Source organism: Capricornis sumatraensis, chromosome 23, assembly GCF_032405125.1.
Source record: "Capricornis sumatraensis isolate serow.1 chromosome 23, serow.2, whole genome shotgun sequence".
Taxonomy (NCBI): Eukaryota; Metazoa; Chordata; class Mammalia; order Artiodactyla; family Bovidae; genus Capricornis; species Capricornis sumatraensis.
The window spans coordinates 51,002,488-51,235,717 of NC_091091.1; the positions used below are offsets into that span (position 1 = coordinate 51,002,488).

The 233,230-nt window shown below is 60.8% G+C and overlaps 1 protein-coding gene across 2 annotated transcripts; it reads left to right on the top strand.

Moving 5' to 3' along the window:
• Positions 1-78,749: 78,749 nt before the first annotated feature.
• Positions 78,750-232,535, top strand: INPP5A (inositol polyphosphate-5-phosphatase A). Of its 2 annotated transcripts, none has more exons than XM_068961351.1 (16): positions 78,750-78,824; positions 134,499-134,540; positions 155,422-155,522; positions 158,474-158,561; positions 183,253-183,316; positions 191,825-191,928; positions 196,544-196,596; positions 197,774-197,893; positions 206,286-206,370; positions 216,226-216,321; positions 216,554-216,628; positions 221,173-221,246; positions 227,717-227,828; positions 230,240-230,308; positions 231,039-231,126; positions 231,214-232,535. In XM_068961351.1, exons 1-15 carry the CDS (start codon positions 78,750-78,752, stop codon positions 231,117-231,119), a joined length of 1,239 nt encoding a protein of 412 aa, XP_068817452.1. In that variant the 3' UTR covers positions 231,120-231,126; positions 231,214-232,535. The 2 variants fall into 2 exon arrangements, with proteins under 2 accessions (XP_068817452.1, XP_068817451.1); XM_068961350.1 differs by having other exon boundaries at positions 231,039-231,075.
• The last annotated feature ends 695 nt before the right edge of the window (positions 232,536-233,230 follow it).

Below are 233,230 nucleotides of genomic sequence, written 5' to 3' on the forward strand. Positions count from 1 at the left end.
TCCTTGGAGAGACACACGCCTCAGACCAGAGTGCCCGGGACCCCAGTCCCGAGACGGGCAGCCACGTGCAGCCTGGCCTGGGCACTCCTGACCACCTAGCTGGGTCTCACCACATCCCTGCAGGCCAGAGCAGCGGGACCAGCCCCCGAGGTCAAGAGCGGGCGTGGCCGCCAGCAGTGGGGGTCTGCACCCCCTTGGTCAGGGAAGAGGACACAGGCAGCCCCCGGCCCTGGACTCATCCCTGGACCAGCCCAGGTGGACTCCAGAGGGCGCTGGGCTCCGGCAGACTGCAGCCCGGCCCTGAGATGACCCTCAGGCCGAGGGGCTCCGGGTCCCTCGGCCATCCTGCTCCTGATGACCTGATGTCCCTGGTCCTGCTCAGGGCTCGCCTGCCTTAGGCTGGGGTCTCTCCATGCCCGTGGCCGTGAGGGCCCCCTCCCGCCACCCCCTGCCCAGAAGCTCAGGGCACCCAGGACAGGGCCGCTACCCTGATGCCCCAGGAGGGCCGCTGGGCCCGGGGACTGACGGGGAGCTGGTCCTGGCTGTTCCTGCCCACACCTTTGTCCCCCCACCGCCGCGGGGGCGCACCATCCCTGGGCGTGCAGGGACCGACCGCGGTTCTGATCGAAAGGGAAGGCAGCTGCTTGTTGTTGTTTTTAAAAGAAAAACTTTGCAACTGTTTCTTTAAGCAGCAAATTAATCCTGTTTTCTCATGGGTTTGATTTCATGGTGCCGCACCACGCCCACCCGTGTGCCAGTCCTTCCAGGAGCCGAGAGTCAGGACCCACACCAAGAGCCACCCCTCACAGTATCTGGGGTGCCCCCAGTGACGTCAGACCCTGAGCTCCGTCCCTTACCGGCCACACCCCCGGAAGGCTGGGCACAGTGGCTGCAGCAAGTGAGTGGGCCTCCTGGGGGGGACCCCCGGGGGAGCCGTCCCCGGGGAGGGCTCCCTTGCTGGGGTGGGTGAAGAAGGCTCCCTGGAGCAGGAACGGTTGGGCAGGGGCCCGAGGGAGCCCCTGGGGGCCCTTCTGGCTCCGGGTCCAGCTTCCCACGGACCCCTCGCAGGAGCTGGTTTGCTCTGAGGACCAGCCGGCCGGGCCTCCCCTATGGACAAGGCGCTGACATCTGGCCTTTAAGGGAACTGGTGGGCGGTGAGTGTGGCCCCAGGAGCCAGCCAGGCCCGGTGTGTGACTTCCTGGGGCTGGGCCACCCCCCGAGGGAGGGAGCCCCCGGCCCTTTCGACCTCCAGCCCCACGGTCCCTCAGGGCCCCCAGCAGCCAGCTTGCCCACAGCCACCCCGCTCCCCTGGGAGGGAGGTGCAGGCCAGCACTTTGCTGCGGAGGTGGTGGCCGGGGAGGACGGGAGGGGGAGAGGGGACAAGTGTGCGGGGACGAGCTCAGCTGTCCCCCCGCCCCACCCAGCCCCGTTCCTCCAAAGGGGGGGGCTCACACCTCCTCTAGGCTGTGCCGGGGGTGCAGGCGTCTGCCTCCTCCTCACTGCCCGCTCGAGGTCTTCCGGCCGGATGGCCCATCTTGGCCCCCTCCTCCATCCTCAAGCCCTTAGTCCCCAGCCCCTAACCCACGGCCTTCAGAAGCCAGAGCAGCTAAGGAGCCCACACCGGGGCCCTAACACCAGGGGCGGGCCCACAGGCGCTCCTGAGCCTGGGGTCTGGGGTCTCCCTAAGTGTGGGCATTTCTGGGCTGGACACACCTCAAGGAGAAGAAAAGTAGAGAGACAGGACCCGGCCCGTGGTGGCCTGGCCCCCAACACCCTGGCCTGATGGCGTGCGTCTGCACACTCGGTGTCCTAGAGGGAGGGCATGTGGTGGAGCCAGTGGAGGTGGGGCTGGGGGCTGGGGGGCTTCCCTGGGGTAGAAAGGAGCCGTCAGATGGAGAAGTTGCTGAGTGGGCCTCCACGGGCCCCTTTGCAGGCTGGCCAGAGGTCAGGAAGCCGGGCAGACTCCCCTGGTCCTCCCCTCATGGTGCCACACTCCTTGTTTCCATGGCGACCTGGGGGTGGAAAAACCACGGTGACCCCATCCTTCAGGTGGGGGCACCGAGGCCCCGCGGCTGCATTGCTAGGCCATGGGGATGCTGAAGGGAGCCTTCAGGTCCTTGAAGGTCCTCTAGGGGAGCAGCCTCCCCTCGCCCCACCTCCCACCAGGGAGGCCGACATCTTCTCCAGCCCTTGGAGCCTCACAGGGTCTGTGACCTGGCTGAGCAGGGCAGTGTGATTCTGGACACAGGCACAGACCCTAAGCAGGCCTGGGCTTCCCGGTGGGGCCTGCCCGGGCATCTGGGGTGGTGGGATCCCTGGGATGACCAACGTCTGTGCCCCCTCAGTCCCTGTGCCCCCTCCCCATGGGCCTCTGGACTCAACTGCCCATAAAGCACACTACACAGGCCCCCCTCATGCCACCCGCCAGGCTGTTGTTGGGCTGGGGGGGCGGTGTGAGGGGCAGAGCAAACCTTTCTGGAGTCCTCACTGTGGGCCTGCCAGTCGCCACAAGCGGCCACATCTCGCAGCTGGGGCGGCAGGGGCTGGGGCACCCCAGGGGGTCCTTGAGCCCTGTCGACGGGGCTGAAGACCCTTCCACTGTGGTGTGGTCCCCCTGCCGCACCAGGAGCCCTTCCTTTTCTGCAAAGCTTTTCTTCTGATTACAAAATAGCCTCTTTGGTGGCAGAGAGTTAGTAAAATACAGAAAAGCAGAGAAGAATCTCCTGCAGCCTCCCGCCCCCATGGGCCTGCTGTGTGTCTCCCTGCGTGACTCTCCTGGGCATTAGCAGATGCTGGCCCTGCCTTCCTGGCCTCCTGCCACCCAGGAGGCTCTGCCCGACCCCCCTTCCACCCTCCCTGCCCCAGGGCTCCCCCCAACCCCGCCCACTTCCTGCTTTGGGCCTGGGGTGTGTCCGGCAGGCATCTCCACGCTCCAAGACGCTGTGCAGAGCAGTCAGTGGTCTCCGGCCGGAACTAAAGGCAGCCTCTGCTGGACCCTGTCACGCAGGGGCCCCCAGCACCCATGGCCTCCCGTGGGGCAGGGAGCTGGGCTCTGCCCTGGCCATCACCAGGCTGTGTGAGGAGTGAAGCTGGAGGACGTGCGAGGGAGGCGGAAATCAAGGGGCACAGCCGCCCTGCTGGCCAGTGGGGCCCTTCCCTGGCCTGAGTGACCATTGTCTGCTGGGGGGCTTGTTCGTTCCTATGCAGCACCCCCAGAACCTGAGGACACTCCCAGGCTGGAGCCCCTCAGTCCCCAGGGGAAGGCAGGGGTTGGGCTGGGGTGGGCTGCGGCAGCCCCTTTCCCAGCCTCAGGCTGGAGGCGCCGCAGCGGACCCTTCGCTGTGGCCTGGCCAGCCCCAAGCCAGCCAGCATTACGGTCCCCAGGGCCTCGCTTCCTGCCCCGCCCCCGGGAGGCGTCCTGCAGGCTGGTGTATTTTTAGCTCCGCTTGATGCCAGGACTGCCTTTCACTTCGGACATCAGAGGCCTTGGGCAGCGGCCAGTGCCCTTGACCCCGTGCTTTTACGACTGGCCGGGCACAGGGAGGCAGAGCCCAGAGGCTCCTTCCTTCCTGGTTCGGCTGAGGGCGGGGGCCCAGGGCCCGGGAGCCCCAAGAGGCGTGGAGCTCAGGCTTCACTGTTCAGAGGCGTGCTTCAGTAAAGCCTGAGCAAGTGGACAGGCCCCTCCCTTTCCCGGGGTGCAGGTGGGGTGGGGCAGGGATGGGGAGCCCCGGTTGGCTCAGGCTGCCTTACAGAGTCCCAGGGACGCTCACTAATACTCCTAACAGTGTGGAGGCCAGCAGCCCAAGGTCAGGGCGCCGGCTGACCCAGCATTTTTGGTGGGTAGACGCTGGCTCTTAGACACCTTGTCTGTGGCTGGGAGCCTGATCTCCCCCAGGAAGGACCCTGACGCATGGTGGGCCTCGCCTTCATGTGCCTCTAAAGTGGGTCATCCTAAGGCCCATCTCCAGCGTGGGCGAGGTGGGATCACACTCCACCACCTGCATTTGGGGGTGTGGACACGGGGAGGCGGGTGGGGGGGTGTCGGCTGGGCCTCCGGGGACAGCTGGGAAGGGGTCAGGAGGAAAGGCGGGTGCCGGGGGTCTTGAGGGACAGGGAGGACTGTGATCAGACCTGGACCTGACCTGCCAAGCACTGGCGAGGAGCGGGGGCAGGGCAGGGGGATGAGGGGCGGTGCAGGGGAGGGACATTGGGGAGGGGCAGTGTTAAGGGAGGGGTGGGGGAGGGGAAGTGCAGGGGGAGGGGCAGAGGAGGGGATTGTGGGGAGGGACATTGGGGAGGGGCAGTGTTAAGGGAGGGGTGGGGGAGGGGAAGTGCAGGGGGAGGGGCAGAGGAGGGGATTGTGGGGAGGGACATTGGGGAGGGGCAGTGTTAAGGGAGGGGTGGGGGAGGGGAAGTGCAGGGGGAGGGGCAGAGGAGGGGATTGTGGGGAGGGACATTGGGGAGGGGCAGTGTTAAGGGAGGGGTGGGGAGGGGAGGGTGGGGGAGGGACAGAGGAGGGGATTGTGGGGAGGGACAGTGTTGGGGAGGGGCAGTGTTAAGGGAGGGGTGGGGGAGGGGAGGGTGGGGGAGGGACAGAGGAGGGGATTGTGGGGAGGGACAGTGTTGGGGAGGGGCAATGTTAAGGGAGGGGTGGGGGAGGGGAGGGTGGGGGAGGGACAGAGGAGGGGATTGTGGGGAGGGACAGTGTTGGGGAGGGGCAGTGTTAAGGGAGGGGTGGGGGAGGGGAGGGTGGGGGAGGGACAGAGGAGGGGATTGTGTGGAGGGACAGTGTTGGGGAGGGGCAGTGTTAAGGGAGGGGTGGGGGAGGGGAAGTGTTGGGGGAGGGGCAGGGTGGGGAAGGGGAGGGTGGGGAAGGGGTGAGGAGGGGAAGGAGGGGAGAGACGGTGGGGGAGGGGCAGGTGGGGAGGGGCAGGTGGGGGAGGGGAAGTGTTGGGGGCGGAGCCGGGAAGGTGGGGAGGGGTGGGAGGTCTGTGTGTGGGAGGGGAGGGTGGGGGAGGGACAGAGGAGGGGATTGTGGGGAGGGACAGTGTTGGGGAGGGGCAGTGTTAAGGGAGGGGTGGGGGAGGGGAAGTGTTGGGGGAGGGGCAGGGTGGCGAAGGGGAGGGTGGGGAAGGGGTGAGGAGGGGCAGTGTGGGGGAGGGGTGATGGGGAGGGCACAACCCAGGAGGGCTAGGGGCAGGAAGTCCTCTGGAGGGAGGTGTGGGGTCTCAGATGAGAGCAGGGTAGGGCATGGGCTGGGGTCTGGGAGAGCCTGCCCCTGGTGGGCAGCAGGGCGGCTGGCCTGCCTGGGAAGGGGCTCGCACCCCCCTGGGCCTGGGTGGGCGGAGCGCCGTGTAGCCCACAAGGGAAGGGCTGGGGGGCTGCCTGCTTTGGGGAGAAAGGCTTGCGCGTCTCCACTGACTCTGTTGGCCTCCTCCCCTTGCTGCCCCCAGGGGGTTCTGGTGGGAGCAGGCGGCGACAGGGCCCTGCACAGGCGCCTCTGGGCCAGATGGAGCCCCCGTGTGGGCAGAATGGCTGGGTTGGGGCCCCTGCAGGGACAGTCACCCCGCCCCGGGTCCCTGGTCTGGACGCAGCTTAAGCGCAGAGCTCCTCATGGGTGTTAGCAGTGAAGAGGATGGAGGAGCTGTCTAGGGGGTCCCCTCGTGTTTTCGGGGTGAGGACTCATGGCAGCGCCGGGCAGGGAGCCCTCTGGTCCATCTCGACCCCCAGGAAGGGGCGTCTCCAGAAACCAGATTTGTGGACACAGCTCTCGTCCCGTCAGAGCTCTCATTACAGAGTGAGTTCAGTGGTTGTAGAACCTTCACAGAACTGTGCCACAGTTGGTTCTAGAGGCTTCCGTCACCCTGCCTCAGCCGTCAGCCCAACCGCAGCCCGGAACTGTAATCCGAGCGCCGTCTGCGGGGAGTCTTCTGACATGGACGCTCACACGGGCGGGTGGCGCCGTGTGGACCTGGCTCCCAGCTCGCCCCACGGAGGGTGGAGCTTCCAGCCCCGAGTGTCACCTGCCTGGAGCTCCGCCCCTCGAGCGGCTCCGTGCTCGGACAAGCCATGCTCCCCCGTCCCCTCCCCTGTTGCCTTGTCGCTGCTGTGGACACTCCGTGAAATCTCAGGACAGCGTGTGTTTCCGTTTTTCCTGAGCACGTGGTGTCCCTCCATTCTGGGCTCAGGCTCAGGTGACTTGCTGGGACCCTGCTCCCAGCTCTAGTGTGAGACGCAGGACTTCTGGCCTATGGTCCAGTGGTGGCCCCCCTGCCTGGCCACCAGGGGTCTGTACCCTGCCCATGCTGAAAGGCTGCAGAGAGGGTAGTCGGTAGGGGGCTCCAGGAGGGAGGCTCATCGTCCTGACTGGTCACCTGACAGGGCATGCTGCTCAGGCACGCTTTCCCTATTGTCTGTCCGGGGTGGATGCGCCAGCCCTCAGGATGGTCCAGCCAGAAGGTGGGGCCTTCTGGCCATCATGGATCATCCCACCGATGCCTGGGAGGACAGAGGCCAGGCAGTGAGGTCCCCTCCACAGCCAGCCCCGTCCCGCTGGCCTGGTGCCGAGCGGCCTGCCCCAGCAGGGATGACCCTGCAGGTCCGAGGGGGGTCCACCCCACCAGCATCGCTTTTCTCTGACCAGGTTTTCATTGCACCTGCCTTCCTGGTGAGCCCCCCGACCCCGGATGGCCCGTCCACGCCTCATTGGCACTTTGAGGGGTTGCATAAAGCTCCCAGGGGCCTGGTGTGTGTGCTTGCCGGGACGCGGGGGCACCCCTGGCCCGGGGTCTCCTATGTGGCTTAGTTTCTGTGCAGGACGCTTCCTCACAGTAGAAACGGGCTGTGAGTGTGCCATGGGGTCATTCCACACAGCGATTCTCCCCTCACTGGAGACCTTTCCTGCAAACAGCCATCGCTTTGCACTCAGCCCTGGCGGAACCCTTGGTTTCTGGGTCACAGACTGTGCGTTTTCCCCTGAGGAAAACGTGTGTTAAGTTCCAGGTTCAAACACAGTAGCTCTCGAGCAGACTGTCATTTAGCCCCAGTTTAACAATAACTAAACTTGGCTCTGAAATTTTAAAACAGAAAAATTTCCTGCCAGATCTCTGCATCTAAAGAGGCTACATGGACAACCTTTCACAAGAAGGTGTCTCTCTTCCTCCAGGTGTCCATGGTTGGGTTAGTATTTCCTGGGGGTGGACGCTGTTCCACCCTCCAGAGAAGCTTCTAGAACATTAGGCAGACATGGTACAGTGATGCAGACATTCAAATACTCTATCTCTCTTCAGAAATGAGCTTTTTGGTTTAATTCCTTTGAATGTGCTGGCTAAGATTAAGCCACAAGTGCCTTCAGAACAGAAAGCGCTGCAAAAGAATTCAGATCTGTCTGCAAAGCTGGGAACGAAAGCACTGTGGGGGGGCGGGGGCATGAACTCAGGCATGTGTGCACATGCGTCAGCCGTGTCAACACAGAATCGCGCTTTCAGTGTGATCATTCCTCCTTGCAGGCCACCGCCAAGGTGCCCGCTGTCTGAGGCTGTCCCTGACCACGGGGCTCAGGTTGGCAATGGTCCTGGAGGCCAGCTGTGAGGGGAGGTCTGAGCCTGAGCCAGGAACACTTTTCCCAGGTCCGAGGCTCTAAGGGGACCCCTGTATAACCTAGGGATAATTTTTCATATTTAATAAACTTTAAAAATTTGATAAACTTTAGGGAATTCCCTAGAGGTCTAGTGGTTAGGATTCGAGGCTTTCACTGCTGAGGGTGAGGGTTCAATCCCTGGTTGGGAAATTAAGGCTCCACAAGCCACACAGTTGCAGTCAAAATAATAATAATAATAATGTACTTAATGTTTTAGAGCAGTTGAAAGTGTCTAGAAAAATTGGGCAGACGGTAGGAGCAGTCCCGTCCCCTCACTGTCCACCACTTGTTGCTCATACCTGGCTGGAGTGGGGTACCTTTGTTAGAACTGATGAGCCAACTTGGATACATTATTATTAATCAACTCCATAATTCAGGCGAAGGCTCGATCTCTGAGTCCACAGGTTCTGACAAACGCAGGTGATGTGCCCATCTTACACAGAGTCATTCATTCCCCTGCCCTGAAAACGCCATGTGCTCCACTGTTCACTAACATTTCAGTGAGTGAAGACAGATGCTGTCTAGGTTGGTCATAGCTTTTCTTCCAAGGAGCAAGTGTCTTAATTTCATGGCTGCAGTCACCATCTCCAGTGATTTTGGAGCCCAAGAAAATAAAGTCTCTCACTGTTTCCACTGTTTGCCCATCTATTTGCCACGAAGTGATGGAACCGGGTGCCATGACCAAATTAGACAGTGTATTGAAAAGCAGGGGCATGACTTTGCCAACAAAGGTCCGTCTAGTCAAGGCTATAGTTTTTCCAGTAGTCATGTATGGATGTGAGAGTTGGACTATAAAGAAAGCTGAGCCCCGAAGAACGGATGCTTTTGAACTGTGGTGTTGGAGAAGACTCTTGAGAGTCCGTTGGACTGCAAGGAGATCCAACCAGTCCATCCTAAAGGAAATCAGTCCTGAATATTCATTGGAAGGACTGATGCTGAAGCTGCAACTCCAATACTTTGGCCACCTGATGTGAAGAACTGAGTCCTTGGAAAAGACCTTGATGCTGGGAAAGATTGAAGGCAGGAGGAGAAGGGGACGACAGAGGATGAGACAGTTGGATGGCATCACCGACTTGATGGACATGAGTTTGAGCAAGCTCCGGGAGATGGTGAGGGACAGGGAGGCATGCAGTCCATGGGGTCGCAGAGTCGGACACAACTGAGCGACTGAACTGAACTGACCTGAAAGACACATAGGGTTACAAAGGAAACCAGTTATTTTGAAATAGTTATCAAAATATTAAAGTGATGGCTGGGCCCCTCGCTGACCTGGGTGAGGAAGTGGGAGCCGACAGCGCGCAGGGTCAGGAAGGGATGAGGGTGGAGCTTCGGGTTTCCTGGTGGAGACAGAGCCCCGGGCACCAAGGACAGATGCTCTTGGAGAAGGGCCGCTGAGCTCCAGTCAGAGTCAACGAGACCGAAGATGCCATTTGCTCCCGTCCGAGTTCACAGGCCCCTGAACTGAGGATCCCTGCCCCTGGAAAAACAACAGAAGCTGGTGAGCCCAGAGAACATGGGCCAATGGGAAGAGAAGATGCGCTTTCAAAACCAAATCCATGTTGCTTTTGGAAGCACCATCTCGACAAGTAGCCAAGTGGGTCTCGTGTTTCTCTGTTAGCATAGCCGACTCCTGGCAAATTCAATTATCTCGCTTTGACAGAAAATGGGTTAATTAGGAGGAGTCGATCAGGCTTGGCGGGAGAGAGCGTGATTAGCGCCTGGCCACACCTCAGGCACACAGCCGTAGGACTGGAGAGCTGCTGCCGGAGCCGGGGGGGACCACAGGGCAACCCCCACCCGAGCCGCCCCCAGGGGCCCTGCCCATCAGAGCCTGCAGGGCCCCGCCCCCCAGCGCCCTGACACCGCGACTCCCGGAGTGCGGGGCACGCGGATAAACAGGGCCGTGACAGCTCAGGGCAGATGTGGCTGGGCCTGGGCACACGAGCTGTGGGGATGGACGCGCAGGCGTGGGGGCGTGGGGGTCAGATGGCGGCACCTTCGGGGCTTCTGGGAGGAACCCACCGGGCTGGACGGACAAGCCTCCAGATGGCAGCCTTCCGAGCGCAGTGGCCCTGTGAGCGGCATCCCCGGCTGCTCAGGGCCTCTGCCTGCCGCTCCGGGACTGGCTGGGGTCAAGGCAGGAGGCTCCAACAAGTCTCTCCACTGCTGTGGGAGCGGGGGGCTGGGCCAGCCTGCCCAGGCCCCAGCAGTCAGGATACCACGTGTGTGGTGGGTGACCTGTGCCCCGGGGGCCAGCCACCCAGCATCTCACCCTCCCTTCTGGGTGGCGGCCACTACCTCCATGAGGCATCTGGCCCTGGGCTGGTGGGCAGGCTGTGATGGAGGCGCCCCTGGGGCAGGCAGGGGTCCACCAGCTTTCCTTGGGGGCCCCTTCCGAGCACTCGCCCGCCCCCACTCCCGCCCTCAAGGCAGGCCTGGCATACGTGGTCCCACTTGCCACTCGACAGGTGCCCTATCCAGCCAGGCCCCCAGTGGGTGGGTCCTCTGAGTGAGGGGTCCTTTCCGGGGTCAGAGTGGGTCCCACGGGGAATCTGCATGTCTGTCCGACGGCACAGGGTGGCCTCGGCCACATCGGGCACCCCCCTCCCGGAGGGTGGGCTCCAGGGTGGTGTTCTGGGCTCCACACTCAGCGTCTTCACGCGCAGCCTGATGTCCTCAGAGACGTGTGGACAGTGCCCTTCTGGACACCGGGGCCTGGCTGGGGCCTCTCCTGCCCCCTGGCCCTGCCCTGCCTCTGTGAGCACGTGGACTCCAGGGTGCACGGGGGGCCAAGGCGGGCCGGCTGCCAACGTGGGGTCTTCGAGGTCATCCCTCATCAGGCCCCAACCCTGCCCAGGAAACCGGCTCCAGTCCCCTCCCTCCATGCCTAGAGGGGCCCCTGCTCGTGGAAGTCACACCCACGACGAGCGGGCCTCCCCGGCTCCGTGGTCCCCGTCGCGGCCTTTCAACTGGGGCACAGGGCTGCCGGCTGCTTGCTCCTAGCAGTGCCGTCTCCAGGATGGCAGGCTCCTCGGGAAGGCCTTTTGCTGTGGGGATAGCGTGGGCCACGCTGCCTGGGTGGGGCAGGGGTGGGCGGGGAGTGGGCCTCTAGCGGGCTGGGCTGGCCTCCCCATGAGATCTCAGGGCCTGCCCCGGCCTGCCAGGCCGCTTCTGCACATGGACTTCTCCCCTGCCTATAGCCTGTGCCCACCTGCAGCCCAAGTTCTGGGCAGGCTCCGGGGGCTTGTCTGGCACACGCTGGAGGCCCTGGAGACCGTGCACTCAGCGACAGAGACAGCGTTTCCTAGGAAACTGCAGCCAGCCAGCTGCAGGCGCCGGCCTGCGGCCTGCGGGGCGGGGCGGGGCGGGGCCTGGTGTGGGCCGGGGACCCCAGGCTGGAGGGGGCGTGGGCTCCCGGGCCTCTGGTGGGCTGGGCCGGGCCTCCTCACGGTGATCCAGGGCCTGTCCTGAGACCCTCCACAGAGTTATGTGTGTGTGTGTGCAGGTCTGTGTGGGGGTGTCTGTGTGAGCCTGGATGTTGTGCGTCTGTTGTGTGTGTGTGGGTCTGTGTGATGGTGGGTTCCCGTGGGACATCTGGGCGTCCTGGCTCTGTGGGGGTATCTTGGGGGTGTCTGTGAGCCTGGGCGTTGTGTGTGTGTGTGTGTGTGTGTGTGTGTGTGTGTGTGTGTGTGTGTGTGTGTGTGTGTGTTTGCAGGTCTGTGTAGGGGTGTCTGTGTGAGCCTGGGTGATGGTGGGTTCCCGTGGGACATCCGGGCGTCCTGGCTCTGGGGGGGTGTCTCGGGGGAGTCTGAGTGAGCCTGGATGTTGTTAGTATGTGTTGTGTGTGTGCGGGTCTGTGTGACGGTGGGTTCCCATGGGACATCCAGGCATCTTGACTCTGTGGGGGTGTCTCGGGGAAGTCTGAGTGGGTGTGGGTCGCGGCTGCGTCTCTTCGGGCCTGGGGCCCGGGCAGCAGCCTCAGGCACCAGAATCAGGCCCAGCCCCCTCCTCACCCGCCGGCAGAGGCCTTGAACCTCCCAGCCTCGCCCACTGGTAACAGCAGCAGGGCTGTCCCGCCTGTCCCGAGAGACTGGCCCTCCTCGGTGGGGCCGCTGGAGGGAGAGAAGCTCAGGGGATGTGTGCAGCCCAGGCCGCTCCTCAGAAGGAGGTGGACGGTGCCTGCGGACCCAGGTGGTCCCGGAAGCCCCCTGCCTGCGGCTTCCTGCCGGCCCCGCCCCGCCCCATCCCTGCCCAGCCTCCCCTGGCCCCTGTGCCTGGTGAGGCCACACCCCCAGGCTCCTGGGGGGTACCACGGACACAGCTGGGCACAGCTGTCCCTGGTGGTTCTCTCGCCCCTGGCACAGGGGCCTGAGACTGTGCACGGAGGTCGGTGACTCCCAGTCTGCCTATTCTCTCCCCACGGGGAACCCACCACCCTTCCCTGGGGCTCCAGGCAGGGCACAGCGAATGTTGCCAGGAAACCCGGAGGCGCCAAGGCCTCAGAGCCTGCACCTCATTTATCCATTCATTCGGTCATCCAGTCACCCCTCCGGCCCCTGGGGGACCCAGGCCCCAGGAGAGCGCAGGGCGCCTGGAGTGGTCACTTGCCCCCTGGCTGTTAAACCCAGACGTGCTTCTGTGAGGGCGTGACAGCAGGGGGGAAGCGCCCTGGGATGCAGGAACCAGCCCTCGTGGAAATCGTGGGAATCGTGGGAACCGCGGGGACTTCCTGGAGGAGGCAGGCTTCAGGCTGCGGCTGAAGCAGCAGTGGGAGGGAGCTTGGTGGGGCTGGCTCTAAGGAGGGGCAGCCGGAGTGTGTGTGTGGGGGGTCTTCTCAATCCTGCCCAGACACGGGTCCTACAGGAGGATTTGCGTGTGGAGGGTGTTGGGGAAGGTGAGTCAGGCTGAGGCGCGGGATCCAGGCCCTGGAGGAGCACGGCCTGGGCCTGGGGCCGGGGGCCCGGGGGGTCTGGAGGGCCAGGGCTACCCCAGCAACTGTGAGTGTGGGCCGGGACAGAATTGAGGGCCTCCCTGGGGGTGAACAGTGCGGGGTGGCTGATGGGCTCACCCAGCCCAGGAATGAACGTGGGCAGCCCCAGGCGCCCCATCACCCCCACCCTGAGATCTGCTCGGGTGGGCGATGGTGAGGGGGGCTAAGCAGGGAGGCCCTGCCAGGCCCAGCCCCAGCCGGCAGAGACTCCCAGAGGACCTCGACCCCCAAGGACAGGCAGCAGCCCCGAGCCCAGGGCTGGGATGCTCTGAGGGGTCCCCTGTGCCGGGTGCACAGACGTGATGGCCCCAGGGAGCCCCTTCGGACAGCAGAGGTGTGGCCACGGCCAAGTCCACCCCCAGAGAGAAGGGCTGTGGGGTGGAGAGGGCCGAGCAGGGCACAGGGCTCCTGGCCGGTGGGGGGGGGGGGCAGGCAGCCTCTCTTCTCTAGGCCCCCGACTCTATCCAGCGGACTCCCCCACCCCCCCACTGCTCGACTCACGCTGAGGCCCAGTCCCTGTGGGACCCGATATATGGATTTTCCTCTTTGCTAATTGGAATCTGTCTGCCTGCAAGAATTAAACACGCCGGCTTTCTAGTCGGCATTTTAAACCAGCACGTTTCCCTCTGAGCCAGGATTGGGCAAGGGCAAACAGGACACTGGCCTGACGCAGACAGAGGGGGGACCCCGCGGCCGCCAGCTCTGCAGCCCCTCCCCCCTGCCCTGGGCCCCAGGGGGGGTCGCCCTCCCCGCCCTCCCCGCCCGGCCTCATGGAGGACTCTGGGCCCTGGAGGCGACGGCAGGCTTGCCTCCTGCTCACCACCGGCTCCGTCTGGGGGAGAGGGCGGTGCGGCTCCTTACGTAATTGTTCTCGAGTCTAATTTAGCACGAGTCCTCTTGGGCTCCAGAAGCCACAGCACAACCAGGTCTTTGCCAGCGTGGGGGTGCGGGGGGCGGTGCACAGCTCCTGGCCTGTGTTCAAGTTACTTTAGCCCCTGGGACACAGCAGAGCCACAAAGCCGGGTGGTGGTGGGCCTGCCGAACCTGGGCCCCTGAGGCTGGGAGAGGGCACGGGGGTGGGGCCCGGCTGTGGGTGCTGTGAGCAAGCTGGGAGGGGCCCCTGGTCCATCCCGACTCAAGCGCAGGCCCCCAGGGGCCAGCCAGGGCCGATCAGGGCTAGACAGGGCCGGTCAGGGCCGGTCAGGGCTCAGCGCGTGGCCTCGCTGGAGCCCGGGCGGTCAAACGCCACCGAAGATGCGGCTGTCAGGAGCCCCTTGGACAGGTCTGCTGTCCGGAGACCCAGGGAAGAGACTGCCCTCCACCGAAACCACAGCCCCTGCATCTCCTCTCTCTCACACGGAACACGTCTGGCATCAGACGCCCGCTGGGCGTCCTGCAGTTCAACTGGATTCTGACACCAGCTGGTTTGTGCAGAGGGAGGAGAAGGGGACTACTGAGGATAAGATGGCTGGATGCCGTCACGGACTCGATGGACATGAGTCTGAGTGAACTCCGGGAGTTGGTGATGGACAGGGAGGCCTGCGTGCTGCAATTCATGGGGTCGCAGAGAGTCGGACACGACTGAGATTGGCTGGCAGGACCCCGGGAAGCACTTACCTCGGTCCAGGAGTCTGTTGTGGCATAAAGGGCACGGATGACAGCCAGGGGCAGTGGTGTTTCGGGGGCGGTCTGGGGGAGTCCCACACACAGGAGCTTCTGTCCCCGTGGAGGTGGGAGCCTCCGGCCAGGTGGTCACGGGGCGCCCTGTGTGCCTTGTGAGGGTCCAGCCTGGCCTTGTCCACCCTGCCCTCCCCCGGGCCTGCCTGCCCTGGGCCCCTCTCCCAGAACAGGGCTCCCGGCTGTCTGGGGAGGGGCTGGACCCAGTCCCCACTAAGGGTCTTCTCAGCAAGAGGGGCTGTGCTGCAGGCAGAGGCTGGACCTCTTTGAAGCCACTGTCAGGGCCACAGACCCAGGGACCACCAAGCCTCAGCCTACAGGGCAGGGGCAGGGGGACCCCCGCGGCCAGCGGCCTGGACGCAGCCCTCGGCTCTGTCCCGCCTGGGAGTCACGCCACCAGGACCTTTGTTTCCACGGGTCTCTGGTGACCAGCTCTGTTCGGTCATCTCACCGATCCCCAGGGCGTTCCTAGTGGTCTCCAGGCCACCTGGCATTCACTGGAGGCTCAGCCCCAGCCAAGAGGCTCCTGGCGCTTGCTCAGAAGGCAGTGGAGATGGGGCCCCCACCCCTCAGAGCCCCAAGTTTAGCTGGAGCATCGGGAACGGGGTGGGGGGGAGGGTGTGTGAGGGTGGGGGTAGGGGGTGGAGGTTATGGGGGTGGGCAGTGGTTTGCTGGTTGGGGTGGGGGGTGGGGTGGGGAGTGTGTGGGTGTGTGGGTGTGGGGGGGCTGGAGGAGGGGTTTGCTGGTTGGGGTTGGGGAAGGGGGAGGGGGAGGGCCCCCCTCGGCAGCCTTCTCCCTGAAGCCACACCCGCAGGCTGGAAGCAGCCTCTGTCCTTCCTCCAGCACAGACCTGCCCTGCTGGCCGGCCTTTTGTGTTTCTTACTCTATTCAGTTCAGATTATAAAAATTATGGCTGCTCATTATATGTTATTAAGAAAATGTGAAAAGACTTAAAGAACAAAATTAAAATTACCCGTCATCACACCCAAAAGAGATAATCACAGTTGCGTCTTGGGTACATTTCTTTTGGAGGGATATGCACGCACACACACATGTAGAGACACACAAGTGCACACGCAGACACATACTCATACACGCACACACAGAAACATATATGTGCACACAGATACATGCATACACGCATCGATATTCACACACGTAGATACATACACAGAGAGACATATACACGTATGTATGCACACAAACACACAGAGATACATACATAAACCCAGAGATACATATATACACGCACATGGACACAGAACATACATATATACATACATGCACGCACACAATACTCAGAGATACATGCATGCACGCAGAGAGGCAGGTGCGTGCAGATACATACATACATGGATATATGCATCAAAACACACGCAGTAAATATATACACACAGAGATACATGCACGCACACAGGTATGCACACAAATACACACAGAGATGCATACATAAACCCAGAGATACAATTATACACGCACATGTACACGGAACATACATATATACATACATGCACGCACACAGGTATGCACACAAGTACACGGATGCAAGCACGCAGATACGCACAGAAAGCAGGTGAACTGATTTTGCACACGTCGCTTCATGCACGTCTCATGCATCAGTGTGTGGGGCGCATGTAATGAATTCCTGTGCCTGACTTCCGGACTCACCACAGATGCCGGGATCTGGTGTTTACAAGCCACCTCGATGCGCTGGTCTGCCTTTGTCGGGAGAGGCCTCCAGCCTCCCCAGGGCAGATTCCCCAGCGGGGGCGGGGGGAGGTGCAGGCTGTGGGCCTACCCAACTGTCCTCTTCACGCAGTGCTTTGTAGCTTAACCCCTGACACCGCCATTGCCTTTATCAGGCAGAGTGCGCACACTTGTGTGAGGCGCGTGCCCTCGTGAGGTGTGTGTGCGTGAGCGTGTGCCTCCCGGGGAGCAGACACTGACAGGATGGGGGTGCAAAGACCCTGGGGAGACGTGCCGGGGAGGCCACAGGGACTCTCGGACTCGACCGTTGCAGCCAGACCAGCCTGGCGATGGTCCCCAGGCCGGTGGATCGGTGCCCACCCCGGGGCGCCTTCTCCGAGACTGACAGCTTCCTAGCTGATTCCCTCGTTGTCAGGACACTGCTGCCTGGCCTTCGGTGGTGGCCAAGTCTGAGGTGGCACCATTAGGCCGCTCAGCTGCTCTGAAAGGTCAACAGGGGGACAGAGGCAGGCTGGGGGCCGTGTGGGCAACCTCTCAGCGGGCTGGGGGCAGGGCAGCCAGGGCACCTGATCCTTTTTGGTGCCCAGACCGAGAGTCAGCTTTTCTAAATGCTGCCAGTCAGATCATCTGCACCAAGCCCCGAGACCATCTGGCAGTGAGACCTGGGGGAACAGACAGAGGTCTGGGGGCCTGGCAGGTTGAGGACCCCTGTGGGCACAAGCCGGGCACACTGGGGGCCCCGTCAGGAGCAGAAACCCACCTGCGGCCAGTCGCTCTGGAGCACAAGGCGGACTTTATGGACCTTCAAGTCCCATTGTTCTGTCTGCAGAAATTTGCAATTTGGTATTTTTATTCTCTTTAAAAATAGCTTTATTGAGATATAACTCACACGCCATACAGTTCGTCCATGGTTTTAGCGTGTCCTAAAATGGACTTCCCTGGTGGTTCAGATGGTAAAGCGACTGCCTACAATGCGGGAGGCCTGGGTTCAATCCCTGGGTTGGGAAGATCTCCTGGAGAAGGAGATGGCACCCCACTCCAGTGTTCTTGCCTGGAGAATCCCATGGACAGGGGAGCCTGTCGGGCTACAGTCTACGGGGTTGCAAAGAGTCGGGCACGACTGAGCAACTTCGCTTTCACTTCAGTGTGCCCACAGATGGCACACTCTGCAGCCATCACCATCCTAGGGGTCCATTCTAGGCGAGTTTCGTCATGTTGGAGAGAACCCCCGCATTCTGCAGCTACCCACTGACGGACATGCAGCTTCTTTTCACTTCTGGCTCCGGTGACCAACACAGCCCTTAACATTTGGGCACAAGCTTCGGTGCAGACATAGATTTTCCCCTCTCTTGGGCAAAATGAATTCTAGGAAGTGGGAAGTGGCGCCTGAAAACACGCATGTGAGCAGTTAAGGTCTTGAAACTATTGCAAAACCTGGAGGCAGAAACGAGTTCAAAATGAAACTGGAAAAAACCTCTAGTTCTCCTGATCTCATATTTTTTAAGCTTATTTAAAATTCTTGGTTTCTTTTTTTACAATATTTAGTTTTCAGAGTAAAATGAAGGAATGTATGGGCAGAGCTTAGAACAGCTTCTCCGTGTTGTTATTGGTGCTGCTTTTGTTATTATCATTTTTTTAAAGTGTTACAATTTTCTCTTTGAGGAAAGGAAGTTTGTCTCGATCAATTATAGATCTTCCCAACATATGCTGGTGTTTAGTTGCTAAGTCAAGTCCAACTCTTTGCAACCCCATGGACCGTAGCACTCCCGGCCTCCCTGTCCTTCACCATCTCTTGGAATTTACTCACGTTCATGTGCCTTGAATCAGTGATGCCATCCAGCCATCTCATCCTCTGTCGTCCCCTTCTCCTCCTGCCTTCAATCTTTCCCAGCATCACGGTCTTTTCCAGTGAGTCAGCTCTTCGCATATGTGGCCAAAATATTGGAGCTTCAGTTTCAGCATCAGTCCTTCCAATGAATATTCAGGGTTGATTTCCTTTAGGATGGACTGGTTTGACCTCCTTGCTGTCCAAGGGACTTTCAAGAGTCTTCTTCAGCACCACAATTTGAAAGAATCAATTTTCTTTCCCCCTTAGGATCACTTCAGCTATTTGGGGTATTTTGAGGGGCTCCATATACATTTTAGGATTATTTGTTCTATTTCTTTGAAAAATGCCTTTAAAGGATTTTGACAGGGAATGACCCTGAATCTGTCCATTGCTTTGGGTAGTATGGACACTTTAACAATATTAATTATTCTAATCCATGAGCACAGAATATCTTTTCACTAATTTTGTCTTCAATTTCTTCCGTTGATGTCTTGTAGCTTTCTATATACATGTCTCTCACCTCTGGCTAAATTTACTCTTTCTGATGCAACTGTAAACAAGATTGCTTTCTTCATTTCTCTTTCTGATATGTATTAGTTATAGAAATGCCGCAGATTTTTTTGTATTGCGTTTGTATCCTGTAACTTTTCTGAAGTCATTTATTAGTTCAAAGAGTTCTTTGATGGAGTTTTCGGGTTTCTGATTACATCACATCGTCTGCAAACAGTGACGGCCTTCCTTTTTCCTTTCTAGCTCACTTCTTTTTCTTGTCTAATCTCTCTAGCTAGGTCTTCCAATACTATATTGAATAAAAGTGGTGCGTGTGGGCATCCTTGTCTTGTTCCATATTTTTTTAACTTATTTTCCTATTGCAAAAGCAATCCAAACATCTCAAAGATCACCCACAAAATATTGACCATCAAAAATTATGTTCTAAACCAAGATTGCCTGGAGAAATATCAATAACCTCAGATATGCAGATGACACCACCTTTATGGCAGAAAGCAAAGAGGAACTAAAGAGCCTCTTGATGAAGGTGAAAGAGGAGAGTGAAAACATTGGCTTAAAACTCAGCATTAAAAAACTAAGATCATGGCATCTGATCCCATCACTTCACAGCAAATTCATGGGGAAACAATGGAAACAGTGATAGACTTTATTTCTTGGGCTCCAAAATCACTGCAGATGTTGACTGCAGGCATGAAATTAAAAGAAACTTGCTCCTTGGATCAAAAGCTATGACAAACATAGACAGTGTATCAAAAAGGAGAGACATTACTTTGTCGACAAATTTTCGTATAGTCAAAGCTTTGGTTTTTCCATTAGTCATGTATGGATGTGAGAGTTGGACCATAAAGAAGGCTGAGCACTGAAGAATTGATGCTTTTGGGCTGTGGTGTTGGAGAAGACTCTTGAGTGTCCTTTGGACTGCAAGGAGATCCAACCAGTCCATCCTCAAGAAAATCAACCCTGAATATTCACTGGAAGGACTGATGCTGTAGCTGAAGCTCCAATACTTTGGCCACGTGATGCGAAGAGCTGACTCACTGGAAAAGACCCTGATGCTGGAACGACTGAAGGCAGGAGGAGAAGGGGATGATAGAGGATGAGGTGGTTGGATGGCATCACCGACTCAACGGGAAAGAGTTTGAGCAAGCTCCAGGAGTTGGTGATCGACAGAGAGGCCCGGTGTGCGGCAGTCCTTGGGCTCGCAAAGTCGGACAGGAATGAGTGACTGGACGACAGTCGCTCACACACCTCGAGACCATCCCTGTTAACCCTGGTCTTGTCTTCTAGGGATGCTGGAAGTGCAGGCGCAGCCCAGGTGTGCAGGCACGTGTGCGTCTCTATCCTAAGTGAGTTCATGGGCCACCGCTGGATCATAGCCAGATGTTTAACCAGCCCCCAAAGGTTGAACATTTAGGTTCTGTAGAAATCTTCCCCTTCCCAGCAATGTCGAGCAGGAGGAGCTCGTGGAAAAGGAGAGGAAAAGAGAGTGAGAAGAAAGAACTCGGGACCCTTTAGAGCGACTGGAGGGTGTGACCTGGCGCCAGGAACATGGCGGGGGCTGGACCTGAAGGCCTCCCTCCAGAGTCTGTGTGGTTGGATAGATCCGCAATAAGACATTCAAAAAGTGCAGAAGGGGACCCGGAAAACCCGAAAAATGGGGCAAAATGCCTGCAGTTCTTACAGGGTTTCTCTAGGAGATCCCTTTGGCTCTCTTCCACCTCATTCCCCCAGGCCGATTGTTCTGACCCTGCTGCTCCCTGAGGTCCCCTCGCTGACCTGGGTCCACAGGGGCAGGCAGGAGAGGGGACTTCAGTCCTCAGACCAGAAGCAGGGATGGCACTGTAGTTTTGCATGAATACAAAAATAATTTGCAAGTATCAGCAGTGAGTTAGTTCGTTAATGGGAATTTAATTTTCAAATGAATATTTATGAGCTGTTGCCAAGCTTGGTCCAGAAGTTCCCCAGGCAGAGCTGCTGGGTGGGGGCCTGGCTATGCCTCCTAGGGCCTCCAGGAGGGGCTGGCGCTGTCCGGAACACTGTCCTAGGTGCCTCGTCCCTGGCACCCCCCGACCGCGACCTGACCCTCTGCTCGTCTCAGCCCGCAGTCACCCCCTACCCCTGCGCCCGTCTGAGCGCTCGCCCCACCTCACCCCATCAACTCCATCCTCAGCCAGAAGCAAGGCTGGGGCCCAGGGGGTCCACTCGCAGGACGCAGGCCCCCTTCTAGGGGCACCTGTGACACAGTAAAGACAGGCCCTGATGTCACAGACTGCCAGGTGTGGCAGGAGGCTTGGCAGGCGGGAAGAAAGCTTTGTGAAAAGGAAGCCTTGTGACCCGTTGTAGGGAGAGCTCTCTGAGTGACCGAGGAGGTTAGACTTGAGGTCTGTTCCCACAGCATCCTGCCCAAGGCTCCCAGAGTCCTTGGAAACAGGGGGTGGGTGTCTAGGGGGGCGGCCAGGTGCCCAGCGGTGGGGGGGTGTCCTGTCACCCTCTGTGTCGGGGTTTCCCCATTGCGCACCCCCTGCTGAGAGGCCGGCCGTGTCCAGCGTCGGGGCTTCAGTCTGCAGGCAGGGGTGTGTCCGCCGTGAGGGCCCCTGGGGAGGGGACCCCTGGGGAGAGGTCCCACGAGGTGCCCTGGGGAGGCCCAAGGGAGAGCACGAGCTGTGAGCGGCTGTGCTGGGTGGTCCTGGAGGGGATAGAAAGCCAAGGCCCCCAAACGGACAGGGACTCCGGCCCTTTCTACCTCTGTCCCCTTCCCTCCTCCCCCCTCCACCCCCAGCTGAGGGGCCCAAGGGGAGGGGAGCCCAGGAAGGCCTTTCCCAGGGGGTGGGGGTGGGCGCGGCCCAGGGCCCTGGTCAGCTGGAGCCCAGAGCGGAGTGCGGGTTGGGGGGGGGGGGGCTGGCCCTGAGGTCAGCTCTCTGCTACTCCAGCCTGCCCACCCCCACCCCAGGGAGAAGCTGGGCTGAGTCGGGTGTGGGGGGAACCAGTGGCCCCCCTTAGTCAGCTGCTAAGGAAGCCTCAGGTGCAGAGCATTCCGGAAGCAAAGAGGCCTTGGGAGGGGGTGCTGCTAGACTGACCACTGAGAAACTCTCAGCTCCCTGCTGACTCACAGGGAGAGGGCAGCGAGGAAGCGCAGCGGGAGGAGCTGGAGAGGGGAGAGGGAGGAGGGGGAGGGAGGGGGACGGGAGGGGAGGGGGAGGGGTAGAGAGAGGAGGGGAGGAGGAGGGAAAATGAGGGGCAAGGGAGGGAGGAGGGAGCGGGTGAGGAAGGGGAGGAGGGGGAGAGGGAGGGGAGGGGTGAAGAGGGAGGAGGGAGACGGAAAGCGAGGAGGGGGAGGGGAAGGAGGAGAGGGAGAAGGGGAGGGAAGGGATGAGGGAGGAGGGGGAGGGAAATGAGGGGGGAGAGGTGGGGGAGGGGGAGGAGAGGCAGGAAGGGGAGGAGGGGGAGGGGTGAAGTAGGGGGAGGGGGAGGGGAGGGGGGAATAGGGGGGAGGGGAGGAGAGGAGGGAGGGGGAGAGGGGAGAAGGTGGGGGAGAATGAAGGGGGAGGGGAGGGGAGGAGGGGTTGGGGTGGGCAGGGAGGGGGAGGAGGGAGGTAAGAGAGGGAGGAGGGGGAGGAGGGGGAGGAGGGGAGAGATGGGGGGAGGAGGAAGCAGGGGGAGGAAGAGGAGAGGATGAAGCAGAAGCGGGAAGCGGAAAGGGGGGCTCGAAGCTCCAGCCCAGGGCCTCGTGGGCAGGCCCTCTGTGGTGGGGGGCACCCTGGTGCTGGAGGTCACACTAGGGGACAGGGGGCAGGGTCCCCAGGGTCTGTGGCTCGGCCTGGGGCCTGAGGACCCGCGGTGGGCTCTCCGTCTGCAGGCCCAGGGGGGCCGGAGGGGCCGCATGTGGGATGGAGGGGGCCCGAGGTCCGGGGCAAGGGCTTGAGTGAGGGAGGCAGCTCCGGATGGGAGCCACGTGTGAGCCACAGCCCAGGGCTCAGCCCGCACGTCCCAGCAGCCTGTGAGCTCACACAGGCCTCAGACGCCATCCTGACCGGAGAACCACCTCCTCCCTTCTGCAGCTTGCAGCCCCAGCGCCCCAGGGCCTGGGCGAGGCCAGCCGAGCGGGGCGGCTAGAAGAGCCGGTTCTGTGGGGCCGCCTGACCCCAGAGGCCTGTGCGGACAGGTGGATGGGGGGCCAGGAATGTGAGCTAGGAGGCTGGGCTGGGCGGGGCCCGCGGGCAGAGGCGGCCTTGGTGATGTCTCTGGGGCCCGCAAGCCCCTCACAGGATGGGCTCTGAGAGGTCCTGGGCCCTGGAGGGAGCGGGTGCGGGGGTGTGGGAGTTCGGAACCCCAGGAGACGCCCCCGCCCCCGATCTCAGGAGAAGGCGAGTAGGAGCCACATGGCCTGTTAACTTCCTGATTTCAGCACGAGCAGCGGGTCCATGCCAGGAGCGGGGAGCCCCAACCCAGAGCACCCAGCACTGAGCCCGGGGCCCCGGGAAGGACCTGCTTCCCCCGGGGCTCCCCCACTGCGCTGCTCTGGGGTGTTCCTCCCCTCCCCTCCAAGGCCCCCCGGGGCTCCCCCCGCCCTCTCCAAGGCCCCCCGGGGCTCCCCCCGCCCTCTCCAAGGCCCCCCGGGGCTCCCCCCGCCCTCTCCAAGGCCCCCCGGGGCTCCCCTCGCCCTCTCCAAGGCCCCCCGGGGCTCCCCTCGCCCTCTCCAAGGCCCCCCGGGGCTCCCCTCGCCCTCTCCAAGGCCCCCCGGGGCTCCCCTCGCCCTCTCCAAGGCCCTGAAGGCCCTGCCCCAGCTGGGAGGGCCCCTGAGCCACAGGAGCTCAAAGCTCCCAGGAACTTAGGGCTTTGTCCTAGGCAGTCTGTTTTTCGAATAAATTATACCGTTTAATGATGTGAAGTATTGTAAAAGTTGCTCCTTACAGAAAGAGAGAACACAAGATGTCTGTTATCTGGGGAGAGACGGAAAGAAGAGCCCGGGGACGCAGGGAGGGCAGAAGGCGCTGGGTGGCTGTCCTGCAGGAGCCGCCCGTCCGGGAGGGACCCGCCTGGCTCTGAGCCGGGTGCCACCGCGTGGCTGGGAAGCCCTGTCTCCACGCGGGCAGGGGCAGCTGCTGAAAGGCCTGCCAGGAAACAACGAGCCCCTGTGAGGGCCGCCGCGAGGAGGCCTGCGGGACCCCGGACCCTCCTGGCTCTGCCAGCAAGCGGCCGCTCGGTCCCTGGACGCGGGAGGGAGCGGTCATCAGAGCCCAGTCAAGTGCCAGCTGGCTCCCGCCCCGGAGGAGGTACCCAGGGTGGGCCCGCGGCCCCCTGCTGCCCGCTGGGCACCCAGCACCGGTCCTGCACCCGCGGCGGCGCGCGGGCGCCCTCTGCTGGCCACGCTGCAGAAGGCGCGGCCCCGCCAAGCAGGCACCCTCGCCGCTCGCCTCCAGCCCGGCTCCCTCGCCTCCCCTGCAGGCGCGGCCCCAGCTCTCGGCCCTCAAGCCTGGCCACTGGGGTGGGGGGCCGGCTCTCCCACCCCTTCCTTGTGGGGCCCTAGCATTTCCAGCACCCCTGGAACGGCCCCCCAAGGCACAGCGGCCCAGAGAAGGAGGAGAAGGAAGCGGGGCTCTGCTGGCCGGAAAGGACCGACAGCCTCCTGCCTCGGTTTCCCCTTCGGAGCCCCTGGTGTGCAGAAGACTCCGGAAGCACGCAGCGCCCACGAGCAGCAGGGCCCTGACTGAGCCCTGGAGCCTGTGAGCCCTGCTCCTCCCTGGGGCCCCTCGGGGGGCAGGCCAAGCCGGACAGAGCCTCCAGCCCACAGGGGGCTCCGAGAAGGAGCCTCAGGCTGGGCACGGGGGACCAGCACCCCCAAGTGCCACCAGGGGCGGGGTACCACCACCCAGGCTCCCAGCATGGGGGCGGAGGGGCCGGGGCCCAGCAGGGCTTATAAAGCAGGCTCAGCGGCTCCAGCCTGAGGAAGGGTTCACAAACCGAGCAGCCTTCACTTACCAGCACACGCTTGCTGATCCCAGGCCAGGGAGGAGGCACCCTGGGCTGGCTGCGAGGGAAAGGGGTTCTGAGAGTCCAGAGCTGCCGTGGAGGCCCAGCGGGGAGAAGGCCGAGGCGAGGACCACGGGCTGGGGGGACCACGGGCTGGAGGAACGATGGGCTGGGGGGACCACGGGCTGGGGGACCACGGGCTGGGGGGACCACGGGCTGGGGGGACCACAGGCTGGAGGAACAATGGGCTTGGGGACCACGGGCTGTGGGGACCACGGGCTGGGGGGACAATGGGCTGGGGGGACCACAGGCTGGGGGGACCACGGGCTGGGGGGACCAGGGGCTGGGGGACCATGGGCTGGAGGATGATGGGCTGGGGGGCCACCAGCTGGGGGGACCACGGACTGGGGGGTCAGGGCAGCAGGGCTGGGGGGACCACGGGCTGGGGGGACAATGGGCTGGGGAGGCCACGGGCTGGGGGTCCATGGGCTGGGGGGACCACGGGCTGGGGCTCAGGGCAGCAGGGCTGGGCTGAGCCCCACTGCTTTTCGCCCTGAGACTCACCACTCTCATGACGCCCATACTCTACATCTGTTTCTGAGTTTCTAGAAACTCACGGGCATTCACAGTTCTCACTCACAGACTTCAGGCGTCTTTACTGCGCTTGTTGCTGTTGTTTGGTCGCGCAGTCGTGTCTGACTCTTTGCGACCCCGTGAACCGCAGCATGCCAGGCCCTCACTGTTCATCACCAACTCCCGGAGTTTACTCAAACTCATGTCTATTGGGAGAAGGCAGTGGCACCCCACTCCAGTACTCTTGCCTGGAAATCCCATGGACGGAGGAGCCTGGTAGGCCGCCGTCCATGGGGTCTCGAAGAGCTGGACACAGTTGAGCGACTTCACTTTCACTCTTCACTTTCATGCACTGGAGAAGGACATGGCAACCCACTCCAGCGTTCTTGCCTGGAGAATCCCAGGGATGGTGGAGCCTGGTGAGCTGCCGTCTATGGGGTCGCACAGAGTCGGACACAACTAGAACGTCTTACCAGCAGCAGCAGCATGTCCATTGAGTCAGTGATGCCATCCAACCATCTCATCCTCTGTCGTCCCCTTCTCCTCCTGTCCTCAATCTTTCCCAGCATCAGGGTCTTTTCTAAAGAGTCGGCTGTTCGTATCAGGTGGCAAAAGTATTGGAGCTTCAGTTTCATTCCTTCCGATGAATACTTAGGGTTGATTTCCTTTAGGATAGACTGGTTTGATCTCCTTGTAGTCCAAGGGACTCTGGAGAGTCTGCTCCAGCCCCACAACTCGAAAGCATCAGTTCTTCAGCTCTCAGCCTTCCTTGGCTCCTTAAGTACTTTGTTGTGTGAATCAGCAAACACACCTTTGGAAAGTGATATATAATGTCTAGAAACCTAACACTTGTTCAGTTGCTAAGTCGTGTCCAACTCTTTGCAACCTCGTGGACTGTAACTGCCAGGCTCCTCTGTCCATGGGATTTCCCAGGCAAGAGTACTGGAGTGGGTTGCCATGCCCTCCTCCAGGGCATCTTCCCGACCCAGGGATCGAATCCACGTCTCCTGCACTGGCAGGTGGATTCTCCACCACTGAGCCACCAGGGAAGTCCAGAAACCTAATACATTTGTTGAAAGATAGTTTTCAATGAAAGATAAAATCCTGACTCACAGATATAAAAATTAGCTCACGTTAAAGGTGCTATTTACTCATTAATAAAAGGGGAACCAGGTGGACGCGTCACAGAAAGGATCGAGCGTGCACAGACACATCGCGGTGGCCACAGGCGCCCGGGACAGCCGGGCTTCCTGCCTGTCTCTGCACCAATTCCAGGGGATCGGGGCAGCACTGGTGTCTCCCGCTGGGGCGTCCTTGGGACACGGTGGCCACGACCTTGGCTGCACAAACCTGCCTCTCCCCTCGGGCAGCAGTGGGGAGCTCTGCACCTGCCCTGGCCGCTCTGCGGGCCGGACGTGCCGCTGGACTCTGGGCTGCAGCTCAGGGGACACCCTGGCCGCGTCTGGCTGTGGGTCACGGATGGTGTGGCTTTAATGGAGGGCGGGAGTTCAGGATTCACCCAAAGGACCCGTGGCCCGGACGTGACCAGTGGGGCTCTCAGAGGTGCCCTGAAGCCCTGCACACACACCGCCCAGCCGCACACAAGTGCCCCGGCCAGTGAGCGCAGCCCCTGTTAGAGGACTTAGAAGGTCGTCTCAGAGGCACCCAGCCTCGCGCAGCCGGGCTGACCCGGGCCCCTCAGCCGCCTCCCTTGGCTGAGGGCCAGCCCTGCCTTCCGCACAGACAGCCTCGAGTGGGCGAGGGAGGCAAGGGTGGGCACTCAGGACACGTCCCCGGGCGTGTCTGAGGTTCTCCAGGACACGATGCCCATCCCAGGGGACCCAGCGACCCAGGGCAGGAGCGCGCGGACAGGGAGGGCCATAGCCCCCTTCCCAGCCCTACACCCCTTACCCAGAGCAGCCCGGCTCTGCGGCCTTACACCTTGGGACCTCCAAGTTTCTGCTCAAGGGTTTCCACCGCCAAGAAGTTCCAAACAGCTGTCTTTGAAATCTGAGGGTCGCGTTTCTATAACCAAGAATTGCGAGAGGGGTGGCAAAGCCGAACCCCCTGGGCCCTGGGCTCCCAGGGTCTTGGGTTTCCTTGAAGCTCCAGCTCTTCCCACGCATCACTAGTCCTGCCGGTGCGAAGGTCGGAGGGGAGGCCTCCCCTCCTGGGACGACGCTGCTCCTGCGGCGGGCCGGAGTGGGCTCTGCACTGACCTGAGCTGCTGGCCACGGCGGCCACTGCAGACAATGCTGAAACCCAGCAGAGGGGCGGCGGGCGGCCCCGTGCCAGCAGGAGCGTGTTCGAGGACAGGGTTTGGCTGCCACGCAGGGGCCACCAGGCAGCAGGCGGCCGCGCCATCGAGGAGCCTCCATTGCGGAGGGTGGACTCGGGCTGTACCCCGCCCTCCAGGCCCATGCCTCCGATTCGCTGGACCACATGTGGAGGGGACGTCGAGGGCCTGGCAGGGAGCAGCAGGGCCCTCGGGGCAGAGGGGCGCCAGGCAGACCTGACGGAGGTCTGGAGAACTGGGGAAGGGGGTCTTCGTGCAGGGGGCGATGCGTGAATGGGACTGGGGAGGATCCGCCCGCCAGCGGGAGACTCAGAGAAACCGAGGCGCCAAGTGGGCGTTTCCCGTGGCAGCGCCCAGGTTTCGGGAGCCCCCGGCTGGGCAGAGGCCCCAGGCAGTGGAGTCCTGCTCATGAAGGCAGTGGCCCCAGGAGTGTCCGGAGTGGGGAGGGTAGCAGGGTGCCCTGGGCTCCAGCTGCCCCTCCCGGGAGTCTGGGGCCCACCCTGCAGGTCCCTGCCCGGGCCCCATCCCTCCTTCCCCTTGGAGAGCTTCCTCCCCAGGGAAGGGTGTCCAGGCCCGCTGGGTGCGGACAAGGAGACCATGGTCCTGGATGAGCCCCGCCCCCACAGACCAGCTTAGAAGGAGCAGAGCGCCCACCCCCGCCTCCCTCCTCCTCCGCGGGGTCCAGCTGGAGGCCTAGATGTGGAGACAAATGCCCGACGGGCTGACGGTGGTCATTTCCAGCCCTGGCCTGGAGCCCGGTGAGCCGCTGATGACAGGGGCCTCGGGGTGAGTCACGCTCAGACGCCAAGCGCGAGCCAGAAATGCGCCGCCTGCAATTAGGGCTCCCAAGCGCGGGGAGAGAGGCCCTCCAGCCCCAGGCGGGCCCCTGCTGCCCCTGGTGTTATTAGAAAAGCTAAAACCTCCTCCACCCACACAGCACAGAGACTGGCCTGGCCACCTGGACCTCAGCCCGGGCCGCCCACTGCCCACCGCACAGAGCCGGCGTGGCAGGTCCAATCCTGCCCGTTTCCTGGGAACGGCCGATGTGGGCTGGGGCGCGGCCAGGGAAGAAGGAGCCGCCCAAGCGTATTCCCAGGAGAGCAGATGCAGGTGTCACGTCAGAGACGCCCTGGAGGGGAAGGCCCAGGCGGCCCCACCCTCCCGTGACTCGAGAGCAAGTCCCCCCGGGGCTGGGGGCACTCTGACAGCTGGAGAAGGAGCCGAGGAGGGGCAGCGAGATCCTGTCCACAGGCTGCTACCTTGGGTCAAAGGGTCGGCCCACCAGGAGGGGAATCAGGCCAGAAACCCATCGCCGCCAGCAGAGGGCGCCAAACACTGCGCCCCAGCCCTGCTGTGCCCCGCCCCGAACCTCATCATGGCCCCCGAACCTCATCATGACCCCCGAACCCCATCATGACCCCCGAACCCCATCATGACCCCCCAAACCCATCATGACCTCCAAACCCATCATGACCTCCAAGCTCCATCATGACCCCTGAACCCCATCATGACCCCCGAACTCCATCATGACCCTCCAACACCATCATGACCTTGAACCACATCTTGACACCAAACCCCATCATGACCCCTGAACACCATCATGACCTCGAACCCCATCATGACCCCAGAACCCATCATGACCCCTGGACGCCATCATGACCCTGAACTCTATCATGACCCCTGAGCCCCATCATGACCCCCAAACCCCATCATGACCCCTAAGCCCCACTGACCCTTTCGGGATCCTGCCGTCCTCTCGAGGTGATGCTCATGGCTCTCTCCAAAGACCCTCCGGCTACAGTTCCACGGGGGCTGCTGCGGGGGACCCCGCGGCTTGGAGCAGAAAGGTGGCGTGCTGCCCTTGGGGCGCGCTCCTCAGAGGCCGTTCTTCCCGGTTCGCTCGCCCCGCCAGCCCTCTCCATGGCGGCGAGGATGCTGCTGCAGCCGCGTCTCCACCTGCGCAAGTCGTCCCCTCCGCCATCGTCACGCCCCCAGCGCCCGCCCCCACGTGGAGGCTGGACCCTCGGCTGTGGTCCGAGAGCTGCTGTTGGAGTCAGCGCCAGGGCCGGTCCTCTCTGACTTCAGGTGACTAGATTCCCAGCTCTGTCTGGCCCCCAGGGGTCCGACATCAGGGCGGGCGGCACAGGAGGGGCTGAGGAGAGGGTCACCCGGCTTCTCTGTCCCCAGCAGGGTCCCCATGCCTCTGTAACCCCAGACAGGCCCCTCCTGTGAGCCCACATGGTCTCTGAGGGTCTCCCAGGCTGACCATCTGCTGCTCATGACCAGCACGAAGGCCAGGGAAGCAGGGAGCAGGGGCTGGAGCTCCAGGGGCAGCGAGGGCGGTTAGCGACGTCTGCGGGCCGGACCTCCCAGACCTTGGTCCTGGCTCGGTGGAGCTGGAACCGCAGCCGGGGGCTGAGCAGAGGCCTGCGGAGACTGTGGGCGGTGCTGGGACTGGCGTGTGTGTCTGTGTGTCTGTGTGTGTGTGTGTGTGTGTGTGTCTCCGTGTGTGTGTGTCTGTGTGTGTGTGTGTCTGTGTCTGTGTCTCTGTGTGTGTGTGTGTGTCTGTGTGTGTGTCTCCGTGTGTATCTGTGTGTGTGTGTCTCCGTGTGTGTGTGTCTGTGTGTGTGTCTGTGTCTCCGTGTGTGTGTGTGTCTCCGTGTGTGTCTCTGTGTGTGTGTGTCTGTGTGTGTGTCTCCGTGTGTATCTGTGTGTGTATGTCTCCGTGTGTGTGTATCTGTGTGTGTCTGTGTCTGTGTCTGTGTCTCTGTGTGTGTGTGTGTGTCTGTGTGTGTGTCTCCGTGTGTGTCTGTGTGTCTGTGTGTGTGTGTCTCCGTGTGTGTGTGTCTGTGTGTGTGTCTGTGTCTCCGTGTGTGTGTGTGTCTGTGTGTGTGTCTGTGTGTCTCTGTGTGTGTGTGTGTCTGTCTCCGTGTGTGTGTGTCCGTGTGTGTGTGTGTGTGTGTCTGTGTCTGGTCTGTGTGTCTGTGTGTGTGTGTCTGTGTGTGTGTGTCTCTGTGTGTGTGTCTGTGTGTGTCTGTGTGTCTCTGTGTGTGTGTGTGTCTCCGTGTGTGTGTGTCTCTGTGTGTGTGTGTCTCCGTGTGTGTGTGTGTCTCTGTGTGTCTGTGTCTCCGTGTGTGTGTGTCTGTGTGTGTGCGCGCGTACAAGCCTCAATCTGTTCTTGGCCAGCTCTCTCAGTTCCAGGAGGGTATGTGACTCGGTGGCCGCTGTAACAAATGACCACAAATTGCAGACTCACCGTCTGAGGGTCTTGGAAGCAGAGCCTGAAGTGAGGCTCCCTGCGCTCCGTCCAGGTGGGCAAGGCAACTCCTGTCCAGAGGCTCAGGGGAGAATCATTTCCCCCCTCTTCCAGCTTCTAGAGGTGCCTGCACCCCAGCTCGCAGCCCTTCCTCCTTCTTCAGGCGGCAGGGCCAACAGCCACCTCTCTGACCCCCCTGCGTCCCCGCCGTGAGGCCCCTTGAGGCTGCGCTGGGCCCACCTGGCAGCACAGGACTGTCTCCTCGCCCCAAACCGGCAGCCTTCCTTCCACCCACTTCTGCCACGTGGCAACACAAGCCCCAGCTGCAGGCCCCTGACTTTCTCACCGTGTGGGGTCTTCTCAGGGTGCCAGGCCCTGGGCCCGGAGTCGCGGCTTGGAGTGGACACTTGTGTGGCACTCAGGCCATCACTGGGGTGATCAGCTCCCCAGGGAACCCAGATGGGGGGCAGGAGCTGAGAGCACAGCTGCTGGTGGTGTTCAGTTGCTCAGTCGTGTCTGACGCTTTGTGACCCCACGGTCTGTAGCACACCAGGCTTCCTTGCACACACTATCTCCCAGAGCTTTCTCAAACTCATGTCCATCGCATTGGTGATGCCATCCAGCCATCTCATCCTCAGTCACCCCTTCTCCTCCCACCTTCAATCTTGCCCAGCATCAGTCTTTTCCAATGAGTCAGCTCTTCGCATCAGGCGGTCAAAGTATTGGAAGCTTCAGCTTTTCGTATCAGTCCTTCCAATGAATATTCAGGACTGATTTCCTTTAGGATGGACTGGTTGGATCTCCTTGCAGTCCAACGGACTCTCAAGAGTCTTCTCCAACACCACCGTTTGAAAGCATCACTTCCTCGGCACTCAGCCTTCTTTATGGTCCAGCTCTCACATCCGTACATGACCACTGGGAAAACCGTAGCTTTGACTAGACGGACCTTTGGGAGCAACGTGCTGTCTCTTTTTAAGTCTGGGTGCACGGGCTTCGGGCTAACCCTGCTTGTCTTCCTGGGGCTGCAGACTCACTGGGACCCACTCAGCTGCCTCTGTGGCTTCTCCCTCCCACAGGGTGAGCACGGGGGCTGCCGGCCCAGGGGTTCAGGCATCCTTGGGCCCCCCTCCTCCCAGGGGCCCTGACCCTCCCCACACAGGGCAGGCCCTCTCTGGGGAGGGAGGGCTGCCCAGGACAGAGGGGCACGGCGCCTAGTCTCAGAGGTTGGGCCCCAGGATGGGTCTGGCACCTGGGTGCAGGCATCAGCAGATGCCTCCTAAAGGATGGAGAAGGACTCCTGTTTGCTCTGTGGTCTGAAAGCCATCACCTTGCAGGTTTGTCCAAGCGTGGGGCTGCTCCAGGACGCTGCCCACAGCTACCCCTGGGCCTCAGAGGTGGCTGGGGGTGGGGGCGGGGTGACGGCAGGCTGGGGAGGCACAGCCCGACCCAGACACACCAGTGGGTGAGCGTGAACAGAGTGAGCACAGAGGTGCCCAGGGTGCCCTGAGCCCCCGGATCCAGGGGCAGCTACAGGCCGGATGAGCACCAGACGACTGTACCTGGGTAACTCTGGACAGGCTCTTCCTGCCCCTTCTCCAGCCTGCATGCAGGTCGGGTTGGTCCTAGAGAGCTGGGCCACTCCGTGTCCTTGGAAGCTCGGGGCCCCCAGGACTGGACTCTGGGCCTCAGCTGCCAGCACCAGGCCCTTTCCTTTCCTGCTCTGAGACCTTGGGTCTCCTTGCAGCCCCTTCCCACCCACAGTGCACCCAGCCCAGGCCTCAGCTCCTCACTGGAGTCCTCCCTTCCCTCGGGGGCCCCACTCGAGAGCCCCTCCCCTTCTGGGGCTCCAGCCCCCAGCTCTAGCCTAGATGCTGAGGAGGTCGGGCAAGTGGTGCTGGAAACACGAGACAGATAAACGCGGGCCTGGGCACTGCCTGCCTGGGGAGGCCCTGGGGCCTGGGGAGGGTGTCGCTCTAGGGGCTGGGTCAGGAGCGGGGCTGCAGCTGCCAGCCCTCCAGGCGAGGGGCGGCTCTCTCAGCTCAGACCTCAGGCTCGCTGCCTCCTGTGGCGGAAGGCAGCCTGTGGGGGCCCTAGGAGCAGAGCTTCGGGGTCCACCCAGGAGCGGCTGCCTTCATGACATGAGTCTGCACCTCACAGACCTGGGGGGTGAGTTCACACTGTCCCTCCATTCCCCGGGGTGAGGGTCTGCCGCGGGGGCCTCGGCGGGCACCCCGGAGCTCCCCACCTGGCTTCTGCGGGCTCCACTAGCTCCAGGCCCCGCCAAAGCCTCCTCCTCCTTCCAGGCTGAATCAGACTGCCGCAGCTTTTCCTCGTGGGTTGAAGAGGCGGCCTCTGAAACCAGGACACACAGCAGCCTGTCTCCAGGGGGAGCTGGCTCATTAATTGCTCCTAAATTGGACAGAAGGATGGTGGGACTTCAAGGGAGCCCCTCCTGAGAACCGAGGCCTCGCATTGCAGCCCGAGATGGCCCGCCTCCTGGCCTCGGCTTCCCCCCTCCCCCACTGCCTGCTCCCCACAGACCTGGCCACTTCCAAAAACATCTGGGGGAGTAGAGCGCGCTGCAGAGGGTTCTGTGAAAGGCAGGGGCAGGGGCATCATGCTGGTCCAGGGCTGGGCCTGCTGGGAACAGTGGAGCCTCCTCTCTGAGGGCAGGGTGGGTGGGCAGGCTCCGTGGCAGGGCACAGGCCAGGGGGGCAAGGGGCCAGTTGGGACCTGGCCGGGCACCCCAGAGCTGACCGAGGTTCTCAGGAGCCCAGCACAGCAGGGGGAGCCGGAGTTTGGGGTGGGGTGGGGGCAGGGCAGGGGGCGGGCCGTCTGACCCCTCTCCTGAGGGCTGGCGCTGACGGTGGCCACTCCCTCCACTCCCAGCCAGCCAGCGTCTGGGAACCTCCGCAGGCCTGCTGGAGACGGAGCCAGGACCCCTGTTGGCTGGGCTCCAGGCCTGGGAAGAACTGGCCCTGCTGGCCTCTGTCCCCTCGTCAGCCTGAGCTCGCCGCGAGAGCAGTGCATGAGCTGACTTGTGCTCAGGGACTCCCTTCCCTGAGCCCCCATCCCCCCGCCTCCCCCTGCCCAGCTCCCAGGCCCCAGCACGGCCAGGACCGGAAGTGGGGCCTCGCCCCACCTGGAGACCCCTGATCAGGAGGAGAGGACGCTCTCCCAGTGGAGGACCACAGCCCGGCCGGCCCTGGTGAGGGGCAGGGTCCCCTCCGCCGAGCTTCCAGCCAGCTCACCTTCCTTGTGCGTCTGAGCCTGGATGACCGCCGGCCCGTGGGGCTGAGGGCGGGGTCTCCCTCCCAGGCCCCCCAGCCCCAGACAGCAGCTCTGGATTCAAATTGAGCTTGCCTGAATGCCGCCCCCACCCCCGCCCAAGGCCCGGAGCCGGATCCCCCCTCCTGCCCCCGTCGCAGGCCCCACAAGCTGGAGGTGGAGACCAGGCCAGCAGACACCCTAGCTGATGGCCCGCATGGCCCCCCCAGGCCAGCACCAGACTGGACAGGCCTGGCTGCCCCAGCAGTGGAGGCCGCCCACAGGCCCTGGACGAGCTGCCCGCGTGCTGGGCCAGCGCCTCATGTTTTCTGGCCTCGATGAAAACCAGCTTGTTCTGTCCAAGCCTGGACCCGGCCCCGGCTTCCGGAAAGGTTGAGCCAGCCAGCGTCTCAAGCTTGGCTCTGGGACGGCCCGACCGCTCCAGCATTCCAGAGTCTCTGTGCTGCCCGCCTGCCCGGCCTGCGGGGGTGGGGTGGGGGACCTCTGAGTGCCAGCTGGTCCCCAGGCCACTGCGGGTCTGGGCTGGGTGAAGGGAAATTGAAGCCCCAGGGTCGTCACTTCCCCTGGCAGTCAGGCCGGCCCCGAGCCCTCGAGTCCGTGGGCTCACAGCTTCAGACAGACCCACGCGGTGTCCAGGGGCCTGGGTTTCATGAGGCCACTTCCCCTGGATGGCAGGAGGACTGGGATGGGATGGGGTGGGGGTGGCTTGGGTGGCAAGGAGGCCTCCCCGCAGGGCACCAGAGCTCCCAGGGCAGCTGGCTCTCCTCCGCGAGCGGCACTCACTGCTGGCCCTGGGCTGGGGAGGGCAGAGCCAGGCCTGGTTCCCAGCAGGCCAGCTGGTTTTCTTCTCTGGCTGGAGTCCATGGAGGGCCTGTACCCACCGCGACTTGGAGGGAAGCCTCCAGATCGCCCTGCAGGCCGAGCGGCAAGGCGGGAGGAGGGAGCTGAGACCCATGCGGGGACCCAGCTGCTTGCTGCAGGGAGCGGGCTCTGTGCTGACCTTGCAGAGTGCCTGTCCTTCCGCTGTGAGACGGAGACCACAGCCTGGCACCTCCGGAGCAGTCACAGTGCCGAGGGGACTGGCAGTGGCCTGAGGACCACATGGCCAGGGCCGAGCTGGGCCCCCACCCGGCTCGGAGCAGCCACGCTCTTCACTGCTGAGCTGGACTGGAGCTCACGCTGGCCCCGCTGGGGCCTCCTCTTCAAGCCCCTCCTGGCGTCACTCAGAATCCAGCTGAGACCTTCAGGACACAGCGCCCCAGGGCCAGGGGGCCCCACTGGAGGCCTGCATGGACGCAGCACTGAGGCACGGGCCACGCGGAGAGCCCTGCTCGCTCCCACAGACTGCGTGGGCGCCTCCTGGAGATACATACCAAGTGCTTCCAGAAACGGTCACTCATGGCCTGCCGCGTTGGTGCCCAAGGCTGTCTGTCTTCTGCCTTGGAGACAACCCCAAGTGGCCGCCTTAGCCCGGGGGTGAAGGCTGGGGCAGGGGCCCAGGGGAGGGGGCAGGGGCCCAGGGGAGAGGCCAGGGTGGGGACTCCTCTCCCAGAAGCCGCTCTTCTTCCAGGCCCCTGGGGTTCCCGGGACTCAGCCCCACTCCAGGGCGGGGTCTGCCCCCTGCCGTCTCATGGCCCAGAAGGACACAGCTGTCCAAGCTCCTCCCACCCCAAGCCAGGCCTGGCCACTCCATTACGAAGGAAGCCGAGGGGGTCAGGGCCACGTGGAGTGGTCCCCCGGGCAGAGAAGGAGAGGGCCACTCTGGCCATACTGAGGGAAGCGCCCCAGCACGCAGGCGTGATGCTCCATCCCCAGTTGAGGGGTCACCCTGGGGTCGAGGCCCCGTGTCCCCCATGCCAGAGGGTCCTGCAGACGGACTGCAGGCTCTGCCGTGGGCCCAGGCAGCCGGCCAGCTCCCCATCCTCTGAGCACTGGACAGGCGGGGGCAGGGCCCTGGGCAGCCTCTGGTCTTGTCTGATCAGACCCTTCAGGGGCATTCACACTAGGCCAGGAGGGTCCGCCTGGCTTGGGGTCACAGGGCTGCTCTGATGGTCAGGGTGTGGGTGGAAAGAAAGACCCTCCCCATCCAGCCACTGTGGGCCGAGGTGATGTGGCATCAACCGCCGAGCTGGAGGCTCGCTGAGGCCAGGACGAGGCCATCCCCAGGGCAGGGGCCAGCCGGGGGACACTTGGGACAACTCAGTGGCGATGCCTGGAGAGACGTTCGCCTGATGATGGGATGGTCTGGCATGGGGTCTGCGGCTCAGGCCTGCTGGGTTTGGGCTCAGGGAACACTCTGAGGGGTGGGGTTTGATGACAGGGCTGTCACCCGTCAGGCCGCATATTCGTGCCGCCCTCCAGCCCCACGAGTGCCTGGCCCAGGCTGGCCTCTGCTTCGGGGTGGCTCTTGCTCGCCTGCAGAGCCGGGGCCTAAGAAGCCTGTTGCCTCAGCCCCGCCCCGCAGCCCAGCACCCTCCCCCAGGACCCTCCATCCCAGTGCCCCAGATTCTGCTGCTGGAAATACATTCAATTAAATCGGAAGGCCTGAGAGCCACCTGGAGAGCCGAGCCGGTTACACAGCCTCATCTCCGTGGCTGGCAAGACACGCGCGCCGCTTCTATGGAGCATCATCCTGGGGGGTGGCAAGGAGGGGCTCCCGGATGTGGGGGCCCGTCCCGGGTCCCCTCCCGGCTGGAAGGCGGGCGGCGTGACTCTGCTGGGAAGCTTGGCTTTCTGAGGGGAGCCCCCTACCCGGGCCATGCTCGGCACAAGTTGGCCTGACAGGCAGGCGTGGTTTCCAGGCTGAGCCCCTAGGGAGCCGTGGTGCTGAGCAGAAGAGTGCTGACTGTGGGGGGAGGGGGCTCCTGGAGCCCCAGGATCGGGGAGCGGGGTCACAGCCCCCCTGCAGCTCCCCAGGAGCGGAGCCCTGGAGGCTGGCGGAGGCACAGACGGGGGCCAGTGGGGCAGCCCCAGGGGTCTGAGCCCTCTCCCGATGAGGCCACAAGCTGGTCAGCCTGTAGGGCGCTCGAACGGCACCCCACCCCACGCAGACAAGCGGAGGCTGTAAGGCTCTCTGTGGTCAGCAGTGAAGCGATCCACACCACGCAGGGCCCACATGAGAGTGGGGGAACGCGGGCAGGGTGCGCGGGGGCCAGGAGGGCTGCCTGGGGACTCCCTGGCCATGGGCTCCTGGGGACGGGGCCACAGCAGCAGCTCTGATCTGTCCAGGGCGGGCTCTTGGCGCCTCCTCCCCTCCCCCGGCAGCAGCTGGGCGTAGCCAGGGCAGAGGCTCCCAGGCCCTGTCACAGCCAGGAGGCCCAGGCTGAGCAGGCGCCCACTGCAGGCACCTGGAGGCTTCTGAGCAGGCCACAGTCCAGGGGAACCCAGCCGGACCCTGCCCCGTGGCCCCACCTGCCCCCTCCAGCCCTTCCCTTGCTGAGGAGCCACAAGGTGAGGAGTCAGTGGTTCTGGCCTCTGCTCTCCGGCAAAACCACGTGGGCGGCCTCTTTCAGGGGTGGAGCTGATTCGTCTACCGTGAAAGGCCGGTGTCACCTGCACGCCAGGAGCTGGGTGGCCTGTGGCGACCGCGTGAGCTGTGCCCTCCAAGCCTATCCCCAGGACTCATCCCCACCACGTCGGGGCCTGCCCGAGCGGTGGGCAGGGTCCCTGTCTCCATCCGGCGCTTGCCCTGCCAGGGACACTGATGTGTGAAACAGGCGTGGTCAGGCCCCAACAGGGATGTGACCGGTGTGGCCAGGAGGGCAGGGGCCACGGAGTGGCAGGGCTGGCTGCAGGGGGGGCCCAGCTGAGGGGGAGACATGCAGAAAAAGACCAGACCCGGCACAGGAGGGGCAGCGGGACCGTCAGGGGAGAGGATGGGGCAGAGCAAAGGCCCTGGGGCAGGCTCGTGGCGGGAGCGGGAGTGAGCAAGGCCCGTGAGCGAGGCCTCTGGAGAGGGCAGGCCTGGGGAGGTGGGGGTCCCTGCAGGTGACCCCCCCCTGCAGGCCCACTGGGCAGGTGTTTGATGCAAGCAGGTGGGGGAGGTGGGGTCCCTGCAGGCAACCCCCCTGCAGGCCCACTGGGCAGGTGTCTGGAACAGGCAGGTGGGGGACAGGAGGCAAATCTGGCTTCTGGGAGTTGACTTTCAGCGCCCTTCCTGTGCTGGTGGGATTGCCAAGGTTGTCTCCAGGGGAAACTGCTTATTTGTTTAGGAAAATATGTTAATGGACCTTTCATTTCTGAAAGGAAAATTCCAGGGCTCAGTCTGGACCCAGAATCAAAACAGAGTCAAATTGCACCCCCCTCCAAGAAGGAGGGAGGTGCTCTGGAGTGAAGCTGTTAGGTGACCTCCCCGTCTGTGGAGGGGGGAGGGGCCAGGGAGGGGCAGGGAGAGGGAACGGCTGGAGGTAAGGACGGAAGGACTAGTTTCCATTTAATTTCTCCGATGGCCTGGGAGCTTAAGTACTTTCACTTCAGACACTTGAATTATTTTATGTAAATTGTTTTATCCTAGTCTTTCCCCATTTTCCATTGAGATATTTGTCTTTTTTATTACTTTGGGGATTCATCTGTTGCAAATATAATTTTCTTATTTGTCACTCGATTTTTAATTTATTAAAGATATGTGTACATAGAAAAATGTTAAAATTCTCTACAATCAAATTTATCTGTATTTTCCTCTCATGATTCTTCTTTGGGTTAGTACTTAGAAAGTTCTGATCAAATTTAAAATTAGTGCAACACCTCCACATGACTTTTTAATTTATAGCATGATTTTATTTTTTAATTGCTTCTGTAATCCTTCTGGAATTTAATTTACGTGGATACTTGGATAGAGATACAACCTGACTTTTGTCTCTGGAGATTTAACCAAGGACCTGACAACGTTTGTTGAGCATTCACTAAGCAACAGTCAGAGCGCTTGTGGTTGGTCTGATACTCTGACTAAGGCTTAATCAAGGTGGCCGCTCAGAGGCGCGGGAGGGCTTAAGGGAACAGAGAGGACCGAGGCTTGTCCAGGAGCCTGGAGCCCGGCATCCTGGGCCCGAAGCTGCACGGAGGGGGCCCCGCCGGTCAGGGAGAGACGCAGCTTCCTAAGCAAGCTGGCCCAGCTGGTCAGGAAAGAATTCCCTGGCCTCCCTGCCCTCTCCCACTCCCCCAGTGCTGGGCAGCAAAGTTCTCCAAGGAGGAGGGAAATTCTTGCAGTCCCATCGCTGGGTGAGGGCTGGGGGTGCAGAAAGGGAAGCCCCTCAGCCCCTCCCCCAGGCAGTCTCCAGAGCCCGCCTCTCCTCTTGCAGCCCTGGCGGAGGCCTGGGGCAGGCAGGCAGGGCACAGCCCTGGCCTAACTCCAGCCGCTGTCAGCCTCGCCCAGCCCCGTCCCCACTGGCCACACCAGCCCAGCCCTGGCCCCTCCGTCTGGCAGGCTTCTCTGGTGCTCAGACGGTAGAGAATCCGCCTGCAGTGCTGGAGACCTGTGCTCGATCCCTGGGTGGGGAAGACGCCCTGGAGGAGGGCATGGCAACCGCTCCCATGCCCTGAGGATCCCATGGACTGCGGAACCTGTCGGGCTAGAGTCACAGAGTCACAGTCAGACAGGACTGAACTGACTGAGCGCAGACGCAAAGGGAAGAGAGTGGCTGGGGCAGGAGCAGAGAGCAGACAGAAAAGACCCAGAATGTTCAGAGCTCATGAGACACAGCAACCCTTGAGGCTCTGCAAGCCTCAAGCAGAGAAATCAAAGCAATGAAAAATAAGGAGATTACCAACTCCGGGAAAATAAAAAGTTGTATAACGAAAGGAACACAAGCAAATCACATTTCCAGCTTGAGTCTAAACGCCATTGACCTCATCTAATAACACAGCCATCAGTTTTGATTTAATAAGAAATTATGATATACCTCATAAAAACAGGGGAAGAGAAAGAAGTTGATGGGTCTGTGTAGTGGGGTGGAGGCCATGGAAGAAAGTTTACCTTCATCGTCCAAACCAGGAAGACCGTGTGTGTGTGTGTCTGTGTGTGTGTGAGTCGCTCAGTCATGTCTGACTATTTCTGACCCCATGAACCATAGCCCGCCAGGTTCTTCTGTCCATGGAATTCTCCAGGCAAGAATACTGGAGTGGGTTGCCATGCCCTTCTCCAGGGGATCTTCCCAACCTGACCCACGGATCAATCCCAGGTCTCCCGCACTGCAGGCAGATTCTTTACCACCTGAGCCACTGGGGAATCTTAAAACACCTAAAACAGACATCAAGCCATGGAGGGATAAGTGTGCTGTTTAGAAACGGATTAGTAAGCACCAGGAGGACTTTCTAAAGAAAGCTGAAAGCGGTGACCTCGCAGGAGCAGGACGTAAAGTAAGAGCAGTTGGCGTTATGCTGTAAACCCCAGACAGCTGTGAGTTTTAAAGTCAAAATGTGTATTACTTTGATTAAAATTAAGGTTAATGATGAATGTTCACTGGCAGGTCAGTGGATAAAGCTGTGGTACATAAATACAATGGAACGCTACTCAGCCATAGAAAGAACGAAAGGGTGCCATCTGTAGCAGCGTGGATTGACCTGGAGATTATCGTACTGATGAAGTCAGACAGAGAAAGGCAAACACCATCTGCCATCACTGACGTGTGGCATCTAAGCTATGACACACGTGAGCTCATCTGTGAAACAGAAAGGGCCTCACAAACACAGATCAGACCTGGGGTTACCGGCGGGGAGGGGCTTGGGGAGGGGAGCGTTGTGGTTTTAGGGTGAGGAGATGCAGAGCACTATTACAGTGTTTGCACATCTCAGAGAAGGGGCCGATTTTCTAGGAAAATGTGCTTTTCCAAAATTGTCTCATGAGGAAACAAGACAGCAAGATCCTAGTGCATAACACAGGCAACTACATTCAGTGTTTTTTGATAAACCGTAATGGAAAAAAATGTATAAATATGTAAGCAGAAATCAACACATCATAAGTTGATTATACTTTAATAAAATAATTTTTAAAAAATTTAGGTTAATGCATATTAAGTATTATCAGTGTTTTTTGTAGTGTCTATTGATAATCAAATTATCATGTTCCTAATGATTAAATTATTGATACAATTTAGATTGTATAATTTTAACTCATTCTTGCCTAAAAAGGATAAAATTAATGCACTCAATGTATGGTTGATTTAAGATGGTGACAACTTAATTTGCTAAGAATTTATTTGGAATGCTTATGTTTGCATTCATAATTGAGATTGTATCAAAAGGGTTTTCTTATAATGCTAGCTATGCTAAGTTAACATTTAGGGTTGAATTATTGCTGTTGTTCAGTTGCCAAGTCGTGTCCGACTCTTCGAGACCACGGGCTGCAGCATGCCAGGCTTCCCTGTCCCTCACCATCTCCTGGAGTTTGCCCCAAGTTCACGTCCACTGAATCGGTGAGGCCATCCAACCATCTCATCCTCTGTTGTCCCTTTCTCCTCTTGCCCTCAATCTTTCCCAGCATCTGGGTCTTTTCAAATGAGTCAGTTCTTTGCATCAGGTGGCCAAAGTATTGGAGCTTCAGCTTCAGCATCAGTCCTTCCAATGAGTATTCAGGGTTGATTTCCTTTAAGATTGACTCGTTTGATCTAGTGGGATAAAATTAATTGGGAAGTTTTCTAGATTTCTCATTAATCAGTTGATATATGTATACACACACACACACACACACACACACACACACACACATATATGGCCCTGGAGAAGGAAATGGCAACCCACTTCAGTATTCTTACCGGGAAAATCTCATGGTCAGAGGAGCCTGGTGGGCTGCAGCCCATGGTGTCACAAGAGTCGGACACGATGGAGCCACTGAACCACCGTACGGCATTGAAACCTCTGTTCCTTAAATTCTGAAAGGTTGTTGTTCCGTCACTCAGGCGTGTCTGACTCTTTGCGAGCCCGTGGACTGCAGCAGCCAGGCTTCCCTGTCCCTCACCATCTCCTGGAGTTTGCTCACACTCACATCCATTGAGGCGGTGATGCCATCCAACCATCTCATCCTGTCGTCCCCTTCTCCTCTTGTCCTCAGTCTTTCCCAGCATCAGGGGCTTTTCTAGTGAGTCAGCTCTTCGCATCTGGTGGCCAAAGTATTGGAGCTTCAGCTTCAGCATCAGTCCTTCCAATGAATATTCAGGGTTGATTTCCTTTAGGATAGACTGGCTTGACCTCCTTGCTATTCAAGGGACTCTCAAGAGTCTTCTCCAACGCCACAGTTCTAAGGCATCAATTCTTCAGTGCTCAGCCTTTTTTACTGTCCAGCTCTCACATCTGTACATGACTTCTGGAAAAACCATCGCTTGGACTACATGGACCTTTGTCAGCAAAATAAGGTCTCTGGTTTTTAAAATACTGTCTGGGCTCGTCTCTGCTTTCTTCCAAGGAGCAAGTACTCTTCAGTTCGTGGCTTTAGCCACTATCCACAGTCACTTTGGAGCCCAAGAAAATAGTCTGTCACTGTTTCCATTGTTTCCCCATCTATTTGCCTTGAAGTGATGGGACTGGATAACTCACCCATAAAATTGTATTGGCCTGGCACCTCTGTGAATGATTCTTTGGCAGTCCTTTCAGTTTAGGCCATGGTTACTTACTCATCTATTACAGTGTTCAAGTTTCCTCATGAGACAATTTTGGAAAAGCACATTTTCCTAGAAAATCGGCCCCTTCTCTGAGATGTGCAAACACTGTAATAGTGCTCTGCATGACTTCACTTATTATTTATATGCTACTGTGTTATTTTTTAAGAATTGTTTTTGACATTTAATTCTGCTTTGTAACCGAATACAAATACTTAGACTAATTCCATATGTAATTGATTTAAAAGCTCACTACAAGTTTTCACAATTTCAGGACGTCCTCCTCTCTGTACCCTTGGTCCAGCATCCCATCTTGGGGCAGGAAGGGGGCGCCGCCATCTGCCTGTCTGATTCCCTCCCCTCCAGGTGGCTCTCAGGCCTCTGCTCACGTGCTGGCCGGCGACCCTGTGGTTCTCCCTGAACTTACGGCAGCTGCTCTCCTTTTAAATCACACCTCGTTCCTCTCTGGTATCCTCAGTACGTTTATTCTTGATCTTTGACGAAAGCACGAAGCAGACAGTCAGATATATATTCTTCTCTGCTAGAAAATATTTTGCAAACTGTGTTTTCCATTTTCACCTTGGTTGCAACGTTCTCCATCTGTCAGGATGGAGGGCTTTTTTTACAGGCCCAAGTGGGTTTTTGGGGCGTGGGCACACAGGTGCATGCGGATACACATGTGCACACACGTGTGGGCTGTCCCTGTGCACGCATGTGTGCGCAAGCGTGAACCCACGTGTGTGTATGTGAAGGCACTCGTGCAGGTGTGTGTGTGTGGATGACCGTGTGTCCGTGTGCTTGGTATGTTTGTGTGTGCTTGCATATGTGAGTGTGTATGGGTGTGTGGGCGTGTATGTTCGTGTGCAGTGTGTTTATATTTGTATATGCGTGTGTGCGTGTGCACTACGCGAGCGTGCTTCATGTCTGTCACGCTGGAGTGGCCAGAGGCCACCTGATGAAGGGAGACGCCGGTGGGCGGGAGCTGCGGTGCGTGGTGCCCCGGCCACCTGCCGTCTGCCCGCCCTGCACCTCATGCGGAGGTTGCTGGCCGTCGTCCCCCTTGAGAACTGGATCCTGAGGGCCCCGACAGCTAGGGCTTGAGCACCGTGGCCCTGGCATTAGCGGCGTCCATCACAGACCGCAGATCCACGGCACAGCACCCCGGGGCCTGCCTCCAGCAGGGCCGCGTCTGGGAAGCCCCAGACCCAGAAAGGGCACAGGCAGGTGGCCCACGACCCCAGCCGCTGCCTGCCATCCAGAAGGAGCACGCGTCCAGCGCCCCCCTGTGGTCTCCGGGGTGTGTGAGAGTCCGCCACCCCTCCTCGCAGCATTTCGGCAGCGCAACATCCATCAGCATCGCCCTTTGCTTCTGTCCCCGCCCGCCGGCCGCCCACGAGTTCCCAGGCCCCGCCCACGAGTTCCCAGGCCCCGCCCACGAGTTCCCAGGCCCCGCCCGCGAGTCCCCAGGCCCTGCGGCCACAGCAGGGGGGCCGCCCCCAGCGGGGGCTGTGGAGCCGGCTCTCCTCCCCCAGGGCCCTGGGGACCGATGGGCCTCCTGGACGCCCACCCTTACTCTGGTGGCCGACCCTCTGTCCCCTCCGCCCCTGGGCAGGCCCCGGGACCCACCCCTTTCTCCAACAGGCACCCTACCTGCCCTCACCTCTTACATCCCTCCTGACGACACCAGGTCCCCCCGCAGCCTTCGGGAAAACCAGGCCACTCGGATCCCCCGGCCCTGGGGCTCCATTTCCTGCCCCCTCCCCACCCCCACCTGGAGACCCCGCCTCCTGGCCCGAGGGTCTCCGGCCTCCTCCCCTCAGCCTGACACACAGCAGGGCCTGTCCGTGGAGCTGCGGTAACCAGACGGTCGCCCGCCTGGCTCCTGTGTCCCTCACCGTCCTGCATGTGGGGTGACCTGCTCCACCCGAGATGACCTGGGAGACCCCGGCCCCGTCCAGAGCCCAAGGCCTTTGAGGGATCAAGCCCAGGGGATCTGAAAAGAGTAGGAGCCCCCTGTTTCCTGGAAGACTTCTGGGGGAGCCCCCTCAATGGGCACTGAGGATGCTGGGAGGCCGTGTGGCAGGGCCAAGTCCAAGACGTGCTGATTCACTAACGAGCGGGCCCGGTGGCCCTAATCCACCAGCTTCTTGCTCAGAGGCGGCCTGGGGCTGAGGGCACTGATGGCCAGCCTGGTAATTCCTGCAAAGCCACCAGCGGCCCGCTCCCCGGCCACCACACGCTGTCCAGATGGACAGGTCTATTTTTAGGCCTGGAGCGCATGCCAGGGCGGGAAGACACCTCCCGCTCTAGCGGCCGCCAGGGCCTGGGGCCGTCCCTGCTTCTGCAGAAGGTGGAGATGCACCTGTCGGGCTTCCCGCAGCCTCCGAGGTCTGGAGAGTGGGTCTCAGGACTGCAGCCGCAGAGCTGGGGACCAGCTGCGGCCAGATGGGGAGGGGCCCAGCCAGGGAGTCTTCACGGAAAGCAGGTACCCTGTAATGTGCCCACGTCCCCATGTCCCCAAGGCCAGCAGGAGAGGCTCCTGGGAGGCTCTGCCAGGCTGGCTCGGGGTGCAGATGGACAGGGGTACTGGGGGCCTGGGCTTCTGCCCGCAGGGAGGATGGGGGAAGCTGAGCCCCATAACCTGCCTCTGTGTGGAGAGGCCTCCTGGCCCACGGTGCCTGTCCAGCCCTGGGCAGGGGGCTAAGGAAGCAGGGGACAGGTCAGCTCGGAGCCTCCTCCTGCCGAGCAAGGCCACTGAGTGGCTCTGAGCCTGGGGAGGCCTCCTGTCCCAGGTGACTGGGCGATTTCTCAGTCTTCTCCATCTCTACGGGGGCGCAGAGGCAGGGCGTGCCCGGTGGTGGCAGGGGTCTGGAGGCCGGGAGCAAGCTCAAAGGCTCTGGAAACCCACCCTCCGGATGCCGGGTCTCCTGGCAGGTGGGGCCAGAGGCTGGCTGGCCTGGGGCGTTAGGGGCACTGGACAGGGCTGCTGCAGAGCACCCAACCCCCGACCGTAGGAGCCACAGGAGGCTCCCACCCGCCCGACCCCACCGGCCCACGGGCGCCTCCAGGCGCCCCACCCCAGGCCCCCAGGCCCCCATTTGTTGGCTGCGGTCTCCTGCTACCCACCCCCAACCCGCCCAAGTCCGGGCTGGGTCCCCGCCCTAGATCAGCACAGACAGCACAGCGCCGGCCCTCCGGGGACCGGGCAGAGCGGAGCAGCGTCAGAAAGCAGAGCGGCCTGGAGCCCCGAGCTCACCCTCACTCCGGAACACGCTCCGGGGAGGCGCGAGGGGCGGGGTAGGAGGAACACGGGGGCGGGGGCGGGCAGGAGGCCCCTTGGCACAAAGCAGCAGTGACCCCTCCAACTAAAAGCCCAGCACCCGCTGACGGTGCCGGAAAGACTCCGGGTGAGCCGGGCCGGGCGGCGGGCTGGGGCCTCCCGGGCTGTGGAGGCGGTTGCGGAGCCGGGGGTTGAGGGTGGGGCCCGAGTCTCGGGCAGTCGCCCCCCTCGCACCCCCGGGAGGAAGAGGCCCCGACCCTGAGCAAGTGGGGGCGGGGGCGGAGAAGAGGAGGCCCTCCCCACGGAGACGCCCGCCCTGGGGTCGCTCAGGGGGCCGGAGCTGGGCAGGGCGGGGAGGAGCTGGGCCTGGCCCCGGCGCCGGTGGGGCCGTCCCGCGTGGCCCCGCCTGCAGGCTTCGCTGCCCAGTGAGAGTGGACACCTCCCTACCCCCGCCGTCGGGCACCCGGACCTCAGAGCGACCCTCCCGGCCCCAGTGCACACGGACCCGGCTCGCCGCAACACGGAGCCCACCGATTTCCATGAAATGATGCCTTACGAGCCACGCTTTCGGATCATAACACAATTAACCAGAAGTGAAAACAGTACTTAGAAGATACTCTTAATGATTTCAAATTGTGAAAATAATCTTTTAGAATCTCCGTTCATTTGAAAAATAAAGCACTTCCGAACGAGGCCTGAGCCAGCATGAAGCGTCCGGAAAGGAAACGAGTGGACTGTGACGGAGATCCTGCGTGTGGCGCTCCTGCGTGCTACACGCCGTGCGGGACAGTGCCAAGTGGGGCTCAGGGGACGCTCTGTCGCCTTAGAAGAAGAAAAGAAAGAAGAAAATAAGCAAGTGTCCAAGTTAAATCAGAAAAACAATAAAGGCTAAATTAATAAAGGAGGAGGGAAACGCAGAGATTAACACAATCAAATGATAGGCACAGAAATGACTGCGATAGGAAACAGGAGCCGGAGGGTCCAAGACAAACGCTGGTTGGTGACCGGGAAGAGGAAACCGGGGCCGGGGTTGGGGGGTGCGGGGTGTGTGTGTGTGTGTGTGCGCGCGCGCGTAAGGGTTCGGAATGAGCGATAAGGACAAATTAACATTCGAATGTAAAGGGGAAACCGGCTCACACAGAGGCTTTAAAAGATAAAAATATCATCAGCCGCTCAGTTTGAAATCTTATTCCAATTGAATAAATTCCCAGGAAATTATGACTTAAAAAAATTGATTCAAGAGGAAAGAGAAGACCAAACGTTTCTATGACATTTAAGGACATTTGACCATTAGCTGAAAATTGTCCTGCAAGATAACTCACTTCTGGGATTATTCAGATATATTCTACCAAATTTCCAAGGAATGATTTTTTCAGTTTTCTACGAAGCGGGAAACCTCCCCAAATTATTTTGGAGCCAGCACAACTTTTAAAACAAAACCAGACAAGAACAGTACAAGAACATTTTAGTCCAGTCTCTTAAGAAAGGACATAAAAATCCTAAACAAATTATTAGCAAACTTCACCCTGTAAACTGTAATTTTTAAAAAGGGATGACACTCATGATCAAGTTGGGTTTATCCCAGGAATGTGAGGTTGTGAGATAATATGAAATATTATCTTAGATGAAAATACCTGATAATTTTTCTGACGTTGTCAGAAGGCGGACATTATGACATAAAAAGGTCAGATTTAGGCCAGACATAAAAAGATTAACCATAGTAGAAACTATTTCCTAAAGTGACTGTATCAGAATTCAAAACTTCCATTCACTAGAAAGCACCATGTGGAAACGCAAGCCACTCACCAGAGGAAGGTGTTTGCTGTTTCCAGTTTTATTGAAATATAATTGACATATGACATTGTTCAAATGTAAGCTGTATAACATAGTGGTTTAATATGTGGACATATTGTGAAGTCATGGCCACAAGTTCAATTCCATCACCTCACCTGTGTGTGTGAATCGCTCAGTCGTGTCTGACTCTTTGCGGCCCCATGGACTGCAGCCTGCTCGGCTCCTCTGTCCATGGGATTCTCCAGGCAAGAATATTGGAGTGGGTTGCCATTCCCTTCTCCAGGGGATCTTCTCGATGCAGGGATCGAACCTACGTCTCCTGCATTGCAGGCAGATCCTTTACTTTCTGAGCCACCAGGGAAACCAGCTAGGGTAAAATAAAAGGGTTCAATACTAAAGTAACTGAATGCCAAAATATTAGAAAGCATACAAGTGGTAGTTCACTGTCACAAAGGCCTAGTGGGGAGATGGAGAAAATATTTCCAATTAAGTGACTGAAGCAATTTGTGTATTTCCACCTCACATAGTTGTGAATATTTTTTCTTTGTGATGAGAACTTTTGAGACTTATCTACCCTCTTAGCAACTTTCAAATCTGCAGTGCGTGCCTGCGTGCTAAGTCGCCTTAGTCCTGCCTGACTCTTTGTGACCCCATGGACTGCAGCCCGCCAGGCTCCTCTGTCCGTGGGATTCTCCAGGCGAGAACACTGGAGCTGGTTGCCCTTTCCTCCTCCAGGGGATCTTCCTGACCCAGGGGTCAGATCTGTATCTCCTGAGTCTCCTGCACTGCAGGCGGATGCTTCACCTGCTGAGCCACTGGGAAAGCCCCATAAAGACACTTGCAGTGTACAAGCGTACATTGCAAATGATGATTATTCAGCACTTTTCAAGGTACATTACAATGTATGTATACAGACTTACGTATCAACATGTGTAAGGAAGAGCAAAAGGCCCAATATAAAAATGGGCGAAAGGCCTGAGCAGCTGAGAAGGAGCAGAGAGGGAAACAGCGATCCCAGACCACGAGGAGGAAGGGCCTTTATCACTGTCCTGCGGGAAATGCGAACTAGCGAAAATCGGGAAGTCTGACCAGACGGAGTTGAAAGGCCCTGTTCCAAAAAGAGCTCCCCCAGGGCAGGGCTGGGTGTGTATGCCAGCGTGGCCTGCTCAGGACGCATGCTGGTCTTCCAAAGGGTTTAATATTCACGCAGCTTCGACTCTGCAAACTGACCCCCAGACAGACCCAGCTCCTCGGGCGCGAGGGCCGCCTTCCTCAGGCCCTTTCTCAGCAGGGCTCCCTGGCACCTCCTGTGCCAGCTGTCTTCATGCTTTCCCCCAGCCAGCGCTCCCGGGCCTCCCGTGTGTCTCCTCCGTCTGCCGCCTCCTCCAGGACAGCGGCTGTGTGGGGGTGGGTGTTCTGCCACGCTCTGCAGTGCTCTGTGCCCAGGGCAGTGCCCGGCACATTCTAGCCACTGGTAAGTATCGGGAGAATAAAGGAGTGAAGGTGCGGGTAGAGGGGTGAACCGCCTGTGGCAGGCACACCCGCAGCATTTCAGGGCCTGGTGCTGTGTGTGCTGAGTCACCTCGACCACGTCTGACTCGTGAGCCCACGGGCTGAGCCCGCCAGGCTCCTCTGTCCGTGGGATTTTCCAGGCAAGGATACTGCAGTGGGCTCCCGTACCCTCCTCCAGGGGATCTTCCCGTGCAGGGATCGAACCTGCCTGTGTCTCTTACGTCTCCCGCCTTGGAACAGGCGGGTTCTTTACCCCTAGTGCCACCTGGCTAGCCCTTCAGGGCCTGGGCAAAGGGGTGACTGAGGCCCCCGTCACTAAGTCTAAGCCTTCGGAGCCGTGCTTCATCCTCAGTGAGGGGGCTTCCACGTCTCCTGCAGACAGGCCTCGGGCAGGGGCTCCTGCAGGCCCTGGAGGTGGGCTCAGGCCGTGGGGCAGCGTTTGGGGTCCTGGGCTCCCTGCCTGTGTTCCAGAGGAGGGCCGTGGCTGTGCGTGGACGGCTCCTCCGTGGGCCGGGGCAAAGTCTGAGGAGGGCAGAGTGGTCCTTCCAAAAGGGCGCCTTGGGCCCATGAGGGACACTGGGTCCTGTGGGCTCTTATTGGCAGGCGCGCCTTACATGGAGCCCTGAGGGCCTGAGGCTCTGCATTCTAACAAGCTCCCAGGTGACGCTGGCCCTCCTTGGAGGTCAGAGACCGTGGGCGCAGGGCTGGAGACAGGTGGGATGGGGGACTGTGCGTGAGGGGCCTCATGTTCTGTCTCTAAGCAGAAGTGACAGCCCCTGGAGGCGGAGCTGCCAGCCTCCGAAAAGCTGCACTTGGTCAACAAATGGCTAAACGTGTTAGCGCGGCCTGGGAGGGGCCCCAGGGTCTGGACAGGCCAGGAGAGGATCCAGAATCAAATCAAGGAGCCCATTTAGCGCAGCAGGGCCGGTTTTGCAGCAGAGAGAATCGCATCAGAGGCCTGGAGCCTGGAGCCAACGAGATTACCGCTCAGGGTGGACTGAGCCAGCTGATGAGGGCACCTGGGCTCCCCTGCCCGTCCAGAGGGCACGAGCTCCTGCTGGTGGGAACATGCTGCTTCCTAAATGGGAGACACGGAGCCTGGTCCAGTGATGCCAGGTCCTCCTGGTCCTCCTCACACCATCCTCCCCAGGCTCCTCGGGCCCCCCTGGCTGCCAGCCTGGAGGAGGGGGCACAGCCCAGTTGGGGGGGGGGGCGCAGCCCGCCTGGAGGGGGCAGTGCAGCCCGCCTGGAGGGGGGAGCACAGCCCGCCTGGAGTGGGGAGCGCAGCCCGCCTGGAGGGGGGGCACAGCCCGCCTGGAGGGGGGGCACAGCCCAGATAGTCTCCTCGTGTCTTCGAGTGAGGGTCCCCCCGGGCCTGCCGGGGGCGGGGGCTGGACAGCTGAGAGCAGCAGGAGCCCAGGCCCGCGTGGCCTCGTCACCTACACGGTTACACATCGGCGCTTGCGGTCCACCTCACACGGATTAAACTGTGAGCCGCTGTGGCCTCTGACCTTCAACAGTGCCTGAAGGCGCTCAGGCGGCCAGCAGGAATGAGGGCCTGGGCGCGGGTGGAGGCGGTGTGGAACTGGCAGAACAGGCCTTCGGACGGTGAGGTGTGTTCAGGAGCCGACTTTATGAGCCCGATTCTTCTATCTCCTCAGATCTAGAAAAGCACCAACATCCTTCACGGTGACGACGGCTCCTTGTGACTCACAGAAGCATCACGAGACCAGCTGAAACCTGCAAAAATGTGAGCTTGGCTTTACGTACCCCCCTTCACCAGAGTCACGTTTGCACTGACCTTTCCCCCGCTTTTCCGGTGCAGGCTCTCAGTCTGAGGCGCTATCTCCTGGACTGCAGTCTCCATTTTGCCCCAGATAAAGCATAACTCCCAGCTCTCGCATTGCGCGCTTTCAGTCAGTAGCCTCCGCCCCCTCAGTGGGGAGCAGACCCTTCTCTGCCCCCTCGCCGTGCCGGCTCTGGGAGCAGCAGGGGCTGGGGGCGCTGGGCTGGGGTCCCTCTGTGGGGCTGTGGGCCTGCCCTCCACCCTCAGGGCACCCAGGGTGGGCAGAAGCCACAGTCCTGGGTTCGCCCCAGGGTCCAGGCCTTGCGTGTGTCCCTGGCCGTGTGTCTGCTCCCGCCCCAATTCAGTGCCCTCCACCTCCAGTGGGTGTCCCCTGCCACTTCATGACGGCAACAGCGGCTGCTGGTCCGTCTTGTCCCTTCCATGGACCCCTGTGCAGGGCCCGGCAGAGGTGGGCACAGTGGGAACAGGACAGCTGATCCCTGAGGGTCCCTGGGCTCCGTGGTCAGCTCCTGTTGGTCCCCAGGGCCTGCTGAAGTTTCTCGAGCCCACCCAGCAATGCCCACCCCCAACTAAGCAGGATACCCCCACCTCTACCCCAGGGCCGGGTCCTGGTGGCGTTAAGCCCATGGGGCATCCCCAGGTTCCCGTACGTGACCTAGCAGGTCCCACTGGCCAAGTCTTACTGGGAACAGAGGCAGAAGCCAGCTCTCCTGTCGTGTTAGAACCTGGTGGCTTGTGGCCTCCAGGCCCCCAGCCTCCCCCAGAGCCAGAGGCGGGGCTGGGGGGCTGGGACCTGCTGCTCGGGGAGCAGCTCCAGCAGCCCACGGCCCTCCCACCCTCTGCTGCAGAGAGCCCTCCTCTGGCCAACGGGCCATGTGTTCATGCCCAACTCGGGGCTGCACTGTGTCCTGTCTTTGAGCGGCTGAAACCCCTTCCCCTGCTGGTCATCAGGCCACTGCTTCCTTAAATGGGGTCATCTCTCAGTTGCCTTTATCTGTTTTTAGTTCTTTAATTGAAATGACTGGCTTTCAAAGGAATACCACTTTATGATAAAAATCTGCTCAATATGTTGTAGCCACGCGTTCCGGGAAACAAACTCACTCAGAAGGAAAATGCAGACAGTGGAGTGCAGTTTATGACACCAGCGGGCCCAAGGCAGAGTCTCCTCCTAGCCAAGGACCCCGACCAGCATTTGTGAAAATCTTTTATACCCCATGTGTACGTGTCTGAACCCACCACTCCGAATTCCTTGAGACTTCCATAAACCAAGGAAAATACAATCCCAATAACCCCATCATTCACGCGCTATGTGCTCATGCGCTCAAACAGTCAAACAATTAGCCATTAATCAATAAGCCCAAGGTTACACTCCGACTGATACAGAAGACTTTATGGCCTGTCTGGGGGAAGGGGGATTAGCGTATGTTTTCTCTCAGGCGATGAGTAACCTACATACGCTCTTCAAGGCTCCCCGGTCTGGAGGGGGTCTTATCCTTCTGCTGTTGTTTCCATAGGCACTAAACACGGAGGTCAGAGTCCACTGGAGACGTGGCCGAGCACGGTCAGCATGAACAGGCCTAGGATGCAGTCCAGGCCCCGTGAATTCCTTCTTCAAATACGTAAACCAGAAGGAAGAACACACGCGCCCACAGCCCACGGGCAGTGATACGTGCTGTCACCTGAGGGGGACAGAGTGCGTGGGTGGCGCTGAACGCACCAGCTGCAAGCGCCTCCTTTGGTCGAGAAGGGGACGCACGCACGTTCCAGAAGGCCGGACGCCACAGGAACGAGCCAAGCGGGAGCCCGGGGCTGCCCTGGAGCACCGGCTTGGCCCTGTGAGCAGATGCGCCTCTCTGGGGTCGTCTCGGGGGCTCTGCTCCAGGTCAGCCCCTCGGCCAGATGAGTGTGAACGTATCCACCGTCCAGGACGGGGGAAGACGAGGAGGAGCTGGGAGGCAGGAGCCCCCAGTCGTGGCCTTCCGTTCTCTGTAAGTGGAAATAAATGCACGCTTCAGCGAGAGGCTCCGTGGGGCAGGGCTGGTCCTTCCCAGCTCACAGCCTCTGCAGGAGCTGGGCCCTGGGCACAGCCTTACCTTGGAGGGGGCCATGGGCTTCTGCGGTGCTTCTGCTGCCAGGGTCTCAAGCACGGGAAGAGTCCTGCCGGAGCTGAGACAGACAGGCTGGCCCTGAGCCCTGGGCTCCACGGGCAGAGGGTGGGGGTGAGAGTGGGGGATGAGGTGCAGAAACACGCCCATAGAACTGGGCCAGGCCAGGGGCGGGAGAGGGCGCTGAGTAGCCCGGCGCTGGCTGCAGAGTCTGGGGGCGCAGAGAACATGCTGTTTCATTTCTCATTTGGCTGAAGCCTGTCTTCAGGGCTGCTTGGACAGCGTTATGAACCTTATCACAACCCTTATCACTGCCCTTCCTATACTGATAAATGAAATACGTGTGGTTCTATCAATAATGGAGGCATTGTTTTCTACCTTAGGGATAGTGTAATAGCTGTGCTTGCGTGTCTGATGGGCGTGCTTGCATGCGAGGTCACTTCAGTCATGTCTGAGTCTCTGCGAGCCCGCAGACGGCAGCCCGCCAGGCTCCTCTGTCCACGGGACTCTCCAGGCAAGAACACTGGAGTGGGTTGCCATGCCCTCCTCCAGGGATCTTCCCGACCCAGGGATCAAACCGCGTCTCCTACGTCTTCTGCACTGGCAGGCAGGTTCTTTACCACTAGCGCCACCTGTTTGATGGGCAGCGGCTTGGTATCTGCAGCGTGTTGAGGCAGAGTGGGCTGGGAGCTGTGTTACTGCTGCGCGGCACAGCGTCCTCTCCAGGGGACATGGCAGGTATCCTCCACCAGCAGAGTGCCTGGACACCGCCTCCCGCTTCGCTGCGGACAGTGGGTTTGGCGCCTCAGATGCCGAACGCTTTGTCCCGGTCCTGCCCCTGGACTGACCACCGGCCCTGGAAAGGTCCCTGGGTCTGCTCTTCACATGCAGGGTCTTCCTGGCTGAGTGTGCTTGTCCCCCGCCCCGCTGGCCCGCCCTCCACACCGAGGTTTTCCGCTGAAGCCTCCTGACTGGCTTCTGCTGCCTGTCTCTGAGCGCGGCTCTCTGGAAGGCGTCTCCCACCCCGGGTGGGGCTGGGCCTCCCACATCCTGCTGTGACTCTGTTTTCTTCTTGTCCTCTCATCTGCAGAATGACGCTCATCTCCTGTTTTACACTCTTTCCCTGAGGTCCCCTGAGACCCTCACCCTGCTAGGGGCTGGCCAGACCGCCGATGGCCCACCCCGAGGTGAGGGGGCCACAGAGCCTCCTCCTCCTTGGTAAGGGCCCCCCGCTCCACCTCCTTCCCACCGCATGGCGCTGGGCTGTGACCGTCGCTTCCCCCGTCACCCCAACCCTGGTCCCCAGCTCCTGCCCGGCCTGTGGCTCCGTCAGATCCAGGCCCGTCAGCTGAGCCTTCCCCGGGGCCCCGGCGGGCTTGGCGCTGCCTCTGCAGGGTGACCTGAAGCTCTTGACGGCACTGAGCCCTGATCTCTTCCTGCCAGCCATCAAGAGCCTCCCACACGACTGTGTCAGCCTCAGAGCAGGTGGGTGTTGGCACCTCTGCGGAGACTGAGGCTCATCCACCTTAGGAGCCTGCCTTGGTCGGGGGGCTGGGCCTGTGCCAGGAGAAGGCTGGGCACAGAGCAGGGATGCCCACTGCTCGACATCTACTCTGCCCACCTCTGTATGTTAAAATAAAACTCAGATACAGAAAACCACACCAGGAAGACACGCGGGTGAGTGAGCGCCAACTGGGCATCCTTAGAACAATCACCCCAGTCAAGGTAGGACTCAGCCGGCTACCCCCCAGGCCCAGGAAATGCCCCGCACCCCCAGGACCCCTGCCCCCCAGGACCCCCACCCTCCAGGACACACAGAGTGAGGCATTCCGAGCACCGACCCTGGAACCTCGTGACGGGCTTGTGGTGTTTCCAGGACTTTGGGAACAGGGTGGTGGTTTGATTCAAGGGAGGCGCTAAGGAGACCCACTCCTGGGGACTCGTGGACCTGGAGACCCAGGGAGGGGACGCCTTTCATGTCACCCCTCAACTGTTGCCTCTTCAGGAAGGCCATGCAGACCCCCAGCCAGGTCACCTCCCCTCACCCCTTGGAGAGTCCCCTGCATTACGGACATGCCCTGTGGGGACATGCCCTACAGTGGGGACAGGCCCTGTGGGGACACGCCCTGCACTGGGGACATTCCTTATGGTGGGAATGTTTCCTGCAGTGGACACACCCTGCGGGGACACGCCCTGCCACGTGGGGACAGGTCTGGAGCTGACCCCATCTGGTTGGTCTGGTTTCTTAGGGTGTCTGGGAGCATCTTTTCCCAGAGAAGCTGAGAGGGTCTGGCTGGGAGGAAGGTGCTCGGTCCTCCTGCCCTACCCAAGGCCACACACCATCTGGGGCCCGTCTCCTCCAGGACAGACAACCTGGGCTGGAGCAGGCACCCTCGGAGTGAGCTCTGCGGTGGGTCCAGGCCCCGGGTCAGCTCTGCTTTCCCACAGTCACCCTTAGGAAGCCGGGCAGGCCTGGTGAGCAGATGGCTGGAGCAGCCACAGCCTCCCACTCAGGGAGCCTTGGTCCCTCCGTGTGGGTGGGGAACCTGCCTGAATGCCCCTCGCAGGCCTGGCTGCCTCCTCCCAGCCCAGTGCCCCCTTGGGAACATGGGCTCCACCCTGGCCATGTCTGGCCCCACACACACCAGGGCCAGAGGGGGACTGCGGCCAGAACCCGGGAGCTCCTGGAGCTTGAGTTCTTGGAACTCGAACAAGGATGTACCAAGTGCATGCACGTCCTGGGTGCAGGGTTGGGGGGCTGTTCAGAGATGAAGTCAGAGGAAGTCTGCCATCCCAGCAATGTCCGGAGCCGGGGCTGCAGAGACAGTCAGTCAGGGGCTGTTTAGGACAGGTGGTCCCCAGAGGGTAGGCGTTCCTTTTCCGGGTAACGAAATGTTCTGAAAAGGGGCGTGGTGATGGCTGTGCACACCTGTGAGCACAGCTAAAGCGTCGGGCTGTAGGCTTCAGATAGGTGAAGTGTGTGCACTGTGGGTTACAGCCCTGCAAAGCTGTTTTATTCATTTCTTTATTTTGAAGGCAGCGTTCCAACAGAATTTTCTCAGCAGATGTTTCTAAGGGCTGGCACTGTGAGGACAGGATCCCAGGCCAAACCCAGCCTTGGCGCCCGGGTGCGGGGAGGCTGGCCTGCTCCCCCGTGGCCTCACCGGCCTGGCCCTCCACTGAGGAGCCCGCTGCGGACTGGTGGCCGCAGGGCGCTGGGCCCGCCTGGAGCAGGCCAGCCCCTGCTCCGCGCGTGCGGGCGTCTGTGGACTCGGTGTGGACGGCACGAGCGGTCATGGAAATTTCCCACGATATTTAGGCCAAGATGACTCAAAGGCAAAGGAAACCTTTTTTTAGCTTCATCCCTCCTAAGGATGACTTGAAAGGGCCATTGTTAAGGATATGCACAGATAACGTTTTTTATGACTCTCACTCAGACTGAGCTTGTTCTCAGCTTCCACGTGAGGACTAGGGGGAGTGTGTGTGTGTGTGTTAGGGGTGGCACTTATCTTTCATTGTTAAAAAAAGTCTTCAGTAATAATTCTCAGGGTTTTGATTTTCCTGCCAGGAAGGCCTGGAAGTTTCCAGAAAGCAGCCTCTCCCACAGCAGCACTTCGGATGCAGAGGGTGGGGGCTGCCTGTCTGTGTGCACCTCCGTGGGAGGGGGCAGCTCCTGGCTGGACCTCCGGGGATGGGGGCTCCAAGACCGCAGGCCCTCCGAGTGGGCTCCAGCAGGAGCCTGCCAGCACCCCCTGGGGGTTCCCTTTGTGACCTTGGAGACCAGCCCTTCATTTCTCGGCCTCCCTTCCCGGGTCACCTCATGGTCTGGGGGCCTTGGCTGGCCCTGCACACACTCCCCCTGGGAAGGGCCCGGTCCAGCTCTGCGGACAGAGGGTGCATCCCACGTGCTGGCCAAACCAGCTCCGGGAGCTGCTCAGGTCAAAGGTGCTACTGCCCCGGGTTCGGAAGACACGCAGCTGACCTCCCCCTCCCCCCAGACCCCCATCCCCTGGTTCTGATTGCAGCCCCAGCCTGAGAACAGCCACTGCCAAGTGGACGTTTCTGGGGAAGCATGTTGCCCCCATCCAGGGCCCCGTCAGTGCAAGCTCAGAGGCTCGGGCCTGCCTGAGACGCGGCGACACCCACAGGCCCTGGTGGCCCCAGGCTTCCCCAGAGAGGACCGAGGCTGGTAGCCTGCAGAATCCTCAGCCCAGGCCGCCCGTCTCCCAGAGCGGGGGTCCCGGGAGCCGCCCTGTGGGCTGGACGCGAGCTGCATGGCTCACAGTGGGTGGGCCCCTTTTTACAAAGGACGGTGAGTGGGTTCAGGAGCTGTGCCCGCCCTGGAAGGTGGAGCCGGGGCCTAGAGGGCGTCTCAGGCTCCCGGTTGCCCACCCCCAGCAGCCCTGCTGCCTCCTCCCGAACCGGGCTGGGCCCGTGCGGCCGTGCAGTGAGCCCCCTGGAAAGGGCCACCTCTTTGCCCAGGTGAGCCTGGCCCCTGTGCTGGTCATCCCTGGGCCGGAGGGGCCGTCCTCACCTGTGAGCTCACACACACACCCGACCCCGGAGGGGCTTGTGTACATGAGGAGGGGGTTGGGGCCGTGAAGGCTCAGGCCGGGACGGGTTCCTTGCACTGAGCTGAGCCCCAGGGTGTCTTGCCAAAGCCCTCGGCCCTTGGCTCTCCCATGCCCCCCAGGCCCAGTCTCCCCGCATGCCAGGCCAGGCCAGGCCAGGACTGGACCCTTGCCCCTACCACCACGATAACCTGGGGCTCGGTGCCCTGGGTCCCCGTGGGTCACACCCAGAGTGCACCAGTCACAGCAGAGAGTGGGCCTGGCCCCAGCATGAACTGCCACCTGAGGTCAGCACCCCTGGCATGACCACCGAGCCCTTCCTGATGTGGAGGTGGCTGTGCCGTCCAGGGAGCAGTCCTTCCACCGAGCAGGTGGCGTGTCCCAGGCAAGGCTGTCCTAATTGTAAGTAGGTGGCTCACATTTCAATTTGGCGAGAATATCACAAGACGTCCCAGAGGAGGCCGCCGGAGGTTGGGCAGGGGAGCTGAGGCTCCAAGGAAACCCTGGGGAAGGGGGCCGTGGGCTCTCCTCTGGCCAGGCAGGCGGCTCCAGGGGTGCAGGGCCATGCTCTGCACACCCAGGAAGGCCGTTCAGGGTCCCCGCAGGCTACAGCAAGGCAGCAAGAGGGGCCTGAAGCCTGCAGCCCGGCTGGGGTCTCCCCCGCCGAGGGTAGGTGTGAGAGCGGCCTCCCCACGCCCCTCCCCAGAGTGGCCTGGGGCCCTCGCCTCCCGGACGGTGCAGCCCCATGTCCCTGGAGACCCACCTGGACCTCGACCTTCCAGCCGGCACCTTGCTCCAGGCTGCCCAGCACCTCGAAATGGAGGCACTGGGGCTGCCCTGGGGGGTAGCCGGCGGACCTCCTGTCCTCTCCTGATGACCCTGTGCCATCTGAGTTGACTGAACTGGGGTGTGAAGTGACTCCAGGAAGGTTAGGGGGAATGGTCTGGGGGCCTTGGCTGGCCCTGCACACACTCCCCCCGGGAAGGGGCCACAGTGAGGGGGGCTGTGGTAAGGGGGGCCCTGACATCAAGTCAGTGGTTGGGCTCCTGGAGCCCCATGTCCGGGGCTGGACGGGAAGGCATGAGGGCCCACCACGGGCGCGTGTGAACCTCCTCTCAACCGTCCTCATGGGTCCCGGGCTTTGTCAGAGAAGGGGGCTCTCCCAGGAGATCGAGAAGTCCCACGTCTAGGCCTTGCCGCTCTGGGGGGACCCCGGCATTAGCACCTCTATGAAGCAGCCCTCGTCCTTGAGAAGCCGGACACCTCACAGATCGACACAGGTGCCCAGGCCCCTGTGAGCGGCTGGCAGCCTCTCGGGTGCCCGGGCCGAGTCTGGCAGGGCGGACGTGAGCTCGAGGCTCCAGGCATCATGCAGGCCATCTGGCAGGGCCCCACGGCTCAGGCCTCGTCAGCCACTGGATTCTCAGTGGCCAGTTCTAGGCCCAGCGCCCCGAGAACCCATCTTGTGTACCTGCCTGGAGCCGACACCACAGAGCCCAGTCCCGCCTCCACACAGCAGCCCCAGGTGGTCCTGGGGAGGCCTGCCCCAGGCCCAGAGGTCACAACTGGCTGGCCCGGCTAGCCACCTGCCAGTCCTGGCCGATATGAGTTTATAGTTTACTGTGCAAACCAGGAAGAAACCCTCGGAAGCACTCAGAACAGTCAGCAGCATCCCAAGTTGGCATGCGAGGGGACCATGGCCACCTGGACAGACGGGCCTCCTGGTGGACTGGAAGCGGTCAAGCTCTAAACAGTGACCGACCACACCCCGGTCAGCAGGGGGCAGAAACCAAAGTGCTTTCCACGTTCACTTCCTCGAGCCCAAGGGCTGAGACAGGGCGTTCTCTTGGGGTGTCCTTGGGGATGTGAGCGGACAGCCCCAGCCCTCTCCACGGGAAGCGAGCTGAGTCCCCGGCCAAACCCTCAGAGGGCCCAGCAGAGCCCGGACCTGCTGCCCTGGCCGCGGAGGCTGGTGGGCCAAACAGGGAAAGGGGCATCCCCACCCGGCGACCGGGCTCTGGGGGCACACCCCTCCCCCGAGCCACGTTTGCAGCCCCACCTGGCCCTGAAGGCGGTCAGCCTGCAGAGCCCTGGGCCCTTCGGGGCTCCAGACTCTTGTCAGCAAACAGGGATCCGGTCGACAGCTCTCCTCCGCGTGGAACTGATGTCCCTTCTGGAGCCCCCGGGACAGTCCTGGTCCCCATGCCTCACCCGCGGGGGGCAGGCACCGGGGGTGCGCACGGGGCAGACCCATCCTGCTGGGACTGGCCACTCCCAGACACGGAGTCCTTGCCCTGCTCGCGGGGCCCCAGGGAGCCAGGCATGGTTGATTTTTTTTTTCTAATTTCACAGTCTTTTCTTCTGGAGTGATCGGTTCTCCCCCTGAGTTTATTTTCAAGTTTATTTTACTGATTCCAGATCTTCCATCTTATTTAGAACGGCACCATTTAGGTCCATCCGCTTACGCCTGCGGATAGCTGCTGGCACCTCCCAGAACTGTGACGAGCAGTGTCTTCCACTTCACTGTGCTTTCCACACCCTGGGGTTGTGGTTTTGCTGGTCTCTTTGGCCCAAGAGCTATTGTGGGGAATTCTCTTTACTTTCGAGCTGCTAGGGGTCTCCATGTGAGCTGTTAGGGTGGCCCAGTCCAACAGGGAGGAGGGCTCCAAGCCCTGCTCCCCCTTATCCTTGGGCCTCTCTGGTCTGGAGCCGGGCCCCTTCGTCCCTTCTCCTGGGGGTGGGGGGCACCGGGGGTCCCCTCTCAGAAGTGACGGGTCAACATACCTGCAGCCTGGCCCCAGTGCATGAGCTTAGACTACTTCACAGCTGTCATCAAGTTGTCATCCACGTCTAGTTCATTTCATTGCAGTGAAAATACATGATTTCTGTAAAAAAATTCTTTTTGGAATTACTGAGGTCTAGCAGGAGGCGCTAGTGGTAAAGAGCCCATTTGCCGATGCAGGAGACGTGAGATGCAAGTTCGATCCCTGTGTCGAAAAGAAGCCCCAGAGGAGGGTGTGGCAACCCACTCCAGTATTCCTGCCTGAAGAGTCCCATGGACTGAGGAGCCCGATGGGCTACTGTCCGTGGGGGTCACACAGAGTTGGACATGAAGGAGTGACTGAGCGCGCCCACACAGTATAGAAACACATGTTAGCAAGCTCTAAATATGCTTGCAAACAAACCTGTTCTTTATATGACACGTGGCGTTTGGTGGGACAAGTGGTTCTACTTCGTTATTGAAATCTTAATCTCCCTCAGTGTCATTATCTCCAGAACAAATGGACCCTGTAGGTGGACCTCGGCATCCCGAGTGTCTACTGGCTTACTTGCTATGTTGTTCAAACCCAAGGCTCCGGCGCCTTCATGCTCCACCACCTTCTGTTACACCCTGTCTCCAGCACTCACCTTGCCGGCTCCTCCTCCTTCCTGGAAACCAGGCCCCCTGGAGCTTACGGCCTCCCCGACTACCTGCAAGTCTTTTGACTCCAAAGATCTGTTCTTCTGAGGCATCGGAATGATGGCGCTGTGTCTCCTCCTGCAGGGCTGTGATGTGAGCTCTGTGACGCGTGCCTGTGTGTGTTGTCAGTCGTGTGTGACGGTGTGTGTGCGTGTGTGCTGTGTTGTGGGGCGGGGGATCCACCAGGTGCCGTGGGGTTTTGTGCTCCTCCCTGTCTTTGGGGGTCTCTTACTGGGAAGTTTAAGAGGACACCTGGGGTAGCGAGTGTCAGCCAGATATTTTTAATAGGAAACTTTTTTCCAAGTGATTTTGAAGTTAATGAAAAACAACACAATGCTTTCATTCTAGAAAATGGCTTTCATAAATCTTTTTATTTTCCGTTGCTTCATGAAAGACGCACTTAAGAATTTAAAAAAAAAAGATGCAGAATCAACAAGGTATAATTTCCTGTCATTATCCATCTTTAGGAAGCAATTTCTTCCCTAAATATAGCAGCATCCTAACACTTGAAGCAGAGAAAAGAACCCACAGACCAGGCTTGGGCTGTGAGTCCAAGGTTGGAAACAGCAGGACCGTCTCTTGCTGACCTCATTCTGGGAAACACGGGACCGCACGCCGGCAGCTGGACAGCCCTGGGCAGGAGAGCCCAGCAGGCCGACCGGGCGGGGGCGGGGCCTCCGCCCCCTGGCGTCTGCTGCTCGGGTTTGCTGAGGCAAAGGCGGCCAAAACCACAAGGAACTGCTGGGAAGTTTCAGAGTCAGGGCTTGCGAGAACTGCCCTTTCCGGCCAGAGGGCTCTGGGGTCTCGGTCCGGCTCTCCGCGTCCACGCTCACCCCCAGCTCCAAGCCGCCCCCCCGGCCCAGGCCCCGCCCACCGCAGGGTCGCCTCGCAGCACCGCCCCCCTCCGCTGCCGAGCCCCGTGCTCCCACGGAACTGCTGCTCCCGCCCCACACAGGGCCTGGCTTCAAGTGGTCCTCCTCCTCTCCTCTCAGCCCAGGGCCACTGGGAGGCCTGGCCGCCAGAGTACCGGCCGTGCAAACCTGCCGGGAGGAAGTGCCAGTGAGCGGATGTCCCTCAGGCTCTTTCCCCTGGACCAGAAGATGCTGAAGAAACGGCTGTTCACGCCAAAGGACCAGAGCACCCACACACACACGAGCGAGCACGCACACGTGTGCACAGGAGCGCAGACACATGTGCACAGTGCCTATGCACACGAGTGAGCATGCACACACGTGCGCAGTGTGTACCCATGCGAGTGAGCACGTACACGTGTGCACAGGAGCACATACACGTGTGCACAGTGCATATACACACGAGTGAACATGGACACGTGTGTGCACAGTGTTTACCCATGAGAGTGAGCATGTACACATGTGCACAGTGTGTGCACACACGAGTGAGCATGCACACGTGTGCACAGGAGCCCAGACATGTGTGCACAGTGCACATACACATGAGTGAACATATACACGTGTGCACAGCATATACACACGAGTGAGCTCACAGTGTATACACACACGACTATGCATGTACACATGAGCACACACATGTGCGCACAGGAGCACATGTGCCTACACACACATGTGTGCCCAGCGCCCTCCCCCCATTCCACACATGTGTCCCTCAGGAGGGGAGGGGGATGCACTTCCACACCAGCCAGGCCGTCCAGTGACACAGGGCAGGGACAGGACAGCGGCTTCCCTGCTCCCCTCCGGCCAGGTGACCTGCTCCAGAAACACTTCCAGTAACAAACCGCCCGGCCTGCCAGTCGCACTGCGCTGCTGGGGGCAGGACCAGCCTGGGACACTCGGGAGGCGCCTCGGGTGCTCGGTGCCAGGGAGAGATTACCAGAGGCCGTGGGGCCAGGGCTGCCCTGGGGGCAGGGGAGGAATAGGCCTAGGTGGCCCCCAGGACTCCCGGAGGCCTGCAGGGAGGGGGGACTCAGGCCTGGCCCCCGTGGGGCTCCACGCAGCCCCGCAGGAGGTGAAGGTCAGGTCACGTTCTTTGCTGAGGCTGGAATTCTGACATCAGATTTTCCATGCTCTGCTTGGGGGAGGAGCTGGCAGTGCAGGGCGGGAGTAGCGGGCGGGGCGGGGCGGGCAGCGGCCTGGAGGCTGCCAGGCACCCACAGCTCAAGGCCTGAGGGCTCCACTGGCCCCAGCCTGACTGTGCCTGGGCCAGGGCTGCCCACGCTCCTGCCTGGCGCATCCCAGCCATCGGCCAGCGTGCAACTTTCTCATCCCAGCAGGGGCCTTGCTGAGTCACATGGGGCTGCGTTAGGGACTCTAAAAATAGCCTAATGGCCGGGCCAGTGCAGGAGTTATTAATAGGTTGGGACAGAGCCCCTCCTCCCGGGGGGCCTCCCTTCCAAGGGCCGGAAGAGCTGCGGCCTTGGCCAGGGAGGCCGAGCTGCTGGCCGGTCCTGCCCTGCACACTCTAGCCCATCCGCCCCTCCGGGGCCAGGACTTGCTCCTCCTTCATCTGAACACCACCCCCCCAACACCCTGTTCTCCCCCAACCCCACAGTGCACCCTGAGGGTGCTCTCAAAGCTCAGAGTGCCCCCAAGAGCCTGCAGACGGGGCAGCCCCTCGTTCAGACGATCAGGGATCTCGGAGGGAGCCCAGAACCAAGGAACTGCCCCAGCTGCGGCCACTCAGGGATGGGAGGGGTCCAGAAGCCCCAGGCCCCAGCTCGTTACCACACCAGGGGTCGGCGGGGGGCGGCTCCCTAATGGCCAGGCTGTGTTTGTTTCTGCAGGAAAAGCAGCTGCCTGGCAGCACCTTTGGGCTCCCACCTGTTCCTGTGAACCCGTGGACCTCAGAGTGGCCGTGATCTCCAGTGCAGGAGCAGGGATCCTCCGACACCGTCTGCGGGCAGACCCCAGAGTAGAAGGCTATGCTCCAAGCCCCTCCCTGAAGCTCGTGGACTGAGCCTCCAGACAGGGGGCTGACCCCAGGGCAGGCACTGCTGGGCCAGAGGACCCCCCCCCCACCGGGCTCTGGCTGCTTCTCCTTCCCCCTCAGTCACCCGCCATCTGACCCGGCACTTTTGTAACCAGAGGCTTTGGCAACAGAGAAAACCCCAGTGCACACTCAGCCACCGTACCACCGACCGTGGGACCCCAAGAGGGGCACCCACCCCCAGAGCTGGACCCTGGGACCCTGGGAGGGGCGCCCGCCCCCAGGGCTGGACTCTGGGACCTCCCGGAGGGATACCCATCCCCAGGGACTGGACCCTGGGACCCTGGGAGGGGCGCCCGCCCGCAGGGCTGGACTCTGGGACCTCTTGGAGGGATACCCATCCCCAGAGCTGGACCCTGGGACGCCGGGAGGGGCGCCCGCCCCCAGGGCTGGACCCTGGCCTGGCCCCCAGAGGGCCTGCCCTGTCCTGCCTACACGGTCATCGTGGGGCTCATGCTGCCTCCAAGCAGCGGTGCAGAAAAGTGCTCATCCACAGAGCGGACCCCTGGACGCGGCAGGGCAAAGCAGACAGCCGGGGGCACAGCCCCGTGCTCCGTTTCCAGAGAGAAAAGGAATGAGGTCCATGGGGCTGGTGGGTGACCCAGGAATCTTGGGTCCGTGTGGGGCCTGCTGTGACTTACAGATGCTGACAAGGGGGGCCCCTCAGTCAGGCTGCTGGAGAGGGGCTCAGCCACCCACAGCGGGGCAGCCTCCAGGGAGCCAGGGACAGCACCTGTCCCGCCTGCGGAGTCACCCCTGAGTGCCCACGGCCACCCTGGGGTGAGATGCGGGAGGCCGAGGACGAGGTGGGTCCCCGTCCCGGGACTGTCCTCTCCCCATTCCCGTGCTCACCCCTGACCCACAGCAGTGCCTCCCGTCGAGCCTGTGGGTCACTTGACCTTTTGGAAGAAGTGAGCGTTTCCATGCTTGCCTCACAGACCTTCTGGCAAGCGCGAGGCTTTTCCTCCTGAAAAACAACTCATGGCCTGAGAGGGGGTGCAAGCTGCCCCTGCCGTCCCCACACCGGGCCGTGAGCAGTGCATACACAGGGTGGCTGTCTGGACCCCACCTCAGCTAGCCCCCCATCCTGGGCAAGGCCCCCCGGGGTTGCAGCTGCTGCCCTGCCAATAAAGGTCACTGTTCTCATCCCGCCTGGGCTCGTGAGGTGGCGGATCAGAGCGGCTGGGATGAGAACAAGTCCTTCCAGGAGCCCAGGGCCGCCCGGGGCATGGGGCACCCACCTGCGAATGGCTGACGTCACCCCCTCCAGCCATCTCAGTGCATCTCCAACCACGGTGCATCTTCCCAGAGGCGGAGGGGACCCAGGCGCCCTGCCCTTGGCTTCCAGCCGGTGCCCACATGGGGGCCCCTTCCCACGTGTCTGGCTCCATCCAGCACCCCGGGTCCCCCAGACTCGCAGCGTGGACAGGCACCTGCAGCAACAGAGACCCTACAGGAGGGGGACCCTGCCGCGGACACCGCCCTGCGTGAGCGGCGCAGCGTCAGGACGCACAGAGCCGGCACCCCAGGCTGCAGGGCCCACGGGGCGGGAGCTGGCGTCAGGACGCGGGCCTGCCCACGCCTGCCCTTCCGGGATCATGGGCAGCTCCCCAGAAGGAGCCGGGTGGGTTCTGAGCCCGGGGTGGAGGAGGGTGGGCGGCTGGCTAAGTGGGAATCTTGCCCACCTGCCTACAAGCCTTGAGGAAAGATTGAACACCCACACCCACATTTTTGCTCAGAGTGAGCTCTGCCCTTGGACGGGAGACTTCAGGGGAAGAGAGGCCTGATAAGGGGGCAGGTGGGACCCCCCCGCCAAGGTCAAGGTCTTGGCCCAGCAAAGGGAGGCCACGGAGAGGAAAGAGAACAGGGCCGGGGCGGGGCCCCCTGCCCATGGGAGCTGGGAGCCCTGGGGGCCTGAGGGCCTCTCAGGCGGCCCTGACACCCACCACAGGCCAGCAGCAGCGTCGTCCATGCACGTGGCCTGCTGCTCGGCCACCATCTGCTGCCACACGTCCAGCCCTGGGGTCCACCGGCCCTGCCTCGCCGGCCAGTCGTGGAGACAAGGAGAGCTCAGCGCAAAGGCTGGGCCTCCTCCCAGAGGAAGCAGAGGGCGGGTGGAGGCTGGGGGTGGGCTTCTCCTCAAGCCGCGGGGGAGGGTCTTCGTCCCGCTGATCTGCTGATCTGGAGAGCAGGGGCCCCGTGAACAGTGAACACGGGCGTTCCCCCTCCCAGCGCTGGATTCTGTTTTAGAAACCCTGCTCGCAGACGGACTCCGGGAGGGCCGCTTTCTCTCCACTTCCATCTGGGCCCTCCTCCTCCTCCTCCCTCTCACCACCTCCCTCCCCCCTCCTCCCCATTCCAGAGTGTGGGAACTCCCCCCACCTCTAGGCCTCGAGGAGGCCAGACAGAGCCCAGAGGCCTGGGGGGTGGGGGCGGGCACGAGAGGCTGAGACCCAGGAGACCCTGGGGCCATGGGGGGCCGTGGGAAAGCCCGGGAGGACACGGAGCAGGACAGGAGGCCGCCCACTGAGCGGTGTGCCCCGCGTCCCCCCCAGGAGGTGGCCTGGTCCTCGGATCAGGGGGTGGCCGGGCCTCGGGGCTTGAGCTGGGTGGGGCAGGGGGCCACTCAGCAAAGAGCTGCTGCCCCTGGGGAGGCGAGAGGCCGGCAGTCAGGCCCCATGGGGACGGGGGGGTAGTCCAGTGCCTGGGGCTGGAGACCCCTGGCCTGGGAGAGAGTGACAACCTGGGATGGGGGTCCCACCGGCCCTGAGCCCCCCGGTAAGCAGAGCTGAGTCAGACCCAGAGATGGGACCCTCGGCTCCGACCTAGCCCTGGAGGCGGGAGAAGGGTGGTCTTGGGACCTGCAGTTCCTAAGGACTTGTCTCCCAAGCTCCGCAGTCTGCATCGAGGTGTCCAGCCCCAAACACGCTGGACGAGGCGTGGCAAGTGGGGACCTTTAAGGGGTGGGGGGAATACACAGAGGGAGCAGGCAGCTGAGGATGCGGGCACCTGGCGGGGGGAGAAGGCAGAAAGGGCTCACAGACCCCACCGGGACCCTGGCTGCAGCCCGAGGCGTGGCCCAGGGTAAGATGGAGCCACAGGGGCACGGCCCGGCAGGGCTGCAGAGGGTCGGGGCAGGGCTGTGCTCTCTTTCCTGAGTCCCGGGAGGTGGGGGGCTCCGCTGGCCACGCCCGGCCTGGCCTCTGTCCAGCACCCACGCCGATGAGCTGCTGCCCCTCGGCGCTGACGGGCCTGCCAAGCCGGGCTGCCTGCCGGCGTCGGGCTGTGCCACCCACGGAGCGGGGCTGCCGCAGAGCCCGGATGCTGGGCCGCTCGGCCGCTGGACGGCCCTCGGCTCTGCCGCCCCAGGACGCGGACGTGTTCCTAAAACCGCTCACGCTGCAGCTGCCTTTACTTCTAGGCCTGTGCTTAATAGCCTGGGTCGGGCCCCTCTTTGTGGCGAGAAGCCGTCTGCTGTGCAGGCAGAGGGCAGCCCACGGGGAGGCCTCCTCCTGTGGCTCGCGGCCATAACGCTTCCGAAAGTGGGTCTGGCTGGCCGGTCGCTGTTTCTGACGTGGACAGGGGGCCGCCTGGGGCCGGGCGAGGTGGAGGCTGCTCCTCCCACACACAGTCTTCCAGCTCAGACTGGGGATGGAGCCACACTCAGCCTGGCGCCCAGGCCGGGGGCTGGCGGGGCCCTCACCTGCCATCGCGTCCTTGCTGCGGTTGGGGCTTCTCCGCTCTCTGCCCAGGTCCCTCGGGGGATGAGGAAGCCACCCGGAGGCCCGTACCTCCTGGCCCGACCAGGACCATGTCTCTGTGGGGATGTCCCAGGGGGCCACCACGCTATGCCTCCTCTTTTGGGGAGGGCGCAAGTCTTCCCGTCGACCCTGGAGAAGCAGGCTGCCCACAGGGCGCCGCCGGGCTCCCCCCATCCCGGGGCTCACCTTCCTGCACCCTGGTGCCCCTCAGGCTACACCCAACCTGGGCAGCCCAGGAGGCTCTGCAGGACAGTGGCCGGTGAGCTGGCCTCCTTGGGACAATGTGAGACCAGCCCCAGCTCTGCTGGGTGCCGAGGAGACTCCCCAGGCCTGGAGCTGAGGGACGCCTGAGGCCCAGTTTTAAATTAAGCAGGTGTACCCCCCGCCCCCTGCGGGGCACCACGGGGCGCCTGTGAGGGTGGGATCAGGCCCAGCCAGTGGCTCTGTGCCACCAACCACACAGGCTGAGAATCCCTACAGGGTGCCTGAGTGTCCACAGAGGGTCCCCCCGCCCCCGCCAACCCTGGCTGAAGGCAGGCAGCTCCATGGCCCCTCCCCACCCGTCCACTTCCCTTTCCTTCCCGCCCTCCCCGTGGCCCTGGGCTGACCACACCCAGGTCTTTCCAGGCCATCTCCAGGCCTCACCTCCCGAGCCCTGCAGCTCAGCTGGTGGCGCTGGCAGCTGCAGACCCCGCAGGGCCCGGCTGCTGTTTCCCCTCGCTCTGCCCCCCAGGCCAGCCCCCCGCACTGGCTAACCCTGCTGCCTAGGGTCCCCTCCGGCGGGCAGAAAGCCTGGCCTGCCGGGAAGGAAGAGACACGGTGTGGACTGGGGCCCGGGGGTGTCCTTCCTGGCCGTCTCGGGGGGCCAAGCGCCACTGAGCAGAGCCCCAAGAGCCGCGATGTCAGAGGATCACTGGGAGCCCACGGAGGGCGCAGCATCCCCGGAACCCGGTTCACAGTGACGGAGGACCTCGAGGGTCCCTGCAGAAGGGGCCTGGCCTCAGGCACTTTGCTGCGGGGTGAGCCAGGACCTTGAGGGCAGGTCCCAGGGTCTGGACCTGGGTGTGCCCCATGGCAGGTGCGGTTGGCCTCCTGTGGAGGGGTCTGTAGGGAAGTGAAGCACGGAAAGTGGTTCTGGGAGCTTGACCTGTTGACAGGCAAGGGAGCGTGAGCTGCCCCAGGGAGGAAGCCGGCCCAGCGGGAGAGCCCATCCCCCCAGAACCGCTCAGCGGGGACCCCCTGGGGACTGGAGGGCCCCCAGGAGTGAGGCCTGGCTGCTGAGCCAGAGAATGCAGGGTGCAAACCTGGGCTGTGGGTGCCCCCCATCCCCCGCTCAAACTTGGGGGCTAGAGAGACCTTATGCAGGGCCTCGGGGTTGGAGGGACGCTCAGTCCCCCTCTTCCCTCTCTGCCTCGGCTTAGAGGCTGAGAGGCTGAACTGAGGCCTGCCTGCAGACCCCTGCCTGGGTCCAGCGCGCAGGCCGCCAGAGGAGACAACAGGGCCCTTCTCTCTGCCCACCCTTCTCGCCCCGGGCTGCGGGGCTGCCCCCTCCTCTCTCCCTGCAGGTCACCATCTGTGCCCAGGCCTGAGGACTTCCTGGGGGACCTGAGCTGAGATTCCAGCTACACGTCCTGTGCTTTGGCACAAATGTGGCTCGTCCCGTGAGCAGGTCTCCCACGACTCCGATTCCACTCTCGTGAAGGTTTCATCTCTGCTCACATGAGTATTTCATTCCGAGCTTAGTTAACATCACCCTTTGTCTCTGGACAGAACAGATCGAGAAGCTCCTCGATGGGCACCACTGCCCAGCCCTTCTGCCCCTGCTTTTGGTCACCAGGAGGAGCCTCATAATCACACTGTCACTCAGGCCAGTGGTTGGGGGCCTCGTCCCTGCTCCCCAGACATGCATGAAGGGCCCCAGTGTGTTGAGGGTCACCTCTGAGACACTGCCCAGGGTAGGGTTCTGCAAGGGGGTTGGGGTTCTCCAAGGGGGTTGGTATTCTCCGAGGGGGTTGGGACGAGGCTGACCATGGTGGGCACCTCGCTGGACGGAGCCTCCTGGTCTGGGTGCTGACGTCTGGAGCTGCTGGCGGGTGGCTGGGCCTCCAGCCCCGCCCGGTGACGCCTGCCGCCGGTCAGTCTGTCTCTGCATCCGAGGCTCCATCGGCCTGTCTGTCTGTGGGCTCCTGCCTTCCTCCCTGTCATGGGGAAGTTTGCAGAAGCGGCTCCGGTCCATCTCGTCCTCCCGTCTGGGGATGTGGAGCCCCTGGACCCTGCACCCCCATGAGAGGACAAACCCTGTCATTGGCACCAACAGAACAGGAGAGGGGTCCCCTAGGGGAGGGAGCCGGCAGAGCCTGCGTCCTGCCAGCCCCGAGGGGACGCGTGAAGGGAGCGGGACTCTGTTCTGCAGACCAAGAGCAGGCAGGGTGCCCGGGGGACCATGGAGGGTATCCCGCCCCAATTCGTGCCCCTTGGAAGCCAGGCTGTTCAAAAATCAGCCAGGAAGGGTAGGGGGGCTTCCCAGGCCCGCTGGGAGGAGCTGGGAGGAGCCAGTGGACTCTGAAGGGCAACGGACAGAGGGGTCCAGAGGCTGATTCCCTGTCCCTCCCTCCCCAGGCCGGGCCCGGTGGGCGCCCACGAGGCCAGGGTGACCTCTCTCTCAGCGCCCTCAGAGGCTGGGAATCGGCCGCACTCTGCGCCTCAAAGGAGGAACCAGGTCTGAAAGTCCTGCCAGAGGCACACAGTGGTGCCCGGTACCAGGACTGGGTTCTCTAAACCGTGTTAGCAGAGCGGGCCTCACTCGCCACAGGCTCAGACTCAGCCCTGGGAAGACCCCCTGCCACCCCCAGCGAAGCAGCCCGAATGATCAGAAGCCCACCTCCCCGCAGTCTGGGTCCTCTGGGGCAGCCCGCCATCCCGCCAGCCCTGGGTGTGACCCGCTGCCCTAGGCCTCCCTACAGCACCCCTGGCCCCAGTGCCCAGAGGCGGGGAGCAGGGGCTGCTGGGCCCCCCCCCCCCACAGGGTGGGGGACCGCTGCCCCAGAGCCACAGGGTCTCAGGGGCACCTGCGTTTCCTGGACCTTGGTTGGAAAAGGCAGAATAAGCCGCATTTAAGCAGGCTTTCAGTTTTGAGTGAATCTGGTAACTAGCATGACTGTTCCACTGGAGGTGGGGCAGAGCAGGCCCTGGACTCACTGTCAAGGCTGGAGGGTGAGGGTGCCCAGGGTAATCATACCCTCTGCACTCGTCCAGGTTTGCGGCAGTTTCCCTGCCGGCTCAGAGGTCACCTGTGGAAGGTGGCTACTGGGCTGAACACAGGCGAGCCATGCCTCAGGCCAGACCCCACCCCACCCCGCGCCCCCTCCCCTCCAGGTTTGCTGGGCCAGCAGGACGCACCAGCAAGGTCTTTCTTTTGAAAGAGTTGCTCTGAATGGTTTATTACTCAAGGAAGGACATTTAACACGTTGTGGTAGGACACGTTGTAAATATTTCACTGGGCTCATTTCAAAAAATAAACAGTTTAATTGAATCTATTTATGGTTTGAAAAGCTATCTGTCCTGTCTTTTCCATCCTTGGGGGATATCGTAATTTAGCTTTAAATAGCATTAATGCCCAATCTGTCCATGTGACTGCCTGCCTGAAAAATCCAAGAGAACGTCTAATGAATAACTAAAGAGAGAAAACCAGAAGCAATACCTTTAAAATTTGAGTAGATATTTAGACTAGTCAGTGTTTCTGTTCACAGACCACACCAGTCTATGTGATTGAGGCTGTCACGTTGCTAATGACACGCAGATTAGAATACCTAGGGACACGTCTAAGAAGTGTGCATGACGTGAAGACTTAAAGAAGGAAGCTATACAAAGGGTATATGCGAATCCTTGCATTAACAGAAACGCTTGCTTTTCTATTGACATATTTTAACTTTATAATTAAGACGATAATAAAAACGTCTTACCAAATAAAGCAATACATTGTATAATATCAGAATACTGTTAATATTATTAATGATGTATTTATTTAATAGAGGAACCAAGAAAGCATAAATACATACAACAGGAAAATGAAATATTTGATCTTTACTAATTTTTCTTCTTAGACTTGAGTTTCCCTAAGATATGAGCAAATGGTGGTGCAGTGATGTAGGAGGTGTGCCTGCCTTAATTATATTAATATCCAGATAACCCTGTTATTAGGCGTGAAGCTGTTTCAATATTACCAGCTATAACTAAGTGAATACTTTAAAGGAAAGAACACTTGAAGACACGTGGCCTTTGTAACAGAGGTGAGGCCAGGGGCGGGGGTCGCCCTAGAAAGACCACTTGTACTGGGAGGACCCTGGGGTGACCTTCGGCCTTGAGGAGGCAGAGTCTGAGGCGACTGAACTGTCCTGGGCGGGTGGGAAACTTTCAGGGGTCGTGATGACCAGCTCTTCTTTCTCTTCCTTCTTTCCTCCCTTCCTTTTTTTAACTCAGAAAAACTAGCTCTAGAGTGCAGCCCCGCGATGCTGGCCCGGAGAACTCTCTCCCCTGACCGGAGGGCTGGTGGAGGGCTGCCCTGCGCGGCCCGCCGTTTTCCTTAAACCACGGGAAATGGCACAGGAAGTGATTAAGGAGGGTCAGCCAAGAAAGACGGCGTGGGTCGGCGGAGACCAGCCACCGAGAGGCTCATTTTAATGGAAACGTGTGACCTACGTAAGCCGTGAGGTTGGAGATGACCAGGCCGCTGGGGACGGCGACATTTAACAGGATGGTACCTTCTCGTTAACCCACCCCATCCCGTGGGTCCTTTATTCCCGCGTTTGCCTGCTTGTTCGCCATCTATTCACGTCCACAGGCGTCCCTGGGGGTTCGGCTGGTAGCGAACCCACCTGCCAACGCAGGAGACGTGAATTCGATCCCTTGGTTGGGAAGATGCCCTGGAGGAGGAAACGGCCCCGCACTCCAGTATTCCTGCCGGGGAGAGTCCATGGACAGGGAGCCTGGCGGGGTGTGGGCTACAAGCTTGCAAAGAGTCAGACATGGCTGAGCGACTAATGGAAGCTTTCACTTCCACACAGGGCCCCGTCCCCATGTTGACAAATAAAACCAACAGGACCCTCTTTATACAAAGCTCAGAAAAAAGGGGAGCAGGAAAAGAAGAAAAGAAGAGGTGTGTGCTCACAGGCTGCTGCCGATTACGGGCTTAGCTACTCGTGGAGGGTTTTTTCTTATAGAATAAAGTTAGGGTGTTTTTGAAGGGAAAATGGAGATGAATCTTCATAAAGCTGATTTCATAAATACGGAGTTGCGAAACAGAAATTACAGTTGGGCTGAGAATCCTTAAAAAGCCGCGGCTGTGAATGGCCCTTTGGAGCGGTGCTGATTATCGGAGGAGGAGTCTGCGAGTCTTCAACGCCTGGTCAGCGGGAGAAAGAACAGCCTCTCTCTTTACCCTCAAAAGGAGCCGTGCGCCGGGCGCTCTGACAGCTTTAGAAGAGCATTGCCACTGCTGACACAGGTTTTCCCGTGCAGTGCTCCGCACTTTGTCTCAGTTATCAGTCAGGATTCGACGATTCTGGAACCTACTTGTCCTTTGACTACAGAGGGTTAATGAACCCTGGCTGGTGGTCCCTTGGCCTGGGCAGCGATACCCAGGAGCCCACCTGATGGATGTGTGAGCACTTCCCTGCCAGAACCACAGAGAGGCCAGCATTTGTCTGCATAATTTTATGTAAATTACTTGGCCCTGTCAGCATTGTTTCTGCCAAGGGGGCGGGGTTTAACCACCCTCCCCAGACAGCAGGCCTGGCTGAGACTCTGCCTTGAGGAACCACAGTTCACTCTGATTCTCCCTAAAGTCAAGTGCCAGGCTCACCCCTAGGTCAGGCTGCAAGGGGAAGGTCAGGATGGGTCAGCATTTGGGGGTGAGTGGCCTAAAGGTCCAGACTGCGAGGCCCAGACCAGCAAGTTGCCCCAAACCTTAGAAGCTTGGAAACAGGGACGGCACTATTAATTTCATGGAGCGGGCAAGAGCAAAGCAAAAGGAGGAGCCGTCAAGGGCCTCTGAAGTCAGGAGAGGCGTCCCGGAGCCTCCTCCCAGCCCTGTAGGGCTGCATCCCGCGATGCTGGAGCCCGGGTTAGTGACCCCCTCACGCGGAGGCTCTGTTTCTCCAGCGGAGCGGTGCTGTTGACACCGCTCTGGGTCCAGGCCAGTCTCACAGCCAGGCGCCCCTCTGCCCCCCACCAGGTGCCTGCAGCTCCTTGGGCTCTGGTCTGATCAGACCCCCGGGAGGCTGGGGGGACGGGGCGGGTGGACGGAGAGCAGCCTCTTGCTGTTCCTTTTCCAGAGGCTGGAGTGCATTTTCTAAGGATGAAAGTGCAGGTCTGAACCGGTCTGTCTTCTCAGGCGCTGTCACAATTCAAGCTCCATATCTCTTACCCGAAACCCTTGGGACCAGACGGAATTTAGGTGCAGATTTTAGAAAGATTTATATTTCTGCATACCGCAGATACCGCGCAACTTGAAGAGCAGGGGTCGGGGGACCCACGTCCGCACGGGAGACACACAGAGGGATTCTCGGGCTGGGAAGTCTCCAGCTTGCTGTACTTTCCAGGTTATGCCAATAAAGAAATTAAAGAAGAACGTCCCAGTTTTAGAGGATTTAAGTTTATGTTGTCGTGTGTAAGAAATTGCAGATGGGACTTGCCTGGAGGTTAGGAATCCGCCTGCCGATGCAGGGGACAAGGGTTTGACCCCTGCCTGGTCTGGGAAGATTGCACATGCCGAGGGGCAGCTGAGCCTGTTTGCCCTAGAGCCCACGCTCTGCAGTAAGAGGAGTCCCTGCTCGCCACAGCTAGAGGAAGACTGCCTGCGGCAGCAAAGACTCAGGGAGGCCAAAAATCAGTAAATTAATAAAATAAAAAATAAAGTAGTGAAAATCTTTAAAAATAAATTGTAGATGTGCACAACAATAATGGTTGGTCTATTTTCCTTTCCAAATGGTTCAGATCCACCCTACTGAGGTTTTCTTACAGTGAAATGCACGCGTGTTCAGTGGACAGTTCTGTGAGTTTCAACAAACGTATACAGCGCCTATCACCACCGCTGCAATCAACATCAGGGATGCTTCCTTTTCCCAACAAGCTCCCTTGTCTGCTCCTGGCACGCAGCCCTCTCCCACCCTGGGCCCCGCAGCCACTGGTCCCCTCTGCCACGGGGGACAGACGTGCCCTTTTCAGAAGTCACAGAGAGTGATGCATTGGTGTCTGGTGCACCTGAGCCCGGCCTGTGTCGTTTCTGTTACTGAACCTTATTCTGTTTTATGCGGGCACGAGGATTCTCACTCCGCCCATTCTCCTGATGGACGCTGGAGCATTAAAAGGGTGCCTCTTTCCATTTTATTAACATTGTTTCTCCAAGAACACAGTTTCAAAATTTCGATAAAATGTATTTTTTTCTTTTTCTCTTTCTTTTATAACCAGCGAGTTTGGTGTCCTCTCTAAGAAAGCCTGCGCAGCTCCGAGTCCCAGAAATACCCTCAAGTGTCTGGAAACGTTGGCTGTTGTGCTGGGTCTGTGATCCATTTCCAGGTCCCTTTGATATCATGTGCATCAAGCTTTATTGTACTTCACGTGGATGTCCAACGGGTCCCAGAACGGTCAGTTGAAAAGACAATCCTTTCCCATGGATTTCGCTCCTTTGTCTAAACTGATGACCTCTCAGACACAGGTCCTCTGTCCTGCCCTCTGACCTACGTGTCTGTCCTGCTGACGGGACTGTCCTTGTTTCTGCAGCTTCATGGTCAGGCTTGACCCAGGCAATGTGAGGACCCCAGCTCTGCTCTTTTCACAACGCTCCTACCTAGTCCTCGCATTTCATCTCTCCATATCTATTTTAGAATTGACCTGTTAATTTCTAAAGAAAATCAAACAAAAAAAGCTTTCTGAGGTTAGAGTGGGATTGCCTGAAATCTGTGCATAAATTGAAGAAAACCAACATTTTCACATCTCGGAATTTTTCAACCCACGAACACGGTGTCTCTCCCCATTTACTTAGATGTTCTTTAATTAAATGTTTGATGTGGATCATCTTTAGAGCCTTTGTTGAATTTGTTACAGTGTTGCTTCTGTTTTGTGGTTTGGTTTTTGGCTGTGAGGCGTGTGGGGTCTTAACTCCCCAACTAGGGATTGACGCCCACCCCCTGCGTTTATTGGAAAGCAGAGTTGTAACCACTGACCTCCAGGGCAGTCCTCAGATCTTTACCTTTAATCCTCCATGTTCTGTAGGTTTCTTGCACACCTTTTGTTACACTTATTCCTACACAGTTTCACTTTCTCACTATTATAAATGGAAATGATTTAGAATTTTATTCTTCCAATGTTCATTCTGATAGATAGCTATACAATTGATTTCTGAATACTGACTTGAATTCCATGAACTTGTTAAATTCACTTTTTCAGTGGCATGTTTTGCAGATTGTTGAGGATTTTCTATGTAGATGATCAAAGGCAGAAAGCAAAGGCAGGCGGGCCAGTTCTCTCCTGAAACTTTCAGAGCCTTCTCTCCTCCTCCTTCTCCTTATTATTATTGCAAAGGTAACAAACACGGAACAATGTTCAAAAGGCAAAGAGGACATCGAGCAAAACGATTTCATGGACGTGGCTTCTAACACAGGTGGTCAACGTTCAGTTTCACTCTGAAGGTTGGGCAGCCCTGGCCCTGGGCACAGAGACGACTCCTGCGTGTCATTGACTCACGCGATACGTTTCTGGAGTGTTTCTCTGTGGCAGGCTGTGCCGCGTGGTACGGCAGGGGAGGCAGTCGACAGGCCGAGGGGACCGGAGAGTCTGGTTTCCATGGTGAGGTGGGTGATGTGATGTGGGTGTGTGGGATACAGTGGCAGGGGTCAGAGGGGTCTGATGCACCCAGGGGCACTGAGAAGCCCGACAGGCCGGAAGAAGCCGGTTGAGTCACTCCCCAGGGTACGTGGCCTGGACCCTGCCGTGGTCGCGGGTCCGAGACAGCGGGAATCAGGAATCTGTGACCACGCGCTGGGTCTGAGATGGCCCTGTCCAGTGAGGCACCGGGCGCACGGCTGAATCGGGAGACCATGATCACAGTGAGCGTCCCCAATGTGCTTCGAGGGCCTGGGAGGGAGCAGCCCACTGGCCCTGGGGAGAGATGGCCCGACTCTTAGGACCGGGTCTGCAGCGAAGGGGGTGGAGAGAGGGAAGGAAACAGTGGCTGCAGAGCTGGCGGAACCACGCGGATGGGGTGGCCAGAGGGAGGAGGAGCAGGTGCCGGAGGCCTGCCGACCAGCAGGAACAGCTCTGACTACAAATCCTCCCCTGCTGAGGGGTCAGGGTGTCCCTGGGCGGGAGGACCTGTTGACGGCTTGGGGCAGGAGGGGAAGGGGTGCCATCTTGCAGTGATGGGGGCACGAGCGGCCAGAAGTCCTGGTATTCAGCGCGGACATCCCTGAGGTCGGCGTGATGTTGGCTGGGGGCGCGGGGTTAGAGTCTCTCTAGTTTTCCCTAACCTAGGCACAGTCTCAGAGCGAACGTGTGTGTGCAGGTGTGCACGTGTGCAGTGGGGTTTGCTCCTGACCACAGTGAACTGGGGCAGGAGGGAGAAGACAGCCGAGGTAGGGGGCGATGCCACTGCCCTGGAAACAGGTTCTGCACGGCAGGCCTCCGGACCAGCCTCTGTGAGGGTGCCCTCGGCGCGGGCTGCTCCCGTCAAAGAGCAAGAGACGCAGTGTCAGTCAGCTCACACTGCCGAGCCCGGACACCACAGCCCTGTGCCTAAGCGACAGCGAGTTTTTCCTTCCAGTTCTGTTTCTGGTTTGTGGACGGGCTGTGTCCCCATGACCTCTTCTTGTTTTCTGTCCAAAGTGGGAGCTGGTAGGGGGAAGCGAGCGCCCTGGGTCTCTTCTTATAGAAGCAAGGCTGTTGAGAAACAGTCCCACCCTCATCACCGCCTGTAACCTTAATTAACCTCCAGAGGCAGGTCACACGGGTGGCCACACTGGGAGTGGGCCTCACCTGGGGACTCTGGGGACATGTTCGGTCTACAGCCAGCCGCCGCGGGGACTGGACAGGCTTTATGCGGGCAGGAGGGGACGCCTTCCCCGCAGGGCTGTGCCCTGCCCCGTGTCCCCTGGACACGCTCCCTGGACACTGTTCCTCTGGACACGCCCCCGGACCCCAGCGCCGCGGGGAGGAGGCCGCGGGGCAGGCGCCTTCAGAACCCCGGGAACCATGTGCGACCCGCATCGGCCGCGCGGACGGCGCCAGCTTCAGCGCGGCTCCCTGTCGCCTATTCCCGCGTCCAGTCTCCTCCGCCGACCGCCAGGCGCGCGACGTGCGCTGGGGGACACCATCGGCCCGGCACACCGGGGGCCCTCAGCCCGCGGCCCGGCGGCCTGGCCTCGCCGCCCTCCTCTGTGCGGGTCCGGCGCAGTTCGCACGCGGCCACGCGCTCCCGCCGCAAGCCTCGCCTGAGGGCCAGGGGGTCGCGCCGGGCAGCAGCCACGCACAGCGCGCGGCCCCTTTAAGACGTTCCCTGTGGGAGCAGGGCCGTGACGTCATGGGCCGCGGGAGGAGTCTGTGCGCAGTCGCGGCGCGGGGGAAGGCGGGGCGGTCGCTGACAGGAGCGCGGCGGAGGCTAACGCCCGAGCGCCCCGAGCAGACCCCGCCCTTCGGGCCCCGCCCTGTCCTCCAAGGCCCGCCCCTCCCATGGCCTCCCCGCCCTCCTCGCACGCCCCTCCCCTTCCCAGCCCCGCCCCGCCCTCATGCCCCTCCCCTCCCCAGCGCCCGCCCCGCCCCCTCAGGCCCCGCCCCTCGTACCCCGTTCCACCTTCCGCAGGCCCCGCCCCGCCCTCGCCCCGCCCTCGCCCCGCCCCCGGCCCGGGCGGGCCTCGCCTCTGCTCTCGGCGGCGGTGGCGCTGCGGGAGCTCCGGCGGCCGCGAATCTAATGGCTGCGCCCGGGCCGCGGTGATCGCCGGCGGAGAGCGACGGGCGTGGGGCCGCGGAGATCGAGAGCGAGCGCGGCTGGACCCCGGCCCGGCCCGGCCCGACCGGCCGAGCCCGCGATGCGCCCCGGGGCCGGCCCTCGGCGCAGCTGACGCCGCGGCGCGCGGAGACCCCGGCCGGCCGGCTCCGGAGAGCGGCTGCCCCGGCCCAGGCCGCGATGGCGGGCAAGGCGGCTGCTCCGGGCACCGCGGTGCTGCTGGTCACGGCCAACGTGGGCTCGCTCTTCGACGACGTAAGTGTGGCGCCGGACCCGGGATCCCGGACCCCCGGACCGCGGACCCTGAGCCCCGGGACCAGGATCTCGGTCCCGAAGCCCGAAGTCCCAGGACCCAGACCCCGAGTCCTGAGCCCCAGGACCTCGGGACTCGGGCCGGATCCCTGGCACCCAGGCACAGACTTGAGCGCTGGACCCGGGAGCCTAGCCCCGTCCCTGGAATCCTGGTCTCCAGGTCCAGCCTTCAGACTCCATGGGTTGAACCCGGAGACCAGCCCCTGAACCCAGGTCCCTAAGTCCTAGTCCTGATCCCTGTCCAGGGTCCCCAAATCCTGACCCCAAACCCCAGTTCCAGGGCCCCACACCCTGGTACCCAATGTTGACCCAGGAAGCTTGACCCTGAACGCTGGTTCCCAGACCCCAGCCCGTGTCTCCTGGGCCCAATCCCTGACTTCTGGCCGCTGACTCCCAACTCTCCAGTCCATGGCCCTGGCCTCTGCCGGTCTACCTGTCTCCCTGCCTAGCCGCCTGTGGCTGCCCCCAAGTGAGGGCGCCCTCATTTTACCTTGTAACTTAGTATCTCTCTAGTTCTCAAACAAGGGGCTTCTGTTGAAAGCCTGGAGGACTTTACGTTTCTTGCCTGTTAAAGAGAAAGATGAGAGAAGCTTTTCAAGGCCAGAAAAAGGATGCTGACTGTCCAAGGCCTTTACCTTCTGGGGCCTCCCACCCGGCGCCCGAGGCCACTGAAGGCTCAGCCAAGGTCTGGTGCTCCCCGGCTCCGGAGGCGGGCCTGGCTGACCCAGTTCACGCTGCAGCCGCGGTGCCACCCTGCTGTTGGCACTTACCCTGCCAGCCCAAATAAAGCAGAATGCGGCTCCAAGTGGCATGCTTGTTTAGGAAAAGAGGGTGATGGCCCAGATGGAGCTCCAGGGAGCCCCGCACTACACCCCCCCCCCCACCCCCGCGGAGGTGAGCAGTGGGGCAGCCGCTTGACCAAGCAGACCATGGGCAAACATGCCTTCCACCCCTGCCTTCCTTTGCTGGCTGGCAGTGAGCATCGGTGAGGTGTTTCTTAGGCTAAGTTCATGCACAGGCGAGGAGTGATTTTATTAATCAAAGGTAGGCGCTATTTTTGCGTTTTTCTTGTTTTAGCTTCCAGGCGCGATGTTTTGCACTTCCCTGCTGGAGGTGAGCTGCCTGCTCTCTGGCATGGACAGGACACTCTATCTAGTTTCACGTTTGATCATTTTCTACAAAAGTGCCTGGTCTGGGTGTGTGTCTGTATATTTAGCATTCTATTCTTGGCTTTCCAGTAACATCCACTCTAACATGGTTTTACTCAGATGATCCAGATCCGTTAGCTGTGGCTTCAGAGCCTCAGAAATGTCAGGAAAATTAAGCACGGTGGGGTATTTCAGTCTCAAAGGGAAGAGAATTTTGCTGTGCAGACATTCTTCCCAATAATCTTTTGATTCCGAGTTCTAGCATTTCTGTTGTGTTTCAGCTGTATACACACGCTTCCCTCCATGGACGTTAAAGTGGCTCACTTGGTTTGCTTTTGGTTAGCACCAGACTCTCTCCGGCTTTCCATTCTTCTGAAAGGCTGTGTGGAGTGCTGCGTCTTGTTTGTATCACGAAGGAGCCTTTGTCTTGGTAAGCAGTGCACAGGTTAATTCTGCTCGGTGGCTTTCGACTCAAGGGCCAGGAGAGACGTATCTGTCCTCATCCACGTCTTTTCTTAATGTGCGCAACTTGGCTGGGGACTGTCCCTCCTCAGCGGCCTGGAGAAAGCAGGGGTGGGTATGGGCCCGTCCCCGGAGCCTGGCGGGGGAAAGGAGCCGATGCCTGAGTGAAGGACGCGTTGACTCTTCGGTTCGTAGGAGGCCTCAGGAGGGCTGCTCCGTGACTCTGTCTTGTGGCGTGCTCCCTGCACACTGACGCTGTTCAGACGGCCCAGTGTCATCATCTGGAAACCACGCTCCGCCGCGTGGCTGGGCCGCGCGGTGGGCGGCGTCGGCCCCCTCCTGGGGGATGCGGGCGGGTGGGGGATGGCCCTTCTGGGGTGGGCGAATTCTCCTTTCGTGCTCAAGCGACAGGTGACTGTGTTTGCTTGTGCAGCCCCGTGAGCTCCCCTGGCTGCCCCTCCTCGTCCAGCCGTGACCCCCTGGAGCGCTGGGTGTAAACTTCCACGTGGCTTGTGCCTAACCCCCTGCGACCCGCAGAGCGTCCTGTCTGTGGTCGGCTGTGTCCTCGCCTGCCCTCTGGGTTCCCTCGGGTCTGGGATGGCTCAGCACCTTGTCCCCGACAGGCCCCCGGGTTGCTCCCCACTGTGCGCTGCTATACACCAGGGGGTGGGCAGAGTCCACAGTACAGTGGTTCGCACTTTTCCCGCTCAATTAAGGAGCGCCCGAAGAGTCCTCGGCCAGCCCCTACCGGTCAGTCCAGAGAGACAGGATGGCGGAAACTGAGCCCGCTGAAGGTGCTCTTAGAAGGAAGGTGTCCTCGCCAGTCACAGCCCTGGCAGGCCCTGCCGGCCACGCAGGAGATGGTGAGACGAGCGTGAGCCCTCGTGTTGTCCTGCTGTGGACAAAGCTGCTGGACCCAGGGCCTCCGTCCTGGCTGGGGGCGAGCCTGCAGCGGGGGGCTGCCCCCCGGCTGGGGCCTGGCATTGGCTGCGCTGCCCGCTTGTTCTGCGTGTCCCCAGGGAGCCCAGGGCTCTCTGCAGTCGCCGGTTGGACTCCTGCTGTCCCCAGCTGCTTGCTGGCAAGCGCTCCTCCCCTGACTGCTTTGCTTGAGATGGCTGGCTTTTAGACAAGTGAGGTTGCTAGCTTTTGGTTCTTTACGTGGTGGGCTTGTTTTTTGCCAGAAGTTAGCTGGGAAGGTGGATTCTTGTAGCTGTGGCTTGAGAGCTCGGTCCCACCCTTACATGGTAAGGCTGCTTCTTGGGAGGGAGATGAAGCCAACAGCGGGGTTCTGAGAGCGCGGCTCGCTCTTGGGTGTCTGCCTGGAGCACCGGTCCTGCCGTGCCTTCCCGGCCGCTTTCCTTCCTGAGCTGCTTCCCATCTCCCCTGGTCTGCTCAGGAGCAGCCCTCTCTGTGCCCGGACCTGGGGCTGCCGCCGGCTGTGCGTCGGGGTCTGGGAGCCCCTGCACCGGGCTGGGCGCCTCACTCACTCGTGCGTCTCCCTCCAGCACCGTCCGTTTGCTCTGTAGCCCCGTTCCCATTCCGTCCTGAAAGCCCCCTGCCCTGGGTCCCCCTCCAGCTCTGTCTCTGCCTCCCCAGCCCTGTGTGCAGGGCTGCCCCCTCCAACCCAGGGTGCGGGGGCCCCGCGGGGGCCTCGTGCGGGGCGGCCTTGGTCCTGGCCCGCTCGCTTGCTCTGACGGGGGGAGTCCTCCCACTTCTTCGAGGAGTTGCATTTGGCGATGGCTTCACCAAGGTGTCATTCACGTTCACGGACCTCACTCCTGTGAGGTGTGCAGCCCAGCGGTTTCTGGTGTCACACAGCTGTGTGACTGTCCCCACAGTCGGTGTAAACGTGTTTTCTGGGAAGGACACCCCATACACCTGAGCTGCCCCCTCCCCCTAATTCTCGCCGTCTCCCCAGAAGCCCCCAGCGCCTGGTCACCCCCTGTCTGCTTCCTGTCTCTGTGCCTCTGCCCGTCCTGGGGGTCTCACGTGAGTTTGTAAAACAGCTGGCTCGGCGTTTTCAGAGCTCAGCAGCTGGATGTCAGCGTGTCAGTCACTCTGGTGGCCGAGGACCATTCTGCCGTCCGGCCGTGTTTGCTCCCCGCTGGCGCTGGGTGTCCGGGCGCCCTGCCGCGCACATTCTGCTTCTCCTGAGCCCGTTCCTGGGACGGGGGTCGGCCGGGCCTGTGGTGACTCGCGTTGAGCCTTTGGAGGAACTGCCGGCCGTTTTGCAGCGTCGCGCGCTCTGCGTCCTCACCAGCCCAGCTCGAGGGCTGCGATTTCTCCACACCCTCCAGCACCCAGTGGCCCCTGTCTTTTCTCAAAGTCTTGTGCTGGGCCTCTCCCCCGCCTCCCAGGAGCACGTCTCCTCACTCCTGCCTCACGGGAGCTCGTCTCTCTGGACTCTGGTCTTTAACAAGCTCTCTACGCAGACGCTCAGGAGGCAGGAGGAGACCCCAACCCCAGGGAAGGGCCAGAGCCTCTGGCTGGAGCTGAGGACCGGTGGCCAGATCTCCTCGTGGACGGTGGCGCGTCTCAGTTTCAGAGGCGGTGCTTCCTGTGCTGTCCCTTAAGCCCCGAGGCCCCCGAGGGCTGTGGAGCCGGCCAGGGTGAGGCTGAGCCCTGGGCCTCTCTGCAGACCTCCCCCAGCCCCCTGGCAGCGTGGGGACGGCCGTGGGGGAGAGACGGACAGCGGGGAGGTGTCTCCGTGTCCTTCTGGTGTCACCGCCTCTGACCTGGGACCTCTGCGTACTTCCCTTGTGGGAATTTGGTCTGTGTGCCTGAGTTTGGGTCTCTCTGTAGATGGGGTCCCGCCGGGCTCCAGGGTGGTGGGGTTCAGCCTGGCGGGGTTTCGGGGCTGCTCCCCCAGGTCAGGAGGCCGTGCCTGCACCACCGCGGTGCGCCTCGGGTCTGCAGCCCGTCGTCTGTCCGCAGGTGTCCCTGCCCTCTCTGTCTGCCACCATCCCTGCTGGCCCCTGCTGCGCACGGTCACCTGCGGCCTTTCCTGCTTTATCAGGGCTGCAGACTCTGGGGGAGGGCGGAGGCTGCTGTGGCAGAGATGCTGCTCAGCTTTAACATCGTGGATGTTTTGCGTGTTTTGAACCCAGTGGCGTGAGCCCTGCGGGGCAGCCGGGGGGCAGCCCTGAAGGATGGGGTCCTGGGGCGTGTTCACACCCGCTGCCTCTCAGGCCGCGTCTTTCCGCGCGGTCAGGCTCTGGGCCTGCGTCGTGAGCTCCGTCGGCACGTAGACCGAGCCTTCCGTGGAGGAGGGGCTGCCGCTGCTGACTGGGGTCGTCTCCGGTGGCCGTTTGCCTCTGGGAAGGAAGCCCCTGCTGGGAGCAATTCCACCATGTGCCAGGTCTGATTCGGAAGTTACAGAACTTGGACCAGGCCTGCCTTCCAGGAGACGTCCCTCGTTTATGGAGCCCGCCGTCTGACCCAGGAGTAGGGGTGAGGAAGCAGGGAGGCTGCCTAGGGGAGGGGGCGAGCCTTGCTGAGGAGCCGGGGCAGGACAGCTCCTTCAGTGTGGACCCCCCAGTGCCTGCCCCGGTGGGCAGGGGCGGGAAGCGGGGTGGCAGCTTCTGCGGGGAGGTGGGCCCCATCCAGGAATAGGCTCGGGTGCGTAGAGGTCAGCCCTGGGCTGGGAGGCTCGTCCAAAAGGTAGTGGTGGGTCTGAGGGGCGTCTCAGCCCCTCGCTCTGTGTCTTCTGGGCCACGGCCCTGCTCGCTCTGTGTCTGCGGGGCGGGGGCCCCTTCCCACCTGAGTGAGTTTCAGGGGGTTGGTCGTGGGCCCAGGGAGGGAGGGAGGAGGGGTGAGACTGTGGCGCATTCCCTAGTGGACATGGAGGCAGCTGCCTCAGTTGACCGGGGCCCAGGGTGCTCTGCTGATGAGCCCGAGGGGTGACTGGCCATGAGGTCTTGTGCCAGCCGGGGTGGGCAGTACACCCCGAGAAAGGCTCCGAGCTGCAGGACGGCCCACCCTGGGGGACACGGGCTCTGAGCTTCGGGACGGCACCCCCCAGGGGATGCTGGGGGTCTTGCCCTCGGTGATGTGTGCGGGTGAAGGGCTGCTCCCTGGTGCGGCTGAGGCTCGGGGCTGGCGCGGCGCTGCCGGCTGTTGAGGTGACGGGCCGCTCCCTGGTGCGGCTGAGGCGCGGGGGGCTGCTGGCTGTCAAGGTGACGAGAGGCGTCATCGGCGCTGTTGCTGTGACGGTTTCTGTAACTCTGGGTTTGGAGGGTGGGGGTGGCCCGTGTGTTCCTGTGCCTGTGGGGACACCCTTTCTTTGCCCATCTGGGTGAGGCTGGGCGCACGTGGGCCTCTGTCTGGGGAGCATCCCGGGCTTCCCAGGGTCTTCCCGACCCTGCTTCAGTTGTGGTCCCTGCATCCACTTAGTTCTGGTGATGAGACCTGTTTTCTAAAGCAAACCGTGAGTGCAGCTCGAGGGACTGCCGGCTTCTTTCTTTGGGAGATGGACGTGGCTCTGGGGCAGGGGTCCCCTCGGGTCACTGCGTGTGCGGGGATGGGGGCGGCATGGGGCTCAGGCTGCACCGCGGGAGGAGGCTAGCGGGCTGAGCAGCGAGGGCCGCAGGGTGTGGGGGCGCCCTGCACTTGACCCCGCACGCCGCCTGCTCAGCACCAGACCCCAAGCTCCTGGAGCGGGTCGGGGTGGGCGGCCATGTACACGGCGAGGGGTCCTGACCATCAGGGATGCACACGGCGAGGGATCCTGACCGTCCCCGCTTGGGGCGAGGGGTCCTGACCGTCAGGGACGCACACTGCACTGCCCAGGCTCACGGAGCTTTGCTTTTCCCTTGAGTAAGAAGCCCAGCCGTCTTGGGAGCATGGCCGTGGGTCAGCGTGGGTCCTCGTGACCCTGGGCCATTTGCGCCTCAGGCAGGGAGGAGGGACAGTGGCACGGTGGCCGCCGGGGGTCGTAGGGGGATGGGGTGCCCCGGCGGGTGTGGGCCCCTGGCACTGGCTGGCCTGTCCTGGCCGTCCCCACAAGGCCTCGGTGGGCCGCAGCCTTGTCCTCGCCCGTGTCCTGGGCTGGGTGTGCTCAGGCTTCCTGGCGGGTCCCTCAGCACGGGTGTGGCCAGCAGGATGGCCCAGCACACTCACGTGCTCCTTCCCAGGGGCCCTGACGCGTGACCCCAGCCCGTGCCCTGTGAGTGCCTGCAGCCGCGCCCCCATCCTCCAGCGGGCGCGCCCTCCCGTCTCCGTGCTTTGGCATCAGGCCAGGAGTCCCTGTCCCTGGGGTGGCAGCACACACCCTCTCGGCACAGGTCACTGCCCGGCTCTCTGCCACCTTCTCTGCCCCCCCGTTAATTACAAGCTCTGGGCTTTCGTCATGCTTTGGGGTGATCAGGCCTGCTAGTCTCTGACCAGCGGTGCGGGGCTGGGATTTGGGGTCCCGCCCCGATGGCCGTGGAACCGGACTTGCCGCCAGCCCACTGGCTGGCAGGACCCTGTCAGAGCTGGGCGGCCGCTGAGTTGGGGAAGGTGAGTGCCCCCCAGCCTGGCACCGTGTGGGCACCAGGGCCCAGTGTCAGAGCTGTTCTCGCTTCGGTGTGCAGGTGTGGCTGTCGGGGCAGACCGGACTCGAATATCCGGCAGCTCACCCCGCGAGAGTGGAGCCCCCGGTTTGAGCATGAACGTTTGCCACCGTGCCCCACCATCCAGCCTGAAGCCCAGCCCTCCTGGCCGTCTGCGGGGCGGAGCCCCCAACTGCTCACCCCCAGCTGTCGTCACCGTGGGTCCCACAGCTCGGGCTGTCTGGGGCCCTTCTGCCAAGCGCTGCTCTGCTGGCTGGACAGACCGGCCAGCGTCCCACACAGGTGGACAGTTTGCCATGTTTCACGGATGGTTTTTGGCAAACTGTTGCCTGTGTGGACGGCAGTGGGTCCTTGGGGGTCACGCTTCTCACTCCCTGGGTGTGGGGTGCAGAGGGAGCCAGGAGAGGCCTGCTTTGTCCGGATAGCAGTAGGTCATGACTTGGGCGCCCCTCTGAGCAGTGTCTTGTGGGGGCGCGGGGCCGCCGTCCGGGGCTCTGCTGTGGCCGGGGGTGACGGACAGCGCCCCTCCCTGCGGGGCTGGCGTGCCGGCCGAGTCCTGTGCCCTGCCCCGGGGGGGTCTGCTCAGTCTGTGCGAGGGTAGGGCTCAGGCGCGCCCCCTCCTGCTGACCCCGACACGGGGTGCGCCTCCCCAGGTTAGGGGCTGGCTCCCATGCCCGCCCCGCTGCCTTCTCTCCTGGCAGAGGGGCTGTGAGCCCAGCGCGGCCTCGGGTCAGCTCCGACCGGCCTGCGGGTGCCTCGCCTGCCCCCAGGGCTCAGGGTCCCCGGGAAGCTGCCCCAGGGGCAGCCCTGCGGGCTTGTCCGTGCCCGTCTGGGCTCGAGGGCCGGGAGGGCGATGTTGTGCAGGGCAGCAGGGTGCGGGCAGGTGCCTGTATTTCCAGCCACTTGGTGCTGGAAGAGCAAGAGGCGGCCCTGTGGCCTGTGCCACCCCCTTTAGGGATAGCGTCTGCCTCTGCTCCCCGTGTGGGGGCAGGTGTTCAGGCTCCGAGAGGCCTGCCCCCAACCTAGCCCGGCCTCTTGCCGTCTGTGTCCGGCCCGGTGGTCATTTCTGCACGTTGGGCCTCTGCGGAGGCCCGTGGGGTATGGCTGTCCCTGCTCGGGACTGCGTCCCTGGGGAGGGGGCTCAGGACCCTGCAGCCCTCCTGGAGGGGCTGCTCTGGGGTCCACCTGGGCTGGGCCAGAGGCCTGAGACCCCCGCTCCGAGCCCCTGTCCCGCCTTCAGGGGCTTCGGGGCAGCGTCCGCATGGGTGTTGGAGAGCTGGGCAGGGGTGCTCTGGCCCCGCGGTGAGCCCTGTCGTGGGGGGCAGCCTGGCTCCAGCCGTCAGCGCTGCCAGCACCCTCGTGGGCTCCTCCCACAGTGTCGCCGGGGCCGCTGACCGGGAGACCGCCAGGAAGGGCCGGGAGGCCCACCGTCCCGGTTTGCCTGCTGGCGCCCCGGGCACTCTCCCCAGCTGCGTCTCTTCTGCCCAGGGCTTAGCTGGGGCGTCTTGGGGGCACACGCCCGGTCCAGGGCAGGGCTGTCTGCCCCACGCCACAGGGCGGAATGTGACGTGTGGTGGCTGTGCTGGAACTTGCGGTGATGTGGGCTTTCCCTTCAGTTGGGTTCACTCTGTTGAGAACGGCGTCTGTCCGAGTAGCCAGCAAGTCTGGGGACAGCTGCTCAGCTGCTCTGCTTTTGTTTTCTCCTCCATCCCTGTCACAGTTTGCAGACCTGTTGTAACTTCCTGTTTTTGCTGAGGCGCGGTTGCTTCCCTCCCAGCCGCCTGCAGGGTGAGCGGCCCAGGCAGGGGGGCAGCAGGCCGACAGGGACGGGGTCGTGGTTATCAGCGCAGCTGGCAGGACGTGGGCGTGTGGCGGGAGCTGGCCAGCGGGGCGGACGCAGGGCTGTCTCAGCAGAGCAGGTGGCGGCTTGCCTCGGTGGCCGAGCATCGGCCCCCAGGACCTCGGCCTTGCGCACGTGGCCCTGGGGACACTGGGGCTGCTGGGGACACGGGGCAGGGGGTGCGGGTGGCCCGGGGCTCCCGGGCCTCGGGGCCAGCTTCTGAGCGCAGGTATGCGCTGGCACCCGCACTGCAGAGGCTCGTGTTTGAGGGTGGTGAGCGCAGCTGCCCACCCAGGGGAGCTCACTGGGCACCCTGCAGGTGGGCCCCGCCCCCAGGGCCTGAGCCTGGAGGCGGTGCCCCGGGCCCCTCCCCACACCTCACTCCCACCAGCCCAGCCCCAAAGCTCCTCTGGGCCTCTCTGAACTGGCAGCCTCCTTTGAGCTGCCCCTGGCCCGACACACCCCATGCCTGCCCCTCCCGTCCTTGGCTGATGGAGCAGGGGTCTGTGGCCGGGAGAGGCGGGGCAAGTGGGGCCTGGGGGGGCAGGGTCTGGGAGGGGTGTTCTGGGAGTGGGCGGAGTGTTTGGAGGAGGTGCTGGGGGTCCCGAGGCCTGGGGTCCAGGAGGCTCTAGAAGCCCGCAGGTCCACCTGCACACGGCCTCTGGGGCTGGTGCGTCCCCTGGGCGTCGCCCCCTGGGGCCGGGCTCCCGACCCCCTTGGCTTACAGGGCAGAGGGTGCGCTGACCCGGACCCCCTGGCTCACGGCTTGTGTGCGGTCCCAGGCCGCCCCGGCTGCTGAGTGCAAGCCGGAGACCATCAGGGACCTCGGCAGTGACTCGCTTGGGCGACGCCCTGACACAGAGACCACGGAGCGTCTCCTGGGCCGGGACACAGGGCCGGGTGCTGAAGGCTCTGGGACGCGCGAGTCAGCCGCGAGCTCAGGCAGGGTGGCCGCTGGGGCCGTTGCAGGTGGCAGCAGTGCAGGAAGCGGGGAGGCGGGCCTGCTGGGGAGGCCACGTGGCCCACGTGGGCTGGCCTGGCCTGCATGGGCAGTGAGCTGGAAGCCGGCACTGCAGGACGGTAACTGTCTGTGCACCTGATCATGCTGGGCCCCGGGCCCTGCAGGGGATGTGCGGGGGCCAGACCTCGGTGTGGACAGTCGGCTCCCTCCTCTAGGGAGCTGCCTGTGACCCGTCTGCCTGTTTAACAACTGATAAGAGTCGGTGCGGAAGGGGAGGACCCGGGGACTCAGGCCCAGGAGGGTGCACGCTCTGACCGCTCGGGGGTGCCGCTGGAGACTGCCGGCCCGTGGAGGTGCGCCAGGTGCAGGGGTCTGTCCGAGGGCTGCCCAAGGAGCCCAGAGTTGCCGGGGGCCAGCGTGAGGAACTCCACCCATGGCAAAGGTCATGAGGAAGGAGGCTTGGCATACACAAAGGCGTGATCAATCTTCAGGAAACCCCCTGTTCCCGAGCATCTAACCCCCAAACCAGTCTGTTTTATGCTCTCACCTACACCTCTGACTTTACGGGGGGCTCTCCCCCATAACCATTTTTCTTGGAGAAGGAGTAACCAGCGTGTGACCTCTCCACTCAGAAAGTTGAGAATTGGTCCTAGCTTCCAGGGGGAAGTTGACGTCTGTGTGCCGTGATGATCCTGAGAGTTTGTTTTTCATAAGGACGTCCCGTGGCAAGCCCCGGAGTTCCCCGAAGCGCCTCCTCTGCTTTCTGCAGGGCGCTGCCTTCGAGCCGCTGGCCTAGACGGACCCTGGGGAGACCTCAGTGTTTTGGACAGCTGCTGCGCCACAGACCTGTGCTGTGGACACAAAGCAAGGTTCTGACGATTAGTAAGAGAATGCAGCCCTAACTGCTGGGCGGAGCCCGCCCGGTGGGGCCATGAAACTGCGCCCCTGTACTGGGTCTGCTTCTCTGGAACGGGCTGGGCGGGCGCAGTGCCCCGTCCAGAGCCTGGCTGCGTGTCCGTCCGTGTGTCCTGGTGAGTGGAGCTTGGGTGGAGGCACCTCCAGGGCAGTCCTGCCTGTTGCAGACGGGCTGCTGAGTCCCTGGGCCTGGCCTCGAGCTTCTGGACTGTTCAAGGCAGAGCTGCTCCCGGGTGGCACGTCCCCGCAGCCCAGCGCCCTCTGTCGGCCAAGTTCTGGGCTCCCTGCAAGATCCAGCCCGCAGGGCCCCGGCCGAGGCTCTTCCTGTCCTCGTGGGGTCCCCACTCCCGGGAGATGCCAGGGCCCAAGGCTGCGCGACCTCACAGGGAGCAGGCACTCAGCATCCCCAGTGCTGGGCCTCTCCTTGCTGCCCCTGCAGCCCCAGCCTGGCACCCTCGGGCCCCTGAGTGGCCTCTCCTCCTCTCGGGGTCCCTGGTAAGGACCTGGTGAGGTGCTGCTGAGCCCGAGCGGGTGGTGAGGTCCCTCCTGGCTCCGCAGGAGACCCGCTCAGCACGCCTGGGGTGCTGTGCTCTGGCCTTTGTGCTTGCTCTCGGGCAGGCGACGTGGTGGCTGCCTCCTGCGTGGCCCCTTAGGCCTGGTCTCGCCGGTCTCGCCCCGGCTGTGGCCCACGTATTGTGAAGGTTTCCCACAGTGGAGGGTCTGTCGTTCCGCTGGGAGGTCTGCACTGATGGCGTTCATTTGCTGTTATCATCATCTGTGGAGAAGGACATGGCCGCACAGTCCAGCATTCCTACCTGGAGAATCCCATGGACAAAGGGCTGGGCGGGCTACAGCCCATGGGGGTTGCAAAGAGTCAGACTCGACTGACTAACTCACACATTACCATCTAAACGCTGAGACAGACTTCAGACACTGCGAGTTCTGCTCTTCCTGCGCCCGCCGCTCAGCGTTTTCACGTGTTCTCCAGGCTGAGCAGCCGCCACACTGCCCTGCCCTCGGGGCACTGTCGGCGGTCACTCCCCGCCCCCGCGCTGCAGACCCTGGCCTCTGCTGGTCCACCCCGTGTCTGTGGATCGGCCTGTTCTGGACGCGTCCTGCACGTGGCTTCGGACTCCTGATTTGACTCCTCTTTGTTACCCTGTGGTCAGGGCTCATCCACGTTGTGTGTGTAGCAGAGCCTGCCCTGTCCACGACCGAGCGCCGCCTCCTAGAAGCGCAGGCCACACTGCGTCCATCCAGCAGCTGATGGATGTTTGGCTTTTGTGAACCATGTGGCTGTGAACATTTGTGTGTAAGGTTTTGTGTGAACATGTTTTAGACTCCCTTGGGTGTGTATCCAGGCGTGGAGTTGCTGAGTCATAGGAAAGCTGTGCATAACTTCTCGAGGAACTGCCGGACTGTTTCCCCGAGCGTCTGCACCATTTTGAATTCCCACCAGCATCGCACAAGGGCTCCGGTTTTTCCACATCCAGAAACGACACTTGTTATTATTCGTCTGTTTGAGTCTAGCCGCCCTGCTGGGCGTGCAGCGCATTAATCTGCGTTTCCCTGACAACTGACGATCCTGAATGTCCCTCCTCCCGCTGCCATGTGCTTCTTGGGTATTTGTTTATTTGTTTACCTACTTTGGAAAAGCATTTATTTAAATCTTTGGCCCATTAAAAATTTTTTTCTTTAATTGTTGAACTTTTTTGTGTACATTCTGGGTGTAGATTCTTGTCATACAGATGATTGGCGAGTGTTTTCTCTCATTCTTTGCGCTGTCTTTCACATCCTTGACAGTGTCTTTTTGAAGCCCTCGTGTTCCAAACATAGATAAAGTCCAGTTTGCTTGTTTTTTCTTTGGTTGTGCTTCAGATGTCACGTCTGAGAAGCCGTTGCCAACCCTTCTCCACTGCCAGGGGGAATGTGAACTGGGCCAGCCACGGTGGGGAACAGTATGGAGATTCCTTATACATGAGACGCAGAGCCACCTCGGGTCTTGCAGGCCCACTCCTGGGCACGTACCTGGAAAAGACAAGAGCTGATTCAAGCGGAGGCCTGTGCCCAGGTGTCACTCACAGTGGTAGTGTTCACAACAGCCCCGACACGGAGGCAGCCTGCATGTCCACAGGCAGACGGGCAGCGAAGGAAGCCATGGTGCGCACGTGCATGGAATACCGCCCAGCTGTGAGAAGGAGCGAAGGAGTCCCATTGGCAGCAGCACGGTGGGCCTAGAGAGCAGCATAGTGAGATAAGCCAGAGAAGTGCCTGTGTCACTCACATGTGGACCCTACAGTACGGAACACACGGCCCTGTCTATGACACAGAGACAGACTCACAGAAACAGACTAAAGAAAACAAAGTTCTAGGTTACAAAGGGGCCGGGGGTGGGGGGGTAACGTGGGAATTCGGGATTAGCAGGCGCGCACTGCTGAATACAAGGCTTCCCAGGGGCAGAGCGGCAAAGAGCCCGCCTGCAGTGCCCGAGACCCAGGAGATGCGGGTTCCATCCCTGGGTCGGGAAGACACCCTGGAGGAGGGCACGCAACCCACCCCAGTGTTCTTGCCTGGAGAGTCCCATGGACAGAGCAGCCTGGCGGGCTACAGCCCCTGGGGTTGCACAGAGTGAGACCCGACTGAGGGGCTTGAGTATGCACTACAGAAAATAAAACGAGGTAAGACAAGGCCCTGCTGTGCAGCTCAGTGGGCTCTCTTCAGCCCCTTCTTATAACCTGTAGTGGCAAAGAGCCTGAAAAAGAATGTATGCACACAGACATACACACACACGCACACGCATGTGCACACGCACACACACACACACGCACACACGTGCACGCAATGCGCAGACACACATGCAGGCATGCACACATACGCACACAGGCGCACGTGCTCACACATGCGCACACACGCACGCACACACGCACATGCGCACACACGCTCACACACACGCGCGCACGCACACACACACGCACTCACACACGCACACACATGCACACACATGCACGCACACACACGAACGCACATGCGCATGCACGCACGTGCACACATGCACGTGCACACACGCATGCACACACAGAGACACACGCACGTGTGCACACGCACACACACGTGCACACATGCGCACATGCACGCACGCACACACGCACACACCGGCTTCCCTGGTGGCTCAAATCGCTGGGTCATGTCTGACTCTTTGTGATCCCACGGTCTATACAGTCTATGGAATCCTCCAGGCCAGAATACTGGAGTGGGCAGCCTTTCCCTTCTGCAGGGGATCTTCCCAACCCAGGGATCAAACCTGGGTCTCCCGCACTGCAGGCGGATTCTTTACCATCTGAGCCACAAGGGAAGCCGAGGCGGTGGAGAGTCTGCCTGAAATGCAGGAGGCCTCCAGGTTCAGCCCTTGGGTCCGGAGGATCCCCTATCGAAGGGAATGACTACCCACTTCAGCATTTTTGCCTGGAGAGTTCCATAGACAGAGGAGCCTGGCAGGATACAGTCCATGGGGTTGCAAAGAGTTGGACATGACTGAGCGATTAACATACACACACGCACACTCACATGTGACTGGGCCGTTTTGCTGTGCACCTGAGATATTGTCAGTCAGCTGTACTTGAGTTTAAAAAATACAGGGAAGACAGAGGGAGAGAGAGCAGAGAGAACAGAGCCCATTGCCAGTCCAAGGCCATGAAGGTTTATTCCTGTCTTTCTTCTGAATAGTTTTAGCTCTTCCATGCAGATTATAGATTCACCTTGCCATAGGTGGCTCAGACAGTGAAGAATCCGCCTGCAATGCAGGAGACCTGGGTTGGATCCCTGGGTCGGGAAGATCCCCTGCAGGAGGGCATGGCAACCCACTCCAGTCTTCTTGCCTAGAGAATCCCATGGACAGAGGAGCCTGGCGGGGCTGCAAAGAGTGGGACGTGACTGTGCACACGCAGCGCGCAGTTCCCAGAATCATCCTGACTTCGATGTTGTGCCTGGTGTGAGCTGGGGCGGCGCCCTCGTTCTTGGGTGTGGGCATGTCTCGCTGCCCTGCACTGTTTGTTGGAAAGACTGTTCTCCCCATTGAACCGCCTTGCTGGTTCAGTGTAGTTACCCACCTTAGCGGACCGTAGATGTGTACACTTTCTCCTGGCCTCTCATTTACGTTTCTTCATCTCTCATCTGTCCACATGCTAGGACCAGAGGGTCTTGGCCACTGCAGTTAGTGGGGAGTTTTGAAATAGGAGGTGTGTGTCCTCCAGCTTCTTTTTCAAGTTTCTTACGTCTGCCCTGGGTCTCTGCGTTTCCACGTGAACTCTGGGCTTTGCCCGTCACCCCCAGCTGGCATTCTGATGGTGGCTGCTGGCTCTGACTTCGGGTCCCCTTCCTGCATGAAGAGCTTCGGGCAGTTTTCCTCTGCGCCCAGCCCCGGGCAGGTGGCCCTCCCTGCAGTTTGCTGGCTGCGCCTGCTGCTTGAATGAATGTGAGCAGGGCCCCCTGCACACTCTGGCTTCCCAGGCCCCACGCTGGCAGCTCCAAGCCCCTGAGGGCCGTCACGGGCTCCTTCTTGGTGGGCTCCCTCTCTGGTACAGGCAGGCACAGGCAGGCACAGTGTGTCTAGGGTCATCCGAGTCGACCCCAGGGGAGTCTGTCCAGCCTCCTGGTGGCCTGAGGAGCCCTCCGACCTGGAGGAGCCACGCGGCCGGCTCTGGGGGCTGCCCCTGCGTCTGGCCCTGGTCCCCGAGTGTGGACACTCTCCGCCTCAGGGGGTTTCCTGGAGCCTGTGAGGACCAGAGGCGGCCTCGAGCTCCGCTGCTGCTGCCCCGCGTCCCAGGAGAGAAGCGGCTTCTCACAGCCAGGCGGGTCTGGCGCCATCAGTGTGAGCAGGGGCTTGACGCGAGTCCTTGGGAAACGGCTTCCTGTGGGATGCACCGACCCCGCGTGCCCCACCCGCCTGCCCTGCCCCTCTCTCCCTGAGGCTGCTGGTGGCCGGGCCCCCTGCTACCACTCAGACACCTCACGGCTAAAGGTCAAGGTCACGGCTCCCAGCACGGAGTTGCTTTAGGGGGACCCGAGAGAGTCTCAGCTCTGGGGGTGGCTGGAGTGCTGGGCTGGCTCTCGCCGACCACACTCCAGACCCTGCCTGGGTGGGAAGAGGCCCGCCTTGGCCTGAGTGGTCGGCCTGGTGTCCACGCCTAGCACTCGGGCCCCTTAGGGCTCCACGGAGACGCTTCCATCCCCACAGAGCCTGAGCCGTGTCCTGGGCTCTGTCTGAGGCGAGCACCAGGCCCTCCCGGGGCAGAAGTGGCGTGGCTGCGCTGACCTGGGTCTGAGCCCCGCTGTCAGTGGCAGGGGACCACGGCCGGTTACCCGCTCTCAGCCCCGGGCGCAGGCGCCGGAGGCAGAGCTGGTCTTGCTTGTCTGAGCGGAAAGGGAAGTTTAACAAGCAGGCGGCTCCCCTGGGCCGAGTCCACCCTTGCGCTGCTGTGGGGCAGAAGGCGGGGCGGCGGGCCTGCCCGGGGGCCTGGGGCAGCGGGTCCTGCAGCCTTGCTGAGGTGGGCATGGGCAGGCCTCCTCCGCTCAGCGCTGGGGTGGGGCCCGGGAGCCGCGGGGGCCCTGGCTGGCCGGGGTGCTGTCACCCTGAGGCTGTGTGACCCCTGCTGGGCATGCCGGCCGGTAGGTCTTCACACGCCCCGTGTGAAATTCTGGTCACTATGAACAGCGATACTTTGGCCTAAAATATTCTTTTCCAGCAGCTTGTCATTAGCAGCCTAAAAACAGGCGTTTTAGTCTCAAGCAGAAAAGGAAAAGCTATTAATAGAGTGAAGGGCAGGAAAGCCTGGCGTGCTGCAGCCTGTGGGGTCGTGGAGTCAGATGTGGCTTAGTGACGGGACAAGAGCGTCGGCAGAGGGAAGGCTGTTCGTGGCTCCTTGCCCGCGGCCGCACCCGAGCCGGCGACCCTGGGCGAGTGCAGGGCTGGGTGCTCGGGGCCGGGGCCGTCAGGGCCTGCAGGGCCCGAGTGTGGAGCTGCCCGCCTGTCTCCTCTGCCCCCCAAGCCGCCTGACACCGGTCTGCGTCAGGACATGGCGTGTTTGTGACTGCTTTGCTGGAGATGTTTAAACATGGGCCTTGCTGGATGTTTATGGCTCTGAGATGGAGACCACGTGAGCGCGTGTGTAGGTTTGACACGTCTGTATGTGGACAGGCGTCGCGACATAAACTGCCTGCCGTTTATTGCTCCTCCGCAAACACTGGCTTTTAGAAACACAGGAGCAGTGAGTGCTGCGGTCTCTGCTGACTTTAAGGAGGGCGCTGGGCACGCAGGGCCCCCCTTCCTGAGTCTGAGCTGCTGGCCAGGGCCTCGTGGACACTGTCCTGGGTTCAGACGCGGCCCGAGGACCGTCGCTAAGCAGTGAGGTCTTGGACGTTTGCTCAGGCCGCTGACCCGGAAGGAAGAGGGAGGCGCCCATGCGGGTCAGGGTCTCTAGGCGCAGCGAGGCCTCGCAGGACTGGCCTTGTGCCCAGGCCCTCTCGGGACCGCCACAGATGCGGCCCCAGCCCCATGCCCCACGCCTCTGGGCCCTCCGGTTCTCGAGCCCGAGACGCCTCCCTGCGTGTCCAGGCATCGGGCAGCCGTTGCTGGCTTAGACGCCGTGGGAGGGACTTGGGTTCATCTCACCGCGTGTGCTGGCCAGCCTGGGTGGTCTGACTCCCACCCTTGAGGCAGAGGGCAGAGACACCCTGGTCAGAAGGGGATGAGGGGTGGGGTCCCCTAGGAAAGGGGGTGCCCCGCGGGGCCGTCCTGGCCACAGTGCATGGTTCCTCTGAGGCCTGCCGAGGCTGACCCGCTGCCGGCCGCCCTGGGCCTGTCTCTGCCACGAGGGCACCCACCTGCGGGCTGGCCTGTGGGGCTGGCACCGTGCTGCCCATGTGAGTGCTGGGGAGGCCCTCAGAGGCTCACCGGGAGGTTTCCAAGCTCTTCACACCTGGCAGTGCCGTTGTTGGCCGGGGGACCCAAGCCACGAGGGCCGTCCGAGGCGGTCGGTGTCCCCTCGCCCCTGGAACCCACAGAGACGGAGCTGAGGGGCAGAGGCTCCCTGGCCCTGCATGGGTGGGACTGAAGCAGGGCTGGGGACGCGGGGGCGTCTCGGACCCCCAGCCACGATGATGGGGGCCTGTGTCCTTTCGGCCTTCGCATGCTTTCTCTCTGGGCCTCCTTTGGCCGTCAGAACAGGGGTGATGGGGCCGTAGGTTCAGGGGTGACGGGGGCCGTCGGAACAGGGGTGACGGGGCCGTAGGTTCAGGGGTGACGGCGCCGTAGGTTCAGGGGTGATGGGGCCGTAGCTTCAGGGGTGACGGGGGCCGTCGGAACAGGGGTGATGGGGCCGTAGGTTCAGGGGTGACAGGGGCATAGGTTCAAGGGTGACGGGGGCCGTCGGAACAGGGGTGACAGGGCCGTAGGTTCAGGGGTGACGGGGGCCGTAGGTTCAGGGGTGACAGCGACATAGGTTCAAGGGTGATGAGGGCCGTCAGAACAGGAGTGACGGGGCCGTAGGTTCAGGGGTGACGGGGGCCGTCAGAACAGGGATGACGGGGCTGTGGTCTGAATTGGGAGCCCGGGCAGGACCAGGCAGGAGCTCGGTCAGAGTCCAGGCCTTGACGCCCCGGGCCCAGGGCTGGTCTCGGGCTTGGACCTGGTACCAGGGTCTCCTCACTGCCTCCCGGGCAGCCCCTGACCCCCGGCCCTGGACCAGGCTTCTGGTTCTGGGGCTCCCACTGGGGAGTGGCCCGGGACCCCCTGTGAGGCCTGAAGTCAGGCTGTCCCTGCGGGGGCGGCTCCGTCTTTCCTGGCGGATGAGGGCTCTCTGGTGCGGATGCTGGCTTTGCATTTACGACAGAAACTAAACAGGCGTGTGTTCATGCCGGCGCGCTTTGCAGGAAGGCTCGGGTGTCGTGTGTGAGTGAGTGCGTGTAAAGCGTGCACGGGCAGGGGAAGCGGCGAAGACGCCCCGGCTGAGAGGGTCGTCACCGCACACTGCGTGGCGAGTGACCTTGAGATCAAAGGCCTTCTTTTCTCAGCGCTGCGCCTGAAAAGCAAAGTGTGAGGGGGTGTCCCTCGAAAGAGGCCACAGAGAGAGGGGCAGAAAGAGGGCAATGAGCCCAGACCCCCGGCACGCGGGCTGGCGTGTGGCGTCGCCGTGACTGCTGCTCGGGCCTGACCCTCGGGGTCCAAGTGCCCAGTCCTCGTCACTCTGTGTTTCGGGAGGCAAGGGTGTCCATCCTCTCGGAGCTCGCCAGCCAGGGCCCCCAGCACAGGCTCGCAGAGCCCGTCTCGAGAGCCGGTGGGCTGGCCGGGCACAGGCGCAGGGCCCCCGCTGCCCCTGCGGGCTCCTCTGCTGTGCACCACACCCCTTCAGCCGGCGCCCTGAAGCCGGTGAGCTGCAGCCAGGGAAGCCCCCGCAGCAACAGAGACCCAGTGCGGCCAAAACAAGGGATGAATGAATAAGTAAGATAAACACGGGGCAGCTGACGGAGTCCGCGGTGGACGGGCAGCGTGCGGAGGGCACAGCGGGCTCCTGGGGGCCCCGCGCAGCGGGCGGGGGGCGGCTCCCCTCATGACCCTCGCGGCTCCCGTGGGGCTGACCCCTGTGGCGTGTGTTGCTGCGTGCCCACTGTGTGCCCGGCCCTGCATGGCCCGGGGGACGGTGCCAGAGGACGAGCCGTGCTTGGAGGCCCAGCTGGCCCTGCTCTGTGGTAGGGCGTGGACACCCCGACCCCGCGGCGTGCCCTGCAGCCTCGGCCGAGTGTGACACGTCCCCACACGTTCGTGTCACGTGGTGCCTGTTTGAAGACTTATTTTCATTCCAAATCTAAGCATTTAAGAAGTGAGCTAGACTTTCCCTTAGGCACCTTTCACCTCTCCGTCCTCGGCACCCAGCCTGCTGGTGTGGACGACACGCATGGTGTTTGGGGTCTGCCATGATCTGAGCCGCCCCCTCGCAGATGGCTGGACTTGAGAGCTGGACGGGGGTGCAGTCCAGACTCTTCACACACCTGTGTACAGCTCTGCTTCCTGGCTTCGAGGCTCTGAGTCTGGGCTGTGTCATGGAGGTGACTTCAGCAGGATCTTGGGAAAGGGACGAGGTGGTCACTGGCCTCGCAGGCAGCGAGGCCCCGTCGTCCCGGCCGGCCACTGGGAGCAGTCTCGGCGTGCCTGTCATCTGCCCACCTGCAGGGACCCCCTGGGTTCCCGAAGGGCCCTGTGAAAAGGGAAACATCTTTAAAGTGTTAATTTATTCAAATGTGTTCAAATAACTGAAAAAATTGATGAAAGGGATAGTTTTCTAGCAAAATGTATGTGAGTACGCTGACCCTAGAGAAGAGAGAAAAACGGAACCGGCCAGTCATTTGAGCCGAGAGATCAGCGGGCTTGTGAGGGCCTGGCCCCAGGAGGCTCGGGGCACAGGTGTCCTGGAGTGGGCCCCACTAGACGCTCCGGGGGCCCTGCCTGCGGTTCCACCTGAGCCGCCACAAGGCCCCGGGGCCGCGGAGGCAGCACCAGACCGCTGCAGGTGGGCCTTTCTGCCCAGCTGCGGGATGGCCCTGAGGGGAACGCTGGTCAGCAGCGGATCAGGAAGGTCAGACCCAGAAAGGTAGGGCTAGGCAATCGAGCTTATTAGAGTTAATGGTTTTATGAAATTACTGTATTTGTTTTAGTTGGAGGATGATTGCAGTATTGTGGTGGTTTTTGTGATACATCAGCATGATTGGCCACAGGGGCACACGTGTCCCCCATCCTGAACCCCCCTCCCACCTCCCTCCCATCCCATCCCTCGGGTCATCCCAGAGCACCCGCCTTGTGTGCCCAGCTTCAGTCAAACTTGCACTGGTTGTGTATTTCAAGCACGGAGATACACGTTTCAATGCCATTCTCTCAAACCACCCCACCCTCGCCCTCTCCCACAGAGTCCAAAGGTCTGTTTACATCTGTGTCTCTTTTGCTGTCTCGCATACAGGGTTATCGTTACCATCTTTCTAAATTCCATATATATGTGTTAGTATACTGTATTTGCGTTTTTCTTTCTGGCTTACTTCACTCTGTATAATAGGCTCCAGTTTCATCCACCTCATTAGCACTGATTCAAATGTATTCTTTTTAACGGCTGAGTTATACTCCATTGTGTATATGTACCACAGCTTTCTTATCCATTCATCTGCTGATGGACATCTAGGTTGCTTCCATGTCCTGGCTATTATAAACAGTGCTGCGATGAACACTGGGGTACACGTGTCTCTTTCAGTTCTGGTTTCCTCGGTGTGTATGCCCAGCAGTGGGACTGCTGGGTCATAAGGCAGTTCTATTTCCAGTTTTTTAAGGAATCTCCACACTGTTCTGCATAGTGGCTGTACCAGTTTGCATTCCCACCAACAGTGTAGGAGGGTTCCCTTTTCTCCACATAGAGTTAATAATTTATCAGTAGGAAATCCCTTACTGGGTCATCTCCATAGATGCTAAAGTATATTTGATAAAGTTCAGCATCTCTTGACAAAATTGAAACCAGTAGCTCTATCCTTAATATGATTTTAAAACTTGGAAATCAGACATCTCCATTAGATTCAGGGGGTAAGGCAAAGACATCTGATGTGAACACGATTGTCTGGGGCTTCCCAGGCGGCACTGGTGGTAGAGTTTCCCTGCAGTGCAGCGGACACAAGGGCTGTGGGCTTGACGCCCGGGTCGGGAAGATCCCCTGGAGGAGTGAAGGGCAGCCCACTTCGGGATTCTTGCCCGGAGAGTCCGTGGACAGAGGAGCCTGGTGGGCTACAGTCCATGGGGTCTGAAGAGATGAGCATGAGTGAACACCCACACCCACACCCACACCCCCACCCGCGATCATTTAACATGTTCGAGAAGCGCTGGCTTGTCTCGTCAGCAGGTTGGCCGAGAGGAGCGTAGCTGCTGCGCTGTTAGTGGCCACGGTGACCCGCGGCTGGAAACGCTGGAGCGTCTCCTGAAAGCCAACAGCGCGCGGCGAAAACGCACAGTAGTGCGCTCAATGCGTTCTTATACATCCAGACAGGAAACACCCAGGAATGAACTGTCACGTAGGGGGCTGACCCCGGCAGGACCTGATGCCGTGATGCTGACCCCTGTCCCGGGTAAGCTGGTGCCGGCATCTCCGCACTGTCCCACCCTGCCCTGCTGGTCACCGGGTGCCCCCCACTCCCGGGGGCATCCACGTGTCGTGCCTGAGTTTCTGCTGGTTTTCCCGTTTGTTCGTTGGTTCAGCTGTCCTTCAGCGTGGACTCACGGACTTTCATCCTGTTCCTGAGTTGCAGCCGTCACTGTCGTACAGAGGGGCGCCGGTGAGCGGCGCTGGCCAGGGGGCGTCTTGCAGCTGGCTCCGCGTTCACACCCATCCTGCTGTTTTCTGAGCGCTTCCTGACTTTGGGCCCGATGTGGTACTCCCAGGAGCTCATCTTGGACTTTCCCTGCCCAGCCCTGGAGTTGGCCAGTTCTCCAGAGTCTGGCTCTTTCCTTGAAGACAGGGCCTGGGTGCTTATTCCTGGGGGTGTCACCGGAGACTTCCTGTCACAGACAAGCCTGCCTGGAAGGCCCCCCAGGGCCCCCGGTCTTGTCCAGACCGTCTGCCAGCCGGTCAGGCCAGCAGGCCTGCTTGCAGGGGCCCGGGGCCACCCCTGGGCGGGCACGCTTGCCCCTAGACCGGCAGCACTGCTGGCAGGCCCCCAGGTAGGGACTTGCAGTGGCATCCGGGGCTGCTCGGAGAGGGGTGGCGGGGCACTCGGCCGCTGGCGCAGGGGCCGCCCACCGGGGATGCAGGCACGTGGAGCCGCTGTCGGGAGGCGTCAGGTGGCCACAGTTCGCACGGCCGTATTGTGGACTCGCACGCTGCCGGGAGAGTCGAGGGGTAGAGGTTAGACTCCCTCATCTCACGGGGAGAGCCGTGACCCTGTGAGGTGAGCTGCCAGCGCCCCCGCTGCCGTGGCTGTTCTGCCCCATAAGCAGGTGTCCAGTGCTAACTCTGTCCAGCTGAAAACGCGTGCAACGTGTGGTGTCAGTTACGTCTCCGAGAAGCTGGGGACGAGGTCAGAGGGGCGCAAAGACCCAGAAAGACTCAGAAGTGCACGCGAACTTGCCCTCCGAGCCGGGGGGCTCTGCGGTGTCCGCGGCGGCCCGGCGGCCCATGAAGAGCAGAGCTGAGTCAGATCTGCTGCTGTCCCCACCCCCAAGAGCATCGCTGGGGCGGGGCAGCTGCACCTTCTGCACCGAGTTCTCAGGAAGGGCCCAGGAAACCACTGTGGAGGGTCCCCACCGTGCGCTCGCTGGGCAGGGCGCTGAATCCGCATGCTGAGCAGATGAGACACAGGAAAGTACCAAGGAAGTGAAAGAAAGTGAAAGTCACTCAGTCGTGTCTGCCTCTGCGACCCCGGGGATTTGACAGCCCATGGAATTCTCCAGGCCAGAACGCTGGAGTGGGTAGCCTTTCCCTTCTCCAGGGGATCTTCCCGACCCGGGGATTGAACCAGGGTCTCCTGCATTGCAGGAGGATTCTTAACCAACTGAGCCATCAGGGAAAGTACCAAAGTGAGTCTTTAAAAAATCCAGGCATAGAGAAGACCTTTCTGAGTAGCACGCGCACATGAGTACATGCTGGTGCACACGCACTGGTGCACACACACTCGTGTACACACACTCGTGCGTGTGCACACACGCACCCACGTGCACACACACTCGTGCACACACGCACCCATGTGCACACACTCGTGTACACACACTCATGCACACATGCACCCATGTGCACACACTCGTGTACATACACTTGTGCACACACGCACCCATGTGCACACACACTCGTGTACACACACTTGTGCACACACACACACTCATGCACGTGCACACCTGTGTACACACACACTCATGCACACACACGCACAGCATCCACAGCCATCTTCGCAAAGGTCAGTCCGTCGGTCCTGCCCGTGTTGGCCTGTCCGTCCTGCTCCAGCCTCGCTCTAGGCTCTGGGGAGAAGCTGGTGAACAGGACAGAGCAGACAGCCCGCGTGTCCGAGCGGCTTGCCTTCCAGCCGGCATCCGGCTGACCTTCACGTTCAGAGTGTTTGCTTCCACTTAAGGCGGCCTCGCGAGGTGACTGCTCGGCTTGCTGTGCTTCTCACAGCCGCGCCCGCTCCCCGGGCCCTACCGCCTGCCCCGAGGCCCGCTGACCGTCCCCCGTTATTTCAGTGCCTGATTATTGATGACACGTTGTTAATTTTCTCTAAATGCAAAGCTTATTGTGATGTGAATTATACTCCCAACTTGTTTGTCCTCACACGATAGCCTAGTGCTCAGTGGCAGCATCTGGAAAACGCTTCTGTAACGTCTGGTGAGAGCCCAGCCACGCCTCCTCGTGTTTGCTCTCCTCGCGTGAGGTCCAGATGAGGCTTTGCATGCAGACCCTGTGAAGACCACTCTCGCCAGTGCTGATAGGGAGGTCTGTCCTGGAAGTTCAGAAGTGTGTCTGGCAGCCCCATGAGAGCAACAGGCTTTTCAAACAATTTTAATTAACCCTCGAGCTTTCCATTTCAAGCAAATCTTTATGAATTTTGTGAAACAAGGGAAGCTTAGTTAATAAAGATTGAAATTTTATTGCCAAAAACAGTAAATGTGAATTCATGACATATATTTGCAAAAATAAATGTAGATCACAAGTGATATGTGTATGTTTTGAAGGTTCTTTTCAACACTGGACATCCAGAAATGTCTGATGAACTCTGGTCACGCAATAAACAGTTAGATTCGGACACCACATCTTTTTCTTTCAGCTTGTTATTGGCTCTCGGAGGTTAAAAACAATTTGAGTTTTACTTAGTTCAGTTTAGTTCAGTTGCTGAGTTGTGTCTGACTCTTTGCAACCCCGTGGACTGCAGCACGCCAAGCTTCCCTGTCCATCACCAACTCCCAGAGTTTACTCAAACTCCCGTCCATTGAGTCGGTGACGCCATCCAACCATCTCATCCTCTGTCGTCCCCTTCTCCTCCCACCCTCAATCTTTCCCAGCATCAGGGTCTTTTCCAATGAGTCAGTTCTTCGGATCAGGTGGACAAAGGACTAGAGTTTCAGCCTCAGCATCAGAACTTCTAATGAACATCCAGGACTGATCTCCTGTAGGATGGATTGGTTGGATCACCTTGCAGTCCAGGGGGCTCTCAAGAGTCTTCTGCAAGACCACAGTTCAAAAGCATCAATTCTTTGGCGCTCAGCTTTCTTTACGGTCCAACTCTCACACCACACATGACCACTGGAAAAACCATAGTTTTGATTAGATGGATCGTTGTTGGCAAAGTAATGTCTCTGCTTTTGAATATGCTGTCTAGGTTGGTCATTAGCTTTTCTTCCAAGGAGCAAGTGTCTTTTAATCTCATGTCTGCAGTGATTTTGGAGCCCCAAAAAATAAAGTCTGACACCATTTCCACTGTTTCCCCATCTATTTCCCATGAAGTGATGGGACCGGATGCCATGAGCTTAGTTTTCTGAATGCTGAGCTTTAAGCCAACTTTTTCACTCTCCTCTTTCACTTTCATCAAGAGGCTTTTTAGCTCCTCTTCACTTTCTGCCATAAGGGTGGTGTCATCTGCATATCTGAGGTTATTGATATTTCTCCTGGCAATCTTGATTCCAGTTTGTGCTTCTTCCAGCCCAGCGTTTCTCATGATGTACTCTGCATAGAAGTTAAATAAGCAGGGTGACAATATACAGCCTTGATGTACTCCAAATTGAGAAATTTGGAACCAGTCCATTATTCCGTGTTCGGTTCTAATTGTTGCTTCTTGACCTGTATACAATTTCTCAGGAGGCAGGTCAGGTGGTCTGGTATTCCCATCTCTCTCAGAATTTTCCACAGTTTGTTGTGATCCACATAGTCAAAGGCTTTGGCATAGTCAATGAAGCAGAAGTAGATGTTTTTCTGGAATTCTCTTGCTTTTTCGATGATGCAGTGAATGTTGGCAATTTGATCTCTGGTTCCTCTGCCTTTTCTAAAACCAGCTTGAACATCTGGAAGTTCTCAGCTGACGTAATGTTGAAGCCTGGCTTGGAGGATTTGAGCATTACTTTGCTAGCGTGTGGGATGAGTGCAATTGTGTGGTAGTTTGAGCATTCTTTGGTGTTGCCTTTCTTTGGGACTGGAATGAAAACTGAGCTTTTCCAGTCCTGTGGCCCCTGCTGAGTTTTCCAAATTTGCTGGCATATTGAGTGCAGCACTTTCATAGCATCATCTTTTAGGGTTTGAAATAGCTCAGCTGAGTTTTACTTAAATGTCTTATTTTAAGAGGCTGACTTAGGATAGTCTTGTAAAGGCTCCTCCTTGGTGAGCCCCTTTTGCACCCTTGTGGGGAGCCGTGGCAGCCTGGCCCCCCGGGACCCAGGGCAGCAGGATGCCCCCTGAGCCACTGGCCATGGGCACGAGGTTGGGGAGTGGTGTCACGGGGGGGGGGGGTCCCTCCAGATTCTGTTCATAGACTCTGACTGGTGCCCCGCGCTTCCGGGCAGTGTCGCTGGCTGCAGGGGGAGACTGGGGGAGAGGGAGGCCCCCTGGGGCTCCTCAGACCCCGCCCCATGCATCTTGGGTGTTTGCATTTCACGCTCTTACACGTCCTTGTCTTTCTGAGTGCCAACATCCTTGGTTTCCCCCACTCCAGAGCACTAACAGCGAACCGGAGGCTCCAGCCGGACCACCCGGAAGGGCAGTAACAGAGGAGCGGGGTGTGGACGCGGGACTGAGGGAGGCTGGCTGACTCAGCTCCCAGGACATCGGGGGGAACTCGCACGCCGGTGCCCGCGACCTCGGGGGCACACGGGCGTCCCCTCTCCCTCTCAGCCAGGCGGCGTCGAGGGGCTCGCTGCTCTGCTGAGGGTGGCCGCGTGGGGACCTGGGTCATTTCCTGGGTCAGTGGAGGCGTGTGTCAGCCCAGCTGAGTCTGTCTGAGCGCTGCTCTCCGCAGACGGCACTGGTGGGCATTGAGCTCGTGGTGGGCGTGGTGCACATGGGCCCATGAGGACAGGCTGGTTCCCGCTTAGGTTGCCCCTGGGGCTGGCCGGGTCCTGGTGGATGTGGAGTGAGGGGGGCTGTGCTCCCCTCTGAATTAAAGGGGGCTGTGAAGGTGGCTTCCGTCCAGGGCACCTGAAGCTGCAGGCTCGGGGGCAGGGCAGGCAGGCTGCCTGCTTTCCTGTCTGGAAGCCTCGCAGCCAAGCGACAATGACGAGTGCAGAGCGCGACTCGGGGGCTCGGGTCCGTGGACCGGCGCCGACGCCGTCTCCATGTGACCCGGGCCTTTTCTCTCCAGCACGTCCGCCGCAGAAGCCATCTGCTCCTGTGGGCGGTTTCCGCGGTAACTCGCGAGGGGGTCTCGGGCTCACTGCAGCCTTCCGGGCTCTTCCGTGAGAAGGCCGCTGGTCCCCCTGCCGCTCGAGGCCTGCACATCTCTTCAGGACTGCCCGATGCCTGCCTGCCTGCCTGGCTGCGGCCTGTGGACGGCGCCTGCTCTCCGCCTGAGTGGTGGTGCTTGTCCCTGACCCCTGGTCCCTCTGCAGACGCCTTCCCTGTGAGCTCCCCGGGCTCAGAGCATGCGGGCCGCACAGGCAGGAGTGAGCCGGCGCCCTCTGCAGACCCACCGTCGGCGCGTCCAGGGGCCGGACACTCAGGCGAGTAACCGCATCCAGTCGTGTGCAACCAGCGCGAAAGGGAAAGACCGCGCTGTCCACTTCCTCAGCAGACCACAGCGGGGATGTATTTACCTCTAGGCTTTTTCCTGCAGAAATCCGTTTATTTGAAATTCTGAAAGTTGTGTTTACACTGGCGAGGAGCGATCGAGAGTGAACTCGAGCCCGTGGCTTGCGGGGGCCTCCACCATCGGCCGCCAGAGCGGCCCTCCCCGCAGCTCCACCCGTGCCTGCACGCAGGTCCTGTTGGGGGGCCTCTTCTTTTTGTTCCTGTGCTGACCTCCAGGCGGCCGTCCAAGGGAGTGGACACCGTGGCTCCTGCCCGCTCCTGGATGGGGGCCTTCAGGAAAACAGCTCTCCCTGCCCCGCGGCCACCGCCTCCCCCGCGAGGCCCCGCACTGGCCGATCTCTGCCCCCCTACTTGCCCTTGGCCGTGTGCACAGCCCCACCGCAGCAGCAGGGTGCCGGCTGGGGAGGGGGCCCGGGCCGCAGTCCCTCCCTCTGAGGACCTGCCCTGCTGTGCTGGTCACGGTGGACGGAGCTCTGGGTTTGTAGGGTTTGCGTTCTGTTTGCAGGGTGAAGGGTGGGCTCAGGGTTGGGGGACGGATGTTTCTAGCACCTCGTCCCGGGGGGATCGGGGGCCCCCCAGGGCGGCCTCCTCCTCCTGCCCCTCCATTCCACCTAGCCCCAAGCCTGCACTGCTCGACGTGGACACCTGCCTCCCACTCTGCTGGCCAGCATCGTACGTGTTGGGGCTTTAGCTCGGACCTTCCGCATTGCTTCTAAGAGCTGTGTCAGCTGTTGAGATCACGGGGCCCCCTCGACGGGTCCAAGTCCCGCTCTTGCTGCCTGGAGTGTGCGCTATCAGCTCTCTCAGCCCAGGGTCTGGGAGAGGCCCGGCCAGAAGGTGGACCACACTCCCCAGTCGATCTCAGAGGTCCTGTCTCTGCGGGCAGGGCGGCGTTCCTGGCGTGTGTCCCGGATGCCGGGCGGCTCTCCGCCCCCCTCCGTCCTTCTCCGTCCCCCTCCTGCTCTCCGCTCTCTCTGGTTCCTGGGTAGCCGTCAAGCTCCGGACTGGGAGACAAGGGTGGGCTCTCAGGCCTTCAGGGGCTCTGGGGCTGTTCCCCGGGCGAGCTCTGCAGGGCGGGCAGCGAGCAGCTGAGATGTCGAGGTTTCTGGGTTATTTTAGTTGTGCGGACGTTCGCTGAAAGTCAGCAGTCTGGCCTCAGCATGTTTTGAGATTAGACTCAATATTGAACTTGCATCAAAAGCAGAAACTAGAACCTCAAACTAAATAGGAGGGGAGAGCTTCGTACCCCTCAGGGGCTGGTCATGCCCGCGGCAGAGCAGGCCCGTGCTCACACTCGGCTGCGGTGCCAGGCAAGGCCCCCGACCTTGTGCCTGTCCCTGGCTCCGTGGCACGGGACCCCTCCAGCCCCAGACTCCGCCACTGCACGTTGGTAGGTGGGCTTCCCTGGGGGGTGTGCAAGGGGTCCGCAGGGAGCACGGGGGGCACTGGTCCCCTGCTGGCCTCTGGACGCCACAGGGAGTGAGACCCGGTGGAGGGGCCCTGCTGGGGCAGGGTGCAGCCTGTCGCCCGCCGCCCGGGGAGGTGTGCAGAGGTCTGGATGGCAGGCCCTGCGAGGGTGGGTGGCAGCGGGGTCAGGGGGCTGGGGGGGCAGGCGGTGGGGGACTGGCCCAGCACGGGGGTGCGGCTGCAGGGAGGGTCTCCCAAGGCCCTGGAGGAGCCAGAGAGCCGCGGGGCCTGTGGGAGTCTCTGGTGAGAGTGTGACGGTGGGGTGTGGAAGGGCCGCTCTGGAGTGAGCTGGTGGGAAGACAGTCTCTGGGGAGGGCACCCGGGGGTCAGGTGGCCTCCAGGCGACCTCGGGGAGGACAGAGGCTTGCTAGGCCAGGGGCCCTGCGGGGCTGCGGCCAGGGCACTGGAGGCCACGCCTTCTCCTGGATGGGGGTCGGGCAGCAGTCCTGGAGGGGCAGGGCCCTCTGCTCATGGAAAATAGTGGGAGAGGCCGCTGTCTGCGAGCAGAGTTGTCCGGGGGGTCTGGTGGCAGGAAGCAGAGGGCAGTGCTTGATTGTTGGGGCTGGTGAGGGGCCCTGTCAGGTTCTGACTGATTTCTTTGGGAACAACACTGTGATTTGGGGAAAGCACAGATTGTTTTCCAGGCCTGCGTTTGGAGCTGGACGGGGGGAAGCCTGGTGCTCAGGGCTGCTGACTGCCGCTGTTTCCCCGCACACTGGAGGCCGGGCCACCGTCCCCCGTGAGGATGATGCAGGGAGAGATGGCCTCCCGTGCTCGGGAGCCCTGCAGGCCGGGCCGCTGGAGATGGGGAAGCCTGGCCCGCACGCCGGGGTCACAGCCTCGTCCTCGCCAGGTCTCAGGCTCCTGGTTGGGCCCCCCACCAGTCAGCAGTGGCCACGCGTGTGGGGGGCAGTGGGATTCTGTCTTGGCCGCGGGCAGCCTCGTGTGGGCCCGGAGGTCTGTCTGCCGAGTGCCGAGTGACCCCGGGCACTGTGGCTCTGGCTGCGGGCAGGGCAGGGGACGGGGCCCATGAGGCACTTGGGGCTCAGGCTCCCTCACAGGGGGCCCGGGGACAAGGGGAGGGTGGGGCCCTTGGCCTCCGCGGTCGGCCGCTTTCCAGGCTCCGTCTTCCCTGGGCACACTGCTGGCGCCCACCCTGCCAGCAGGGCTGGGGGGCTGGTGCTGGCGGTGGTGGTGAGGGGCGTGGAGACGCCCCCCAGCCCAGCTGCCTCTCCTCACCCTGATCCGTGCCTGCCGCGCCCGCGCATGTGTGTGTGTGAGAGCCCTGCCTCTGTGTGTGTGTGTGTGTGTGTGTGTGAGAGCCAGCCCTGCCTCTGTGTGTGTGTGTGTGTGTGTGTGTGTGTGAGCCAGCCCTGCCTCTGTGTGTGTGTGTGTGTGTGTGTGTGATCCAGCCCTGCCTCTGTGTGTGTGTGTGTGTGTGTGTGTGTGTGTGTGAGAGCCAGCCCTGCCTCTGTGTGTGTGTGTGTGAGAGAGAGAGAGCCAGCCCTGCCTCTGTGTGTGTGTGTGTGAGAGAGACAGCCCTGCCTGTGTGTGTCTTCGTGAGCCAGCCCTGCCTCTGTGTGTGTTTGTGAGCCAGCCCTGCCTCTGTGTGTGTGTGTGTGTGAGAGAGCCAGCCCTGCCTGTGTGTGTGTGTGTGTGTGTGTGTGTGTGTGTATTTGTGAGCCAGCCCTGCCTCTGTGTGTGTGTGAGAGAGAGAGCCAGCCCTGCCCATGCTGGGGGCCTTGGGAGACCCTCGCCAGGGCCAGGGTCCCACGGAGCTTGGGGGGCGCTGTGACGCCCGGCACCACTCGGGCTGGCTCCCTTACGTTTGCCAGTGAGAAGGAGAGGAGAAGCTGGGAAGATTCCGAGTGTGTTTATGTCGCAGGGGCCCTATTTTTAGACTCCAGTCATTCTGGACTTGAGTCTTACATTTTTCAGAAGCCTCCCGAGACGCAGGATTAGTGTGTCTGCTGGAGGCAGGGTGCTCTGCTTCGCTGCCCCGTGACCCGGCCGTCTTTCCTCCTGCCTCCCGTCTCCCGCTCAGCCCCCGCTGCTGAGGCTCGAGGGCCGCGTGCTCTGTCCCCCAGCCTGGACTGAGGGGCCCCCCGGCTGGAGAGGCCTCCCTGCACCGCGGTGTCCTCCTCCCGCAGGGATTCCGCGGCTCCGGGGCTTGGGCTGTGTCAGCTCAATGCCGTGGCCCGCCCAGAGGTTCTGGGGACAGCAGATCTGCCTGCCTGCTTCGAGCAGAGAGGAATTCTGCTTGAAAAGAAGGAAAGCAAACTCTGCTTCACGGCGGAAGTCATAGAAAGGACCTCAGAGACTGTCAGCTTCAACCCTTTGTTTTTTCTTTTAAACTCTTTCCCAGCGTTTTATGGTAAAAGTTCCGAGAACAGCGTCGAGTCGAGAGAATTTCATCATTAGCGCTTGCTTGTCACCCGTCTAGACGCTGTCACAACCGAGGCACCAGGCTTCTACCGCGTTCATCTGCCTGCTCACCTGTTGGTCGGTCTCGTCTTGCACGCGTTTCACAGCCAATTGCAGCTGTCAAGGGGTGGGGGCGGTTTAGTTCAGTCGTGTCCAACTCTTTGCGGCCCGGAGGACTGTAGCCCGCCAGGCTCCTCCGTCCATGGGATTCTCCAGGCAAGAATGCTGGAGTGGGTAGCCACTTCCTCCTCCAGGGGACCTTCCCCACCCGGGGATCAAACCCGGGTCTCCTGCATTGCAGGCAGATTCTTTACCAACTGAGCCAGGAGGGAAGCCGCCCTCTCAGTACTTCGGTAGGAATGTCTTTGGCTAGAGTTCATTATTGGTTCAGTTCTTTGTCTGAGACAAAATTTATGTGCAGTGAGATGTACACGTTTAGGCATACATTTGCAGAGTTTTCACGAATGCTTATGTTAACCCAAACTGTTATCGTAATATAGAACCCGACCATCACCCCGGAAGGCTCCCCTTCCGTTTCCCTGGCTGGCCCCCGCCAGGCCCCGGGCCCGATTGACCGCTTGCAGAGAGTTCTGCCTGTCCTAGGACGTTCTGTCGGGGGTCCGACCTGTGTCCCTGCTCTGTCGGCCTCAGCCCGTCGGGGGGGGTCTTGATGTTGGCTGAAGGTCCTTCCCCATCTCGGCAGGCAGGCGCCCTGCCCAGTGCCCCGGGTGCCGCAGTGGCCTTGGCAGGTCGGACCGTGTGGGAACGGCCATCGAGCCCTTGTCCCCTGCACTGGCAGACAGAGTCTGAACCACTGGACCACCAGCCAAGTGCTGCTCGAGCCCCAGGAGTCCTCACCCGGGGCCCCTGCACCATCCTCAGCCTCTGTGCCCTGAGAAGTCTTTGCCCACCACCTAGTCGTGAAGACAGACTTGTCGCTTCTTTTAGGAGCTCCTCGGTTTCCCGTCTGTGTCTCAGGGCTCCGTCCTTAGGTGAGTTTGTGTGCGAGGTGAGCTGGGGTCGCGGGGTGCGGTCCACCACCTCCTGTTGCGATTCTGTTTCCCCGGGCATCGCTTTGGCACCTTTGTTGAAAATCACTGTCCCTGTGGCTCTTTCTGGACCCTGTCCTGCCCCATTGGTCTGTCCAGTGAGGTTTGCCCCAGGGCCACCTGTCTTGGCGACTGTGGCCTGTCGCCGTGGTGCCTGGGGAGGGAGGGCCTCCCAGCGTTGCTGTCACTGTGGCGTTCCAGGCCCGCTGCACCTCCAGGCACATCTTGGAGTCAGTTTGTCAGCTTCTGCAGATCGTCTGCTGAGATAACGGCCAATGTTGCGCTGGGTCCAGGGGCCAGTGTGGGGAGAGCTGACGTTTCAGCGATTTCACGGCTTTGCTTTCGGACGAGGCATCACTTCCTTTATTTAGGTCTTTAGTTTTTCCCACAGCATTTTGCGGTTTCCAGTGTAGAGGCGTGGCGTGGCTTTTGTTAAATGTATTCCTGTGTACTTTGCATTTTTTGGACGCTGCAGTAAATGGTCTTTTTAAACGTTTCATTTTCCAGTTTGCTGTTGTTAAATAGAAATGCACATGAGGCTTGTGTATTAATCTGATGTCCCATGACTTTGCTAAACTGTAGCTGTTCTGGGAGGTCAGAACTCCGTGTCAGCGTCTGCAGGCTGTCCGTCCCGCTCCCTGCCTCCCTGCCCGCTCAGGACCGGCTGCGCCACGGCAATCAGGTAGTGAGCGTGGGCCGCTGCGCCTCTCTTTTAGGCAAAGCGTTGACTAGCTCGTCAGTAGCAATGGTGGCAGCTGGAGGCTGTCTTTCCTCTTTTTTCAGTTGTCTTTTATCAAACTGAAGAGGTTTCTGTTTCTTACTTTGCCAAGAGGTTGTTTTGTTTGTCTGTTTAGCCATGAAAGAATGTTGGATGCTGCTAAATACCTTTTCTGCGTGTACTGAAATGATCCTATAGTCTGTCTTTTTTGTCTGTAAATTTGGTGGATGACGTCAGGTTTCAAATGTTAAACCAAACTATTGCATTCCTGGGCCACTCGGTCAGGTCGTGCTCTTTTCTGTGTGTTTCTGCATTTGGTCTCTGTGTGCATTCGTGAGAGGCGCTGGCCTGTGACTGTCCTCTGCTGCTGGTCTGCCACTCTCTTCCTCGGCCATCCTCCTCCCCTTCCTCCTCCTCCTCCCCTCCCTCCTCCCCTCGCTCCCCCTCCCCTCCCTCCTCCCCTCGCTCCCCCTCCCCTCCCTCCTCCCCTCCCTCCTCCTCTCCCTCCTCCTCTCCCTCCTCCTCCTCCCTCCTCCCCTCCCTCCTCCCCTCCCTCCTCCTCTCCCTCCTCCCATCCCCCTCCTCCCCTCCCTCCTCCTCTCCCTCCTCCTCCTCCCCTCCCTCCTCCCCTCCCTCCTCCCATCCCCCTCCTCCCCTCCCTCCTCCCCTCCCTCCTCCCATCCCCCTCCTCCCCTCCCTCCTCCTCCCCTCCCTCCTCCCCTCCCTCACTCCCCCCCTCCTCCCCTCCCTCCTCCTCCCCTCCCTCCTCCTCTCCCTCCTCCCATCCCCCTCCTCCCCTCCCTCCTCCCATCCCCCTCCTCCCCTCCCTCCTCCTCTCCCTCCTCTCCTTCCTCCTCCTCTCCCTCCTCCCCTCCCTCCTCCTCTCCCTCCTCCCATCCCCCTCCTCCCCTCCCTCCTCCCATCCCCCTCCTCCCCTCCCTCCTCCTCTCCCTCCTCTCCTCCCTCCTCCTCTCCCTCCTCCCCTCCCTCCTCCTCCCCTCCCTCCTCCCTCCCTCCTCCCCTCCCTCCTCCCCTCCCTCCTCCCCTCCCTCCTCCCCTCCCTCCTCCTCTGCCTCTCCCGCTTCCGCTCCCGCTCCTGCTTCCGCTTCCACTTCCGTGAATGGCTTTGGGTGCTGGCATCGTATTCGCTTCTTAGAAGAAATTGGAACATGTTCTCTGTGTTTTCAGAGAGCTGAGTGAGCGGGGAGTGCTTCCTCCTTAAGTGATCAGTGGAGCTCACTAGTGCAACCATCTGTGTTTTTGGTGCACATCCAGTCTCTTTAATAGATAGAAGCTATTGTTTCCTCCCAAGTTGCCTATTTTTCAGGCATTTGTTGGTGCAGTGTTCAGGCGCCCCTGTCATTCTGCGTGCGTCTGTGCTGACAGCCCCTCCTGGCTCTGGCCCTGGTCCTCTGTGCCCTTCTCCTCCTGCCCCTCTGGCCCCTCCTGACCCTGGCCCTGGCCCTGGTCCTCTGTGCTCCCCCGTGGTCCCTAGCTGCCCTCCCTGGAGCTCGGCGTCTCTGCAGTTCTCCTGGGACCATGCTTCTCCTGCTGTGCCCATCTGCACCCACAGGCCCACTGGGGTCTGGCCCTGCTCCACAGACGGTAGTGTGTGGATGCGGGGTGGTGTCGCGGGTGGCCAGGCCTGTCCCGGGCAGTGGAGCTGGCCCTCGGGCTCTCCTGCAGAGGTGGCTGCCGCATGGGGCCCTGAAGGTGGGGCCCCATGGGGTGCAGGGCTCTTCCTTCCTGTGCGTCTCCTGCCCTCCCAGACCGTCTCTGCCTCTCGCTGCCGGCACTCCAGCCACGGAAGGCTGCTGCGGAGTCCCGCTCTCGTGATCATCGCCTGGACGGTCACCTCTGGGAGAGGCACCTGTCCGCCCTGCCCCCACTTGCTCGTGGCCCTCCGCTGCCCACCGAGCCCCACGGCGGGGCTCCTCCTAGCCCTGCCTGGCGGGGTGCCCACCGGTCACCTGTCCCCTGGTGTTGGGAGGCTGCATGGCAGAGCAACTTTGGTGGATGGCCAGCTGGGAGGATGGGGGCCCCAGAGGGTGGCAGCTCGATTGTATTTCTGGGCCCCCTCTTGCTAAATTTCCCCCAGTTTTTGAAATGAGTATGATTCTCTTTTGAAAAGAAACCTCTTTTTAATTTTTCTTTGAAGTTGCCAGTTTTATTTAAGACTTTACATATCTGAATAATTGGTTAAAAAGGAAATGTTCATCATTTTTAGAGTTGCACAAATAGGGAAAGTAATGGCTGGCTGGCCAGACTTGTGTGATGTGAGGCCAATTTCCTTAAATTAAAAAAAAAAATAATCTGAGTTTTAGAACCCGGGGCTCTAAAAATAGCACTTGGGATTAATACTGTTCTCAGATTCATGGTTTAAGGAAGTCACTACCTTTTATTTCTTGATGCTATAGATCTCACAGCATATGGGTAGAGACATGTAACTTCTCACATGGGTTAGATATCGAAACCAGTTTGTGTATACAAACTTAAACACTGAAAATGCACACATTCAGCTATTATGGAACTTGTAACAAATACAAACTTGTTAACTTTCCAGAAGGAAAAACACAGTATTGACAAAGAGTGGTCTCTTGCATCATTTTCAAAAACTCTCCCTCCTGTTTCTCCATCCGCATCGCGATCAGCCTCATCAAGCAGTTCCTGAAATTCTTCCTGTGTCAAACCTTCCCTGAGTCCCTTAGCAACCCGCTTGATGTTGTTCAGTGAGATACTTCCTGTATCATCATCATCAAATAACGTGAAAGCCTTCCATAGTTCTTTTTCACGCTTTTCACTCATTTTTACACTCATTATCCCTTGAAGGATGGCATGGCAACCCACTCCAGTATCCTTGCCTGGAGAAGCCCGTGGATAGAGGAGCCTGGCGGGCTACAATCCATGGGGTTGCAAGAGTCAAACACGTCGTAGCGACTAGACCACCACTGTGCAAAACGGTCTTCAGAACTGATGGTGCCGCTTCCTTCCCCCTCAGTCTCAGCTTCCATGTTTGTAATTTCTTCCTCCTTTGGCTCAAATCCGAAGGCCCACGTTGCATTCACGTTGCCAACCGGCGCCCCGGCCAGGACGTCCCGACTTTACCCGCTGGCCACACTGCCCAGCGGTAGTTCACCGCCTGCGAGCCGTTGCTCAAGGAGCGTCTTTGTAAGTCGGACAGAAAGGCATCGGTGCAGCCCACGCTTCTCCCAGGCGCCCCTCAGGGCTTTCCCCGTTGCCCTCCCGCGTTTCTGGAGCCCGGGGCTCCCGTGAACTGCAGTCCGGGGACCTAGGCCCCACACGCACGGTGTCCTCGGCCCAGACGGATGCCCTGCTCTCATTTCTCTGTGTTTTTCTTAGAAAAGGAGCAGGATTGGTGTGAGGAAGAGAGCGCGTACGCCATGTTGGGGTCTGGAGGACGGGGCGCGGACGCTGGGCGGCAGCTCGCATGGGCCCCCCCCCCCCCCGCGGATGCCTGTGATGGGGCAGGATGGAGGCAGGCCTGTGGGGCCGGGGTGGTGTGGGGCCCAAGGTGGAGCCCTCCGCTGCCACCTTGGGGCCGGGCGGGGGTCCTGGCGCACCCCGTTTGCTGTGCCATCCCGAAGCGAGGTCATGGCAGGACCTGGGGTGCCAGAGGGAAATGTGGGTCCTGGAAGGAGTGCCCATGTTTCAGTCCCGGTGCTGACACGCCAGGGTCGGGAGACCCCGCAGGTTTCCACGCCGACTGTGCACCTGCCTCCGAAGGTGGCCGCCTGTCACACCTGTTTCCTTTTGCAGCTGGTGCCAACAGTCCAGCTGGACAGGCCTCTGCTGAGAAACGGGCTCGCACCCGGTCTTAGCCCTGGTGGCTGCCCCAAAGATGGACCATTTCCGTTTTCATAGGCTGCCATTTCTAAGCTAAGCTTGCTTTGTTTCCTAGAATTCGACCCAGTTAGATGAAGCGTCTGTCCCTGTTGCGCTCAGTCGTGTCCGACTCTCTGCGACCCCAGCGACTGTAGCCCACCAGGCTCCTCTGTCCATGGGATCCTCCAGGCTAGAAGATTGCAGTGGGTTGCCATGCCCTCCTCCAGGGGCTCTTCCCGACCCAGAGCTTGGGCCTGTGCCACCCATGTCTCCTGCATTGACAGACGGATTCTTTACCAACCGCACCACCTGGGATAGATTGTCGTTTAAATACACAATGTCCAGGGCACTCTTCAGGGGCAAATGTCTATTTTGTCGTAGCTTTGCCAGGCCCTCCATCCCGGTGAGTCAGGTTCTCAAGTCCCAGGCCTCTGTGAGGGGCTTTGGCAGCATTTGCAGACGTGAGCTAAAGAGGAGGATGCTGCTGGGTTATCTGTCGTGGGAAGGCCTCCCTCGCTCTTCGTTTTTTCATCTTTATCCTTATTTTCATTTTTTTCCTTTCATTCTTTCATTTTTAAGTTCTGCAGGGTTTATCTAAAGGCCTAACACGCAGAGTGGACAGGTGGACTTAAGGGCACGCTCCCCGCCCGCCGCATGGCGTGTCCCGCCGACTGGTGGCCGGCCCACCGGCACTTCCTCTGCAGAGCTATTCTTAGCCTCCGCGTTTGTGCCTCCAGAGACAAGATTTCCTTTCTCGGGAAATGGGTTTCCGCAGGGATAAGCGTGCAGCGCGGGGCAGGATTTCCTGAGAAGCCGGGGCAGCTCAGTGCCCGGAGGCCTTGCCGCAGGCACAGAGCGGGGAGCCCGGGCGCCGTTCCTTACTAGTGACTTGCCCTTGGAAGTTTTTTGGGCGTATTTGAGAAAGACGAGGGTACGTCCTGGTGTTTACGGTCCTGCGTTGTTCCTGTTGGCCTGGAAGGCGGGTGCGGTCACCTTCCTGGGGGCTGGGTTTCTGCCTCCAGGACCCTGGGGCTGTGAAGACCCTGACTCCGTGTCGCCCCAAGCCCAGGCTCCAGGCCATGAGGCCGCTGGGCGCCCGGCTGTGCGTCCCAGGGCAGCTCCCTCAGTCCCAGCGCTGCCTCCCACAGATGCTAAAAGCACATTTTCCATGTTTTTAGCCTCTGAATTCAGACTAGGCGTCAAAGTTTGAAACCTTATGGGGTGGCTGAAACAGTGGCCTCTTGGATGTGTGAAAGGGATGGTCATCACTGGTGGGAGTGTGATGTGCTGAGGGGGGCCTCCCAGCACTGGTGGCTGTCTTGTGGGGCCTGAGTCTGACCGTCAGGAAGAGATGCCTCACTCTTTTCCTGGTGGGGACCCTGGCTAGGAGGCCGTGCCTTCCTGGGGCCCTGTAGGGAGAGCTGCCATTGGCCCCTGGCTCCCCGGGTGCCTTGTCTCAGTTACCCTCTGCCGCTGACAGTCTGGTTCCCTCCGAGAAACGGAGCCCTGGCCCACGGAGGACAGAAGCCTCGCTGGGCCAGTGGGAGGCAGGCACGCTCAGCCTTGGAGCGCAAAGTGAAGCAGGGCCAAGGCTGACAGTTTTGCCAAGAGAAAGCGAAGTGAAAGTGAAAGTCACTCAGTCGTGTCCAGTTCTTTTTGACCCCATGGACTTTGTCCAAGGAATTCTCCAGGCCAGAATCCTGGAGTGGGCAGCCTTTCTCTTCTCCAGGGGATCTTCCCAACCCAGGGATCAAACCCAGGTCTCCCACATAGCAGGCGGATTCTTTACCAGCTGATCCACAAGGGAAGCCTAAGAATACTGTAGTGGGTAGCCTATCCCTTCTCCAGGGGATCTTCCCAACCCAGGAATCAAACTGGGGTCTCCAGCATTGCAGGCAGATTCTTTACCAGCTGAGCTGCCAAGAGAACACACTGGTTATAGCAGACACCCTCTTGCAAAAACACAAGGGGTGCCTACACATGGACATCACCAGATCATCGCGACCAAAACCATATTGCTTGTATTCTTTGTAGCCAAAGATGGAGAAGTTCTATACAGTCAGCTAGAACAAGACCTGGAGCTGACTGTGGCTCAGATCATCCGCCCCGTATTGCAAAATTCAGGCTTTAACTTGAAGAAAGTGGGCGAACCACTAGGCCGTTCAGGGTGAGTGAGCGACAGTTGCTCAGCTGTGTCCAACTCTTTGCGACCCCATGGACGGTGTAACCTGCCAGGCTCCTTGGTCTATGGAATTCTACAGGCAGGAACACTGGAGTGGGTGGCCACTCCCCAAATCTCTTATGATTCTACGGTGGAGGTGATGAATAGATTCAAGGGATTAGATCTGGTAGACAGAGTGCCTGAAGAACTATGGATGGAGGTTCAAAACATTGTACAGGAGGTGGTGACGAAAACCATCCCCAAGAAAAGGAAATGCAAGAAGGCAAAGTGCTTGTCTGAGGAGGCCTTACAAATAGCTGAGAAGAGAAGCAGAAGTTAAAGGAGAAAGGGAAAGATATTCTCAACTGAATGCAGAGTTCCAGAGAATATCACGAAGAGATAAGAAAGCCTTAAGTGAACAATGCAAAGAAATAGAGGAAAGCAATGGAATGGGAGAGACTAGAGATCTCTTGAGAAAACTGGAGACACCAAGGGAACATCTTATGCAAAAATGGGCACAATAAAGGACAGAAACAGCAAGCAGAAGAGATTAAGAAGAGGTGGCAAGTATGCCCAGAAGAACTGTACAAGAAAAGGTCTTAGTGACCTGGACAGCCACAGTAGTGTGGTCACCCTCCTAGAGCCAGACATCCTTGAGTGTGAAGTCACGTGGGCTTTAGGAAACATTATTATGAACAGAAGCTAGTGAAGGTGATCGAATTCCAGCTGAGCTATTTAAAATCCTAAAAGATGATGCTGTTAAAGTGCTGCACTCAATATGCCAGCACATTTGGAAAACTCAGCAGTGGCCATGGGACTGGAAAAGGTCAGTTTTCACTCCAACCAAAGAAAGGCAATGCCAAAGAATGTTCAAACTACCATACAGTTGCACTCATTTCATATGCTAGCAAGATTATGCTGAAAATCCTTCAAGCTCTCTTTAGCGGGATGTGGGCTGAGAACTTCCAGATGCACAAACTGAATTTAGAAAAGGCAGAGGAACTCGAGATCAAATTGCCAACGTTCATTGGATCGTGGAGAAAGCAAGGGAATTCCAGAAAAACATCTACTTTTGCTTCGCTGACTACACTAAAGCCTTTGACTGTGTGGATCACAACAAACTGGAAAATTCTTCAAGAGGTAGGTATATCAGACCACCTTACCTGTTGCCTGAGAAACCTGCGTACAGGACAAGAAGCAACAGTTAGAACTGTACATGGAACGACTGACTGGTTCCAAGTTGGAAAAGGAGTGTGCTGAGTCTGTATGTTGTCGCCCTGCTTCTTTAGCTTCTGTGCAGAGGACATGATGCAAGATGCCGGGCTGGGCGGATCGCAAACTAGAATCAAGATTGCTGGGAGAGACATCAACAGCCTCAGATATGCAGATGATACCACTGTAATGGCAGAAAGCAAAGAACTAAAGAGCCTCTTGAAGAAAGTGAAAGAGGAGAGTGAAAAAGCTGACTTGAAACTCAGCATTCAAAAAATAAAGATCATGACATCCAGTCCCATCACTTCATAGCAAATGGATGGGGAAAAGTGGACCGGAGACAGGCTTTATTTTCTGGGGCTTCAGAATCACGGTGGACAGTGACTGCGGCCGTGAGATTAAAAGACACTGCTTCACTCCCTGGAGGAAAAGATATGAGAGATGCGGGCAGCAAGCTAGAAAGCAGAGACCTTGCTTCACCGGCAGAGGTCGGTCCAGTCAAAGCTGTGGTTCTCCCAGTGGTCATGTACAGGTGAGAGAGCTGGCCTGTGAAGAAAGCTGAGCGCCAAGGACTTAATACTTTCGAACTGTGGTGCTGGAGAAGACTCTTGAGAGTCCCCTGGACTGCAAAGAGATCAAACCAGTCCATCCTAAAGGAACCAACCTGAACATTCATTGGAAGGCCAGATGCTGAAGCTGAAGCCCCAATACTTTGGCCATCTGATTCATTTGAAAAGAGCCTGATGCTGGGAAAGACTGAAGGCAGGAGGAGAAGGGGATGACAGAGGATGAGATGGCTGGATGGCATCCCCGACTCGATGGCCATGAGTCTGAGTAAACTCTAGGATCGGAGTAGTGGTGAAGGACAGGGAAGCCTGGCGTGCTGCAACTCACGGGGTCACAAAGATTTGGACGTGACCGAGGGTCTGAACAACAAGCTCGAGCAGAGGTCCCTGCTCAGGTGGTGAGGAGAAGCTGCTTGGACCTTGAGTGCTGTGGGCAGGATGAGTCTTGGAGACAAGCGCGTCCCCCAGGCCGGCCAGGCGGGGAGCCCTCGGTGAGCGCTGAGAGTTGGGGGGAGGCGGGCTCTGGAGGCCCGCTGACAGCTCTGCCATCTGGGCCCACGCGCCCTGCTCCTGCCCGCCTGTGCCTTCCCGGTCCAGCAGCTGGACACTGACCGCCGTCCACAGCAAAGCCCCTCCTGGGCGCAGAGGGGCTGTGGGCCAGGCTGGAACCTGCCTAGAGAGGAGGCGGCGGCAGACAGCCTGCCCCCAGGGACAGTGCCTGTCGACCACTGCGGGCCTAGCTGCCACAAAGCTGCCAGGCGGCCTGAATCCGTGGCCTAGTCCCTTCCGCGCGTTGCTTCCCCCAGGTCCCTGTGGCGTGGGGTCTCCGTGGGCCTGGGCTCACGGTTTCTCTTCCGGTCCTGCCCCCATCCCTGGCCCTTCTGCTGCTGACCGTCCTGGAGGCTGCTGTCCTGCAGGGTGGCTGCAGTGTGGATCCCTGCATGCCCCCTTTCTTTCAGGTTGGACTTTGGGGTCCAGGTGCCCCCCGCCCCACCTTGGGAGCCCAGCCCCTCGTGTCTAGGAAGCAGTCGATCTCTCTCCCATGAGAAGTTTAGTCAGGTGTCTTTTCTGTGATGCTGTTTGGGTTTTTTCATATTTTGCCTTTCCCCCTGGACTTTAAAGATTTCTTCAAATATTAGGAAGGTAAGCTCTTCGCCCCTGATATATATTCCAAATATTTTCAATCAGTTTAACAGTTTTTGATTTTACTAGTATTTTTGCTGTGCAATTAAAAAAAAATTTTAGTTGAACACATGATTCTCTTTAAAAATGGTATTCGAACTTTGAGTCACGGCTCCTTTCTCCATGTGAACTTTAGAACCGCTTATCTGGTGGAGCTGGGTGGGGTGGGTGGCTTCCTGGGGATCAGCCCTGACGCTCCGCCGGAGTCAGGCTCTGAGGACCACAGGGCGCTCCGGTGACTCATGTCTGACTCTCGTCTCTGCCAGGAATGTCTTAACACTTTTCTCCTGTAAACTTGTCACATTCTGAAGTTTGCTCCTCGCTGGTGCCTGTTCTTAAGTTGCTGTTGTAGCCGGGGCCCTCCTTCCCCACGCGCTGCGCTCGGTGTTGCGGCCGCTGTTGGGCTTTGTGTGCTGACCTTTTACCCTGCCGTTCTCCCCGAGTGCTTCTGTCTCTCTCGCGGTTGCCCCCTGCTCCGCGGGCCGCGCTCTGTGGGCTGGGCAGCCTGCCTCCCGTTCTGCCGCAGCGCCTCTGGCCGCTCCGCGCGTGATGCCATCCCCTGTGCCCTGGGTGTCAGGTGGCGTGGATGTGGCAGTGGTGGGCACCCTTGCAAGGCTCCTGACCTTTCCAGGAGCGCTTGGCGTGGCTGGCCTGCCCACAGGAAGCAGAGACTGGCCTTAGAATGAGGTGCAGGGGTGTGCCTGCGGTGGCGTTTTTCTAATAAATATACTCTGTGGCAGTCGAAGTTGTGACAGTGTTAAACATAAAGAAAGCGCTTTAGTCAAAATGAAATGCAGAACTGTGCCGTAAACTGAAGGAACGTGGGAAGGATAAACGTGAATCCAAATGTTACTGAATAACAGGAAAAGCCCAGAAAAACAGTAAACTAAGGAAGCGTTTCGGTGTTTGTTTGAATGTGTAAGTGAAATAAATGTTCGGTGAGGCTGATGGCTGGAGGGAGTGAGGCAGGGGGGCACAGACAGGCTGGCCATGCCGTGGCAGCTGGCACAACAGTTACTCGTACAGCCTAACCCTCTGGGTAACGTGTGAATTAGATCCTTACCATAGGCCTTGCTGCTGCTGCTGCTGCTGCTGCTGAGTCGCTTCAGGCGTGTCTGACCCTGTGCGACCCCATAGACGGCAGCCCATCAGGCTCCCCCGTCCCTGGGATTCTCCAGGCAAGAACACTGGAGTGGGTTGCCGTGTCCTCCAATGCATGAAAGTGAAAAGTGAAAGTGAAGTCGCTCAGTCGTGTCCGACTCTTAGCGACCCCATGGACCGCAGCCCACCAGGCTCCACCATCCATGGGATTGTCCAGGCGAGAGTACTGGAGTGGGGTGCCATTGACCTTACACTGCAGTAAAATCAGAGTGGGGAGAAATGTTTAAAGTAACATGCCTTTCACTTCACTGCACACACACGCTTGCGTTTGTAGCATCAAGGGTGTGCTGGGTTTTCCATGCTGTGTAACAGGCCAGCACGGCCTTTGGGTTAGCTGAGTGCCTCCCTCCCTGTGTCCCTCTTCTGCGGGGTGGGGGGTGGCACACTGAGCTGGGCCCCCTTCTCTGGAGCTGCCTGCTCACCTGGAGCCCCCAGGAGAGACAGGCTGTGGGTCAGCTCCCCAGGCCATACAGCTCACGGCGTCTTGCTTCTTCGGGGCGGCAAAGGAGAGATCCTTTGCTTCCAGATTCTGACCTTTAGACCCTTTTAAATGACTCACTTGATACCAGATAAGGTTGGACCTACCTGAGATAATCCCCCTTTGGATTAACTTAAGATCCACTAATTTTGGAATTTCATTATCTCTGCAGAATCCCTTTCATCTTGGCCCTGTGCTAGCCAACTGGGGGCGTGGCCTCTTACAGTCACCCCCACCCCATGCGGGAGTGAACGCCCAGGTGGGGTCCCTGGAGGCTTGTTGGAACTCTGCCCGCTCAGGAAGCACTTACCAAATCCTGGTTGATTATGACTTTATCATAAATGTTGCTTCTATTGAAGAACTTTCCAGTAATATTTTTAACCTTCATTTATCTTGTCCCCTTATTTTATATCCCCTATATATATAATTTTCTTTCTCCCTGAAAAACTTTTGAAGCCATTACTTTTCATGTTCACATACACTGGTTATGAATCTCCTCAGTTTTGTCCAAGTTTAAGCCTATCTCCCCTTTCCTTTGGAAGGTAATTTTGCTGGATACGTAATCCTGGGTTGGCGTTTTGGTTTTTTCCGCCCACACGAAACATTTCGACTCACTGTCTCCTTGCTCGTGCGGTCTTTGCCGGTTCACTGGGGCTCTTGTCCTTGCTCCTCCATAGACTGGGTGCTTCCTTCCTTCCCAAGGTTTCTCCTCGCCTTTTGCTTCTGGCAGCTGTGCCTAAACGTCCAAGATGAGGTTTAGACGGTTCAGTGTTTGCCCTGCGCCGTGCTCTCTAAGCCTGGGGGGTCTGCGATTTGGGCGTGATTCTGCAGAGCTCCTGGCCATCGTCTCTCCACCCTTTTCCTCTGCCGCCTCCTCTCTTTCTCCCGATGCTGCCGTTCCGTGTGCGTGTTGTCTTCTGAAGTTGTCCTACAACTCTTGGACGTTCTCTAATTGTTTTCATTTTTATAACCTCTGCATCTCAGTCTTAGAAGCTTCTATTGCCGTATCTTCAGCTCACTATTTCCTTGGCTGTGTCTAATCTGTTCACGAGCCCCTGAAGGCAGGCTTCATTTTTGTTAATGTTTCTGATTTCTAGTGTTTCCTTTCGATTCTCGGAGTTTCCATCACGCTGCTTCTGTTACCCATCTGTTCCTGAAAATTGTCCGCTTTTTCTGCCACAGTTATTTTAAATTCCCTTCTGATAATTCCAAAATCTGTGTCATAATTGAGTCTGATTCTGATGCATTTTTTTAAATGTCTTTAGGGCATTCCCTGTAGGTCCGGTGATTAGGGGGCTTCCCTGATGGCTCAGCAGTAAAGAATCTGCCTGTGAAGATCTCTGGGTCGGGAAGATCCCCTGGAGGAGGGCATGACAACCCACTCCAGTATCCTTGCCTGGAGAATCCCATGGAGAGAGGAGCCTGGAGGGCTACAGTCCATGGGGTCACATAGAGTCGGACACGACTGAGCGACTGAACACGCACGCGTGCTGGTGACTAGGACTTCGAGCTTCCAACTGCCGGTGGCCCAGGCTCTACCCCCGGTCAGGGAGCCAAGATCCAAAAGCTGTGTGGTGCAGCCGATCGATAAATGTCAGTCAATCAATCAATCGCGTTTAGGCTGATTTTCTCTTGCCTTGTAATTTTGGTTGAAATCTACATGCGAGTTGGTTCATAGGGACTGAGGCCTACGGTGTGGGCCAGGGGTGAGCTGTGTTTCCTGTCAGCCATGGCTGTGATAGCAGAGGTTTGCCCCCCGCCCCCCAGTGTCCTGGTTTTGGGGGCCCCTATATCTCCCCCGTGTCCTGGTTTGCGGGCCCCTGTGTCTCGGGTTTGCCCCCCCACCCCCCGTGTCCTGGTTTGGGGGCCCCTGTGTCTCGCCTCTCCCATCTGGGGTCCACGACTGTTGCCCTGGAGCCTCCTCATGTGGGGTAAGGAGGGGGCGAGGTGACCTGCAGTCTGTGGTGACGTCTTTCTCTGCTAGGGGCCTCTGCCGCTGGGCTGAGACCCTGATGTGTCTCATCTCCCCCGCCCCAACGCTCACGGGGGACGCGCCCGTCCACAGGTGGCGGGTCTCCAGCCAAGTCCTTCCTCTGCCACGTTTCTAGCTAACTTCTCATCACTGCAGAGAGAATCATTCGCTTTTCTTCATTTTGTTGGTCAGTTGCATTGGAGGCTTCCTCACGTTGAACCGTCCATTCCTTCACGGTTTATTGCGCTTGGTTCTGAATGTGAATTCTCTGTCTGCTGCTGCGTTCTGTGACGTGCGCGTTGGTGCTGCTCTGCGAGACTGACTCGAAGCTCCTCCTCTTTAGTATGCTGGCTTTCTCTCCTACGTCAGTCAATACTGCATGTTTTTTTCATGGTAGACCTCAAAGTTTTTCTTCCTTTTCTGTTACTGTCTAGTAATGGCTCATTACATGTGACTTATATTGATTTAATCAAAATTAAGTAAAATTCAGTTATTTAGTCACAGTAGGCCGTTTCAAGTGGAATTTCAGCTGGTGCAAATAGAGAATGTTCTTATCATCACATACAGCGATTGGACAACGCTGGTCTTGAGTCAGAGAAGTTTCCGATGTTGACGGAAACGCTCTGAAATTTGCTCCATCCAGGCCAGTGGTCACTGGCCACAGGTGGCTTTGAGCAGCTTTGTGTTTGTGGGGTGTGTGTGTGTGTGCTTTGTATGTGGTGTCCGTGTGGTATGTTTGTGGTGTGGGGTGTGTGTATGGTGTGGGGTGTGTGTTTGTGGTGGGGTATCCGTGTAGTGCGTGTGTTTGTGGTATGGTGTGTGTGTGTGTTTGCAGTGTAGTGTGTGGGGTGTGTGTGTGTGTGATGTTGTACGTGTTGTGTTGTGTGGTGTCTGTGTGTGTTTCTGGTGTGGTGTCGGTGTGGCGTCTGTGTGTTTGTGGTATGGTGTGTGTGTGTGTTTGCGGTGTAGTGTGTGGTGTGTGTGTGTGTGTGATGTTGTACGTGTTGTGTTGTGTGGTGTCTGTGTGTGTTTCTGGTGTGGTGTCAGTGTGGCGTCTGTGTGTTTGTGGTATGGTGTGTGTGTGTTTGCGGTGTAGTGTGTGGTGTGTGTGTGTGTGTGTGTGATGTTGTACGTATTGTGTTGTGTGGTGTCTGTGTGTGTTTCTGGTGTGGTGTCGGTGTGGCGTCTGTGTGTTTGTGGTATGGTGTGTGTGTGCGTGTGGTATGTGTATGTGTGTGGTGTGTGTGTGTGGTGTGTGTGTGTGTGTGGTGTGTGTGTGTGTGGTGTGTATGTGTGTGGTGTGTGTGTGTGTGGTGTGTTTGGTGTGTGTATGTGTGTGTGTGGTGTGTGTGTGTGGTGTGTGTGTCGTGTGTGTGTGTGGTGTGTGTGTGTGGTGTGTGTGGTGTGTGTGTGTGTGGTGTGTGTGTGTGTGGTGTGTATGTGTGTGGTGTGTATGTGTGTGGTGTGTGTGTGTGTGGTGTGTGTATGCGTGGTGTATGTGTGTGGTGTGTTTGTGTGGTGTGTGTATGCGTGGTGTGTGTATGTGTGTGGTGTGTGTGTGTGTGGTGTGTATGTGTGTGGTGTGTTTGTGTGGTGTGTGTATGCGTGGTGTGTGTATGTGTGTGTGTGTATGTGTGGTGTGTGTATGTGTGTGGTGTGTGTGTGTATGTGTGTGTATGTGTGGTGTGTGGTGTGTGGTGTGTGTGTGTATGTGTGTGTGTGGTATGTGTGTGTGTGGTGTGTGTGTGTGGTGTGTATGTGTGTGGTGTGTGTGTGTGGTGTGTATGTGTGTGGTGTGTGTGTGTGGTGTGTTTGTGTGGTGTGTATATGCGTGGTGTGTGTATGTGTGTGGTGTGTGTGTGTATGTGTGTGTTTGTGTGGTGTGTGTATGCGTGGTGTGTGTATGTGTGTGTATGTGTGTGTGTATGTGTGGTGTGTGTATGTGTGTGGTGTGTGTGTATGTGTGTGTATGTGGTGTGTGGTGTGTGGTGTGTGGTGTGTGTGTGTGTATGTGTGTGTGTGGTATGTGTGTGTGTGTGGTGTGTGTGTGTGTGGTGTGTATGTGTGTGGTGTGTGTGTGGTGTGTTTGTGTGGTGTGTGTATGCGTGGTGTGTGTATGTGTGTATGTGTGTGTATGTGTGGTGTGTGGTGTGTGGTGTGTGGTGTGTGTGTATGTATGTGTGTGTGTGGTATGTGTGTGTGTGGTGTGTGTGTGTGGTGTGTATGTGTGTGGTGTGTGTGTGTGGTGTGTTTGTGTGGTGTGTGTATGCGTGGTGTGTGTATGTGTGTGGTGTGTGTATGTGTGTGTGTATGTGTGGTGTGTGTATGTGTGTGGTGTGTGTGTGTATGTGTGTGTATGTGTGGTGTGTGGTGTGTGGTGTGTGTGTGGTATGTGTGTGTGTGTGGTGTGTGTGTGTGGTGTGTATGTGTGTGGTGTGTGTGTGGTGTGTGTGTGTGGTGTGTGTATGCGTGGTGTGTGTATGTGTGTGGTGTGTGTATGTGTGTGGTGTGTGTGTGTGGTGTGTTTGTGTGGTGTGTGTATGCGTGGTGTGTGTATGTGTGTGGTGTGTGTATGTGTGTGTGTATGTGTGGTGTGTGTATGTGTGTGGTGTGTGTGTGTATGTGTGTGTATGTGTGGTGTGTGGTGTGTGGTATGTGTGTGTGTGGTGTGTATGTGTGTGGTGTGTGTGTGGTGTGTGTGTGTGTGTATGTGTGGTGTGTGTATGTGTGTGGTGTGTGTATGTGTGTATGTGTGGTGTGTGTATGTGTGTGGTGTGTGTGTGTGTGTGTGGTGTGTTTGTGATGTGGTATGTGCAGTGTGTGTATATGTTTGTGGTGTGGTGTGTGACTTGCTGGTTTTCTGACTTACTTTTGTGCAGTAATAAGCAGATTAGCCCAATACCTTTCATATAAGCTGCAAATACTTTTCCTGTTTGTCATTTGCCTTTTTTTGTTTTTGTTTATAGGGAATAGCGGTTGTTTCAAATGTTGCCAAAGTATTCTGAGAGCTTTCACTGTCTTTCTCTTCCCCAAGCTTTTGAAATTAAGAGTTAAAGATATGAAAGAAATGTAATTATAAACATATTAAAAAGAAGACAACAAAAGAAGAAGTGTCTTCAGATGCAGCTACTCAGAAGTTTGGTGCTCTTTTCTCAGTCTTTTCTCAGCCCTGCTGGAGCGTTTAACGCGGCAGCTGGCCAGAGCGCCCCTCGTGCACCTTCCAGGCAGCCCCTCGCTCCTCGTGAGCCACGTGGGCCGCCCAGCTTCCGTGCGGGCCCGGGGGGAGGATGTGGCGGGGGCTTCTCAGCAGGTGGGGGCGCGGTGTGCTGGCCTGGCCCTCGCTGCGCGGCCTGTGCAAGGCCGCGAGTCACTGCGCGCTCCTGCCACCCCCGTTAAGGGAGACTGCTTCTGTGCTGGCGCGTGCTCATCAGGCGCTGTGTGTCTGTTTTGGTGACGTACACCTTATCCTCTTAGTCTTCTGTGAGTGGTGCTACGTCCCGTTTGCGGTGTCGTGTGAGCAGCACCACGTTTATCAGTTCAGTCGCTCAGTCGTGTCCGACTGCGACCCCATGGACTGCATCACGCCCAGCTTTCCTGTCCATCCCCAACTCCTGGAGCTTACTGAAACTCATGTCCATCTTGTCGGTAGTGCCATCCGACCATCTCACCCTCTGTCGTCCCCTTCTCCTCCTGCCTTTAGTCTTTCCCAGCACGTTTATACTCGGGACTTATTTACCGTTTCAGGATTTCTTCCTGCTGCCGCCTCCTTCCTTTCCGCAGACGGCCCACGTGACTTTCTTTATCAGTGAACTCTGTGGCCTTCTTAACTGGAACTCTTATAAATAACTCCATCGTGAACTTCTTTGTGTGCAGAGCATTTTTGTTGCTTAGGATTACTTTTTTCTAGGATCGACTTCCAGAAATAGAATTTCACATTTGGGAAGAATGAGTACCTAACACTCCCAGCGTGCTTTGACAGTCTCTGCTCTGCACACAGGGTGCTTGAGAGCTCAGGGTGGCGTGTGCTTCCTGTGAGCGCACAGGGCCGGCCTGGCCCACGCTTTGGGCTGAAAAGAGAGTGTTTCTTTAGGAACTAGTTTGTGTGCTTATCTTTTATTCCTACTTTACTGGTTTTAAAAATGACTCTGCATCAGCCGAATACAGGCTGCAGCCATGAGGAGGCCCCCAGGCCTGGCCGAGAGCGGCTCCTGGGGCAGAAGCGAAGGACAGACGGATGGAGGAGCTGGGGAGGGGCAGGGGGGCGCAGGCATGTGTGAGGGAGAGCATGCATGTGTCAGTGTGTGTGAATGTCTGTGGGTGTGAGCATGTGTGTCTGCATGTGCACGTTCGTGAGCTTGCAGACACATCTTTGTGTGTATGTCTGCCCGCGTGCAAGTGTGTGAGCATGTGTATGTCCCTATGTGTGTCTGCATGCGTGCATGTGCACACGTGTGTGAGCATGTGAGCATGTCTCTGTGTGTGCATGGGTGAGAGAGTAGGTGTGTATGTGAACATGTGTGCACCCGCATGTGCACGTGTGTAAGAGTGTGAGCATGTGTGTATCTGTGTGTGTCTGCATGTGTGCGTCCCCACATGTGCACGTGAGTTTGTGAGCCGTGTGTCCTCATGTGAACGTGTGTGTCAGCATGTGTGTATCTGTGCCTGCATGTGCATGTGTGTGTGAGCATGTATGTTTGTGTGTGTCTGCATGAGTGTGTATGTGTGTGAGCGTGTGTGTGTCTGAGTGTGTGAGCATGTGTGTCTGAGTGTGTCTGCATGATTAGTTGTGTGAGAGCATGTGTGTGTGAGAGTATGTGTGAGTGGCTGTGTGAGTGTGTCTGCATGAGTGTGTGTGAGCATGTGTGTGAGTGTGAGAGTGGGGAGGGCAGAGGAGCCTGAGGTCCGGTGGCCTGGGGTCGTGGTGCTGCCCCTCAGCATCCGGGGTCCAAGCTGGGGGCTCCGGAGTTGGGTGAGGCCGTAAGGAGCGCTTGTGAAGGGAGAGGGATGTCCCCGTGTGGAGGTCAGGGGTGAGCGGACAACCTGCAGGGACCTGGAGGGGCTGAGGAGCCAGCAGTCAGCTGGGCGGGTGAGATGCTGGCCAGGAAGTTCCCGGCTCAGGTCAGTGAGTGGGTCAGCATGGCCCTGATGTGCAGGTGGGCTGGGTTCTCCAGCCGCTCTCATCCCCTGTTGTCTGTTTAGAGCTGCCCTTTAATTATCCCACAGCCTCTGGAGGCCTCTCTAAACATAAACAAGGGATATCTTTGTTTAAAGCACTTTTATTAGGACTGTTGGGTTAATGGTTTCGAGGAACCCACAGCCGCCTGGGCTGAGAGTCATACTGGTGATCTAAGCGAGCTGGTGACCCAGAGTCCGACTAGAGGAGCCTCAGGTCCTGCTGCCCCTTCCCGATGTGGCCGCCCTGCAGGGCATCCCTGCGCTGCTCTTAGGCTGTTGACCCAGCAGGACCGCTCCCAGGCCATGGGCCCAACCATGCACAGAGGGCTCTGATCTGTTTCACAGGCTGCAGCAGGGTGCCCAGAAGACCTACAAGCTGCTTGGGGCCAAGGGCCCCCAGAACAGGTGGGCTTCTGTGTGAGCCACTGTGGAGCACGCTCTGGTCAGTGTGGCCAGGACATCCTGGGCGGTGGTAGAGCGGGCCCGCACTTACAGGAGGCTGTGCACCACTTGCAGGAGGCCGTACGCCCACTTACAGGAGGCTGTGCGCCTATTTACAGGAGGCCGCGCGCCCACTTACAGGAGGCCGTTCACCACTTACAGGAGGCCGTGCGCCCACTTACAGGAGGTCGTGCGCCCACTTACAGGAGGCTGTGCACCACTTATAGGAGGCTGTGCGGGTCTGTGACTGGGTAGGGTGGGCCATGAACCGTGCTCTTCGTCCCCCACAGGACCAAGTCCAGGTGGTAGTTATGTCCAGGTGTGTGCGTGCACTCGTGTGTCTGCATGTGTGTGTGTGCGCACATGTGGGTGTGTCCTTGTGAGCATGCATCCGCACGTGTGTGTACTCACGTGTGCATATGTGTGTGGGGTGTGTATGTGCATGTGTGGGAGTGTACGTGCTCTCAGTGTGCATGTGTGTGCATGTGTGTGCGCGTACTCGTGTGGGTGTGTGCATGTGTGGGTGTGCACTTGTGGGCATGCATGTGCACGTGTGTGCATGCACTCACGTGTGCATATGTGGGTGTGTGGGTGTGCGGGTGTGTGCACATGTGGGACTGTGTGTGCTCTCAGTGTTCATGTGTGGTGTGTGCACACGTGTGTGTGCATGGCCCTGGAGTACCTGGCCAGGTTCTGAATGCCCGGTAGGGATAGTAGGAGCTGAGGCCTGAGAACCGGTGGCGGCGCTGGGGACCGAGCCCAGGCCATGCAGAGAGATCTGTTGTCACGGCCCCGGGCCCTGTGCGTGCGGTTTCCATTACAGGGGACCCTGCAGGCCTCTGTCCCCGCGGTGATTCCCGTCGGTGCTGTCCAGAGTCACGCACGGCAGCCTGCTTCCTCCACATGCCCATGTTCTCCCAGGGACCTACCAGCAGGTGCCTCGCCTGCGGCCAGTGTCCAGCCTGTCTTGGGAGAGGGAGGCCCTCCAGCCCCAGAGCTTCGCTCAGCCCTTCCTTGTGCAGGACCCTTGGTTCAAGCATGGGGCATCACGCCCCCAGTGTGCACGAGCCCGCTTGCTGTCTGGGGCCTGACTTCCCATGCTCTGTGCCCACCCCAGGCCCCTCCTCCGGCTCCAGGCTCAAGCTCCCTGTGCAGCGGCTCTGGGGCGACTCCTGGACGCCTCCTGCAGGGAGTGAGTCCCGGGCACCGAGGTGAGAAGCTCAGATTTAGGAAGGTTGGGTGGTCCTCGCCCTTGGACACTTCGCGGGCCCACCTGGGCAGTCACACCGTTTGGGTCCTGGGCCGGGGACAGGATTGAGGGTCCCGGTCACGCCTGTCCTGTGGGTTGATTGGGAATGTGGTGAGGGGCCTTAAACAGCAGCAGTTCAGCTGGTCTTCAGTTCAGTTAAGTTCAGTCGCTCAGTCGTGTCCAACTCTTTGCGACCCCATGAATTGCAGCACCCCAGGCCTCCCTGTCCATCACCAACTCCTGGACTTCACTCAGACTCACGTCCATCGAGTCGGTGATGCCATCCAGCCATCTCATCCTCGGTCGTCCTCTTCTCCTCCTGCCCCCAATCCCTCCCAGCATCAGAGTCTTTTCCAATGAGTCAACTCTTCACATGAGGTGGCCAAAGTACTGGAGTTTCAGTTTTAGCATCATTCCCTCCAAAGAAATCCCAGGGCTGATCTCCTTCAGAATGGACTGGTTGGATCTCCTTGCAGTCCAACGGACTCTCAAGAGTCTTCTCCAACACCACAGTTCAAAAGCATCAATTCTGCTGAGGGCCGCTTCCTACAGGGTTTTGGCGAGTATGTCGTGGACACGTGTGTGTTGGGCAGGGCTGCGGGGTCGAGTGCAAGGCTAGGGGCGTCACGTCCAGCCATGCCCCTAGACAACAGGACTGTGGACCGAATCTCTCCTTCCTCTGTCTCCAGGCCGAGCCCACAGTGCTGGTGTGGAAAGGTTGCTGAAATGCTGGTGGGGCCCTCTGCACCCCCAGACCAGCCCCTTTGTCCTCAGTCAGGGCTGGGGGTGGAATTGGGGGCCTTGCCCTGAAAGTTCTTTTCCTTTGATTGCCTCGGGGCTCGAGGCCGACTGACTGTGGTCCCTGCCCCTGTGCCGGCCCCTGCGTGGGGTATGCTGGGTCTGTGGCTCAGGTAGGGGTCCGCAGGGTCTGTGGGAGAGGGGCTCACACTTCAGTCCTGTTCCTGCTCTCAAAGCGGACCTGCCCTCTGCATGGTCAGCACAGACCAGCTCCGCTCTCGGACGCCGGGGCCAGCAGCGGCCCGCCCCATCTGTGGGCCTGCCGGTTCTGGGTGCTGTGTGAGCTGGAGTCCGGCGTCTTGCACTGAGCATGGTGTTTCTGAGGCCTCTGCCCACGTGCGGCCGTGTCCATGGCTCCCGTGCAGTGTGACCACGTAATTTAACAAACCCTCTGCCTGTGAACCGACGGCCCGTGTGGCCCGTGTGGCTGTGTCTGCGGCTGCCATGCAGTGTGACCACGCATTTTAACACTCTGCCTGTGAACTGATGGCCCGTGTGACCCGTGTGGCTGTGTCTGCAGCTGCCGTGCAGCGTGACCACATATTTTAACACTCTGCCTGTGAACCGATGGCCCCTGTGGCCATGTCTGTGGCTCCCGTGCAGTGTGGCCACGTGTCTTATCTCTCCGTCCCTGAGCTGATGGGTCTCGGGTGGTTCCTGCCTTTCGTGGCTCTGTCCCTGCGGATGAGCATTTCCAGGTCTCGCGGGCACATCGCCCGGCCACATGGCAAGTCCACGCTGTTTCCCACGGCACCTGCACCCCCAGCGTGTCTGAGGGTCCGCTTCTGCAGACCCCCACGCTCGCTGCTCTCTGCTGTCAGCCTCCCGAGGACGTAGGGTGGACTCTGGCTCGGGCGTGCGTCTCCCTGAAGCCCAGTGTCGGCTCTCAGCCTCGGCTGGGGCTTCTCCGGGCTGCCGCCTCCTGCTGTCGTCTCTTCGCTCGCCCGTGAGGGTGGTGGGGGGCAAGGCGTGCCCTCCTTGCTGTTCAGGTGTGGGGCCGGGGGCCTGGCTCCCGAGCCTGGCCTTGAGGACTGGGAGACCGCACACCCGGCCGGACTCCGGCCGCCGTCTCTGTCTGGCAGGCGCCTGGGGCGCTGTCCACCCCCTGCTCTGTGTGTGGCCTGTGAGACTCTGGGTCCGCAGCAGTCGTTTCTCTTTGTTCACTGATTTGTCCGCAGTCCAGTCTTCCTGCTTTTTGGGACACGTGGAGACCTCCGCCGGTGGCAGCCCCCGCCTGTGGCGCTGCTGCTGCTGTGTCGGGACCGGCTGTGGTCAGCCCGGCCCCTGGCTTCGCCCGCAGCCTCGGTGCCCAGAGCCCTGCTTGGATCTAGGGCGTGAGTCTCGATGGGCGCTGGGTTGTCTGTTTGCTCTGAGTTGTGGCGGATGGCAGGCGGCATCAGACTGGGCGTCCTCCCCGTTTCTGCGTGTGGCCCAGTGGCGTTGGACGTTGGTGCTGTTGCCACCGGTCTCAGGGCTTCTCACCTCCCACTTCTGAAGCTCTGCACCGCCTGTTGAGGGCCCCCGTGTGTCTCCCATCCCCGTCTCAGCGCCTTGACCATGCTGGGTTGGCTGGGGCTGCGTGCCCTGCTCGGCTGGCTGGTCTCGGGGTCCAGGAGCCTGGTGGGACATGTGGGAAGAGGCACACCCCCATTTTCTCGGGACCCTGTGCCAGCTCTTCCCTGGGGCCTGCAGGCCCAAAGGCGACACTTGGGGCCACACAGCTCTTTGCCCGTTCTCAGGCCAGTCCTGGGACCCCACGCTGCTGGGTCCTGCCTGACGCCCTGGCCTGGCTCCAGGAAGCCCTTCCAGGGACCCCCCACTGCTGAGGACAAGCAGGACTGGGGGCAGCTGTGGGTCCAGCTCCAGTGCCCGCCCCTCATCCCCGCTGAGTGGCGGACCGGGCCCTGGTGCGGAAGGGGCCCCCACCTCGTTGTGCCCCGGCCCTGCAGTGAGCACGCAGACAGGCCATCATGTTAGCCTCTGCTCGTGGCTGCCGGCCTGTGTCACGGGCCTGACCGTCCTCTTTCTTCTCTTTAACTTACAGCCGGAAAACCTCCAGAGGAATTGGCTCCGGGAGTTTTATCAGGTAAGAGCTGGGCGGCAGCCGGCCCCGTGAGGGAACAGCTCAGGCTGCCGCAGGCCCGAGTCCCCCGCGGCCTCGGTGACCTCGGAGGGGGGGAGTTCCCACGGAGGGGTCCCCCTGGGAGGGGGATTCGGGGGAGGGGGAGGGGCTGCAGCCTCGGTGTCCTGGGGTGGGGGGAGTTCCCACCCGGGGGGCGCGAGGCGGGCGGGGGAAGTTCCCACCGGGGGGCCCCCTGGGAAGGGGGTTCCACAGAGGGGAAGGCGCTGTGGCCTCTGTGTCCTGGGGGGGCGGGGGGCATGGGAGGGGGAGAATTCCCATGGGGGGCGCCCCTGGGAGGGGGGTTTGGGGGAGGGGGAGGGGCTATGGCCTCGCTGTCCTGGGGGGTTGTGGGGTGGGGGGTGCGGTGGGGGAGAGTTCCCACTGGGGGTCCCCCTGGGAGGGGGGGTTCCATGGATGGGGAGGGGAGGGGCTGCGGCCTCCGTGTCCTGGGGGGCGCGGGGGGCGCGGGGGGAGGAAAGTTCCCACAGGGGGGCCCCCTGAGAGGGGGGTTCAGGGGAAGGCGTGGGGCTGTGGCCTCGCTGTCCTGGGAGTTGTGGAGCGGGGTGGCATGGGGGATTGGGGTGGGGGTCCCCCTGGGAAGGGTGTCCCACGGCAGGGGAGGGGAGGGGAGGGGAGGGGTGCCTCCCACTTCCTGGTTCCTCCTCGGAGGCCCCTGCCTGCTTAGATGCCCCCGGCTGGGGCTCTGCTCTTCACCAGCAGGGACCTTCGGGAGGCCCTGCAGCGCGGGGTGGGGCGGCGGAGCCCGTGTGCGGCCCCGGGGTCTGGGCAGATTGCCTGCTGACGCCGGGCTGGATCCTGGCCGGAGGCTCCAGGCGAGGCCTGTCGAGCGAGCCACTCCTTCCCGGCTCCCTAGGGGGCCCCACGTCTGTGCTCAGCTCTCTCCGGGGTGTCGGGGTCCGCTCTGCGGGGTCGACAGAGAGCTCTGCTCCTGGAGCCCATGTTCCCCGGGCGGGTGACGCACGTGGGACCCCCCGTGGGGCATGTGAGAGGCCACTGGGAACTGGTGGGCGAGCAGCGTCCTGCTCGGGCAGGGCTGCCGGGGGACTGTGGGCCCTGGAGGCTGGCGGGGCCGCAGACCAGGGAGCCGGGCGGGGACAGCGTGGCCGACGGCGTGGGGCACTTCTGTGGCGGGTCTGCGGGGAGGGCACGGGTGCTTTGCCAGCAGGAGGAGGTGTGGGAGTCAGGCAGCCCCAGCCCGCTGAGCTGCAGCGGGTCCGCTCGGGGGCCCCTGTGTCCAGGCTGTCCCCCGACTCCTGCCATCCACGCTGGTGCTGGGGGCAGTTGCTTGTCCAGTCTGCTGGTGTGGGTGGTCCACACCCCAAGATGCTCCAGCCACAGTGAAGGCCAGGGCGGGCAGCAAGTCCTTTCCAGAACCGAGAGGCCCGGTGTCCAGCAGGAAGGGCCTGGGCCGTTGGAGGGGGAGGTGGTCTCGGCCAAGGGGGATGGGTTCCCACCCAAGGCCCAGGAGGGTGGGGGGGGTGCAAGGTGCCAGGGGAGCGTCTAGTGGGGCGTGGGCCTTGTTCTTGTCACGGGGTATTCCGAGCCCGTCCTTCCGCACTTTTCACCTGCCCAGGTGGGCAGTGGCCTCAGGGTCCCTGGCCGAAGCCTGGCCCAGCTGAGTTGTGGGGTCAGCTCTCCGCAGGCAGCTGGCCCAGTGGGCCGGGCGAGGCCCCTTTCCTGAAGAGGGTCACCTCGGAGGCGTGCTCAGGTCCCAGCGGCTCCCCAGCCTGACTGTGGAGTGAGAGGCCCTGGAGTGTGGAGCCCCATCTCCGCCGTCGGCTCTCCTCTCTCCATCACTTTTGTTTGCTCTGCACAGTGGGCCCTGGCAGGTGTGAGACGTGGTGGGAGCACGTCGGGGTGGTGGCGGGTGGTGGGCCTGGGTCCAGGCTCAGAGGGGTCCTGGCAGTGACGGCCCCCCAGGATCAGGCAGGAGGCGCCCCTTCCCAGCCTCTCGGTAGCACATGCAGCCTGGCGGCTGTACCCCGAAGCGGAGCCTAGGGGGTGGGCAAGCGTTTCCCTCCAAGTCAGTGTCCGGGCGCCTGCCTCCTCCTCCCCGGAACACACGCCTCAGCCTGGGGACCAGGAGTGTGTGTGCGCGGGGTGTGCTCAGCTCTCTGGCTGGATGAGTGAGGAACTGCACAGAGATGCGGGTAAATAAATGCCCCCCCCGCCCCCGCCGAATTCTGCCTCAAGTTTGACGTCAGAGCCTCCTGCCCGACGTCTGTGCGTCCCAGGGAGAAGGTGCCGCCCTCCGCCGGTCGCAGCACCGCGGGTGTGTTGACGGCATGTGGGGCGCTGGCTCACACACAGACACGAAAACGTGCAAGTGGTAATGACTCTTTATTGAGATAATAGATATTTGTCATTTACCGACGAGAGAGCCAGTAAGGTGTTAGAACTGGTTCAAAGAAGAGTCCAAAGGGGGAACATCGGCCTCTCACTTCAGTGACTCCAAGGGGAGCTCACGTCCATGGGTGCAGGGCCGGCCAGGCATGAGCCGTGCTCCTCCGGACACTGGTGTCCTGCGGTCCTGAGCCCTTGCGTTGCTGCGGGAGTTCAGAGTTCACGGGACTGTACAGCAGCTCGGGGGTCACTAAGGTTGAGAGAGCCCAGACAGGGACAGGGCGCCCCTGATCTGTTAGGCCCATTTGAAAGCCTTTCGCAATTTTCCCTGACGATAATTTAAAAAATAACGTGATGAGTATTATCTGCTTCCAGGTAACACGGAGAAGGTGGAAAGTGAAAGTCGCTCATTCGTGTCCGACTCTTTGCGACTCTTTGTGACCCCATGGAGTGTAGCCTTCCAGGCTGCTCTGTCCATGGGCTTCTCCAGGCAAGAACACTGGAGTGGGTAGCCACTCCCTTCTCCACAGCACCTTCCCAACCTAGGGATCGAACCTGGGTACACACAGAAACAGGTACAAAATTTCCCGTCCTGTCTTAAACAAATTAGAACCAGAAAATGCATAAGAAACACTGGTTTTCAGACCTCAAGCAGTGGGCAGGGACAGGACAGTGTGGCTCAGGGGACTGGAGGCCAGGCTGTACTGGCCACAGGTAAAGCCCGAGAGGACGCCCAGGCTAGTGTCCAGTGAGCTGGAATGCACGAGTCTATGTTTACAACCAATAAAAAAAAAGAGCAGGCAGGCAAAGATGCAGGGACGCCAGACCCTTCTGTCCACAGGACGGTTGCGGGTCCCCAGCTGTGCGGCCTCGGGGCCTGTGTGTGAGTCTATTGATTCTGTCCACCGGCCGGTTGCGGGTCCCCAGCTGTGCGGCCTTGGGGCCTGCGTGTGATTCTGTTCTGTCCGTGGGACGGTCAGGGGTCCCCAGCTGTGCGGCCTCGGGGCCTGTGTGTGATTCTATTGATTCTGTCCGTGGGACGGTCAGGGGTCCTCAGCTGTGCGGCCTCGGGGCCTGCGTGTGATTCTGTTCTGTCCGTGGGGCGGTCAGGGGTCCCCAGCTGTGCGGCCTCGGGGCCTGTGTGTGATTCTATTGATTCTGTCCACCGGCCGGTTGCGGGTCCTCAGCTGTGCGGCCTCGGGGCCTGTGTGTGATTCTGTTGATTCTGTCCGTGGGACGGTCAGGGGTCCTCAGCTGTGCGGCCTCGGGGCCTGTGTGTGATTCTATTGATTCTGTCCACCGGCCGGTTGCGGGTCCCCAGCTGTGCGGCCTTGGGGCCTGTGTGTGATTCTATTGATTCTGTCCACCGGCCGGTTGCGGGTCCCCAGCTGTGCGGCCTCGGGGCCTGCATGTGATTCTGTTCTGTCCGTGGGACGGTCAGGGGTCCTCAGCTGTGCGGCCTCGGGGCCTGCGTGTGATTCTGTTGATTCTGTCCGTGGGCCGGTTGCGGGTCCTCAGCTGTGCGGCCTCGGGGCCTGTGTGTAAGTCTATTGATTCTGTCCACCGGCCGGTTGCGGGTCCCCAGCTGTGCGGCCTCGGGGCCTGTGTGTGATTCTGTTGATTCTGTCCGTGGGACGGTCAGGGGTCCTCAGCTGTGCGGCCTCGGGGCCTGTGTGTGATTCTATTGATTCTGTCCGTGGGACGGTCAGGGGTCCTCAGCTGTGCGGCCTCGGGGCCTGTGTGTGATTCTATTGATTCTGTCCGTGGGACGGTCAGGGGTCCCCAGCTGTGCGGCCTCGGGGCCTGCGTGTGATTCTGTTCTGTCCGTGGGACGGTCAGGGGTCCTCAGCTGTGCGGCCTCGGGGCCTGGGTGTGATTCTGTTGATTCTGTCCGTGGGCCGGTTGCGGGTCCCCAGCTGTGCGGCCTCGGGGCCTGTGTGTGATTCTGTTGATTCTGTCCGTGGGCCGGTTGCGGGTCCTCAGCTGTGCGGCCTCGGGGCCTGTGTGTGATTCTGTTGATTCTGTCCGTGGGCCGGTTGCGGGTCCCCAGCTGTGCGGCCTCGGGGCCTGCGTGTGATTCTGTTGATTCTGTCCGTGGGCCGGTTGCGGGTCCCCAGCTGTGCGGCCTCGGGGCCTGTGTGTGATTCTGTTGATTCTGTCCGTGGGCCGGTTGCGGGTCCCCAGCTGTGCGGCCTCGGGGCCTGTGTGTGATTCTGTTGATTCTGTCCGTGGGCCGGTTGCGGGTCCTCAGCTGTGCGGCCTCGGGGCCTGTGTGTGATTCTGTTGATTCTGTCCGTGGGCCGGTTGCGGGTCCCCAGCTGTGCGGCCTCGGGGCCTGCGTGTGATTCTGTTCTGTCCGTGGGACGGTCAGGGGTCCTCAGCTGTGCGGCCTCGGGGCCTGCGTGTGATTCTGTTGATTCTGTCCGTGGGCCGGTTGCGGGTCCTCAGCTGTGCGGCCTCGGGGCCTGTGTGTGATTCTGTTCTGTCCGTGGGACGGTCAGGGGTCCTCAGCTGTGCGGCCTCGGGGCCTGTGTGTGATTCTATTGATTCTGTCCACCGGCGGTTGCGGGTCCCCAGCTGTGCGGCCTCGGGGCCTGCGTGTGATTCTGTTCTGTCCGTGGGACGGTCAGGGGTCCCCAGCTGTGCGGCCTCGGGGCCCGTGTGTGATTCTATTGATTCTGTCCACCGGCGGTTGCGGGTCCCCAGCTGTGCGGCCTCGGGGCCTGCGTGTGATTCTGTTCTGTCCGTGGGACGGTCAGGGGTCCCCAGCTGTGCGGCCTCGGGGCCCGTGTGTGAGTCTATTGATTCTGTCCACCGGCCGGTTGCGGGTCCCCAGCTGTGCGGCCTCGGGGCCCGTGTGTGAGTCTATTGATTCTGTCCGTGGGACGGTCAGGGGTCCTCAGCTGTGCAGCCTCGGGGCCTGCGTGTGATTCTGTTCTGTCCGTGGGACGGTCAGGGGTCCCCAGCTGTGCGGCCTCGGGGCCTGCGTGTGATTCTATTGATTCTGTCCACCGGCGGTTGCGGGTCCTCAGCTGTGCGGCCTCGGGGCCCGTGTGTGAGTCTATTGATTCTGTCCATTGTTTTCTGTTTCCTTTTTCACTGTGTTCTGCTGCCTGTTTTTCTCCTTTCTCTTGATTACTTTCCATTTAATTTGCTCTTCTATATCTGAGTTCTGAAAGTAGAAGATGAGAATGATCAATTTCAGAAATTCGACATTGGGGAATGGTCACTGAAAATCCTGCAGACAATAAAAAGATAGTAAGGGAATGATCATGAACAACTTTTTGCCAACAAATCTGGACACTTGCGTGAAAGGAAGATGTTTTTGGAAAAGCAAAGGAAGCTAAGTCAAGAAGAAATGAACGAGCTCTTTATTACAGTTTTGCTCAACACTGACAAGTTCTATCAAACGTGACGTTTCTGTCGAGCTTTTCAAGAAGGTTGGAACACGTGACGCTGTGACGTGAGCAGTGCCCTGAGAGCTGAGGCGGCAGAGGCGTCTCGGTGGAAACACAGGCCTGCCTCCTGCGGGGAGTGAGCGCCCAGGTTCAAGGAACTTCAGCAAAGCAAACATGTAGAACTGTTTATGCGTGTAACAATGCAGGCCGTACACACACACACACCCCACACGCATGCACATGCACGCACACGCGTGCACACACATGTACGCGCGCACACGTGCACACACATGCACACACGCGTGCACACGCACGCACACCCGCACATGCACACACGTGCATGCACACACACACCCATAGAAACAGCGGCACATCAAAAAGTTATGCGTGAGCACCAAGGGGTGCAAGCCCGGCGCAATGCTCAAAAATTAAAGATAAGATCACCCAAGTCAACCGACCGTGAAGAAAAAACACACGATCGTCTCAGCAGATGCAGGAAAAGCGTTTGCTGAAATTCTATAACCATTTCTGATGAAAGCTTCTGGCAAGCTGCCTGGAAGGAGCTTCTGTAGCGAGCACTCGTGCCCCGAGCCTGATGGCGCAGCTCCCGGGAGATGAGATGCTTTCCTGCCGGGACCCTGGAGTGGGGCGGTGCACAGGGCCTGCCTGTGTCCTGCCTGGCGCTGAAGGTCCTGGTCCTCGTCACAGGGCCAGAGAGGGAGTGGAGTCCTGCAGAGTGGAGGGAGGGAGCTGACCTGTGTCTGGGCAGAAGGCCCGATGTGCTGTTCCGGAAGCCTTGAGGAGCACGCAGAAATGTGGCTGTGAACTGAGGTAGATGAGTGGAGTGAGTGTGCCACACACACGGCACCTTGAAGGCGTCTTCACATGGAACGTGAACGTGCACAGCAGCACCAGAATGGAGCAGCGGCTATGGACCTGATGAGGCACGCTGATGCCTGTGCTCAAGCCGGTGTTAGAGAAGGCACACGGACCAGAGATCCAATTCCCACCGTCCGCTGGATCATGGGAAAAGCGAGAGAGCTCCAGAAAGACATCTACTTCTGCTTTATTGACTATGCCAAAGCCTTTGACTGTGTGGATCACAATAAACTGTGGAAAATTCTGAAAGAGATGGGAATACCGGACCACCTGACCTGCCTCCTGAGAAATCTGTATGCAGGCCAGGAAGCAACAGTTAGAAACGGACATGGAACAACAGACTGGTTCCAAATAGGAAAAGGAGCACGTCAAGGCTGTATATTGTCATCCTGCTTATTTAACTTACATGCAGAGTACATCATGCAAAATGCCGGGCTGGATGAAGCGCAAGCTGGAATCAAGATTGCTGGGAGGAAATATCAGTAACCTCAGAAATGCAGATGGTAACACCATTATGGCAGAGAGCGAAGAGGAACTAAAGAGCCTCTTGATGAAAGTGAAAGAGGAGAGTGAAAAAGTTGGCTTAAAACTCAACATTCAGAAAACTAAGATCCTGGCATCCGGTCCCATCACTTCATGGCAAATAGATGGGGAAACAGTGGAAACAGTGTCAGACTTTATTTTTTGGGCTCCAAAATCACTGCAGATGGTGACTTCAGCCATGAAATTAAAAGACACTTGCTCCTTAGCAGAAAAGCTATGACCAACCTAGACAGCATATTAAAAAGCAGAGACATTACTTTGCCGACAAAGGTCCATCTAGTCAAGGCTGTGGTTTTTCCAGTGGTCATGTATGGTTGTGAGAGTTGGACTGTAAAGAAAGCTGAGTGCCGAAGAATTGGTGCTTTTGAACTGTGGTGTTGGAGAAGACGCTTGAGAGTCCCTTGGACTGCAAGGATATCCAATCAGTCCATTCTGAAGGAAAGGAGTCCTGAATATTCATTGGAAGGACTGATGCCGAAGCTGAAACTCCAGTCCTTTGGCCACCTGATGCGAAGAGCTGAGTCATTTGAAAAGACTCTGATGCTAGGAAGGATTGAAGGCAGGAGGAGAAGGGGACGACAGAGGATGAGATGGTTGGATGGCATCACCGACTCAATGGACGTGAGTTTGAGTAAACTCTGGGAGTTGGTGATGGACAGGGAGGCCTGGTGTGCTGCGGCCCATGGAGTCGAAAGAGTTGGACACGACTGAGCGACTGAACTGAACTAAATGTCTATGCAGCGACGAGAGCAATCAGGAAAGGCCCGAGGAAGCAGGGAGGTGTCCCTCTCGAGGGAGACGAGTGGCGGGGTCCCCGCTGCTCTCTTCGTCAGCCTCTGAGAAGCCGGGCTCGTGCTCTGGTCTGCTGGTGTGGTGTGTGGGGCCAGGAGGGAGGTGCTCCTGCAGGGTGGGGGCTGGGCCGGGAGGCAGGGGCGCAGGCAGTGCCCCATTCCCTCTGCCTGGGCCCCCTGCGCCCGCCGCCCGCCGCTCTGGGCCCAGCCTGAGTCTGCAGCTGCCCCTATTGCCCAGCCTCCTTTGTGCCAGGGTGCCAGGTCCTCCCTGCAGACCCGCCGAGCCCGCAACGGGCTGCTGACGCCGCTGGTCTGTGCTGTGCCCGCGGATGGCAGCCCGCCCTCATGGCGCGTGAAGAGGGCACACTTCCCTGGGGGCCCACGGGGGCCCGATGACAACCGTCACTGGCCTTGAGGAGCTGCTTGCTTGCCAGGTCAGCGTGGTCCCATCTAGCAGCGCAGCCGGGTGGGGATCAGATGTGCCGTCTGCCCCACACGCCCCGAGTTGCCCCTGTAAGTGCCTGGCGCACACGAGCATCACATCCGGGTCCTTGGACCCCGACCCCCATTCCAGCCAGAGCCGCAGCTCCCTGTCTGCCTCTGATACGGAGAGAGGTGGGTGCTCCCTGGGAGCTCCCTGACGCGGTGGCACTGGTATGTCCAGGCTTCCCTCTGATAGAGAGGTGGGCCCCCCGAGGGGGGTCCTGGGGGGGTTCACTCATGCCCATGGACCCCCCCCACCGAGGTGGATCCTAGGGGGGGTTCACTCATGCCCATGGGCCCCCCGAGGGGGTTCCTGGGGGGGCTTGCTTACGCCCATGGGCCCCCCGACCGAGGGGGTCCTGGGGGGCTCGCTCACGCCCATGACTCCCCCACCGAGGGGGATCCTGGGGGGGCTCGCTCACGCCCATGGGCCCCCCCACCGAGGGGGATCCTAGGGGGGGTTCACTCATGCCCATGGGCCCCCTGAGGGGGGTCCTGGGGGGCTCGCTCATGGCCATGGGCCCTCTAAGGTGGATCTTGGGGGGCTTGCTCACGCCCATGGGCCCCCACACCAAGGTAGATCCTGGGGGGGCTCACTCACGCCCATGAGGCTGCTGTGGTCAGAGGCTGTGGGGGGTGCTCTAGGCAGCCTTTCAGCCCGTGGTCAGCGTGTGTGTCTCCTCGCACTGGAAACCACCCTGAGGAAGCGGGTGGCTTCGGGGAGGAGGTTCCAGGGCTGAGATCGGGAAACTGTGGCCGCCAGCTGGCCCTGGGATCCGTGGGGAGAGCCAGGCGGCAGCCCAGGACCTGCTTCCATCCTGCTCGCCCCTCGGCGGGGAAGGTGCTTCTTAAATGAAAATCGAGCCATTCTTAGAGGCCTCTGGTGTGCCAAGCACCAGGCTGTGTTAAGTGCGGGCCAGGCTCCGTCTCTCTGCCCCTCTGGAAGGAGCAGTCTCTAGTCCGTCTGGCCGGGTCTGGGGCAGAGCCACAGTTCGCCCGCTGGACGCTGCTTCAACTTTGCGGTCGGCGGTCAGGCACGCCTGTGGGTGCCCGGGATCAGCGTCCGTGCCAGAAACCCTCCAGCCCCGAGGACTCGGCGCAGCCCTCCTGCCCACACGGGGCCCGGGAGCCACCCTCGCTGCTCGGATGGCCAGGCCCCCTGCCTGCTGGCGAGCTCGTGGAGCCTCGTGCTGCCCTGGGTGCCAGCCGGCAGCGGCTGTGGGGCCTGGGCTCTGGAAGCGCGTCCGGTCAGGGCTGCCAGGAGCTGAGTCTGGGCCTTCTCGGGGGGCAGGCCCGCACCTCCCCTGCACCGTCCTGGAGCAGCCCTGGGCCAGAGGGCGGGCGGCTGGGCATCTAGAGGACCCCTGCCTCCCAGGCTGAGGGTCACAGACATCTCCGCAGGGTGTTCTCAGGCGTAGCTGGTAAATAGCAATCTTGCCTCCGGAGAAATTCCTTTGTCCCTTTTCGGCTCCTTATCTCGGCTCTCCGGCCTGCACTGGGTTGTTTGTAGGATGTAATTCCTTTTTAGGTAACTCAGATACTTCTCTTTGGAGCAGGCCTAACAAGGCCTGGCTGCTGCTATTTTTAGCGGGGCCGGGCGGCTCTGCGTGTCCTGGAGACCAGGGCCACCCTCTCCTCGCCACCTGCACAGCGTCAGGACAGGGCCTGGCTTTGTTTGGCTGCGTGGGGTGTTTTTGTTTTTATTTTTAATTCCCTCAGCTCTTCCTTGCCAAAATCTCTAATTCACTCTTTTCCAAAATATTTTTCTTGAGCCTTCCTATGAAAGAACCCACGTATTTCTATCAGTTGCCTGCGTTTCCCCCCTAGAGTTCGCAGAAGCTCCTTTTTTTGGTAAAGAATGTTGGCCCAGCGCGTGTGCAGATGTGGTCAGCCACCCTGTGCCAGGTGGGCAGGATGGGAGCCCAGTTAGAGCCACACAGCGGAGGCCCAGGCCCTGACCCCCGGGGCCAGGAGTCCCCTGCCCGTCCAGCTCCTGCTTCCCTGAGCTCCTTCCCACCGGTCGTGGCCTGAGCTCACTGCCCACATCTTGGAGGGACTTTCCTGTCCATCCTCAAGACAGCCATGCCATCCTCCCCGAAGGGCTCTCCATCTAGGCTCCTTCCTGGAGGCAGGGGGAGGCCTGTAGCTCTGACCTTAGCGGCCCAGCCTGGCACTTTCACTCCTAGTCCCAGGGTCCCCCTGGTGACAGCTGGTCCTGCTCCGGCGGCATTTGTGATGGTGTTGATCTGACCCACCATCCGGTGCTTGCTCTGCGTCTGTCCTGAGTGCAGTGAGCGCACAAGGCAGGCACGTGCGGGAGGGGCGCTCAGAGAGCCGGGGCAGCAGCGCTTGCTGTAGTTCAGTCGCTCAGGCGTGTCCAACTCTCTGCGACCCCATGGACCGCAGCACGCCAGGCCTCCCTGTCCATCACCAACTCCCGGAGTTCACTCAAACTCATGTCCGTCGAGTCGGTGATGCCACCCAACTATCTCATCCGCAGTCACCCTCTTCTCCTGCCTTCAATCTTTCCCAGCATCAGGGTCTTTTCCAGTGAGTCGGTTCTTCTCATCAGGTGGCCAGAGTGTTGGAGTTTCAGCTTCACCATCAGCCCTTCCAATGAATATTCAGGACTCATTTCTTTTAGGATGGACTGGTTTGATCTCCTGGCTGTCCAAGGGAGTCTCAGGAGTCTTCTCCAATACTACAACTCAAAAGCATTAATTCTGCAGCACTCAGCCTTCTTTATGGTCCAGCTCTCACATCCATACATGACCACTGGGAAAAACATAGCTTTGACTAGATGGTTTGTTGGCAAAACGATTCCTCTGCTTTTTATTGCAGTGTCTAGGTTCCTCATGGCTTTTCCTCCAAGGAGCAAGCGCCTTCTAATGTCACGGCTGCAGTCAGTGCCCACAGTGACTTTGGAGCCATGAAAACAGTCTGCCGCTGCCCCACTTTCCACCTTCTATTTGCCATGAAGTGATGGGACCCGGTGCCACGATCTTAGATTTTTGAGTGCTGAGTTTCAAGCCAGCTTTTTAAAACCTCCTCCTTCACCTTCATCAAGACGGTCTTTAGTTCCTCCTCACTTTCTGCTATTAAAGCGGCATCATCTGCGTATCTGAAGTTGCTGCTATTTCTCCTGGCAATCTTGATTCCGGCTTGTGCTTCGTCCAGCCCGGCATTTCTCATGATGTACTCACTCTGCACAAGTTAAATAAGCAGGGTGTCAGTATGCAGCCTTGTCTTACTCCCTTCCCAGTTTTGAACTACGCAGTTGTTCTATGTCTGGTTCTAATCATTGCTTCTTGACCTGCATACATGTTTCTCAGGAAACAGGTAAGGTGGTGGGAACTCCATCTCTTCAAGAATTTTCCACAGTTTGTTGTGATCCACACAGTCAAAGGCTTTAGCATAGTCAGTGAAGCAGAAGTAGATGTTTTTCTGGAATTCCCTTGCTTTCTCCATGATCCAGTAAATGTTGGCAGTTTGATCTCTTGTTCCTCTGCCTCTTCGAAACCCGGCTTGAACACATGGAAGTTCTCAGTTCACATACTGTTAAAGCCGAGCTTGAAGGATTTTGAGTGTAACCTTACTAGCATGTGAAATGAGTGCAATTATACAGTGGTTTGAACATTCTTTGGCATTGCCTTTCTTTGGCATTGAAATGAAAACTGACCTTTTCTAGGCCTGTGGCCACAGCCGAGTTCTCCAAATTTGCTGGCATATTGCGTGCAGCACTATCACAGCAGCATCTTCTAGGATTTGAAACAGCTCGGCTGGAATTCCATCACCTCCACTAGCTTTGTTCGTAGTGACGCTTCCTAAGGCCCACTTCACGTCACACTCCAGGATGTCTGGCTCTGGGTGGGCCACCATAATATCATGGTTATCCAGGTCTCTAAGACGTTCCTTGTACGGTTCTTCTGTGCATTCCTGCCACCTCTTCTTAGCATCTTCTTCTTCTGTTAGGCCCTTCCTGTTTCTGTTCTTTATTGCGCCTGTTCTTACATGAAATGTTCGTTTGGCATTTCCAATTCTCTTGAAGAGATCTCTGGTGTTTCCCATTCTGTTGTTTTCCTCTGTTTCTTTCCTTCGATCACTGAGGAAGGCTTTCTTATCTCCGCTTGCTATTGTTTGGAACTCTGCATTCAGATGGGTATGAAGGTATCTCCTTTGCCTTTCGTTTCTCTTCTTTCCTCAGCTATTTGTAAAGCGTCCTCAGACAACCATTTTGTTTTTATTTCTTTTTCTTGGGGATAGTTTTGGCCGCCGCCTCCTGTACGATATTACAAACACCATGCATAGTTCTCCGGGCACCGTGTCCACCGTGCATAGTTCTCCGGGCACCGTGTCCACCGTGCATAGTTCTCCGGGCACCGTGTCCACCGTGCATAGTTCTCCGGGCACCGTGTCCACCGTGCATAGTTCTCCGGGCACCGTGTCCACCGTGCATAGTTCTCCGGGCACCGTGTCCACCGTGCATAGTTCTCCGGGCACCGTGTCCACCGTTTCTGATCCCTTGGATCTGTTTGTCACCTCCGGCGTATAAACATGGGATTTGATTTAGATCATACCTGGATGGCCTAGTGGTTTTCCCTACTTTGTTCAGTTGAAGCCTGAATTTTGCAATCAGGAGCTGATGATCTGAGCCCTAGTGAGCTCCCGGTCTTGTCTTTCCTGACCCTATGGAGCTTCTCCATCTTTGACTGTGATCCCTGAAAAGCCGGGCAGCAGCCTGTGGTTTGCTCTGTGGCCTGGCGATGGCCTCTCCTGCCGAGTGGGCCACAGGAGAGGGTGCGCCCCGCGGCCGTGTCCTGGGCTGTCTGTCAGGGCACTGCCCGCGTGCATGCGTGTGTGTGCGGGCGCGCGTGTGTGCGTCCCCGTCGCTGGCCGTGTGCACGTGTGCATCTGCCTCCCCAGCCCTCTGTGGTCGTCCTGTGCCCGTCGTCCTCTGGAGCCCCCGCCGCTCGCTGAGGCGCCTCCCGGCCCCTGGGGCTCAGGCGCCAGCAGGGCCTCGTCTCGCGGAGCCTTCTGTGGTGGGCGCCCTGCTCTGCACTGCCCAGCGCGGCCGCCGCCGTCCACGGTGGCCAGGCGGCCCTGCCTCCCAGCGAGGGTCCAGACCGCCAGCACTCAGTGTGGCCGTCGGCACGGTGGGCTTGGGGCTGCCGTCTTACTATCTGTGCCATGCTCACACCTTCTGGTCTGTCCCTTTATTTCCCCATTTCTGCTTTCTTTTGGATTAGTTCTCCATTTCTCTCGCGTTCCATTTGGAACTGTTGACTGGCGTCTTGCGTCTCATGAAGGGTCTTCCTGGCAGCTGTGGGTTTCGAGTCCCCCTGCCTCTGGTCGGCATCCTGCTCCTTCACGTGCCGCGTGGACGCGCTGGGACCGTGTGGGTTTCCGAGCAGCGTGTGCTGTCCGTCTGCCTGCACTGGGGACTCCAGCCAGCGGGTTATAGTTGCTGTAAACTATGATTTGTAATTGCTGCTTTAAATCAAGGGTCAGCACCCCGCCCCTGCCCCCCAGCCTGGCCGGTCCGGCCTGCTGCCCGGCTTGGGGTCAGGCTCCCAGGGTGGCCTCGCCCCCTCGCGTGGCCCCCACGCCTGCCCAGCGGCGCTCCCTCGAGGCTGCCGGCTGTGGGGCCTGAGTCCGTGCTGGCCCCCGGTCAGCGTCTGCCCAGCCTGCCCTAGTGGAACTCCACACGGGCTCACGGGGACAGAGCCCATCCGAGCTAACCCGGGAAAATGTGTGAAGGACGGCTGGCTGAGCTGTGTGATTCTTGGCTTACACTCGCTCGCACTGAGGATTTTTAGAAAAGGTGGTTCTGCCACTGCTCCACTTAGACGTTGGTTCTGGTGTGGCTGCCGGCGGTTCTGGTGGGTGTCGGTTCTGGTGTGGGTGTCGGCGGTTCTAGTGGATGTTGGTGGTTCTGGTGTGGGTGTCGGTGGTTCTGATTTGGGCCTTGGCGGTTCTGATGTGGGTGTCAGTGGCTCTGGTGAGTGCTGACGGTTCTGGTGTGGGTCTCTGGTTCTGGTGTGGGTCTCTGGTTCTGGTGTGGGTGTCGGCGGTTCTGGTGTGGGTGTCGGTGGTTCTGATGTGGGCCTTGGTAGTTCTGGTGTGGCCCTTGGCGGTTCTGGTGTGGGCCTTGGCTGTTCTGGTATGGGTATCAGTGGTTCTGGTGAGTGTTGATGGTTCTGGTGTGGGTGTCAGTGGTTCTGCTGAGTGCTGATGGTTCTGGTGTGGGTCTCTGGTTCTGGTGTGGGTCTCTGGTTCTGGTGTGGGTGTTGGCGGTTCTAGTGGGTGTCGGTTCTGGTGTGGGTGTTGGCGGTTTTAGTGGGTGTCAGTGGTTCTGGTGTGGGTGTCGATGGTTCTGGTGTGGGTGTCGGCGGTTCTGGTGTGGGTGTCGGTGGTTCTGATGTGGGCCTTGGCAGTTCTGGTATGGGCCTTGGCGGTTCTGGTGTGGGCCTTGGCAGTTCTGGTGTGGGCCTTGGCGGTTCTGGTATGGGTGTCGGTGGTTCTGATGAGTGCTGATGGTTCTGGTGTGGGTCTCTGGTTCTGGTGTGGGTGTTGGCGGCTCTAGTGGGTGTCGGTGGTTCTGGTGTGGGTGTTGGTGATTCTGGTGTGGGCCTTGGTGGTTCTGGTATGGGTGTCAGTGGTTCTGATGAGTGCTGATGGTTCAGGTGGGTGTCGGTTCTGGTGTGGGTGTCGGCAGTTCTACTGGGTGTCAGTGGTCCTGGTGTGGGTGTCGGTGGTTCTGATGTGGGCCTTGGCAGTTCTGGTGTGGCCCTTGGCGGTTCTGGTGTGGGCCTTGGCTGTTCTGGTATGGGTATCAGTGGTTCTGGTGAGTGTTGATGGTTCTGGTGTGGGTGTCAGTGGTTCTGCTGAGTGCTGATGGTTCTGGTGTGGGTCTCTGGTTCTGGTGTGGGTGTCGGCGGTTCTAGTGGGTGTCAGTGGTTCTGGTGTGGGTGTCGGTGGTTCTGGTGAGTGCTGACGGTTCTGGTGTGGGTCTCTGGTTCTGGTGTGGGTGTCGGTGGTTCTACTGGGTGTTAGTGGTTCTGGTGTGGGTGTCAGTGGTTCTGGTGTGGGTGTCGGCGGTTCTGGTGAGTGCTGACGGTTCCGGTGTGGGTCTCTGGTTCTGGCGTGGGTCTCTGGTTCCGGTGTGGGTCTCTGGTTCTGGCGTGGGTCTCTGGTTCTGGTGTGGGTCTCTGGTTCTGGTGTGGGCCTTGGCGGTTCTGGTGTGGGTGTCGGTGGTTCTGGTGTGGGTGTCAGCGGTTTTAGTGGGTGTCAGTGGTTCTGGCGTGGGTGTCGGCGGTTCTGGTGAGTGCTGACGGTTCCGGCGTGGGTCTCTGGTTCCGGCGTGGGTCTCTGGTTCCGGCGTGGGTCTCTGGTTCCGGCGTGGGTCTCTGGTTCTGGCGTGGGTCTCGGTGGCTCTGCTTCCTGGGGGCCTGGAGGACTGTGTCTTTCGCTGGGGTGTGCCTGGGAGTCCGTTGCTCTGGGCTGATTCTCTCCGGTGCTCAGGCGCCCCTCAGTGCGGTTCAGCTCCCCTGCCTTGGAGGGTTTCCCTGGGCCCTGGGTTTAGACGTGAGCTCCGGGCCCTGCCTCGCTCTCTCCCCTTGGTACCGGGGTGCAGAGGCTGCCCCTCTGCCCTCGCCCACGCCTGCCCCTGCCCTCTCACTGGCGCTCTTTTCACTTCTTGGGTTTCTCTGGCCTGTGTGGCCCTTGCTGGACTTTCCTCGAAGTTGGTTCTCCCTCGGGCGCTCTGTGACCTGCTTTTCTTTTCTGGGACGATTTTGTCCTTTTCCCCATTTCTGTCCTGAGGTCGATCCTGTCTCTCTTTCTCGTTTCTCCTCCCCTCACCGCCTGTTTGGATGTTCAGCTCTGTCTGCGGGGGGCTCGCAGCTCTGGGCTGCTCTGTGCCTCTGTCGAGGGCAGGCCTCTTCCTGGAGGTGCTCTTCCCTCGTGGGCCGCAGCCCTGCAGGGACGTCCCCTTCCTCTGCCCGCCCCCAGCAGCCTCGGCGCGGGTCGCGTTCCTGGCCTCACAGCACCCTCTTCTGTCCGTCGGGCAAAGCTGTGCTGCCTGCTATGGGCGAGGAGGTGCCTCCCCTGCATCTCAGAGCGCCCGCCTGCCCCCTGCTCCCCTGCTCACATTCCCGCGGCAGCCGGCCCGTCCTCCCCGCGGCCCTGCTCTGCAGAAGTGGGGCCTCCTGGCGCCCTGCCGCCGGATCCACGGACCCCGCTGGGCTGAGTGTTCCTGCCGTCCGCAGCCGCCTCGGCCTCCCCTGCCCAGGGCCGTGTGGACTGGTCACCAGGCTGCCCGTTAGATCCGGAAGCTGTGAGCCCAGTGACCCGCCCCCTGCCCCCCGCCCCCTGCCCCCCGCCCCCCGCCCCCCACTGCCTTTCTACTCTGCTCTCCGCGTTGGGGCTGCTTCGATTCCGTCTGGGTTGGAAGTTGGCTTGGGCTTTCGCACGGGGGCCTCTCTGTGCCCGCCTCCCGTCTGAGCCGGAAGCTCTGGGCCCCCGTGTGGCCCTGCAGAGTCTAGCCCCGGCGCCTCGCCTCCATTTCTCGGCTTGACGTTTCCCTGAGTGGGGCTTGCCCTCCCGTTTCCCCAGAGATGCAGGAGGGAGGAGGGGCTTCATTCTCTTCATCCACCGGTTTTCAGAGGGGTGTCCTGACCCCACTCTGACTGGCATGGGGGTGTTGGTTAGCGTCGTCATGAACTCATGGATCTAAGTGTGTGTGTGTGTGTGTGTGTGTGTGTGTGTGTGTGATGGATCTAAGTGTGTGTGTGTGTGTGTGTGTGATGGATCTAAGTGTGTGTGTGTGTGTGTGTGTGTGCGTGATGGATCTAAGAGTGTGTGTGTGTCTGTGTGTCTGTGTGTGTGGGCAGGGGGGCCTGTCCTGGGTGGAGCGGGAGTGCTGGTTAAACTCTGACGTGGCGTCAGGCTCCTCTCCCGCTTCCTGCAGGGGCCCCCAAACCCCCCGCACACCCCCCACCCCGATGCTCCTTGCGGGGGCCGGGCTTCTCTGAACCCACTCTCTCCCCCGAGCCCCGTTCCCAGCTGTGCGTTCGTCCCCGGCCGGCCCAGGGCGAGCCTCTGTGGACCCCGTGTGGCCTCTGGCATGGAGGGTGCGTGGTCTGTGGTCTGTGGTCTGCGGAGACGGGTGTGGCGGCTGCTCTCCCGACGTGCGGGCCCTTCCCACAGGTCTTTGTCACTTTCCTCCCCAAACGCTTCGTGATGAGGACCCGTCACGTCAGCACCTTCGTTCTCACGCGAGACCTGCCTTTGTCTCCTCCTGTCCACCCCTGTGTGAGCTCGTCCCGGCGCCTCATCGTGGCTTTTGAAGCGCCCCCTCCCTTCCTCTGTGTGGAGGGGCCTCCCCACCGGACCCTGTGGCAGGCGTGCTGGGCCTGCGGGCCGCCGGGGGCTCCCTGACGTGTGGGGGGGGCGCGGGGGGGCTATTTTTTGATTTTTTCGAGATTTGTGGGGTCAGAGTCAAGTGTATGAGGAGTTTGGCGTGATGTGAATAGTGAATTCTGTGCCTTAAAAGGCCACTTCAGTTCAGACCATGACAGAGTGAGTGGCCGCTGAGGGAGACGCGTGCAGGCATGAAGGCGGCAGCAAGTCCCTGCCCAGAGGGACCCGCCTGACCCGGCGGCTGCTTGGGGCGCCACGTCCTGGCCTCCCTGCGTGGCTGCCGCTCAGCCCTCCGCGGGGACTCGGGCGCGGTCCCCGCCACACTCTGGTGATCCGCAGCCTCTGTGCGCGGTGTGGCGCGTGACCCGCAGGACCTCACGCGAGAGCCCTGCCCGCGTCTGGGCTGGCGCTGGGCCTGAGCTGCAGGGCAAGGGGGACCGGGCCCAGAGGGCGCAGCCCTGAGCGGGGTCGTGAGCCACCAGCTTCCTCGGGGTGACCTGCGCTGTCCGCGCCCCTCCCCGTCTGTGCAGCTCCGGGTATCCGGGGGGCGCCGCTCGGGTGGAACCCTGGGCCCCTCGCAAAGGTCTGGCTTTGTGTGTTGTCCCAGGTGCCAGGCGCAGCGGGTGACAGCCGCATACGTCACGCAGCTTTTGGTGGCTTTCACGCGACTACGCTGTCCTGTCACTCGTTCCTGGGCCTGAGGCCAGCCCATCTGGGCACCTGACCCAGGCTGCCCAGAGCTGCTTCTGACCGAGGTCCCTCGTGCCCTTTGCAGCCCCGGCCCCGGGCCCGGAAGCCAGCCTGCAGTCTGCCCTGGCTGTGGAGGTGATCTGCTGCCCGAGCGCCCAGGTCCCTGCCCGGCTGTGCGGTGTTGGGTGAGGTGCCTGCTGGGAGGCGTGCCGCCTGGTTTCCCGAGCCCTGAGGCCGGAGTCCAGGAATGGGGGGTCCGGGCCTGTGTTGAGGGGGCAGTGAAAGCGGCCTGGTGAACATCCTGTACCCTATTCAAACGGAACGCAGGTGCGAGCCGGGTGCAGCCGCGTGCCCTGAAGCTGCACCTGCTGCTTGCCATTTCGGGTTGGGGGCAGCTGCTGCCGAGCGAGGCTTCCTTTGGCCCCCGCCTGGCACTCTGCGCTCCGCTCCAGGGCCTGGCCCCACGTCCCGTCCCCCTGGCCCGCTCCCTGGTCGGCTGGCTGAGCCCCAGGTGCAGCCCCTTCCCGTCGGGGACCTCACTGCCCTTGTGCCCAGAGGAGCCGTGTCTGAGCCCGTTGGCCGCGCCCATCCGTCCACGGCTCGCTGGCCTCTGGGCAGGACACAGTAGCCGAGGCTGGTGCAGGTGGTGTGGGAAGCAGCTCTGTGGCCTGGGCGTGGGCCGCCTGCTGCGGGATGCCTGCCTCTGGGATGGTGGGCAGGGGAGGCCAGGGTGGCTCCGGGGTCTCGGTGAGCGCTGCAGGGCCGGCCGTGTCGCCGCGCCAAGGGAAGCGCAGAGCGGAGGACGGGCGGGACGGGGGTGTGGACGGCGGGGCCCTGCTGCTTCCCCAGCGCCGGCCTCACTGCCTGTCCCGGCCACCCTGCCCTGGCCGCTGCCCCCGCCCGTGGACGTCCTGGCACCGCTGCCTGCTCCCCCAGCTGTGGGCGCCCCAGGGGGTGGGGCCGGGACCTCCGGGTCCCCCTTGAGCCCGTGTGAGTCCACACCTGCCCCGGTGACCCAAGGGTCGCTCCCGATGCCCAGCCTGTTTCAGGGCCCAGGGGAGATGCGGGTCCGGGCCGTTGCCCGAGTCAGGACACTGTGCGGGGAGGGCTGCAGGGCTGCCGGGCCGCTGGACAGCTCCCCCTCAGGACGGCTCTCTCCCCCTCAGGATGGCTCTCCCCTCAGGACGGCTCTCCCCCAGGACGGCTCTCCCCCAGGACGGCTCTCCCCCAGGACGGCTCTCTCCCCCTCAGGATGGCTCTCCCCTCAGGACGGCTCTCCCCCAGGACGGCTCTCCCCCAGGACGGCTCTCTCCCCCTCAGGATGGCTCTCCCCCAGGACCGCTCTCTCCTCAGGATGGCTCTCTCCCTCTCAGGACGGCCCTCTCTCAGGATGGCTTGCCCCCTCAGGACGGCTCTCCCCCTCAGGATGGCTCTTCCCCGCTCAGGACGGCCCTCTCAGGATGGCCCTCTTGTGCTCCCGGCAGAGCCTCCAGGCAGCAGGGCCGGAGCTCCGGGGACGACTCCGTGGTCGAGGTCGAGTGACAGGAGGGAGGCCTGGCTGGGCGCCGCCTCGGGGCCAGCCTGGTTGGCGCGGGGGGGACCCTGGTGACCAGGGAGATGCTGCGGGCCTCGCCCGGGGGCTGGGCCGAGCCAAGCCCGGGGCAGTGGGCCTGCCAGCTCTGCCGCCTGCCGCTGCGAGGCTGCACCCGGGCCCGCTGGCCGCTGCAGCGTGTCCACCTCCCCAGGGGCTGGGCTGGGGCTCAGGTGCGCGTTGGGCGTGAGACAGCGCCCGCCCTCGCGGCCGGCTCTGCCCTTCCTGTGCTGTGTCCGTCGCTCAGCCGTGTCTGACTGTGGCCCCCTGGACTGGGGCGCGCTGGGCTCCTGTGTGCGTGGGATTCTCCAGGAAGAAGACAGCAGTGGGTCGCCATTCGCTTCCCCAGGGGACCCGCCCGACCCAGGGACTGGACTCAGGTCTCCCGCGTTGCAGGCGGCTTCTCCACTGTCTGAGCCGCCAGGGAAGCCCCGCTCCCTCCCAGATGGTGGGAAACATGCACACACGTGTGCACAGCGCCGACACACTCATACAACACGTGTGCGCTCGCACCCCGCGGGGCCACGGTGGCGTCAGGATGGCTGTCTTCCAGGCCCTGCCTGCGGCTCTGTGGCCGACGTGGGCCCTCCTGTCATGGGGGGAGCACCAGCATTCTGGAGAGACCGGGGGCTCCCTGGGCCCACGCCCCGGGTCGGGGCCGCCCTGACGCCTGCCTTCCTCCGCAGGTCGTCCACGCTCACAGGCCGCACTTCCTGGCCCTGCACTGCCAGGAGTTCGGAGGGAAGAACTATGAAGCATCCATGTCGCACGTGGACAAGTTTGTCAAGTAAGTCTGGGGGCAGCTGCCTGGCCTCCGCCTCCTCCTGGGGCGAGGTGGGTATGGCTGGGGGCAAGGGGCACAGCCCCACCTGAGGGCCAGGCCCGGGGCCAGGGCACCTTGCCAAAGATGGGGCGTGGCCCGGGGGTGGGGCCGGGGGGAGCGACGGGGTGGCTGCGCCCCAGGGTTCAAGGCAGTGGCACCTGTGGGCTCAGAAACGTCAGCCCCAGGTCCAGGCCGAGATTCTGTCATGTGGCCTGATGGCTGTGAGCTGCCTGCTGCTGCTGAGAACAAACAGATGGACGGACTGATGGACAGATGGACCGGGTGTCCACTCAGAAGCTCACAGCTCGTTGATCGCAGTGCGATGGGCACAGAGCACCATCGTCCGTGGGAGGCGCACCCTGTGGCTCCGTGGGAGTCAGTCCTATGCAGAACCGCCCAGCGCCACCCGGGGACAGGGACGCAGACCTGGGAGCTGGACGCGGGAGCGGGCAGCAGCGGGCTGGATAGCAGGCGCCTCTCTGCTCTGTGTCCCCTGGGGTGGGCACCACCCCGACCCAGACTCCAGGCACTGTGACAGCTCCCACTGGTGGAGGGGGAGATGGCACTTCTGAGGCAGCTGTGGGGGTTAGGCACCGAGCCGGGGGGTGTCCAGCCTGGGGCCCAGCCTGAGGCCGAGTCCCGCAGCTGTCGCTGGCCTCAGTTCCCCTGTGGATGGTCATAAGTCATCCATGTTTTCAGCTGTCACATTATGGGGTCATTTGTTAAAAGACAGATTTTTTAAAACTACCATATTTTCCCCAAATAACCTATACCTTAGAGCAATTTCAATCAGAACGTTTCCTTAGCGCTGAAACTAATGCTGGAGTCACCACAGGGGGGCAGAGGGGCAGGGCCCGCCACAGGGATTCTGCAGCACAGTGAGGCGGGCGTCCGCACTGCCCCGGCCCGGAGCCCCCCATGTGTGGGGGCGGGGCGACACCCAGTGGGCTGTGCAGGAGCCCCCACGTCCCCCCCGGGTGTGGCCAGGGGCAGCTGGGTCGGGAGGGCACCGCGGGGTCCTGGGCCAGGAAGCTGTGAGGCTGCGTCCCCGCCCTGCCCTGGTCCCCCCGCCCCGCCTGGGCTGAGTTCCAGTTGACCCAGAGTGAGGGCGAGAGGCCTGAGGGTGGTCTGATGGTCCGAGGGTGAAGTGCAGGAGAGCATCCGGGCAGAGGCTTCTTCAGAAGGTGCGCAAGGTCCAGCAAAGGAAAGACAGACACACTGGGCCGTGGTGATATTAAAGTCTTCATCAAAAGACACTGTAAACGAAGTCAAAGCTCAGCCACACTTGGGAAAAGTATCTGCAATGTACTTGACTGTCAAAAATTGTCAGTGTTCAAATATCTAAAGAGCTCTAATAGGTCCACAAGAAGAGAACACTTCGGGGAAGCCGGGCATTTCAGAGACAAGCAGATGCAGCCGCAGGGTCTCACCTCCGTGCCCACGCCATCACACGCTCCCGGGCGCCTGCCATCCTCCTGCTGCCGTTAGAGGCGCTTTATTCCTGCCCAAGTTGCGCGTGACACGCGTGTTGCTGTTTTTGCTCTGACCCAGTCAGCTACGTTTTTCAAAGGTTAGAAAGTGCAGGAACGCATCCCCTGCGTGGCCACCTGCCGCTCCCGGGGCACGGCCGTGTCTGCAGTCAGCTTTCTCTCCGCACCATCTTCCTTTGACCTGAGAACGTTAACATTTATCTCAACACAAGTTGCTGCTGATCAATTATCTCAGCTTTTGTTTGTGTGAAGAAAGTCTTTGTCTTCGTTTTTGAAAGATGTTTCTGTTGAAAACAGAATTCTAGCTTGTCCATTTTCCCCTTCAGTACTTTAAGGATACTGTCCCATTGTCCTCTGTGCGGCCTTGTTCCTGAGCAGAATTGGCCGTTGTTCTGGTCTTCATCTTCTGAATATAGTGTGTCTCCTTCCCCCGACACTGAGTTTGTCTTTCTAGCTGCTGCAGCAACTTGATTGTTTTGCTTTAGTTTGACTTCCTTTGTGTTTCTTTTGCTTGGAGTTCTTTGAGCTTTTCCAACCTGTGGGTTCATGATTTCACTGAAATTTCAGGAAAGCCTGTGGGTTGTTCCTCCCTTCCACTTCTGATCTTAGACGGTCACGCAGGTCTCTACAGCTCTTCCGGATTTCCCGGTTTCATATTTCCCTCTTTGCTTCGGTTTGGATCGTCCTGTCTTCTGGTCACTGACCTACCCTCTTCTGCTCACACTCTCACCTGCTCTCAGGCCCGTTCGGTGGAGTCACTTCCGTAACTGGAGTCCTAGCGGTGCCATTTGTATACGTGTTTTCCTCGCCACTCTGTGCACGCTGTCCTGTGAATCTTCGGTTATATCTTCGCTCTTTCCAGTTTCCTTTCAGTGAACTGTATTGCTCTTGTCCTTTCAGGGTCTGTTTCTGTTGACTTTCTTGTGGAGCACGGGTCCTGTTTGCCGCTTCTCGGCACGCTGATCTTGCAGTCTGTTGTGCCCACACCCCACCTTGCCCGCGGGCACGCTGGGGCTTGTCCGGCAGGTGGCCAGGGCTCGGGCACTCGTCTGACCCCCTCAAGGCTGGTCCTTCCGGCCCTCCTCCCGGCTCCTTCCTGCCTCCTCTTCAGTTCTCAGAGCTGGAGCCCACTTCTCCCCGCCCCGGGTGGAGGGCCAGTGGGTCACACCGCAGCCGTGTCCCCCCTCCTTGCCAGGCGGTGTTGGGGTGCAGCCCTCGGGGGGTCAGGCACCCCCCCATCCGTCCAGAGCCATCGCAGACCCCGGGGGTGCGTGGCGGCTGCACTCCAGGCGCGTCTTAGAGATGGGGCTCCCCCTCCCGCTTCCTTCCCCTGCTCCCGTCCTCCCGTGGTTTCGAGGCTGCCGTTCCTGCCCCCCGTGAGCGCTGCCTGCGTGATGTGTGTGAAGACGCCCCTCTTCCTTCCAGGGAGCTGCTCTCCAGCGACGCCATGAAGGAGTACAGCCGGGCGCGGGTCTACCTGGACGAGAACTACAAGTCGCAGGAGCAGTTCACGGTGAGCGTGCTCCGCCTCGGCGCGGGGCGGCCCGTCTCGGGCACGGGCCGGGCGCGAGCCCCACGTGACGGCGGGGGGACCACAGACACCAGCCCCCGCTGGCCTGACGGCCAGGGCTGTGCTGGGTGGGGGACAGGCGGGCGTCTCGGCGCAGCGGAGCTGGGCGGCCCGGTCTGGTGGAGGGTGGCGTCCTCAGCTCGTCAGGGGATGGGGCCTTGGCCTTCGGGCACAGACGCCGTGGCCTCAGCAAGGCCGGGCGTGCCCGCTGTCTGTCCCCCCGTCTCTCTCACACAGCCCTTTGGCAGTTTCTTGAGATGCTCGGTTCTCTCGCTCTCTGCGGTCTGCTCGGAGCCACCTGTCGTGGCGTCCTGATGCAGGGACTGCACTTCTGCAGCCAGATGGTTGGTGGGGTGAGGAATCGTTCACGCTGGAGGCGCCTGGGGGCTGAGAGGGCACCGCTGTGCTCTTGCCTCGCCCCTGGAGGTTTATCTCAAAAAGGGGTTTCTCAATTTGCAACGGAAAGCAGAAACCTGCATCAGAGCCTTCCCATCACTCAGCAGCTTCCCTGGAGGAACGACCGTCGTGCAGACGGTTGTGTGTAAGGCAGGTTATCAAAAATTATTTGCCAGTGAAAACTGGAAGTAATTTTAAGTACCCAGAATTAGACGTTTTCACACTGTGGACGAGCCACCTGGCGGAATAATCTGCAGCCGCTACAGCGCCGCGCGGCCCGGTTGGGCGCTGAGGCGTCGAGGCCACGCCCCTCCTGTTCTTCCGGGACCTTCGCAGTCTCGGCCTCCCACGCCCGCCTTTCCCTCTCTCGTCCGTTACGCTGATGGCGCGGTCGTGACGGGGCCACGCTGCTTGGTTTCAGCCCGGGAAAGCACTCAAGGCGGCGCCTCCTTGGGCAAGACTGACCTCACACCGGACGCCAGCCCGGACATGGGACGGCTCGGGTCTGAGGCCTCCGAGGCTGTGTCCCGGGGTCCGCGGGACCGGACAGGGTCTGGAGACGAGGCCGGAGGCCGGACCTGCCCAGGGCGTGTCGGGGCCTCACTCCCTGCCTGCCTCACCCCGCGGGCCGTGGCCGGCGCCCTCCCAGTGGCGCCGCCTGCAGCCGCGGTCCTGCGCGGCCGTGTCTCCCGGGCGGGAATGCCCGCAGGACTCCACACCCCGGTCTGGACATGCTGCCTCGGGGGAGGCGTGCGTTTGGCAGGAACGGTCTGAGGTGAAGGCCTCCCTGGCCCTGGCTCTGCGTGCCCGCCCAGCGCCCCCTCACGGTCGTGCGTGGAGCCACCTTAGCCGGGCCCTCTGCCGTCCTGGTGGAGGGGCCTCTGCACCCCTGCGGTTCTGGGCAGGGCTGAGCAGCCATGTGGCCACCCCCTCGCCCCAGCCTGCTGGCCTCTGCCTGTCAGAGGGAGGGAAATTTAATTTTTACAAGATTAATGGCGTTGGAGTAATATTTTTAGCTGAGTGTGGTTCAAATAATAGGCCATTAATTGAAAAAGGAAATTGAAATGAATTTATCTTGTACATAAATGCTGTCACAGGTATTAATAGGGATCAGAAAATAGTAGCCTGTTCCCAGAAAGGGGGTGAACCTGCAGCTGCCCCTGGTGATGAGCACGAGGTGGGGGCCCCAGAGCCCGCAGCAACAGTTAAGAGGGGGTCTGCCAGCCTGGGGGAGCTGGGCCCTGTGGGGGCTCTGGTTGGGGGGCAGGGGCGCTCGGGGGGGCGGGGCTCTGGCTGGGGGGCAGGGGCGCTGTGGGGCGGGGCTCTTGTTGGGGGGCGGGGAGCTCTGGGGTGGTGCAGCCTGGGGGAGCTGTGCCCTGTCGCGGGGCTCTGCGGGGGCAGGGCTGTGGTTGTGCGGTGCAGCCGCTCAGCAGGGGCCTGCAGGTCCTGGTCTTCACCAGGAGGTGGCGCCAGAGCAGCACTTCCCATTCCAGCCGGAGCTGCTGGAAGCGCAGATTGTAGACTTGAACTGATAACGCTAAATTCTGTCTGCTCCCGAAGACCGTCCTGAGTGGCCGCTCACTGAAGCAGGTGGCTCATGTGGTCCACTCGGGCCTGAGGAGACAGACTGTCCCCCACTGGCCGTCCTGGGCGGCTCCGCTCTCTCTGACCTGCGCGCTGGCCAGTCCCCTGCCTGCCTGTTTCCTGGGAGGTCTCCTCCTTCCGAGGTGCCCCGGCCTCCCATCCCCCATCCTGCTCCTGAGAACTCGCTGACTGCCCTCACGGGCTGACGGCTCGGCCCCTGGGTGACCACGCTGTGAGCTGGAGGGGCTGGCTGGAGCCTGCAGGCTGGCCCAGGCCCCTGGCCCCTAGACCCCCGCCTCGGGCCGCGGCCACCTTGCTGGGCTGTGTCGGCCTTCTGCTCTCTGCGTCTGCCCCTTGGATCCAGAGTCTGGGAACACCAGGTCTGTCCGTGAGCAGCCCGGGCCTGGGCCTGCTTCAGCACCTACCAGCTGCTCGGCAGACTGTCTGAGCAGGTGGGCGGGGCCCAGGGCAGAGGGCCCGATCTCAGAGGTCGGGCTTTGCGCACCTCGAGCACCGCTGGTTGGGTGGGTTTCCCTGGTGCAGGGGATCTGAGCCTGGGGCCTCCACTTTCGAGTCGGGGAGATGGAAGGCTCATGCACAGTTGGGGAGGTGGGGGCTGGGATGAGCTGGAAGCCATGGGCAGTGGGGCAAGACCCCACGAGGAAGGGGCTGCCCCCCAGATGCCTGCCCTCCCTGGCCCTGATCCCCGCCCGGGTCTCCCTGAGTGGATGTGGGCATCTCTGCGCCCAGGGGTCTGGACAGGGCGCTGCTCTGGGTGGGGAGGGGGCTGTGCCACTGACCCCATCCTGGACAGCTTCGCCCTGGTGTTTTCTGTGGTGCAGCGGAAAGTGCCCTGGGTTTCCTGGCCGACTTCCACACCTGACACCCTGGTGGTTTTGTGTTTGTCCGGAAGAGCCAGGATGGCCCAGTTTTCATCCCTCATGAGGCTCAGATGCTGGCTCTGTCCCCACCACACCAAGTACGCCGTCAGGGGACCCTGGGAGCCCCTTGCAGTGTGACTGGGGGGGCCTGAGGCCCTGCCCACCCGCTCCCTGCTCCCAGAGCCCCTCCTGGGGTGGCTGCCGGGCCCTGGCACCGCCTGCTAGGGACAAGCCTGGAGGGGCCGCGAGGCGTGAGGTGAAGCCTGTGGCCACATGCCTGGCTGGTCCTCACTCGTTCCTGCAGGGTGTTGGCAGATGCAGGAGACAGGGTGGGCGGGGCTGACCCTCCTGGCCCGGGGAGATGCCGCGTGGTAGTCCCGCCCAGCGCAGGCGCCGAGGCCAGGCTCCTGAGGGCTCTGCGCCTGGCTTTGGCGAACGCAGCGTTGCCCTAGAGCACGGAGGTTCTGACTTCCCCTCAAAGCTCTGGAAGTGGGTTCCATCTGGACAGACGGGTCAGCCTGCTGGCACCTGCCTCCCGAGTGCCCGGGCTGCGCGGCTGCGCCTGGAAGATGGAGGAGGCACTGCCCGCAGCCTGGCCGGCCCCCGCTCCCCCCACCAGCTTCCATCATCTCCACCGACCTGAACCCTGGAAAGAGGCACTCTCCTGGGCTTCGTGGGTGGGCAAGAGTGTGGCCAGGTCCAGTCCCACAGACATGGACTCGCGGTTCTGGGGGTCTCCCAGGACTGGGCCCTGTTGGCAGGGGGAGGCTGTGGACATCGGGAGAAGGGCTGTCTCAGGTCCCCGCAGGAAGCCCCCTCCCTCCCCGCTGACACTGAGGTCTGCAACCTGCCGCCCCCGTTCACCAGGCGAGCAGCCCCCTATGGCCTGACTGTTTCTCCCTCGTGGTCAGACCAGGAGACCCGGGTCAGGCCCTGGCATCCGGGGTTGGGGGTCTGTTCACACCGAGGGGGTCCCTTCCTGCCCTGGGGGTCCTGCCATGCTCCCACTGGTGGCTGGTGTCCACTCTGGTGGCTCCTGGGCCCAGGACGCCCGGGCAGCAGGTCACCAACAAACTGACTCCTTCCTCCCTTGGCGCCGTGTCTTGGGGCTCCTTCTGCTCCTCACTGGGGGCTCACAGGCCTCAAGGGTCTGCACTGGGCCCGTAGTCTCCTCCAGTAGGGTCTGGGCCCGTCCTCCAGCCCAGGGCGCCTGCTGGAGGGGGTGGGGTGGCACCGCCTCTTTTCTGCCCTGCCCCCCACCCCCTGGCCTGATGCCTGCTCCTTCCAAGGGGTCACCCTGCTCCGTGGCCTCTTCCTGTCTGCTCTCCTGGATGAGACTTTGGGGGACATTCACTGAGAACTGATGGCATGGGCTGCAGCTCTTTGGTCGGAGGAAGGGCAGGAAGGCACCAGCCTCTCGGATGCAGGACGATCTGTGTTAGCCCCTCCGGCCCCGCCTCCTGCCCTGCCCGCAGGTCCAGACAGGCCTGATGAAGTGAGGGAAGCAAGATTGGTTTTCCGAGGGCGCGGGGCCCTCGGCGCTCAGCTAAATCACGGCTGCCGGCCTCGGGGGCGGGGGCGGCCGCTCCCCCTGCGGCCGGGCGGCCCCGCGGGACGTGGTGATGTGCGGCCCGGCGGCGGCAGGGCTGAGGGAAGGTGAAACTGTCATATCGATCTTTTTAGCGCTAAAATATGAGGCACTTTGCTCTGCTCCCCGCTGCTGTGATGCGAGAAATAATAACTTGGGTCCAAATTAAAAATATTGATCTCTGGAAGGTGCTGGAAGTAAATAAACACCTTCCGAAGTTTTCGGGTCAGCCGAGAGACGGCACTCGGCAGTAAATGTGTCCGTGTGTCGGGCCCAGGGTTCTTGATCTGTTTTCCCTTTAAATCGATTTTTCATTATTTACTTCCTAAAAGTGTTGGAATCCGGTCCTCTACTGTTAAACCCCAGTGTTTGGGCAAATCATTTCTTTGGGGCTTATAAGGTGCGCCTAATCCACTCCTCATTGATTGATTGATTTTTGACTCAATAAGCATGCGGGCCCGGCCTTATTTAGTGCTTCCGTCATACTTTTTTATGCATTTAGGCTCGACTTTTCTGTTTCCCTCTAGCGGACACGCTGCATTGGGCTAGCCAGCGAGGACAGTTGCCTCCGGGCTGGTTTGCCTCCAGCTGGTGTCCTGCGGAGCTGCGTGTGTCCTGGCCACGGGCTCGTGGTGGGGCTGAGCCCTCCCCGGCCTCTGAGGACCCCCTTGTGCACGGGGGTGACGCGGGGGTCAGAGAGCCTCCTGCGACTGCGCGCGCGCGTCTGCGATGCCGTATTCCCCGGTGGAGCTCCCCTGCGGAGGCCCCAAAGCTTGGGCACGTCCGGATCATCATGCGGCCCGGACCCCAGGCTTGGCCAGAAGGTGGGAGGATGGGGGCCACCCGGGACGGACAGGAGGTGTTGTGTGGTGCCTTCTGCGTGGCCGTTGTGGGGTGAGACCGCGCCTGAGAAGACCTGGGACTTACAACAGGGCACCTGGCCGGCGGCATGTGTGGCTGCCCCGAGAGCCAGCAGCCATTTCCGTTTGGAGCCCGGGACGGGACGCCGCCAAGCAGGGGAGCTCCCTGGGCTGGACTGGTGCGGGAGCAGGGAGAAGGGGGGCGGCTCTGGGGGGCTGGTGCAGGCCCACCCCGCGCTCTGTTCTTGAGGCCACCACGTGGCCCTCAGTGCCCAGAGTGCCCCTCGCGCCTCCCCATGCCGTGAGGAGCAGTGACCAGAGGTCCTTGGGCTGTGCCGCGGTGTTGCTGATGCTGCTGAGACACGGGAACCACGTGTGCGGGGCTGTGTCTGTCGCTCAGGTCCTCCAGGAAGGCGCCTCCTGGCTCCCTCACTGGCCCACGGGTGCCGAGTGGATGGAGGAGGCCAGCGGGGACGTCTCTGCCTCACCTGGACTTGAACCCCTACCGACAGGCCACTTCAGAGCCTGGCCTGAGTGCTCAGGGTCCTGCCCCGCCTGGGCCAGGGCAAGTTGGGAGGACGGGCGGACATTCCCAGAAGGGCATGCTGGCCATGGGGCAGGAGGGCCGCTGGCTGGGGCACCAGGGTGTCAGCGGCCCCGCGACAGAGGCCAGAGCCCGTGGGGCCCTCACAGGCTTACTGGGAGGGAGGAGCTGTTTTTCTCCTTCCTGGTTTGGAGGCTGGAGTGAGGGGGACGCAGCAGCGGCCGCTGTGCCCACATGGGAGGGGCAGGGCCCTGGTGCGACGGTGGCCTGCTGGGGTTTGGGTGGGAGGCAGACAGAGCCCGGCCACCCCGGACATGAGGCCAGCTCCCGGGGGGCTGCGACGACCCCTCCTCAGCAGGGTGCTCGTCTTGAGTTCCACCCACCCCTGAGTGTCCAGTCCTGGGTCATGTTTTTTAGCTGATGCCCTTTCCTGGATCACCAGTACCCGCCCCTCGCCTTGGGTACCACCTCCCCTGAGAAGCCAGGTTTCAGATCAGAATGCGTGTCTCAGAGGCTGGTGTGCCCATAAGGTGTGCCCGGGAGGCTTGCAGGCTGCAAGGAGAAGCTCTGGGTTGCTGTCCTCCATTTCCCACCAAAGATCAGAGGACTTCCCTGGGCAGCTGCAGAAGGGCCCACACTGGCTGCTGCAGCCCAGGCCCCACTCGCACCTGGCAGGTACGGAGCCTAGGCCACAAGTACCGCCTCCCGAGGGCAGGGCCGGCTGTTACCAGTGGGGGTGTGGTCCAGCGTCCCAGGCACCAAGGTGCCGTGAAGCCATCTGTGTGGCCACAGGACATGCGTGTTGTGCTCTGTGTGCTGGGCCTGCTGCGGGTGCCACGGATACAGAGACACAGGCCGCAGGCCACCTGTGGCGCTCACACTCTGCCCTCTGGAGCTTGCACACTCCAGTGAGCACAGGCGCACGCACATGACACTCAGCCTGCACGTGACACAGACACGCTGCACGTGACCCCTGCACACTGCATGTGACTCCTGCACACTGCATGTGACCCCTGCACACTGCACGTGACACGCTGCACGTGACCCCTGCACACCGCACGTGACCCCTGCACACCACACGTGACCCCTGCACACTGCACTTGACCCCTGCACGTGATGCAGACACGCTGCATGTGACCCCTGCACGTGGTGCAGACACGCTGCACGTGACCCCTGCCTACAGGTCCCTGACAGCCTCTCTGTGTGCCCTGGTGGGACCTGCAGAGCCCAGGCGCAAGCACACGCTGTGCGGTTACAAGATTGAAAGAGCGGGTGTGAGCGTGCCCACTGCCCAGCACCACCCGCAGGCCTCTTGGAGATGGGAGTGGAGGCCAGACTGCTCTGAGGAGGCCCCGTTTCGTGGGGCCAGGAGGCCGCGAGGCAGTGGGTAGGGAAGGGGGAAGGTGGCCGTGTTGGCACGAGGCCACGGCAGACGTGGAGATGGGCCACGGGCTCCCCTGGGGATGGTATGTTGCTGGCTGTGCGCGTGTGGTCCTGGACAACCTGCCGGCCCTGAGGCCATGTCCTGCCCAGGAAACCCACCCCAGGGACTGAGGAGGGCTGAGGGTATGAAGACCCAGCACGGAAGCCTCACGGGGGGTGACCTTGAGGAGAGGAATGGGCCAGGGGCAGGGCCCACTTCCCAAGGCCATACCGAGAGGCAGAAGACAGACCTCAAGCTCTGGCATGCCAGAATTCCCATCCAGAATCCCACCCGGCAGCCTGTGATCATGCAGGTAGGAAGAAAGGAGAAGTGTGTTTCAGGAGCGTCAGGGTTTCACGGTGTGTCCCTCGTGTGTTGGTCAGGAAGCTGTGGTGCTCCACCCAAGGTCCAGAAAGCCCGGGACGCAGGGTTTTGGGCAGCCAGCTCCCTGGAGGTGGGGGCAGGGCCCAGATACGGAGTGGGTGCCTCCAGCTGGACCAGGTGTCTGCCAGGCCCTTAGCAGAGGCTATACCCGGCTACCTGGGCATGAAGAGTGAGTGCCCTTGCCTTCGGCTCTGCAGACACTAATGTGTGCCCCCCTGTGCCAGGCCTGCCTCTCTGCTCTCAAAGGAGCCCCCAGGTCAGTGGTGAAGGAGCTCCCGGGGGAGAACCAGGTACCCCGCAGGAGTAGTCAGCTGGCTGAGTTTCTGAGAGTCTCCAGGAAGGTGAGAGTGATGTGCAGAAACACTGAGATGAGGTTTAGACCGTGTGTGAATGAAGCGCGATAAATGTGCCTTAAAGATCTCAATTAACAAAGACGGAGGCAGCAATGAACTCCAGGAAAACAAAGAGCTCATCAAGAGGGGAAAAGCGGTTGCAGGGTAGTACGTGGTTCTGTTGTGAAGAGCATTCTAAAGCTATACTGGTGTGAAGACTGATTATCAGTTTAAATAAAAATGTGTTTTTATCCCGAGGATGGGGCTAGGGATTGTGTGTGTGTGTGAGTCTGTGTGTCAGGCATGTGAGTGAAGGAAGGTGGTAGAAAGGGATTAAACTCTCATTTTCCACAACAGAGAAAACAATAGTTAATATTGAAGACCAGGAAATCAAGAAGCAGCCTTGAAAGCTTTAGCAGTATGGAGGTAAATACCAAAGGGAAACAATTAAAGAAAGTAATGGCCTCTGGGGAGTAGAACAGTGAAATTTTCAGTTCAGTTCAGTCGCTCAGTCATGTCCGACTCTTTGTGACTCCATGAACCACAGCACGCCAGGCCTCCCTGTCCATCACCAACTCCCAGAGTCCACCCAAACGCCTGTCCATCGAGTCGGTGATGCCATCCAACCATCTCATCCTCTGTCGTCCCCTTCTCCTCCTGCCCCCAATCCCTCCCAGCATCAGGGTCTTTTCCAATGAGTCAACTCTTCGCATGAGGTGGCCAAAGTACTGGAGTTTCAGCTTCAGCATCAGTCCTTCCAATGAACGCCCAGGACTGATATCCTTTAGGATGGACTGGTTGGATCTCCTTGCAGTCCAAGGGACTCTCAAGAGTCTTCTCTAATACCACAGTTCAAAAGCATCAATTCTTCGGCGCTCAGCTTTCTTCACAGTCCAACTCTCACATCCATACATGACCACTGGAAAAACCATAGCCTTGACTAGACGGACGTTTGTTGGCAAAATAATGTCTCTGCTTTTTAATATGCTGTCTAGGTTGGTCATAACTTTCCTTCCAAGGAATAAGCGTCTTTTAATTTTACGGCTGCAATCACCATCTGCAGTAATTTTGGAGCCCAGAAAAATAAAGTCGGCCACTGTTTCCCCATCTATTTGCCACGAAGTGATGGGACCGGATGCCATGATCTTCGCTTTCTGAATTATCAGGGCACTGCTGTTTTTCCATAATAAGCCGTGCAGAACTGTAACTTTTCAGACAAACTTAAGATAAAAAAGCGGGAGGAGACCCCCTCCCTTGACGGTGACTTCAGAGAAGACACGCAGTGGTGGCAGGGCCCTGGCGCACGGGGCTGGGCGTGGAGGCAGCGGTGGGATGTGGTGGCAGGTGGGGCTGCGTGTTGGCTCGGGAAGGCGGGAGTGGGCAGTGGAGGCAGCACGTGGGTCTCTGTGCCCTGGTGCACGGAGAAGGCCTGCGGCGGCGGCGGCGGCGCGGCGGCAGCGGCGGCGGCAGGGAGGTCGTCCGGCTCTCTGAGCACAGGCTGATTGTAAGAGACTGCAGCAGGGAGGAGGCTGGGGTCCGGGAGATTCCTCAGCATCAGGAAAGGGATTTGCATGTGAATGTGAATTTGAACAGTTTTGGGGAAGAGGTGAGGTCGCCAGAAGGGCAGAGAGGGACAGATGGGTTGTGTGGAATGTGAAAGGCATATCAGACCAGGCTTTGAAGTTCTGGTTGAGGTCAGTGCACAGCGTGGGCCGGAAGCAGTGGCCCACTTTGGCTTTATTTTCTCCCTCTGTGCCGTCTTCTCTCTCAGCCCGTGCCACCCAGGGATGTCCCCTGGCGAACACGGCGGAGAAATGGGCCGAACCCAGGAGGTGAAGGCGGTGCAGGCCGAGCCTCCGGGATGAGGCGGCCAGGGTGTGGGCCAGTCCACAGCTCACGACCACTGCCACCTGCCCCGCCGCACGCACTGTGCCCCAGCTGCCGCGCGGCTCCTCCACGCGTGTGTCGGCCCCTCTGTGCTGTAGTTCTGGAACACAGTCCAGAGCCAAGGGCACATTGTCTGAGGTTTGAGATCAACTTTACTGAACTGACTGCATTGAATGTATGTAATGGGAACGATGTCTTCTTCAGGGAAAAACAATACAAAATGAAGTGCTTTCGTGAATAGTCACTTTCGATTTGCTAAGAAAGTAAAATCAAAGTGGGCCACTACTTCTGATTTGCTAAAGTATTTAAAATCTGGTCAGGCAGTTACAGCTTGTAAGCTGTCAATTTGTAAATGACTTAGGTGGAAAATGAAATTTAAATGATCTTGCCGTTTATAGTAGCATCAAAACATGAAACATTTACCTTAGGCCAAAGAGAGAGTCACTACAGCATACTGCTCAGAAGCTAAAGAAGATGGGACAAACAAATATACCCTGTTCATGGATGGAAAGGCTCAGTGCTGTTGAGATTCCATTTCTCCCTAGATCTGTGTAAAGATTCAGTGCAGCACCAGTTAAGATCCGGGCAGCCTCTTTTTCTTATAGAAGTTAACAGACTGGTTCCAGAATCTATATGGAAATGTTCAGAACCTAGAACAGCCAAAACAACTCTGAAAATGAGCAGAGACTGAGCAGTCACACTGCCTGGTCGAGCTTTGTCATAAATCTGCAGAGCTCAGGACAGTGCAGTCTCGCTGTGAAGCCAGAGGGATAGATCGTGGACCAGAGTGAGAATCTGGAAGCAGAGCCCTCACTGGCTTTTGATGAAGGTATTGGGGTAGCTCAGTGGGGAAGACCTTTCCCTAAATGGTGCTGTAAGGGATGGCTATGTGCAAGGGAGCCTCGACCCTCGCTTCGAAACTTGTGAGAATTTAACTCTGAAACTGTAAAACGTCTGTAGGGACACACAGGAGGAAATCTTAGTGACTTTGCCTTTGGTAAGTGAGAGTCGCTCAGTCATGTCCAACTCTTTGTGACCCCATGGAATTCTCCAGGCCTTTGGCTTTGGCAAAGATTCCTTAAATATGACACAAAAAGCAAAAAGTATTACTAAAGAAAAATTTAGCTATTATGCTTCATCAAAATGAAAAGCATTTGTTTTTCAAAAGATACAAAAATATAGTTTATAGCCAAGAGAAAATATTTGCAGAAATCTGTGATTAAGGAATTTATCTCGAGTGCTACATGTAAACACCTATTACAGACCAGTACTAACCAGATAACTGACTTTCTGAAAGTTCTGAACAGACTCTTCACCAGACAAGTACAAGAATGGCACATGAGCATACACTCAGCACCGCTCCTCAGTGGGGCGAGAGGGAGTGACGAGCACGGTGTTCACGAAGGGTCACAAGTGTCCAGTCTTTTCACAGTGAAGAGACCAACCATGTCCAGCGCTGGCGGCAGGGGGAAGAGCCGGACCAGTCAGATGTCGCTGGGGAGGGTGTGCACTGCGGGGAGGGCGAGAGGGGAGGGCGCGCGGGGAGGCGCCTGAACAGTTAAAAGCTCAGCAACCGTGAGACCTCACCGGCCCACCACCAGGCGCCCACCGGGGAAAAATGCAGGCGCATGTCCACACGGGGCTGGACACAGGTGTTTGTGGCAGCTTCACCCCCAGGCTTCGGACCACGCAAGCGTCTGCCAGAAACTCTGGACCAGCTATGGGGCCAGCTAAGCACCGCCGGCAGTGGCAGGGGAAGAGCTGCTGAGACGGGGGAGCACGGCGGTGTCAGCATGAGGCCGCCGCTGGTGGCCCCCGCACGTCACGCTGTACACGCTGCGTCCACAGTTTGGTGAACATCAGTTGTCCGTCCATAGCGCTGTGAGCAATCACGTGGCTGATGGCTGAGAGGCAGTCAAACTTTAAATTACTTAACTGAACAAGAATATTTCCATCACCAGCTGACTCCACGTAAAAGCCACGCAAAGTGCTGTGTGTGCCTCACGGTCAAGGAAACAGAGCGCGCCGCAGGAAGTAACAGCAGAGTGCGCGTAACTCTGCGCGCTGCGCAGCTCTCTGAGGAAGGAGGTCGTTCTCTAGGTGAAGTAGGGCTGTCTGGGTCTTGGGTGTAGCACTGCTCCAACTCGGCCAAATAGTGTTCACTTCGCTGCGCGTTTTCTCCCGATCTCGCACGGGTGGACGCGGTCGTCCGGTGTGGAGTCAGCCCATTTGGTCATCATCTGCACTGGAGCCGTGGTCTGCAGTGGGGGACCTGGCAGCCCCGTGGTGCCAGGAGGGGTCCCCATGGCAACGGGCAGCTGCCGCCATCCCCACCGGCGGATCTCGCCCCACAGCCGCCTGCCCGCCGCGCGTCCACCCCCACCCCCACCGTGCATCCCCAGGCGGCCCCCCACCGTGGCGCCTGGCGAGGGGCCAGTGTGCAAGGGGCTCGGTGAGGGGCCCCTGCCTTCACCTCGATCCCGATCCCTGGCGGTGGCGGTGGCCTGTCTCTGCCCGCCCCCCCCACCACCCCGCAGGCCCCTCCGGCGCCCTTGGCGCGCTCTGTGGGTGGGAGCCGGGCCTGGCCGGGTTGCGGGGCAGTGCGGGCCGAGCGGTGATCGGTCAGAGCCGCAGACGGGTGTGATTGAGCGTGTGTCACCGGCGCCTGGAAACAAATGCAGCCCCGGAGCGTCCCGGTGAACAACTGAAAGATTGTAAAGCTCTTAAGGACTCCCGTGCTTGTTAGCATTTTCTGACAGGAAATCAGTGAAGCGGAGCAGAGTGGTCTTGTCGACCGGTGTGTACCTCACTGCCCTCTCAACCGGCCTGAGTGGCGTGTTCCCCCCGCCCCCGCCCCCCAGCCCGGAGCTCCGCCGCTCCCCTAAACGCTCCCGGGGACCTCTAGGAGCCCCCAGCCCAAGTGGACACCTCCTCCGACGCTGGCCGCTGGGGAGCTCCCGGGAGATGCTGGGAGCTCCCGGGAGACGCTAGGAGCTGCGGGGCCCTTGGGCTTCAGAGCCCGCTCCCATAGGAAGGCAGGTTCGGGGTGCCATGAAGGCCGGGCCCTGTGGTGCCCGTGGGTTTTAACTCAGCGGGCGGGGGACGTGGCCTTCACATCCATTCTGGATTTGTGTCTGTGGGGCTCACCCGTCCACATTATGCCACGTCCTGTGTGTGCCAGCGCCGTCGGCCAGAGGGGAACGGTGTGGGCTCGCCAGGTACAGGGGTCCTGACGGGCCCTCCTCTGCAGCGGGCGTGAGGCTCCGACGACCCGCAAACCAGGGTCAGAGCTGGCGGTCCTGGCCCCAGGTGGCCAGGCCCCTCCTGCTCCCCGGGGCCACATTCTGGACAGAGCCTTGGAAGGCCGGCTGCACGGTTTACCGGGCTTTCAGGCAGAAATGGCTACAGTTTGCTCTTCATCTTGATATTAATGCTTGGTTGTCAATTCTTAGTGCTGATCTGATGAACGGGGCCCAGGGCCGGCCGGTGTCCCCTTGGAGCGGCGCCCCCGGGACTCGGGCCAGTGCCCCCCATGTGCACCGCCCCCCATAAGTGGCCCCAAGTGCAGAAGTGCCTGCACAGGAGACTCGGTCAGCCGGGCCGGCTGTGCTGTGTGCCCAGAGCTCTGGGTCGCGGGCGGGTAAAGCTGAGCTGCTTTCTGTTTGTCTAATTTTCTTTATATAAACCCCCTCACTCCCTGCACCACTCAGGAAAACAAAGGCTGGACACAGCTGTCCGAGCTGGGCCCAGACCAGCCGGGATCGGGCAAGGCCAAGGCTTCTGTGTTAGGCCCCAGGACCTGGGAATGCGTGATCTGATTGTGTTGTATAAGTGCAGCGTTCCGAGCACAGGGCTGCGGCCCCACTGGGCTCAGAGCCCCGCTATTCAATAAACGCAGGCCCTTCTTCCAACCACTGAAATTACCTAAAGGGTTTTCAGAAGAGAGAGAACAAATCCAATCAAATCAAAACTGTTGTACCTCGTTCCGGAGTGAAGTGTATTTTCTAAACTGTGGGCCTGGTACAGAACCTCCTCCCAGGTTTCATCTGTTATCACAATAATTGAGTTTGTCGCTGGAATTAGATTTATCAAATTGCGTTATCCTCTTCAGAAATTGGGTAGGTAGCCTGGCAGGGCGCGGCAGAGTTAATCCGATTTGCTGAAGCCCCCGGTGGCTCCGCACAGCGGCCGGCCCCGGCTCAGACATCTTCCTGTCACCCCGGACACCGTGTAATTTCTCCTCGATCCCTTGTGCAAATAATGACATTTGAATCGAGCATTAACAGGCTTAATTACTTTAAAATTGTCATTTTAATTTACACTGATATAGTATTGATCATACAAGCAGAGATTAAGCTGTTCAGTGGAGCGGATGATGGGGAATTAAGCAGTAAAGGGCCCTCCAGGGGCCGCGCACTGCCCAGCGAGTGCGGAAGAGGGATGATGCTGGTCGGTAATGAACTGGCGGCATGCGGGGACATGAATCTCAGGCTGCGGGAGAAGCGGAAATAATGGGGTTTGGGCGGCATTTGCAGGTTATTCATTCGCTGCCATGCACCAATTCTCCGGTGATTCATCCGCCCCACCAACATTTATTTATCCAGCAAATTCCGCGCTCTGACCTTCTGGCTGAGCGCATCGACCAGAAGTTGGAGCGGAGATCTTTCAGGTGTAACTTTCGTGTCTGTTATGCTCGTGTTGTGTCCAGTCCCAGCCCGCAGAAGCCTCAGGTTTTGGGGACGCTCTTGTGTCCAGGCCGTGCGGTGACCGACAGCGGGAGGCTGGGCCGGGTGGGTGTCACTGGCGCCTTTTAGATGAGAGGACCTGGGGGTCTCGCATGTTTCGTGGGAAGTCACAGCCCATTGCCTCCTTCGGGTTCATCTCCCAAGCTCTCCTGCAGTCAGAGCGGCCCCCACCACCCGTCCAGGCGCTGCCTGGGGAGACCATGTGTAAATGGAGCTGAGACCGCCCCTTCCAGGGGGAGCACGTGGACAGACTCCTCCCGCTCACGTCAGAGCACTTCAAACAGCTTCACCTCCGACCGTTTCCCTCTGAGGAGGTTACGTAATAAAAACTCAGCATGATTGATTTTATGGCTCAACAGGGAAAAATGGAATTCCCGGCGCTGTTATACAGCAGGGTTAATCAGAGCGTGATGGGGGCAGGGGGACAGACGCGGCTCCCACAGCGGGTGGGCTCTGATTCCACGGGGCGTCCCTCCTCAGGGTGACCTCAAAGCTCGCTTTCCGGCTCACTTGTTCCTGCTAGGCTCGAGTGTCCTTACCCGTGGATGGCAGCACTCACTGGGCTGAGCTGTGTGCTCTTGGCAGAAACGGCTGTGCTGAGGCGTCACCAGCTCTGCCGCCTCCATTGAGCACCTGCTGTTTGCCAGGGTTGTTTGGAAAGTCCTCCCACGATCCCACTCTTCAAGCCTGGGGGCCTGGGGACAGAAAGGCCCAGAGACACTAGTGACCAGACCTGGTGGGCAGTCTGGAGGCCCAACCTGAGGCCCTCTGTGGCCACGCAGGTAGATGATAAGAGAGGGGACACACGCGTGCTGTTCTTCCTGGGTGTTTAGCTCTTTTGGCTGCGCTGGGTCCTGGTTGCACCGGCAGGACCTTTGGTCTGTGCTGCGGTGTGGGGGTCCAGACCCCTGACCGGAGATGGAGCCAGGCCTGCGCAGGGAGCGCAGCGTCTTAGCCACCCGCCCACCAGGAGAGTTGCACGTGTCCTGAGCCCCGCGCGTCCAGACCTGCCAGTGCATTCTTCCAGGGTAGGACAGGCTAGCGACCCAGGCGCATTCTCGACAGGACGCCGCCCAAGGACACTCCTGGGACGGGTGGCCATGCTCCGGCCGCCCGCTGGCTTCAAGAGTAGGGGGCAGCCCGCCCGCTGGCTTCAGGAGTGGGGGGCGGCCCGCCCACTGGCTTCGGGGTCGCCTCGGCCTCTGGTGGGGCGGGGCTCCCCTGGCTGAGGCGGGGCCGCGTGCTGCACTCGGTGGCGCCTTGGCTTGAGGGTGGCAGGCTCGCAGTGCTGGGGTCTTAGCTGTGAGTCCCGGGTGCCTGTTCCCATTCCACATGTCCTCCCACGGCGGGGGGTGGGGTCTGCAGGCTGCACCCCGCCCTCGTGGCTCCTGGAGTGCTCAGTGTTGCCTGCACACAGGCGGCCCTCACAGCCCCCAGCAGCCCCTCCCACCCTCCCTGCAGTCTCTCCAGCACCTAAGCCCCCTGACCCTCCAGACCACCCAGCAAACCCAGGCTCACAACACCCCTCACCCCCACCCCAGGACGCCTTCTCTCACCACGGAGGCCTGGAGCTGCCCCTCCCCGACCTGCCTTCGGCCCCTGGGCCCCGAGTCCCCTCCCACCGGCATCGCCCCCGACCACACCTGGACCCTTCCCCACGTGGTTCTGCCACTGGGGGGCAGCTCTGACCAGCGGCAGCAGGACACGTAGGTCCTGGTCTCTGAGGAAAGGGCATTCCTGGGCCGCGTCTGCCTGTCCCAGACTGCCCCGGGCATCAGGCTCGTGGCTGGGACTTGGCGTCCCCCCGGCCTCCCAGCAGGGACCATCAGAGCCCCCCACCAGCGCCACAGGCCTTCCCCATCGGCAAACACAGGCCGCTGTTTCCTCTTTCCTGGAAAGACGCTCCTGACCTCGTCTCCCCCGGGTCCTAGGAAAACACGGCTTCTGTTACTGCCCTCCCAAAGGACACGGAGCTGAGTATGGCCAGGGCCGCGGCGCCCCGGGGTGGGCAGCACCGCCTCCCTGAGCCTCGGTCCCACCCGTGTCGGTCGGGGGCCCTTGTGGTCTGGCCCGAGAAGGGGGCAGGGAGGAGGGGCGTGTCTGTCATGTGGCCCCGCCCCCATGATGTGGGCGTGGCGTGCGTGGGCGCCCCCGCCTCCGCCCCTGTCTGGGTGGGGCCGGCGGGGGGCGGAGCTCCTGTGAGCACTGTGCACACAGGTGGGCGGCCAGGCTTCCCTGCGAGCGGCGGGCTCCTGTCCTGGCCGAGCGCCTCCGCCCGCTGCACCCCGTTGTAACGTGTGAGGCCTGTCCCCCACCCTGGCGGGGCCCCGGGCGGTGACGGATCGGGGGTGCCTCTAACCTCTCATCAGGCTGGAGGTCCACTGATCTAGCTCCGCCCGGGCCGGGGGAGGCAGACCCCGCGACCACCTCCCCAAACAGGAAGAGCTGGCGCAGGAGGTGAGCTCGGGCTTCTGCTCGGAACCGGTCTGAGCCCCCTGTGCGGCTCGGCCCAGAAGACGGCCAGGGAGGAAGCCGGGCCTGAGCCCGGTGTGCCGGGGGACAGTCGGGTCAGGTCGGCCCCGGGTGCGGAAGGCGGAGCAGGTTTGGGAGCTGGAGGCGCCCTGACCCCCGGAGGCGCGCGGAGGGCCTCGTGAGCCCTCCTGACGCGTGCGCGGCCCCTCACAGACCTCCGAGGGCCGGTTGGATCAAGCACCCCAACCAGGGAGAGCCTCTGCGCGCGCCCCCAGTCTCGAGGCTGGAGCCCCCAGAGCGGAAGACAGGGCTGCAGGCGGAGCGCGGGCTGCGGGCGGACCGCAGAAAGCGTGAGAGCGTCTGGAAGGACGCGGGCGTGGGGCAGAGGTGAGCGCTCGCCTTGTGGTCCCGCCGACGTGGCCGAGGGGACGCCACTCTGAAGAGAAAACAGTGACAATTTCCCAACAGACGAGGGACAAATACACAAATTCAGGAGATAAAATCAGCGCCCAAAGAGGTCACAGCAAAACTGAACAGAACCCTGGACCAGGGGGCCCCTTTGAAAGCGGCCGTGGGGAAGACAGGTCCCCGAGAGGGACAGTGGTGACCGCGATGCTGAGGGCCATCCCCCCGGCCGCGGCCCTGCCGGCGGGAAGGATGGGGCAGAGAGCGCAGGCCGGGGGAGGGCGGGCGTGGCGGGGCCCAGCAGCGGGGAGACGGCCTGCGGTGTCCACGGAGGCGTGAGACCCTCCAGCAGTAGGAGATGGCGGTGCCCCCCGACTGCCCGGGCGAGGAGGGCTGAGGGGCCGGGGCCGTGAGCCGGGCCCTCTGCAGGTGCTGCCGAGTTAGCATCTCCGTGGAATGGGGGCAGCGTTAAGTTATTTGAAGCAGAAGCAGATGGCAGTTTCCCAGTGGGGGTGGCGTTTGAGAATCGGTTAAATCTTCCTCCTCGCGTTTACAGCGCAGGCATCTTGTAAACAGCGTATCCCAGTTTGGGTGGCCCTTGAGGTGCGTTTTCACTTAACCGTCCTCTGTCTGGGATGCGCTTTCTCCAGAACACTCGTTAAGAATGAAATTGTAATTGAAGAGCTAATGATTTTCAGAAGACGAAAGATGAAGTCAGAGCTGCCTTAATTATGATGCAAACTCTCTGCGTCATTTAATTGGCATAAAAGTATCGATTTGCTTTGCTGATCATTTAGACATGGGGAAGACAACAACAGATCTCATAAAAAAGACTAGTCATGTGGAGTCTGATGTTTTCCTTTGCTTATTATCAAAGCTTTCTGTTTGCAATGCTGAGAAGAGCATTCACACTGCAAAGGACTCTCATCTCGAGAGGATGAGATGGTGGTGGAGAGTTGAAGGGAGTCTGGGGGTGCTCGCCGAGGGGCTCCGGGTCTGCAGTGCTCCGTTGCCCGGGAGGGAATTCTGTCTCGTGGACAGGTTTTCTTTCCCACCCGCGGCCAGGCGGGCTGGAACCTGCTAAGTCAGACGGAGGCAGGAACCTTTCCCTTCTGAAAGGGAAGGTCCAAGATACTGTGCTGAGCAGAATGAGTGATTCTGCGGGGAGCGGGCTGGGCCGCGGACGGGACGGCTGAAGTGTTCCCCAGGTGCCGCGTGAGTCTCGGGAGTCCCGAGTCCCTGGCCTGGGCCACGGGCCGCGAGGAGCCCCTCCAGCTGGAACTTCCTGTACGTCGCCCCTGCCCCCAGCTAGCTCAGTGTCAGCACCCCTTCCCAAGCCCTCAGTGTCCCTGCGCCCTGGAGACTCGGCTCGAGGACACCTCCTGCCCCGCCCTGCCTCTTCCCCACCGTGCCTGACCCCTGCTGACCTGTGCGTGTCCCTGAGGGCTGCCTGTCACCCCTGCACCCTGGGCCCTCACCGACCCCTGCCCTTCACCCTGGCTCTGGTTCTCCCGGGAGCTCAGCACCTTTGTTGAGGACTCTGCACACGGCGACCACTGTGTTCACATCGGGGCCAGACCTCTGTCCTGGACTCCGGGCCTGCTGCCCCTGTGAGGCGTCTTGGGGCCATTTCAGCCTCAGCTCGTCCGAAGCTGGACGCCTGCCCTCTGAGCTGTCCCCATCTCAGGCCACAGCGATGTCCACTTCCAGCTGCTGGCAGGAACCCTGGGCTCATCGCCCAGGCCCTGTCTGCTCTCAGGATGTCCCGGGGTCGGTGGCCCAGCTCCGAAGCTGGCCTTCCATCCAGAGTCCTGGTCACCGTCCCAGGCCTCACCCCATCCGCAGGCTCTCAGGCCGGACTCCTCACTGCCCGAGGTCGCCCTGGTGGTTTGCAGGGCGGGTGCCCTGACAGGGCCGTCCTGGCCTGAGGGGCCCTTGCCCAGGTGGGTCAGGACCCGGTGACGCGCCCTCTCCGTGGCCCGTGTCTGCAGGGCCTGCTGACGTGGCGGCCTCCTTGCCGTGGTGATCAGACATGTCAACAGCGCATTAACCTCGCAGGGCCTGCCGGGGGCATGGATGCTGAGGGGACAGCGGGGCGGGCTGTGACAGGGTTCAGCGCACGGTGCATGCTTTATAAAATGCTTTTTAATTCAGCAGTGGAATATCATTAGCTTTGTACGTAGATGAATACAATGGACAGCCAATTTGATTAACTTCCGATGCTGGCCGTCGGGCAGGAGACAAAATGAAATTACACGTGTCCCTGGCGCGGGCGGGCCGCGGGGAGCGGGGCGCAGAGGTCAGCGGGGGCCTGACCGTCACTCCAAGTGCAGCCCAGGGGCTGACCTGGAAAGTCGGTACTTTGTGAACAAGTCAGTTCTCGTTTGCGAGGGTCACAGACCACCTCTGCGGGGCTGGGCGCCTGAGACGGTGACACCTGTGTGCAGTCTCTCCTGCAGGCCGCCCTCCGGTGACGCAGGCCAGCATGGGCAGTCAAGCCGCCCCATCCAATTAGGCTGGCCATCCGAGAGTTCATTATGCCGGAGAAGATCAGTGAAGCCCCGCATTGACTGCAGCAGAAGCCTGGTTTCATTTGTTATTGTTTGTAATCTAATGAGTGTCGCAGTAACTTTGCTTTGATTTATTACTCAATCTGTTAAACTGTTTTAAAACCAGGAGTCTGGGGGCTTCCCCTTGTGAGATACAGGGTCGTTCCCCTTGTTGGTAAAGGCATGTGACCCGTGCGTCGGGCTTGGCTTCTAGGCACTGCTGTGAGGCCGGGGCTGGCTTGTCCTCTGAGGCCTGTGGTGCGTTGGCTCCAAGCCGTGGCCCCGTCTCCTGGCGAGGTGGGGGACATGTCTCTGTCTCACTGTCCAGTGGTTCCTGCCGAATGCCAGGCCTTGTGCTGGGGACTCAGGTGACCAGGCCCCTCAGGGAGCTGCCTCCCCTCCTGATAGAGAAGGAAATACGCACACAGCCAGAGTGGGCAGCACCGCAGAAGGGCGAGGCTGTGCAGGGGCTGAAATCCGGGAGGGCTGCTCAGAGGAGGCAGCGTTCCCATGGGAACGTGCATCATCAGGGCTCACATGAGAGGAAGGTGGCAGAACAGGAATGCCCGTGGTGGCAGAGCTTGGCCATCCTCGGGCCGGAGGCCAGTGTGGCCAGAGCTTTGTGAGTCGGGGGGCTGTGGTAAGGGGGTGACCAGAGAGTGGGGGACAAGGCCAGGCTTCTGGCGGCCCCGCAGCAGCTGGGGGGACAGAGGGGCTAGAGCGCAGGGACTGCAGCGGCGCAGGAGGTGGGCCCCCCGGGGCCGGGGACTGAGGGTCTGCAGTGCCGTGGGCGGTGGTCACGCGGGGAGGGGCCGTTTGGGGAGGGCGTGGTGGTGGGCACGCCCATCCAGGGAGGACAGCGTTCCAGCAGGAGAGGGGGCGATGCCACAGGGCCCCGAGTCCAGGAGGCTGGCCCCCGTGGGACGTGCGCATGGGGACTGTGTGTCCCACGCCCGAGGCTGACCCCCAGGGGCCACCACACTGGAGCCTGCAGCTGGGAGACGGAGCCTGTGCGGCTGCCCGTGGAGTCGGAGCGGGGCCCCCCAGGGGGCTGAGAGTGGCATCCTGCGGGGTCAGGCGACCACGCTGCAGGGATGCCGAGGGTCCAGGGAAGTCTTGCTCTGACTCACAGGTGGGCCGTCACAGACTTGGCTCAGCGAAGTCACCGGGTGGCGAGGATGAGGACCAGGCCGGGAACAGGTGAAGGCCCTGGACGCAGTCCAGCCGCCAGAACTCAACGAGTGTGAGCACGTGTGTTGTGATCAAGCCAGCCTGGGGCCAGGAGTGCAAGGCTGGCCTGACGTTATAGACCCTCTTAGAGCGGTGCTCCGCTTTAACCCCCTGTGAACCAGACCTGAGTGTGGCTCAAGGCGTGTCGCATTCACGGGAAGGAAGACCAAGTGCCGTGAAGACGTCCGCTGTCCCCAGGGCAGGCTGTGTGTGATCTGCACCCCCGCAGGATGTCTGGGTGTAATTTGGCAGCTGGTGGGGAGTTTCACTTGGAAGTACAGAGGGCCAAAAATAACAAAAGCAGTTGTGAAGAAAAGCAAAACGGGGCATTTATCTCTACTACTGAATATGAAGACTTATTCTAAAGCTAAGCTAGGAAAAAGTGCTGTTAGAAATAGACCGATGAGAGGAGTCGAGAGCCCACAGAACAGACCCCTGGAGAGATGGGAGCGTGGCCTTCACGTGAACGACGGGGAACCACATGGATGGAGTGATGGAATCCGCGTGGATGAAGTGGCACCGGGCGCCTGTGCCCTGCCCACAGATACTTCCCTGGCGTGGGAAAAAGCAGCCTTACGCCCCTTCCCTCTCAGCCCGGCCCTGCCTCTCGCTCTCTGGTCGCCGCCCTCACCACAGACTCTCTGGCCACGCTGGCCTCCAGCCCGAGGACGGCCGTGCTCTGCCATCGTGGGCGTTACCTGCTTCGCCAGCCTCTCCTCTCAAGAACCTAGATGCTGCCGGTTTCCATGGAAACGCTGCCTCCTCTGAGCAGCCCGGGTATCAGAGGCAGTGAGACTCGTCATGGAGTCCGAGAGAACTCTTGCCAAACCAGACATGGGAGCCTAAACCGTGAAGGGGGTGTCGGCTCGTTTGGCTCCCTTAAAAGCTTCCATTCAGTGAAGATGCCACAGAGGACCGACAAGGCGCGCCGAGGCGCGGGAGACGCTCCTTGTGCCCGGGGAACGGACAGTGGGCTCGGGTGAGAGCAGGGCGGCCAGCAGAGGCCCACGCACCCGCTGTGCCGGAAGGAGGCGCTAGGCTGCTCCAGAGGGAGGGCAGCACAGCGGAGGCGCCTGCTGGTAGCGCGCGGGCCTGCAGCCGCGGAGGGCTACGGCTGGCCTGCCGGCGCCAGGACCGGGCAAGGCAGCGGGCAGCAGGCACCAGGCACCGCTGGGCGGGGAGCGGGGTCAGCATGGCACCCTCATGCTGTGTAGAATCCTACGTGGAATTCTGTGCCTACCCACCGGGACCCAGAAACTCCAGCTGCGTGCCACACACGCACGCACACTTAGTACACGTGTGCACACTTAGTACATGCACACACACTTAGTACACGTGCACACAGTACACGCGTGCAGGGATGTGTGTGTCTCTCACGTGTGCTCAAGGATGCCACGCCGTGCTCCCTGCAGCATCAGCACCCGTAGTGACTGCCTGGGACACGTGTGTGTGTGAGAAGACGTGTCCGTTTCCCTCTTCCGTGCGTCTGGAGGGCACACTTGCCCCTGCAGCCCTTCCTCAGTCAATTTGACTCAAGCGTTAGGGGCCGTCTCATCCCCAGGAAAGCCAGAGATCCGACGTGGAGGTGAGGGCGTCACGCCGAGACGGTGCGTCCTGGAGCATCCGATTTGTTTGCCAATAAGAGCCGGTGGACGCATATCCGAGGGCTGGCCTCTGCGGCCACGTCACCTCCCACCACGGGTGGGCAGTGGCTCATCTGTGGGACTCTTGGCAAACCTGCGCTTCATGTCTGCTGGACGTCTGCGGACGCATGGCTTCTTGTCCAGTGTGGGGAGCGGTCTCCCCGCGCCCTGCCCCCTACTCTGGGTCAGCGTGTCTGGAGAGCGGCTCGTGGTCCTCAGCCCTCAGCCCCCCAAAGGCAGAGGAGCGCCCAGGTGCGGCTCTGGGTCCCATCAGCCGTCAGCCGACTCAGTCGCTGTGGGAGACTGTCTGCACAGTGTTGGCAGCGTTTGCAGACCCTCGAGGGGCCTTGCGCTGCCAGGCAGGTGGAACCAGGGCCCCCGAACCGTGTCTCCTGCCGCCGTCCCCCTGGTGCTCGCGTGGGAGTCACACGGCCCCAGAGCCAGGCTCACGCTGCCTCCCATCACAGCCCGGCCGCTGGATCCCCGCAGCCTCCGGGCGAGTCTGCCCCGGTGCCTGAGCCCTGGTGGACACAGCAGCGGATGCTGCATTTCACTAATGGAGGAAACAGGCTCTCCTGACAGTCAGGGTTATAAATATGTAAAAACCATTTTAATTGTTTCTAGGAAAGCAGGCAAGGAGTCAATACTTTCCGACATGACGAACACTCTGCTGACAGTTGTGGGGTCAGAGGACCCGCGGGCCGGCGCCTGGCCCTGCTTGCTTCCCTCCAGATGTCCTCGCAGCTGCTGACAAACGGGCCCTGAACCGCATCGATGGGGTCGGTCAGGAGTCGGAAAAGTTGGGTGGCACTTTGACTTGAAATACTCATTAGAACTAATTATGGATTTTCTGACTCCATATGAGTTAGAGTTTCTGTCCCTACACTGGCAATTCATTTCCATTCATCATAAACTTCTTAATGTTGTATTAGCTTTATTGCATTCAATGAGGCAACAGTTCAAACGTTTGCAATCATGTTTATTTACTTAGCCTTTTTCTGAATGCTTACTTTCCTCACAGAGATGAAAGGATGCCCATTTACCGGCCCACGTCAGCGGAGCGGCTGTTAGGATTCGCTCCCTGGGGTCCCCGTGCTGCCCAAGTCTGCTTCTTGGAGGGGCCTCGGCTGTCCGAGGTCAGAGCAGAAAGCAGAGGCCGGGCCTCGGGCGTGGGCATGGAGGGGCCATAGCTCCCCTTGGGGAGGGTTCAGGGCAGCTGGTGACAGCCGGGGTTGGGTGAGCGGCACGTGGGCTGTTTATTCTGTGCCTGCAGAGCCTCATCACACACACGGACACACACGCATGCGTGCACTCACACACCCCAAGTGAAGTTTGAATTCCAGGTAAATAAGTGACTTTCGGCTTTGGGTTCCCCATCCTGCCCCGCCCGGGCCTGCACTTGGCCTCCTGAGGGGGGCGCTGGGCCGATCTGGTCGCCCAGAGCTGCTCCTGGCGCTGGCAGGCGGCTGGTGGTGCTGCTCGTGGCTGGCGGCTCGGGGGCAGGGTGGCCGCAGCAGACGTGGGCAACGGGGTGGGCGCGGGGGCCTGGCTCGAGGCCAGAGCACAAGGTGTCCAGGTCGGGAGGTGTTGACGCTGGCCGCCGAGGCTCAGGGGCTGTGACTGGCCGCCATGAGTTGGACTCGCCTTCTCACGCAAGACCGCTTTAGAATCTTCTGAGGCCGCTCACTTGGTTTCTCTTTTTGCTCTGCAGGCGCTAGGAAGCTTTTACTTTCTTCACGAATCCTTAAAAAACATCTACCAATTTGACTTTAAAGGTAAGATGCCACGCTGTCCTTCATCTACTCTGGGATTTTCTGTCCTGCTGGACCCTGCCCGCTGCCCTGTGGTCTGGCTTCTCCCGGCCCCTTCCGCCCAGTGTCCCTGCGAGAGGACTGCAGGTGTGTTTTGGTCAAGGCTTTGCTGCGGTCACGCAGCAGGGACTTGGGAGGACACCTGCTTTGTGTCTTTGAAGCCTCAATGTCAGCCCACCCCGGACGGCTTCCCCTCTGGCCCCGGCCAGCCCACCCCCGGGCCACACCCCTGCCACCCCTCATGGCTCAGGCCGGGGGCTCTGCTTTTCCTATAACAGAGCTAAGAGGAGAAGGGAACGGTTTGTATCTGTGTGCCTGTCAAATGTGAGAAAGTGGGAAAGAAGTGAAAAGCACAGCCAGACGGCGTGCTTCAGGAAAGAGTGCGCGAGAGCGTGTTTGTGGCGGAGCGGACAACGCCACCCGTGTTCACTGGGCAAACCCTGTGCATCTCCCAAGGGCCCCCGAGTGCTGACGCACGGAGGCCGTGGGTCTGCCCCGGTCTGAGGGCCGGCCGCCCGCAGGGTGAGTGTATTGACCGCTCAGGCAAGCTCAACTCTGCATGTTGAGCATCGAGCTCTCTGAGCTGCACCAGGGCCGTGGAGCCAGATCACAGGCCTCTGCGATGCTTACCAGGTGTGAGGACGGTGGGAGCGGCCTGCCTCGCAGTCTGTTCAGAGTTGTCCTGGCTGCTCACTCTGGAGACAGCACGCCCACGGGCCGAGAAGCAGTGATTCCATCAGCCTGAGAGCAGGGTCCCCGCAGCAGGCGTTCACCAGCCCATCGCCTGCGGACTCTCTGCCCCGCCCAGGGGCTGAGAGCGGCCCAGCAGACCTGGTGGGAGCGGGCTGCTCTGCCCACGCTCTTGCAGGCTCTGGACGTGGTGTCATGTCTGCGGGGCCGTGAGCAGGGTGGCAGGAGGGTGCAGACACGGTGGCTCCCGGCACAGCTGCAGCAGAAGGGCTTTGCTTCTAACGAACCTGCGTCTCCGGCCCTACAGGAGCCACCTCTGGTGAGCGTCTGCTCTTTTCAAGTAAGCCTTTGCAGAAATGCTGTATTACTACGTCAAAGGCATCATGAAGTGCCTGGCTAGCCCACAGTCTGTTTACAGCCGTACCTTAGATGTGCGTTCGACTCCAGCAAGACCTCCACGTTATCAGCAGCAAGAACTGTGGTAACACGGGCGGTGGTCATAAGCCTGGCGTGGCGCGGCAGGCGTTCCTGCCAACCCACAGCAGTGGGTGCAGCCGGAGTCTCAGGCAGGTGTGGCCGCCGGCCCCCACTCCCTGCTCTTCAAGGCTTGCATTTCTGCCTGAAATTGAGCTTCAGCGAAACCAATCCAGGTTTGTGCAGTTTGAACACACTTTAAAGAACAAACAGCCTGGGTTTTAACAGATGCTTTCCCACTTAGAAAGTTGAGATGAGACAGATGAAAGGGGCTCCAGTTTCTGGTCCGACACGAGAAGAGCAAGGAAGTAGTCACTTCAGCCTCGCAGAAGAGACGATCCAAACCAGCTGAAAGTAGGTGACTCTCCGTGGACCCCTCAGAGGAGCGAGGCCACGGGACAGACTGCTGCCCCTCAGGCTTGGGGGGAGGCTGGCGGGCCAGAGAGGCAGAGACACTGAGCAGCCAGGTCGTGGCAGGGCGGCCCCGCGCGGCCATCCTTGGCTCCCCTTCGTGGGTTGGCCTCCAGGAGCCCCACCAGGTTCCCAGGATGAAGATCAAGGGAAATCCCTGCGTGCCTCTGGCAGGGGAGGGGAGAGTAGCAGTTGTGAAACGCCCAGAGCTTTCTGTCAGGTCTCCCAGAGGCCTGACCGCAAGGAAAGCCCTTGACTAGAGTCCAGCCCGCTGGGGTCTGATCGAGGCCCAGCCAATGGGGAGGGAGACAGACAGCCCCAGCCTCCCCTCAGCCTCCTGTCACACCTGAGCGAGAGGAGCGAGTGAGACCCAGAGTAGGTGGAAGAGGAGAAGCAGCGAGACCAAGAGCAGACGCTCAGCGCAGAGAGCCAGCGCGTCCGGGAGCCGGCTCTGAAAAGGAGCAAAAGTGGCAAACCTGTAGCCAGGCTGACAAAGAAAGACACGCATTCACATCAGAAATGAGAGCGGGGCCATCATGCCGACCCAGTGGACGTTAAAGGATAGTATAGGAATATTGTGAGCAAGGCTGCGCCTGTAGGTTCGATGACTCAGATGGCCTGCTTCCTTGAAAGATACAGTCTATCAAAACTCATTCAAGGAGGAGTAGATAATACGAATTATCTGTTAAAGGAAATTCAGTCAGTACTTAATAACCTTCTAAACAAGAAAGCATCAGACCCAAATGCTGTCACTGGTGAATTCTACTAAACATTTAAGGAAGAAATTATACCGGTTCTTTAGAATCTCTTACAGAAAGTAAAAGCAGAGAGAAGACTTTCTGATTCATTCCACACGGCTAGCATTACCCTGGTTCCAAAACTAGATAAAGGTATTACAAAAAAGGAAAGCTGCAGGCCGGTATCTCTCATGAACATACAAAGCAAAATTCTCAACATATTGATAAGGTTAGCAACTCAAAACTAGGAACATATGAGAAAAAGTATGCACTGTGACCAAGTCAGATTTATTCCAGGTATGTAAGCCTGATTTTCCATTCAAAAGTCAGTCAATGTAGTCCATCACATCAATAGGCTAAAAAACAAAATCACATGATTGTATCGAGATGTAGAAAAAAATATTTCAGAAAATACAATGCCCATTTATAATAAAAACTCAGGAAACTATGCATAGAGGAGAACTTCCTCGACTGGATAAAGAACAGCTGCAGAGATTCTTCCCTGAGTCATGCTCAACAGTGAAAAGCTACGTCTACATGCTTTCCCCTAAGGCCAGTGTCGAGGTGGGGCGTCCACTCTCACCATTTCCCTTCCACATCACACCAGAAATCTTGGCTACTGTAATATGACAAGAGAAGGGCATAAAAGCCTTATGACAGGAAGATGTCTTACGTCTTAGGTGACTAGTTTATATAGGAAATCCTAAGGAACTGACATCAACAGCGGTAGCAGCAGAAGCTAGTGCCAGTGAGCAAGGTTGCAGGATATGAGGTTAATAAGCACGAGTCAAGGGCTTTCACTGATAGCATTTAACAAGGAGGATTTGAAGTTAAGAACATAGCTCACATACCAAAAAGAAGTACTTGGGGAAAAATCCAGCAAAATGCGTGCGACACTGGGGCTTCCTGGTGGCTCAGTAGTGAAGAGTCCTCCTGCCAGCGCAGGAGACACAAGCTCAGTCCCCGGGCTGAGACGACCCCACACGCCGCGGAGCAGCAAGGCCTAAGTGCCGCACCTGCTGAGCCCGTGCTCTGGAGCCCGGGAGACGCAACTGCTGAGCCTCATGCTGCAGCTGCTGGGACCCACGGCCCTAGAGCCCACGCCCCACAGCCAGAGACGCCACCCCCGTGCGAAGCCCGTGCCCGAAACCAGAGCAGCCCCCACCCACTGCAGCTAGAGAAAAGCCACGGAGACCCAGCACGGCCACAAGTAGACAAGTTAGGTCATTTTTAAAGGATATGGGTGACATCTCCGTGAGAAAAACTATAAAATCTGATTAACGGAATCAAAGAAGACCCAAGTAAGTGGAGAGAGAGTCCATGTTCCTTTATAGGAAGATCCAGTGTTGTCAAGCTCTTCCCAACCTGATCCTCAACACAAGCTTGTTCTAAGTCCCAGAAAGTGATTTTGTGGGTACTGATCAATTTATCCTAAAGGTTATTTGGAGAGGAGCCAAAAGACCCAGAATAGCCAACCCAGTATTGAAGGAGGAGAACAAGATTGGAGGGCTGACACTACTCAACTTCAAGACTCTCTATAAAGTTACAGCGATCAAAACAGCGTGATGTTGGTGGAAGAAGAGACAAACAGATCGAACGGAGAGCAGCAATGGATCCTCACACACGAAGCCAACTGGTTTTTGACAAAGGAGCAAGAGAAATAAAATAGAGCAGAGAGCCTTCTCCACACGTGGTGCTGGGATCTGTCCACATGCAAGGAAAGTGAACCCAGTCACAGACCGCATACCTGCACAAATACTAACTCAAGATGAATCAGAGACCCACCCGTGAAGTGTGAAACCACAAACTCCTGGACGGTAACGTAGGAGAAAACGTAGGCAACCTTGGGTGTGGTGGTGACTCTTTAGATGCGACACGAAGCGCGTGATCCGTCAAAGGAGCTGGACTTCACTGGAGTGAAAAACGTGTTCTCTCTCCGTTAAGAGGATGAGAAAACCAGCCACAGACTGGGAGAGAGTATTTGAAAAGGCACAAAAGGGCTGCTCTGCAATGAAGAGAACTCCTTAAGACTCAGTAGTAAGAAAACAACACAATTTAAGTGAGCCAAAGAAAGGCAGTGCCAAAGAATGTTCAAACTACCACACAATTGCACTCTTCTCACACACTAGCAAAGCAATGCTCAAAATTCTCCAAGCCAGGCTTCAATGGTATGTGAACCAAGAACTTCCAGATGTTCAAGCTGGATTTAGAAAAGGCAGAGGAACCAGAAATCAAATTACCAACATTTGTTGGATCATCGAACAAGCAAGAGAGTTCCAGAAAAACATCTGCTTTTGCTTCACTGACTATGCTAAAGCCTTTGACTGTGTGGATCACAACAAACTGTGGAAAATTCTTAACGAGATGGGAATACCAGACCACCTCACCTTCCTCCTGAGAAACCTGGATGCACGTCAGGAAGCAACAGTTAGAATCAAACGTGGAACAACAGCCTGGTTCCAAATTGGGAAAGGAGCACGTCAAGGCTGTATATTGTCACACTGCTTATTTAACTTCTGTGCAGAGTACATCATGAGAAACGCTGGGCTGGATGAAGCACAAGCTGGAATCAAGATTGCCGGGAGAAATATCAATCACCTCAGATATGCAGATGACACCACCCTCATGGCAGAAAGTGAAGAGGAGCTAAAAAGCCTTTTGATGAAAGTGAAAGAGGAGAGTGAAAAAGTTGGCTTCAAATTCAACATTCAAAAAATAAAGGTCATGGCATCCAGCCCCATCATTTTATGGCAAATAGATGGGGAAACAATGGAAATAGTAACAGACATTATTTTCTTGGGCTCCCAAATTACTGCAGATGGTGACTGCAGCCATGAAATTAAAAGATGCTTGCTCCTTGGAAGAAAAGCTATGACCAATCTCAGTTCAGTTCAGTTCAGTTGCTCAGTCATGTCTGACTCTGCAACACCGTGAATCGCAGCACACCAGGCCTCCCTGTCCATCACCAACTCCCGGAGTTCACTCAAACTCATGTCCATCGAGTCGGTGATGCCATCCAGCCATCTCATCCTCTGTCGTCCCCTTCTCCTCCTGCCCCCAATCCCTCCCAGCATCAGGGTCTTTTCCGATGAGTCAGCTCTTCGCATGAGGTGGCCAAAGTACTGGAGTTTCAGCTTCAGCATCAGTCCTTCCAATGAACACTCAGGACTGATCTCCTGTAGGATGGACTGGTTGGATCTCCTTGCAGTCCAGGGGACTCTCAAGAGTCTTCTCCAACACTGCAGTTCAAAAGCATCAATTCTTCAACACTCAGCTTTCTTCACAGTCCAACTCTCACATCCATACATGACCATTGGAAAAACCATAGCCTTGACTAGACGGACCTTTGTTGGCAAAGTAATGTCTCAGCTTTTTAATATGCTATCTAGACAGCATTATTTAAAAAGCTGAGACATTACTTTGCCGACAAAGGTTTGTATAGTCAAAGCTATTGTTTTTCCAGTAGTCATATATGGATGTGCAAATTCGACTATAAAGAAGGCTGAGCGTCGAAGAAATGGTGCTTTTGAACTGTGGTGTTGGGGAAGACTCTTGAGAGTCCCCTGGACTGCAAGATCAAACCAGTCAGTCTTGAAGAAAGTCAATCCTGAATATTCACTGGAAGGACTGATGCTGAAGCTTTAGCTCTAATAGTTTATTCACCTGATGTGAAGAACTGACTCATTGGAAAAGACCGTGATGCTGGGAAAGGTTAAAGGCAGGAGGAGAAGAGGGCGACAGAAGATGAGATGGTTGGATGGCATCACCAAATTGATGGACATGAGTTATAGCAAGCTCCGGGAGTAGGTGAGGGACAGGGAAGCCTGGCGTGCTGCAGTCCATGGGGTCGCGAAGAGTCGGACGTGACTGAGTGACTGGACAGCGAAAGATGTGAACAGAATCTCACCCAAGAAGATACACAGATGTGATGAGAAGCTATCCAGCATCGCATGCCGCCAGGGAAATGCGGGTTAAAGCCCCCACACCCCGGTGAGAACGCCTGAAGTCTGCCGGCATGCTGGCGGCTCTGGGCAGCAGGAAGTCCCCGTCGTTGCTGGTGGGGAAGCACAGCGGTCCTGCCTCCGTGGTTCGCAGCTCGGCAAGTTCTTGCAAAGCCGCAGACACGCTTACATCTCTTGGCATTCACCCAAATAGAGAACTTAATGGCAACACGCAAACCTGTAGGAAGATGTTTAAAGCATCTCTTTTCATAATTAGCAAAAACTGGAAGTAACCAGAGTGTGTCCTTCATAGATGAAAGAAGACACAGACTGTGGGCCATCCAGACTTGGAATATTTTCCAGCAGCAAAATGAGATGACTATCAAGACACAGACACTCGCGGAGGAAGCTCAAACGTGTGTTCCTGAGGGATCGTGGCCTGTTGGGGAAGGCCACCCGCAGTGGAGGCAGCAGAAGTGAGGCTGGCTGAACCGGGTTGGGTGGGGCATGGTTTCAGGGCCGCGGGAGTGCTCTGAGCGGCTGTAGTGGTGGATATGTGCATTTGTGATGTCTGCGTTTGTCGGGACCCCCAGCACGGGCGAGCCCACCAACGCAGGCTGTTGGGAAGCTATGAAAGTGAGTGAGTCACTCAGCCGTGTCCGACTCTTTGTGACCCCGGGAACTGTAGCCAGCCAGGCTCCTCTGTCCTTGGAATTCTCCGAGCAAGGAGACTGGAGTGGGTAGCCGTGCCCTTCTCCGGGGGATCTTCCCGACCCAAGGACTGAACCTGGGTCTCCAGCAGTGCAGGCGGATTCTTCACCGTCTGAGCCACCAGGAGGATGGGAACACTCCACTTTCAGCTCAATTTTTGTAACCCCCAAGCTGCTCTAAAAATAAAATCTTATTTAAGAAAGACCAAGGCCTTCTCCTACCCACCCCTCCCCAGTCTCCTCTTTCCTCAAGGGACCCAGGTTTCATCTCAGCAGAACGGCCTCCTGCCGCAGCCCCCAGCACCCCCCTCCTTCCGGCGAGCCTTGGGGCCGGACCTCCACGGGGCCCATGCCCTCTGCAGATGGCGTGGGGGCCCAGGCCGCCCCTGGCTCCCCCGCCGGCTCAGCCCCGCCCTGCTCTGTGGGCTCTGTGACCCCCCTACTCTGACCCCACCTGTCCTGCGCACTGGCCTCCGTGCTCCCTTTCTGGAGCAGACTCCTCCTCCATCCGGGGCCCTTGTCCGTTTAGCCTCCCCCAGGCGCCGGCTGGTGGGGAGCCAGAGGCGGCGGTGTGGGGAGCTGGGGGGTCAGTTGAGGTGCAGAGGCACCCGTAGGCAGGGGCCCGGCCCGCTGGTTTGGGGACAAGGTTGGAGGCGCGGCGGCCCCAGCCCTGCCCCGGGGGGTGGGGGAGTTCTCGTTGCATCCCTGGGCTCCCTGGGCTCGCGGGGCTTGTGGGGCGGGCCCTGCTCCACAAAGCGCAGCGGGGCCGCTCGCTGGACATGGGGCCGGGCCTCAGGGGCACTCTGGCAGGACGGCCCGTTGTGTCCTTTCTCCCAAGCACCCCAGGGCCCTTCCCCCGTCCCCTGGGAGCAGGGAAAGTGTGATGCCCCTGCAGCTGGTGGGGGCTCCCGGGGCGGTCTCAGCAGGCTCTCTCGCTGCCGGGCTCCCTGCCGCCGTGTGGGGAGGGCTCGAAGCCTTCTGCCCCCCAGCCCAGTGAGAGCGTGCGTTTAGCCCCTCGGTGGACTCAGGGACCGTGGTCTGTGAAGGGAGTGATCCTGGCCTGGGTGTGCAGGGGTCAGCCAGATACAGGACGGGCGGGGAGCGGGCCCAGAGCTCCCCGCCACCTTGCCTGCGCCCCCCACCCAGTCTCACATGAGGACTCCCCTTCCCTGGCTGTGAGTGATGGCAGGAGGAGATCAATGTGATTAAATAAATTCACCTGGAGCGCGAGTGGACGGTAGCGCCACAGCCCTTTTAAATGCGGCCGTTTGCTCAGGGGGCCAACTAGCCCCGTAAACCTGAGGCCAGGCGCTCTGAGGGTGATGAAATCCAGGCTCAGGGTCCAGCTGCAGGGATGGCAATGTATGGGCCCTGGGTTCCCAGGAGCAGCTGCCTGCCCAGGGTCTCGGCCCTTGGCCTGCACAGGGCTGCCCGGGTGGGACGCGGGACCCTGTGGCCCTGAGCTGGGGGTGGGGTGCAGAACTGAAGTCATCCTGGGCCTTCTTCCAGCCAAGAAGTACAAGAAGGTGACCGGCAAGGAGATCTACTCGGACACGCTGGAGAGCACGCCCATGCTGGAGAAGGAGAAGTTCCCGCAGGACTACTTCCCCGAGGTAGGTCACTGCTGGGGCGGCCAGCACAGCGCGGGGCTGGGGCCGAGAATGCGTCACACTCCAAGACAGGACGTCCTCACCCCAATCCCGCGCTGCCGTGCCCCGGCGTCTTGCTCTGCTGGAGGTCCCGACCCGGTGGGTTTGGCAGGGTGGCCTCGGGTGAGGGCTGGAGGACCCATGGTTGACACAAGCAGGTGAATCTTCCAGCCATCGTCACTCCCAGGCACAAGACCCTTCCCCCGAGGGTGCAGGAGGACTGTCTCTTGGGGCTCCCAACAAACCTCGCTCCGCGTGTCGGTCACGCTCCGGACGGGAGCGCTGGGGCGTGGGGGCGCAGGCCCTCGGGGGCTCTCCCCGTCCTCATGTGCTGAGCAGCCCCCGCGCTTCCACAGGGAAGGCCCTGGGGTGCCTGCCCCACAGAGCTCTGGAAGCACAGGGAGGTGCGGCTGGTTCTCGCCACTGCTGGGACAGTCGGAAAGCCTGGGTGCGGCTCCTGGGCGCCGCGGGCACTTTTGCACAGTTTTGTTGGTTTTATGCCTCCATTACGCTGCGCACGCAATTTTGGATCCCAGTCCTTTTAGAGACTGTTGTAATAACCAGTGTCTCTGGGGCCTCCTTACGGTGAAATCCACAGGTTGACCCAGACGGATCACCTTCCCTGGGGGGCCTGTGGACGCAGAGTGGGACATGACCCGTGAAGCCTGGGGGACTGAGGAGCGCTGGGCATCACCCCACCCCCTCCCCCAACTCTGGAAGAGCATCACCACCCCCGACCCTGCCCCTGCTACTGCCCCGCCCCGCCCCGCACCCGGCACTTGATTTCAGCAAGGCCATGGCTTTATTAACTTGCTTTATGACCCGCTCCTGCGGTGAAGGAATTGTGGCCGCTTCCATGAAGGATGAGCCCCTCGTCCCGCCAGGCACAGCTTCCCCATCCATTGTCCCCGCCAAGGACTTGATGTCAGGGGCCGCCTCCCAGCCAGTCCCTGCCCCAGAGCCTGTCCCCTCTTGCCCTGCGGGTTGGGGAGGGCGTGGTGGGGGAGCTCCGGAAGCGTCCTTCCTCGGCGCCCCCTCCCCTGACCGCCCCCGCCATGGGCCCTGCCATCCCTCCAGGCTGTTGGCCAGAGCCGTGTTCAGCAGGAGGGTGGTTGAGCTTCCCGGGAACAGAGCAGGGGCTGAGAAGTCATCTTGAGAGGTCGGGTCATCTCCTGGCCTCACCCCCACCCAGACTCGCCCTGGCTCCCCCACAGCCAGCACTGGCCCCGGCCTGAGAGTAACCGGGGACCACAGTGGAAATGGTGCCAGCTCGGGGGAGGCTGAGAGGGGTTTGCAGGACCACAGGGAAGGTCCCGGCCTCTGACAGCAGGAGGGCCAGCTTGCAGGGGCCCGGGGGGCATTTAAGGGACATCCCTGAACTGGCCAAGTAGGAGACTCTGGTATTTCATCAGCTTTTCTGCAGGGGGGACCCTGACACCCCTGGCAATGTCCGGGGTCCGTGCACCCAGCAGGGAAGGCAGGGCACCTCGCCTGGTCAGGGCAGGGGCTGGACGGCCCGTGGGCAGCGCTGGGCCCAGGGCCTCATGGAGCGAGGACTTGAGGGCCGGGTGGGGAGCCTTTGAGGTAGCCCCCCTTTCTCCCACCCAGGCAGCTCAGTATCTTTGTTTGCGACTTTCTCCTTTAATCGGCCACTCGAGCCCTGAATGGTGACGGGCCGAGGCAAGTGCGGCCCCGGATTGAAGGGCACCTGGGCTGGCAGGCAGCCTCTGCTGGTGCCCAGCCCGCCGGTTCCCTCTCTGCGCCGCTGCCCCAGCCGCTGCCCCCCAGGGGCTGCCCCGTGTCCAGGACATCGTCCCACTCCACACCCACCAGGGGGACGCACCTGGTGACCCGGCCCGAAGTGGACGTGTGTGGTACGTCACTGTTACCCCAGAGACTCAGCTGACCCCCCAGCGCCCCTCGTCCCCGTCACTTGCAGCTGACTCGGAGGTTGGGGTCCTCTCACTGCCCTGTGGCCTTGGAGCTGGGTCACCGGAGGCTCGTGGCCGGGGACTGTGGCAGTCCTCAGAGAAGGTCATCTGTGACGGTCACCATGTCCTCCTAGGCGGGCCGAGGAGCCCCATGGACGAGGCCACTCCCTGCAGGGAGGCCCGGCGCCTGACCCAGAGCCTCTGCGAGCCCAGCTCACCTCCTGGCCCGCACCCCTCCCAGGACTGTGGCCTCTTCCGAGGGCGCCCGCACCCCTCTCACCCTTGGGCTCTGTTCTGCAGGGCACCCTCTCCAGGCCCAGAGTGCCTGGGGTCCCCCCGGTCTCTCTCCTGCTGAGCCCCGAGGGCGTGATGGGGGCTAAGGCGGGTGGGTGGATGGGTGGGCGCATCAGGGGCTCAGCCGTGGTCCCCCCCAACATGCACACCCTCTGAGGGAGGGGCTGGCAGGGGCTGCGGGCTCTGAGGGGGCCCCCTGCCCGCCACAGGCAGAGGGCAGAGTGTCTCTGGGGGAAGGAGGCGGGGTGCCTCTGTGGGGACCCAGATTTCTGCACCATGGCACTGCATCGCTGGGATGAGGTGACCCCAGGCTGGGGCCCCCGCTCTGCCCCACGGAATTGCCTGCGTCTGTGTTCCGCTGGGTCTGACGTTGAGTTTCCAGGACTTGCTCATTTTTCTTTCATCTCGATGAATTAACAGGAAGAAAATCTTACTGAGAAAAGCACATGTGCTTCTACCGTTCTGTCGGTAGTCTGGGATTTCTCAGGTGTGAGAAGCCCCAGGGCCACATGTCTAGTGGAGGCCCACCCACCGTGGGGTCCTGTGGGTTGGCCGCCCCCGGCAGGCGCTCCTGCTCTGCGGGCAGGCCCGCCCCGCCGCTCCGTTCACACACACTTTAGGGGAGGGAATTAGTGTAAGACTGATTTCTCTTTCTTTTATTACCACCGCTTAAGGATAATCTAACGGTAATTACCGTGATGGAGGCATAATGCCATTCCAAATAATTACAGCCCACCGCGTCTAAAGCCAACAGAACTCTCCCCGCTGATTTACGGGTTCTTTTGGCTCAACACGCGTTTCAAACACTACCTCTGGGAGCAGCACTTCAGATAATGTGAGACCATTTTTAAAAAGCAGATTTGTGCAGTCGATTGGGGCTGGGGCAGTGTTTTTTCCTCGAGCCCGTAGTGAGAAATTGGTTGTTGCCATAGATCATGGGGCTCACTCCGAGCTCTTATGAAAGATGAATTAATCCCGCTAATGCTCCGAGGCGGGCCTTTCACAGGGGCTGTGTGCTGATAACCTCCCGCAGCCTCCCTTTTCTCACCGAGATTTATGTCGTCTTTTAGTAGATGAAGCCGCCTGTGCTCGCAATCCATCTGCTCGTAAAGGAATCCTATTAACAGGGCACCTGAGCGGGCACTTGATATTGTCTGCTGAACGACGTGCCCCCACCCCCGGCCGCCGTGGTCTCCTCTCCAGGGGCGAGGGCCTCTCCGAGAGTCGGGGTGGGTGCCGGAGGGCAGCGTGGAGCAGGCGGCGATGGCCAGGGCGCCCAGCAGGGTGGACGGGACAGTGGGAGGCCGGGGAGACCCCAGTCCCCCCGAGAACTCTGCCTCCATGTGGAGCAAGCATCTGTGTCCAGAAGCTCGTGCGCAGGTACCCCGGCCCCCCTCCACGTGGGTGCGGACCCGGACCCTGGTCCCGCCTCCGCAGGCCGGCCCCGAGCCCAAAAGCCAGGCCTCTGAGGCAGGGCTGCTCTGCACTGCGGCTTCCAGTTTCCCGACGTGCCTGAGGGCAGCGGGGTGGCCGTGACCACCTCCCATTCTCTGCAGGGGGACGTAGGATCAGTCACTGGGTCTCCGGAGAGGTTGCCCCAGGGGCGGGGGAGGCACCAACCTCCAGCGCACCTAGAGACCCCCTCCGCCCCCTGCCCTGGCGCTAGGAGAGGGCGAGGGCCCCCGAGGACCGGCCCCGGCCCCTGCGAGACCCCGGGTGCCATTCTCAGCCTCAAGGGCTCCCGGGTCCCACAGCAGCCACTCCGACCGGCAAGGTGGTTCTAGCCAGCTGTGATCAGAGAGGAGGCCAGTGAGGCAGGGGCCCGACAACTGCCTGTCTGGACTCGAGGCCGCTGTGACCCGGCCAGCCCAGGCTGTGCAGGGGGCGGGGCCGCCCGCGGAAGTGGGAGGGGCCGCCCGCGGAAGTGGGAGGGGCCGCCCGCGGAAGTGGGAGGGGCCGCCCGCGGAAGTGGGAGGGGCCGCCCGCGGAAGTGGGAGGGGCCCCTCGTGAAGTCTGGGTGTTAGGGGGTGGGCAGGGATGCGGGGTGGTGAGGGGAGGCCCTTGCTGGGCCGGAGACCCTGCCGCCCCGGACGCAGCATTGGGACCACACAGCCCCTGCCCCTACGCCCACCTTCCCCATGGGCCCTCCCCACACACCCCTCCTGGGCACCAGCCGCAGGCTTCCATGGGAGGGCAGATGTCCCAGGAGGCTGTGCCAGCGTGAGGCTGTGGCCTGGGGGTCAGAGTTGGCGATGACGCAATGGCTCGTGGTCCCAGCACAGTGTCGTCCAGAGCTGTCCCGGCCGCCGCCCCCCACCGCCCCTGCTGACCCATGTGGCCTGTTTGCCTTTCAGTGCAAGTGGTCGAGGAAAGGCTTCCTCCGGACGCGGTGGTGCCTTGCGGACTGGTACGTTCCCCACAGCCCCTGCGGCCAGCCCCAACGCCCCCCCGCCGGCTGGACGGGGCTGATGGGCCCCACAATGCCCGGGACCCTGAGCGTGGCCAAGAGGCCTAGGCCGCATCCCAGCCCTCGCTGGTGGCCCCCGCAGCCACGGCCAGCAGCACTCGCAGCATGGGTGGGGGGACCCTCGGGAAGTCGGGCACCCCCACCCCTCTGCTGGGACGGGGCACCTCGAGGAGTCCGTGCCCCACCCCCCGGCATGCGTGCCACCTGGCTCTGCACTGCGACTGCTCCGCTGGCTGACTGCTGTGGCCCCTCCTCGGGACCGCCCACACGTCCACACGACCCCCTCGCTGGGGCCGCACGCGGTCGGGGCGTCCCCTGGGTGGGGGTCCCAGAGCTCTGGGGCGGGAGGAGCCGAGACCGCCGCAGCCTCCTGACCCGGCCCCCGGCTGCCACCCGCGGCCCAGGGAAGGGCTCGGGGGCCGCCCGGGCTCAGTGGTCACCGTGCAGCCGGAGCAGAGAGCTGGAGCTTCCTCCGTGTGCTCGGACCGGGGGTGGCGCGCGTGGTGTGCTGTCAGGCTGGGTCTCAGGGCCTGGTGGCTCCAACTCTGCAGGGGGTGTGGAGCCCACCCGCCTGCTCTGCTGTGAACCAGACAGGCCCCAGCGACGCTCCAGGGCTCCCGAGGGTGACCGGCCCCCCAGCCTCCCCATGCCCCTGCAGGCCCACAGGAGGCATGGCCGCGGAGTTTCCCCAAGGCTCTCCAGGGGCTGTGAACTCGGGGCTGCTTCTGCAGCGTGAACTGAACCCCCCAGTGCCCCCGGGGACCCTACGGGGGCTTCAGGTTGCACGGCCAGCTGCGTGGGGAGCTGAGGCCTGGGCGAGCGCCCAGCTCCTCCCGGCTTCTCACCCGCCTCCCGCTCCTCTGTTTTGACACGAGTTCCAGGTATCCTCTGTGGGTCCCTCTGCTGCTGGGGGCGACCTTTGTACGTGGGTCCTTCCTGTGTGAGGGCTCGCGCGCATGAGCCCAGTGTGTCTCCTCTGAGTCCACCTCAGAGGAGGACTTGCCCCAGGCAGCTTGGCCGCACCTGCCCGGGGAGCTGGGTGGGGTGGCAGGGGGCCGCCCCGGGGGACCCAGCAGCTCCAGCCTGCATCCTGAGCTTCCTGTCTCTGACCCCGCAGTGCCTTCGACTTGGTGAACATCCACCTTTTCCACGATGCTTCCAACCTGGTTGCCTGGGAGACCAGCCCCTCTGTGTACTCGGGGATCCGGCACAAGGCCCTGGGCTACGTGCTCGACAGGTAGGTGCAGAGGGGCCCCCGCCCGCCCGCCTCTGCGGAGAATTGAGGCTGGCTGGCTTTTCACCTTGTCCTGGCTTGCTTTCCCCTGTTTACCAAAAGTACAAAGCTGACACAAGCCCTGCCCCTTGACCCCTGCCCCCTGCCCCCTGCCCCCTGCCCGCTGAGTGCCGCCTCCCTCCGCGCTCTGCCCCTGCTTCCCGGTCAGAGCTTCGGGCCCCTGACGGGAGGGGCGGCTGCCTCGGTGGTCTTCAGGATGGGGGGCTCCTCCTGTCCCTGCTCTCAGCCCCCGCGGCCACCCAGCCCCATCAGAGCCAGTGCGCAGGGCCCCTACCTGGGCCCTCTGGTCCTCGTCTGTCCACGGTGATCTGTGACCTCCGCCGCATCGGCACTGACGCGCTGTTGTCTGGGCGGGAGAGGCGGTCTCGCCCCGGTTAATCGGCCGTTTGGGCCCAGTTTCCCAGAGCCCAGCACCTGCGAGGCCTCCCCTACAGCAACCCTGCTCTCAGGGGGCCCGGCCCGCCTGGCCTTGGGGTGCGTCTCCAATCTCCCCAGGGCCCAGCCGGCCCGCCCAGACCCCAAGTTGTGCTCGGCCGGGACACACCCTGGATGGAGCGGGAGGCCAGGGGCTGTGCCTGGGATGAGGCAGTGGTCCCCGAGGTCCGTCCGTCACCCTGTCTGAGACCCCACACGCGGGGGACACGGGGGTCTGCCTGCCCTTGCCGCGTCCACAGTGGGCACTCCTTGGGGCTGGGTGTCCAGCTGTGGACCGAGCTGGGTGTCAATCGCCGAAGACAGGGACAGCAGGCTGGACTCGAGCCTTCGCCGCTCGGGCCCAGGGTAGCCAGGCGCCAGCACGGCCGGGTCGGTGCTGAGGCTCCAGGCGGTCAGCCCGCAGGGGCATCGGCCTGCAGCCCAGCTGGAACAGGCTTCTTGGTCCAGGGGAAGGGGGACGGGCACGTGTGGTCACGGCAGACATGGCGGCCGGACAGGCCTCCCAGACCACCTTCAGGGCAGGGCCGAGCCGGCCGGGAACTGGGCCGCTCTTGGAGGCTGCGGTCGGTCGGCAGAGGCAAGTGGCCTCAGGGCCTGTCAGCACCTGAACTGCTGCTGCTCTGCGGCCCCCGGGAAGCGGCCTCGGCGTTCCCATGGACGTCTGTGGGGCGCCCAGCCAGCCGCGTCCGGACCTCCCGGTGCGGCCGGCGCCCGCACAAAGGGCTGCTCTGTGGCGGTGAGTGACGGACGCCCTTTCATCGGGGCTGCTAACCTTTTGGCAGCCACCAGCAGACTGCATTCTGCTGTGCCGATGGGAGCACAATGCCACGCTGGCCCCTGAATGGACGCTGCCACCAAGGGGGCCCCATTCAGGGCGTTGGGAACCTCTGGGAGCATTGTCTGCGGCCGACGTGGGCGCAGAGAGGCAGTGCGGGGGTCCCGGCTCAGTCTCCCCGGAGGGCCTTGAAGGCCCGTCTCCACCTGGGCGGGAGCCCATGCCCTGCCCCCGCAGGCCGGGCCGGGGGACCTGGGTTAAGACCGGGAGCCCCTCGGCCGTCCTTGCAGCTTTCCTGTGACTTGAAAATGATTTTAAAGTGAAAAGCTAACTTATGAAGAAAAACACCCAAGAGGAAGACTCTGGTCCGAAGTGTGTGAACTTGCAGACGTCAGAAAACAGGCTTTCCAGTGTTACCAGAGGGCAGGTTTTATGGCAAATAACAACTGATATTTTGCGCAATAATTTCTTGCTTGAAATCTCTTGTTCTGAAAGGTTAGAAGGAGACAGATCTCTAGTTAGGGAAGCGTACCAGGCTCAGAGATGCGGGGATGGCGGTGTCGGGACCTCTGCGTGGGGTTGGGGTCCCATCCGCCTGGAGGGTGGCTCGGACCCTTCCCGGGTCTCTGGGGGGCTGCGTGCATCTTTGTACCCATGGAGGGTGCCTGTCAGGCACACAGCTACACCCTGGGGGGTAGCGTTTGGGACGTCAGCCCAGCCGCAGAGACCAGCTCACATAGCCCTTCCTGGCCTCCCCCAAGCTCTCGGCCGTGAAATGAGGTTTTTTTCCGCAAGTGACAGGGCTCTTGTGTCTGCCTTTGCGGTGCGGCCCGGCCAGGTCCGCAGGAACAATCTTACATCACAACTGTGAAATCCGGGCAGAAAGCGCCCCTTTGTCCTAAGCGTCTTCTCACAGATACAGCCATTGTCACAGCGCTGAAGTTAATTTGGTCAACATTGGGACATTTAACTTTTATGTCCGGTCAAAAGAGTTGTTTCACGCTCATTTTGGGGCATTCAGAGAAATGATTGCCAGAAAAATAAAGCTGCCCGGGGCGACGCCGAGCAATTAGTTCCCAGGGAGCGGCGGCGTGACGCGGCAGCCACACAGCCGTCTTTGTGGCCCTGCGGGCGGCCATCCGTCAGCTGTCAGCCGCTCAAAGGCCTGCGTCCCGGGGCTCCTCTCCGGGCCGTTCCCAGAGCTCGGCCAGCCGGCAGAAAAGAAAGCCTCTGGTCTCCAGGCAGAGGCAGGCCCCGTGCTAAGGATGCAGGTCGCCGGGATGCCCTGCACGATGGGCCCCTGGGCAGCCGCTGTCCCCGTGTCGGAGCCCAGTGTAGACGTGGGCATCCAGGCCCGCCGGGCAGCCTCCTCGTTGGCCGGAGGACGGGTCCCCCGCGTGTTCCTGGCGTCGGGCGGGAGGGCGTGCAAGGCCCCCGGCCGTCCAGGAATGAGCCGCTGTCCTGACAGCGCGGGGCTGCGAGCCCATGCGTCACAAGAGCCGAGCGCAGCGCCAGCGGAGGCGAAGTCAGGGCCCCAGCTCAGCGCACCCGGGTCGCTGTTTCCGTGTCCTGCTCAGACAGAGTTGAGGGTGCCGCCGGGGCCCGTGCTTGCACTCTGAGCCCTCGTCCCGCCCTCCTGTCCTGGTGCAGGGTCGTCTCTCCCCCAAACCCCCCATCCAGGGACTCCATGCATGCTCCGGCACGGCCGTGTGCGTTCACAGCTGAGCAGCGTTGTATGTTCCCGTGGGGTGCTTGCATCGTCTGTGTTTGCGGGGTGCGGGCTTCCACGTGTGTCCTAGGTAACGTCCTGGACTGTCACGTGGACGGTGCACGACCCCTCCCTCTGTGGCGTGTCCTGGCACCAGCATGTCCACGCTGCAGCTCAGTGCCCCTCGAGGCGGTGCCCTCCGTGCTCATCCACCTGCTGGCCTTGCTTACTTCGCCACCATTTAGGATGCTCAAGCCCTCCTTTGCTGCCAGCACGCACACTCAGCCAGGCTGGGCCGCACGGCGGTCTGCGTCTCCCCAGGGCCCATGAGGTGCAGCCTTGCTGCCCGCGTTCGTGGACGTCGCAGGTCTGAAGGATCGGCTTCCTGAGCCCCCGGTGTTTCTCTGCTGGGCTGCACGTGTGGAGCCCAGCGGCCCTGGAGGCAGGGGCATGTCTCTGCTCCTTGCCTGTGGTGCCATCCGAGCAGAAAGGCGGGTGTGATGTCATCCTGCTGTTAAAAGGGCGAGTGAGAGTGAGTGCGAGCGGGCAGCACACCCGGGAAGCCTGCGGAGGCCTGCAGCAGCCGGGCCTAGAGACGCAGACACCCCACGGGGATCTGAGAAGGGCCTGCAGCCCCCAAGGCAGCCCCGTGGCTGGGCCAGTCTGTGCACAGATGGAGTTCAGGCCAGGAGCTGGAGCAGCGTGCACATCCTTCGGCTCTTAGAGGCCCACATCCTGGCTGGACAATGCTAGCCACCTTCTTGCCGCATCCTCGGAGGACAGAAGCAGCCACGGGCCTCTTCTCTCATGGACACCTGTCCTGTTGAATCCGGGACCCCCTTCATGACCCCATTTGACCTTAATTCTCTCCAGTATCATCTTGAGGGGACTGGGGCTCCGACATACGATTGGGGTGACAGTCCAGTGCCGAGCAGGGCCTCAGGCCTCGTTCCAACAGCAGAGCTCCGGCCACCAGCCGACTGAGACCAGAGGGGGCGTTTCAGGATGGGGCGCAGCCCCTGGACGCTCAGCGGCTGGCAGTGCCCTCTGTCCTGCTGCTCTGGGCCGTGGCCTCCCCAGATCCGCCCCACATGAGTGCAGCGCCAGGACGCTGAGCGCAGCCCTGGGGCTGCGGCGACGGCTCGGCCTGGCCGCCCGCTGAGCAAGGCGTGCACCCCTCACGGGTCCCCAGGGTGCCCAGCCCGAGAGATGCCGGCTGGGGGAGCGGGTGCAGCGGGCGGGCCCCTCGGGCCTGTGAACCGCAGGGACCTGGCAGATGCCCAGGGGTGGGTGTGTGTGGGGTGCTCGCCCGCCTGGCTCTGCTCTGTCAGCAGGAGGGTCCTTCCCCAGTTACCTGGGCCCCCCCTTCCCTGCCCCTACCTCAGGCTCCGTGTGCCACAGCTGACACTCCAGGGACCATCCCCAGGGCTGCGGCCCCCCCAGCCCACGCCAGGGACCATGCCCGGGGCTGAGGCCCCCCCAGCCCACGCCAGGGACATCCCGGGGGCTGCGGCCCCCCCAGCCCATGCCAGGGACCATGCCTGGGGCTGAGGCCCCCACAGCCCACGCCAGGGACCATCCCTGGGGCTGCAGCCCCCCCCCAGCCCACGCCAGGGACCGTCCCCAGGGCTGCGGCCCCCCCCAGCCCATGCCAGGGACCATGCCCAGGGCGGAGGCCCCCCAGCCCATGCCAGGGACCGTCCCTGGGGCTGCAGCCCACGCCAGGGACCATCCCCGGGGCTGCAGCCCCCCCCAGCCCACGCCAGGGACCATCCCGGGGCTGCGGCCCCTGCAGCCAGCACGCCACACAGGGCAGAGTACGCGTGCAGCCCCGAGCGTGGCTCCCAGGAAGGTCGGTCTGTTGGAGGCGGCTCAGAGGCCTGGTTGTCAGAAGCCCCCACCATAGTGTTTGCTGTTCAGGTGCTTCTATCCGAGCATGTGGCCTCCCCCAGATCCGAGACGAGCCCAAGATTGGTTTCTACCACGTTCAGCAGCTAAAGCTAACAAAAGAGGGCCCCAGTGTCCCCTGGGCTGGTGGGCCCAACGCCCCCTGCCCCGCCCAGCGTCCAGCCGGGCTGGTGGGCCCAATGGCCCCTGCCCCGCCCAGCGTCCAGCCGGGCTGGCGGGCCCGACGCCCCTGCCCCGCCTGGCACCCTGCCCTCGGCCTGAGCATCACGCAGTGAGCTCCCCCGTCAGTGGAGAGAGTCTCTGTCTTCAAGGCCTAACCCATTGATTTTCATGGCCTCTCTTGTGACTCTGCTTCTGAATTAGGCATGCGGTATTGATGTGGGCACACTTTTTAATCATAATAGCTACTGACAAGGTAATTAATTTTAAAACAACTCTTTTTCCTGCTGGTCCAAACGGCGCTATATTGAGATTAAAAGCATAGGCCTCGCCCGCTCTCTGGCAATTGCCTCGGCAGACAGCAGCTCCATCTCGCGCCCACGCTGCGGTTATTGATGGGCGCAGGCCATTACGGCGAAAAGAGCGGGGCACAGAAATATGATAAAGTTTAGGGTTTTAATGATGGAATTACACGACGAGACAGGCTGATGAAATCAGTCACCAGTCACCATGGCCGTCACGAGAGAAGCCATGGGGCCAGGTTCCAGGAAGGCTGCCCAAGGCAGCCTCTCTCCCTGCAAACCCCCGAGCTTCTCAAAGCTGATTCAGTCCGATAAAAGGAAATTACCCCCATACTAACCCTAAACGGGCCAGCTGTTCACTTGCCTAGTTCTGTGTCAGCCGTTTACCCCGCTTCCTGGTCCTGGGCCCGTCTGTCCCCCGGCGGCGACCCCCGGGCCCGTCCGTGCCCTGGTGACGAGGGCCATCAGCCGGGTTCCCACTTCACCAGCCCTTCCGTCGCCTGCCGGCACCTCGGGCCTCCGGGGAAGCCCTGGTGGGGACCAGAGCCCACACCTGGGCTGACCCTGCACGTCCCTCTGCCCCCAGCTGTGGTCATCTCCTGCCCCAGGAGCAGGAGCGGGCCGTGGCGCCCCAGCGCCGTCTGGCCTCTTCCGGAGCACGGGGGTCCCAGAAAGTGTGGCACCCTGGCCTTTCCCACCACAGGAACAGGGCAGGTTCTTTAAAAACAAGAGTGAGCAGAAACACCGGCTGGAGAACGTGTAGGATCTGGGGGCCCCTGCCCGTGTCCCTGCGTCTGAGCCGTGTCCGTGGCTGTGCTCACGTGTGGCGTGCAAACCGACACCACGGCGGGGCGACGCCCGAGGGCAGAGGGCTTGCCTGAGTTCAGGGCTTTTCTTGGGGACCCTGCTCCTGGGCTTCTTAGTAAGCAGGCTGGCAGGCCATCAGGACAGAGAGTATAGGTGTGTGACGTGTCAGGTATGTCTGCTTCCTCCCTCCCGCAGATCAAGCGGAAGCTTTGCCTCGGTTCAGTTTTCCTTGAAAAGTTAATAAATACAAAGAGGGAAAGAAAAGCGAGGCGTTTGAGTGGCATGAGGTCATGTGTTGGCGGGAGGTGGTCCCAGGTCCCTGCGGGGGTCACCACTCGCTGCCAGTCCCCTGACCCGGGGCACTGAGGGTCGCCCCCAGGTCTCCCCTTGGAGGCAGCCCCCCTGTGCGGGGCGGGGGTCAGAGGCCAGAAGCTGGCCCTGGGGGCCTCGGGGCCTCTCCGTGGGGTGGTGGGGCTGCCCAGCGCGAGGCTGGAGGGCACGGGAAGCCCCTGTCCCCTGTCTCGTGCAGGCGGTGGTCGCGGCGGGGACCCAGGGGCTGCCGCTAGTGGGGGGCAGGTTGGGGCTTTTTAACGAGCAAGGTGGTGTTTCCCGTGGGCGTTGCTCCCACCACCCACTGGACTCTGGAGGCAGGGCGGGGGTGGCCTCGTCTCCTCTCCTCTCCTGGGGAGGGCGGGCTGAGCTCGGGGCCCCCCCGGAGGTGGGCGACCTGGGGGCCACACCCCATGTCCTGATGGGGACACCACGCAGGTTCTCTGAGGTGTGTTCTTCTGAAGGCGTTTAACAGCAAAAGAAGATGAACCTTTCCAAGATGGCTCAGGCCACCTCCTGCCGACAGTCTTTGGGTACCGGTGGGTGAGTGGGGTAAGGGGCAAGGCTGGTCCCGGGCGCAGGGCTCCCCAGGGCCAACCCTCTGGCCTCCCCAAGTTTTCATCCCTGAGGGGTGTCTGCTCCACAGAAGATTTAACTTTAACGCCAGAAGCGACATTACTGCTCATCTGCAGTGTTAGTAATAATCTGTTAAAATGTGTCCTTTCTCTTCAAACTCGTATGTGTGAGAATCAATCCAGTTAAACCGGAAAACAAGACTTTTCATGGAATTCAGCAACATGATATAGCAGTTAATGTGCAAGAAAAACGTGGAAACAGCTGAGAAGATTTTTAGAAGAATTTCAGTGAGAAGCGCATCTGTTAAGAAGTGCTGTTACTTAAAATGACAGGAACGGGACAAAGACGTGCAGGAAAGGAGAGTCTGCACGGACTGCGGAGGCGAGGACCGAGTGTTTCCTGAAGGGTTAGGATCAGTCCCCGCTGGAGAGACCCATGGACTCAGATCCAGTCCTCCAGAGCAATTCCAGATGGATTAAAGGCCGCCGACTCTGCCTGGAGAGGAGCCAGCCTGGGGGAGAATGCCCATGGCCCAGCGTGGGGCCGGGGCCGTGTTTCCTGCGAGGAACTCAAGGCCCCCGGGCAGTGCAGAGCTCACGGTGCACGTTCCAGGGAAACTCCTGAGACTCAGCGCAGGAGGCAAGGAGCCAGGCAGGAGCTGGCGGGGAGAGCGTGGGCCCGTGTGTGAGAGGAGCCGCCGCTGCCGACCTTCCCGGCTTAGGAGGACGGATGGGCGGATGGACAGGCGGAGCCGCCCACCAGGCGATGGCCTCCCGCCCAGCACCATGAAACAGTGGTGACGCTGCTCCTGGTCAGCTCTTCCTTCTCAGCTAACAAGTCCCTGGCAAGGGCCGTTCTGGGGGGCTGCCCTCACCCTGCACACTGGGGCCTGGTTCGGGGTAACCAGGTGGACGTTTCTGAGTTGGTCAGGGGTGAGCGGTGCTCCCTGGCCCTGCCTGCCCAAGACACGTGCTTTCTTAGAGCCCACTGCAGGCCGAGAGGGCGCCCCCCACCCTGGGCCCAGGGGCCCCGTCTCAGTGGGGGCATCCATGTGGCCGCAGCTGAGCATCAAGCCTGTGGGCCCGGTCACCGAGCCTCCCTTCCCTTTTGCAGGGGTGGACATCCGTCCTGCAGGCAGTCCTGTTAGAGACGGTTCTCATCCTGCTTGGAGCCGGAGGTGACCGGTGCGGGCTTTCTTCACCCGCAAGGCCAGTGTGGCCGGGACGCCGCCCGTCATAGCCCCACCGGTGGGATCATGGCCTCTGGGGCGCAGGGCTGAGGTCAGGCGTGGCGGGCGGGCTGCACCTCAGTGGCGCCTCCCTCTTCTCTTCCCAGGATCATTGACCAGCGGTTCGAGAAGGCGTCCTACTTTGTCTTCGGTGATTTCAACTTCCGGCTGGATTCCAAGTCCGTGGTGGAGGTAGGCCCTATGGGAGGCTCACACGCGTTCGGTCGTGTTGTGTAAACAGCAGAGCCGGTGGTCCTCGATGGGCACATTCCTGCCCTCCCGCTCGCTGGTTTGCTTACGGCAGGAATGCCCCGTGAAGAAGGCCGCAGTGTCACGGGGGGGCCATCATGAAGCGGGGGCAGGAGGCTGCGGTGAGGACACGGCTGGCCGGCGGCTCACGCCCGGCGGCTCACGCCTGGCACCCCCGCTTCCCTGAGCACCTCCTGAGCCCTGGGGGCCTGGGTGAGGGCCAGGTTAGCAGCAGGCATTGATGCAGCCAGGTCAGACTACCAGGGAGGCGCCTGGTCCATCAGGTCCCGGCTGGGGGAGCTGGTCCTCAGTCGCCATGTTCCCCGGCTCGTGGGGCTGCAGGCTGATGGCGGTGCCCACGGGGCCTCGAAGTGGGGACTCTGCCTGCCGCCTGAGGGTGGCAGGTTCCCCCAGGCCCAGGCCTGGTGAGGACAGCACACAGCCCGCCCAGCGTGGGCCCACCGAGCGAGCGTGTGGGTGACTGTGTCCCCCGTCGTCTCCCTCTGGCCTCTCAGGTACAAATGACCCCCCCGCTTGCAGAAGGCTTCCTCTTAAATCTGAGCACTGGGGGGGTGGGCCAGGCCGGGGGGAGCAGGCGGGTGAGTGTGGCGAGCGGCCGTCCACTCCTCCGGCGTTTTCAGATGAATGATGAAAGCCCGTGTTGGCTTAGTCAGTGGCAGGATCCACAATCCCCCAGGCGTGCCCCTTTGAGCCCCAGGCGATGCCCGTGTGCACACAGCCCTGGGAGGCCCTCGGGCCCCGGTGCCTGCAGCCGCGCCCTCACCCGCAGAGCCTCTTCGTGGGTTGAAAAGCCACATTGTCCCAACTTGGGCCCCCGGACCAGGGCATGTCTTTCTGGTACTTGGGCCTGATGAGCCTGCTGTGCCCGGAACAGCCCCTCTGCTGGCCCGAGGCCCCGTGTGAGGCCGTGGCCAGACCAGGGCTGGTGCCTGGGGGCTGCTGAGCCGGGTGCTGGGAAGGGTCAGGAGGTTTCCAGAGTGGCCTTCTCTTCCCCAGAAGGGCAGACCCCACGGAAAGGGCAGCGGCTCTGTCCAGGGACACGGGTGCCTGGGGGCTCTGGTGTCTGTGGGGGGCAGGGGGGCACAGTGCCAGGCCCGGGGTGGGGGGCATGTGGGCAGCTCAGTCAGGGACTGCTTACCAAGTGGGAAGTGGAGGACACGGCCCTGGGCCTGTGCAGGCGTGAGCAGGTGTGTGTGGAGCTGGGCCGACCACACACCCCCATAAAACGTGCGAGCCCTCTCCCCTCCCCAGGCCTGTCTGCCCAGTGCCGCTTTTCCTAACTCTTCGCCTTCAGGCCTTGGCTTGACCTCAGGGATCTGCCTGTCTCCCTAGAGGAGGGGCTCCCGCCACACAGTGACCGCGCAGATGGCCAGTGCTGGCCGGGGTCGCAAGGGCTCTGGCTGGGGTCGCAGGGGCTCTGGCTGGGGTCCCGGGGGCTCTGGCTGGGGTCCCGGGGGCTCTGGCTGGGGTCCCGGGGGCTCTGGCTGGGGTCCCGGGGGCTCTGGCTGGGGTTGCAGGGGCCTCTGGCCGGCGTCACAGGGGGCTCTGGATGGGGTCGCAGGGGGCTCTGGATGGGGTCCCGGGGGCTCTGGCTGGGGTCACAGGGGCCTCTGGCCGGCGTCACAGGGGGCTCTGGATGGGGTCGCAGGGGGCTCTGGATGGGGTCACAGGGGGCTCTGGATGGGGTCCCGGGGGCTCTGGATGGGGTCCCGGGGACTCTGGCTGGGGGCAGGCAGGCGCTGCCCACAGCAGGGCTGCCCTGTCCTGTGTGTTCGCCCTGAGTAGGCAGCCTGGCCTGCCCAGCCCAGCACCCTCGGGACATCGGGGCCCCACGTTCCTGAACACGAGGGAGAGGGGGGCAAGGACCAGGTGGCTCAGCCGGAGAGGGGTCGTGAAAGCCGTGCTGCGGGAAGGAAGTGGGCCCCTCTGTGTGCAGAGGGCTGCCTGCTCTGGGCGTCTGCAGCAAGACCCTGAGCACCAGCACGCTGTTCTGAAGGCCCCCGAAGCCCCCGGGGTCTCTAAGGCCACAGGCCCTGGGTTTCAGGAGGCCCCTGGCCCCCTCCTCCTCTCCCTCCCGGAAGGCCCGGGGGTGTTCATCTCGGGTGCCTTCCCAGCTGACTTGGATGAGGAACGGTCCAAAACGCTACTCTCTACACAACTCTCACCAACGGCCCACTTTTCGGCGGAGCAGAAGCTCCTGTACAGGCCTTCCCTCCCGGCCCCGCGGGTCCCGCCCTGGCCTCCCCACCCTCAGCTTCCTTGGCCTGGCTGCCCCGGGACCTGCCCCGTGAGACAGACCCAGTGCCGGCCGGGCACCGCACCCTGCCTGCCTCTTTCCCGCGGCGACCGCGTGAGAGCGGGTGCAGGGCAGTAGTCCGGCCGCTAACAAAGCCGTAGACGCCCCGCCTGCTCGTGTTGCTTTCTCGGGCCCACTAACAGGCAGTGACTCCGCCGTGAGCTCCAGGCTGGGCGTTCTGTGTCTTCACCAGGAGCCTCACTGTCTGTGCTGCAGGCCCGTGTCCGTGGTGCTGGGGGGCCCGAGGGACCCACGTGGTGCCGGGTCTGGGGCCACGAGGGCCGAGGGGCCACCCAGCACAGGGAGGCGGGGGCCAAGGTCGCCCAGAGAGGGCACGGCCGCCGCTGAGGCTGGTGGAGCTGCCGCCCTCCTACCAGAGCAGGCTTGCCCTTCCCGCCCGAGCTGATGCCGTTGATAACTCAGAAGACATGCTTGTGGGCACGCCGAGGTCTCAACCGTAAGCTGAAGATGACCAAGCTCTCTCTGTTGGGTTAACTTCATTCAGCAGCGTTCCTACTAAGATCTCCAACTTTTACCTGCCGTCTTAGCGTCTCATGGACTGATGGCATCTGCTGGCCAGCGGGCCGTTTTGAAAGGATTTCTAGCTGTAGATGCCGCTTGGAGAAACTTGGAGAAACCAGAGACAGCTTCCCCAGGTTTTCCCGAAAGGCCGTTGGGCAGAGGGGAGGGCTTCCTGACGTGAGCGGCAGCGTGAGAACCAGGCACCAGGCGAGACTGCCAGGACTTAGCCGCCTCCGTGGCTGTCCCTGGGGAGCCGTGTGCGGGTGGGGGGGCCTCTCCTTGGGGCTCGCAAAGCCCTGGTGAACGGGGGCTCCAGGAGGAGGGGGCAGGGCTGGGGTGCCCCGCCGAGGACTGAACCCGGGAGGTGGGCCCCTGCCCTTTGCTTCCAGACAGCAGGCACAGGGCTTGACTCAGGGCCTCCCCCGGGTGCGGGCAGCCCCAGCAGCGAGCCCCAAGAGACGCCCGGGTCTGGTCTGCATACCAGGTCATGGGGCAGCAGAGACCACACTGGCCTCAACCTGTGTTCCTGGAGAGGCTGGTGCCCACAGCTGGCGGGCCACCCCACAGATGGTTTCCAGATTGCCCAAGGTCAGCATAGGGCCCGAGGCGACCCCGAGCAGCCCAGACCACACTGCAGCCCTGCCGCTAAGAAGGTCAGAAGAGACGAGGGCAGAGGACGTGGGCGCATCTCGCCTGGAGGTGACAGGTGGCCCCCCCAGGAGGGAAGCCCTGGTCGCCCTCTGCCAGCCCGACGAGAAGCCCGCTGGGCCGGGCTCTGGTTTCTATTGCTAATCCCCGGCCCCGGAGTGGCAGGTGCATCCTGGGGTACCCGGGGTGTCCTGCCTGTGGGTGCTCACCCCATCAACTCCTAGGGGAGCCCCGAGGTGAGTCAGATCCTTCCCAGAGCAGCGAGGGTCCCAGGCAGCAGTGAGGCGGGGCAGCAGCTGGCTGCACTGGGCTGCAGCGGGCAGGGCCTCTAGGAAGACTGGCCGGCCGGGGGCTCCAGGGCGAGGTGGAGCCTCTCTGGCCTTCTGCACCGCAAGGTCTCAGGCACCTTGCTGGGCACCAGCCTCAGAAAGACATGCAACGTGAAAGGCTGTCCCCCCTGGAACTAGAGCGTCACATCTCAGATGCAAATTAATACGAACAAGGTCGCAGAGCAGAACTGAGAAGATGGTCCGGCAATCAAGCCTGGCACGGCCGAAGCTGTAATGGAAACACACACAGAAGTAAGCGCGGTGATCATGCTCCGTCTCGTGGGCTGCGCGTCCTGAACTGATCAGCGACGCTCAGCCCTCCCAGCGAGGTTGCTCAGAGGCATGTTCCGTGCCTTGCGTGGTGGCAGCTGGCAGCTGGGCGCCCAGCCGGCCAGTGACAGAGAGAGACAGCAGCACCAGGCACTCCCGTCCCCGCCAGCCCGGCCGCACCCACCTGCCGCCCGTCACCACCGACAGCCCCAGTGACGGCTGCGTTTTCGGAGGCTGGCGGCAGTTTTTCACACCCGGCTGCTGGCTGCTGACAGGTACAAGCTCAGGTGCCCCCCCCCCCCCGGGAACCCAGCTCCTCAGAGACTGCAGCCTTCCTAGCGCTCACGGTCCCGGGGCTCCAGGCCTCACCCCAGAAGCCAGGGCGGGTTCCCACGGGGCCGGGAGGGGCGTCGCCCTTGGCAAGGCCCTGCGAGCCCACCCAGCCTGCCTGCGCGTCGCCTTACTGCTCTGCTTAGATATATTCTCTGGAACTTGGGGAGGGCCTAGGAGGCGGACGTTTTTCTGCAAACTAGAGGCAGGTGGAGGACGGGGCTGGGGTCTGTCCCAGGAGGCCCTGGGGCGTCCAGCTCGGTCGCAGGAGGAGGTGGTAAGGGTCTCGCTCTCCCTCCTGCCCTGTCCTGCCCTGTCCTGCCCCCACTGCCCTGCAGGCCTGAGCCCTGCTGTCTGGGGAAGGCCGCACCAGGCGTGTGGCAGGCCCCCCGGCCAGACCCATGGCTGCCCAGTCCTGCTGGACACGAGCCCGAGCTGCTTCCTTCCAGAAAGGTCAGCTGCGCTCCCCTGGTTTGCCCCACCGGCTGCATGCAGGCACTGTCCCCTCGCCGTGGGCGGGTAGGGAGTCGGCGAGCATCGTGGGGCCGAGATGAAAGGGTCTTTATGGGGGTTATTGTTCTCCTGAACAGCTGGCAGCACAGAACAAAGAGGGTGCAGGCGCCTCTGGCGTGGGCATGGTTGCACAGCGGGGCCTCCGCGGACCGGCCAGCGGCTCCCACCCGCAGGGTCCATGGCTTTGGGCCCTCAGAGTCCGAGGCTCTCAGCAATCGAGAGACGTCTGTTGTCCCAGGACTCAGGGCTCTGCCAGGAAAACCTCTGAAAAGATGGTGTCCACTGTGAGGGTCAGAGTGAATGGAGTGGGTTGTGAGGGGGGCGGCTCCCTCCAGACGCAGGGCGACCCCGCCCCAGTGCTCTCCGGTGAGAAGCCCGCACGGGCGCTGCTCAGCCTCCGATCCTCGGCCGTTCCGGGACAGTGCCCTCTGGCTGTCGGGCAGGCCGCGGGACCCTGATAGCCGGGGATTTGTCACCACAGGTGACCCCTGCAGGTGGGGTCCCTGCCAGGCCCTTCCTGCGGCCTCACACCCCAGCCCACACCGTGAAGGAGAAAGGGGGCGTGTCGCTTCCTTGTTCTCGGGGTGCCTGCTCTGGGCCCCACTTTGTGCAGCTGAGCAGTGGAAGCTGCCCAGTGATGTCGGTCTTCACAACGTGAGTCCCCCCCCCCGGGGCCCGCAACTGTGGCCCAGGCCCCTGGCCACAGACCCCCTGCCCCGGCCTCCACCAGCACGTGGCCTCCTGGGCCTCAGGCCGGCCCAGCCACCCAGGGGGCCCTGCGCCCGAGCAGGCAAGGCACACCGGGGCCCCCGCCTCCTAGAAGCTGTGCGTCCACCTGCACACGTATGCGTGCGTGTGGCGGGGAGGGAGGCTGAAAGGGCGTCCGTGGACACTGGTGGCCAGGACCCGGGCCCCCCCTGGCGGGCGAGGCTATGCCACCATCCCTGACCCCCGGGGCCGCCGGCCGTCGGCCTCGGGCACTTTGTGCTCCGTGACGCATCAGTGCCCAGCATCGGGCCCAGAGCCCCCACAGGCTAGCCTTCGCCCTCCACCCTGAGAGGCAGGTCTGGGCAGTGGGCTCGTGGGGGCGCGGAGACCGGTCCTCCAGAGCCCAGTCCCACATGAGCAGCCGGAGCCCAGGGCGTCCGAGAAGGCCGTGTGTGCACACCTGTGTCCCAGGGCTCAAGGCGGGTGGGGGCTGGGCTGCTCGGTCCCAAGAGGAGCACGGACCGTCTTCCGAGGTCTGGGCCTCTCCAGCTTCATTCCCTGTGCCTGAAACGCTGCCCGGGGCAGCCGCTCACTCCCGAGAGTGGGGCCCCCAGAGCGAGGTTGCTGTCATTCCCCAGGTGGGGCAAGGATGGGCCTCCCTGTGGAAGGGCTCCCAGATGCCAGCGGCCGTGCGGTGGGCGGCCAGCCGAGGGTCCTCACGCTGTGGGCACCTCCAGCGCCCCCGGGACGGGCCTCCAGCCTCTCCTGCAGCCCCTCGGGCAGGCCCTGGAGCGTGCTGGCTGCTGGAGAGGGGACAGAACCACGGCCAGTCGGCCTCTTTGTGCCCCGGCTTTGTTTCCGATTTCACGCTATCAGAGGGTCTGCATGTTTCCTGTGTGAGGTTGTCAGGGGATGAAAGCCCCAGAGCAGGGCACACGGAGCCCACCCACCGGCCTGGCCTCCGCGGCCAGCCTCCCCCCACCCTGGACCCCGCCTGTAAGTGTCCGGAAGGGCCGGCCTGCAGCAGGGACCTGCACTTTCTTCAGACCAGTGCCTTCTTCTTCCCTGTGCGAGCAGGAGGCCCGTCCCTCAGTGGCTGAACTGGCTGGAGGGGCTCGCCCGCTCTGCATGGAGCTGGAGCTGGGGCAGGGCAGGGCATGGTGGCCCCTCATTCTCCAGACACACGTCTCCATTTCGGGCAGTGGAGGGACCCCAGCTCTGCGGAGTTGTGTCCAGTCCGTGGGCCACAGCGTGTGGCTGGCCTCCCGGGGGGGCTGCCGGCGGTCCTTCCTGCGGGTCCACATCCAGGGTGGGGGGCACCTGAGGCCCTGCCGGGCTGGGCTTCACAACTTCAGGAAGCCGCTGTCCAGTAACTTTCCGTTTGAAGGCCAGTTTACTTTCCATTTGATGGGACATAGTTTAATCCCCGAAGGTCTTAGAAGCCGAGTGATCTGGGCAGAGACGAGGACCCTGTGGGCCGCCTCCCACACCCCTGACAGGGAGAGGCCTCTGGCACCAGCAGGCGGGCCCCGCCACGAGGGTGCTGGGCCCCGTGGGCATGCTGGCCCCTGTCCGTGGTGAGAGCGTCCCCACCCGCCGTGTCCTCAGGGTCACACACGAGCAAAAAGAGAAGGCGCGAGGAAGGAGCTGGAGCCGGGGCCACTTCTGGGGCCAGGCTGCTTGGCGGCTGGTCTGGTTCATTTAAGCCCTTGCCCCCCTCCAGGTGTGGGGGAGCCGCAGGGAGAACCCTGAGCAGGTGCCGGGGGGGGGGCAGTCACACCCCCCACCCCCTGAACCTGAAACAGCTTCCCTCTGGCTCTAACACCTGATGTGGTCAGGATAAGTTGGGGACAAAAGTGTCCTCTGAGCCCAGCCCCCTCGCATGCGGTCCTGCCGGGCCCAGGGGCAGAGTGAGAGCCCTGGTCTCAGCCTGCGCGGGGCCACGACCAGGCTCCCTGCTCCGTTAGCTCCGTCACGGTCTCCCCGACACCCCAGCCCCAGGCATGCCCCCCTGTACACACTGCACATTCCAGACGCAGACCGCAGGTACCCGCCTGCCTGAGCTCTGTGGGTCCTTTGGAAACTTGGGGTGCAGAGGACCCCCTCCTGCGGTCCAGTGTGCTGGGTGCAGACCGAAGCAGGGTCTGCAGAATCACAGCCATAACTGGTCTAAAGCCTAGCAGGACGTCGTAAACACAGACTGAGACACTCTTGTAATCCCTGCTGTCTCTTGGAGTGCACACACAGGAGAGCCTCACCGCTTTTCCTTATCACCTAAGAACTCAGCGACTGCAGTGAGGAAACGGCTGGTGTGCCTCTGACCTCCGCACACCAAAGCTTACTTCCAAAAGCGCTTCTCGACCTGTAATAGAGATCCCCCCAGAACAGAGACCCCCCCAGGTCAGGCTTTACTCTGACCAGGACGCCCCTGACCAGCTCCTGGCTGACCCCCAGGCGGTGGCCCCCCACCCTCGGGTGCGGGGCTGGCTGTCCACCCCTCACCCCCTCCGTCTCGCAGAGATCAGAGAGGGTTCTGTAAGGCCACACTAATGGGCTCACCTCTTGGGGCCCAAGGAGCTCCGCTTGCACTGAAATGCGGGCCTGGGGTGGGGTTGGGGGGCGCGTTTGTGCTGGGGAGGGGAGTAGGCCAGGCCCCTCTGCAGGGGGAGCGGGCCAGCCCCGCAGCGAGAACACCGCAAGTGGCCTTTGCGGCCCCGCTGTCTTGGGGGCCGTCACGGTGCCTGTCCTTGGCAGTAGCTGCATCGCCAAGCGCCAAGCAAAACGCCTGGGGCCGCGAGTGCCAGTGAGACTTCCCACGTCACCCTCCGGTGCCTCCACACGGCCGCTGATAGCGAAACAAACCTCAGATGGTTCTTTAAAATCAGCATTTGGAGAATTTTTTTCTCCTTTGAAAAGAAGAAAATGCTCTGTAAGGCAAGCCGGAAAGGCACTGCCCCGGGCTTTCTGCTCGAGTGGTCACGGCTGCAGCTGAAAGGGGCAGCCTGGTCGCCCTGAATGAGGGGCTCCGGCGGGTGTGGGAGCGGCCGAGCGTGAGGGGCCGGCCAGGCAGATGTGTATCCGCTGGGAGCCCGTGCGAGGGGGAGAGAGAAAGCTGTTTTTTAAGAAGTTTGCAGCAGCCGCCTTTGGGCGAAGACTATGCGTTTCCTCCAAGTAAGCCGTCTGCCCGCCAGGCCGCCCCATTCACTGCTCTTAAGCCCCTTAGCACATTAGCATCTGGATGGCTCGGCCTCCTCGAGGGCCGGTGGGCGCGCCCAGGCAGGGTTGCTGGGGCCCTTGTTCTAATCCGGCCATTTGAAGGCGGCCAGACTGATTTGTGACACATGAGTCCAAAAGCCACTTTGGGGGCTTGACCTGATTAACTGTGTGCCCTGAATGTCAATGCCCCCCCCCCACAGCGCTGGCCCCCTGGGCCTGAGCCCCGCGCAAGGTGACTTCTCACGGGCTCCTCGGGTGAACGGGTCTCTTCAAGTCAACATTAGCTGTTCTTTCGCGGCAGTCTTTCTCCTTTATCTTTTTCATAAAAACTGCGTGGACAAAAAAGTAGTAGTTCTATCGAGGTATAGCTTACACACAAAGCAAAATCTGGCTGTGGCCCCTGGCCCCCGCAGCCTCTCTGGACCCTGCGGACGGACTTTTCCAAAGGGAGGTGCATGGCCCGAGCCCTCGCCAGCACGTCTCCGAGCCTGGCCGTGTCTCAGCCCCTCCTGAGCGGTTCTTTCTCTCTGCTATACGTGGGTCTGGCCAGGGCCGCACTGCTGCCCCCGGGCCAGGCTCCAGGTTTGTCCTGACTTTGGGGAGGGGCCCTGCTTACCTTCCTGCTGTGGCCTGTCCTTGCCCCATGCCCAGGGTGGGGCAGGACCAGGTGTACCTGCTGGGAGGCCTGGCCCCCTCCCTCTGCGGCCCCCACGGCCTCTGCCTCCCAGCCACCCTCCAGGTCCTGCCTGGCTGCCTTTCACTGTCGTGGCCGTGGGGGCCTCCTGGGCCCCTGGGTCCACAGAGCAGCCTGGACAGAGGGCAGAGGGGCCGGCTGGGAGCTCGGGAGGAGTGAGCCCCCAGCCCAGCTGGACAGCGAGGACGGAGGGACCGGGTCAGGCGGCCAGGCGGCAGGTCTCGGACCTAGTTCCTCCGTGTCTTTCCCAGACTCTCTGCACAAAGGCCACGATGCAGACAGTCCGGGCTGCGGACACCAACGAAGTCGTGAAGCTGATATTCCGCGAGTCAGACAACGACCGGAAGGTGAGCACGGAGGGTGCGGCATGCGCCCTGGGGAGGGGCCCCTGCTCTGACCCGCACCCCCTCCCGTGGCCCCGCCCTGGAAAGGGCCCCACCTGCTCTCACGCCCCTCTGCACCCAGTGACCTGGCCTGGGCAGGGGGGCCCACCCTGGGAGGGGCCCCCTGCTCTGACACCCCCCTCTGTGGCCCCGCCCTGGGGAGGGGCCCCCTGCTCTGACGCCCCACCCCCAACAGGTGATGCTCCAGCTGGAGAAGAAGCTCTTTGACTACTTCAACCAGGAGGTTTTTCGGGACGACAACGGCACTGCGGTGAGTCCCGCCGTGGGATGTGTGGCTGGGCCCCCGCCGCTGCTCCGGGCAGTGCTGGCCCCTGGCCCTCCCATCCCTTCCGACTGGGCCTGGCCTGGTGTGCCTCCTGCCTCTGGCCAGGCTGCAGCCACCTGCCTCACTGTCTTTGACGGGCAGCGTGGCCCATAGTCCTGGGGACCCCCCAGGTGAGAGGCAGAGGGCTGACAGCTTTGGGTACAGACCCTCTGTTCAGGGCCCACCCACTGAGGCCTGGGCTTCCTTTGGAAAGAGGAGAGACTGTCTTGAGAACTTGAGGGACATCCTGTGCCACCAATCCCGTGAGTGTGTGTGTGTGTGTGTGCGTAGTGAACCACATGTGTGTGTGTGCAGAGTGAAGTATACGTGTGTGCAGTGATGTGCACAAGTGTGTGCAGAGAAGTACACGTGTGTGCAGTGAAGGACATGTGTGCAGTGATGTGCACACGTGTGTGCAGAGTACACACGTGTGTGCAAAGTGAAGTACACGTGTGTGTGCATGTGTAAAGTGAAGTGCGTGTGAACAGACCCCTGCAGCTCACACACACACACCCCCCCCCCGCCCCATGAGCAGGTCCCTGCACAGATTGCCTGCACACGGGCCACGGGAGGGCTGGGCTAGGGGCTGCCCCACGGTGTGAACGTCAGCTGGACCTGCTTTGACCCGTTCCTTTGGCGCCTGTGTGTTATCAGCAGGTTAGCCACGCCTGCAGGCAGCCTCCCCCGCCCAGGTGTGCCCTGTGCCCCCCACTTGCTGAGACCCTGGCTGCCCCCCCGGCCCTGGTGAGGCACTGTCTGCACCACGGTCCCCACTTTCAGCTCCCAGCCACCCCACCAAGACCCCTGTGGCCTCTCAGGGCCGCCTCCATCCCAAAGGCCAGGACCTTGTGCGGATTCGGGTCCTGTCTGTCCCTCCGCCCCCGCTCGGCCCTCTCTGCCCTGGGCGCCCTGGGCAGCCCAGTCGCCCGCGGACTCTGGGCAGCACCTCTGCATCGCATCTCCTCAGGCCCCACGGGGGCTCTGTGCCTCCCTGGGCAGGGTCCACCGTCTACACCCAGAGGGGGGCACATCTGTCTGGATGGGGGACTGTCCAGCTGTCCGGCAGACCCTGCCAGTCCCAAGTCCCTGCACAGAGCCCCCCCCCCCGCCCTGCCTGCCTGCCCCTGGGAAGCCCCCATCTCCCGCCAGGACCCCTCACCTCTCGTGTCCGTTCACTCTGGGGCCTGGACTCTCCACCACCTAGTCTGCCCGCCTAGCCCCTGCCTCTGCCTCCTTCCTGCACCGCAGCCCCTCCGTCCCCTCCTGGCCTAGAGCTCAGCCAGGCCCAGTCACACAGCCATCTGCTCAGGCCCAGCTTTGAGCCCACTGTGGGGGGCCCAGCCCTCTTCTGCGAGGCCACCTCCCCCGCCGCACGGGTGCACCCCAGCCCCAGGCGCTCCCGAGCCTCCTCTGCGGCTTCCACCCACCTGGTGCCTTTAGACACTCGGCCCACAGCCTGTGCACAGCTGGCTCCCCGGGGACCCTCGGGGCCCAGGGAGGTGGGCTCCTCCTGCGTCTCACAGCGTGGGGTGTGGGCAGAGGCAAGGCGCCCCTGGGCCCAGAGCCCCGCTGGCCTCCCTTACTGCCTGGGAAGCATGTCACCACCTGGAAACGACAGACGTCACCTTAGACGTAATTTTTGCTTTCGTATTAATTTACCCTGTGAAACTGTGCTCTTTCAACGTGGAGGAAAATTAATTTGAATATCTGGGAGAAGTTTGAGTCTGCCCCTAGGATGAAAGGATGTGATGGAGGCGAAGCAGAGATGGGGCCTCCACGAGGGTTTCTGGGGGGCCCCTGGGCCCCCTGGTCGGGTCATGCCTCCCGGTGCAGGGCCGGCTCCACAGTAACTGCGGCCCCCTCCAGTGTTCTTGCCTGGAGAATCCCAGGGACGGGGGAGCCTGGTGGGCTGCCATCTGTGGGGTTGCACAGAGTCGGACACGACTGACGTGGCTCAGCAGCAGCAGCAGCAGCAGGAGGCGGCATGCAGACCCCCAGGGGCCTCCGGACAAGCGCTCACCTTCAGGGTGAGACGCCCACCAGGATGGATGTGCAGCTCAGCCGCGGCCCCGGGTCCATCGCATCCTTGATCAACCACTGGTCTTGTTCCCGCCTGACAGAAATTTAATTCAAGTTGGCTCTGAAAATAATTATTGTATTTTAAGAGTAGTAATCATCGGCCGGGACATGATTGACTGTGTCCATGCCTATTGACTTTTTCTATGATTTATAGCTTTATTTAGTCGATATTCCCATCGAAATTGTATAATTAATTATAAGTGTGGCTGTCAGGGCGGCAGGATGGAGTGCCCTGGTGAGGATTTGGAGAGATTAAATTCTCCGCGGCTGTCCCAGGGCAGGCGCGGGAGTGTTCCCGGCGCTCGGCCCGTCGGATGGAGATGTTTTCTCTGTGTGTAGCACCTGCTCCGGCTCCGCCGCATCGATTTTCCAGCCTCTCCCCTTCATCAGCGCCGCGCCTCTGCTGCAGCAGAGGAAGGTGCGTGGCCCAGACCGTGCCTGACGGATACGGCCGGCCGGCCGCTTCATCGTTGTCCACACACGCCCTGCGCTGTTCCTCACTTTGTAATCAAGAAGAATGTTTAAGATACATGTGAAATTGGTTATCAGGCTGTGAAAAATCTCAAAGAGATACAGATTACCATTTCAACAGAAATGCAATACCATTCCTGAAACACGGTGTGCCGGCCTCCCGTGGACGCGGGGCAGGGAGCCCTCCACGGTAGCAAGAGTCCAAGAGGTCAGATCACGAAATGCTTGATAAAAATTCTGAGACTGTTTAAAGAATCAGAGAAAGAATCAGAAACACAAACACCATACGCTCAAGAATCCAGGCAGATGAAGACACACAAGCTGCTCTCGCAGCAGCCAGGGAGCAGAGAGCCCCCCCACAGGGAGCAGAGTGTCCGGACGGACGGAGCAGGCCAGGCATGGTGCTCGTGTGGTGGGCTGTGGGCGGGACACGGGACGGACACTTGGAGCTGGCGGGGGTGGAAGGCGCGGTCCTCAAGAGCTGGGGGCGTCCGGAGCAGGACCCCAAACGCCACGACTGAGAGCAACCCCAGCGCCAGACCCCCCACGAGAGGACGCTGGCGGCAGGCCTCCGGGGGCGATGAGCCACGATGCTGGTGGACTCCGCGGGGGTCAGGGCCGTCCTCCTGAGCTGTGAGGGCTGAGCACTCACGCTCGGGAGGCTGTGGATGACACGCTTGCCGTCTCCCTGTGGGGGTGCGTCCTTCGAGCGTGCTGTGAGGGTGTCTCCAGGCACACGTGTATGCACCTGTGTGAACTCAGAGCTGGTCCAGGCTCCACACTCATGCTTCGCCCTCCCTGGAGACTTGTTCCCCACCCCAGACACCCTGAAACACCAACTCCGGAACCTTCCAGAAGTCGTTTGGCCCAGGCTGCTCCCTGGAGGTGGGGGCAGGAGGCTGCTTGTGCCTGGGAGCTGAGGGGCTCTGGCCCCATGCCCCCGCCCCACACAGCCCCCACCCTGAACCTCCCCTCCCCCCAAACCCTCTCTGCACCCCACTTCTGGCCCTGCACCTCTGGGCCCCCAGCAGGGCCATCATGGGTGCTGAGTGGGGCGAGCTTTGCCACTGGTGCCTCTGAGCAGACGTAGCCTCACGGTGGCAGCCGTGGGACCCGGCCTCCAGCCTCACCAGGCAGGGTCGGCGCTTGGTGGCCACTGGGATCGGGCGGCTGTGTCTGAAGCGTCCTGTTTGTGCAAAAGGAGCCTCGGTCCCCCCACCCCAGTAAAACCCCCAGGAGCTCCTGCCGGGAGGTGTTCGGCCTGCTTCCCTCTGACTCACCCGAGGAGAGCGGCCCGGCTGAGGGCTGGCCTGCTGCCCGCAGGCTCTGCGGGTGGCCCCCTGTGGGGGCTCAGGTGGAGCCTGGCGCCCAGGGTTGCTGTGCACACACGGCGTGCGGATCGCAGGGCTGAGATGGCGGGAGGTGAGGGGGCCGTGTGGCCTCGGGCCTGTGCAATGCCACGCTCCCCCACGCTGCCGAGGGCATAAGCGGTGACCGCGTACCCAGGGCGCACGTGGCTGCAGGGCCTGCCTCCTGGAGGCGCAGTGCCCGTGGACATGGCTCTGAGGAGCCCACCAGGCCAGTGCCATTTGTCGTCCTCCAGGCGAGGCCTGCGCCCGAGAGTGCAGCTCCGCTGGGGGGAGCAGCGTCCCTGCGGCTGGACCCTGCCTTCGGGCGAGGGCACCTCAGAGTGACTCCAGAGTGGCCGTGGCCGCACCCTGTGCGCTCAGTGGGGCGAGGTGGCCCCGGCTGGTCAGCACCGGGCCTCACCCTGGGGCCTGCAGGACCGTCCGGCCACACGCCTGGGCAGCCCTCGCTCACGGCCCAGGTGGTGTGCAGGGCAGGTGCTGGGGTCCGAAGTCACGGTGTCCCTGCCCAGGCTGGCCGCTGCCCCCAGGAGTGCAAGCCCAAGTGACCCTTATCTTCTCTCTTTTTCTCAGCTCTTAGAATTCGACAAAGAGCTGTCTGTGTTTCAGGACAGACTGTATGAACTGGACATCTCGTTCCCTCCCAGGTAAGGACCGCCCACTTGCTGGCCCAGAGGGAACCTCCGGTCCTGCTTCTGTGCCCCCGTGCCTCCTCCCGCCCCCTCCCCAGCCTGGAGAGAGTGGCAGGGGCTGCTCCCCTCGGTGCCGACACGGCCTCCCAGAGGTGCCTACGAGGGGCCGCTGAGGCAGCTCCAAGCTCTGGACCTTTCTGGGGCCGTCGGGATGCGGGTGTTGGTTCTGTCTTTCTCGGGTATGTGAGCTTTTGTGGTGTTTTGCTCTGGTGTTTACAGAATCTTGAAATCCTCAGCAGTAGCAGCATGCTCCTCCCTGGCCTGCCCGGGGCTGCAGAGGGGCTGGGTGGGGGTGTGGGGAAAGAGAGCTGATTACGAAATGGCCCAGGACACTCAGCCCTCTCAGCCGCCCCAGGCCCATCTGGAGGACACGGACACCCCCTGCGGCTGCTCCCCCCGTCTGCCCTTTTACAGATGCCAAGTGGGAATTCTTACCACTTGGGAGAAAACGGGCCTTGGGCAGGTTCGGGGAATCATCCTCAGGGAGCTGGGCTGCTGCGGGTGGGGCTGAGAGTGCTGTCTGCCCCCCCACCCCCATCTGTGCCAGGCCTCGCAAGAGGTAAACACGTCAGATCCACGTCAGAGATCCTCCCTGGCTCCCCGTGAAGCTCACCCTGCTTCCTGAGCTCCTGAGCCTCCTTCCGGAGGTCGGACATCCGCCGGACCTGGGACTCCTTGTGAGTCCAGACTGGCTGAGGTGTCTGGGCGCCTGCCGCTCACCGTCAGCGCCCAGACCAGTGACTCGAGGTGCAGAGGCCAGAGAGGCAGGGATGTGGCCCCCGGGGACCTGGCAGGCACCCAGCAGCAGCTCCGATGCCCGGGAGCCCGTGACTCGGCCGCTGGGCCTGAGTGGGCGGCCTCAGCAGCACGTCCAGGAGCTGCCCCACCGCGTCGTCTTCGGGCTCTGACGCTACCGAAACGAAGTGAAGTGTGCAGTAACATGCCGCCAGGGACCACTGGAAGCTGAGGCCGTCGTGAGGGACCGGGTTCCCCCTGCCCTCTGGGGGGTGGTGCGGGGGTCCCGGGCATCGCTCCCGCTTGATCAGGATCCACACGCCTCCCTCAGGGCTGCAGCCTGGCCGGGAGGAGGAGCTGTGGGCATACACCTCCCGAGCAGCCCAAGCAGGTGGCCAGCCCTGAGCTTCTCCAAACCCCGCAGCCTGGACATTCAGCCAGGCACAGTGCGCGGGGGGATGGGCCCGCCAGGAGCCCCAGGACCTTGTGGTCCGCTCGGGTGGCCGAGGGATGAGCCCCCATTCCCCAGGCAGCAGAGAGACAGGGATTTCAGGGCTGGGAGGGACCCGTCGGCCTGCACATGCTTCAGCCAGGCCCCAGGGGTGGGCTCTGGGAAGGCCCCAGGAGGGCATGGCCCCCAGGAGGGCGTGGCCCCCAGGAGGAGCATGGCCTGGCCTGTGAGATTCTGCCAGTAGGCTGGGGGTGGGGATACTTTGGTGCCAAGTGGGAGGAACTCCAGGGCGGTGCCCGCGCTGTGGGCACCCGGAGGTCACCTGCCCTCTGGGGTTCAGCTGCCTTGGGCCTGACAGGCTCGTGCGGCCTGAGACATCGTGCCCTCATCCTGGAATCATGGACGTCCTGTGACCTGGTCAGTGTGTTAGGGCCGTGCCAGCTCTCCAGAAACGGCGTCCTGTCCCTGCAAGCACATCTCAGCCAGAGACCTTTCTCTGGCTGGAGGTGGGGCTGCCCCTTGAGGGGAGGTGGTCTGGAAGGGACAGGGGGTGGGGGCCACTGGGAGGCCCGTTGGTCTAGGGGTCAGATTTTCTCCATTTAACTGGGATCTAGCATTCGTGAAGCGTTCCATATTTTTAAAACTAGTCATTCTAATCACACTAGGACCACAGCCTTGTCTAACTCAATGAAACTAAGCCATGCCCGCGGGGCAACCCAAGACCGGCGGGTCATGGTGGAGAGGTCTGACAGAATGTGGTCCACTGGAGAAGGGAATGGCAAACCACTTCAGTATTCTTCCCTTGAGAACCCCATGAACAGTATGAAAAGGCAAAATGGTAGGATACTGAAAGAGGAACTCCCCAGGTCAGTAGGTGCCCAATGAGCTCCGGGAGTTGGTGATGGACAGGGAGGCCTGGCGTGCTGCGATTCATGGGGTTCCAAAGAGTCGGACATGACTGAGCGACTGAACTGAACTGAACTGAACTGAGGTGGGAAAGGTCACGGTTTACAGACTAAGCTGTGGGCTTCCTGAGCTGAGGGTCCCCACTCAGAGCCCCTGACCTCCCAGCCTGCATGCAAGGCCCAAGTCTCCAAGGCAAGGCCATCCAGGCCACTGCCCGGGTCACCCACCCCCACCACCACAGCATGGGTCATCAGTCCCTCCCCCAGTGCCCAAGTCAACCCCTCTCCACCACTGCCCAGGTCACTCACCCCTCCCCGACAGCCCGGGTCACCCACCCCTCCCCGACAGCCCGGGTCACTCACCCCTCCCCCACTTCCCGGGTCACCCACCCCTCCCCGACAGCCCGGGTCACCCACCCCTCCCCGACAGCCCGGGTCACTCACCCCTTCCCCACTACCTTATCATCCCCTCCCCTACTACCCACCTCCCACTCCTCCAGTGCCTGGGTCACACCCATCCCCTCCATTTTGTTCCCTCATGTTTAAAACCACGTTCCTGACCATTGGGTGGCACTCACAGCCCCGTGTCTGGAGAGCTGTCCCAACACTGGGAACGTATCAGCGGAAGCAGCTGCAGGGGCGTGGTTAGAAACGGTGACCATTTGGTACCCAGATGTGTTCTCTGACTGCCAGAAAATAAGTGACCCCAGGAGTGCTGCCTGTGTGTGCAGGCATGAGCTCCTGTGCACACGTGTGTGGGGTGTGTGCACAGAGGGTTGAGCATGGGTGTGTTCACTGTGTGCACGGTGTCAGCACGTGTGCCTGATGTGGCCCCCGCATGGGTGTGAGTGCACGTGTGTGCAGGCATGTACTTGTGTGGGTGTGTGTGCAGGATGCGTGTGGTTGGTGACAGACTGATTGCATGTGTTTGTGTAGTGCATACGTGTGCATGTGTGCATGTGGTATCCATGGGGCACAGGTGTGGGTGTGCACAGGTGTGAGTGTATGTACATGGTGTGGACGCACATGTGTGTATGCAGACATGGTTATACAGGCACAGGTGTGGATAGGGAGGTATGTGTGCATGGGTGTATGCAGCATGTCTTGTGGGTGTGGGTTGTGGGTTGTGTGTGCACATGTGCTTGGGTACATGTATACCTGGGCCTGTATGTGGTGTGTGCGTGTGAATACATGTGTGTACAGTTGTGTGTTGCATAGGTGTGGGGGGGTGTGTTCATGAGTTCCGTGTGCACATGTGCATGGTATTTCACATATGAGCAGACAGGCGTTGGTGTGCATAGATTTTTACGTGCGGGTGTGGTACAAAACTCATGTGTGTACATGTGTACATGTGTGTTTCCTAGGTGTATGCATTCCCTGGGAGTGTTACCTGGATGTATGGCTAGGGTGTGTACCTAGGTGTGCGTATTACCTGGGCGAGTGTGTTGTCTGGGAGTGTATCTGGTAAATGTGTGCCTGGGTGTGTACCTGATAGGTATGTACCTGGAGGCTGTGTACCTGGGTGGGTGTATACCTGGAGGCTATGTACCTGGGTAGGTGTGTAACTGAGTGGGTGTGTACCTGGAGGCTGTGTACCTGGGTGAATGTGTACCCAGCTGGGTGTGTACCTGGGTGAGTATGTACCCATATGGGTGTGTATCCAGGTGGCTGTGTACCCGGATGGGTATGTACCTTGGTGGGTGTGTACCCGAGTGGGTGTGTACCTTGGTGGGTGTGTACCTGGAGGCTGTGTACCTGGAGGCTGTGTACCTGGGTGAATGTGTACCCGTATGGGTGTGTATCTGGGTGGGTGTGTACCCGAGTGGGTGTATACCTTGGTGGGTGTGGACCTGGAGGCTGTGTACCTGGGTGGGTGTGTACCCGGGTGGGTGTGTACCTGGAGGCTGTGTACCTTGGTGGGTGTGTCCCTGGGTAGGTGTGTCCCTGGGTGGGTGTGTACCCAAGTGGGTGTGTACCTGGATGGGTGTGTACCTGGAGGCTGTGTACCTGGGTGGGTGTGTACCCGAGTGGGTGTGTACCTGGGTGAATGTGTACTCGTATGGGTGTGTACCCGGGTGGGTGTGTACCTGGAGGCTGTGCACCTCGGGTGTGTACCTGGAGGCTGTGTACCTTGGTGGGTGTGTCCCTGGGTGGGTGTGTCCCTGGGTGGGTGTGTACCCGAGTGGGTGTGTACCCGGGTGGGTGTGTACCTGGAGGCTGTGTACCTGGGTGGGTGTGTAACTGGGTGGGTGTGTACCTGGAGGCTGTGTACCTGGGTGAATGTGTACCCGGATGGGTGTGTACCTGGGTGGGTGTGTACCTGGAGGCTGTGTCCCTGGGTGGGTGTGCACCCGAGTGGGTGTGTACCCGGATGGGTGTGCTGCCAGGTATTCAGGGATGTCCTCGGGCACATCTGCCCGCTCAGGGCATCCTGTGCCTGGGCTCTACCACGCTGCCCTCTTTCTGGTTGAAAGGCGGAACCTCGTGGCCCTGTTGCTTCTGTCATGGCTGAACCCTGTGGGGATCTGTCCAGAAGCAGCACTGGCCAGGGAGGGAGACCACCGTGTCCAGGTTTGTCCACGTGGCCTGTCACAGAGAAGGGCCGCTGGCTCCTCTCCACACTCACCAGGCCTGCACCATCCTGACTGCTCTGTGAGAGCGGCTCCTCCTCCCGCTCGGGCCGGGTGGTCAGGACGGAGGCTCGTGGGCTCCGGGGCTGCGGGCTCTCGGCGTTGGGTGAGGCGGCCTGTGCTGCACGGGTGTCCGGCTTTGGCCTCTCCGGGGCACAGGGGGTGGTGGACAGTGTCTGTTTGAGGGACAGTGGCCACCCCAGGGCATCCAGCTTGTCAACCAGGGAATTGCACGCCATGGGCATCACTGGTGCCAGCAGACAGGTGATTGTGTGGCAGCAGGGGATACTAAGTGGCATTCTCTGGCTGGCACACCTGGTTTTCAGAGCCTCTCTGCACCTCCGCCCTCATCATCCCAGCTGTGAACACACTCCAAGCCACACTGTCATTGGCTTGAAAACAAAGATCCAAGGGTGTGAGTGAGACAGCTTAGCGGGGTCTTCCACTGAAGTGCGGCAGCGGCTTCCCATGACGTGGAAGGTTCTCCTCACCCCGCACGCAGCCCTGTCCAGACCCCTGCCCTCAGGACAGCCCCTTCCAAACCTCCCTTCCCTGAGGTCTGAGGGTTCCACCTTCATGCGCTGCCCACTCCTCCCACCGACTCCTAAACCAGGTCGATATCCAGTCCAGGAATCGTTCCGTGGCCTCTGCCTGTGCGGTGTGGGGCAGGGCCACGCCAGCACCATGACAACAACAGGTAGTATGTCTGTGTGACCACGAACACGGAGTTTACCTTCCAGCCCCCAACAGGGTCTTGGGCCCCTGGGGGTCCATTCATCACAGCCAAGAACTCCCCAAACCTAGAAGTAACCAAAACGCCTCCAACAGTGGATAGAGGCTTGCTGTTGAAACGGGTATGGGAGCAAACAGGAAGCAGGGTCCCGGACGGCTGGCTGTGGTCGGGCACCCAGGCTGGGACTGGGCTGCTGAGCCCCTTGCGCAGGGCTCTGCCCGAGTATGTGCCTCGGGGCGACCGTGACCAACACACGGCACACGCACACCTCCTGGCTGTGCCCAGGCAGCGTGTCTAACTCCCCAGAGGGACTCATCCCTTCCCAAGTATGGACGGGTGCTCTACGTGGGGATAGATGCTTTTACAGGACAAATTATTATGGGAAAAGCTCCAGGGTTCACTTTTGTGAAAAACAAAAGTACGTATAACACAGAGACAGCATGCATTGCAAAGATGGGGCCGCGGAGGCCAACTCCCTGCAGTGGACAGGCCCACCTTTATATTGAAGGTCAGGAAGCGCTTCCTGGACTTCTCCGTGGTCCCTGATCAGAGCTGCACCATGTGTAGGTTCTTGTCTATAATGGTAAATATAAAATGGTGACATTCGACCAGAAGGCTGTGTGACCGGCCAGGACATTTGTCTGTCCAGCTGGTCCAGAGCTCCCACACACGGGGGCACAGGACATGTGCTGAGGGGGAAGGAACGGGTCTGCCAGCCAGCCGCGGGCATCGGTGCAGTTCTGTGCTTTAGGCTGCGTCCAGAAGCAAAACCACGTTGAGAAGACGAGCTGCGTCCTTGGCGGGGTTTATCTGAAGTGCTGGGAGGGACAGTGTTGGACTCGGTTCTGGAAGCTTCTGTCCTCTCTGTCCCCCGGACAAGCTGGGTCTTTCTGGGGTGCGGGACCCATGTGGAGGAGGGGCTGGGGGGCTGGCGAGCGGCTGCTGACTTCTCCCCTGTCCTATCTCCCCAGCTACCCGTACAGCGAGGACTGCAGCCAGGGCCGGCAGTACATGAACACCCGCTGCCCCGCCTGGTGTGACCGCGTCCTCATGTCTCCGTCGGCCAAGGAGCTGGTCCTGAGGGTGAGTGAGGCCTAGGGGGCTGGCTGGGGGCCGGGCCCGGGTTGGGGGCACCATCCTGCCGCCAGTCCTCGGGCTGACACATAGCCCAGGTTCTGGAGTCAAAACAGCGTAAATGGTCGGTCGCCAGGGCGTCAGGAGTCGTTTCAGTTTATTGCATGCTCGGAGAAGTCAATGGGCTCTTGTCCTCGAAAGAGCTCCTGAGCTGTGGAGTAGTCCTGTTCCCTTCAGTTGTAAATCTGAGCTGAGTCACACAAACACCAGGGGCTGGAGGCTGCGTGCAGTGCTGGGGCGGGGGGTGGGGGGGGGCGGGGTCTCCAGGTCCTATAGCCTCTCGATTCCTGGGGTTTTCAATGCCCACATTTAACACAGAAGGACTGCTCTCAAGAATCAATATCTGCACTGGTTTTGTCAACACCATCAGTGGAAAAATACAATAATGAAGTGCATTGATGCATGAGGGCAGCAGTTCGGCCTCTGAGTGACATGGGCAGCCAGTCAGGAGGGGGCGGGTGGTCCCCCGCCCTCAACCCAGGACGTCCAGGGCTCTGTCAACACCCTGCACGGCCCCTGCACTTGTTATGAGGGGTCCCATCTGCCCTCCGGGGCCCAGACCCTTATCCAGAGGTGCAGCTGGGAGGGCGGAGCTTCTGGGATAAGCCGGGTGCGTGCCGACTCCCGCCAGCGCCCCGGTGGCCTCCCTACGGAAGATCCTGCTGGCCTTTCCAGGCTGGGTGGCCCTGGACGCCCTGCTGTGAGCCAGCTCCTGGGAGAGACCTCCTGGACCAGGCTGGGTGCATGGGATCTGCAGTGAGCGCGCCCTGACAGGGCCTGGGGGCCAGCCGGACAACTGGCGGGGAGGCCCCAGAGCCCAGCACGGAGGACAGGCCGTGGGCTCTCCCACGAGCAGGCTTTACGACGTAAGCCGCACGGGACAGACAGGCCCTGACTACACAGACCCTGTACACACGTGTGGCCTCAGACTCAGCCCCACGCTCCGCTGGGCCTTCCCCGGGGGCTCCGCAATGGGGCGTGAGGAAGCAGAGTGGACAGTGGACACAGTGGTGTCCACACCTGCTGGCTTTGAGCACACTGGGCCGGCGGAGCCCAGAGCTACGGCCAGAGCAGGCGCCTTGGGGCAGAAAGGAGGTGAGGGTCGTCTTCCAGGGAAAAGGCATCTTGCAGTGAAGCCACCGGGACAGCCGGAGTGCCTGGCGTCGGGAGGCACCTGGGGCTGCAGAGTCCAGGAAGGCGGACGGAAGACCGCCACCCGTGCATGGCCTCGTCTCCGCTCCAGGGCTGGAGGTTTGATGCTGCAGACTTGTGGGGACGGAGCCTGGCTGGGTGGCCCGTCGTGGGGAGGGCCCAGAGCCTTCCTGGCTGGGGCTGCCCCAGCGGGCCCTCCCCTGGGGCTCCCGCGGTGGTGGGCGTCACCGGCCCAGCAGCCACCTGGCCGCGTTTCCGCGGCATCATCCATCATGCCATGCTCGGTCAGCTCGGCATCATGTCGGTTCTGCTTCCCGCCCCGAACACAGGGGGGGCGGCTGCCGTGATGGATGCGCAGGGAGGTGTGCAGAGCCCGCTGTTTATCTGTCTCGCGATTATGCACTTGGAAATCCACAATTTTATGCTGCCTTTGTAAATTGCCACGCAGCGTTTGATGAATGCTTCCCACTCCAGGGAGGCGCTGTGCCCGCCACGGGTGTGCAAGGCGTCTGTTGTCGCAGTTCCTGGCAGGCAACCACGCTGGAAAGTAAAGCTGACCTTACGCTTCCTACTGCGTTAAGGATAATTCAGTTTATAGTCTCAGAGGCTTCAGCCCCGGCAGTGAAAGCCTTGCCCAGCTGGAGCCAGAACCGACCGCCAGTGGCACACCCTGGGCAGCGCCCGCAGGCTGGCGGGTGGGAGGCTTGTGCACGCGGCCCCGCTCTAGTAGCCGCTGGGCATGGCCCCGTGGCGTTCAGGGGCATCTGTTCTCCTCTGAACAGGGAGTTCTGGGTCAAAACCAAATGCCAAGGGGGAAACGGAGACCAGGTGGACTTCTTTGGTGCCAGGGGCACAACGGGAAAGAGAGCTCCTATCTGCCCTGATGGCCGTGAGCAGAGGCCAGGCCAGCACCCAGGGAACGTTGCCTCCAGCCACCAAGGAAGGTTGCCACCCTCTCGAGGCCGGACCCCTCCCACCCTGCAAGCAGGGGCTGAGTGCTGCCCGGCCGCCTCCAGCTGCTCCCTCCTTGGGGGCAGCCACTCCCTCCTGGAGGCCAGCTGCTCACTGGCGGTCCTGAGCCGGCTGCAGCCCCACGGAGGAGTGGGCAGGGTGGCGGAGGGTCCCACAGCCACAGGGGCCGTCTCCGCTGCTCCCCAGGAAGCCCCCCGCTTCCGCCTCCCACGTCTCTTCCTGTTTGCTTTTCCCAGTCGGAGAGCGAGGAGAAGGTTGTCACCTACGACCACATCGGGCCCAACGTCTGCATGGGAGACCACAAGGTGACTGACCGGTGCGGGGGCGGTGGCGGGCGGTGGGCCGTCGGGGTGCTTCTCCTAACCCCCTTCTCCGCCTCCTGGTCCGGCGTCATAGACGTGGCCGCGTCAGTCAGCGTTTAATTCCCATACGGCGCCAGCAGGTAGCTAGTGGGGCGGTGAGGCAGGTAGAGAGGAAGCCAGAAGAGACTGGCTCAGCGAGACGGGGGTCGTGTTGGAGACGGAGACTGTCCCACGGTCCCTCCGGAGGTGCTTCCGAGCCTGCACCCAAGCGTCCTGCTGGCCTCTGCCCCGCCGCCCGGGTGGGGAGGGATGTCCGTGTCCCTGCCCAGCTTCAGGGAACCGCCCAGCGTTCCGGGACCAGCCTTGGACGTGTGACTCTGCCCAGCCCCCAGCCTGCCGCCCCTCTGAGGGGAGTGGGGCCACGGGTCCTGTGTCCCTGGCAGCCCGGGAGAGACGGTCACCGCTTCCCCTTGTCAGGCTGGCCGCCCACCCGACCCAGCGGCTGGATCCCAGGCCAGGCTCTGTCCTTCCCCATGTTCTCAGGGCCTGAATCACGGCTCTGAAATGAGCTTTTATACCGGTTTCTATGTGGAAATAATGCTGTCTTAACGGAGCATGACGGCCTTCGGCCTTCCGCCGCGGGTCTTGCACGGCCAGCTCCCCAGGACAGGGTCCGGCGCTGGGCCCACTGGCCGTGGACGCTCAGCCCTGACGGCGTCTCCTCTGCCCACAGCCCGTGTTCCTGGCCTTCCGCATCGCGCCCGGGGCAGGTAAACCTCACGCACGCGTGCCCAAGTGTTGTGTGGTGCAGTGACGTGGTGGTAAATATGCCTCCTTCCCTCGAGTTCACCTTTCTGAGCTTTTCCTGGTGTGTGTGTCCCCGTAACCAACGCCTGATTCCACGGCAGGGAGGCGATGCCAGCGCCTCGAGGGGACCCCCGGCGAGACCCCCCCGTAGCACGAGGGCCCACATCCTCCGACAGCTGCGTCCAGACCCGCTCGAGCGCCACCGCTAGACGGCCGGCCCCACACTCTGCTTCAGCCCCGGACGGCGCTCCGGACAAGCCTCACATACCTCACCGTCCTGTCTGTCCATGTGGCATCAAGTAGAAGCATTGGGTTTTTTTTTAAACGAGTCACAGTCCTGTTGCCAAAACTCTAATAGACAGCAAAAAGATCTGTATTTTAGACGTCACGGTTTTCGATTTTTAATCATTGTCTGTGTGGAGGAGCTTCTCGGGAGCAGAAACCCCGTGGGGCTCGGAGTCGCCCTGAGGCGGGGGCTGAGCGGGCGCGCGGCCGCCGCTGTCACTTCTGGAGGCCCCTCCCTGTCACTCACTCTACTGCCATGTTACATGGTTTCGGATCACACTGCAGCTGCTTTCCATTTTTATATATATAAATATATATAAATATATACTTTTTAAAAATAATTTATAAACCTTACCAAAACTACGCTGAATATACTTCCCAGTATGAATGCCTGAGTGTCATGTCACCAGTAGAACCGAGTCTAGGAGCTGGTCACCCGCACGTCCACACACGGAGCTGTCAAACCGGGACTGTGCCCAGTGGTGCCGTGGGGCTCGGACAGCCTGCGGCTCTCACGCCAGCAGTCAGACTCCTAGGCTTCCTGCTGTGTAATATTAAGAACTGAATGTGAAGTTTATAGCTAGCTCGGGTGTACCTTTCAAGGATTTTGTAAACCGTTTTGTCCGTCTTTTGTTACTGTACTATGGTGCCAAGTATTCTACGTAAAACAATAATATCACGGGAGAAATAAAAATAGCCTAGTCTGCTTCTGATAGAAACCGCTTTTAACATGGGCTGTACATAAACTATTAAGAGAAACAAACTGTCCGAGTCCCCGGTTGCCGTGCCTCCCACGGCCCGTCGTGACCCTGCCGCACGTCCCTGTCCCCAACACCTGGCGCGCGGTCAGAGGTGGCACCCGGCCCGAGGATGAAACACAAATGACGTTTATTGATCTGCTTTAAACACTACAGAACTCCCGGGCTGGGTGCAGGCGCCAGGGGAAAGCTTGGTTTAGGTGAATCACTACCATTGCAAATGGTTTGGCATCCACCGGCCGAGTCTGCAGCCTCGACAGAACGATCTGGGTGTGTGTCAAGCTGTGGTCACTCCGTCCATGTGCCGCACGGCCGTTCCGGCCCACGGTGATTTCTGTGTAGCAGGGTTTCAGCTGTTGGTCACTCTGGAGGCCTTTGGAAATGGCCGCTCCGGTCCCTAAGCAATAAAATTGATCTTGGTGAAAACACCGTTTGATTGTGCTCCCTTCTCCGGCGCTCCGGGCCCTTCCCAGGCTGCAGTCCAGGCCACCTTGTCCACAACCCAGGCCCTGCATCCTGTTGGATTCTGTCATAAAGCTGAGCCACGGTGGGAAGCAGAAAGAATGTCTTTTGAACTGTTTACTGCAGAGGTACCTACTGGGATTTACCCCTCAGCATTTTTTTAATGAAATTACATAAATGCATTGCTTTCCTCAAAACTTTAAAACTGGAAATTCCTTTGCTCCTAACTTAGAGCTGAGAGAATAGTTTTTACACACACAAATTTTAAGTTCTCTCTTAAAAAGAAAACCAGTCAGTGGAAAGCATCTGTTTTTAAAATTGGTGCAGTTGCATGGGAAAAAAAAAAACCCAGCCTTTTACTCTTTTAACATTTCCAATAATGACTTCCAAGATAAATCTTACAGTAATATAACCCTTCATATTTAACTCTTAAAATTAACACCACAGTCATGCCCATGAAGCTGCGACCACGGGGAGCATCCAGTCTGGGGCTTCTGTGAACCAGGGAGATCCAGCTGTTCACCAGAATCCTCGCCTGTGAGGTGGGGGTGAAGAACAGGCCAGAGAGGAGGGCTTCCCTGCCTCTCCACGGTGGGGCCTGGCGGGGGCAGGG

Coding starts and splice junctions, on each gene's coding strand:
- INPP5A (XM_068961350.1), top strand. CDS start 78,750: ATGGCGGGCAAGGCGGCTGCTCCGGGCACCGCGGTGCTGCTGGTCACG. Junction 155,523..158,473: donor CACGTGGACAAGTTTGTCAA/GTAAGTCTGGGG, acceptor TCTTCCTTCCAG/GGAGCTGCTCTCCAGCGACG. Junction 197,894..206,285: donor CTGGGCTACGTGCTCGACAG/GTAGGTGCAGAG, acceptor TTCTCTTCCCAG/GATCATTGACCAGCGGTTCG.